This window comes from Eumetopias jubatus, unplaced genomic scaffold (assembly GCF_037043125.1).
Source record: "Eumetopias jubatus isolate StellerSeaLion01/CBP00866 unplaced genomic scaffold, mEumJub1_p1.0 scaffold_1, whole genome shotgun sequence".
Lineage (NCBI taxonomy): Eukaryota > Metazoa > Chordata > Mammalia > Carnivora > Otariidae > Eumetopias > Eumetopias jubatus.
Genome location: NW_028274807.1, coordinates 85,527,286 through 85,807,960, shown reverse-complemented (window position 1 = coordinate 85,807,960; position 280,675 = coordinate 85,527,286). Strand labels below are relative to the sequence as shown.

At 41.0% G+C, this 280,675-nt stretch overlaps 4 protein-coding genes, 1 long non-coding RNA gene, 1 other non-coding gene and 1 pseudogene across 9 annotated transcripts; 4 read left to right on the top strand and 3 right to left on the bottom strand.

Annotated features, from left to right (window-relative positions):
* The first annotated feature begins 71,946 nt into the window (after window positions 1-71,946).
* On the top strand, window positions 71,947-101,711 carry ACTL6A (actin like 6A). Its single transcript, XM_028100831.2, has 14 exons — window positions 71,947-72,089; window positions 81,957-82,033; window positions 82,194-82,368; window positions 85,192-85,292; window positions 86,119-86,216; window positions 91,311-91,405; window positions 91,706-91,812; window positions 91,910-91,999; window positions 93,492-93,553; window positions 93,843-93,957; window positions 94,107-94,187; window positions 97,192-97,287; window positions 99,997-100,083; window positions 101,269-101,711. The coding sequence occupies exons 1-14, from the start codon at window positions 72,065-72,067 to the stop codon at window positions 101,347-101,349; spliced, it is 1,290 nt and encodes a 429-aa protein (XP_027956632.1). The 5' UTR covers window positions 71,947-72,064; the 3' UTR covers window positions 101,350-101,711.
* On the bottom strand, window positions 91,500-132,058 carry MRPL47 (mitochondrial ribosomal protein L47). Of its 2 annotated transcripts, none has more exons than XM_028100833.2 (7): window positions 131,840-132,058; window positions 128,683-128,834; window positions 127,670-127,730; window positions 112,473-112,569; window positions 107,279-107,409; window positions 105,413-105,508; window positions 91,500-91,938 (listed from the first exon to the last, which is right to left on the bottom strand). In XM_028100833.2, exons 1-7 carry the CDS (start codon window positions 132,034-132,036, stop codon window positions 91,881-91,883), a joined length of 792 nt encoding a protein of 263 aa, XP_027956634.2. In that variant the 5' UTR covers window positions 132,037-132,058; the 3' UTR covers window positions 91,500-91,880. The 2 variants fall into 2 exon arrangements, with proteins under 2 accessions (XP_027956634.2, XP_027956633.1); XM_028100832.2 differs by lacking the exon at window positions 91,500-91,938 and adding an exon at window positions 102,193-102,554 and having other exon boundaries at window positions 131,840-131,992.
* On the top strand, window positions 132,034-154,377 carry NDUFB5 (NADH:ubiquinone oxidoreductase subunit B5). 2 transcript variants are annotated; one of them, XM_028100835.2, is made up of 6 exons: window positions 132,034-132,247; window positions 138,826-138,914; window positions 140,277-140,343; window positions 141,853-141,914; window positions 142,918-143,024; window positions 147,267-147,924. In XM_028100835.2, exons 1-6 carry the CDS (start codon window positions 132,124-132,126, stop codon window positions 147,385-147,387), a joined length of 570 nt encoding a protein of 189 aa, XP_027956636.1. In that variant the 5' UTR covers window positions 132,034-132,123; the 3' UTR covers window positions 147,388-147,924. The 2 variants fall into 2 exon arrangements, with proteins under 2 accessions (XP_027956636.1, XP_027956635.1); XM_028100834.2 differs by lacking the exon at window positions 147,267-147,924 and adding an exon at window positions 153,382-154,377 and having other exon boundaries at window positions 132,048-132,247.
* LOC148165029 (uncharacterized) lies at window positions 153,126-156,719 on the bottom strand. The gene is made up of 2 exons (XR_015768734.1): window positions 156,014-156,719; window positions 153,126-153,939 (listed from the first exon to the last, which is right to left on the bottom strand). It is a non-coding gene; the product is annotated as an uncharacterized LOC148165029 (long non-coding RNA).
* Window positions 156,312-156,443, top strand: LOC114207191 (U4 spliceosomal RNA; annotated as a pseudogene).
* A 2,433-nt stretch (window positions 156,720-159,152) lies between the features above and the next one.
* On the top strand, window positions 159,153-268,360 carry USP13 (ubiquitin specific peptidase 13). 2 transcript variants are annotated; one of them, XM_028101149.2, is made up of 21 exons: window positions 159,153-159,352; window positions 184,513-184,638; window positions 191,145-191,205; window positions 199,376-199,497; window positions 204,904-205,046; window positions 206,573-206,757; window positions 213,516-213,610; window positions 214,885-215,072; window positions 219,747-219,818; window positions 220,179-220,272; window positions 229,090-229,215; window positions 230,315-230,468; window positions 232,433-232,607; window positions 239,289-239,377; window positions 241,705-241,827; window positions 243,205-243,231; window positions 246,596-246,739; window positions 250,025-250,191; window positions 251,784-251,937; window positions 266,102-266,186; window positions 267,872-268,360. In XM_028101149.2, the coding sequence occupies exons 1-21, from the start codon at window positions 159,185-159,187 to the stop codon at window positions 267,963-267,965; spliced, it is 2,592 nt and encodes an 863-aa protein (XP_027956950.1). In that variant the 5' UTR covers window positions 159,153-159,184; the 3' UTR covers window positions 267,966-268,360. The 2 variants fall into 2 exon arrangements, with proteins under 2 accessions (XP_027956950.1, XP_087881444.1); XM_088025318.1 differs by lacking the exon at window positions 251,784-251,937 and having other exon boundaries at window positions 267,872-267,958.
* On the bottom strand, window positions 179,260-179,436 carry LOC114207212 (small nucleolar RNA SNORA81). Its single transcript, XR_003608811.1, has one exon. It is a non-coding gene; the product is annotated as a small nucleolar RNA SNORA81 (small nucleolar RNA).
* Window positions 268,361-280,675: the final 12,315 nt, after the last annotated feature.

The following is a 280,675-nucleotide window of genomic DNA, read 5'->3' as shown; positions in this document are numbered from 1 at the left end:
CCAAGTGGTGTGGCCGATTTCCTTCCTGGCACCTCAGAAGCCTCAGTTTGCTCGTGGGCAGGATGGGGGGCTGACGTAGAGGACCCCAAGGTCCCGTTTAGGTTTAACAGTCTGGAATTTTACGCTTAAGAAAGTAAACTGAAGCCCAGAGTCACACTAAATTGCGTTGGAATCCCAGCTCTACCATCGCTGGGTGACCGTGTACGAGACGTCTCAGGGACTCAGCTCGGTCATGGGCAAAATAGGGATGATACCTGCCTCATAAAGGTGCTAAAATATTAAATGAGATACCGTTTGCACAGAGCCTGCCTCTAAATAAATGACCAATCCTTGGAAGTTATTGTTACTGAGGAAACGAGGCCTTTCCGATAACCCTGGCAAGCCGCTCATCACTGCATGAGTTAAACATCATATGCATCTCAACCGACTTTTTTTTTCACATTTCTCCGGGTGTTTTATGTTTAAAATGTCAGAAAATGAATGCAACTACCCAATTTGCTTCCTCTGAAGTCAGTACCGCCCGGGAGCAGTTTTCCTCTCCCCACCCCCATCTTTCTTCTGAGTTAATTCCAGTTTGACAGTCTGTTGCTATAGCATTCCTTCTCTGACGTCAAACAATTTAAAGAAACCGCCCTGGGTAACAAATACTGCCGAGGAGTTCTTTGTGGAGTTTCTGTGCTGGAGAAAGGTTTGAACAATGTGAGAGAACTTTAACACCTCCGCAGCTTTGCATTCCTTCCTCGTCGGCAGCTTCCCACTATCACCTGGAATAAATCTCTTAGTACCTTAAAAGAGATGATGCCATGCGAAGCACAGTCTCGTGGCGACTGTGCAGAAAATGTGGCCGTTTTGTATAAAAGCCAGACCATGACAAAAATGGAAACCGTTGTAGTGCTAGGATGATGAAATTATAGGTGTTTTTCCCCAAATTTTTCATTTTCCCTGATGTGGGGTGCTTTTTCCATGAAGAAGGAAGGAGAAATGTCAAATATTCTACATATCAAAGTGTCGAAAAGTTGATTGAGACTTGAATGGTTTGCATCTGTCACTGTTTTAAAATGATTAAATCCTGAGCTTTAGTACTGTCATTTTTAAAAGGAAGCAAAGGGAAATTATTATTTAGAGAGTTCCTGTTATATACCTGGCTCTCTGCTTTCTTGTACTGTGCTTAGTTCTCATACTGACCTTACAATGTGCTCTTTATCCCCATTTTACAGATAAGAAAGATATTTTCTGTCTTGTTCTTGTGCCCTGGAACTTAATAGATATTATAGGCCTTTGAGAGGTAATCGGGTTAAGTTTATTCACTGAAAAACAAGTTGCTGGTATTTAGGAAAACCTGGTGGAAATTACTGAAATATCTATTCCAGAAAAGAATGGGGGGAATATAAATCAACAGCTCCTTACTACAAAAAATCTGAGAAGATATAACAAGAATCTTACTGACCTTTGTTTGAAGATTTGAGAATAAATTACACAAAATGATGACTTCGACCTTTGTGAAAATCTGGATGGGGACAGAGAAATTACTAGAAGAATAAAATCCAAATACGAAAGCTTAATTGTTATCCAAACTAGCCCACTTCCAAGAATATTGTATTTCTGTTTTGCCACATCTGCTGCATATTTTTCTGAAAAGAACACTTACTTGTTAAAGGACAAGCCTGTATTGCAAATCTGAAAGTGGAACTGATGAAAAGAATTTCATTACCAGGAATAATTTCCTCAGAGCACAGTAATGCATCTAAGTGATCCAGCAATTAGTAATATTGCAAATGATAATGTAATCCATGTCAGAAGAAAACGAGAGAGAGTGAAAGAAAGAAAGAAAGAAAGAAATGAAGAAAGAAAGAAAGAAAGAAAGAGAGAGAGAGAGAAAGGTTTGTGTTAATATTTTTGAAGCCTGCTGATTTTTGTAGACAATTGTAGTGATGTATCCTGCTTCTAATGCTTAAACCCGGTGTTCTTGTGTTTGGGTGCCATTGGCTGATACTCAGATTTCTAACTCATTAGGCTCTTGTTCTCAAATCTTACTCTATTAAAAGAGGAGGATGGGGTCCAGGCTAAAGAATCTTTGAAGATAAAACTCCTGTTTCATCCTTGTGTTCCAAGTAGTGTTTAACAGAAGACCTTGCACATAGTAGATACTCAGTGAACAAATGGATTAATGAAGGAACTTGGCCACTTTGGTTTTCTCAAATAACTTTCATAGCTAACCCTACCCCCATGCCCTACTCAGAATCATAGAAAGGGAGAGAGTGATCATTATTTTTCTGGGAGTTTGCTTGTGGTTGCTTCTGCAGGGTGTTTTGTACTCCTACGATCAAGTTGGGAGAAGCTCTGCTCTTGGTCCTATGTTGAGTGAATCTGAGAATCTGGTTCTCAGGGAGCTACCCTAAAATTCACAGTGCCCTGGCTTTATAACCTCTGCTTTTAAATTATACCCTAGAAATCGTATATTTTTTTCTAAGCCTGCTTTTCTCTCAATGACAAGTGCATTATGAAGAACAGAACCGTCAAAGAATAGAAGACACCATTACTGCTCTGTTGAATGTGTTGTATGCATTCCAATTCTATTGTATTCAGGATGAGGCCAAATTTTATATGTATACAATATACTTTGTAGAACTAAAGTAACAGGTTTTCTTCCAACAACAAAATAAGTTATTTTTAAAAGATTTATTTATTTATTTTAGAGTTGGGGGCAGGGAAGAAGGAAGAGAAAGAATCCCAAGCCGACTCCCTGCTGAGCATGGAGTCCCTCGTGGGGCAGGATCCCACAACCCTGAGATCGTGACCTGAGCAGAAATCAAGAATTGGATGCTCAACTGACTGAGCCACCCAGGCGCCCCACAAAATAAGTTTTAAAATATGAAATAGAAATTGTCTAAGAGCATCTACAACATATTTCCTCAAGGATGTGGAAAGTGATTCCTTAGTCAATTCTGTAAGAAGCTCATGTGTCGTTTCAGACATCCTTGATCCCAAGTGGTTATGTCTAAATACTTTCCTTTTTCTCATGCACGATGCACTTCCATATTAGATCATTTTACAGCTTATGTTTTGAGATTGCCTTTGCTGTATTCTTCTGACACTCCTGATACAAATCAGTTATAGCTCTTGCATTTTTCTACTCAGTTTCTCTAGTGGCAATTTGGGTCTATAATCTCATGCTCATCAGTGACTTTAGGAAAGGCGCTGTACTTAACTAACGATGTCTGTCACAGGCATGAGAGGGGTAAGAAGCACCCGGCATATATTTATTGCCCCAGACCCTGTGGTTCAGGTCTCTGGAATCTGTTACTGGAAATGGACAGGCAGAGTGAAAAGAACACTAAACTGCACGTCAGAAGACTTGATTTGGAGTTTTGGCTCTGGTACAAAATATCTGTGTGATCTTGAGCAGATCACAACTGCACCCTGTCTCTTATTCAAATATAAAATGAGAGTGCTGGATCCGACAGGACAGGCGACTAGCACTGATGCTAGCACTCAGTCCTCTGCCCAGTGTACCACCTCACTGCTCAGTCATGTGTTCTTTTGCCCTAAACTCATCCCATCCCAGGAATGCCAGGAAGGTCTCATCTGTTGGTGCTAAGGAGTTAAAACATTCTATTAGCTACCTATTGCTGTGTAAAAACCCACCCCAAAACTTAGTAGATTAGAACAACAACAATCATTTACCTTGCTCATGAGTAGCCAACTTAGCCAGGACTTGGCTGACACACTCTGCTCTAGGCAGTTCACCTAGTTTGATTTTACTTTCAAGGTGGCTTTTATGTGGTTGGCAAGTTGGTGCTGGCTATTGGTTGGAAGATGAGCCAGGGCTGTGTGGACAAAGACCGTTCCTCTTCACATAAGCCTTTCCATGGGCTACTTGGAAGTCTTCACGATACACTAACTGGGTTCTAAGAGTGAGTGAGGAAGCACATAGCATTTTTATGACAGCCTCAGGAAGCACATACTGCTGCTTTCACCATACTCCCTTGGTGTATGCAATCTCAAATTCAAGTGGTACGGACACAGACCTCTTGATGGAGGAGTAGCAAGATGGGCTGACACATAATGTTGCAGCCATTTTTAGAAATACAGGCTGCCACAAACAAGAGTATTCGCTAACCCTGGGTTAATCTATGAGCCTCACAATCTAAGAATCTGTTTTTCCATTCCTTCCTCCCATTTACCATTGACTTTGCTTATTTATGCTAATGTGCTCTACCCAATAGATATTTCAAACAAGGGAAAATATCTTGCTTTCCTTGTTAATTTGTTTGTTTGGCTTTGCTTTCTTTTTTTAATTTTAATTTTTAAAATTAACATACTGTAAAATTGACCTCTTTCTCTTCGTATATGGTTCTATGATTTTAAACACTAGTACAGATTCATGGAACCACCTCTACAATGAATATACAAAATAGTTTCATCACCCCCAAAGAACTTCCTCATGCTATCCCATTATTGTTGTCGTTGTTGTTACTAGCTCACCTCCCTCCCCTATCTCCCCTAACAATCATTGATCTGTCCTCCATCTCTATAGTTTTGTTTTTTCAAGAATATTATGTAAGTGGAATCATACCATGTGAAAACTTTTGAGACTGACTTCTTTCATTCATCATAATGTCTTGTTCCTTCTTGTTACTGAGCAGTATTCCATGGTATGAAAATTGACGGTTTGTTTATTCATTCACCTACTCAAGGATATTCAGGATGCTTTCCAGTCTGGGGATTCATAATTCATAATTACGAATAGTTTCTATAAACACTCATGTACAGGCTTTTATATTAACATATGTTTTCATTTCTCTAGGGTAGATAACCATGAGTGGGATTGTTGGATTATATGGTAAGTAACCTTATGAGAAATTGCAAAATCATTTTCCCGAATGGATGGTTCATTTTTCATTCTCACCAGCAATGTATGGGAGTTCCAGATGCTCTTGAGTCCTTGCTAGCGCTTGATATTGTCAGTTTTGTATTTTTAAAAATTTTGCCACTCAAATAAGTGTGTAGTGGTATCTCACAACAGTGCTTTCTTTTGGAGTCTTCTTCAGCATTGCATCTGCATGTTATCTCCTGCCTTTTCCTGCCCAGATCCATTCCATGCATTTCTGTCAAGTTAATTTTCCTGAAACAGCACTGATTGGATCCCTTTTTGGCTCAAAGAACGTACAGTGGTTTCCAATTATTTACTGAATTGAATATATCTTCCTTGCCCTGGCATGCAAGGCTTTACTTAATCTGGCTCCAACCTACCTCTCCAGGCCCATCTTTTACTACTTTGCTCTATTTTTCACTCCACTCAGTCCTTTTGCTCTTCAGAGACTGGTTCTTTGCTTTTTTATCTTTCTCAATGCTGTTCCCAAAACTGGCCCTTCCATTCTTCCTTCTGTATCTTTCAAGACCCAAGAATTATAAAGGGACTGTCCTGGCCCTTTTGTGCCTGGAATACCATTATGCAATGCTATGCAATCTCTCTCAGACACTTTCCCAGGCTCTTAGAGGACCCTCCTGGACAGGCGAGCAAATCCAGGACTGAGCAGGTATCCAGCTGGGGAATGGGTCTCCTTTGCTTATAGAGACCAACAACTTTCCAAGCGGTTCTATTAGACACCCCTCCCTTGGAGAGGGGAGAGAAACTGAGACAGGGGGTTAATCTCTCTTCCTGATGCTGCATTCGCCTTAGGACATTTCTTTCCCCAAACTCATCCCCCCTTTAACAGATGTCTGAACACTAGAAGGCAAAAGAGTGAATATATAGTAATGATATTATGTCTGTCTTATTTTTTTTTTAAGATTTTATTTATTTATTTGACAGAGAGAGACAAGGAAACACAAGCAGGGGGAGTGAGAGAGGGAGAAGCAGACTTCCCGCCAAGCAGGGAGCCGGATGCGGGGCTCGATCCCAGGACCCTGGGATCATGACCTGAGCTGAAGGCAGATGCTTAACGACTGAACCACTCAGGTGCCCTGATATTATGTCTTAGAAGTTCTCAGATTTTTGAAACATTTTTGAGATTTGAGTCTAATGATATGGTAATTTTTCAAGTAACTTTCCAGTAAAGCATGAAGAGTTCTGATAGCTGTCAACAATATGTCATTTCCCTTTAGCACTGGAAGCTGAGAGAGAATAATTTAATAACATTAATAATTTTCTGTTGGAAACAGTTGTTTTTGTCTGATACCAAGTCATTTTGTCTGGACTTCAGACTTTGCTTAGGAGGTAAAAAAAAAAAAAAAAGGCTACGTAAATCAATTTCTGTTCTAAACATTTTTATTTGGTGGTAGAAACATCACTAATGACAAACATTAATGAACCTGTTCTTTAGAACAAACCTCTAAGATTAAAGGAATGACTTTGAACTTGCTCTGCTTAAAATGGAGTTATGAGTTCCAACTTCCTTAGCCATCTTCTCTAAGTAGACCAGAATATTCAAATCATGTTTCCACCAGCCCATATAAATTCTAAAGAAATCAAGTGAAATTGTTAATGATAGCAAATTCAGTTCAGGTCAAGTGTATGATGTATTCGAGTTACATTTACATACCTTCCTCCTTGTACAATTATCATGCTTATAATTACAGCATCTAGAGCATAATATATTCTCTTGTATGATCTAGAAGTTTGCAATTGCATGACTATTTTATGCCAAAATCTCATTCCTGGAGGACTCCTATCTTATCACTATATCCATGTTAGCACAGCACCTGCACATAGTGGGGACCCATTAATGTTTGATCAATGAACAAAGGAATGAATGAGAGCTCTAAGACGAAGTCACTGGGAGCATCATTCATTCATTTGTAAGTATTTAATGAGTTCTCAGATGAAAAGCTATCTTCAGCAGGGATGTCCACTATTTCCACTGTTATTCAACATAGTACTAGAAATCCTAGCCTCAGCAATTAGACAACAAAAAGAAATAAAAGGGCACCTGGGTGGCTCAGTTGGTTGGGTAACTGCCTTCAGCTCAGGTCATGATCCCGGGGTCCTGGGATCGAGCCCCGTATCGGACTCCCTGCTTGGCCAGAATCCTGCTTCTCCCTCTCCCACTCCCCCTGCTTGTGTTTCCTCTCTCACTTTCTCTCTCTCTTTCTCTGTCAAATCAATCAATCAATCAATCAATCAATCTTTAAAAAAAAAGAAAAGAAATAAAAGACATCTGAATTGGCGAAAAAGAATTCAAACTCTCATTCTTTGGAGATGACATGATACTCTGTGTGAAAAACCCAAAAGACTCCACCCCAAAATTGCTAGAACTCATATAGGAATTCAGCAAAGTGGAAGGATATAAAATCAATGCACAGAAATCAGTTGCATTTCCAGCAAAGGAAACAATCAACAAAACCAAAAGACAACCAACAGAATGGGAGAAGATATTTGCAAATGACATATCAGATAAAGGGCTAGTATCCAAAATCTATAAAGAACTTCTCAAACTCAACACCCAAAGAACAAATAATCCAATCAAGAAATGGGCAGAAGACATGAATAGACATTTTTCCAAAGAAGACATCCAAATGGCCAACAGACACATGAAAAAGTGCTCAACATTGCTCAGCATCGGGGAAATCCAAATCAAAACCTCAGTGAGATACCACCTCACACCAGTTGGAATGCCTAAAATTAACAAGTCAGGAAACGACAGATGTTGGTGAGGAGATGTTGGTGGAGAAAGGGGAACCTTCCTACACTGTTGGTGGGAATGCAAGCTGGTGCAGCCACTCTGGAAAACAGGATGGAGGTTCCTCAAAAAGTTGAAAATAGAGCTATCCTACGACCCAGCAATTGGACTACTGGGTATTTACCCCAAAGATACAAATGTAGTGATCCGAAGGGGCACATGCACCCCAATGTTTATAGCAGCAATGTCCACAATAGCCAAACTATGGAAAGAGCCCAGATGTCCATCGACAGATAAATGGATAAAGAAGATGTGGTATTTATATCTATAATGGAATACTACTCAGCCCATCAAAAATAATGAAATCTTGGGTGCCTGGGTGGCTCAGTTGGTTCCGCGACTGCCTTAGGCTCAGGTCATGATCCTGGAGTCCCAGGATCGAGTCCCGCATTGGGCTCCCTGCTCAGCTGGGACATTCCTCCCCCTCATGCTCTCTGTCTCTCATTCTCTCTCTCTCAAATAAATAAATAAAATCTTAAAAAACCAAAAAACCAAAAAAAAAACCTCATCACTTCCTAATCATTTAAAAAAAAATAGTGAAATCTTGCCATTTGTAATGATGTGGATGGAACTAGAGGATATTATGCTAAGCAAAATAAGTCAATCAGAGAAAGACAATTATCATATGATCTCACTCATATGTGGAATTTAGGAAACAAAACAGAGGATCATAGGGGAAGGGAGGAAAAATAAAACAAGACGAAATCAGAGAGGGAGACAAACCATAAGAGACTCTTAACCATAGGAAACAAACTGAGGGTTGCTGGAGGGGAGGTGGGTGGGAGGAAGGGGTAATCTGGGGATGGGCATCGAGGAGGGCATGTGATGTAATGAGCCCTGGGTGTTAAATGCAACTGATGAATCACTGACCTCTACCTCTGAAATTAAGAATACCTTATATGTTAATTAATTGAATTTTATTTAAATAAAAATAAATTAAGAAAAAACAAAAGGTATCTTCATAGCTATTTAGGAATGGATAGAATCAGGCTAACCAAATGCTTGATTGGACATGAATCCTTCTAGGAGCTGGAGTCTTCTGACCAGTGAGATGGTCAAGCTGGGGTGGAAGTAAGGCACAAGTTCTAGGGCTTAGAACACTTCTTCCAGTTTTCCTTCACTCTGAGGTCACATATGAGCACTAAGCTACCCTCGCAGCTTACATGTCTCTTTGCTGTCATTTTGGTTCGTCAGGTGACGTGGGGAGGGGCAAGAGGGCTGCTCTAACGCGTTGCCATCCAAATGGCAGCAGATAATAAGGGCTTCTGGAGCAATTCATCCTCCTCAGGGACCAAGCATGGGAGAAAACTACTGGGCAGGAGCCAGCTTCTGTTCTCATAGCCTGTGCTGAGTGCACTAATGGGTGTGATATCATCACCTGTTTTTAAGTGCTCTGTGGGAAAGCCCAGCCCTTTGATTTGAGCCAGAATATTAGCAGGGTATTGATGGTTTAAGTGAAACTGCTTTTCTCCTCTTTAAAGTAACTTTCAGGGGGAAAAAATCAACAACTGGAACAAAGTATTGAAGATAAATCTCAGGGCGCCTGGGTGGCTCAGTCGTTAAGCGTCTGCCTTCGGCTCAGGTCATGATCCCAGGGTCCTGGGATCGAGCCCCACATCGGGCTCCCTGCTCAGCGGGAAGTCTGCTTCTCCCTCTCCCACTCTCCCTGCTTGTGTTCCTTCTCTCACTGTGTCTCTCTCTGTCAAATAAATAAATAAAATCTTAAAAAAAATAAATAAATCTCTAAAATGCTTTAGGAACAAGGCAGGGTAAAGACTTTACCTAATAGAAACAATTGTCTTTGGAACAGATATCATAATACAGTATTTCCCCTTTGATAACTTTTAGGTTTATATACATTTATTGAGTATTCAGGAGCCTGCATTTCACATTATTTACCTCATTGACTATGGACGACTGATTTATGAGGAAGTATTGTTATTCTCATTGTGCAAAGGAGGCTCAGAGAGAGTAGAATCTTGCTGAAGGTCCTGAGAGGTTGGGCACGCTTCTTATCCCTCCTTCAACCCCATCTCCAACAGCCCTAAAAGCTACCCCAGGAACTGTGCAATCTAAAACAAAAGATTTATGCAGATGTTATGCAAATGAAGCTTCTAACCATGCCCCTCCTTCTGCAATATCTTAGCCCCTGAGACCCTCCTATATCCAAACATCCAATAAATGGCGGGGCTGACATATGGAGCCAGAACTTTCTGGCTTAATACTTGGGTATGTTCCTGTCCCTGCTTTTAGGAGCCTACTCTCCAAGCAGTAACACAACTGCTTTCACTTAGGTTTCATTTTGAATATTCTATTTCCTTCTAAATAAATCAGGGCAAAACCTCCTCCTAATGAATGCCTCAGAAGTTTTTCTCTCTCTTCAGTTGTAGCACATAAATAAAAACCTGGCAGGGAGAATTTAACCATTCCACCCTCCATCCAACTTGCCCCAACACTTACCCAAACCCCAGAGACTTCACAAATTCTTTTGATTTGGGAATATCAACTTCTTCGCTACTCCTTTTTGGCCCTCCCTTATCAGGATTAGCTCCTTATTGCTCTTCCTGTTTTGCTTTAACTGAAATAAACTTGAGCTCTTATCCCTTCTGTCAGATAGATTTCCTAGCTTAAAAGCTTTGAATAAGAATGACATTAATCCTACCTTTTCTGCAAAGTGGCATTATTGCTCATTATGGATATTTATACTGCTCCATCTTGCTTTCTGAGAATTTCATGGACTTTCTTGTTGCAAATGAGTACATGTTTTGGAACTTGCATCTTCTCAAGTAACACGATTGATTGCCTCATTTTTTAAATCTCATTTTTTCAAAGAAAATTATAGTCCAACTTACTAATTTTTTTAAAAATCTGACTTCATTACAATCAAACCCAGAATTCAAATAACTAGACTTTACATTATTAGCTTTGCTCAAAGGTAAGTATATTTTTGGTAGAGACTGACTGTGGGGCAGCTGCACATGTCTCTGCAAGAAGGTTCCTCTTCTTTGGTGACAATGAGTCAGATTTGTATTAACTCAGAAATGAATTTAAGGAGAAAAAAAGAACTTTGTCATCTAATGAGTAACTGTTTCATCTTGGTTTAGTTAATAAAGCAGTAGCTCTAAAAATAAAACTTACTGTAGATTTTTTCTTTTATGTTAAAAACCAAACTCTTAACTTTGCCTTTTTGCATACCTAAATAATATATAATTTTTAAAAATGACTTTTTTTTTTAGAGTATCAGTGTTTGGAAGATTGCTTGGTTTGGGGATGGTGTGCTAATTGTTCGGGTCCACATGTGAGCTGAAATATAAATGTCAAGGAAGTTTAAATGCCCCCAGTTGAAATGTTTTCCATGAAATCAGACCTCGTTTTTTGTTGTGTGTTTTTTTAAACCTCATTGACAATGATTGTCAAAAAAAAAATCTATCCTAGACTAACTAAAAATGTAATAGCTTTCCAGATCTTCTTCTTCCTCAACCTACAACTACCATGGCACTTTGTACATTTCAATGACAGTTATTAAATTCTGCCTCTTATTGAAGCTATTTGTGTAATTGTGTAAAAAGTGATTGTGTAAGAAGAGTCTTAAAGATATAAACCAAGTCTGAACCATCTTTGCATCCTTCATGGCACCAAACAGAGCTTTCTGACTCCAATCCATCCCAATATATCCAATTCACCCAATATACTACTAAATTTATTTTCCTAAAGCTCAGCTCTGCTTAAGTAACTTCTTGGATAAGAATCTACAACAATTTCAGGTTGTTTACTGAATTATACTCTTGCCTCACCTGGTATGTGTAACCTTCCATTATCTAGCCCAAACCTGTCCTTTAGAGCTTTATCTCTGTGGTATTTTCCATTGAAACTCTCCTCTTCCCACTTCTGAGAAGAGGTTCTGGGATTTCCCATTTTTCTCGTGCTTTCTCATCAACTGGAGTGCCTCACCTCACACAGAGACCCATCCACAGAGCCCCACTTGATCCTACCAATTGAAAAAAAATCTTTCCTTGTTTCTGATCTTTTCAGCACCTGGTTTACACCACTCTTGTGTACTTACATCACTACTACTCACTTTGGCTTAAATTATAATAATCTGTGAGCTTCCCTTATCTCTCTGATTTGAGAGTAAGCATGGCATGTTTGAAAGAACATGAGCTATGCATGAGGTTAGAAAACTCAAAGTTCGGATAGTGCCTCTCACTTATGAGCTGCGTGACTTTGGACAAGTAACCTATCTTTCTGAGCTTTTTTTTTTTTTTTAATCTATGTAAAAGTAATTGATTCACTTCCCCTCTCTTCTGCATTGAGTTATTGTAAGTAAAAAGAAGATTCTTTTCTTTACTTACAGCCCCACATTGGTCTCCCTGCTCAGTGAGGAGTCAGCTTCTCCCTCTCCCTCTGCTGCATCCCCTGCTTGTGCTCTCTCACTTGCACACTTGCTCTCTCAAATAAATGAAGAAAATCTTAAAAAAAAGGAAAAAAATCCCTATTCTTCTGCTCTTTTCTCAGTCACTTTTAACTCATCATTTTTCTGCAAACTTTAGACTTTTCCATTAACCGACTAAGCCACCCAGGAGACTTTTTTTCCCCAATTTCTTTAAGGAGTTTTATTAGTGGATAGTACATTCACTGTAGTCATTTAAAGCAACAAAGCCCCTGGAAATCAAATAGAAGTCAAACTCACTTCTCTCTCAATCTGTCCATCCTGTACTGTCTTTCAGAAATAAGACATTGAAAAGAAACAGTGTTATCCAGGGGCGCCTGGGTGGCTCAGTCATGAAGCATCTGCCTTCCGCTCAGGTCATGATCCCAGGGTCCTGGGATCGAGCCCCACATCGAGCCCCACATCGGGATCCCCACTCAGCAGGAAGCCTGCTTCTCCCTCTCCCAAGCCCCCCTGCTTGTGTTCCCTCTCTCTGTGTGTCTCTCTCTGTCAAATAAATGAATAAAATATTAAAAATAAATAAATAGAGTGCCTGGGTGGCTCAGTTGGTTAAGTGACTGCCTTCGGCTCAGGTCATGATCCCGGAGTCCTAGGATCGAGTGCCACGATGGGCTCCCTGCTCAGCAGCGAGTCTGCTTTTCCCTCTGACCCTCTCTCCTCTCATGTTTTCACTCTCTCTCTCTCTCAAATAAATTTAAAAAAAAACTTAAATAAATAAATATTTTATTTATTCATTTGTCAGAGAGAGAGCACAAGCAGGGGGAGCAGCAGGCAGAGGGAGAAAAAGCTTCCCCACTGAGCAAGGAGCCCGATGGGGGACTCGATCCCAAAACCCTGGGATCATGACCTGAGCCGAAGGCAGATGCTTAGCTGACTAAGCCACCCAGACATCCCTGTAAAAGACAATTTCCTGAAATAAATTTGCCATTGCTTCTGCAGGAGAGGAAAAGAATTAATGCACACATGAGTAATATCAGTGAAAATAACAACCTTAGCCATTTGTCATGTGTTTATTATAAGCCTAAATAATTGATACCCAAACGTGTTATTTTTCTTTCTTTCTTTTTTTTTAAGACTGTATTTATTTAAGAGAAAGAGAGTGAATGGAGAGGAGTAGCAGTGGGGAAGGAGAGGGAGAGGAAAAGAATCTCAAGCAGACTCTACGCTGAGTGCCAAGCCCAACATGGGGCTCAATCCCAGGACCCTGAGATCATGACCTGAGCTGAAACCAAGAGTCTATCGCTTAACCAACGGAACCACCCAGGTGCCCCAAATCTTTCTTAATAGTCAAATAACTGCTACTCAGCGTGGTCCATGGAGTTTGTTACACATTCAGAATTGTAGTTCTTGCCCCTCAACCTACAAAATAGAATCTGTTTTTAAAACATTCTAAAAAGATACCTAGATGGGGTGCCTGGCTGGCTCAGTCAGAAGAGCATACGACTCTTGATCTCGGGGTTGTGAGTTCAAACCCCACATTGAGTGTAGAGATTACTTAAAAAAATAAAGTCTTAAAAAATAAAAGAAAAGACTGCAAATATAAAAATTTAAGAAAAGTTACGTAGGAAATCATCAACAGAATGAAAAGGCAACTTACTGAATAGTAGAAAATATTTGCAAATTATATATCTGATAAGGGGTTAATATATGAAATCATACAACTCAATAGCAAAAAAACTCCAAACTATCTGATTGGAAAATGAGCAGCAGATCTGAATACACATTTTTCCACAGAAGATGTACAAATGGCCAACAGATATATGAAAATGTGTTCAACATCATTAATCATCAGGGAAATGCAAATCAAAACCACAGTAAGAAATTACCTCACATCTGTTAGAATGACTACTATCAAAAAGACAAGAAATAATAAGTGTTGGCGAGGATGTGGAGAAAAGGAAACACTTGTGTGCTGTCGGTGGGAATGTAAATTGGTACAACCACAATGTAAAACAGTATGGAGGTTCCTCAAAAAATTAAAAATAGAACTATAAGCAATTCTACTTCTGGGTATTTATTGGCAGAAAATAAAAACACTAACTTGAAAAGATATATGCACCTCCATGTTTATTGAAGGATTATTTATAATAACCAAGATATGGAAACAACCTAAGTATCCATCAGTAGATGAATGGATAAAGAAGGTGTGGTATATATACACAAAGGAATATTATTCGGCCATAAAAAAAAGTGTGAGATCTTGCCATTTCTAACAACATGAATGGAACTTGAGGGCCTTATGCTAAGTGAAATAAGTCAGGCAAAGAAAAACAAATACTTTATAATCTCATTCATATGTAGAATCTTTAGAGACAGACAAGCAAACAAACCAAGCTCATAGATAGAGCAAATTGGCAGAGATGGGGGGAGGGAGTTGGCGAAATGGGTGAAAAGATACAAACGTCCAGTTATAAAATAAGTAAATCATGCAGATATAATGTACAGCATGGTAACTATAGTCATAATACTATGTGGCATATTTGAAAGTTGTTAGGAGAGTAGATCTTAAAAGTTCTCATCACAAGAAAAAATTCTCTACCTATGGTGACAGATGATAACAAAACTTACTGTGGTGGTCATTTCACAATATGTACAAATATTGAATCATTATGTTGTACACCAGAAACTAATGTAATGTATATCAACTTCACCTCAGTTAAAAAGAAAGATATTTCATAAGTATATTAAAGTTTGGGAAGCACTGATGAATAAAGTCCTTTCCATGAGGATTCTAAGATGCTTAACATTAGGAAATCATTTTTTCCTCTCTCTTTCCACCTCAGTTTTAGTCATTTGAGATCCAGTAATAATTTGGACTAACATGGGTTTGAAAAATGCAAAAACATACTAATGTAATATGGTTGCAAGAAGGTTCTGTAAGTGATGACATCTTTTCAACTTGCACTGTACAAGGCTGAGGAATGGCAGCCTATAATTAGAAGTTCTTTCCTAGTCACTATAGCTGACCTTTAGGGTGAATTAGTATTAGTCTCATATGAAAAAGCTGTGGGTTGTACAGATAAAATAGACTTTGAGGAAATCAAAGGGAGAGGCCATTGCTAGCAGAATTTCAGCTTCAGGCGGGTATTTGCTAGTACAGCCTTTCTGCAGGAGAATTTGGCAATATGATTGAAAATACTAAAACGCTTTGACCCAATGATACCAATTCTAAGAATTTATGTAAAATACACAAAGATGCACAGGAAGATTGATGAGTGAAAAAATTTATGTGCCATTATTTATATTAGTGAAAAATTAAAAATAACTTAGTCAACATAATAATGAAATGATGATCTAGATTATGATGTAGCCCATAATAGAATAATATGCAGCCAAGAAAATCTTTTTTTTTAAGATTTTATTTATTTATTTGAGAAAGAATGAGACAGAGAGCACAAGAGGGAAGAGGGTCAGAGGGAGAAGCAGACTCCCTGCCGAGCAGGGAGCCCGACATGGGACTGGATCCCTGGACTCCAGGATCATGACCTGAGCCAAAGGCAGTCGCCCAACCGACTGAGCCACCCAGGCGCCCAGCCAAGAAAATCTTAACTTTGATTTGGGAAAATTTCATAATATGCCATATGTAAAGGTAAACTCACCAAATAAAAATGGAGTATGACCCAAATTGTATTCAAAACTATTTACACATAGAAAAAAATGAAAAGACATATACCAAAATATCAATAGCATTGTTCATTTTTAAATTGTGGGACATTTTAATTTATTTATGACTTTCAATCTTTGTCATATTTTTGTAATGAACATGTATTATTTCTTTTTTTAAAAGATTATTTATTTATTTATTTGAAAGAGAGCGAGCACAAGCTGGGAGAGGGGCAGGCAGAGGGAGAGGGAGAAGCAGGTTCCCCGCTGAGCAGGAAGCCCAATGCGGGGCTCCATCCCAGGGTCCCAGGATCATGAGCTGAGCCAATGGCAGACACTTAACTGACTGAGCCACCCAGGAGCCCCTGAATGTGTATTATTTCTATCATTAGGGAAAAAATTTAAATAAAAGCAAAATATATAGTTTGTGCTCCTTGAATACTGCTTCTGATTTCAAGTCTTGAGTTGGAAAAGGAAGGAGTGTATCTTTTTATCAAACATTCTATCAGTTTTTTCTACTTGCTGACTCCAATTTGGAAGAAGGGACCCTCCAGGGACAGACACAAATATACTCATTGAAAATGACAAAGGTCTGACTGCAGACATCCCTTTCTCTATTCTTCTACGAAATTCAAGAATGTAACAGTAATTCTTTCCAAGGTTAAAAGTCCATTTCCCATACTGAAGGAACTTTAAAAAAATTTTTTATTTTGGAATAATTATAGATTTACAGGAAGTTGCAAAGATAATACAAAGAGATCCGTTGTGCCCTTCACCTAATTTCTTCTCAAAGCAACTTTTAAACATGAATTATTTGATGGATTTAATTTCTTTATTCTAACAGTATGAGAATCATGCTGAGCAGCCGTGTTGTAAGTTGTAAAGGCAAATCCAGTCCCTTTGGTTTCTCTATTTTGAAAACAGGGTAATAATTTTTTTCCTAATTACCCATGGTTGACCTTTGAGTCAGATGCTTGAAAAGAAATCTCAGCCTGTTACACCGTATACTTTCTTCTACCCTATGGATTTGTAAATGTAACCACTTAGTTGCAGTTTCAGTTCAAAGAGCGCATTTGTGCTGGGCGTCTGCCTTTGTACAGAATGACCAGGTTCCGCCGCTCCTCTGCTCAGTTTAGCTCATACAAGGGTGAGGAGAGAGAGGGCAGAAAAGAGCCTCTCGACTGACATAAACTTCTCCGTCGTTTTTACTGTGCTGAGGTTTCACCATAAACTTAAAACACTGAGGATTGAAAAAAATAATACTCTTAAATGACATCTGCTTGATTATGAGATTAAAACGAAACAAAAAGACAAAACCTGACTGTTTCTCTTGCCAAATTGCTGATGTTAAAAGCACCACAGGGCGCCTGGGTGGCTCAGTTGGTTAAGCGACTGCCTTCGGCTCAGGTCATGATCCTGGAGTCCCGGGATCGAGTCCCGCATCGGGCTCCCTGCTGAGCAGGGAGTCTGCTTCTCCCTCTGACCCTCCCCCTCTCATGCTCTCTCTATCTCATTCTTTCTCTCAAATAAATAAATAAAATCTTAAAAAAAAAATAAAAGCACCACAGCACAGAGGTGACACTCCGGAGTCACACTGCCCGGATTTAAACTGTGGCTGTATGGTCCTGGGCGATTTTCTCTTCCTCAATTTATCCGCCTGGTCCATAGTGTGCACTCAAGAAGTATTAGCTATTGTTTCTGTTGTAGAAATTATCAACAAGTCACATACTTTGAGATTCCTAACCACCTTACTTACATAATTCAGGAAACTGTTTTTTGTTTGTTTGTTTGTTTTGTTTTGTTTTGTTTTTGAAGAGTTTGAGAAGGACTGTATTGATTCTTTAAATGTTTGGTAAAATTACCAGTGAAGCCACCTGGTCCTGGACTTTTGTTTGTTGGGAGGTTTTGGATTATTGATTCAATCTGCTTACTAGTAATCGATCTGTTCAGAATTTCTATTTCTTCTTGATTCAGTCTTGGTAGTTTGTATGTTTCTAGGAATCAAGAAATCTTTAAAACAATTATAAAGTTGGGGCGCCTGGGTGGCTTAGTCGTTAAGCGTCTGCCTTCGGTTCGGGTCATGATCCCGGGGTACTGGGATCGAGCCCCACATCAGGCTCTCTGCTTGGCGGAAGGCCTGCTTCTCCCTCTCCCTCTGCCCCTGCTTGTGTTCCCTCTCTCACTGTGTCTCTCTCTGTCAAATAAATAAATAAAATCTTTAAAAAAATAAATAAAATAAAATAAAATGATTACAAAGTTGCATATGTACAATGATACTGTCAATTTACAAGATACCAAGATACACTTCAATTTTAGACTCTAGCAAATGATTCTATACAATCTCTGGTGTCCACTTGTTTTTAAATGGTTGGAATTCTCTCAACACACATGTCCAAGTGCCCAGCTGACCCAATTTCCTGTCTAATACTTGTGTTTGTTTCCCATAACTATTCAGGCATCTTAATATTTTCATGTTCACTTCATGTAGATGTTGAAAAGTTATTTGGGAGAAAATTAAATGAGATTATTGACCATAGGGCCACAGCTTTTCAGGTCAAGAGCCCAAGGGGGGGATAATTTGGCTTTAGCTAGTGAATGGAAGGAGTGCCTATGTTGCAAAAAAAAAAAATTCCTGTCCTTTCTGCCAAGCTACTGGTGGAGCGTTTTCCTAATCCATATAAAGGCATCCTGTGGGTTAATTAATTAGCTCAGTTAAAAGTAGAAGAAACAGGGGCGCCTGGGTGGCTCAGTTGGTTGGGCGACTGCTTTCAGCTCAGGTCATGATCCTGGAGTCCCGAGATCGAGTCCTGCATCCAGCTCCCTGCTCGGCGGGGAGCCTGCTTCTCCCTCTGACTCTCCCCCCCTCATGTGTTCTCTCTCTCTCTCGTTCTCTCTCTCAAATAAATAAATAAAATCTTTAAAAAAAATTATGGAAAGGCTCTGATCACCAGATCCAAGAATCTGAAAGAATCTCAAATAGGATACATTAAAAAAGAAATTCACCCTGAGACACATCATAAAATTGCAAAATGGCAAATAAAAAAAAAAAGTAGAGGAAAGAGTTAAGTGCCAAATGTATGAATACATATTAGGGGAAAAAAAACCCTCGGCTATAATGTCTTCTTAAATAGAAAATATCAGGATTATTACAATTTTCAAATATTCTGATGTGTTCCAGCATCCCTTAGAAATATTGCATATTCTCAGGTCATAGAATTACAGAATTTAGAACCATAAGAAATCCTAAGGATCATGCAGCCCAACCCTTCATTTCAGAAAAGAACAGTAACTGTCCCCAGTGGAAATGACTGGCTTAAAGGTATTGAATACATCTGGTAGTTGAACTCAGATATTCTGTTATCCTGTCATAACAGCAACAATGATTTTCAGGTCCATAGCACCTTTTCATATGCTATCTCTCTTTCACTCCCATTTATATTTCCTTCTCTCATTGTAAACCAGTCATTCCCAGGGTCTCTGCTTCCTCTAGGAGGAGCCTGGGAAACAATTTGTCTCCTGCATAACTCTTATCTCATAGCCTGCGCATTCCCACCCACTACTTGATACTGTCATCAACTACAAAAGGGTTTGTTTATTGTCCACACAGATAAGATACTCTGTAAAGAAGCAAAATTTATTATTCCATGAAAATATTCACTAATGAAATGACTGCTCAAACGCCCACATAATTAACACTATGGCCTTTCCTTGCCCATGGCATCTACAACTTGGTCAGTCATCTCTACCTGATTTTTAGATATGGGAACTGTCTGCCAAAATAATGGGAATACAATGCAAACTGAAAACTGAAGCTGTAAGTCCCACTAAAAGATGCCAGAACTCCATGAGGTCTGTTTTTGTAGAACTAGTCCTGAGAAATAAAGATTATTACTTTCCTCCCTCTAAGTTTTCAAAGACAGCTAATGTTATTGATAATGAGGATGCGACAAAGTTTAAGAAGATTAAACTTGTTAAAGAAATGAGATGAAAATCATAACACAATTGGCATTTTTATTTATTTATCTATTTATTTATTTATTTTTAAAGATTTATTTATTTATTTGTCAGAGAGAGCGAGAGCACAAACAAGGGGAACAGCAGGCAGAGGGAGAAGCAGGCTCCCTGCTGATCAGGGAGCCCAACACGGGACTCCATCCCAGGCCCCTGGGATCTTGACCCGAGCTAAAGGCAGACACTTAACGACTGAGCCACCCAGGCGCCCCACAACAGGCATTTTTAAAAGAATGGGATCCTGGGATCGAGCCCCACATCAGTCTCCCTGCTCGGCGGAAATCCTGCTTCTCCCTCTCCCACTCCCCTCTTCTTGTGTTCCCTCTCTCGCTGTGTCTCTCTCTGTCAAATACATAAATAAAATCTTTTAAGGGCGCCTGGGTGGCTCAGTTGGTTAAGCGACTGCCTTCGGCTCAGGTCATGATCCTGGAGTGCCAGGATCTAGTCCCACATCGGGCTCCCTGCTCAGCGGGGAGTCTGCTTCTCCCTCTGACCCTCTTCCCTCTTGTGCTATCTCTCATTCTCTCTCTCTCAAATAAATAAATAAAATCTTTAAAAATAAATAAATAAAATCTTTTTAAAAATTAAAAGAAAAAAGAGTGCTTTAATTAATAAAACAATGAACCATCTTTTTAATCATGCTGCAAGTATTGAGTATATTTTGTTCCATCAATGCTCCAAAACAAAGTCAAGACTCAATTCATTCTTAGACTTCACACATAGTTTCGATCACAACCTAAATTTTGTTCAACATAAGATAAAATGAACTTACTTTCATTAGTTGCCTCTTTAAAAGGTCAAGTTTTGGGATGCCTGGGTGGCTCAGTCGGTTAAGCGGCTGCCTTCGGCTCGGTCATGATCCCAGGGTCCTGGGATGGAGTCCCACATCCGGCTCCTTGCTCAGTGGGGAGCCTGCTTCTCCCTCTGCCTGCCACTCCCCTTGGGCTCTCTCTCTCTCTCTCTTTCTGCCAGTCCCCTTGCTTGTACTCTCTCTCTCTCTTTCTCTCTGACAAATAAATAAAATCTTAAAAAAATAAAATAAAAAAAGAAAGTATAATCTGGGATTTGACTTTTCTGGCCTCAGGGTGTGAAGTTAGTCCTGAGAAATAAGGCATCTTAACTTCCTCGCCCTAAAAAATGGTGAGCCCTTTTGATTTTTATTCTTTATCATGTCAAGTATAAGAAGTTGTTGGTCTGAAGCTCTTTTTCTAGAGATAATCAGCTAGTGAGCCAGTTGCCTATTTTTTAATTTTTTTTTCAGAGAGAGAGAGAGAGAGTGGTTGGCAAGAGGGAGGAGCAGAGGGAGAGGGAGAATTGTAAAAAACATTCCATGCTGAACGTGGAGCCTGATGTGGGGCTGGATCTCACCACCCTGAGATCATGACCTGAGCAGAAATGAAGAGTCGATGCTTCACCAACTGTGCCACCCAGGTGCCCCATTAGCCAGTTATCTTTTAAGGCCACCCCTGGTTTGTGATAATAAAACCATGATGCCCACATACAGAAGAAGCCATAGACGTAGTTCTGCCTGCAGGAAAACAATGGCTCATTCTCTTTGTCTCCAAAAGACAATCTAACATTTTCCTTTATTTATTTCCTTTATTTGCTGTTTTCCTATGTACATTCTGCCTCCTTTCACAAAAAAGAAGAATATGGGCACCTGGGTAGCCCAGTTGGTTAAGCGACTACCTTCGGCTCAGGTCATGATCCCCCTGGGACCGAGTTCCACATCAGGCTCCCTGCTCAGCGGGGAGTCTGCTTCTCCTTCTGCCTGCCACTCCCCCTGCTTGTGTTCTCTCTCTCTCTCTCTCTCTGTGTCAAATAAATAAAATCTTAAAAAAAAGAATATGTTTTCCTTTCTAATTCCAGAATTGTATGGCTGACAACAAAAGACATGTAAAATGAAGAGTAAAATAGAAATAGGAAGTAAAAAGTCAGGACTGAGAAAATTATAAATATATAGTAGTAACTTTGTAATTAATGAGTATAAACTACATTGCAAATAAATTTATTTTAGTCAATTTATAAATAAGTTGTATAAATTATAAATAAGATTAGGAAGAGAAAAAGAATTACAAAGGCACAGGTCTTGAAAAACTATATAGTTGTTATAGTTGAGCTTCAAATTTCATTCTAAGATGCCTGGCAATTAAAACTAAAAGGAAAAGGGCGCCTGGGTGGCTCAGTCATTAAGCATCTGCCTTCAGCTCAGGTCATGATCCCAGGGTCCTGGGATTGAGTCCGATGGGATCAAGCCCCACATCGGGCTCCCTGCTTGGCAGGAAGCCTGCTTCTCCCTCTCCCACTCCCCCTGCTTGTGTTCCCGCTCTCACTGTGTCTCTCTCTGTCAAATAAATAAATAAAATCTTAAAAAAAAAAACCTAAAAGAAAGAAACAATTAGCATAATTTCATTTTCCTTCATTAATTCAGTGGGGGACTATATAGTAGATTTATATGATGAAGTAATTATTAAAATCAGAAATGGCAGAAAATCTATGACAAATAAGCAATTGTTTCTCATGCTACTAAATATAACCTCTATTATTAAGATTGAAAAAGGGTTCCCTTTCACGAGACAATGGTTTAACTTATCTTTTGCTACTCTCTGTAGATTATTTAGATGACTTATTTCCATTTTGACTTTAAGAGTCTGGGTGGCTCAGTTGGTTAAGTGACTGCCTTCAGCTCAGGTCATGATCCTGGGGTTCTGGGATCGAGTCCCACATTGGGCTTCCCTTGCTCTGCGGGGAGCCTGCTTCTCTCTCTGCCTCTGCCTGCCACTCCCCCCTGCTTGTGCTTTCTCTCTCTGTCAAATAAAGAAATAAAATCTTAAAAAAAATCATTTGTCTTTCTACTAGATAAAAAGCCAATCCTCATTATGTGTACATTCCATATCTGCAATTCGCTTGCTCATTAAAATGTATTTGGATTTCCAAAATCAATACTCACCATGCCTTCATGGTCATTGGAGGACGTGCACAGAGCAGCAACAAATTGAGTTGTCTGACATGCACATTCCCAGCTGAGGTCAAGCAAAGTGACACTCTACCTTCTTGTTTCAGCTCTTGCATTGTAAATAAGCGTCCTTTTTGTGTTCTATTTAGTGCTGTGTTTTGTTTTCTTTTTTCAACTTTGTGCTTTTTTGTTCGTGATTTCTCTGTTTAAAATGGCCCTCAGGGACGCATGGGTGGCTCAGTTGGTTAATCGACTGCCTTCAGCTGAGGTCATGATCCTGGAGTCTTGGGATCGAGTCCCACATTGGGCTCCCTGCTCAGCAGGGAGTCTGCTTCTCCCTCTGACCCTCCCCCCTCTCATGCTCTCTCTATCTCATTCTCTCTCTCAAATAAATAAATAAAATCTTAAAAAAAGAATTTTTAAAAATAAATAAAAAATAAAATAAAATGGCCCTCAAGCATAGTGCTGAGGTGCTGTCTAGTGTTCCTAGTGCAAGATGGCTGTGACGTGCCTTATGTGTGTATTAGATAAGTTTCGTTCAGATATGAGTTAGGTGCTGTTGGCCAAGAGTTCAATGTTAATGAATTAAATATATATATTTAACATATATATACATGTGTGTATATATATATATATATATATATAGTTACTCACTCACTCACTCACTCTTAAATCCCTTCCTCTTATCCCGACTCTTTGGAAAACTTAAATTTCAGTTATACAGTTATGATATCATTATTTTACTCCTAACCCCAATATAAACTGGTGATTCAAACTATTATAATCCACTTAGGGGCACCTGGGTGGTTCAGTCGGTTAAGCATCTGCCTTCGGCTCAAGTCATGATCCCGGGGTCCTTGGATCCCAGGAGCCATTGGGCTCCCTGCTCAGCAAGAGCCTGCTTCTTCCTCTACCCCTCCCCGCTGCTCGTGATCTCTCTCTGTCTCTCTCTCTCTAATAAATAAATAAAATCTTTTTAATTTATTATTTTTTTAATGTTTTATTTATTTATTCATGAGAGTCAGAGAGAGAGAGAGAGAGAGGCAGAGGCAGAGGGAGAAGCAGGCTCCCCACCTAGCAGGGAGCCCAATGCGGGACCCGATCCCAGGCATGACCTGAGCCGAAGGCAGACGCTCAACCATCTGAGCCACCCAGGCGCCCTAAAATCTTTTTTTTTTTTTAAGATTTTATTTATTTGACAGAGAGAGACACAGCGAGAGAGGGAACACAAGCAGGGGGAGTGGGAGAGGGAGAAGCAGGCCTCCCGCGGAGCAGGAGCCGGATGCAGGGCTCAATCCCAGGACGCTGGGACCATGACCTGAGCCGAAGGCAGATGCCCAACAACTAAGCCACCCAGGCGCCCCTAAAATCTTTTTTAAAATTCCCTTTAGATTTTTTTCTTTTTAGAAGTCTCAAGGATCTTATTTAGGGGCTCCTGGGTGGCTCAGTTGGTTAAGCGACTGCCTTCGGCTCAGGTCATGGTCCTGGAGTCCTGGGATCGAGTCCCACATCGGGCTCCCTGCTCAGCAGGCAGTCTGCTTCTCCCTCTGACCCTCTTCCCTCTCATGCTCTCTAGCTCTCATTCTCTCTCTCAAATAAATAAATAAAATCTTTTTTTTTTTAAAAAAGGATCTTATTTAGGAAGTACTCTTATGAGAAGAGCCATTTGGCTAATTTCAGACTTGCTGTAATAGGATCAGAAGATGTTTCATCGAGTTCCGTCACTCACTCTAGGAGTTGTGTGATCTCAGGTAAATCATCGAATTGCTCTGGGCCTCAGTGTCCTCCTCTCTCTTGTCTCTAAATGAGGTTAATAACTACCTAGCCTGCTTACCTCTCACTATTGTTTTAGCGTCCAACTAGTAGTGCCTAAAGCGAACAACATCCAACCTAGTCCCAGAGGTCAGGAAGTAAAGTTAAAGCTGAAACTTGAAGAAAATAAGGAGAGAGAAGGAGTAGCTAGTGGGAAGGCTCTTCTGGAAGGCAGTATGTCAGGCCCGGGGAACTGCAAACTCAGCGTGACTGGAAGGCCCACCAGGCTGGTGGTGAGGCTGGTTTGGGGTGTGGGTTCTGTAACCCCCTTCTTTTTTTTTTTTTTAAGATTTTATTTATTTATTTATTTATGAGAGAGAGAGAGAAAGAGAGAGCATGAGCAGGGGAGAGGGGCAGAGGGAGAGGGAGAAGCAGACCCCCCGTGGAGCAGGGAGCCTGATGTGGGATTTGATCCCAGGACCCCAAGATCATGACCTGAGCCCAAGGCAGACGCTTCACTGACTGAGCCACCCAGGTGTCTTCTGTAATCCCCTTCTTTCTACTAACTGTGAATATTTTTAAACCATTCTTCTGTTGAATAATTTAAAATAATCACATGTTCATTTACTTAATAAATCCCCTATTTTGTGAACTTTCCCTGCTTCTTTAAGAGCATTGTTCTCCATCTTAAAATTGTGATATTAATTCAAGGAGCTTTTAATCTAGCTTTTCCAATTCCCAGCTACAGTCATCAATCTTTGCCTAAAGTTGAAGAGTATTTGTATTTTTCAACCAAACAAGAGTAAGAAAATATGAAAAGAAAACAAGTAGATCCCTGACATCTCCTGCAATAAGTCAATAAGCTGTCATAGGATTCTAACTGAATTTCAAGAATTCTTGGTGACATAGGAAAGGTTTTGATCCTATTTTACTTGATGTGGCAAATTACATGCAGATTTTAGTCCAAAAGAGATCTGAGCAGGTTGAAGCTGGCCAACCCATCCATCCATTCGTCTATCCATCCATCCATCCATCCATCCATTCATTTCTTTCTTTCTTTTTTTTAATTAAAGATTTTTATTTATTTATTTAACAGAGAGAGAGAGAGAGCATAAGTAGGCAGAGCGGCAAACAGAGGGAGAGGGAGAAGCAGGCTCTCTGCTGAGCAGGGAGCCCGATGCGGGGCTCGATCCCAGGACCCCGGGATCATGACCTGAGCCGAAGGCAGCTGCTTAACCGACTGAGCCACCCAGGTGCCCCCATTCATTTATTTCTTTTGTACATCTTAACCCCTTGCACCTCTTTCATCCATCCTCCACTTCTCTCCCCTCTCACAACCACCAGTTTGTTCTCTATATTTATGAGTCTATGTTTCTGTTTTGTTTTGTTTGTTTGCTCTGCTTAAATGGCCAATTCATTTTAAAAAGCAAAGTTTTACATGAGATTCACTGAGGTGTGTACATCAGCATACTGCTGCACTGTCATGAACTGAATTACTAGGGAAACTCTAAGCCTACAGAAAGAGCTCTCCAACAGTAATTAAGAAGTTGTGTTGCCTTGTGAAAGGTGAGCTTGAAAATTAAAAACCAAACAAGACTGTTTAAACATCTGACCTCACAACATAATCATACCACTCTTTTAAAAACACATTGGCGGGGCGCCTGGGTGGCTCAGTCGTTAAGCGTCTGCCTTCGGCTCAGGTCATGATCCCAGGGTCCTGTGGTCAAGTCCTACATTAGGCTCCCTGCTCAGCAGGAAGCCTGCTTCTCCCTCTCCCACTCCCCCTGCTTGTGTTCCCTCTCTCGCTGTGTCTCTCTCTTTCAAATAAATAAAATCTTTAAAAAAAAAAAGAAAAATACATTGGCATAAATCAAGCTGGAGACCCTGGGCCTGAAATCAGAAAACACTCTGTTTAAAAATGGCTCTTTCTAAGGAAAATCTGAAAGAAAAAAGAGAAAGCTTTCATTAGAAGCATGAGACACTTCACTGTTTCAAAAATCTAACCAAACCCATTTTAAATAAGAGTCATTTAATGCAACATGTGCTTACTGTGAATGTCTTTAGACGATAAACCAATTCCTACAGTGTTTAACAAAGAAAGGCATACTGTTAACTGTGATGAATATGCTAATAACATTTGAAAGAAGATTATACAACTGCATCTTATCACATCACCATATTTGGTTAGAAAAATATTCTTCACGTGTTATCAGTATCTTATATGAAGTGTTTTAAAAATGGGTCATATATAGGAACAATGCCAGTTTTGCGATTTAAAATGATAGCTCTAATTATAAAATATGAATTTCAGTTATAAGATGTGATTATTCTGTGACGAAGTGTTCATGACTCTAAAATAACTACATTTTAATTCAAAGTGATTTATTTTATAAGGAAACAACTGCAAACTTTTAATTAAGGGATATAAAGCATTCATTTATTTTTATTTTTATTAGATTTCATCTATTAGAGAGAATGAGTGAGAGAGCATTGGCAGGGCAGGAGGAGAGGGAGAGGGAGAAGCAGACTCCCCGCTGAGCAGGGAGCCTGATGCGGGGCTCCATCCCAGGACCCTGGGATGACCTAAGCCAAAAACAGATGCTTAACCGACTAAGCCACCCAAGTGCCCCAGGGATATAAAACATTTAGTAATACCACATAGATTAAAAGGCAAGGAACAGTATACACTAGCTTTTTTATAGCTATGTTTCATTGATATCCAAAAAGCTTAAAATACTTTACCATAAAAATCACATTATACAATTTGGCTATTGCAATAAAAAATGGAAAATAAAATGCCATGTTATTGTACAAAGGCAAATATACTAAACCACAAATGAACATACTGATTGCTTATTACACTTAGCTCTGAGTCTCTTATCAGCCAAAGAATAAAGAAAAATGCAAGTTACATAATTCTTACCATCTGACCAAAATTTCTTCAGGCAATCTTTTCCTGATACTAAATTCTAAAAGGGAGTGGAATTAATGTTTATTTTTTTATTTTGTGTATGCTGGGGAATTTACATATATGGTATGACTTAATCATCTCAGTGAGCATCATATTAATCCATTTTCCATTCTATAAGATGGAGATTTACATCTAGGACTGCTTAATTCCAAGGTTTATGCTTTCTCCACATTTTCCAGCCACTTTGTACAGAGCACTTAACTAATGAATTTAGTATTTATTTATTTATTGCACAGAGCATTTAAAACCCTATAAAGGGTCAGGATACATCTTAAGGACTTTCTGGACACTCAGAACTATTCTCAGAACCATTCTTATGATAACTTCTTCCAGTTAAGCTCTGTAGAAATTGAGGACATGCATTTTTATAAAATGACTTAGTAAGGTTCTGTCCTGGGTGAGATAAACACAATTTGCTTTGTTTCAGCCACTGAATTTAACTATAAAATCTAGATATAACACAACAGCTATTTTAGCACTCTGAAAAAGCAAGTAGTAGAAGATGGATTAGAAAAGAAGTTCAGCATTTGAAGTACCACTGACCCAGCAGCGACTTTCCAATTTTTACCCCCTCAATATTCCCCTGTCTGAACCGAAGATAGCCTCATACCCAGGAATGTGGTCAAAATTTGTAGCCTGAACCCAATCAGGTCAATTACCTGCTAAAACAAAAATAAAAACATCCTCCCTAAGATTTCAATAAGACCCCAGGTCCTATAATATTCAAAATGTCCAGGACACAATCCAAAATTACTCAGCATTGAAAGAATCAGTAAAGTCTCAATTCAGGTGGGAAAAGATGGTCATTAGGGGCCAATACCAAAATGACATATAATTAGAATTTTGTGATAGAGTATTTGAAACAGCTATTATAAAAATGCTCTAAGAAGTAAGGGTAAACACTCTTGAAACAAATAGAAAGATGGAAATTCTCAGCAAAGAAATAGAAAATATAAAGAAGAACCAAATGGAAATTTTACAAAGATGGATAAGAGGTCCCTGTGTTCAAAGTCTATGGAATCTAATTGAAAGGATAAGAAAATTTAAAATTACAATAATACATAAGAGAATAAAGATCCAAATCAACAGACTGAAATCCATTTACAGATTTCAATATACCCAGATCATCAACTAAAACACCTAAATCCTAACAATAACATTATAGGAAGTACTGTGGGTGCCTGGGTGACTCAGTTGGTTAAGCGTCTGCCTTTGGCCCAGGTCATGATCCCAGGGTTCTGGGATCGAGTCTGTGTCAGGCTTCCTGGTTAGCAGGGAGCCTGCTTCTCCCTCTGCCTCTTCCCCTCCCCCCTGCTTGTGGGCTCTCTCTCTCTCTCTCTCTCATGTTCTCTCTTTCAAAGAAATAAATAAAATCTAAAGAAAAAAAGAAAAAAAGTGCTGTGATAGGGGCATGAACAAAGAGCAGCAAGGCCAGAAGGAGGGAGTGGTCAACCTGGTGGGTGAAGGGATAGAGAAGGATTAGGGTAGACCTATTACTTAGGATTATATTAGCCCAACAGTGACACAGACTAAAAAAATAAATAAATAAATCATTATTTTTGCTCTTATACAAGTCTAGATGGAAGCTTTCCAGAGCTGGTGTAGAGGTTCTACTATCATTGGATCCTAGACTGATTGCCACCTTCTGTTCTGCCATTCCTAAGGATGGTCCTTGTTGTCTCTGTTCAGAATGGAGTTGTAGCCATCCCAGACGTCCCTGTTCCAAGCCACAGGAAGGAAGGGACAGGGAAGGGCAAAGATTTTGCCCAGTTGGTTTGTTTTTTGTTTGTTTATTTGTTTGTTTAATAAGGAAGTTTCCCTGAACCAGCCACCTGTCCGTGACATATCATTGCCCAGAACTTAATCACATCATCACAACTAGATTTAAAGGAAATTGCAAAATTTTGTCTTTATTTTGGACAGCCAGGTGCTCATCTGAAAGCTGGGAGTTGTCAAATGGAGAAAGAGCAGATATTGAGGGACGCCCAGAGATCTCTGATACAGTAGACTTCATGGAATAGCCATTTGAACTTTTCTTGGCTTCTAAACCCCCATTTTTCTTGGTTATTTTCCTGCTTCAAAGACCTCTCTTATCTGGTCTCTCTTTGTTTTTCTGTTCTAGGTTTAGTTCTCTAGAAGCAGATGCTGAGTTTAGTGTATAGATGTATCATAAGGATCAAAATCTATGAAAGGAAGGAAGAGAAAGCAGAAATGGGCAGAGAGACTTGAACTTCAATGCAAGCCCAACAAAACTGTGGTCTACCCAGTGGGGTGCCTAGAACAAATATTACTGGTCAGAGTTGTCCTACAAGTGTAGTGGACAAAAATTGTTGCGCTTTCATGGATTTAGGCTGCCTGAGAAAGCATGGGACCTTGGCTGAGGTGGCTCTCTCAGCCAAGGAAGCTCCTGAAGGAGCTAACAGCTGAGGCTTCCTGTTGACTACCGTCCCAACAGTGGGGGTCACAAGTCCTTCATGGAAGGGGAATCTGGGCAATACCTGTCTTTGTCTCCGAAGCTCTTGGGACTCAGACCCCTTCTCTTCTTCCTTGACAGTTACTTTTTAAAAAAAAATATTTTATTTATTTATTTGACAGAGAGAGACACAGCGAGAGAGGGAACACAAGCGGGGGGAGTGGGAGAGGGAGAGGCAGGCTTCTCGCGGAGCAGGGAGCTCGATGCGGGGCTCGATCCCAGGACCCTGGGATCGCTTAACGACTGAGCCACCCAGGCGCCCCCTTCCTTGACAGTTACTCCCTAGGTGATCTTATCTTGTACTTACAACTCTAGCCTGGACATGGACTTCACTCCTCTGAACTCCAGACCCAAATATCCAAATGCCTACTTCATGTTTCCTCTCGGATGTATAATGGGCATCTAAAACTTGGCATCAAAAACTGAAAATCAAACTTCTGATTCCCTCCTTCTCCCTCCTGATATTTACTGAGATGTCTTCCATGTTTCCAAAAGTAACTCAGGTAAAAAAATAGGCATCACCCTTGAATTCCTTCCTTCCTTCCTTCTTTCTATCCTCTTTCCCTTTCTCGCTCTCTCTTTTCTCTCTCTCTTTCTTTATAACTGGAAGTTTCTACCTATTTTTAAAAAAGATTTACTTATTTATTTTAAACTTTTCAGTCATAAATTTCATAATCGTTTTGTTATATTATACAGGGAAATTCCCACTGATACCTCAATTACAATGGTCTAAAGCCTATCAGCTAAGTTGGGGAGAACTGACGTTGTTACAATGTTTAATGTCTCCACTCAGGAATAAGGAAACTTTTTTTTGTATTATTAAAACCCTCTATCTTTCAAGATTTATAGTGTCCTTTATTTATGTCACACATTTCTCTTGTAAACTTATTCTGAGGTACTTTTGCATTTTGGATGCCATTGTGAATAGCATTGGTCTTACTGTGTTTTCTAGTCTGCTATTGGTGGTGTATTTGTCTAATGAATGGAGAGAAATAACTGAATGGGTGGCGGTAGCCTGTAGTTTATCCTTCTGGTGGTCTTTGGAAATTCAAGGTTTTGAAAAAAACCCAGAACTTCAATAATCTTCTGATAATGAAATACGCAGGCCTGAGAGTAAAATACACCATTTTATTTTAATTTTTAAAAAGATTTTATCTATTCATTTGTCAGAGAGAGACAGCACACAAGCAGGGGGAGCTGCAGGCAGAGGGAAAAGCAGGCTCCCCACTGAGCAGGGAGCCTAATGTAGGACTTGACCACAGGACCCTGGGATCATGACCTGAGCCGAAGGCAGACCCTTAACTGACTGAGCCACCAAGGCATCCCAAAATACAGCCATTTTAATTGGAGATTAAAACTCATGTTCCAGGTGTATGCATTTGTTAAAACTTGTTAAATGGTACACTTCAGATTTGCGTATTTTGCCATATATAAATTTTACTGCCCCCCAAAAGACCCCATAAACAAATACTGAACTCTAGTTAATAATAGGCATGCTGAAGTGTTTAGATGTGAAGTGTACTGATGTCTGCAACTTATTTTGAAGTGCATTAAAAAAAAAGATGGACTGGTGAATAGATAGATGAATAGACCAGTAGGTATGCAAATATAACAAAATGTTAATTATAGAATCTAGGTGGTAAATATGTGAGAGGTTACAATTTTATCAACTTTTTGGTATGTTCGAAAATTATTACAATAAAATGTCAGGAAAAAATTGTATTGTCGACTACACAGTTCATTAAAGTATTCTGGGCTTAATAGCTGGTCAATATCTCAGTGGTGGTACCTCCAACAAAGAGAGCCTCTGCCATATGTGGCCTGCCATTTGTTTACTAGTGGTGAAGTAAGAATATCTTTGATTTTCTGTTCTGTGTTTCTATTCTGAGACCCTTATAATTAATACTGTTGGAGGCATAATGTCATAGAACTCAGTGTTATCTAGCACCAGCAAACAGCCCCAGACACAGCCTTCAGCATTCATGGTGGGTTGGCTTATTATCCAAATACAAGGATGCAAACCTACTGTAGTTGCATTCAAAAGATTAAATTAAAGGGCAGTGGCTTTCAATTGTGGAATGAATCACAAGCCAAACGTGTTCAGTCTGTTTTTCATTTGCTAGCAGCCAAGATTTGAAATATTACTTTTGGGTCTCTGCATTGCTTTCTTTTGTTTGTAGGACTAATAACAAAGCTAAGTTGAATTAAACTGGGGAATGGTTCTGAGTTCTGAATTCCCAGATCTTTCTAAGTGTACTTTTTCCCCCCCATTTCATCACTGTTTCCAGGGATGGATGGGACCAGGTAAGCTTTCCTCTGATATTATAATCCCTTTCATTCGTATTAATCATGATTCTGAACTTTCTAGTCTTGCCTGAGGTTTCATAAATCTCTGCTTAAAAAAAAATAAAGGTGAAATTCCTTTATGCAGTTCCCTTAGATATAAAGAGATAAAATTTTATAAAAATAACTAGATATCTTCTTCTCCCATCTCTCACTCAGGCCTGATGCTAACTGGTTTAGGTACAAAGTATGTGACAGGTGGAAAATATATATTCTGAATATATATATAATATCCTTTTGTATTAGTTTTGGCTATTGCCCCAAAGTAGTCAACAAAAGGAGGTGCTGACCTAACGTTTAGGACATGCTAAGAGGTTGTAAAATTCACTTTGTGAATCTAATCCCATTTCCCACCTCCAGCCTATTGATGAGCTGAGGACCACTGGAGGTGAGAATTGCTTTTGGAAACAGTTACTGGAGTGCTGCGCATTGCCGGCTTCCCATCCCCTCCCCACCTTAGCTGAGATAAGGAGCAGTAGGAAAACATCTCAGAGAGCTTGCTGTGGGTCTTCAGATGTTTGGAAGACCCATCAGATGTTTCTTTCTCCCATCCTCATCCCCTTCTCATGATTAAATCCCACTTCCACTTTCTCCCAAAACTCAGCTCAGGCTTCCCCTCCTCTGTGCAGTCCTTTTTAGTTAGAGATTTCTGGACTCCCTTTGCCCTCCCAAACCATCTCCTGCCTGCTTCGATTACAGAACTTCCTACCGTACTGGGATCAGTCAGTCACTCTGTGTCTCCCCACTGCAGTGTAAGCTCCTTGGAATCACCAGTCATGTCTGACTCATCACGTGCTGGGCATCGAGTCAATGCTTAAAACATATGGATATCAAATGTCTTGGTGATTGATAGAATATGATGACTAAACAGAATGGAGACGTCCATGTTAACCAAAGCTTCGATCCTGGGTGGTTCGGAGCTGAGAACAGATACAGGGAAGTGTGGAGGCAGAGCTAGTTTGAGGAGAAGGCTGATGCTTTGGCTTTATACATATTGAATTTTCACTGACAGTATCCTAATGGAAAAGAGAAATACGGGCATTTTCTCTTTTTTCAGGTGTACATCATTGTGATTTGATACTTTTATACATTATAAAAGGATCCCCACGATGAGTCTAGTCACCATCTGTCACCATACAAAGGTATAACAATATTGTTGACTGTGTTCCCGATGCTGTACATTATATCCTCATGACTTATTTATTTAATAACTAGAAGTTTTTACCTATTAATCCCCTTCACCTATTTTGCCCCTCACCCCCATCTTTTCCCTGCTCTGGTAACCAACAATTTCTTTCCTGTATCTATGAGTCTGTTTCTCTTTTGTTTTATTTGTTCATTTGTTTTGTTTTTTAGATTCCAGATAGAAGTGGAATCATATGGTATTTGTCTTTCTCTCTCTGACTTATTTCACTTCACATAATACCCTCTAGGCCCATTCATGTTGTTGCAAATGGCAAAATTTCATTCATTTTAATGGCTGAACAGTATTACACTGTGTATATATACCACATCTTTTTTTTAATCCATTTACCCATCAATGGACACAGGTTGCTTCCATATCTTGGCTATTGTAAATAATGCTGCTATGAACATAAGGGTGCATATATCTCTTCAAATTGGTGTTGTCACTTTCTTCAAATACATACCCAGAAGTGAATTGCTGAATCATATGTTAGCTCTATTTTTAATTTTTTGAGGACCCTCCATACTGTTTTCCATAGTGGCTGCACCAGCTCGCATTCCCATGGATGGTACTCGAGGGTAGCCTTTTCTCCACATCGTCATCAATACTGTTATTTCTTGTCTTTTTGATAATAGCTCGTCTGACTGGTGTGAGGTGATATCTCATTGTGGTTTTGATTTGCATTTCCCTCTTGATAAGTGATATTGAGCATCTTTCGTGTGTCTGTTGGCCATCTGTATGTCTTCTTTGGAAAAAATGTCTATTCAAGTCCTTTGCCCATTTTTTAATCAGATTGTTTAAAGACATTTTCTTTCTTTTTTTTTTTAAGATTTTATTTATTTATTTGACAGAGAGAGACACAGCCAGAGAGGGAACACAAGCAGGGAGAGTGGGAGGGGGAGAAGCAGGCTTCCTGCCGAGCAGGGAGTCCGATGTGGGGCTCGATCCCAGGACCCTGGGATCATGACCTGAGCCGAAGGCAGACACTTAACGACTGAGCCACCGAGGTGCCCCTAAAGACGTTTTCTTATATAACCACAGTGCTCTCACCCATACAGACCCACGTGGGCACCACTGACCCCTCATGGAGTGGCAGCATCTGGAGCAACGTGAGGCTCCTTCCTTCAGTATCATGTAAGGGGATTGGGTTAAAATAGATACCTACCTGCTTATAATTGCAAAAAGAAACACTGCAAAGATATACAGTTTTAGGCTTTGTATCTTGTCACTATCTTACACATCCAAAAGATAACTAAAAAAGCAATCCCTAATAAGTTTTTAAAAATGAAATGAATGTTTCATTATTTTTAGCTGTATATCAAGTTGGTGATAGAACTACACAGAGAAAATAATTACTTCAAGTTATTAACACTGTATTTTTACTACATATGCTCAATGGAATGTATTCTAGGGACAAACGGAGCTACAAAGAAATCATGAACTTCATGCATTGAATAGTTTTATTGTTAACAGTCACATTAGTATTATTTTGAAACTATTTTTTACATTGCAGGATAAAGCAAATGTTAACTATGTTAATGTTGTTAGGAATCAAGATTTCCCACAGTAGTATATATATCTCCCTTGTAATGTTAAATTTGAATTGGAAATATCAGTAGGAGCCTGTGATTTTTTTTAATTTCCAGAAATACGTATTTTATAGCTCTGACCACTGAAAAGGCCTAGATGTAATGACAGCACAGATTGTGGCCTTTAAATACCATTTCCCACTCAAGAAGCCAAGGCTCCTTGCAGAAATGAGTGATTCCAGATCTAGGACCTGAGATACATGTGTGTGTGTGCATGTGTGTGTGTGTATAAAATTCATCATATAGAAATTTAATTATCTAGCATGTCTTAGGTGTAAGGTCTTGCGGGACACACTTGGTTTAACCAAAAGAGGTCAATTTGTAAAATCAGAATGACTATTATTTTAGAAGGTGGAGTAAAACTACCAAATAAACTGGCTATTTATATTTGCATTCTCTGTGGACAGATCTTAGGAGAGCAAATTATAAGCAAAAGTAGCATGGGGAGCAGCAAGCCAGAGTGAACAGACGTAGTTGGGTAATCCCAGTGGCTGATATCACCAAGCCATGATCATCCAAGGCATACATCCCCACACAAGTGACTCGACATGCACCTGCTACTTGAAGAGGATTCTTTTCTCTAACCAGTGTAGGTACTGAGTTTGCAACCATGGTATTAAGGTGCCTCTGTAGGATCACTCACTCTCCTGAGCCACTGTCCTTGTTGGGTAGTTAACTCTCAGAAGGCAGTCTTTCTTTCTAGGATCCGGGTTCAGGGCCAGAGCAGGGTATCTCCTGTGACCTCCTGTCTGCATTTGCACCAGCTATGGATGAGGTAGTTACTGCCATGCAATAGGATGAATTTACTGAAGAGAAGGAAACTGAGGCCCAATCTTCAGGGAAAACACACAATAGAAAAGGGAGAGGAAGAAAAGAAGCCTCTTCAAATGAGGTTCCTATTTGTTCCTTTCTTTTTCATTTTTCTTTTCTTTAACAAAATTTCCCACTTATGGAGTTGAGAATCGGTATGTTTTCTGAAGCAAAGCCTCTGTAAGAATCCTGAAGCCCTGAAGCTAATCTCTAACAGAAGTTTCCTGTCTTGGGCGCCTGAGTGGCTCAGTCGGTTAAGCGTCTGCCTTCCGCTTGGGTCATAATCCCGGAGTCCTGGAATTGAGTCCTGCATTGGGCTCCCAGCTGAACGGGGAGTCTGCTTCTCCCTCTGACCCTCCCCTCTCTCATGCTCTCTCTCTCTCTCTCAAATAAATAAATAAAAATCTTTAAAAAAAAAGAAGTTAAAAAAAAAAAGAAGTTTCCCGTCTTGATACACTAGCTGAGTTTCTGAGTACATTTGCACACTCTGACATTACTGACATAGGCATGAACCCGACTATCCCTGTGTGTGAGCTGTGCATAGGCTGAAACCCGAATTATTTTTGGTCCCCATTACAGATGTTAGCCTGTGTTCCATTTTTAACTCTGACGTAGGCACATGCACTGGTTGCCCAGGAGACACGAATCTGGGCAAACCAGGAAGAAAAGTGCCCTGAGGGAGGGCAAATTTTGTTTCTCCGTGGTCCTGCTCACCCACAGCCTCCAGCCTCACCCTCTCACTCCCATCCCCCAACCACAGAGGCCCAGGTAAGCACACCGCCCTGGGGGAACGGTGGGCACAGCTGATCCTCACTGGGTGGCAGCAGCTAGGACAGTGGAGACTCCCTGGTTTCCCCTTCTGTGCGTGTGGGCTGCCGTGCTCACGTTCCACCTGCTCAAAAGAGCCAGATCTGGCCTCTCTGACTGGGTCAAGTCTCATTAAACGCTCTCAGCACCCAAAGCCAATCCTTTGTCACACTGCTCCCCATTGCCATTGTCCATGTAATGACGTGTTTGATTCACGTGTGCTTCTCTCACTCTGAGGGCAGGGACCATGCGTACTTTGCTTGCTGATGTATATCCAGCGTCTAATATACTCCCCACCCAGAGGAAGCACTCAACAACTGCGTGAATGAATCCTAGACCCCTTGGCAGTGGGAAGAACCTTAGAAGGTATCTGCTCTCCTTCCCTTATTTGATGAGGGAGGTGAAGCAATTTCTCCAAATCACATGGATGTTCAGAAAGGCATTAAGAAGGGGTTAAGACCTCCGACTCTGAAGGCAGAATGCCTGGGTTCATATCCAGGCTCTACCACTTACTGGCTCAGTAATGTCTCCATTAACTTAATGTCTCTGTGCCTCAGTCTCCTTCTCTGGAAAATGGGGATCATTGTACCAGCAAACAGAGTTATTATAGGGATTAAATAATATTTATAAAGTGCTTCAAATATTTGGTACATAGTAAGCATTATATAGCTGTTCTTTAGAAGCTGGAATAGGACCAAATTCCGGGTCTCTTGACTCCCTATCTAGTGCTTTTCACAAAACTGATTAATGTTATTTTGTCATTGGGCCAGTGCTGTCCAATAGAATTTTCTGTCATGATGGAAAGGCTCCACACTGTCCAGTAGGATAGCCCACTGGCCATATGGGGCTACGGTGCACTTGAAATGTGGCTAGTGTCACAAAGGAAATTAATTTTTAATTTAGCTTAATTTTAATTAATTACGATTTGAACTTGGACTACTCTGATGGATAGTCAGGAGCAGGAATTCTTTCAGCAGCCAAGTCATCATGGCTGAGACTCTGGCCCAGGGACATCCTTTTGAGCGTGAGCAGCACAGTCTCCTGGAAGCCAGTACACTCCCCCACATCTTTATTTTGGTCAGGCCTCCCAGGCCAGGCACCTGGCATCAAGGCCGTGTTGCTATTCTACCAGGTAGCTGGGCAGGTGGGCACCCTCCCCCCTCCTCGCCGCGAACTGTGGTTGAATAAACCAATTAAGGGCCTTTTTCTTTTTTTTTTCTAAGGCCATAACCATGAATTTAAAAACAACAACAGTGTACAGATAAACAAAAACTTTCAAAGATCTGATGTGAACATTTTTTAAACCAGCTTCAGAATACATATTCTTCAAGAAAACATTTAAAATGCTACTTTTAGAGAACTCCTTTTCCATATGTACAGATATCTCCTGCCATTAAAAAAAAAAATCCATCCAAGGAAAAGGCAAGACCTCAACTGGTTGGATTCCAAATTAAGCTACAGCTTGAGCTAAAAATAGCTTGCCAGTGTTGAGGATCTGTCCTCTGAATTTAAATGGCTTGCTTCTCTCCCAGAGGACAACATTCACTGTGTCTGATGGCAGACTTGGACTCTGGGAAAGCACACTTTATGTTTTCTCTGGACTCATTTCTGTGTTGTGTTCAAAGCAGAGTAAAAGTAACTAACCATCGTTTTAGGTTCTACACATATGTGTTGTTAAGTATAATGAGCATAAGTATCTGGGGATTTTCTAGTAGGAGTGGTGTGTGTGTGAGTGTGTGAGTGTAATTCAGCTTTGTGTAGGTAATCCTAAAAGTATGCATAAGAGCCTGAAGGTATGTTCTGAAATAGATTTTACTTTCTTTTTTTTCAAACATATTATTATTTACTCTACTAAAAAGTATCTTCCCGGGGCGCCTGGGTGGCTCAGTCGTTAACATCTGCCTTCTGCTCAGGTCATGACCTGGGATCGAGCCCCACATCGGGCTCCCTGCTCGGCGGGAAGCCTGCTTCTCCCTCTCCCACTCCCCCTGCTTGTGTTCCCTCTCTCGCTGTGTCTCTCTGTCAAATAAATAAATAAAATCTTTAAAAAAAAATGTATCTTCCCCAGTTATCACTGAAAGACTTTATTCTTTTTAATTTCAAAAACAATCTCTGTTTTTGGGGTGCCTCAGTGGCTTAGTTGGTTAAGCGTCTGCCTTCGGCTCAGGTCACGATCCCAGGGTCCTGGGATGGAGCCCCATGTTGGGCTCCCTGCTCAGCGGGGAGTCTGCTTCTCCCTCTTCCATCTGCCCCCCGCCCCTGCACACACGCGCACACACACACACACACGCATACACACACACACACACACTCCCTCTCTCAAATAAATAAATAAAATCTTTGAAAAAAAAAATCTCTGTTTTTTTCTCTGGAACTCTGGGATAGCTTTCCAGTGGTAGGGAAGACCAGAAGACAAAAATAAGAAATGATAAGTTGCAGGCTCAATTTGTGGTGAAAATTATATTTCAGAATGGATTGCATTACACATACTTAAGATTTTTTAATACCACAGAAAGTAAGTATAAAGCATTTGTCATCAGCTATACATGCGATATTTTAAGTAATCAAATCCTTCTGCAAACCTTGTGAATTATTTTTTAGGATCACACTCCTGCAAATGTCCATACCTCTGTCAGGCACCGCCAAAGCCCTCTTTCTTCACTACTTTGGCCACACAGACAATGCATTTAATAGCCATGCTTCCTGACATCAATCTTTTCTTTCCCACATACCTCTTTTAAAAAATGTTTGAAGACATCCGAAATTTTACTCCTTTATGAATAACCACAGCTCAAGTTTGGTGTTTATTCTTCCTGATCCTTCATGCTCTGTCTACCCCTACCTGGTTGTCATTGGCATGCAACCAACACTTAATTCAACACATTTTTTTTTGGTAGCATCCATGTAGAATAAGACTCTGTACTGGGAAAGGATGAATCAGATGGCAGATGAATCAGAACTACCTGGCCTCCAAGGAACTCATAGAGGAGCATGGACAGATAGAAAATAGAGAATATGTAAAGTTATGAAAGAGAGACCCCATGCTTTTCGAGCTCAGCCGAGAAAAGAGGATTTCCCTCAGAGAGGACTGGGACAGGCTTCCTGGCAGAAGCTGCATCTAGGCTGGATTCTGAGATGTAGGTACAGACAAGGGATGGAGAAGGGCATTCTAGAAGCAGGGAGCTACAGGAGTAGACAGAAAGGAATATACCTCAAGCAAAACAATGTATGATGCATTTTTCTTAAGACATTGAGGGAGCTCATGGGGAAGCATGGTGGGAAGGAATCCTCGGGCATCACGATTTAGGTTGGATCACCTCTGAAGACAGTGAGACCTTAAAAGTTTCAAAGCAAGGGACTGAGGCAGAGTGTTGTGGAGTGAATTGTGACACCCCTTTCCTCCCATTCATATGCTGAAGCACTAAACCTCCCTGAGACAATGTTTGGAGACAGGACCTTTAAGGAAGTGAGTAAGGCTAACTGAGGTCATGAGGGTGGGGTCCTATCCAATAGGACTCCAATAGGAGTCCTTGTAAGAAGGTAAAGAGACAACAGGAGTGTGTGTGCACAAGGAGAAGGTTAGGTGAGGAAACAGCAAAGGGTGGCCATCTATAAGCCAACAAGTGGTCTCACCAGAAACCAGAGCCACCAGCTCCTTGATCTTGGACTTCTACGCTTCAGGACTGTGGGGAAAAAAATAAAATTTCTGTTGTTTAAGCTCCCCAGTCTATGGTATTCTGTTGAGGCAGGCCTAGCAGACCAATACATAGAGTTTAGCATTTGGTTTAGAACATTTCTTGGTTCTTTTTGTTCGTTTGTTTTTAAGATTTTATTTATTTATTTGAGAGAGAGAGAGCATGAGCAGGGCAAGGGGCAGAGGGAAAGAGAGACGCAGACTCCCTGTTGAGCAGGGACCCCCTATGTGGGCAGGGAGCTCCATGCGGGGCTCCATGTGATGCAGGGCTCCATGCGATGCGGAGCTCCATGCGATGCGGGGCTCCATGCAATGCGGGGCTCGATCCCAGGACCCTGGGATCATGACTCAAGCCAAAGGCAGACGTTTAAGGGACCGAGCCATCCAGGCTCCCGAAACATTTCTTGGTTCTTACTAAAGAATAGACTTTAGAATAGTCATACCTTAAAATAATGGAATTGTTCTTACCCCTTCAAGCTTTGCTTCTCCATTTAAACATGTGAGACTGACTCCATTGCTGTTACTCAGTATGCCAGTCTGATATTGCATACCCCATTCATATTTACAATATGCTAACTTCTATATAAATACTTAAAAGTCACAATCTTAGCACACTGAGTGATTCCAGGTAAAATGACTTAATAATAAAAATAATAACAAAATTAATACAGCTGTTTACACTGAGTACTTACAATGTAGCAGACACTACTCTAAGTGCTCCTCATGTCCTCCTTCATTTAACCCTCACAACAATCACATCAGGTAGTTACTATTATTATGCCCATTTCACAGATGAGGAAACCAAGCACAGGAAGACTAAGTAACTCGCCTGGGTTTTATGGCTAGGAAATGCAGAACTAAGGTTGATACAACTGGAATTGATGTAATACCTAGATATTGGTCCATATTATTAACATTCTAATAAGAAGTATTGCCATTTGACAATGTGTTGAGGACAATTTGTTTATTTTTAGATGCAACTCAAAATGTAAGTAGAATATAAGTTCTGTGATGAAACGAAGTGGTAACGCGAGATGCTCTGAGTCAAAGGCAGGATGTAAGAATTCAAACTGAATTCAAGCTTTCCTTACTTCTCTCCACCCTAGTATCCCTGAAGAGAAAACATATTACACTCCAATTGGCAGATATCTGAGCAAACTTTCTCATAAGATTCTAATGTCTGAACCAGAAACAGTTTCTTGCCCCCAAAAAGCTGAGAGCTACCCTTTGGACCCTGGAGGGCCACTCTATTAAGCTCTGTTTGAGCTGTCTGCTGATCTCTCCCGGACGTCTCTATTTTATTCTCTCTCAAACTCAACACTCTCTTTATTATCTTTATTGCAAATCTGAACTGCGCGCTTCTGTGCCAAGACCCTGTCAAGTTATACTCTAGATTGAGTTTTCTTAATCTGCTTGTATAAACTTTGAAAAATAGAAAACAAAAATCGTCTTCTCTCTTTTCCTTGTTGCGTAGTTCCTTACATGATAGATAAATTACAGTGTTACACACATTGAAGATCCTCAATAAACTGAGCTACAGGAAAATTATCTTTGGCATCATTCCCAGAACTAACAACAAAATTTACTTTTATATACGACTGGTAGAATGCACAAGGAGGCTTAAGGGAAAGGGGAGAGACAATTCTGCCATGAACAGTTCCCGAACCTAGAGGGTAAGACGGTTGTGTGTGCATTGCTCTGGAGACAGGGTCGTTAGCAATTAAATAGTTAAACCTTGAGTGAATGCCGGTAGCAGCTGGAAGACGTGTTTATAGTGCGAGGCAGGAAGCGGGGAGTCAGTGACTTCTACTGGCAGGAAGGAGTGGAAAAGGCGGAGGGAGAACGGAGCAGGGCACCGGATTTTTCGTTGTTCTCAGCCTGGAAGACTTTCGCAATTTGGAACCAGATATGCGCCAGAAAACTTCTCCCGTGGCTGCACAAAGGATGAAAAGGTGTTGAGTGCACGTGGAGTGAAGCCAAAGTCGGGAGATACAGGCATTGTGACCAGAATACATTTGGAACTTCCAGCATCTGAATGGAACTACATGAAAGTAGGAATTGAGATGCGTAAACCTCTAGAAATACTGTTGAGAACGCCTTTCTAAATAAGAACCATACATAATACCTAGCATTTATTTAGCCATTTTTACATGCCAAGAACTATATTGTCTCATAGTTGTTATCCCATTTAAGTCTCAAGAACCCAATGAGGAAAGTCCCTGTTTTTGGTAGGTTAAATTATTTGCCCGAAGTATAAATTTAAAGTTTGACCCTGTCAAAGTACAAATTTTTAAGTTAGAAACATGATCTCTATACAAACACATAAGGAGGAAGATTTACTTACCTCATTTATGAGGGAACCAGCTGGTTCAAAGGAGAGGATACAAGACTGTGCGTGTGTGTGCGTGCGTGTGTGTGTGTGTGTGCGCGCGTGTGCATGTGTGTGTGCGTGTGTGCGTGTGTGTGTGTTTCTCACCAGTGGGAGAAAAGCATGCTGGACAGGACTGCAAAGATACAGAATGGAAAACTAACTAAAAACCAGACATTTAGGGTTATTTTCTATTGGACATAAATAATTTTTATCTCTATGGGACAAAAATAACTTGCAATGTAACAATCTTCTAGACATTACCTACTTTCTTGAGGCTTTTTTTTTTGAAGCATAGTTGATACACAATGTTACATTAATTTCAAGTGTACAGCATAGTGGTTTGACAAGTCTGTGTGTTATGCTGTGCTCACAAGTGTGGCTCCCATCTGTCACCATACAACACTCTTTCAATACGTTCACTATATTCCCGAGGCTGTACCTTTTATCACTGGGATTTATTCATTCCATAACTGGAAGCCTGTACCCCCACACCCCTTCACCCATTTTGCTCACACCCCACCCCCCTCCCCTCTGGCAACCATCAGTTTGTTCTCCATTAACAGCTACTTTTAAAGACTTGGAATCCTAATTAATAAAACATAACAGATCACACAAAATTACATCCCAGAGATAATTGGATGATCGCAGGTGGACTTCTCAGACAATGCTGTCTATATAGCACCATCTAGTAGAACTTTCCATGGTGATGAAAATGCTCTATAGTTGCACTATCCAGTCAAGTGGCCACAAGCCACATATAGCTATGAAGCACTTGAAATGTGACTAGTGTGACTGAGGAACTAAATTTTAATTAATTTAAATTTAGAGTCACACATGATTAGTGACTACTGTATTGGATTGTGCTAGATGACACAGCTCTAAGACGAAAGAGCACAGTCTACAGAATCCCTGGGTGACTCATGTGCAGGTAAATTTTTAGAAGCCCTGTTATTGGTGATACTGACAAACAGTGTTTGTTGCCCACATTTTGAAAAATGCTGCTCAAATCCATGCTCTTCTAGAATCCACTTTCTGTAAGAGGAAAAGGTGGTGGTATGGATCCCATTTTAAGAGACAAGTAGGGTGCCTGGGTGGCTCAGTTGGTTAAGCGACTGCCTTCGGCTCAGGTCATGATCCTGGAGTCCTGGGATCGAGTCCCACATCGGGCTCCCTGCTCAGCAGGGAGTCTGCTTCTCCCTCTGACCCTCTTCCCTCTTGTGCTATCTTTCATTCTCTCTCTCTCGAATAAATAAATAAAATCTTTAAAAAAAAAGAGAGACAGGTAATGGAGAGTCAACCAATGAAGGCAATACTATTAGTTAGGGGTAAAGTGGGATTTGGGGCCAAGTATGCCTGGTTGAAACATTGAAATCTCAAATGCCTATGGAGGCTGAGTAGGTCAAACAGATGGGTCAAGTGGTTTGGTTATAAAACAAACTGAAAGCAGCTAGTCTAGATCCAGTTGATTTGTGTCCAGAATTTCCAAATCTTGTAATTTTTCAGAAAATCCATAATTCTGGACTTTCATGTGAGATAATCTTGATTTTTAAAAGCCTGTATGGACCAGGGTGCCTGGGTGGCTCAGTTGGCTAAGCATCCAGCTTTTGATTTTGGCTCAGGCCACGATCTCAGGGTCTTGAGAGTGGCCCTGCACTGGGCTCTGTGCTCAGTGGAGAGTCTGCTCAGGATCCTCTCTCTCCCTCTCTTCCCCACTGTGGGCACACACACACACACACACACTCTCTCTCTAAAAATAAATAAGTAAATCTTAAAAAAAAAAATCTGTATGGACCAAAACAAAAGCAAGGTTGTGGTCCTAATATGGCCCAAAAGCCACCAGTTTTCAACCCTGGCTAGATCGACAGTGTAAAAGCTTTCCTCATTACTTCACTGCTTCTACAGGGAACTGAAAACAGGGATTTGGTCTTTCCAGACCTTTCTAGGCAGAGTCAAGGGCTTCTCACAGCAATACGACCCTTTCAGTATTTGTTGCATATCGCTAAATGGTTATTCACATGTTTCTCTTTTTGGCTAGATTGCATGTCCCTGGAGGAGAGGGACATCTACTTAAGCTATATATTGCCAGCACAATGCCTGGCAAATAGAAAGCATTTCATACATGTTGCTGAGTGAGTATGCATAAAAATGAGAAGCTTAGATAAATAGAGTGGCTATGGGCCATTTCTTCATTTTTGCTTTAAACTTCTGTGGGCCAAACAGATTTATTTCCTTGTTGCTGTTCTGTTGTTGTTGTTGTTGTTGTTGTTGTTGTTGTTGTTTTAAACCTAGGCTCAGGCTTCCAGACAAATATTACACACAGTAATTCAGAAGTAATCTCAAAATAATAATGGCTACCATCTTGGGACGCCTGGGTGGCTCAGTCGTTAAGTGTCTGCCTTGGGCTCAGGTCATGATCCCGGGGTCTTGGGATCCAGCCCCGCAGCCAGCTCCCTGCTCAGCGGGAAGCCTGCTTCTTCCTCTGCCTGCCGCTCCCCCCGCTTGCGCTCTTTCTTTCTGTATATGATCTTATTTAATCCCTCCAATAATCCAAGAAAGTGAGCACTATCACCTCTATTTTACTGAAGAGAACACAGATTCAGAATTGTTAAGTAACTTGCTCAAGTTCACACGGCTCTCAACTCCACTGCTTCCAGTATTAATGCTCAGAGTTCTGCTCAGTAACTCCCCCTCTACTTTTTTTAAAGAAAGATTTTATTTATTTATTTATTTGAGAGAGAGAGAGAGAGAGAGAGAGAGAGAGAGAGTGACAGAGAGCACGAGCAAGGTAAGGGGCAGAGGGAGAAGCAGGAGTCTGGGGCAAGGGGGGAGAGGCTCTTTTAGTGGGAAAGCTTGCCAGAATGAAGCACACCAGGCAAGTGGGCTGTGGAGGTACAGAGCTCGTGCCCCAGAAGCAAGACAGGAGGTCTGAGCAGGTCACTGCAAGAAGAGCTACAAAAGGGGTGCCTGGGTGGCTCGGTGATAAAGCGTCTGCCTTTGGCTCAGGTCATGATCCCAGGGTCCTGGGATCGAGCCCCGCATCACATCGAGCCCGGCATCGCATTGAGCCCCGCATCGCATTGAGCCCCGCATCAGGCTCCCTGCTTGGTGGGAAGCCTGCTTCTCTTTCTCCCTCCTTCACTACCCCTGCTTGTGTTCCTGCTTTCACTGTCTCTCTCTCTGTCAAATAAAGAAAGAAAATCTTAAAAAAAAAAACAAACCGAAGAGCTAGAAAAGAGAACCCAAAGCCAGAAAGAATCTGTGAGGGATAGGAACTTAGGGAGGGGCAGATTGTGCCTGCATCAGAAAGTCATCCTGGTTTTCTTTACGTGGGCTCTGAAGCTTGATACTTGGGGAAATCCCAGGAAGGCACAAATAATGTAATATTCTACTGCGGTGCCAGGCACCAAGACAGGGGCTCCATCGATAGTCATTGACTGATTAACTGTCATAGAATTGCCCATGAGGGATTCACTTATGGATGTTTCTTACCCTTTAAAATTCAAGCAAAACAGGGTGCCTGGGTGGCTCAGTCGGTTAAGCGTCGGCCTTTGGCTCAGGTCATGATCCCAGGGTCCTGGGATTGAGTCCCTCATCGGGATCCCTGGGGAGTCTGACTCTCCCTCTCCCTGTGTCCCTCCCCACTGCTCGTGCGCGCGTGTTCTCTCTCTCTCTCAAATAAATAAATAAATAAAATCTTTTTAAAAAAATTCATGTAAAACAAAGGTTCAGAAAATTTGAGAATGCTAACACAACCCAGTGGGTATTTCAAATTGTACTTTTCCCCTCTCCTCCCCATTTCCCACACCAGGAGTCTCCACCCCATGAAGACATTACCATTCAACATTTATTAATCCACTCATTTGTCTTAAGAGTCAAACTGAAATCCATTTGCACACTCCATGAAATGGTGTTTACTCGCAAGGAGGATGTAAGGGAGCTGAGGAAGCTCCAAAGCAGGAATTCCAAAATTACCAAAGGCGAGAGAATGACCTCCAGGGGTTTGGACTCTGAGTTGTGGGCCTGTGGTGGAGACTCAGGAAAGCAGTATGACTCAGCCCCATGAAGTGAGGAAAGGAGTGGACTGTGTGAATGGAGACAGAATTTTCCATCAAACTCCATACCAAAAGGGCACATGATTTGAAGCTTGAAAAGAGGTATGCTACAATCTGACACACTTGGTACAAATTTATGGAATCTTCTGCCCAAGCAGTAGTTCAAGCTGAAAATAGAAATTATCCCCAAAAAAGGTAAATATATTTGATCATCAAATTCACAATGGGCTATTAAGAGAATCAGGGTGTTTGAGGACAAGATATATTTCTGATCCTCTATGGTTGGCATCCTCGAGGCAAGCGTGCTCAAGAACAAAAAGTCTCTGTATCTCATATAAACATTTTTTAAATGTTTGTTCAGACATAAAATGACATCTGCATTTTGCAGAGGATTTCTTTAGAAAACAGCTTTTGCTCACTGTTTTTAATTTCATCTGAAATGTAAATAAACAAATTTCAATGACACCAAAACATACATACGTAAGAGTATACAATAGTAAGAACTTATTTTGAAATGAAAGAGCCACCAACAGAAAGAGAATATCGAAGCCCAGGAGAGAGCTTGATTTTCTAATATTAGATTGAGTGCATTTCAAAACAGAATGAAATTCACTTCAACTGTGATGGGGTTTCTCCTCAATCCAGAATGGTTTACTTACTGCCACAAAATGAAGACATATTTGTTAATGTGTAAGTTGTAAAACTTACACTTGTATTGATAGAATTAGTGTAATGTAACACGTCTATCCCATTAGAAACATATTAATTAACCATATTGATTGATAACCCCCAGTATTATTTCTTAAGACATTTTTAAAAATCAACTACTTTACAAGGAACATGAAATATTCCTTTTTTGAACAGATCCCAATTTTTCCCATGCCTGCCTTTGAGGCAAACTAGATCTTTCTACTGACTTTACCAAGATGATTTTATGAAATACAACCGCACCTCACGTTTTTTTCCCCAGAAAAAAAGCAAACAAACTGTGGCATATATAAACGTCTATGGGGAGTTTTTGAACAGATCCAGTCTTTTAAGGCAGAGCTGCAAGGACAAGGGAGGGGGGAGTTCTTTTCTGTACTGTGAAGTTTGATTCTCTGTGAAGTAGAATTTCATCAAACTGAATGTGTTATGAATTTTAAATATATTTGATGCTAAAAGGGAAAAAAATAAGTATGCTGTCCTTTCTTGTAGGCTTGTCTTTAGATGTGTCTGGTCATTACCTTGGCAACCCTTACAAATGGCAACTGACGTCAAGAAAAGAGGAAAAACACTGCTGAGAGCGTACACTCCATGCATTAGAGATCATTCTGAGGACTTCGGGTTCTTAGGCTCATACAGGCGCTAAAGGGCTTTAAGAGGAACACAAGCAATCTCCCATTTACAAACATTCTTCATAAACTTATAAAGATTGTGAGATCTGAAAAGAGCATCTTTGAGTTTTTGATTTAAGCAAAATACAATTTAGCTCCTCGCTTAGGTGCTCTGTCTCACAATAACTGTCAAGTCCATAAAAATGTGGGGCCCTAGCAAATCTCAAAAACAAGTGGAAGCTGCCTGTTTCTTCTGAAGGTATTTTTCCTCAGCATTTTAATATGAAAAAGTTCAGACATAGGAAGTTGAAAGAATTTTACAGTGGAAACCTATATATTCATCACCCAGAGTCATTACCATTCTACTCTACTGGCCTTATAACATACGTTTTCATTTACCGTCTATCCATCCATTCATCCATCCATCCTTTCATATATCTGTCCTCTTGTCTTACCTTTTTTTTTTTAAGATTTTATTTATTTATTTGAGAGAGAGAGAATGAGAGACAGAGAGCACGAGAGGGAAGAGGGTCAGAGGGAGAAGCAGACTCCCCGCGGAGCAGGGAGCCCGATGCGGGACTCGATCCCGGGACTCCAGGATCATGACCTCAGCCGAAGGCAGTCGCTTAACCAACTGAGCCACCCAGGCGCCCCTCTTGTCTTACCTTAAGCCATCTAATTTATTTAAAGATTTTATTTATTTTTCAACAGAGAGAGAGGAACACAAGCAGGCGGAGTGGGAGAGGGAGAAGCAGGCTTCCCGCTGAGCAGGGAGCCGGATGCGGGGCTTGATCCCAGGACCCTGGGATCATGACCTGAGCCGAAGGCAGACGCTTAACGACTGAGCCACCCAGGCGCCCAAGCCATCTAATTTTTGATGCATTCAAACATAAAAATTGCAAGCATGAGTATACTTCCTAAATATTTCATCATGCATATCATTAACTATAGTTCAACATTTCTTTTGATGTAATATTTACAAATAAAATGCACAAATCTTAAATGTCCATTTGCTGAGTTTTGAAAAATGCATATAAATTTCTATCAAGATATAAAACACCACAATCAACCTATTCAGTTCCCGTATGCCTCTTCCCATTCAATCCCACTCCAACCATCCTCCCAATTTCTGAAAGTATTTTTTAGAGCTTTGTATTAGGGCTTATTACTTCTTCTTCTTCTTCTTCTTCTTCTTCTTCTTCTTCTTCTTCTTCTTCTTCTTCTTCTTCTTCTTCTTCTTCTTCTTCTTCTTCTTCTTCTCCTTCTTCTTCTTCTTCTTCTCCTCCTTCTTCTTTTTAAAGATTTTATTTATTTATTCATGATAGACAGAGAGAGAGAGAGAGAGAGGCAGAGGGAGAAGCAGGCTCCCAAGGAGCCGGGAGCCCGATGTGGGACTCGATCCCAGGACCCTGGGATCATGACCTGAGCCGAAGGCAGACGCTTAACCATCTGAGCCACCCAGGCGCCCCTTCTTCTTTTTTAAAAGATTTATTTATTTCCTTATTTTAGAGAGAGAGCAAGCGAAGAGAGGAGGAACAGAGGGAGAGGAAGAGGGAGTCCCAAGCGGACTCTGCGCTGAGCCTGACATGGGGCTTGATCTTATGCCCTTGAGATCAGGACCTGAGCCAAGCCTAAGAGTCGGTTGCTTAACTGACCCAGGTGCCCTAAGAGCTTATTACTTCTAAGAGCCTCCTCCCTTGAACTGTCCCTAGGACTTCATTTATCCCTCAAATTGCAAGTGTACCTGTTCAGGGACATTTAATATTAGTGTGTCCAGCATTTACTTCTGCTCTGTTCTAGCTTTCCCCTTACTTCAACCATGTAATCCTAATACCCCATTTCCAGGGAGGAAAGGCAAAATCAAAACAGGCTGCATAATTTTTGAGACCCAGTGAAAATGAAAATGCAAGGCCCTTGTTCAAAATTTATTAAGAATTTCAAGATGGGGGGCACCTGGGTGGCTCAGTTGGTTAAGCAACTGCTTTCGGCTCGGGTCATGATCCTGGAGTCCCGGGATCAAGTCCCACGTCAGGCTCCCTGCTCAGCGGGGGGTCTGCTTCTCCCTCTGACTCTCTTCCCTCTCGTGCTCTCTCTCTCTCATTCTCTCTCTCTCAAATAAATAAATAAAATCTTTTAATAAAAAAAAATTTCAAGATGGTGGGGAGCCTGTGGTGCAGTCGGTTGACCATCCGACTCTTGGTTTCGTCTCACACCGTGATCTCAAGGTTGTGTGATCTAACCCTGTGTCCGGTTCTTTCTGCACAGTCTGCTTAAAACTCTCTCTCCCTCTCCCTTTCATTTTCTCTTTTTATTTTCTCAAATAAATAAATCTTTAAAAAAATTTCAAGATGGTGACAATCAAGCATTAAACTAAGTGTAGGGCCTTTTTGGTTGCACTCTCATGAAGCTGACCTTGGTCAAAATATTTAACAATTGTGAAGGGGTAGCCCAACGTACATTTTGGATAATAGAGTTTTTTTTTTTTTAATCAAATTTGTCTTTTGCAAACATTTTCTCCTAGTCTGCAGTATGTCTTCTCATTCTCTTCACAGCATCTTCCACAGAAGCATTATCTATTTTTTCATTCAAGAAATGGCCTATTTGGGGCACCTGGGTGGCTCAGTCAGTTAAGTGTCTGCCTTCAGCTCAGGTCATGATCCCAGGGTCCTGGGATCGAGTCCTGTGTCGGGCTCCCTGCTCAGCAGGGAGCCTGCTTCTCCCTCTCTCTCTGCTGCTCCCCCTGTTTGTGCTCTCTCTCTCCCCACCCCCAACAAATAAATAAATAAAATCTTTAGAAAAAAACAAACAAACAAGAAATAGCCTATTCAGCTGAGGGGACGACTCAGTAGACAAGAAGATCCCTGCCTTCATGAAGCCTACACTTTAACAGAGAAAATGAGAAAGAGATAAAGGAATAAACATATAACAGGCATTTAGGTGGAGATAGCTGCTGGGAAGAAAATGTAAACAGGGTACCGAGTTAGACACTGACTGTAGGGACCTTGTGGGGCCAAAAGTCAAAGAGACCCTGGTGGAAGTAAGGGGAGGGGTGGGGAATCCAGTTAGTAGTCTCTGGAGTCATACAAACAAGAGATGCTGTGGGCACGAACTGGGATGGAAGCCGTGGAGGTGATGAGAAGCGTCCAGATTTTGGACACTTGTTCAGAGTGGAGCTGACAGAACTCGCTCAGGGATTGGGTGTAAGAGAAATAAACGATGCAGGGATGAAAGCTAGGTTGGGGCCGAAGCAACCAAGTGAATGGTGGTAAGGTTGGAGGAGAGTGGGAAAGGAATGGGTTAGGCGGGGACCAGGCTGTGGCAGGGGAAAATCCAGTGAAAATTCAGGTGGAGATGTCCAAGTAGGCCATCATGACTCAACTCGAAAGGTTAGGGTTGGAGCTTACAAACTTGGGGGTCTTCACCGTAGAATAGTGTCCTGGATATCTTTGTAGGCCTTCCAAATTCTCTCTCCTCGCCTCTCCACACTTCTGTCTGCCTCCGTAGCGACTCACCAGTATGGATTAAGGGGATGGTCTCCAACCTTCTGGTTTCTGGCTGGATTCAGACCAGAAGGGAGGAGAGTAAGACGGGTTACTTTATTCCCCCCAGCTCCCTCCTTACACTGCCCCCTTAGTTGCCTGAGTCCCTCCATGAAAATTCATGGCCCCTGTCAGGCAGGTCTGCACACAGCTGTCTCCCTCCAGATGCAATAACTGCTTCCCCCCTTCACTCCTGCAGGACCATGGTTGGGGACGGCTCCTCCCCTCACCGGCTTCAGAGTACTGATATCCTTACACTTTTATAAACAGTCCTTTATTGGACCCTGATTGAATTACCTTAGTTTGAGTGCCATCTGTTTCCTGTTGGTGCCTTGACTTACTTTAAAACCAGAGATTGGATGAGATCACTTAGGGAGTAAGAAGAGATAGAAAAGAGACTTGAGGACTGACTCTTACATAGAGTCTGGAAAGAGGTGAGTTCCACAAGGGGCAGGTCAGTGACACGGTAAGAAAATCAGGAACATGTGGTGGCTCAGTGAAGACGGATTTGAGAAAGAGTCCTTCCAAAGTGGCCCGGGCCACCATTTCCCTGGGACTCCCAGAATCTCTTATTGCCCTCACTTATCATTCCTGACTCCTTTTTGTCTCTTGGGTGTCTTGAAATTGCTTTGTAATTTGACTTCTGACATTCCCAGATCAACCCATTTGTTGCATGTATCTCAGGCCTAAGGGAGATGGTTTGAGTTCTCTTGGGAGGCTCTCAGCTGCGCAAATCTACAGATGCATTAGTTTTGAAGGGTGAGGGAAATGGAGAGGAACTGCCAAGGAGTTCCCACACAAGGGCGCACACAATTATTCTATACACATCTCAGATACTATGCTGTGAATATGGCCAAGGCAGAAGTGATTTCATATTGACCACTGATGTTGAATACCTAACCTAACATTTAATACATGGTGGAAGCTCGACAGATTTTTTTTAGATGAATAAATGCTTTTTAAAAATGGCTTACTGTGATATAGTAAGTTTTTGGTGCATGAAACCTCCTTTATAGACTTGACAACAAATTCCTTGATTTGCTCTATTATAATATGGCTCCGATTATGCTTTTGTATATCCCATAATGCCTGGGTGTGAACGTTCTTTTATTTTTTTAAGCAGAATTGTATTGAGAAGATGACAACATAAACTCTGCAGAAATGAAGGCTGTAGATTTTGGTCAATTGGGCTCTAGGGCCATCAGATAAATATATTAGTACTGTACTTCTAACAACCATCCTCTTTGATTAAAGTGTGAAACTGCTCATCACTAATATCTTTTGCCATTCCCAGAAAGCACACTTCCTGTAATTGGCAAGTTTCTGTAAAGACTGTTTGCTATTTGCAGCCTCTGTGTTAATGTGCTTGACTGATTTCTTCAACTCTCTTTATCCTATCCTGACTCAGGATAGGTGAAAAACATCTCCCTCTTCTACAAAATGGAGTTTGAATCCTGGCTGTGCCAATTTCACAAACTGTAACATTGTGTAAGATTTTAACCGTTTTGAGTCTTAGTTTCTTTATCTATAAAATGAAATTAATAGCACAGTTGATCCTCATTATTTATAGATCCCATATTTGCGAATTCATCTACTTGCTAGAATTTGTTTGTAATTCCCGAATGAATACTCACAGCACTTTCCCAGTCAGTCGTGAACCTGTGCGTTGCAATGAACAATTTGAGTCACCTGACGGGCATTTTCCCAGCTGAGTTTAAACATGGTGATACTTTGCCTTCTCGCTTCAGCCCATGCTGTAAACAAGTAATCTTTAGGTCTATTTTGGGCCACGGTTTTGCATTTTTGTGATTTTTCTTGGTGATTTTGCCATTTAAGATGGCCCCCAAGCATAGTGGTGAAGTGCTGCCTAGTGTTCCCAAGCACGAGAAGGCTACAATGTGCCCTACAGAAACAGACCCATGCATTGCCTGAGCTGTGTTCAGGCATGTGTTATAGTGCTGTTGGCTGTGAGTTTGATGTTAATGAATCAACAGTATATATTAAATAAAACACCTTTAAACAGAAACACACATAAAAAGATTATATATTAATTGGTTGACAAAGATGTTGTGACCAGAGGCTCGTGGGAACGTAACCCTGTATTTTCTTTAGTAGCAATGGTTCAGTATTAACTAATTCAGTGTTTGCAAAGACTTCATGAAAGATAGCTAGCATTAAGATGGGGGCCCACCTTAGAGACCTCACTTTAACTTAAGTACCTCTTTATTTAGTTAGTTATTTTTTAAGGGGATAGGAGTTTATGGAATATACCACAAGGGAGGGGTAGGTAGGATAGCAGAGGAGGGGCTGTCCGCTAATTACCTCTTTATAGAACTTATCCCCAGGGGCGCCTGGGTGGCTCAGTCGCTAAGCGTCTGCCTTCGGCTCAAGTCATGATCCCAGGGTCCTGGGATCGAGCTCCGCGTCGGGCTCCCTGCTCAGTGGGAAGCCTGCTTCTCCCTCTCCCTCGGCCCCTCTCCCCTGTGCATGCTCTGTCTCTGTCTCTCTCTAATAAATAAATAAATAAATAAGCACTTATCTCCAAATAGAGTTACATTCTGAGGTACCAGGGATTAGGACTTCAACATATAAATTTGAGGGGAACCCAATTCAACCCATAACACAGCCTATCCATCCATCACTTGGTTCTCTGGCCAGCCAAACTGGCCACACAGCATTCCCTGAAGTTTCCTTGCCCCTGGGCTTCGCTCACAAGATGACATCCTTACAGCATCCCTTGTCTCTGCCTAGTAAAGTGAAATCTATCTTTTAAAAACCAGCATATTGGTGAGTACTCATCAAAGAGGTAATTAAGTGAAAATGAGGTCTTTATGGTGGGCCCTAATCCAATATGATTAACGTCCTTACAAGAAGAGGAAGTTTGGACACAGACACATATACACACAGAGTAGAAGATGGCCATCTACAAACCAAGGGGAGAGGCCTCAGAAGAAACTGACCCTGTTGAATCCTTGATCTTAAACTTCCCAGCCTCCAGAACTATGAGAAATAAATCTCTGTTGTTTATAAGCTACCCAGTTTATGGTATTTTTGTTTTAGCAGCCCAAATGGTCTAAGACACCAGGCCAGTGAGTTTGGATTGGATCCTGTAGTTAGTGTGAGCAACTAAACTTTTTAAAGAGGGGTAATGTGATCCTTGCTGTCCTTCAGGAAAGGAACTAGAAGCATCTTTTGAAGAGAATGAGCTAAAAGGAAGACAGGTGGGAAGCTGGGAAGATTATTGCTGCTGTGGCTGATTCTTCCAGGTTTGTGTATTTGTATTTGAGGCTTATATCATGTTGCATATTTTTAGGCTGTGATACAAAAGGATAGTAGTGGAACAAGAAGATAAAAGAGTCTGGGACAAGGCTGGGGGAACGCTCTAAGAAAACAGTGATGTTGCATGAGTTCTGGAAACCTTTCACAATAGCATGTTCAACATTTGCAGTGGAGCCATGAGGACTACAAAAGAACTTTGCAGCAATGTTCACTGAGCATAAGATGTACGGTTTCCAAGTGTGCCAAGGATGTCATCAGGGATAGGAAATACTAAGACCCAACTCGTGACTGACAGATCTCTAGCAGGCATTCAGCTGAGAGACCTGAACTGATATATGCACCTGGACAAGAAGTAGCAACCTAAAACTTACTTTAATGTGTATTTTTCTACATCATTTTGTTTCTGGCCTTCTGGAGTCTGATCACATAAGGGAAACTGAGGCAATGATTGCATGAGTCTAAAAACCAGGTAATAAAAGTCAGAACTAGTCACTGTGTTTGTAGTAAGGAGGGTATAATTTGGAGAGGCACTGTAAGGTGATACGGACAGGACAGAGCAACTAACTGGAACTGAGGGTACCAAGCAAAGTCCCTGGGATGGCCTGGAATAACTCAGAGCTTGAATTTTGGAAAAGCAGAATAATTTCACTTTTGGACATGTCAAGTTTGAAGAACATTCCCACCTGGGACATGTGAATGCAAACATCTAGCAGGCCAATATGTATCTACGGAATACATAGATTTGAGAGCTATTTGGCAGATACAGCCAAAGATATCAGGGATCTGTACTGCACGAAAAGAAAGGTAGAGGCTATGAATAGCTGTTCCCAGGCTGCAGTACAAGGAAGAGGAGGCCTGGGAGCGGTCAAAGGTATCAGAGGAAAGCCACGACACAAAAGCCACCGGCGGAGGAATGAGTGATGTGGTTATCTTGGAAAGAGATGGATAGATGAAAATACAGAGGAATGCGGTTAAAGTGGAGGAAGCTCAAGACAGATGAATTTAATTTCAGAGGAGTGAAAGGCCAGCTCATCTTGGAGAGTGAGAAAGGAATTAAGGAGAATAGAAAGTGTTTGCTAAGCACCATGAGGAATGTAATAGGGAGTAAATAAAGCTGAACAAAAGACTGCTGAGCCCAGTGAGAATTCAGTAGATATTCTATAGCATAAAAGTGGAAGGAAAAATTCTACAGTTTCCTGATGTTTCCATTAATGCTTCAAGCTATTTCAGTCAGCACTTTTTCAGTTGCAATTGATGGAAATCCCAACTCAAACTAGAGTAGAGTCTAAAGGTAATCGATTGGCTTAAATAACAGGAAAGTCCAAAGAAACTCTAAAGATTCTTAAGACATAGCTAAATCCAGGGCCTCAAACAATTGTCATTAAAAGTATGTTTCTCTCCATTGTTTGGCTCTGCTTTCCTAGATAGCCACTGACAGCGCCAAAGAACATAGTCTACCTGCTTTAGTAAGCCCACACAAAAAGAGCCCTTCTTTCCCAATTTTTCCAGCCAAATTCTGGTATAGACTATAATTGGCCCAGTTTGGGTAAGGTGCCCCACGTTGGACTAATCACTGGGGCCAAGGGGCTGGGACAGTTTGATTGCCTGAATCTTGATCATAAACTCACCCCTAAAGTCATGAATCACATGGTCCCAAAGTGGGTAAGAGGTGGGTTTTCAGAGGAATGCCAGTCAGGCAAAACAACCAGGTGCATCACAGACTGAGAACAGCACTAGAGAAAATAGATGGTAGGGCTGGTTTCTTTCAGGATAGGTTAGGTTATGCTATAATAACAAACAAGCCTGTAATCTCAAAGGCTTAAAACAACAGGGATTTATTTCTCCTGTTGCTACATCCACTGTAGGTCAGTTTGGGGCCACTTTCCCCACTTTAGAGAGTGTTGCTTGTCATATAGGCAAAAAGAAAGAAACATGACAAAGGGAGCATTATCTCTTAAAGTTTCTACCTGGATATATGACTCCTCAAAATTATTCACATTTCACTGGCCAAAGTAGAGGAATGGAGAAGTAAGATCCTACCAGGTAGCTGGAGGGAAGAGAACTGAAAGTTTTATAAATGGTCTTAATGATTACCCCAGGGACTAAGTAAGTTTGGAATACTGGCGGAGAGAATATGGCAGAGAAACCAAGACACGAGAGAATCTAAAATGGTTGGAATGTTCTGGAGCAGTGAGGGAGTGATGCAAGGAAGAAGTGGAGCATCTGTGCAGCACGGTAGATATTTTTTTTTTAGACTAAATCTTTTTTTTTAAAGATTTATTTATTTATTCATGAGAGACAGAGAGAGAGAGAAGCAGGCTCCCAAGGAGCAGGGAACCCCATGTGGGACTCGATCCCAGGACCCTGGGATCATGACCCGAGCCGAAGGCAGACGCTCAACCATCTGAGCCACCCAGGCGCCCGCAGCACGGTAGATATTAATGGACTGGAGAACAAAGGGAGATGGAAGATCTAGTTTGAAAGGGGTGAGAGAGTGGTAGAAAGCTAGGGGGGTGGGATATTACTGTATCTCATTTCATAGCTGGTCACAGAGAAGTTCACCGCAGCTTGGTGAGCTAGACTGAACTGAAGCTGGACCAGTCTACTTTGTTGGACAGGTGCCAGGGATAAAGATCCAGCTGTTGGTACTGGGAAGAATGTTCAGTCGAGCAGGCAGAACACAGTAGTCAGGCAATATGTGAACCTATACAATTCAGGGTCCCAATAAATTGTCAGCCTCAGGGTGAATGTGACTGCTGGAATCTAGACAGAGGTAACATTCAGAGAGTTGAGACAATACAAAAGAGGTTTTCAGTACCAGGAAAGCTGGTCACAGATAAAGCCCCAGCCTTGGATTGCAGTTTTAAAGGAGAGAGGTCAATTACTAAAAAAAATTAATAAACTTTTAAAAAGGGTGGGGGGAGCACCTGGCTGGCTCGGTTAGAAGAGCATACAACTCTTGATCTTGGAGTTGTGAGTTCAAGTCCCACATTGGGTGTAGAGTTTACTAAAAAAAATAAACGAAGGAGAGAGGTCAGGACCCATGGAGGTCTACAGGGACAGAACATTGTCATAGGCATTAACACAGAGGGGAACAGATGAAAAACATTTTTATTTCTTGGTAAATTTTTTTAAAAGATTTATTTATTTATTTTAGAGAGAAAGAGTGTGTGTGTTTCCGGGGGGAGGGCGAGGGAGAGGGAGAGAGAATCTTGAGCAGGCTCCACGCCCAGTGCACAGCCCAGAGCCCGAGGGAGGCTTGATCTCACAACCCTGAGATCAAGACCTGAGATGAAATCAAGAGTCAGATGCTTGACCGACTGCGCCACCAGGTGCCCAGGAAAACCAATGTTTAATCATAGTGAAACATGAACTGTATCTTGAGAAACTGTGTTCAAGGATGTAGGGGACTTTGTTGACCCTAGAACAGGGAGTTCCTACTGCCCAAAAGGAGATCCTAGTTAAAGGCCAGGCATGGGAGATATGAGAATGGACAGAGCCAAGGAATGAAAGCGGGGGACTAGCAGAGAGGATATGTGGTTATATAATTATGGAAATAGATCATTACGCAAGTATGTTTGCCCTAATCTCTGCTTTTCTCTCTTTTCATGGGCATAGCTATTGTCTTTAAACTTTAGTTTTATTTTATTTTTTTTAAAGATTTTTTTATTTTAGAGAGAGAGAGTGGGGGGAGGGGCAGAGGGAGAGAATCTCAGACTCCCTGCTGAGCTCAGAGCCCAGCGCAGGGCTCAGTCCCACGACCCATGAGATCCTGACCTGAGCTGAAATTATAGCAGGACAGTTAAACAACTGAGCCCCCAGGCACCCCTATACTTTAGTTTTAAAGGCAGAGAATATTAATGATATTTTTTTAGTGTGTTAATCTAAACAAAATTATAAAGCAGATCAAGTGGATGACTAGATTAGAACTCCATCTTTAGCAGACAGAATAATGGTCCCCCTAAAGTTGTCCATAGCCTAATCCCTGAAGTCTGTGAATGTATTGCCTTCCATGGCAACATGGACTTTGCAGATGTGATTAAGGTTAAGATTGGAACATTATCCTGGTTTACCTGGGTGAGCACAAGAATCCATATAAGACAAGCAGGAGGGTCAGAGTTAGAAAAGGAGATATGTTGACAGAAACAGAACACAGTGATGTGAGACCATGAACCAAGGGATGCAGGCAGCCTCTAGACGCTGGAAAGGACAAGGAATGGATTCTGTCCTTGAGCCTCCAGAACAAACACAGTCCTACAAGCCCCTTGATCTGCCATCCCTAAGACCTGATTTTGGGCTCTGACCTTCAGAAATGTAAGAGAAAAAAATTGTGCTGTTCTAAGCTATTAAGTTTTTGATACTCTGTTATAGCAGCAATAAAAAAATTAATACAACATCTAAGGAGATGATCGAGGACAATCCAGGCTTTGACTTCACAATGTTAGGAAAAGGCAAGAAAAAGAGGGCTGGAGTTAAGTGGGAAAATAATAAGGAATTGTCAGTTGCTATTCCTCATCTTTAAAATTCAATAGAAGTAGGGGTGCCCGGGTGGCTTATTCGGTTGAGCGTCTGACTCTTGGTTTTGGCTCAGGTCATGATCTCAGGGTTGTGAGATTGCGCCCCAGGTGAGGCTCTGTGCTCATCAGGGAGTCTGCTTGAAATTCTCTCCCTCTCTCCCTCTGCCCCTCCTCCCACTCGTGCTCTCTCTCAAGTAAGGAAATACATCTTAAAAAAAAAATCCAATAGAAGTAACAGAAATAATGGCTAACTTCTCTCAGGAAAAAAATGCAATGGCTCTATGCTTCTACAGGGTATTCTGAAGTTACGTTCGTTAGTTTGCAAAGAGAACTGGAAATTCCTCCTGGAAAGGTTCTACAGAATTCTATGTAGAACATAGTTGTCTATGGACAACTTTAGGGGGACCATTATTCTGTCTACTAAAGATGGAGTTCTAATCTAGTCATCCACTTGATCTGCTTTATAATTTTGTTTAGATTAACACACTAAAATAGATCTGGAACGTAGAATTCTACAGAATTCCAGGGTATTCTGAAGTTACGTTCGTTAGTTTGCAAAGAGAACTGGAAATTCCTCCTGGTAAGTTTCAATGAAAGAGAGTTGTAAATGATGAAAGAGAAGTTAAAAGAAAGTAAATACTGCATTTTAGAAATAGCTATTCCAAAAACAACAACAACAAAACCAAAAAAAAAGTTATTCCATGCATTTTTGTTTTGTAAGGTAATTCTGTACAGTTTATGAGGAAATGGATTCTTAGCACCAATAAAACTTGTGACAGTAAATTCTCATAAACTTCATGAAGGAATATTTTTTAAAAATTTAAGGAAAATCTCACTTTGTCCTATAAATTATTATACTGTAGTGTCAACCTCTAGGTCTTCCGAATCATTAAAAAATAGCTAATTGTAGGGGTGCCTGGCTAGTTCAGTCAGTAAAGCATGTGGCTCTGGGTGTTGGGATCATGAGTTTGAGCCCCATGTTGGGTGTAGAGATTACTTAAAGAAAAAAACAGCTAACTGTAAGAGTTAATTTTATTAATATAGATGCATCCTTCTCACCTCTCTTTCTGGTGCTCCCAGATCTTTTCTTGGATGGTATTTGAGGCTTGCTGTGATTTAATTCAGGCATTTGAAAGTACGTGCAAGGCATTACTCCAGAGGGCTAATTGGATTTTTCTTACATAATGTATTTTTTTTTTCCTGAGTAAAAAATACATGTGTACACAAACTCCATACACTGAGAACTATTTGAAGAGGAATTTGATTGGGCAATGATTCTTTTCACCTTTCCAAGCTGGTGACCACACAACAAACAAAGCAAGCCAAGAGTTAAAAAGTTGTAGGTAAGGGTATGAGAGAAGTTGGAAGGCATGAGCAAGTATGGAGTCCTAGAGGTTAGCACTCTGAGAGTGCAGCTGTATTTGGCTAGCCGGGAGGCACAGGCAGAGTCCCGGGGAGGCCGAGGGGAAGAGCCAGGCCAGGTAGGCCCCAAGTCAGGTGCTTCAGTCAGAATTCGGAGTTAGCAGGGAGATAAAGGAATTCAGCCAGAGCCTGGAAAGATCCACTCAGTCGCCCGCCCCTGGAACACAATCAGGACAGGGCAGCTGAGCTTTGGGCAGCAGCTATCCCCTGCCTGCTTTGGTTTTGAGTGGTTTTGCTGATGTAAATGGAAAGAGGATAAACAGACCCATCCAAGTATTGAAGAATACAGCTGAGGTTTAGATATTCTGAAACAAACAAACAAACAAACAAACAAACAAACAAAAAACCCAACAAAACCCTCCAGCCCCTAGTAGCTCTGGGTTGGATATTTTAACAAAAGTGAACTACACACGTTTCTGTGCAAGATACTAAAGGCAAAAATCATAAAGGAAAAGATTGATGTATTCATATCAATGTCAAAATAAAAAATTTTAAACTTTTTTTTTAAAGATTTTATTTATTTGTTTGACAGAGAGAGATAGCTAGAGAGGGAACACAAGCAGGGGGAAGTGGGAGAGGGAGAAGCAGCCTCCCCGCTGAGCAGGGAGCCTGATCCGGGGCTCTATCCCAGGAACCTGGGATCATGACCTGAGCTGAAGGCAGACGCTTAAGGACTGAGCCACCCAGGCACCCCAAAACTTTTAAACTTCTATATGTCAATAAATATTCACAAAGATGCAAAGACATAAACATCCAAGGTATTTATAACTCAAGATAAAACTATTGTTTATATGAATACTTATAACTGCAGAAAATTAGACATGATTGAAATGTCAATCAAAAGATAATTGCTGAAATTATGAACTATCCTGACGTTGAAATTTGAAGGCTTTCTTTTTCATAAAATGCCGGATAATAAATATTTTAGGCTCGTGGGTCATGAAGTCCCTTTTGCAACTACTCAATTCTGCAGTTGTAGCACAAAAACCACCATAGACAATCAGGAAACAAAAAAGCATAGGCTGTTCCAATAAAACTTCATTTACAAAAATATGTGGCCAACCCATGGGTTATAGTTTGCCAATACCTGTTCTAAACAATAATTTTTGTAAAAATTAGGTAAATCTATATATAATACTATGGGAACTTGTTTAAATTACATTAAGCAAAAAAATGCATATTTCAGAACAGAATGTGTACTTATATAGTATGTTATTTTATTAAATATTTTATCATCAAATTTATATAAATAAAATTATGTGTGACTGTATATGATTATATATTAAGGTATTGTAGTTACATATAAAATTATATCTATATCCTCATGTATATAAAGAGTTCAAGCAAAGGAAAAAAGGCTAAAATAATATGTACCAAAATGTTAACCTGGAGATCGATATCCCAATTTAGGATTGTAAAATTATTTTCCTAGTGTAAAATCTTAAATGAGTTTTTAAAAATAATAATCATTAAAACAAATTTATGGCACAAAATGAAATATTAAAAAAATGTACACATGACTCTACTAGTTATGTACAACCGTTTTCCTTTCTCTGTTCTCTTTCAATCCTTATCTGCATCATATATTTGTCAAAGTGTGTATTTTTTTCTGATTTTCTTTGCCTTATTCTTATTGTAACCTCAGAGTCAGCAGTTTTACACAACCACAGTTCAATAAATGTTAGTTAACAGCTGTGATTATGATCATAGTGATAATGATGTGAAGTACAGCAATTTTAGGTAAAGTTTTCTAACAAGGCTTTTTGGGAAAAACTAGCAATTGCATTCACAAAGGTTACTGTCAAATGTTACTCAGGAACCTTTCAGAAGGGATAAAATCCTTTATAATCTCTTTGTTCAGATGTTCCAGGGGATAGACACCAAAAAGTTTCCCAGAGCATTGCTATCTCCTTGTTTCTTACTATAGCCCCGTTGGCACAGTGGGAATGACTTCGATGTTTCTAACAGCTGACAGAACGATACGAAATGATCAAAGGTTTAGCTTGTGAATTATTCTGCTTGCTTTTGTCATCCAGAGTCTAGAGCCCTGAAAACTCTATATTCCCGGATTTGGTGCACCACTGATGGTACAAGGAGTAAAATCAGAGGCTTTTCAATCCCTGGGTGAATTTATCAAAGTCTGACAGTTGATAAAGTGAGTAATCTTAAGAGTGGCATAATGTGATTCCATACAAGCTATATGAGGTAAAGGGAGGGTGGGAAAGGAGGCTGGACTCCAGAATCATACCTCATTGTACTGATTATGTACAATAGGCTAATTATGACCCAGTTGAACCCTCAAATTCTTCAATGTTTGGGTTTTTCCATCTGGATATGGGCACTTTTGACATTTTTATCAAAGTCAACAAACATAACGGTGATTTTAAATGCAGATTTTTCTTATAGTCTATTTAGGTAACGCTGGAAGATGGCAGTTATTTGAATTATCTGCAAAGACCGATGGTTTTGTAATTAACAATTGCTCTGTTTCTGATATATTTTTTTCTAAAAAACTTGGATCTCCCCCTACCCACCAAAGAACCAGAACAAAAGAAACACCTTCTCACACCTACCAACAAAACAAACCCTGGAAGCTGTTCCCTGGCTGGAGCCAGAGTGCATACTGCAATTAAAATGGGAGTACCACCTATTGGGTGTGCCAAATGCTTTCTCTTTTCTTTGTGACTGTCTTATTCATATGCCAGAGTGGAGATAAAAGACTTTAAATGAAAGGATTGCACAACCACCACCCACATCTTTGCAAGCTTTGGTGGAAGCCAAACGTAAGTGAACATTTGGGATCTATTCTCCAAGTAGCAACTAGAATGTGTTAGCAGCCATTTTCATAGAATGTGGGACCTGTTAGAGGCCTTGAGTGGAACCACAGCTCATTTCTCCTTGTATTCTCAGTGCCTGGCCTAGAGTGGGTGCTCAATAAGTTAGGTGATCAAAGATTCAGCCTGCTTTTGTCATCCAGAGTCTAGAGCCTCTAAAATGTACTCCTGGATCTGGTATGCCATTAATGGCAGTTAGTATAATCAGGGGCTCTGCCTAAACAGCTAATGAATGAATGAAACATATAAAAACTTCATCTTGACAGAAGTTTGATAAAGTTCTATGCTGGTGAGGTTTGGAGGAAAAAGTATACTCCCAAACATGTTAATGGGTGAACGTAGATTGTACAACCTCTGAGTAATTTGACAATGACCGTCGAAAGAAATGCATGTACCCTGTGACCCAGCAAGTCCACTTCTGGGAGTTCATCCTGCATAAAAACTCTCACATATGCATACAGGAAAGAATAGTCATTGCAACATTCTTTATACCAGCAGAAGACTAAAAACAATGTCTGTGTACAGAGAATCAGTAAAATAAATTATGGTATATACATATAATAGAATTCTGTCTGATGTTAAAATGAATAAGATAGGATTACACATACCGGCATGGAATGATTGCCAAGATACCATGGCTGAGTGAAAAAAGTCAGGTGCAAAACCGCGTGTTCAGTATGTTACTGTGTGTGTAAATAAACAAAGAACAAAAAAGGTAGGGGAAGGGGTACACATACATGCTTTTACTTGAGAAAACTACCTCTGGAAGGTTAGAAAAGAAACTGGTAAGAGTGGGTCAATCCGGGTGGAGAAACCAAGGAATTTCAAGGATTAGAGGGAGGGAGACTTGCTTTTTTCACTCTTTTTTAAAGATTTTCTTTATTTGTTTGAGAGCGAGCGAGCATGGGAGGGGGCAGAGGCAGAGGGAGAAGCAGACTCCCTGCTGAGCAGGGAGCTCAACCAGGGCTCAAACCCAAGACCCTGAGATCATGACCTGAGCTGAAGGCAGACTCTGACTGACTGGAGCCATCCAGGCGCCCTGCTTTTTTCACCCCTTTGTATTGTTTCGGTTTCTAGTGGTGTGTATAAACTAGCTACTAAGATATTTTAAATAAAAATGCTCAAAAGTAAACATCTTAAAATTAGTTTCCAAAGAGAATGCTTTTTAAAACTCACTTACCATAGTGTGAGTTACCATTTATATCAGGAAAGTTGCAAGGGGGGGGGAGTGGTATATCTACGTAATTACCCGTAGAAGCATAGAACATCTCTGAAGAGGAGAACGGGGCAGCTGAGGACACAGGTAGAGGAGAGTCTATGTCTTTTGTACCTTTTGATTAAAAAAAAATGTGTATGTATCTATATATATATATAATAAAAATTAAAATTGGGGCGCCTGGGTGGCTCAGTCGTTAAGCGTCTGCCTTCAGCTCAGGTCATGATCCCAGGGTCCTGGGATGGAGCCCCCGCATCGGGCTCCCTGCTCGGCGGGAAGCCTGCTTCTCCCTCTCCCACTCCCCCTGCTTGTGTTCCCTCTCTCGCTGTCTCTCTCTGTCAAATAAGTAAATAAATAAAATCTTTAAAAAAAATTAAAATTGCTTTGGTTTTTAAAGTTTACAAGAAGTGGGACACCTGGGTGGCTCTGTCGGTTAAGTGTCAGACTCTTGGTTTCGGCTCAGGTCATGATCTCATGGGTCATGACATCAAGCGTCAGGCTCCCCACTCAGTGCAAAGTCTACTTGAGAGTCTCTCTCCCTCTCCCTTCTTCTCCCTCTGCCCCTCCCCCTGTGCACTCTCTCTCTCAAATAAATAAATAAATAAATCTTAAAAAGAAGGTAAAGTTGACGAGAAGTGTAGAGGAAGTAGAGAGGAAAAGGTCTTAGAAGTAGGAACAGCATGTTTGGTACGGTCAGAAAGCACTAGTTTCAAATCCTGGCTCTTTCAATAGCTGTGTGATATTGGGCAACTTGCTGAAATCTCTGGGCTTCTTGTGAAAAAACCCTCACGGGAAATGTTGGGTAGATTACCTAGAAAATACTACATATAAAGTGCATTTGTAGTTATTATTATCATATGGCAGGTGAGCTTCTTCATATTCCAAAAACAGTTTCAAGGGTTCTAAAGAAGCAATACAGAACAAGAACCTTGGACTTGGCTCAGTGCTGCTACATGGGGTGTGTAACAGTCCTATAACGTGGCACTGGCACTGACCTAGATCAGCAGGAAGCCCAGGATTGGCCTGGCAGTGACCCCAGGGGGCATGGTGCCACTTCATAGCACCAGTTAATTAAATGTTGACAGTGTTTGCTTGTGCTGTGATTTCTGAAAAGAGTTATCTCAACTAAGCAAAGAGATTTTTAGAGTGATTATGAAAAAAAGCAACAAAGACTTATAAAATCCACAGAACATCTAGCACTTCATCTTCCTTTCTTTCCTTATTTGTCTTTTCAGGATCACATTGTTATTACTACGACAAATCTATTGGCATGTTATAAAGGTACCAGCTAGAACCACATATTTTTCATTTGCTTCTTTGTCTAGCTAGGTCATATTATTTGGAATGGTTAGCAGAGCTCTTACTACTCTAATGGCAAGCAGGCATATAAATCTTATCGATCATATTTCTATTGGTGAAAAACTCTAGACTGCAGGTATTTATCCTTTATCCCAGTAGTGCTTATATTTTTGGAATTTCACTAGATGGAGTTGTACTTACAATGACTCCTTATACACAGACATATCGCCACAAAACTGTTTACACTGAAATTAGTTTTTGGTAATTGCTAATGTCACATATTATGCATGAAACAAAGTAATTCTAAATGTATACGAATTGTTGTGTCATTCTTTTTAACAAATTATAATCTCCTGAGTGTGTTTCCTAACTTACATTAGTAAGTTGCAATTTCTTTTCAACTCTGAGACTGATAAAGGCTGAGACAAGAGAAGATGGATAATATTTTGTAACAACTGCTGTGATTCCATCATCTGAAATCTGACAGCGTTAGTGAAAAAGGAGTGCATCATGCGCGCGCCAGTGCAGCATTACGAGAATGGAAGACCAGCGACCCAGTGAGGATAAACCAAGTATTGCACCGGGTACACAGAGGAAATTCTTGCCGCTGGAAAACTACAAAGGATTTCTGAAAGGACACTAATTTTTATTGATCTGGATTCAGAGGCAACCACTGAGCATCTACTAAGGGCTCAATAAGTTTACATATATGTTACTTCAATATCTTTTTATTTTTAGGTTGATAGAAGGAGAATGCTGGCTCAAGCGGGAAAATTGCAAGCATTGATTGCTTGGGTATGTTATGCCCTTGAGAACTGGCATACAGACAATAACCTTGAATTGCTGTTGTTTTTGTTGTTTTTTTAAACCCGACTAGCTATCAGTAATGTTAATGTAGGCTGAGCAAAGACTTTAGGGAAAACATGTTAGGCTACAGAGGAGAAATATTAATGCCAAAAAACCCCCACCAAAACCCCAAAAAACCCTCACGTATTTTATATTTTACAAAGTAGACTCTGCTGGGTCAGTATTTTTCTTTTAATGTATTTTCTACCAATTTTCCTAATGATGAAGAATGGGAAACAACAAGCTGCCACAGTATAAGTCTTGCCACAAAGGAAACAATGTCATTACGGAGGATGCACAGTTCCCTGACATTGTTCTCTTGGGATACAGAATAGTTTTCCTTTTTTGGTAGTCCTTTCCTCCGGCAATTCAATACATTAAGGCCAACAATCTTAGTGCCCTGTAACAATTTTGCTGATTAAAATTTATGAAAGACTTAAGTGCGCACTTTTATCTGCATTAACATGTCATTAGTCAAGACATATCAAATGACTCTGAAGTTCAGTTCGTTTGAAGTTCATTACGATGGTTTATTATCATATAAAGTGACATGTCCAGTGATACATCAAGAGAATAAGCTGACCTGAAATTATGGATGATCTGTTTTCTAATATCTTTTCAAATTATCAAATAAAGCAAAGCCCTTATTTTAAACAAAAACAGCTAAGAATGACTTCCCAGTATTTTCTCAAGCTGTCTTCTTTATGTTGTCATACTGAAGATTCCCCTGCACTCCACTGTGTTCTTTATGGGTGGAGACATTCACAGCATCCCAGGCCCCTGAAGGCTAGCAGTGTGGTCCTCATTAACCTTACTGAACTGTTTTGTTTTCTGGCGAACTCTAAACTAGAGGACAAATATATTACTTTTTCAACCCAACTCTACATGTATGGGAGAGGTTGGAGATAGATAGTATTGGTGAGAAATATCAATACATATAACCTACTTAAGTTGGTATATATGAATTCCTATGCATTTATTTATTTATTTATTTTCCTAGGCAAAGAACTTTATTAACCTTGTTTCAAACTTTATTCCCAGGCTTCTTCAGCTTAATTAGCTGCAAAGAATGAATTGTGTATAAGCAAAAACTGAACAGAGCTGCAGTGTCCAAGGGGATTGGGCTTAAAAATATTAGAGATCTAGATTTTATCAGATCCATGAACAAAATTTTAAAAAGCAGTCATAATATAAAATAGCAGCTCCCAGTAACTTCTTCAAGTTTTATGTTCTTCAGAAGTTGACTCAATTCAGTTTGCTTCATTCTTGGAAGCTTCATCAAAATTCTCCACAAGATCTGGAACTTCATCATCATCATCCTCTCCGGTAGCAAGTGGTGCTTTTCCATCCACAGATTGTTTGGGCAGAGCTTCAGCCAGTCTTCTTAAACTAGTCAGACTGTCTGCACCAAGTTGGTTTAAGATACTGGGTAGCATTTCTGTCAGCTGCTTTGTCTCAGCATGGCCTGTAATGGTGAAAGTGTTCGCTGCCAGTGATGCCTGAACTTTGGGGTTGTTAAAATGGATCACTGTTCCTTGGTTTGTGAACATATTCACTTCTTCAATACCAGAGATATTGTTTACCCCTAACTTCTTTTTTTTTTTTAAGATTTTATTTATTTATTTGAGAGAGAAAGAATGAGAGATAGCACAAGAGGGAAGAGGGTCAGAGAGAGAAGCAGACTCCCCACTGAGCAGGGAGCCCGATGTGGGACTCGATCCCGGGACTCCAGGATCATGACCTGAGCCGAAGGCAGTCGCTGAACCAACTGAGCCACCCAGGCGCCCTACCCCTAACTTCTTTAAGGAGAACTGAAGTTTTTTATCATCTGCTGTAGCCGTTCTATGAACCACCTTCTTCTTTCGGCGAGCAGTTCCTTTCCCACCAATGCGCACTTGTGCTTGCAGTTTGGCGAGTTTCTCCTGGTTCACGATAGTGTCTTTCATCTTGTTGGAGTGGAAATGGGACGGCGCGGGGGGAATAGGGTTGGCGCTCAGGGGGTCTCGGGCGGACCAGCTGAGATTAGGTGCACACACGCGGGGACGCAAGATGGCAGCTAAAGCAATTCCTATGCATTTAAATTGTGAACAGATTTAAATGAATTACTGTGTTTTATGAACACAAATAGTATTGCTTCAATGTTTAATTATTACCAAAGTATCACATATTTTATAGCTCATCAGCTTTATTAGTCAAACACAGCATAAAACCACAGAGTGGAGATGGAAATGTTTTTTGGGATTTGATATGTATCCATATAGTGAGAGCTATAATCATGGGACAACAGTTAACATAGAGTACTTAGTGCACTGTGCTAGATGTGTTAAATGCAGTATCTTAGGGGTTGGTAAACTCTTTCTACAAGGGGTCTGATAGTAAACATGCTCTCCCCCTTAGTGTCATAGTCTCTGTCATAACTACTCAATTGGCTTTACAGAGCAAAAACAGCCATAAATGAATAAGCAATAAGCCTCGCTATGTTCTAGTGAAGCTCCGTTTACGGTCATTGAAATGCAAATTTCATATAATTTTCACATGTCACAAAATATTACTCTTAAAAATATTTTTATAAACCATTTAAAAATGGGGGCGCCTGGGTTGCTCAGTCAGTTGAGGGTCAGACTCTTGATTTCAGCTCAGGTCATGATCTCGGGGTCCTGGAATCGGCCCCACAGTGCACTATGTGCTAAGTGGGGAGTCTGCTTGAGATTCTCTCTCTCCCTCACCCTCTCCCTCTGCCCTTCCCACCGCTTGCACTCTCTCTCTAAAATGAATAAATAAATCTTAAAAAAAATGGGGGCGCCTGGGTGGCTTAGTCAGCTGAGGGACTGACTCTTGGTTTCAGCCCAGGTCCTGATCTCAGGGTCCTCATAGGGAGCCTGCTTGGGGCTCCCCCACTCAGCTGGGAGTCTGCTTAAAATTCTTCTCCCTCTACCCCTCCCCCCACCCCAATCCCACTTGTGCATGCCCACACTCTCTCTCTCTCTCTAAAATAAATAAATCTTAGGGACGCTTATTTGGCTCAGTCGGTTAAGCCTCTGCCTTCAGCTCAGGTCATGATCCCAGGGTTCTGGGATTGAGTCCCGCATTGGGCTCCCTGCTCAGCAAGGGGTCAGCTGCTCTCTCTGCCTGCCGCTCCCCCTGCTTGTGCTCACTCTTTCTCTGACAAATAAATAAAATCCTAAAAAAATTATTTATTTTATAAAGATTTATTTATTTATTTTAGAGAGAGAGAGCATAAGCAGAAGGGGCAGAGGGAGAGGGAGAGAGAAACTCAAGTGGACTCGGCACTCAGAGCAGAGCCCCAGGCAGGGCTTCATCTCATGACCCTGAGATCAGGACCTGAGCCGAAACCAAGAGTGGGTCACTTAACTGACTGTGCCACCCAAGTGCCCTTCCAAAAAACCATTTAAAAGTGGAATAACCTTTCTTAGCTCACAGGCCACACAAAAATAGAAATACCTTGGATGTGGCCATGGGGCTATGGTTTGCTGACCTCTGCATTATCTCATTGGGTTAATGGGGGTTTCCTAAATGATCAGATATATTGAGATTGTACTGTTAAGTGAATGGGAAAGTTTTCTCACTAGCCTTGTTCCTCACCCTACTATAACCTTCTGCCACGCTGCTGGCACTAAGACTTATGGGGCTTTATTCCATTGTTCCTAAGGTTAAGAGCGGCCTCTATGTCTAGACTCTAGACAAATCAACTAAAGAACTCCTTTCAACTATACGAGTATACAATCCAGGGGCGCCTGGGTGGCTCAGTTGGTTAAGCCACTGCCTTCGGCTCAGGTCATGATCCTGGAGCCCCGGGATCGAGCCCCGGGATCGAGTCCCACATCGGGCTTACTGCTCAGCAGGGAGTCTGCTTCTCCCTCTGACCCTCTTCCCTCTCGTGCTTTCTATCTCTCATTCTCTCTCTCTCTCAAATAAATAAATAAAATCTTAAAAAAAAAAGAGTATACAATCCATCTTAAGGATTTGAGCTGGAGTAACATGACCAGATTTGGGAGTTTTTATAGGTCGAGCTGCTTGCAATGTGGCCAAGAGGCAAGGCAATTAAGTTATTGCAGTAATTCAGGGAGAAAGACAATGGTGACGCGGACTGGGCTGGTAAAAATAGGAGACTAAGAACAGTAGACAGACTGGATATGTATTTAGCATTAGGTACTCGCTTGGATGAGGATTGTTTTACACTTGTCTCACAGGATAAAAGAAACTGATAATACTTCTAAAAATAATTTTTAAAGTGTTACCTAAATTTAGTTAGGAAAGTATATAGTATATCATCTCTTTCTTCTTTTAATTATTAATAACCATTTCAAAAATTGCAGGATCCTATCGGTTTGTCTGATTTACTGTTTCCCTACCCCAAAGTTGAGCATAACATTTTAATTTTTTTTAACATAAAAGTTAGCTGAAAGTACATTTTCTGGGAAAAAAAAATTCTGCATTCTCCACAGTCCAAAACTAGGAATCGCTGCGTGGGGACACTTTATATTTCTGGACTGTTTTCCAGAGGTTTACTTTGGGCTCCCGGATTCCCACCGCTCCTCAGCGCCCAGACACACCCCTGGACCCACCCCGCCACTTCCCTCCAGTCTCTCTCCTACCTCTCCTGCTCCCCCCGGCTTAGTCTCCCGCCCACTCGGGAAGCTCCGCCCCAATCTCACCCCTCACACCCCCCCCTCCCGCCTGCGGCCGGTTCCGCAACCCAACTCCTTCCCTCCTTCCGTCGCTTTCCCCTTTCCCCGCCTCCATGGCTGCCTTCGATTGGCTAAACTGGCTGTGCCGCGGCAGGGATGCAGCACAGCCTCGTCCTGATTGGCTAAAGGGTATCCGGGCCTCTCATGATTGGCTGATAAGAGCAGACAGCAAGTGTGACTGAGCGCCGGGGTGTGTGGACGCCGCTTTGTTGCCTGAGGGGGGTGGCGGTGGAAGTTAAGGGGGTGGGGGGCTAGTGCTTCTCGGGACCCGCATTCGCGGCCGTCGCAATCACTTCGCCCGGTAGCCTTTAGCGTAGGAGTCGCGCGGAGAGCAGCCATGAGCGGCGGGGTGTACGGGGGAGGTGAGTAAATGCGGCCGGACGAGAGAGCGCGCCTTTTTAGCGTGTGAGGTTTGTAACTGCCGCCCCCAGCCCTCCCCTCCCAGGCGGCCCCTTCCGGTCTCCCCTGCTCTGGACCCCAGCCTCCCCGCCCCATCCCCGCCCCGTGCTCTGCCCGCCCCCGGAGCCCACCCGGCTCGGCGAGAGCCTCGGGCGCCCGGAGTCGCCGCCTCCTGCGGCGGCCCCCGGAGGAGCAGGGTTTTGGGGGTGCGTGCCGGCCTCCGCCCGGGCGGGCACTCCATCCTGGGGGGTCGGCCCGCAGAGCCCCGGCTTGAGTGGCTGGCCGCAGGGTCGCATCTTCCCGGGTGTCTCCATAACTCGGCTACATTGGGGCGCGCGCGCGTGTTTAAACTTGGGAGGTCCCAGCAGTTTGCAAGCATGGACCGAGGGTTTCCACAACGACCCGTGGACCGTAAAGCGAGCCGCGAAGAGGTACCACTGATTGGAGGAGTGGCGGCCACTGAGGACGCAGCCGCCTCTTGTTGGGTGCTCTGTTGCCTCACACCTTTCATTAACTTCTGCCTGTTTGCTGACTGTGGGTTGTCCAGAGTTACTCGTGGGAACACCTGTAACTTAAAGATGTTGTTCTTGGGTCGGCTGCGGTGTGGTGGAAAGATAAGCACCGGCCTGGCAGTTAGAGAGACCTGGCTTGTACTTTCAGTCTCACCATTTATGGAGCGATTTGGCCTTGGGCAAGTTACTTAACTTTTCCCAACTTTAGGCTCCTCGTTTTGGGAATGATAATTCCTACCCAGTGGGGTGGTTGTGAAGGTTCAGTGAGATAATGATCCACTCGCTACACCAAGTTTAGTCCATGGGTCGGCAGTGTCAGCATCACCTGCAAGGTTTTTAGAAATGCAGTATCTCAAGCTCCGCCTGAAGTACACTGAATCAGAGCTTTCATTCTTGCTAGATAGGTAGGAAGCACTGATGTATGATTCTGGTTTTTGCTGTGTTTGATGAGTTTAGAGAACAAGGAGACAAATCTGAAGTGTTGCTTTTGTCAGTGTGTCTAGTAAGGTTATTGTTTCTGAAGAGGATGGCATTTTACAGGTAAGGGATAAAAATGAGGTTTTCAGAGTTCTTTTTTTTAAGATTTTCATTTATTTATTGAGAGAGAGAATGGTAGAGAGAGAGCAGGAGAGGGAAGAGGGTCAGAGGGAGAAGCAGACTCCCCGCTGAGCAGGGAGCCCGATGCGGGACTCGATCCTGGAACTCCAGGATCATGACCTGAGCTGAAGGCGGTGGCTCAACCGACTGAGCCACCCAGGCGCCCGAAGTTTTCAGCGTTCTTCGTTTTTGGAATGTAGCTTGAGTTTCTTTGTGGTAATATGCTGATCCTCATCCTCCTCTTCCCCGTTTATGTTCTTGCTTTTGATTTCCCAAATGTGAGAGTCAGTAGTTCCCCATTTTTACTCAAAGCCTAGTGGATCTTCATGATTTACCTCTTTCCCATCTGAAGATGCCATCCTGACCAAAAAACTGGGTCTTTGTGCCTTTGCTCACGGAGGCTGTTGACTCTCTTTTGACCTTTAGGTTCACTGATCCAGGGACCTAGAAGCTGTTCATGAGTTTTTCCTTAGAAAGCATTGTTTAATTTGACTGAGGTAGAAATGGATACTAATAATGCCAGCAGCAAACATATAGAGACTTTTCACGTGTTGCGTTTAATATGTGCATTAACTCAATCTGCAACAGCCATAGGAGATGATACTGCTATCCCCATATAATGGAATAAGAAAATAAGGTATGGGAAAGATTAAGTAACTGGCCCAGAGTTCCTAACAAGTGGTGAACAAGAATCTCTGGGATGAAGAAAAAGGCATTTCAATAAAACCCTTTCCCATTTTAAAAATAGATTTTTGGTTGTTTCTCCGTAAGTCATTTTTCAGTTATATAGCCACAGCATATTCGTATATGGTTTAGGTATTCAGAATAAACGTCCTGTGTCTCATTTGCTTATGGAGAGGAATATGTCTTAAAGCCTGTTTCATATATAAAATATTTAAAACTCACAAAAATAAGTGTATGGTTTTGTGTTTGAGTTACCCCTGTATGACTAGTATATGTAGTAGGTCATATTTTCCAAAGGGTGTACTGTGAAAAGAAACCAAACCTCCTACCTAGGTTTTGTGTAATTAACTTAGTAAGCTGTATTTTTAAGTTGCTTGCTTAATTTAAAAGATCTTTGCAGTTTAAATTTTAAAATTTATAGCTATCTTATTCTAATAATGATTTCTGATTAGATCTGACACTGATCTTTAGCTTTGGGTACAATGCATAATTCATCTGGATTTCCATACTTTCTGATTTCTGGGCCTACTCATTGCTCCTGTGACCCATCTTTCATGGTTCTCCTTTACTTCAAACTCGCATTATAAAAATAAACAGTCCAACTTTGATAAATTGTGTTTCATCATTCCTGCACCCCTCACCCCCAAATCTCTAACCTTAAAATTTTCTCAAAACCTTCATCTCCATGAGTTGGGGTATCCTTGTCCAAACAAAAAAAGAAAACCACCTTCCTGCTTTCTCCCAAAGTCATTTGCCTTCTTCAGTATCATATTGGAATGTTCTAAGACCAGGTTAGAAAATTGCCACCATTGCTTTATGTTTTCCCAGAAAAATCACCACACCTCTAAACTTGGAAGCCATTTACTCTGTGGAAAAACATCAGCATCCTCAGAAAAGTGAAAACAGTGTTTTTAGTAGCAAAGAGATCTAAGTTTTTTTTTTTTTTAAAGATTTTATTTATTAATTTATGAGAGAGAGAGAGAGAGAGGCAGAGGGAGAAGCAGGCTCCCAAGGAGCAGGGAGCCCGATGTGGGACCCAATCCCAGGACTCCAGGATCATGACCTGAGCCGAAGGCAGACGCTTAACCATCTGAGCCACCCAGGTGCCCCAAGAGATCCAAGTCTTGAGGATTTTTATCCATTAGAAATTGTATCCTGGTTTTTAAATACCCAGACCTGGGACACCTGAGTGGCTCAGTTGGTTAAGCAGCTGCCTCCGGCTCAGGTCATGATCCCAGGGTCCTGGGATCGAGCCCCCTGTCAGGCTCCCTGCTCAGCGAGAGCCTGCTTCTCCCTGTCCCTCTGCCTGCCACTCTGCCTGCTTGTGCTCTCTCTCTGTCTCTCTGTCAAATAAATAAATAAAATCTTAAAAAAATAAAAATAAAAAATAAATACCCAGACCTCCATGGCTATGGTTTAAGCCTCCTATTTCCCTTTGCCATTCTCCTATTTTGGGTTCATTAGTACTTTGTTTTTAACAAAACAAGGTACGGGAAATAGACCTATTTCCCATCCTTTGAAAAAGGAAAATAATCAGATGCAGAATTCCAAGAATCAAGAGTCTCACTCATTAAAATTCTATGTCTAGTTTGCCAAAAAATTAAAAAAAATTAAAAAAATAGTTTGCCATCTAATTAGGACAGGAGCATAATTGATTTGTTAGATTTTTTCATTTCATTTAAAAAAAAAAGTTTTTGAGTGCTCATTATGTGCCAGGCAGGTATAGGTATAGCCTCTGCCTCCAAGAAGCTTAGTCTTTTTTTTTTCTTTAAAGATTTTATTTATTTATTTGACACAGAGAGAGACAGTGAGAGAGGGAACACAAGCAGGGGGAGTGGGAAAGGCAGAAGCAGGCTTCCCGCCGAGCAGGGAGCCCGAGATCATGACCTGAGCCGAAGGCAGTCACTCAACCAACTGAGCCACCCAGGCGCCCCAAGAAGCTTAGTCTTAATAGGTGAGTCAGTCAAATAAATAGACACCATATTTTATCTATTTTTAGTTGTACACCCCCCCCATATTTAAGGAGCTGAAGTTGGCCTATTTCTCTTTTTTTGTGGAGGTTTTTCTGTTTTACATATTTAAAATTAAAAAAAAATTAATTCCAGTCTAATTAACATGGAATATTTCTTGATGATTTGGCAGAGTTTTATTGGTGTGGCAGTTTAATTGGCAGCATGCTTTTTTTTCTTACTGATGCACGAAGTAATGGTGTGTCTTATCATTTATATCCTATGATGAGAATTGGGTGACTTGATGAGAAAGGGTAACTAATTCAACACAGTGTGTTTCAGTAATGACAATATATAGAAGTTACAAAGATAGAGCAGAAAAGAAAGTTACTAACTCAGTGTGGGGGAGTCAGAGGACTTCACAAGAGAGGTTATGCGGATGATGGAAGAAGAGTAAAGAAGGACAGCATATGCAAAGGTTAGCTTAGTAAGAGCACATGGTGTGTTTAGGAGACAACATTATCCAGTAATGCTAGAATGTGAGGTGGGATATGAGACTACTGTCAGATTTTGCTAAGCCTTGAGTATCAACTGGGTGAAATGATTTGAATTTCATTTTGTAGATGATGGGAAACCACTGAAGGTTGCTCTCTTTTCATTGAAGGATATATGTACCCTTATGTTCAGAGTTACAATTTTGAAAGATAACAGTGCAGCAGTTTAAAAGGGGTTGGAGAAGGTGAAGAGATGGGAAGCATAATACTTATGGGGAATTGTAATAATTCCCTCTTGAGATAAAAGCTTGATTCAAGGGGCCCCAGGGTGGCTTAGTTGGTTGAGCATCCGACTCTTCATTTCTGCTCAGGTCATATCTCAGGGTCATTGTATCAAGCCCCCCTTGGGCTCTGCCCTTTCAGGGAGTCTGCTTGAGATTCTCTCTCTCCCTCTGCCCCTCCCCCCGTGTGTGTGTGTGTCCGCGCACTTGTACTCTCAAATCTCTTAAAAGAAGAGCTTGACTCAAGACGGTGGCAATGGCAGTAAAGAGGAAAGTAACTGAGAAATATTTGGCAAAACTTGATGAGGGGTATGAAAATCTGAAGACATTCACATTTCTCAGTGTTTTGCCTCTGCTGACTAGGCCACTAATTGTGATAGCACTGCTGAGATTAGGTTAGGTGGGATGGGGAAAAGACAGTGCTTCAGATACATTGAATTTGAGGTACCAGTGGGACATCGGGAGGAATTGATGTTGTACACCAAGAAGTTTGAGATACGACCTTTTGGCTCTCTGAGTAGCACCATGGTGGTTGCTAAGAACAAGTGCCTTATGGAAGGTGGCAGAAAAGGAGCCAAGAAGAAAGCAGTTGACCTATTTTCTAAGAAAAATTGGTCTGATGTGAAAGCACCACCTATGTTCAGTGTAAGAAATACTGGAAAAACACTAGTCAAGAGAACTCAGTGGAACCAAAATCTCATCTGAAGGCCTAAGGATCATGTTTTTGAAGTGAGCCTTGCTAATCTGCAGAATGATGAAGTTGCATTTATTTTTACTTTTTATTTTTTAAAGATAATTATTTGAGAGAGAGTGTGTGTACATTCATGGAGGAGGGTGGTATAGGGTGGGGCAGAGAGAGTCTTAAGCAGACTTTGCACCCAGCACAGAGCAGGGGTGGGGGGGCTCCATCACAACCTGAGCGGAAACTGAATCCGATACTTAACCATCTGCGCCAGCCATGTGCCCCTGATGAAATTGGATATGATGGATATGAGCCACCAGTCCAAGAATCTGTTTAAAATTTAGACATTTAATGGTAACAAATAAAAAATCTTGTTTGTGATGTTTAAAAAAAAAGTTTGAGATATGGATCTAGATGGTGAGGGCTTGAGAGAGAGATTTGAGATTGAAATTATTAATATTTTGGTAGAAGTTGAGGCTGTAGGGGTGGAGCAGATTACCTATGAAAGGATGAGTTAAAGAAGGAGTTTCTGGCCTCCCTAAGTAGTCCACAGGTAGAACTATATTTTATTATAATTGGTTTCTTTTATAATCTATTTTAAAACCTTTTTTTTTTAAGATTTTATTTATTTATTTGATAGAGAGAGAATAAGAGAGCACGGGAGGGAAGATGGTCAGAGGGAGAAGCAGACTCCCTGCTGAGCAGGGAGCCCGATGCAGGACTCGATCCTGGGACTCCAGGATCATGACCTGAGCCGAAGGCAGTCGCCTAACCAACTGAGCCACCCAGGCGCCCTATTTTAAAACATTCTAAGAAGGGAGTCATAAGTTTCCTAATGTGTCTGTATTTGTTTGCTAGGGCTGCCGTAACAAAATACCACAGACTGTGTGGCTTAAATAACAAATTAATTTTCTCTCTATTCTGGAAGCAAGAAATTTGATATTAAACTGTTGGCAGGGCTGTTTTTTTTTTTTTGGAGGTCTTTCTCCTTGGCTTATATAAGCTGTCTTCTCCCTGTGTCTTCACATGGTCTTTCCTCTACGTATCTGTGTCTAAATGTTCTCTTCATGCAAGGACACCAGTCATAGTGGGTTAGGACCCGTTCTAATGATCGCATTTTAATTTAATTGCCTCTTTTTTTTTTAATTGCCTCTTTAAATTAAGACCTTATCTCTAAATACAGTCGGGTTTTAAGGTACTAGGAGTTAAGACTTCAACATATGAATTTTAGGGGGAAACAGTTCAGCCCAGAGCTTTGTGAAAGACGTCCATGATACAGAAAAGGTTAAGATCCCTGGCGTAGGACAAAAGATTGATCCTTGAGAACAGTAACTGAAAATTTTGGTTAACCAGGCAAGGCAATTCATTTATTTAGTTAGGATATTTCTTTAGCCAGTATTCTGGTTAGTCAGTGTTAATGTTTATTAATTCATATTCATTGGTAACTTTACTATTTGTACTTGAGTGTACATGCTATGGTGACAACAAATGCTTTTATTTTTTTTATTTATTTTTTTTAAAGATTATTTGAGAGAGAGAATGAGAGAGAGAGAGAGCATGAGAGGGGGTAGGGTCAGAGGGAGAAGCAGACTCCCCGCCGAGCAGGGAGCCCGGTGCAGGGAGCCTGATGCGGGACTCGATCCCGGGACTCCAGGATCATGACCTGAGCCGAAGGCAGTCGCTCAACCGACTGAGCCACCCAGGCGCCCCAACAAATGCTTTTAAGGACCCCTATGTTCAGACAGAATAATTTGGATCAGAGAATTGTATAGAGAATAGATAATTACTTTGGGAAATGTAATAAATGCAGAAACTTCCTTTCAAATTAGAAATAAAAATAGGTGGCTCTTCATTTTATTTGACTAAAAATGAGATCATTATTCTGTAAGGACACCATCTCTTGACTACGAATATCTGTATAATCACTGATTTTTCTTTATTTTAAAACTTAATTTTTAGTACTTTCAACATACTAAAAGTATGTGTTAAATTTATATGTGATAAATAGATGTAATATTTTACTGTATTTGCCTGAGATATTTTAAGAAGTAGCATGTTATTGATATAGAGTCCCCTTCTCTCCCTCCTTAGAGGTAGCCACAGAACTGAAGTTGTAGGCTACATTCCCAGACCCTATGCAGATTTTATACTTTTACTCAGTGTGTGTGTCCATAATGAATTGAACAGTATCATAATGTCTGTGTGTGTGTGTGTGTGTGTGTGTGTATAGTAACTAGGTTTTCAAACTAGTCATTTTTTGGAGATTTATCCATATTAATACATATAGATCTAGACCATTTTAACTGCTGTATAGTATCTCATGGTGTGAATAAATTATAGTTTATTTATTTCCCTACTGGGAGACCATTAGATTATTTCTCTTTTTTCCTGTGATGAGCAGTGTGGTGATAATAATGGTAATAGCGGCTCCCACTTACTGTGATTTTTTTTTTTAAAGATTTTATTTATTTATTTGAGAGAGAGAGAGAATGAGAGAGAGAAAGCACGAGAGGGAAGAGGGTCAGAGGGAGAAGCAGACTCCCTGCCAAGCAGGGAGCCCGATGCGGGACTCGATCCTGGGACTCCAGGATCATGACCTGAGCCGAAGGCAGTCGCTTAACCAACTGAGCCACCCAGGCGCCCCCCACTTACTGTGATTATTATGTGCAGGTACTGTTCTAGGTGCTTACATGCATTACAGCATTTAACACATTTAATTATTAGAGCATCCTATGAGATAGGAACTGTTATGCATATTTACATATGAGGAAACTGAGGCAGAAAGGTTAGAAATCACCCAAGGTCACATAGCTAGTAAACATTCTAAAACATGTCTCCTTGTGATATGTGTGAGAGAGTTTCTCTAGAGAAGATAAAAGTGTAATTTCTCTGCATGCACATATTCAACTTTAGAGCATGTGACTGAATTGTGCATTGTGGTTGTATCAGTTTACAGTGTTCATAAACAAATGTGTAGGCGCTCTTCTTTCCCTACATCTTTGACAACACTTGGTCTTATCAGATGGATTTTGCCAATTTAATGGAGGTAAATAATAGTTCTTTCTTCTTTTTTTTTTTTTAAAGATTTTATTTATTATTTGACAGAGAGACGCGAGAGAGGGAACACAAGCAGAGGGCGTGGGAGAGGGAGAAGCAGGCTTCCCGCGGAGCAGGGAGCCCGACGTGGGGTTCCATCCCAGGACCCTGGGATCATGACCTGAGCGGAAGGCAGACGCTTAACGACTGAGCCACCCACGCGCCCCAGTTCTTTATTCTTTTTAATGATTGAAAAAAATTCTTCTTTGAAAAATTAGTGCCTGGAAAACCCAAGTGTTTTGTTTTTGGAGGCATTCTGTTTTGGGTGAAATATTTTTAAAGAATAATTAGAGGCTTTTCTCTGAATATGAATGTAAAAAAATTACCAGCTTTCTTCCTCAGCATTAAACTTTACTAAAAATCTTTGAAATGTGCGAACTTTGATAACTTCATTTTAATGATTTTCCTTGGTCTGTATAATTATATCTTAAACTCTTATTCTTCAGAGTCCCTCTTTTTCTTGGAGTTTTGCTAAGTTTCTTCTCTAAATGCATAGGATATGATTTCCCTTAACATATGAAAAAATGGTAGCTAAGTATACTGCATATCTTCCCTTTGCCCCTCCAGATCTACTTTCCACCCATTTCCGCCCTCTTTGTGCTCTTGAAGGCTGATCCTTATAGACTGCCTCAGTGGGTCTCTTAACCTCTGGTTTGGCCAGTGGTAGGGTAACCATATTTCATGCTTTATGCCTCTTGTCCTGGTATAACTATTAATAAGGAACCCTTTTTGCATTCAGAAGTGTTCTGGGTGACAAATTGTGAGATCACCCGAGCCAGTGGAGAGGGGGAACAGAGAGGTTGGCAGATTTATTAGTCTGATTTCTTCCCCTCAGGGTTAGCCATGGCTCACTGCATCCCTTAACTGAAGTCACAGCTGTCAGGTAGCCCTCCAAACACAACTCTCTCTGGGGTCTGGTAACAGTTCTTTCTCCGTGTTTCTTCAGTTTTTTTTTTTTTTTAAGATTTGATTTATTTATTTGACAGAGACACAGCGAGAGCAGGAACACAAGCAGGGGGAGTAGGAGAGGGAGAAGCAGGCTTCCCGCTGAGCAGGGAGCCTGATGCGGGGCTCGATCCCAGGACCCTGGGATCATGACCTGAGCCAAAGGCAGACGCTTAACGACTGAGCCACCCAGGCGCCCCTGTTTCTTCAGTTCTAAGGGTGGTAACAGATCTGTATTATTAGTGTTAGGGTATCATACTATCCCTTTTGGTTTTCCTGTATTGTGCCTATATCTTTGTAAATAGTCCCTTTAATAAGTAAACTCTTACAAATTACCCAGTTTTAGTGTACCATCTCATTCCTGATTGAACCTATACTGATACACAGTTATGACTTGTTATAGCCAAATGAATCTTTATTTTAAGGTGTATTCAAAACTAGGTTCAAGCTAGTAATAATGTGAATGTAATACCTGTTTTAATTTGTAATAGAGGTTTTACATACTTTCTCATTTTAAGCACATTAAGTACTCTTAATTTTCATATGATACCTGCAGGTTGTTAATGTTAATTATCCTTTCATCTTTTCAGATGAAGTTGGAGCTCTTGTTTTTGATATTGGATCCTATACTGTGAGAGCTGGTTATGCTGGTGAAGACTGTCCCAAGGTAAGTGTAGTGTTAGTTAATTGGATATGAAAGGGTCATTTATGTAGAATTAAATTCATGCAGAAATTCTGACTCAATTATAGTAAGACTTTAGTTAGAAAAAAATGACTACTTGGTGAAAGCAGGTAAAACTTGTATATCATTTTCTTGACTCTTCCAGGTGGATTTCCCCACAGCTATTGGTATGGTGGTAGAAAGAGATGATGGAAGCACACTGATGGAGATAGACGGCGATAAAGGCAAACAAGGCGGCCCCACCTATTACATAGATACTAATGCCCTGCGCGTTCCCAGGGAGAACACAGAGGCCATTTCACCACTAAAAAATGGGATGGGTACGGTGTTTGCTTCTGTGGATTTGATTTATAGAGTGTACATGCTATGTTTTAGACATAAAACTTGTAGGTCGAATACCGGGTATTTTGTTGTTTTTATTCCACAAGCTGATGTTCCAGGCACTGAGAATACAAAGATGCATTAAACACGTTCCTCTTCCTTAAGAGACTCACAGGGGAGATGGATACAAATATACAAATATGTAGGATAAGTGTTACAGCTATGTTTGATAAGCAGTGGGATTAGAGAGGAGAGGTATTTAACTCTGTCATTGGGGGTCAGTGATGGTTTTCATAAAGGAGGTAACTTTTTTACTGGATCTTGATCAATAAATAAGTGTTAGCCTGACTGGAAGGCTGGGTAAAGGAGAGCAACCAGCATATGTAAAGAGGTGGAGCTGCGTAAGAAGCGCACATGTTTAGAAAGATCATCAATTAAGTATGGCTGTAACAGTGGATGCATTAGGACCAGTTGCAGGAAAGATGGACAGAGAGCAGTCATAATAGGGCTTGTAAACCATGCAAAGGGTGTATTAAGCTGGCAACTCTGAAAGGTAACCCCAGAGGAATTTAAACAGAGGTATGAAATGTTCATATTTGCCAGCTGGAGAGATGATTCTAAAAGCAATATGTAGGCTAGATTGGAAGGAGTTAATAGAGACAGGAGGATCAGTTAGGGAGGTGAGAATTCAGATGAGAAGTGAAGAGCGTTGAAATTTTATCATTGATGGTGGAGATTCTGAGGTGGCTTTGAGAGATATCAAAAGAGGTGAAAAGAGAAGAGTTGAAAAAGTTTCTTCGATTTTTAATTGGGGTGATTGGGTACCATGCATTGAAGTAGGATAGAATGGAAGGAGCAAGTTTTATGGTCTTAAAAGGCAAGTGTAATACTTGAGATCACTCTTAGGTTCAGTTATTCACGAGAAGGACTCATAGGACTCAGCCTGCAGTTGTACTCATGGCTGAGATTTATTACACTGAAAGGATACAAAGCAAAATAGGAAAAGGCATGGAGTGAAGTTCAGAGGAAACCAATGCAAACTTCTCAGAGTCTTCTCACAGTGGAGTCAGGAAGGATGTACTTAATTCCTCCAGTGACGAGATGTAACAACGTGTATGTCTACCACAGGAGCTCATTAGAGACGATTTTTACTGGGGTGGTCACGTAGGGACCCTTTGCCTCGCATGTACTAAAAATCCAAGGCTCCCAGAGGGAAAGAAGGTATTCAGCATAAACCACATTGTACAAACAGTTTAGGCTCAGTGAGCTAGTCTTACCATTTAGGGGAAGTTTTATATCAGTGTAGGGAACTGGTTATCAGTCCAGTGATAACCTTTGGATGCCAGCCAAAGGTTTTTTCTGTACAGCATGCTTTTTTCTTGCAAGCAGGCTTTTTTCTGTACAGCATGTAAATGAGTTTGTTATTGCGTTCAAAGTATTTGAATATAGGTGCTGTTGTAGTAAGCAGGTGAGAAAAATTTTAAGACACGGAGTTGCATTTTATTAGCCAGAAAGAGTGTGAAATATGAGGGCGCCTGGGTGGCTCAGATGGTTAAGCGTCTGCCTTTGGCTCAGGTCATGATCCCAGGGTCCTGGGATCGAGTGCCACATCGGGCTCCCTGCTCCTTGGGAGCCTGCTTCTCCCTCTGCTTCTCTCTCTCTCTCTCCCTCTGTCTCTCATGAATAAATAAATAAAATCTTTAAAAAAAAAAAAGAGTGTGAAATATGAGACACGGGTTGAGGATGGGGTTCCTTGTCAGAGCTTGTTCTGTATTTAACCAAAGAGAAGAATGGGTGCCCATGAAAGAGAATGAGAAGGAATAGTTAGGGATGTAGGAGAATAAATATTCAGCAGAAAGCCAAGGGAAGAACAAGTTCTGGGAGCATAGAAATGATTCATTCTCATTGTTCTCAGCTGTGACATTGAGATTTACACTAAGAAGGGAAAAGTTAGAGTGACTGACAAAGTTTATTGACCAAAACAAACAAAATCCTCATATGCCTGTGGGAGTATGTTGTACAAGTCATGACATTCTTCTTTGGACTGTGGCAGAGCAAGTTTGTAAATTCTTGAGTAGTCAGTAGTGTCATAATGTTAAAGAGGTCAAGGGGCGCCTGGGTGGCTCAGTTGTTACGCATCTGCCTTCGGCTCAGGTCATGATCCCAGGGTCCTGGGATCGGGCCCCACGTGGAGCTCCCTGCTCGGCGGGAAGCCTGCTTCTCCCTGTCCCACTCCCCCTGCTTGTGTTCCCTCTCTCGCTATCAAATAAAAATCTTTAAAATAAAAAAGGTCAAGCAATATTACAAATGTGAAGTTTCTGCTGGATTTGTCTGTTAGAAGGTCGTTAGTGACTTATGCAAGCATTTTTGATGGAATGTTTAGGTGGAAGCCAAATTGAAGGCATATTATATTCCCTGAGGGTTCTTTCTTTAATCTTTTAATCTTTTTTCAAGTAGATTATAAGCTTTTTGGGAATATCAGATCTAGATCATACCATTCTTTTGTATTTTCTCTTACCATTTAAATTGCATACTGTCTCTAGTAAGTACTTACTGAATAATTATTTGGTATCACTAATTACATTTGGGACAGGTCTAAGAGTTGTGATACTGTGGGGGCTGGAGCAACCAAAAAGAATTTCCATATTTATAGAAAACAAAGATGATGTCTATATAAAGTACTATATTATGAAGTAAATCTATGAAATAAGTAGGTTTTGTATGTTAAGTGTTAATGCTAAACTGTAGAAACAGTCTCTTAAAAGATTCTGTATTCATCTTCAACTAAGCATTGTTTTCAAGGTGTTAATCTTATATTATAGTTGAAGACTGGGATAGTTTCCAGGCTATTTTGGATCATACCTACAAAATGCATGTCAAATCAGAAGCCAGCCTGCATCCTGTTCTCATGTCAGAAGCACCGGTAAGACAAACTTTCTTTTCTGAGTTTCTGTAGTTGCTGTTTTTTAAACTAATTCGAAGAATGTTTTATTTTTCTTTAAAGAGGCATAGAAGTTCATATTTTGAATTTTGAAAATTCGGGAAAGGGGGATTAATTTTTATATACTATTATAATTTTTATTATTTCAGTAGTTAAAATATTCAAAGAACAATAACAAAGCACCCTAAATGGGGTTTGATTATTATTTTTTTCCCAGGGATTTATTTAACATTTGATTTCCTTGGGCTGCTTCCCATTTGGATTTATGAATTGTCCCTATGCCCCAGGGGCAGGGCGTATCTGCTTTTATACTCTGCTCTCCAGGAGAGAAGGCAAATGTGGAACTTACTAGACTGAAGTCTCTTGTGACATAAATTTGGTAGAGTCCAAAGAGCCCAGCAGGCTAGCATACGATCATAAATTATCAGTATTTTGTTTCCTAGTTTCCTTTAGGAGTACCAACTCTAAGTAGGAAAATTTGGTGGTTTAAAATTACTAGATTCACTCTTAAGATTTAATATACTTTATAAGAATCGTGATTTTGTTGTACTTTGAAAAGTCAGTAGTAACTTGTAGAATTCATGGCAACAGATAATTTTACTTTTTATTAAATGATAAATTTTAATTTATATTTACTAAATTTATTTACAGATAAATAGAAATATACATATATATGAAGATTATTTTCTGTGGTACTCTATTTTTAATGTTTACATCTTTGTTAATATAGTGCTATATTGAATCTTGAAATCAACATTTTAGTTTTTAAACAGTAAATAACTTGCATTTCTTTTTCCCTCTTCTCAAGTGGAATACTAGAGCAAAGAGAGAGAAACTGACAGAGTTAATGTTTGAACACTACAACATCCCTGCATTCTTCCTTTGCAAAACTGCAGTTTTGACAGCGTATCCTTGAAAGAGTAATACTCAGCTTTTCTTTCAAAGTAAATGTGGTGCTGCCGTTAAAGAGAATGCCCCCAGCAGGAAGACATGAGCCAGTTCTTTGGCTTTTTCTCTCTGCCTTTGTGGCTATCTGTCTTTCAGTATTTTTTATTGGAATAGATATACCAGAAGTTATTAGAGGGAAATAAAGAAATGCTCACATCCTGCTTGTTGACAAGGTTTTAAAAAATTTTGTTTTTAGAAGGGGAGTGTGAATAGAAGGTAATGTTTAAGCCAGTTGGATTAAATAAGTTCAGAGATTGTCATTTCCCTTCTCTCTCATTACCATAGAAAAGTGGAAATTACCTATAAATTCACTTAAGATTTAATCACCAATATTTAGAAAATCACATATTTATTGTAGACTTGTTAGGGGACAGATAAGGAAATACTATGTCCTTATCTCAAAGAATTTGTAATGTGATATTCTTCTTAAGAGGTAAATAATTGATTTAAATAGTACCTTAAGGGCTGCCTGGGTGACCCAGTCAGTTAAGTGTCTGCCTTTGGCTCAGGTCATGATCCCAGGGTCCTGGGATCGAGTCCCATGTCGGGACTCAGCAGGGAGCCTGCTTCTCCCTCTGCCTGCTGCTTCCCCTGCTCGTGCTTGCTCTCTCTCTGTCAAATAAATAAATAAAAATATTAAAAAAAAATCTTTATGAAGAGAACAGAATTTATTTGTATGATGGGGAGAAGGAGCCCTGTATTTAGAGTTTAAGTTGAAATGCTTACAAACTGTGTGATTTTTGAATTAAGTGCTTAAAACCTAGCTTTACTTTTTACTCACTTATGCTGTATACCTCCCTGGATTGCTGTAATATTCAAGTAAATTTTACATATATATGAGAATCACTGTGGTAGCTGTAATCTAACATTGTCTGTAGAGTTGTGTTTTGCTTTTTTTTTTTTTAAGATTTTATTTATTTGACAAGGAGAGAGAGAGAGAGGGAGAGAGCAAGCACAAGCAAGGGAACAGCAGGCAGGGGTGAAGTGGGCTCCCTGCTCAGCGGGACTCGGTCCCAGGACCCTGTGATCATGAACTGAGCCAAAAGCAGATGCTTAACTGACTGAGCCACCCAGGTGTCCCTAGTGTTGTGTTTTGGAGATGATTTTAGTGAAAGTGTGGAGGTAGAAAGTGTAAGTGTTCTTTCCAGTGACTTAGTTTATAGTTGAAGATTTCTATTAGACTTCAGAAGGAGTTGTGGAAATAGGTTTGGGTCAAACTGTAGAGACCTTGCATGTTAGATTTTTAAAATTTGAACTTTAGACTCTAGTATAGCATTGCAGGTTTTTGAGTAGAGGCTGGAGAATGCTAGCTAGCACTGTGTGTGTTATCTCATTTAATACCCCTAATAACCCTCTCAGGAACGTGGTCAAAGTAAGCAAACTAGTTCAAGTCCACAATTTAAAAGTGGCTTTACTGATCTTGAACATAGGTCTGTTTGGCTACTTCCTTATAAGGAGTGTGTAAACAGAATGGGGCATGGTTCTGTTTTTTTAACCTTTTATTATGGAAAATTTCTAACACAAAAGAAGATAGAATGTTATATTGAACCTCCATGTGCCTGTCACACAGTTCAATTTTCAACACATAGCTAACTTGTAGTAGTTAAAACCCAACCCACTCCTCCTCCCACTATGATTTTGAAGTAAATCCCAGACATGGTATAATTTTATCCATAGAAACTTTAGCATGTATCTCTAAAAGATTTTACCATGTGTCTAAAGACAAAAAAAAAAGTAATCACAACTTTTTTTTTAAAACAGTGTAGTATATTTGAGTCAGGACCTGAACAAGGGTCATACATCGTATTTGTTCAGTATGTCTCTTAGGTCTCTTTTAATCTATAGATTCTACTCCCCCTGATCCTTTTTTTCTCTTGTAATTTGTCTGTTAAGGAAGTAGATTGTCCTGTAGAATTTCCTACATTTCTGGATTTAGCTGACTGGTGTCCTTTTATTATGTTCTTCTAGCCCAGTGGATCTCAAACCTTGTACATCCAGAGCTTTTATTTATGTGAATTATAGCTGGCAGTGTTTACCATATTGGAAATTAAAATAGAAACCAAAAAAATTAGATTTCTTAGTTTAAGTAAATTCATCATTGTATGTTAATGTAAAATATTTTAATGAAAATCAGTTGATTTCTGAAACCCCCCAAATTACGAGAAGAGTGGAATTATTTTACATATTTTCAGATCTCTTTAATGTCAGGCTTAATAGCAGATGTTGGATTCTCATATCTGTCTTTTGAGTTCAGTCTGTTCTGTATCACATGTGACATGGTCTCTGGAAAAGTCGCATATACGCTCATGAAAGGGTGAGCTTGAAAAAGGCAAATAACATCTTAGTAGTATTCTAAAAATTGTTTTGACCTCTCAAACATTATGTATGGCTTCAGGACTCCTTCAAACTTTAAAGAATTACTGAGGACTGCCAAGATTTTGTTTGTGTGGATTATATGTCAGGATTACTGTGAGAAATTAAAACTAAGAATTTTTTTTTTTTTTTAAAGATTTATTTATTTATGAGAGTGAGCAGGTGTGTGAGGTGGGGGAAGGGCAGAGAGATGGGGAGAGAAGTAGATCCCCAGCTGAGCTCGGAGCCTGATGCATGCGGGGGCCTGATGTATGCATGGCTCAATGTTGGGCTTTATCTTATGACCCCCAGATCATGACCTGAGCAAGAACCAAGAGTCAGGTGCTCTGCTGACTGAGCCACCCAGGTGCCCTAACTGAGAATTGTTTTGGCATTTATGTATTCACTTAAATATGACCAAAAAGACCCATTAAGGTTAACATAACATTTTTATGAAAAAGATATATTTTCCAAAACAAAAATATTAGAAGGATAGCATTGTTTTATTTGACTTAATTGATAGCTGGGTTCTCATATCTGCCAACCTCAGGCCCTGTCCTCTTGACACCTCAGGCTAGTAAAGAGGGCCTTCTGCTGTCCAAGCTGCATACTGTTGGAGAATGCAGTTAGCTGCTGTGATTTTGCAGAGTGGATTACTGTTTTCTCTGTTTTTGTTGGGCACCCTTGAAGTCCTGCCCCTGAAGCGTTTAGCAGTCAGTCAGAGATAAGGGTATATTTTATACTCTGGTTTTGGTTTGGGTTTGACCCCTTCTGTAGTTCTCTGGCTTCCAGGGTTTCTACCTTACCTGTCCAGCTTTTCTTCCAGCGCTGAACTCCTTTCTCTGTTCACTGAAGGTGGTAAAGTTGTAATTTTCCACCACTGCTTTCCCAACTGTGGCCATGGAGGTGGGGAGCACTTTCAGGCAAGGAAGCTACAACTTGAACTTCTTACCCCTTCCAGTTGCTGTTTTATGAGAGTAAATTTTGGCTGAATTTTGACTGCTTTTGAATACTTCCTAATATCTTAAGATGGTCATTTAAGATAATTTGTCCAGATTTTGTTATTTATAGGAAGGTCCATATACCTTTATGCCACTTTTTAGTCTGGTATTACTGCATCTGTCACTTTGTATTAATAGAGCATCAAATTAATGTTTATGTATATAGTTGACCAGAGGTCAGTAGGGTACCAGTACTAGCAAAGATAAATCACCAACCTGTCTTTCTAGCCATTGATTCTCATTGATTCTGATCATTCTTACGCATTGCTTGGTTTTCTGCCCTTAGCCCTTCATCTCTCTTGACATGCTCTTTCTGGTTTAAATTATCCATTTCCTTGGCTTCAGATACCAGTTCTACACTAACAGATTCCAAATCCGTATCTGTTTTGTATCCCAGATCTTTCTTGTGAGCTTCAGGCCCACATCCAGCTGTCCTACTAGAACTTTTTGTATTAATTATCTGTTGAAGCACTTTAAACTCATTATATCCAAAACTGAATTAATCTTCTCTCCCCTCAAATTTATTCCTCCTCCTTTATATCTTCTTACTCGCAGTTGCGCAGACTAGAAATCTTTCTCTTTACCCCTTCTAGTCGGTCATCAAGACCTTTTTTTTTTTTTCTCCCCACTACCTCCCAAATCCATTGATTTCTCTCTTTCCACTGCCACTGCTTTCGGTGCAAGCTATTTCTGGGATTACTGCAACCCTTCCTCTTACCTTGCCCATTCTTTTTACTCCCCTCTAATAATCATCTTTAATTGCCAGGCTGCTTTAAGCCAGAATCATCTTCAACATTCTTGCAGGCTCTGCTGAACTACTTTGCACTTCCCTGGCCTCACTGTATCCTCTTGCCACCTGCCCTTTCCACATGTTCCTCTCTCTTCCCTGTGTTTTCCTCCCTAGCTTACATTTGGATTTCCCCAGGGTTGGTTAGGTGGGCTCTCCATTATACCCCCGGGGCACCCTGAGTTGTTCTTTTCACAGGTTACTGGTCTCTACTAAACAGGATATCCTTCAGGGTGGAGTCCGTTTGGGAGCACCTTTTTGTGCCTTCTGTGCTTGGGAATGTCAGGGCCAGACTGAATACCTTCCATTATTCAGTACCAGACTTAACACTAGGCACCTAATAGATGCTCAGTAAATACTTGATGACCAAGTGAATGGCCCTCCTCCTACGTACTGGTTTATGAGGTTCATGTGACACATGCCTTCTGCAGCACAGAGCTGTGGAATGTGGGGTCTGCCAATATTTGTTGGCTGTTGAATCCACCTGGAATAGCTTTCCCATTGAGTTGTGGGAACTGCCACACTGCTGAAATGGTTGTTCTTTAACCTATGTGGAGAATGATTTTAGTTCCTAGCTCAAATGCCACAGCCTCCCACCGTTTTACTGAGTTTCTATAGATTTTGTTAAATAGAAGTCCTTTCATTTGGCTCCAGAGACTTTGAATGATTGTGCTAATTTTGACCAGTTTAATAGATGTCTCTGGGATAAAGGTTTCCCTGACTCCCTTTCACCATCATTTTGGAAGTGCTGCTTGTTGTCATTTGTCTTTAAGCCAGTTATTTGACACCAGTTTTCATCCCTGGATTAACTTTAACACCTTTTAAGCCATAATACACATGTTTAAGAATGCCTTAATAAAACCTTCCCTTTACAAGCCTTGATACTTTCTTTTCCTTAATGCTTTAAACTAGATTTGCTAATGGTCGTTCTACTGGGCTTATTTTGGACAGTGGAGCCACTCATACCACTGCAATTCCAGTTCACGATGGCTATGTCCTTCAGCAAGGTAAATGGATTTAATGAGGGTACGCTGAGATGATGTTAGCTGCTATGAAGACGTAGATAACAGAGCAGTGAAGTGGACTATCAAGTCATACCAGTTTCCAAATAATGTCTCTTTATTAAGAGTTTTTAAAAAATCTTTATAATGTGTATTTAAAACTGATGCATGGCTTCATTCATGCTTAGAGGGATAGTTCAGTTAATTCTACTTGAAAAAGTTATTCATATATAAATACACAGAAGAATTTGTCCCAAGGAGCTTGGATTTAATGCTGTCTTAGCCTTGTTTAATCTGTTTTCATAGGCATTGTGAAATCCCCTCTTGCTGGAGACTTCATTACTATGCAATGCAGAGAACTCTTCCAAGAAATGAATATAGAACTGATTCCTCCATATATGATTGCATCGAAAGTAAGTGATGCTTGAATTTTCTCTTTGGGATTTATCTCCAACTCCCCACCCCCATGTTGTGAACTCTGTTAACCTAGCACATGCTCTTGGTACTCAGGAAGCTGTTCGTGAAGGATCTCCAGCGAACTGGAAAAGAAAAGAGAAATTGCCACAGGTTACAAGATCTTGGCACAATTACATGTGTAATGTAAGTACCCTTATTCTCTTTATAAAACCATTATAGGCTGTAGGTTTTTGAATAGAATGTGAGCAGTTTGTATTTTTTTTTCAAGATTTTATTTGAGAGACAGCACAAGTGGGGGGAGGGGCAGAGGGAGAGGGAGAAGCAGGCTCCCCACTGAGTGCAGGGCCTAATGCGGGGCTCACTCCCAGGACCCAGAGATCATGACCTAAGCCGAAGTTGGATGCTTAACCAACTGAGCCACCCAGGCACCCTGAGCACTTTATAGTTTTAATGGTATTTTACAAACAAAAATAATAGCTTATTTTGAGAGGGAAAGGTGCTTTTCATATTTGTCAAACAAATTATCTCAACAAACTATTATATTCATTTGGATTACAATAAGACCTGGAAGGAACTTTGGTTTTAGAATAAAAACAAACATGCTATTTTGTACATTTTTTTGTCTAAGATAGTGAATGGTTCTAGTATGTAGAGACCTGCTAGTATGGCTCAGTTATGTTCTCTTTTTTAACATCAGTCAGCCATATTAAAAATGTCATTATTCATAGTAAGGAGCCAGTAAGATTCTCTTTACTAAAGATCCATCTCTGAACATACAACTTAAAGGAAGAGGAGTTAGTAAAACCTCTCACACCACAGATGTATATGCATTTCTAACAGTAAAAGGATATGAAAGCCATAATTTACTGTCAGAGATGTATCCTCTCTGATACTGTTTTGCACCTAAAGATAAAGATTTTTTGTGGGTGTTCAGTAGAAGGGGAAATTGTGAAGATGATTAACAATTTTGCCTAGATATTAGATTTTTCTTTAGCAGCCTAGAGGTTGTATGTATTCCGTAGTAAAATTTTTCATTGTTTTTACACTATGTGCAGTCATTAAAAATTACATAAGATGCCATGTATGTGCACATGTACACATATTCAGATAATGAAATCTTGCTTCTAAGTTTAGGCTTATTTTTAAGGAAAAAACCGTGTTCTCAAACCAGTTTTGTTATGCAGGACAGGTACAGGGGTTCCTGATTTTTTTTTTTTATTTCTTCATTGTTCCATAATTATTGTTAACTTAAATGTGGTATAATATAGTTTTTTTTTTTTAAAGATTTATTTATTTATTTGAGAGAGCGAGAGAGAGTACATGAGAGGGGGGAGGGTTAGAGGGAGAAGCAGAATCCCCGCTGGGCAGGGAGCCCGATGTAGGACTCGATCCTGGGACTCCAGGATCATGACCTGAGCCGAAGGCAGTCGCTTAACCAACTGAGCCACCCAGGCGCCCGTGGTTTAATATAGTTTCTAATGCAAATGTTTAGAATTCGGTTTCTTGATACTCTGAGTCCTTGCTGGATAGACTTATACCCTTGAAATGACTTTGCCATCCAGAAACATGGTCTGGTTTCATTAAGGTATTTTAGATATAATACTACAAAAGTATAGATTGCAAAGACAAATCTCCATAACCTTGTTTCTTAAAAACTTTTTTTTTTAATTCATAGTGTGTTATCCAGGACTTTCAAGCTTCGGTACTTCAAGTATCAGATTCAACTTATGATGAACAGTATGTTTTCTTATCTACAAGATTTATAATAGCTCATTAAAACTTCATACTAAACTTCTAAACACTGAATACTTCATAAATGAGGAGAGAAATCGATTTGTTTAGTTAAAGAATTGCAGAATATGCTTAACTGGTCTAAAGGTAAAAAGTTATGGTAAGAAACACTGACTAACATAAAAGAAAGATATTCTCACTCTGCTTTCTTACAAGTTGATAATTTCTTAGTTTATATTTTGAGCAGGATTTTTTTTTTTTGTCTTTTGTTTAATGTTGTTTAATATGTTTTCAGAGTAGCTGCACAGATGCCAACTGTTCATTATGAATTCCCCAATGGGTACAACTGTGACTTTGGAGCAGAACGGTTAAAGATTCCTGAAGGATTATTTGACCCTTCCAATGTAAAGGTATAAAAGCTTGTTTCATAATTAGCTTGACTTGTCCCATATATGTGAAGATCTTGTGTAATTATAAAACCTAAATAAGACTGACTAGATATTTTTGCGTGTGTTGTTTGAAGTTCTTCTGTTGACTACTAATTTTTATTTTGTTGTAGGGATTATCGGGAAATACAATGCTGGGAGTCAGTCACGTTGTCACTACAAGTGTTGGAATGTGCGATATTGATATCAGACCCGTAAGTGTCAGCCTTCTGCTTACAGTATAAAGGTATTTTTTTAGGGTAAGGAAGTACCCCCAGATCACTGTTTAAGTTGTCAATTTTGGCCATTGACTTTGAAGTCCATTTTAGAATGTGTAAAATCATGAAGTACTAGAAAAGGAAAAATGCAAAACTCTAGAACTGTGGTGTCCGTGGAAGCTACCGGCCACATGTGACAATTTAAATTAAATTAAAATAAGTAAAAATTTGGGCACCTGGGTGGCTCAGTTGGTTAAGCGACTGCCTTCGGCTCGGGTCATGGTCCTGGAGTCCCGGGATCGAGTCCCGCATCGGGCTCCCTGCTCAGCGGGGGGTCTGCTTCTCCCTCTGGCCCTCTTCCCTCTCGTGCTCTCTATCTCTCATTCTCTCTCTCTCAAATAAATAAATAAAAAAAAAATCTTAAAAAATAAGTAAAAATTTAAAATTCCATTTTTCAGTTGCACTAGCCACATTGTAAATGTAGCTAATGGCTACTGTTTGACAGTGCAGATAGTGAACATTTCTGTCATCACTGAAAGTTCTTTTGGACAGTGCTCTTCTAGAGATGTCCTAAAACATGACAAACCAAAATATATATTATTGGTGATTTTTCTTGTATAATTTTGCTACTTTTATTGTTTAGGAAGGTATGGGTTTAAATTATGTAACTTTTACATGGAGTATAGTTTAGAGTGCTTCTAAACTATTTTTTCATATTTTTCGTATTTTTTGTGCTTTGCCAAGTTTTATGTACTAACTCCATATTATATATATACTAATTATTAGATTGATTATATCTTATTTAAACTCTAGATTCAGGGGCACCTGGGTGGCTCAGTCAGTTATGTGTCTGCCTTCAGCTCAGTTCACGATCCCAGGGTCCTGGGATCAAGGCCTGCGTCAGGCTCTCTGCTCAGCGGGGAGTCTGGCCTCTCCCTCTGCCCCTCCCCCTGCTTGTGCTCTCTCTCTCTCAAATAAATAAATAAAACCTTAAAAAATCTTTTTTTTTTTTTTTTAAAGATTTATTTATTTGAGAGAGAGAGAATGAGAGATAGCATGAGAGGGAAGAGGGTCAGAGGGAGAAGCAGACTCCCCGCCGAGCAGGGAGCCCGATGTGGGACTCGATCCCGGGACTCCAGGATCATGACCTGAGCCAAAGGCAGTCGCTTAACCGACTGAGCCACCCAGGCGCCCAAAACCTTAAAAAATCTTAAAAAAAATTAAAACCCTAGATTCAGTTTGTAGCCAACATATTGCCTTAAAAAATTGTTTGAGTTAATTCATTTGCTTAGAGCATAGTGCTGATAGCTAGAGATGTATAAAAAACGTTCAAAAAAGAGTTTTGAGTGGCTATGAAAATATTCTTTATTTCAACTAGCCACCTGGCAGGCATGTGCTGCTTCAAGGACAATAGGGATGTAAGTATGGAATTTTTTTAGCACAAATTCAAGGCCACTTTAGGGGAAGGCAATTTAATTGAATTATACTTACTATAAGAGTGTGATAACTTCTTGATTTTAGTGAGATTTCTCCCTTAGTTAACTAATGTTGATTGCAGAGGACATGCTTCTATATTCCATTTTCTCTTTTAAAAGTTAGATGATTTAGACATTTGGAATAAATTTTTAAAATATGAACTTAACCACTAAAAAGCATACAGGCTGATACGTATGTATACTAATGGAATTCAAATAAAAACTTAAAAAAAAAAGGTAGGCTGACATTTAGCTTTCTGATACATACATGCAAATTAGAGGTAAATATACTTGTAAGTAGGGACTTATTTTTATTTGGGGGAGGAATCAGCATGTCGATTTTGAAAAAGTTCCCCATGTCGTTCTGATGCATAACCCTGCAAGAGAAAGGTAGCAGTCATTTTGGCCAGGGATATTATGATTATGCATTGTCTATCATAATCATTAAATAATCTTCATTGTCTAATTTTAAATACTGTAACTTCTAGATGAGCATTCCAAGATGAAGGTATAAAATAAACCTCTAACTAAATATTGGCAGCTCTCTGCCAAAAAACTGTGTTTGGGTTTTTGTTTTAGAATAATTGCTTTAAGTTAGTGGTTCTTAAACTTTAAATGCACATTAAATTATCTGGAAGGTTGTTTTTTTTTTTTTTTTGAGAGAGTGGGAGCACGTGAGTGGGGGCAGGGGCAGAGGGAGAGAATCTTCAAGCAGACTCCCCACTGAGTGCAGAGCCCCTGATGCAGGGCTTGATCCCATGAGCCATGAGGTCATGATGGGAACCAATACCAAGAGTTGGATGCTCAATCGACTGAGACACCCAGGCGTCCCAGAATCTCTTGAGTTTTATTTTTTTTTTAATTTTTAATTTTTTTTTTTAAGATTTTATTTATTTGACAGAGACACAGCGAGAGAGGGAACACCACAAGCAGGGGGAGTGGGAGAGGGAGAAGCAGGCTTCCTGCGGAGTGGGGAACCCGATGCGGGGCTCGATCCCAGGACCCTGGGATCATGACCTGAGCCGAAGGCATACGCTTAATGACTGAGCCACCCAGGCGCCCCCCCATCTGGAATTTTAAACAAACAAACAAAACCTTTGCCTGGGCCCCATCCCCAGATTTTTATTTAATTGCCCCCGGCATTGATGTTTTATAAATTCCCTAAATGAATTGAATGTGCAGCAAGGATTGAGAACCACTGGATTAAGGTACTAGGTCTATATAGAAATAAAAATATTAAAAAAGAAAGGGAAAATTGTAGAGGACGACACAGTTTTAGTTGTAGTTGTATTTAGAACTGTTGGAAACAGGTACATGGGTGGCTCAGTCAGTTAAGCGGCTGCCTTTGGCTCAGGTCATGATCCCAGGGTCCTATGATTGAGCCCCGCATCAGGCTCCCTATTCAGCAGGGGTCTGCTTCTCCCTCTCCCTCTGTGTTCTCTCTCTCAAGTAAATAAATAAAATCTTAAAAAAAAAAAAAAACTGTTGGAAACATTTGGAACTAATTTTTTTTTTTTTAATCCTAGGGTCTCTATGGAAGTGTTATAGTGGCAGGAGGAAACACGCTAATACAGAGCTTTACTGACAGATTGAATAGAGAGCTCTCTCAGAAAACTCCCCCAGTAAGTTTTATTTGTTCTTTGGTAGTAGTCTTCAGTCTTGTGTCCTCATCGCTGGTGTAATCTTATAGATGAGGTTGGTATTTTGTGTGTGCCTAATACAGTATTACCTAAAAAAAGGTTAATAGCCCTTGTTACTTGAATTTTCAGATGACATCTTTTCATAAATGACTGTTGTACTTGAATCTTTTATTCATTGATTCCATATTTAAGTACCTATAGTCTGCTAGGCACTAGGGGATATAAACTATAATCCCTGCCCACTAAGGGCTCAGTCTGCTAGGAGGAATAGACTTGCATAAAGACTGTAACGTGCTAAGTGGTTTTAGTAGGTCATGAACCAGGCACTCTAGGGAACACTGTAGAGCGAGCACTTAACTCCCTCATGAAGAAACTGAATGAATAGGAGTGCAACTGGTTGGTAATTTATGAAAGGACATCTAGGTGGAGGGAATGCCATGTGCAAACTATGACGGGAAGATGGCATATTCTAATATTTCAACGTAGTTGGCTTAGTCTGTGCAGAAGTGGGAAGAGTGATATGGCTGGGAAGATGGATGGTGTATTAATTTCCTAGGGCTGCCATAACAGAGTACCACAGACTAAACTGGGTGGCTTAACACAACAGGAATTTATTCTGTTCTGGAAGCTAGAAGTCTGAAATCAACATGTCAGCAGGCTCTCCTCTCTCCTTTCTACCCCCAAAACATAGAGATAGAATTCTTTTTTCCCCTCTTAGCATTGGATGGTTTGCGAGGAATCCTTTGGTGATTACTGGTTGCCGTTCCAAGACTTCAGTCTGTCTCCGTTGTCATAGGGCAGTCCTCTCTTGTGGGTCTATTCTCTTCATTATAAAAACTCCTGTCCTATTGGATTAAGGGCCCATTCTGCTCCAATATGTCCTTAATTTGTATCCTAATTAAACTTGCAAAGAACCTATTTCTAAATTAGGTAACATTCACAGGTACCAGGGATTAGAACTTCAACATATCTCTTTGGGGGACACAATTCCACCCACACAGATAGGTACCAGGTCACGTTGCTTATTAATAGTGAACTTCTGGGATAAAATTTGGCAGAGGACTGCAGAACGCCTATGTTTGTTTTAAAAAGATCACTGGGTGGATTGCGACAACTTTAAAAAGGATTTTAAAAGGATTAGAAGAACGTGGTTTGGGGAGAAGATCTGGTACACATTGATAACAGAGTAGTAGTCATAATCTTTAGATTTTAAAACTTCTTATCAAGTAGTTTTTTGTATGTTACTCTGTACTAGTTATTACATTAAAAGAAACTTATTAAGGGTTACATGGGCCCTAATTGTATCTACAGAATTTCTATTTTTGGGAGTCTTTTTTGTTTCTCATAAAGGAACATTTTATATATGGCGCATTTTTAGAATTCTTATTTAAGTTGTTATATTGTTATTTAAATATTGATAATAGGCACAGGATTGACCCCTGACTTGTTTTTTTTTTTTATTTTTTTATTGTTATGTTAATCACCATATATTACATAATTTGTTTTGGTGTAGTGTTCCATGATTCATTGTTTGTTCATAACACCCAGTGCTCCATGCAGAATGTGCCCTCTCTAATACCCATCACCAGGCTAACCCATCCCCCTCCCCTCCTCCCCTCTAGAAACCTCAGTTTGTTTTTCAGAGTCCATCATCTCTCCTGGTTCGTCTCCCCCTCTGATTTGACCCCTGACTTGTATTTACTACATTCTTGGAGATAGAGTCTGACCTGGAAAAGACCTTAATTGGATTTGATAGGAAGTCCCAGAATAATGAATATATATAGACCTGGGCTGTCCAAGGTCTGGTTAAGAGCAGTTAGGTATTATCCTTGTCATTTAGGAGGCAATTAAAAATCAATGCAATAACAGGGAAAAAAAATTTCCTTGTGATCGATATCAACCGGTTCCTCACCTACAAAAACCCATGTTCATCCCTCCTGCTCCCAGCACTCCTTCCCTCCTGTAGCACATGTTCTACCCCCAAAACATACACATTTATTCACTGTGAAAAAGACTCAAACTATGTGTTCATATAGAATAATAGGGAAGTACCAACAAGTTGAGAACGTTCCCCAGAAACAAAGTCCGGGTAGGGGAAAGATCTCCCGATATAGGGAGACAGGGACAGTCCTGAGCCATAAACTGTTTATCAAGAGAGTTCAAAATACAAACACTAATTTGGGAGGAAATCAGTACGAATAAAAAGCTTAACCTGAAATCTGATGTCTGCATTTTGATTTGGAAGTGGAGGGGGGTGGAGTGACCTTAGAATGGGAAGGATTAGGACAGTGTGAAGGCCAAAAAAAGTAGGAGCTAGCAGGTTGGGATGATAGATTGGGTTTTGGAAGAAATGAAATAATGTATGAAGCAGTTAGCATAGTATCTGATTTATAAGTATTCAGTATGTGTTTGCCATTCTAGGATATAAACTGTGAGTGCCATACTTTTTAGTATGCAGTTCCTAAGGTTTATATAATTTGTTATTAAATATTATACATTAAAAGCCACAAAGTAGTTTAGTCAAAATACTTTATACAGTAATTCAACCCGTGCCTACTATTGGCCTAGCTGTTGCAACATAACCACATATAATTGGTGTCTGAAAGTCATTAGGCAGTCATCAAAACTGAATTTTCTGAATTGAGTCATGTTTTGATTGTACTAATACTTATTTTTCCCTCTCTATTTTAGAGTATGCGGTTGAAATTGATTGCAAATAATACAACAGTTGAACGGAGGTTTAGTTCATGGATTGGAGGCTCGATTCTAGCATCTTTGGTTAGTAAACTGAAAAATAGTCTTATTGAATGATATAACTTAAGTGTACCAGTGAATATAGTAAAAAGATAAAATAATTCCAGTGCATCATTTCTCTCTGTATTTTGTAACTATCAGATGAGTAGAGGACCTAATAATACCACTTTCACATGTTCTAATTTAACAAAATGCTTTAGTCCCTTATCAGTGGCTATTTGTCAGCCGATTTTCAATTTCCCTTCTCAAAGGTGGGAATTTACTAACTTACTCACGCCTCTTCTCATACTCCCATTGGCACTGGTCAGGACTTCTCTGTAGCACACTTAAAATTAAATCATTCCTTCTCAGGTCCTGGTTGTTGCTCCCTGGCCTCTTGGGGAGGTGGAGGAAATCAGGAGTTGGCTCTTGGGGCAAATGGTGAAGTCATGGTGCTGGGTTTTGCATGTTGCTTTGACAGGTGCTTGCTTTGAATCAGGAGAAAAAATCCTTGTACTTACCTGCAACCCTAGACTGGGGAGAATTTCCCCTTCACCTCAGAGCAGCCAAAGTAAATGTCATGAAGTACTTATACTAAACATTTTTAAGCTAGTAAATGTCTTATGTATTTGTTCTATTTGCAGTCTTTTACTAGATCTTAGATCAAAATGGAATACCATGCACGAATCCACTTGAATAGAGTCAATCTTAGGGAATGAATTTGTCCTTATATGTTTTATTACTAACGTAGCCTAGGCTCCTTCCTCCTTGGGTCATTTTCCTCCTTTCCACCGTCTATAGTGCCTGTGTACTATCAAGTGTGTACTTGCAAAACTTTATCCTAGTCCTGATAGATGAGCACTTTTGAGATCTAAGTGCTGCCGTTAGTCAAGTGCTAGGGTATAGCTCTTCAATTCTGTACTAGGATCAAGCCTTCCAACGACAGTTTCTATTGTTGTTCTAAGTTGGCAGCAAGCCATCGTAGCTAAACCTCCCATCTTCCTGTCACAGCCATTTTCGAAAGCCTCAGTTGTGAACAGGTAGACTTAATATTCTTTCCAAATAGTGTCTTTGGGTGTTCTGGAGGAGGGGCTGAAATAGGGGAGTGATGGAGGACTATTTGGGGGAGGGGCTTAAGGGTTCTTTAAAGATTGGGAGTTGTGAAAAGATACTTAAAAAGTATTTTCTAATAAAAAGGCACAATATATAACTTTTCTTTCCATTTTATAGGGTACCTTTCAACAGATGTGGATTTCCAAACAAGAATATGAAGAAGGAGGGAAACAGTGTGTAGAAAGGAAATGCCCTTGAAAAGAGTTCCCAAAGCTCTACCTTCCTGTGTCACCTTAAGTTTCATAGCTTTAGTATACTCAGGAAAAGAATGACCATCTTTTGTAGAATGTTTATACATTTTTGCATATTTCAATTTCCACTTAAATTTTTTAAGGCTTTAACTGGCTCTATAAATTAAGATAAGTTTGTGCTTTCCTTGAAATGCACTTATTCTTATTACAAGCATTTTATAATTTTGTATAAATGTCTATTTTCTCTAAATATTTTGCTTTCAGTAAAATGCTTTCCAACTCTGTTTAGTATGTCAGTTACCAGTGACTAGTAGAATTGGTTTTTATTGACTAGTAAAACTTATTGCCTATGCTTTTTACCTTAGGCTTGCAAAATTAAATAAAAATTATTAGCCATTCCAGAAATACTTTTTTGGATTATTGTTGTGTTATGACTTAACTACTTTAAGGACTAAATGTATTTTATGATTTTGAGTGAAAGTACTCACTGTTTATTAACAGTAATATCCACACCCCCTTCATATGCTATTAACATAATAGTAAAAATGTTACCTGGGTCCAAGACGACCTTACTGCCTTTGCTATAGCAGTTGACATTACTTTCCCACCCCAGGGTACAGGTGATGTTAATTAAAGTCTGTTTAGATGTCAGAATTTATAAAGTGGGTGTCTGAACTTTATACCTGATTTTTAAAAAATTTTGGTAGAAGCAGGACCACTTCCAGAGTTAGCATGCATATTAATCCTTAAAAGAGTTGTCATTTGACTAAAAACACAATTTCTTTATAAAATTACTTAATACACATTTACTTTTGTATATAGACTTATCAAAGGAAAACAAAATGGCAACTTAAGAATTCAGACATTTTATTTTATTTTTTTTTAAAGATTTTATTTATTTATTTGAGAGAGAGAATGAGAGAGAGAGAGAGAGCATGAGAGTGGGGAGGGTCAGAGGGAGAAGCAGACTCCCTGCTGAGCAGGGAGCCCGATGCGGGACTCGATCCCGGGACTCCAGGATCATGACCTGAGCCGAAGGCAGTCGCTTAACCAACTGAGCCACCCAGGTGCCCAAGAATTCAGACATTTTAGATAAGACTTGACTTCTGGGCTTCAGAAAGATGTGGAAACTTTTTCTGAAGAAATTTTTCTTTCTTTTTCTCTAAACTTTTCTTTCTTGCTTCAGTGCGGGCTCGTTTCTCAAGTCTCAATCTAGAATAATAAAAGCATAACAGCAATTTATACAAAACTATTCCCCTGTTATTCAGTACTATCAAAGTATGTCCAAATCAATTACCTAAAAGCCTCAATCATGCCAGCCTCCATCTTAGGTGTGTCATGTAGACTATTAAACTTGAATAATCACTGTAAACCTACACAAGTCAGAGATGAACTTGAAATCAAAACCCTCTGTAACCCTACACCAATTCTATTTCCTACCTGAAAAGAATGAACAGATCATGTGAGCCTGTAAAAGACTGGGCTACCTTTCTATACTTTATTTTAAAAGCACTAGTTTTATTGAATACAACAGATTTTTCTGTACCCTGAGATATATCCTGAGACTTTTAGGAATTCCCTAATTCCAAATAGCACTCAGTCTACCATATCATCTTCCCTACAACAGAGAGAATAAAACTATACTAAGAGATGATGCTTACGTGCTAGACTCACCACTCTATAAGTTTGCTTCTATCCACTAGCATCCTGGAGCATGAAGCGTTTGTGCCTCAGCTAAAATTACTTTGACCTCTAAGGTCAATTACAAATCAAAATTGCAAATGATAAATTCATCATGGAGGCCAACCCTCTACTGTACTTAAGATGATATTTTCCAGGATATTTTATTGATCACTAGGCGTAAGTTTATATAAAATATAACAAGAATTAAGAGGTAGTGAATAACTTAACAGGCCAGTGCTGTGGGAGAGGTCATAGAAATTTGAGATAAGAATTCTATCTGGGTGAGGGGCGCCTGGGTGGCTCAGTTGGTTAAGCGACTGCCTTCGGCTCAGGTCATGATCCTGGAGTCCCGGGATCGAGTCCCACATCGGGCTCCCTGCTCAGCGGGGAGTCTGCTTCTCCCTCTGACCCTCTTCCCTCTCATGCTCTGTATCTCTCATTCTCTCTCTCTCAAATAAATAAAAAATCTTTAAAAAAAAAAAAGAATTCTATCTGGGTGAAAACCAAAATAGGCGTAGATGTTTAAAAATATGATATAAGGTATTTTGTAAATTAAATATAAAGACTAAGCAAAGCTGAAATCAGATTACCCATTCTATTCATCAATCTTTGCTCCAACTAAATTTTGGCCATTAAAAAAATCAGTGAACCCATATGAAAGAATAAAGGTTATTCTTAAGAACAGTCAGAAGATTATGCTTCATGCTCTGAAGGTAAGGCTAAGAAAGGTAGTTTCAAAAATAGAATAATTAGAACATGTATAAGGCCTGTAAGAGTGACACTGGATTCATAAATTCTCATACGTTATTTTAAAAGTCAATTATAGCTTCACCTTGTATGACTAAGGGACAAAAGAACCAAATGGCACATTAGGCTTAGAGAAACTGGAGGAAAAAAACAACAGTGCAGTTGAATTTCTTAATTGCTTAGCATCTGAACTGGGCCTTAAAATGTGAATGGTGGAGAGATTTCAGACCTGTAGATAAAGGAGCAACAAAAGGAAAATGAGCAAGACTATTCAGGAAATAGGAAAGGTTATGACTTTTATGAAGGATACGCAGCTAACACTGAGTTGTGGAATGGGTGATTAGGAGTTGGGATTTGTTCTGTAGACAAGAAGCTACTGTAGATTTTTGAACAACACTGACGTGATAAAAAGGTTTGAGGAAACTGAGCCAGGAAGCAATATGTGAATGGACTGGAGTGAGGAAGATGTTCAATAATTCATTTTGATGAAGAGGGAATGCACTAGGGCAGAGATGGAGTACAAAGGACAGACCCTGGAGACCTTCTGCAAGAAGAATTAAATCAAGGATTGACCGCATCTAGAGCACTGATGATGAAAAAGATGAGTGCTACTTAATGCCCATGTAGAATGGATGTACTATATAAAAGGGTTCGGGACCTATTTCCACGGGTGGTGCCCCCCCCCCCCCCAGAGCAATCCGCAGACACCAGCAGGATGTCTGAGACTTCAACTTAATTCTGACACTATCTACATGGAAACTGCATCAGAGGTCGTCACCTGTGCTCAACAACCCGCTACAGGCTGGAAGTTCCCACAACTTCCTCCTTGACCTTCAAATGCCAGTTCCAAGTCCAGGTTGTTATCTGTACTTCTGACAGGCTGGCTGTAAATCAGAGGTTCCAAAGACCCCTTCTTAGGTTCGATTAATTTGCTGGAGTCGCTCACAGAATTCAGGAAACCCCTTTACTCACTAGATTACTGATTTATTATAAAAGGATATAAACTCAGGAGCAACCAGATAGAAGAGGTGCACAGGGCAGAGTGGGGCATCCCACTCTCCAATTTCCAGGTGCTGTTCACCAAAAGTGAAGCTCCCTGAACCCTGTCCTCTTGGGTTTTTATGGAGGATTCATTACATAGGCATGGCTGATTAAATCACTGGCCACTGGCAACTGATTCCCCTCCAGCCCCTTTCCCCTCTCCAGAAATCAGGGAGTGGGACTGAAAGTTTCAACCACCTATTCAAAGTTGGTTCCTCTAGCAACTAGTCCCCATCATTAGGTGCTCTCCAAAAGTTACATCATTAACGTAACAAAAGATGCACTCCCCTTACCCTAGCACCCTTTCATGCAATAACATGAGCTATGTTATGCAACTGAAGTATCTGGACCTTCCTTTTCACATTAGAGGGATTTAATCATGTACTTACATACAGATTGATGAATAATAGAAGGGCAATACAAATTTTTGAAAGGATATACACTAGAATGTTAACAGAAGCTATTTCTGGATGGTGAGATTATGGAAGACTTTCATCTTTTCTACCTGATTCTTCTATTTTTTCCCACAATGTACATGTATTACTTATGTAAAAGCTTAACTTGTGTTAAGTTTCATTATTAAGGGTATTTGTGCTCACCTGACAAAACGTTCCACGTAGGGCATTGCAAAGAATCGTTTCCTATTGTATCTTTTATTTAGGTACCAAGGTATAGGCCACTGCTTGAATTTGTGCCTGCCAAGAAAACAAAAAGGTACTGCCTTAATAGAAAATATTTAATACATTTTTCACTTTTTTACAAAGTTTTAACCATCTTTGAGCTAAATATGTTTTCAATAAAATGAGATGTAACTGGCTTTCTTTTTTAAACTGGCTTTTAAAAGATTTTACAGGGGCACCTGGGTGGCTCAGTTGGTTAAACGTCTGACTCTTTATTTCACCTTAGGTCATGATCTGAGGGTCATGAGATCAAGCCCCATATTGGGCTCCATGCTGAGCATGGAGCCTGCTTAGGATTCTCTTTCCCTCTGCCCCTCCCCCTGCAATAATATTAATATAACATAATATGCCACATGTTCTTGTTGACAGAAAAAACCCCTTAGATGAAGTGTTTTTTAAGAAGGAGCTCTGCATTTAATAGGCTATCTTAAATATTTTAACATGCAATAGAAAATTAGGAAAAGGCACTGGAATTATGTCTGAGTTAATAAGCTACATTGGAAAGATGACATCATTGCTTTGTTTACTACTTTGTTTAGCTCTGGAAAGTTAAAAAGCAAAATTTTAAAAAATCTGGAAGAGAATAGCACTCATCCAGATTCTAATACTGACACAAATTCTCTCCTTTATCCTCACCCTTTCCTAACTGACCTCAACTGGATTAATCCAAATAAAAATTAGTAAAAAATAAAGTTTCTAGTTAGATGTTTTGGTAATTTCTCTTTCCTGTATTGGATTCCATTACGGACATACAGCTACTCCCCTACATTTGGCTCCAAGCAGCCCCATTACTGCAAACTCCATTAAAAGATCCTATGGTTTACTTTCAGGAGTGCACGGAAAGTCTCCAACCACCCACAATGCCTTCTTCATTTTGCTGACTGATGTTTAAAATTCTACCAAGTATGCTTCCTTTTAGAAGCTCAATCCAAATGTCAATACAACCTTCTCAATTATTTATACCTCAGTTTGAATGTTTATTATCAGATCCTTTCCCAAGGTCTGAGAGAACTTTGGGAACTAGAGAGACAAAAGGTGGAAAGTTGTAATGAAAATAAACTGTTTCATAATTTGGACTAGGGCTTATCCCGATGGCAATGGGAGCAAACATTGAAATGGGTTCATATGGCCTTATTCCTTGAGAACTTCCTTTTTTTTTTGAGAATTTTTTAAAATCTCAGTTTTTTTTTTTTTTTTTTTTAAGATTTCTTTCTTTCTTTGACAGAGAAACACAGTGAGAGACGGAACACAAGCAGGGGGCGTGGGAGAGGGAGAAGCAGGCTTCCCACGGAGCAGGGAGCCCGATGTGGGGCTCGATCCCAGAACCCTGGGATCATGACCTGAACCGAAGGCAGACGCTTAACGACTGAACCACCCAGGTGCTGCATAAGTCTCAGGTTCTTAATGGGCAGGTATGTGTCCTAAAATTAGCTTCATGGTATTTATAACTCTTTGAAATTACATGTGCACATGTACATTTTTCTAGGGAAAGGATCTATAACTTTAATCAAATTCTCAAAAAGTCATATGACTAACATAAGTTAGGAACTACTGTTATAAAGAACCTACAAGTAACTGAATCATGAGAATGGGGTGCCTGGCCTACCAGATAATGTTACCTTCATTCATATCCTGGGGCCCCAGTGGGGTCTGGGGACCTCTGTTTACATTAGATACATCTATAATATATTTCATATGGTGAGAGTTTTTGTAAAAGATAGACAAGAGAATAAGGCATGAGACTGCCACTCTCATCTTAGAAAAACCACAGTGGAAACTATGTACCAGATGATTCTTCCAAAGATGTCTCTTCTCCAAGCACCAGGTCTAGCTTTTTCTTGACCAGTCTGAAGAAGTCTTAGGGCATCTTCTCTTTCCTGGACAACCTTATCTAATGCATCCATGGAATCTATTACCTGGTAAGAGAATAAGAAGATGTAATTTCAACAATCACCTACAACAAATACCAAAAAAAGAGAGAGAGAGAGAACACATAAAGACAATGCTACAGAAAACCTTAATGAATATTTCTGTCAAAGAACCATTCTGGGGGCGCCTGGGTGGCTCAGTCGGTTAAGCATCTCCCTTCAGCTCGGGTCATGATCCCAGGGTCCTGGGATGGAGCCCCCACATTGGGCTCCTTGCTCACTGGGAAGCCTGCTTCTCCCTCTCCCTCTGCTGCTACCCCTGCTTGTGCTGTCTCTCTCTGTCAAATAAAAGATGAAATCTTTAAAAAACAAAAAAACATTCTGCCAAATATTACCTAAAAATCTTTTTGGCACAGGTATATATACATGGGTGTTTAGAGTATCACTTTTTGTAATTTTTTAAAAGTTTAGTTTCATTTATTTTTTAAAAGATTTATTTATTTGAGAGAGAGAGAAAGAGAGAACCTTCGTGTGCACGCAAGTTGGAGGAGGGGCAGAGGGAGAGAATCTTCAAGCAGACTCCCGCTGAGTGTGAGCTTGACTCAGGGCTTGATCTCATAACCCATGAGATCATGACCTGAGCTGAAACCAAGAGCCAGATGCTCAAACAACTAAGCCACCCAGGTGCCCCAAAAGTTTAGTTTCATTTAAATGAAGTTCTACTTAGCTGAGATTTCCATATATATGTATTAGTTTTGCTTGGAGTGGGATACATTTGCAGAGATTCCTTATGGAGACCCCATTTGACTCCTGTTATTTCAAAACTCAATGAATTATTAAATGATAAGAGTTTGCTAAAACCCATGTTTTGGCCTCAACTAATCAGTGTGCCCTACACACAGACACTGATATTTTGACCTAATTGGCAGCCGCTACTATTACAGAGAATGGAGTATCAGTCTACCCCGACCCTAATCTCTATAGATCCATCAAGATGGAAGAAGATCCTTTAGGACCTCTATTCTTATCTCTTTCTTTTAACATTTTTATTGAGTTTTATAATGCATATAATAATATACTGGTAAGGCAATATAGATATTTTTATAAATAAATATTCATATTTGGGGACTATAATGACCGATGAGCTAAATTTTTTCATGGCTCTAAATACTGAGAGGCATTTTTAGCTGGTTGTATGTTTTATCTGTGAGCATCGTAACAAATAGAAATACTGCACATACATATTTGTTTCTTAAAAGAGCTCTCAAAAATGGGGGGGGAGAGGAGGGATGACAGATTAGATTATAATCTTCCAGGGGCACATGAGTGGCTCAGTCAGTTAAGCGTCTGACTCTTGATTTCAGCTCAGGTCATGATCTCAGGGTCATGAGATCAAACCCCATATTGGGCTCCATGCTGGGTGTAGAGCCTACTTAAGATTCTCTCTCCCTCTCCCTCTGTCCACCACCCCCACACGCACAGGAGTGCACACTCTTAAAAAAAAAAAAAAAAAGATAGTCTTCTAGTTGGCTGCGAGACCCAAAAGAGATATGAAAGTCACAAATTTAGATAGACTACCTCATAACCTGTACACTCAGCTCACACTCAGTGCTTCTATTCTCCCTTCTTCAAAGCCACATTGAGCAGCTGAATCCACATGCACTTCCTCTTAACTATATGAATTTCTACAAAATCTCTGAGATATAAAAGATGGGTGAGAATAGTGAATCCTATTTTGAAGACAGACAAACTCAGAACAGTGAAGAAACCAGGCTGGTCAGGGCCTAATACGAAGCTGTGTAGCTCTTAGGAACTTAGTAAGCCTGGCTGTGAACCCACTACATTAGAGTTCTCCCATGCAAGGTTACTTCTGGGGCTCCTAACTGAAATCTAATGTTAGCGCACAAAGAAAGTAAATGGCTACCCAGTCCACAGAGTTAACATCCGATTACTCATGTTCATGCCACCAGATAAGAAGGAAAATCAGAAGTATCAATTAGATACACCTTATTCAAAACAAGCCAACCTCAAAGAGCTTTCTTTCCTTTCTAGTTTAACTATTCCAGAGCTTAGAGTGTCCTTACACACTTCCAAATCTTCAGGTTTTATCTTAAATTGAGAATAATTCTTTTTAAGTATTTTTCTTGATAAATTTTCCTTAGTAGTATGTCACAAAACATGGAGAAGACTCCATACATTCGAGGCTTAAAAAAAAATTATTGCTTTCAGTTTATCTGGAGAAAATGTTATTTTTGGATTCCACTTATTCAGAAAATGCAATACATTAATAGGACCTATGGGGATGAAGTTCACTTCTGAAATATATTTTTTTAAAACAGGGATAGGGGATAGTCTACCTCTGAAGTTTAAAAATCTTAAAACAAGCAAAAGCTTCTTCACCAAATAAACAATGTGCTATTTATAAATAGCCAATGCACTTTTATTAAGAATCTCTTGGCTCAGTCGTCTTGGTTAAGCATCTGCCTTTGGCTCAGGTCATGATCCCAGGGTCCTGGGATTGAGTCCCACGTTGGGCTCCCTGCTCAGCGGGGAGTCTGCTTCTCCCTCTGCCTACTCCCCACCCCTGGCTCATGCTTTCTCTCTCTGACAAATAAATAAATAAAATCTTAAAAAAAAAAATCCCTAAAACATAACTTTCCTTAATAGCAGAATTAGCAAATATACCTGAAAATAAAATCTCAATTCTTTACAAATGTTGTGTAGCAATGAGGACACCTACCACTCAGATCTTAGTTTCTAAAAAATCACTCTCCACTAAAAGGAATCAGGGTATTCCTCTGTAAAATGGCTGATTCCAGGGCTGGGGCAGGAAAAGTACAAAATGAATCCAGAACAACTTGCTGTGCCTTATGAAAGAATGATGAGAACACAGAGGCCAGTGTGAAGGAACCCACACTGGCCATTTAGGTTGGGATGATGGTATTAAAGAATTATAACTCACTGAATAAAACTGGAATCCAGGAGTCCATAGTGATAGGAAAGAAGGAAGAAACAGAAGGGAAAACCATTCCTTTAGAAAAAAGCTAACCAATGAACATAGAATGAACTGTGGGATGAGAAAATCATCACTTAGCAAACATCATAGTAATAACTGATCAACAGATGCTAAAACTTGTGAATACAAGTTTGAGGAATTACAGGATATTTACATGATCTCAATACAAAGAAAAATGAGTAACTATATATACAGTGGAGAAACCTGGCAGATACCACACTAACAAAATCATTAATGTCAACACCAGTAACAGAAAAAAACCCCATCCTGTGACTAATATTATGCACTGTGAAGAACACAGTATCACCCCCATGATATTTCTGCCAATCATCATGATTATAAGGAGAAACATTATACAAATCCAAATTGGCCTATGCTCTTCAAAAATGTCAATGTCCTGACACACACAGAGTATCCAGATCAAAGGAGACTAAAGAGAACAACTGAAAACAAATGATCCAGGGTTTTTTTTTGCTATAAAGGATGTTGTTAGGATAACTAATGAAAGAGACCTCCAGATCAGGTAACAGTACTGTATCAGTGTTAATTTCCTGATTTTGGAAATTGTACAACAGTTATATAAGGAAATATCCTTGTTATTTTGGGCAACATATACTTAATTATTTATGGATAAAGGGACAGCATGTATATAACTTACTGTTAAACTTCTGAAGAAAAAAATGTGTTATTTAGAGAAGAAGGCAGAGAAGGATAAAGCAAATGTGATAAAATATTCACTTGGGGAAACTGGGTGAAAAGTACCTCTGTACCATTCTCTTCTCTGTCAGTCTCATGTCAAAAAATAAAGTTTAAAAAAACAAGTATGCTATGGAATTCTAGTTAGGGTAAATAACTGAGATGTTACTCTCTACCTTCTTGGACTCTCTGCAGGAATATTAGGTCCTCCCCTCTTAGAGGGAGAGACGGCCGCGAGTAGTGTGGGGAAAGGAAAGCAAAACACAGCTGAGGCCAGGCAAACAGCTGAGCTCTGTTCTCACTGACTACTTACTCTGGCACAGACACATCAACAAAGAGCTCACTCGCAAGCAATCCAGGCAAAAAACCCTGAGAAATCTAACTAAATAAACCAAAACACTTCGACATGGAAGAACTAGCTTACACGTGTACAGCCACGAAAAAGAAAAGGCAGATCTACATATACTGATAGGGAAAGATATCCAGGTATACCAGGTAAGTGCAAGACGCCAGTGTCAGAGGAGTTTATACAGTATAACCAAATCAGAGGAATTATTTATTGTAAATAAAAATAATTAGGCATACTTCTACCTGCAGGGAAAAATTCTGATGGATAAATAGGAAATACGTATGACTGATTACCTCTAGGAGTGAAAATAATGAACCCAGGGCATTTTTTTTTTTAAGTAGGCTCCATGCCCAGCAGGAAGCCCAATGTGGGGCTTGAACTCATAACCTGAGATCAAGACCTGAGCTGAGATCAAGAGTTGGTTGCTCAACTGACTAAACCAGCCAGGTGCCCTGGGATTTTTTTTTTAATGATGAAGAAAACCTAATTTGAATAATAGTTGACCTTTTCACAACAATGTGAATATTCTTTTTTTTTTTTTTACAATGTGAATATTCTTAATACTACTGGACTATACATTTAGAAATGACTAAAAAGGTAAGTTTTATGGTATCTGTTTTTTACCACAATAAAAAAAAAGTATTAAAAACTTTGACCTGGTTCATAAGGAAGTAGTTAAACTGGAACTAGAAATGTAAAATGGTGCAGCTACTTTAGGAGAACAGTTGGGCTGTTTCCTAAAACATTAAACATAGATTTACCATACGACCCAGCAATTCCACTCCTAGGTATCTACCCAAGAGAAATAAAAACACGTCCACATATCTACTGAGGTTTGCAGGTGGGAATGGGGAGTGACTACAGATGGGCATGACACTTCATTTTGGGGTGATGGAGATGTTCTAAAATAGTGAAGGTTGTACAACTCTGTACATTTACCAAAAATCCAACTTATTAAAAAAAGAAATCTACTTGCCAAGAAAATAGGAACCATACACTTATATCTTTCGGCTTTTATCCCAACAGTCTCCAGCCTCCCATAAATGTTACCTTTTCTAACCGCTCCGGACTTGGCATTGGCAAACTCTGCCGCTTGGCCTCCTGCTCTAGAGTTAGGAGCATGTTTCTTTCTTTCAGTAGGACATACCTATAGCAAAGAACACAAAGCTTGTAATGCTATCCTATGGTTACATTAAGGTTGTAAATTTTTTAAAAGATTTATTTTAGAGAGACAGAGCGAGAGAGAGCAAGTAGGGGGAGGGGCAGAGGGAGAGAATCTCAAGCAGACTCCGGGCTGTGTGCAAAGTCCCTCTTGGGGCTTGATCCCAGGAGCCATGAGATCATGACCTGATGCGAAACCAAGAGTTGGACACTTAACTAACTGAGCCACCTGGGTGACCCTGAGGTTGTAATTTTTGACATAAAAACTAATGATCTGTACTCAAAAGTCCTTTAGAATATCATTACAGAGAATTATCCTTTAAACAAAGCTGTATTGATTCTTACTCGTTTAATAAATTTTCCATTTACCACATACTGTATTGTCAAGAGAGTGTATAAAAAAGCATAAATAAAATGTCCCTACATTCCAAGTAGAGAGAGAAGATGGAAGATAATATGTATTTGGTGCCTATTATATGCCAGGCAACATGCTAAGCATTTTATATATATTACCTCATTTAATTCTCACAACAATCCTTTGAGGTTGGTACTATTTCCACTTTCTAAAAGAAAAAAGTAAGGCTGACAGAAGTAAGCTATTCTGGGGCACATAGCTAATTCAAGATTCAAATTCTGGACTCCTTGCGTGCATAATTCTTTTTATTTTTCCTCTACTATGCTGCCTCAGAAATTGTAATGTGATGTGGTGTATTAAGTGGCACAGACAAGTACCAGAAGAATTAAGTGGGAGGGAGGGGACACATCTCTAGCTAGGATGATCAAGAAAAGCTTGAGAGATGGGATTTGTTAGACTGGAAAGGAAACCAAAGCAAACATAACCAAATTTACTGAAGCGGCAGAGCTGAAGTGGGGTAGGTTTTGTGAATAAATCTGTTTGAGATTTAGAGCTGGAACAAAGGAAAGAAAATAAATGTGGAGGGCACTGAAAATGACACAAAGGCATTGGGGTATCTTAAGCTATGCAAGATGATTTTGGGGAAGGAACTGGCAGAAGATAAACTGGTTTTAGCCAAGATGAATACTGAACAGCCCTGACTAGCCCTTTACCAATAACTTACAATAACAATGCTTTTATACAACTAATTTTTCTAAAATGAATCTGTGCTGTTCTACATATAACACTTCTGATACCAAATGAAAAGTTTTTTCCATCCTGATGCCAAATACGTGTGGACTTTTCCAACACCACTTCTCCAACACTCTGACACTCCCTGTAGAGCCAGATTCCACAGATTTAAGGCTTCAGTCCCCTAAGACTGTCCCCCACTTTACATGCCAATAGCAAGTTCCAGCCCCCCCAGACACGTGACTGACAGCTATAAACTGGGCTTCAGTGGCCATTTGGGAGATCTTTCAATCTTCCCAAACTTACTTTTTTCAAAACTGAACTGGACAGCCATGGCTCTAAAATTGCCAAGACAGAATGGGATTGATTGGTATTTTCAAACTTCCAAATATTATTAGGAATCTAAAATTGCCTCTCTGCCAAATACAATTTCTAGACTAACAGGCAAACAATTAAAAAGACAGAAAGGTTTCCAAGGTCTTTCCCCTCCTATCGTCTTTGTCTCAGGATGTGCAGCAGCCACTGTGTTTACGCCCCACATCCAGGGCTGTCCTCCTTCCCTTCTGCACTGCCTCCCCCTCCGCACCCGCCGTGTTTCCCCATGCCAGTTCTCTCACCAAACTTCCCTTTTCCTCTAAACCTTTCCTCCTCTCTCCTTTCCTTTCCTGAACCCAAATTTGAAGTTAAGTCTTCTGAGGATCTAAATAAACCCCACATATCTATGTTCACTGAACTAAGGCTGAATTGCAAGCCATAGTTAAGAATTCTCTAAAGTGACTGAGGACACCCAGAGGTTTGCTGAAGAATTTAGCATTGTCATTCAAACTCACCAACCCGGTCTCTCAGATTGATAATTAGTCCATATCCTTGTTGGTGAGGGCTAGGCCAAACACTAGATGAAACTAGCTCAATGGAAACATCGTAAAAGGATTTTGAGAAACAGATCCCTAACTTTTGGCAAGATGCTAGGACACTCACTGGAAATCTCCACCAAGCAATTACAGTACTTTTTCCTAAGCCTGCTGACTAGAATGAAATGCAGGCTTATACACAAAAGTCTGGTGAATCTGTCATTACTATTATAATCGACTCCAAATTGTTTTTTAAAAAAATTTTTATTGTTATGTTAATCACCATACATTACATCATTAGTTTTTGATGTAGTGTTCCATGATTCATTGTTTGTGCAAAACACCCAGTGCTCCACGCAGAACGTGCCCTCTTTAATACCCATCACCAGGCTAACCCATCCCCCCACCCCCTCCCCTCTAGAACCCTCAGTTTGTTTTTCAGAGTCCATCGTCTCTCATGGTTCGTCTCCCCCTCCGATTTACTCCCCTTCATTCTTCCCCTCCTGCTTCTTTTTTTTTTTCTTAACATATATTGCATTATTTGTTTCAGAGGTGCAGATCTGTGATTCAACAGTCTTGCACAATTCACAGCACTCACCATAGCACATACCCTCCCCAATGTCTATCACCCAGCCACCCCATCCCTCCCCCAAATTGTCTTTAAAGAAAACTGAAAGACAATTTGGTCTTCTTTTTATATGTTGAATCCACTTGGGTAACATTTAACCGTGTTTATTAATGGACTGAACCAAGACACTTCTATTTTAGTTACAAGGACCAGGATGGAAAGGGAAACTATGTTCACTGCAGATTTAGTTAATTTGGCAAATGAGCTTACTTGCATCCTTGGAGGAGTCACCTAGAATTCTTAGTTTTCAAGTCTTGCAAATAAGGGCCCTAACCAAAACAAAAACCCTCCTACTTTCTATTATTGCAAAGAGCCAGGACATTTAAAAAAAAAAAAAAAAAAAAAAAAAGATTGTTACCAACTGAAATGCTCCAGGAGCCTTCAGCCCCCTAGCCAGCCTTTCCAATGTCTTCCTAATTCCCAATGACAGGGCTCTGAGGAACAACAGGAGCTCTTCCCAATCTTTGCTCTTAATCAGCTCAGAGAAACCACTCTCCAGATTGGGAATGAATCTGTCTCTACTGATGTGAGAGCTACACTCTTGGTGCCCAACCCCACTGCAGCCTCTGCCTCAGAGTACTAAAACAGTTCACATAGTAGGGATCTCTAATAAACAGCAACAGGTTCCTGTCCCTGAACCTATTCTCATTTGTCTAGGCACTTTGAGAGACACAACTTTCTCCTTACTTCTTCTTCTTCTGTCCCATTGGGCCAAGATCTCTCACAAAAATACCATACCAGAATTCCTTTCTTCCTAAACAGGGAAATAATTCTGGAATTTGAAGGTAGTAATCAAAATAGCCAATTAGGTAAATTAAATGGCCCTCTGACCTCTATTATTTGCTCCATCTCTGGCAGCGCTATAGCTGAGTTTGGGGACACTGATCATTTGTTCCTATTGGATCAGTTACCATCCTCTTGATGAGCAAGATCTTCAACTGATGTTGGCAGAACCCAGAGTGCATCTCCCATCAAGATTCAAACAGATCCCTCAAAACCCGTCCCCAGAATTAATGAACAGCCTATAAATAAATAAGCCTTGCAAGGCATCAAGCCCATAATAAAAGATTACAAGGCTCTGGGCTGCATTAATCCCTACACTACTCCCTGTAAAACCCTTATTTTACCTGTAAGAAAACCAGACAGCCAAGGATGGAGGTTAGCCCAAGCAATAAATAACATTGTTATCCCTTGGCACCTTGTTCCTAACGGCTCCCCAACCCCCATATGCTACTGACATCCATTCCACTGAAAGCAGATTTTTCATTGTAACTGACCTCTGCAGCACGTATTTTAGTATGCCAGCTGATAAGGATAGCTAATCTTTTTGCTTTCACTTGGGCAGAATGGGAAATACACCCGGCCAGTAATGCCTCAGGCCTAAAGAGAGTCCTTCTTACGACCACAAACCTCAAAAACTGATTTAGATGATATAGTTTTCTGTAGGCTCTACTTTGTTATACTATGTAGATGATTTGCTTCTCTACTCCCTTTCTCAAAACTGTCATAGGAAGACAGCATCTAACTGTTGCAACTTTTGGCCTCAAAGGGACATAAACTCTCCAAAGATAAACTGCAGTTTGCTCTAACTTAGGTTTGATACTCAGGGCACCTGATCTTGGAACAAGGACATCTGGATCCAGGTAGACTTCAAGATATCCTGAACTTCCCAAAACCTAAAACTAAGCACCAATTATGAGGTTTTCTGGGACTTGCTGGCTACTGTTGGAAATGGGATCCCAAAATTCTCTCCTATGACTTAAACTCTACATGCTTTACTAAAAAATGACAAACTTGACCTTATTATTTGGAAAGGTCAGGAAGAAGTAAACTTTGGAAGTTTAAAAAAAGCCTAGTAATGTCCCCTGCCCTTGGATGTCCTAATCATCAACTTTACTTTTACCTCTTTGTAAGAGAGAAGAGAATGCCCTTGGGAGTACTCACCCCAAAACATGGGGACCATCATCAACCCATAGGGTATTACAGCTAATAACCAGACCCTGTGGCATGAGACCCCCTTGTCTCAGAGCCATTTCTGCCACCACCACTTTAATTAAGGCCACTGAAGAAATAATAATGGAGGGGCGCCTGGGTGGCTCAGTGGGTTAAGTGTCTGCCTTTGGCTCAGGTCATGACCCCAGGGTCCTGGGACTGAGCCCATGTTGGGCTCCCTGCTCTGTGGGAAGCCTGCTTCTCCCTCTCCCACTCCCCCTGCTTGTGTTCCCTCTCTGTCTATCAAATAAATAAAATCTTAAAAAAAAAAATAACCATGCTTTGGTAGAGCGATCTTTTCACAGTGCACTCCCTAGAGATGGCAACCTTAAGCATCACACTTTGCAACCTGAAGATTTCATCTAGTGAAAAAGACACCTCCAGAAAGACTCTCTTCAACCTTGTGCCACCAAACTCCCAACAGAATCCTGGATTCACATGACATATCTAGAGAAAGCACTAAACCCTAACCAGACCTGCACACCTCTAGTGACCTGAAAGTAAAGTTTCCTAGAATTGAAGCAGACATGTAACGAGACAGCTTTCTCAACATGCCCAGACCAGGCCTGCATGTCTTCTCCTGTTTGCTTCTACCATCTCTTTCTTGGAAGGAAAATATCCTTGTGTGCATTTCCCAAATGCCTGCGAGAGGGGGGGGAACCTCTTTTTTTTTTTCATTATGGCCTTTCAGAAATAGCCTCATTATGACCTTGTGATGAACAACTTTTTTGCGGGCTTCTCCTGAAGGGTTAGAAGGTTCAGAATTCAAAACAGTCTTTCATCTGAACTATTATCTGATTCTGGGTACTTATCCAAAGTCATGGTCTCTGAATATGCAACCTTACTGGTTGTATCATTGAATAATGTCTGTTTTCAAACAGTTTTTGAGATAATACTGTTTTAATAAATTTTTGAAGTTTTGCTATTTTTTGCAGAAGTTTATTAACTATCGATTCATGTTTACACCTGCACTGTATCTTCCAAAATGCACTTGACTGATTCTTCCAGTGTGTTCTCGCAGTATCCATTTTGCTCTCATGGCCACTTTAAGTGGGGACTTGTAGGAGGCACACAGGACTCTGCGTTTGCCTCTGTAGGGAGAACTTTTCTCCTTTTTTTTTTTTTTTAAACGATTTTATTTATTTATTTGCCAGAGAGAGAGGGAGAGCAAGAGAGAGCACAAGCCGGGGAGTGGCAGGCAGAGGAAGAAGCAGACTTGCTGTTGAGCAGAGAGCCCGATGTGGGACTCGATCCCAGGACCCTGGGATCATGACCTGAGCCACAGGCACCCTGAACTTTTCTCCTCTTAAGTTGAAGTAAGTGCCAATAAATATTTTCGGTTCACTACTTTCAGATCTAGGGTCCTAGTTAAGAATCATGAAACAATTTTGAATTGTTACTTCTTGTATTTTGTATAGTTATTTAAAATTTTTGTACTTTGTTGTCTGTTAAACTTTTGTAAAAAATGTACCCAGACATGTGGAAGATGGCACAGTAGGAGGATCCCCGTCTCACCTCCTCCCATGGATACACCTAGATAACACCCCCATCAGTGTAAATAACAAAAAACGACCCGAAGATTAGCAGAACAGACTTTCCACAGCTAAACGTGGAGAGGAGGCCACCTTGAAGAGGGTAGAAAGGGTGGAGACATAGTGGGGAGACAAACAAACCAATGGGACTGTCCGTAAGAGGAACAGCATGGATGCAGAGAGGAGCAGATCCTGTGCCAGGCACTTGAGACACGGAGGACCTGCACTGGGAAGATGAATCCCTGTAACATTTGCCTTTGAAAAGCAGAGGGGCTTAATTTCTCTAATCCTTACAATCACTGGGGTTTAATACTCTCAACCCTATTTTTTTATTTTTTAAAGAATTTATTTATTTGACAGAGAGGGTGAGAGAAGGAACACAAGCGGGGGGAGTGGGAGAGGGAGAGGCAGGATTCCCGCTGAGCGGGAGCCCAATGCGGGGCTCGATCCAGGGACTCCAGGAGCAGGTCGCTTAACCAACTGAGCCACCCAGGCGCCCTACAGGAGAGAGATTTGTTTGTTAATCTCGGGACCTATGCTGGAGGGGCAAGGATCTTTGGGAGATTTCTCTAAGAACAAAGGAATTTGTAGGTGCCATTTCCCTTCCCTAGATACATGGATACCTATGGGAACCAGTGTGGTGCAAACACTCTCCACCTTGCTTGTGTGCCTGGCCCCCATCCACTTCTGCAGATCTACCCCCTCCAACCTGGCCACCTCCCACAGCACACCAACACAAACTCTACTAACACTGTGCACCTGCCCTTGTGTTCTTCTGTGGACATGCTCCCTCCAACTCTCTCTCAGTAGGAGTCCATCCAAAATGGCACCACAAGCCTGGCAGTGTGCAAGCAGCCCTGACAGGGGTCAATACCACTCCAAATTGACTCCTATCTTGGGGAGAGAGGAAGATAACCGCATACACTGGTTCCACTGTGGTCCCAGCAGTGGATTGGGAGCAGACATCTGCAGACCTTGCCCAACAATGAAGACTTCTTAGGGGACAAGACAGGGAGAACACCCTGCAGTTCGGTGTAACTGCAGCCCTGGCAAATACCTGATCTCACCCAACTCAAGCCAAGGTGGTCCCAGACTGGCACACTAACAAGACAGGGACCAAACCCTGCCAACAACACACAAAGCAAATCATTGTAGATGACTAGACTGACAATCCAAACACACCTCAGACACAAGAGTAGGGTGCATGCAACACACATAGGAGATACCCCTAAAGTGCCAGGTTCTAGTGAACAGGGGATACTGTACTGCAGGGCATACAGGACCTCTTCTTCATAAGGCCACTACTTTCACGAGCAAGAGACATAGCTAACTTTGCCAACACACTGAAACAGATGCAGAGAGTTAGACAAAAATGAGGAGACTGAGGAATATGTCTGAAATGAAAGAAAAGGACAAAATCACAGGAAGAGACCTAAATGAAACAGAGGTAAGTAATTTTCCTGATAGAGAATTTAAAGTAATGGTCATAAAGATACTCACTGGACTTGAGAAAAGAGTGGAGGACCTCAGTGACACCCTCAACAGACAGAAAGTATAAAAAAGAACCAATCAGAGATGAACAACTCAATACCTGAAATTAAAGATACACTAGAGAGAATAAATAGCAGACTATAGGAAACAAAAACAGATCAGTAATCTGGAGGACAGAATAATGAAAAGCAATCATGCTGAATGTGAGAGGGGAAAAAAAAATGACAATAGACTTAGGGAACTCAGCAACATTATCAAGCATAATAACATTCGTATTATAGGGACCCCAGAAGGGGAAGAGAGAAAAGGGGGCAGAAAATTTATTGAAGAAATAATAGCTGAAAACTTCCTGAACATGGGAAAGGAAACAGAAATTCAGATCCAGGAGGCACAGAGAGTCCCCAACAAAATCAACCTAGGGAGGTCCACACCAAGACACATAAGTAATTAAAATGGCAAAAAGTAGTGACCTAGAGAGAATTTTAAAAGCAGCAAAAGAAACAGTTACATACAAGGGAAACTCCACAAAGCTATCAGCTGATTTCAAAGAAAATTTGCACGCCAGAGAGAGTGGCATGATATATTTTAAGTGCTGAAAGAAAAAAACCTGCAACCAACAATATTCTATCATCCAGCAAAGTTATCATTCAGAATAAAAGCAGAGATAAAGAGTTTCCCAGATAAAAGTTAAAGGAATGAATTCATCACTAAAACAGCCTTATAAGAAATGTTAAAGGGGATTCTTTGGGTGGAAAGACCATAAGCAGGAAAAAGGAAAGTAGGAAGCCCAAAAGCAGTAAAATTAAGTATATCTACAAAAATCAGTCAAGGAATTCACAAAATAGAAGGATGTGAAGTATGACACTACATACATAAAACATGAGGAACAGAGTAAAAATTTGGTGCTTTTAGGATGGGTTCCAAACTTAAGTTACCATCAACCTAACATAGATTGCTATATGCACAAGATGTTATACATAAACCTAAAAGTAATCACAAATCAAAAACCAGTAATATATAAAAAGTAACAAGAAAGGAATCCAAATATATCCCTAAAGATAGGCAGCAAACTGTAAGAGAGCAAAAGAAAGGAACAGAGGACAAAAGCAATCATAAAACAGTAATAAAATGGCCAGCTATCAATAACTACTTCGAATGTAAACAGACTAAACGCTCCAACCAAAAAACAAAGGGTGATGGAATGGATAAAAAAGCAAGACCATCTATATGCTGCCTACACAAGACGCATTTCAGACCTAAAGGCACATGCAGATTGAAAAGTGGAGGGATGGAAAAGCATTTATGCAAATGGAAGCAAAAGGAAAACGGGCAGCAATACTTATATTGGACAAAACAGACTTTCAAACATTAAGACTGTAACAAGAGACAAGGAAGGACACTATATAATCACAAAGGGAACATCCAAAAAGAAGACATAACAATTGTATATTTTTATGCACCCAACATGGGACCACCTAAACACATAAAACAGCTAATAACGTAAAGGAAATAACTGATAGTAATACAATAGCAGAGGACTTTAATATCCCACTTACATCAATGGAGAGATCACCTAAACAGAAATCAACAAGGAAAGAGTGGCTTTGAATGACACATTGGACCAAATGGATCTAACAGATATATTCAGAATATTCCATCCTAAAACAGTAGAATACACATTCTTTTTCAAGTGCACATGAAACATTCTCCAGAGCAGATCACACATTAGGCCACAAAATAAGTCTTAACAAATTTTAAAAAATCGAAGTCATACTATGCATCTTTTCTGACCACAAATGCTATGAAACCAGAAGTCAACTACAAGAAAAATCTGGAAAAAACACAAATACATGGAGGTTAAAATAACATGCTACTAAAAAATGAATAGGTGAACCAAGAAATCAAAGCGGAAATAAAAAAAATACATGAAGACAAATGAAAATGAAAACAGCAGGTCCAAAATCTTTGGGATGCAGCAAAAGCAGTTCAAGAGGGAAATTTACAGCAATATAGGCCCATATCAAGAAGCAAGAAAAATCTCAAACAACCTAACCTTACACCTAAAGGAGTTAGAAAACAAGCAACAAACAAAACCCAAAACCAGCAGGAGGAAGGAAATAATAAAGATTAGAGCAGAGATAAATGAAATAGAAACTAAAACAATAGGGCAGATCAATGAAACCAGAAGCTGATTCTTTGAAAAGATCAACAAAATAAACTTTAGCCAGACTCATAAAAAAAAAGACAGAACCCAACCAAAATCATAAATGAAACACCTGATGACAAAGAAATACCAAGTACTGTAAGAGAATATTATGGAAAATTATATATCAACAAATTGGACAACCTACAATAGCTAAGTTCCTAAAAACATATAACCTCCCAAAACAGAATCCGGAAGAAATACAAAATTTGAACAGACCGATTGCCAGCAATGAAATTGAAGCAGTAATCAAAAATTTCCAACAAACAGAAGTCCAGAACCAGATAGTGTCACAGGGGAATTCTAACTTTTATTTTTTTAAAGATTTACTTATTTGCAAGAGAGAGAGAGAGAGACACCACACACACACACACACACACACACACACACACACACACACACACACGTGGGAGGCACGCAGGTGGGAGGAGCAGAGGGAGAGAGAATTTCAAGTAGACTCCCCACTAAGTGAGGAGCCGACATTGGGTCTGATCTCACAACCCTGAGATCATGACCTCAGCATCAAGAGTCAGATGCTTAACTGACTGGGCCACCCAGATGCCCTAGGAATTCTACCTTTTAAAGAAGAGTTAATACTCAATTCTTCTCAAACTACTCCAAACAATAGAAGAGGAAGGAAAGCTTCCAAATTCATTCTATGATGCCAGCATTACCCTCAGAGCAAAACCAGATAAAGACTACAAAAAAAGAGAACTCCAGACCAGTATCTCTGATGAATATAGATGCAAAAATCCTCAATGAAATATTAGCAAAAAGAATCCAACAATACATCATAATTCACCATAATCAAGTGGGATTTATTCCTAGGATGAGAGGGTGGCTCAATATTCACAAATCAACATGATATATCACATCAACAAAAGAAAAGATAAAAACCATATGATCATTTCCATAGCTCCAGAAAAATCATTTGACAAAATACAACATCTATTCATGAAAAAAACCCTCAACAAAGTAGATTTAGAGGGAATATACCTCAAGATAATAAAGGCCATCTATGAAAAATCCAGAGCAAACATCATACTCAATGGGTGAAAACTGAGAGCTTTTCCCCTAAGGTCAGGAACAAGACAAGGTGTCCATTCTCACCACTTTTATTCAACACAGTATGGGAAGTCCTAGCCATAGCAGACAACAAAAAGAAATAAAAGGCATCCAAACTGGTAAGGAAGAAATAAAACTTTCACTATTTGCAGATGACATACTATATGTAGAAAACCCTAAAGACTCTACCAAAACACTACTAGGATAAATGAATTCAGTAAGGTCACAGGATACAAAATCAATCTACAGAAATGCTGCATTTCTATATGCTAAAAATGAAGCAGGAGAAAAAGAAATTAAGAAAACAATCCCATTTACAACTGCACCAAAAATAAGGCACTTAGGAATAAACTTTCACCCAGGAAGTGAAAGATCTGTACTCTGAAAACTGTAAAACACTGATGAAAGAAATTGAAGACAACACATACAAAAAGATATTCCATGCTCATGGATTAGGATAACAATCATTATTCAAATGCCCATACTACCCAAAGCAATCTATAGATTTAATGCAATCCCTATCAAAATACCAATAGCATTGTTCACAGAACTGGAAATAAGCAATCCTAAAATTTGCATGGAACACCCAAAGCAATCTTGAAAAAGAACAAAACCAGAGGTATCACAATTCCAGATTTCAACTTATACTACAAAGCTGTAGTAATCAAAAGAGTATGGTGCTGGCACAAAAATAGGCACCTAGATCAATGGAACAGAATAGAGAGCTCAAAACTAAACTCACAAAGGGCACGGGGAGGCTCAGGCAGGCCCGCGACTCTGGGTTCGGCGTAGGCCCTGATCTCAGGGTCCTGCTCTGTGCTCAGTGGGAAGTCTGCTTGAGATTCTTTCTCCTGTCCTCTCCCTCCCACTCCGCTCCTCCCTGCCTCACGCACACGCTCTCTCTTGCAAACAAATATAAAAAACCTTAAAAAAAATCCACAATCATGTGGTCAATCTTCAACAAAGGAGGCAAGATTATGCAATGGGAAAAAGAAAGTCTCTTCAGCAAATGGTATTGGGAAAACTAGACAGCCACATGCAAAAGAATAAAATTGGACCACTTTCTCACACCATACACAAAAATAAACCCGAAGTAGATTAAAGACCTAAATGTGAGACCTGAAACCATAAAAATCCTAGAAGACAGCGCACAGGCAGTAATTTCTCTGATACCAGCCACTGCAACATTTTTCTAGATAGGTCTCCTAAGACAAGAGAAACAAAAGCAAAAATAAACTATCGGGGGTGCCTGGGTGGCTCAGTCAGTTAAACATCTGACTCCTGATCTTGGCTTGGGTCTTGATCTCAGGGTCGTGAGTAGAAGCCCCATGTTGGGCTCCACACTGGGTATGGTCTACTTTTTAAAAAATAAATTAAAAAAATAAAGTATTGGGATAATTCAAATACAAAGCTTCTGCACAGCAAAGATATTTGCAAATGACATATCCAATAAAGCATTAGTATCTAAAATACATAAAGAATTTATAGAACTCAACACCAAAAAACCCACAAATAACCAAATTAAAAAATGGACAGAAGACATGAACAAACATTTCCCCAAAGAACACACACAGGTGGCCAACAGACACATGAAAAGATGCTCAACATCACTCATCATCAGGGAAATGCAAATCAAAACCACAATGAGATATCATTTCATACATGTCAGAATGGCTAAAATAAAAACCACAATAAATAAATATTGACAAGGATATGGAGAAAAAGGAACTCTTGTGTACTGCTGGTGGGAAGGCAATCTGGTGCAGCCACTGTGGAAAACAGCATGGAGGTTCCTCAAAAAGTTAAAAATAGAATGACCATATGATCCAGTAACTTCACTACTGGGTATTTACCTGAAGAATACTAAAACAAATTCAAAAAGATATATGCATCCATATGTTTATTGCAGCATTATTTACAACAGGCAAAGTATGGAAGCAACCCAAGTATCCATCAATAAATGAATAAAGAAAATGTGGTATATATGTACAATAGAATATTACTCAGCCATAAGAAAAATGAAGTCTTGCCATTTGCAACAAGGATGGATCTAGAGGATATAATGCTAAATGTGAAATAAGTCCGAGAAAGACAAATACCATATGATTTCACTCATATGTGGAATTTAAGAAACAAAACAAAGTAAAAGAGACACAAAAAACAGTCTTAACTCTAGAGAACAAACTGGTGGTTACCAGAAGGGAGGTGGGGGTAGTGAAACAGGTGAAGGAGATTAAGAGTACACTTAGGGTGATGAGCACTAAGTACAGAATTGTTCAATCACTATACTGTACACCTGAAATTAATATAACACTGTTAATTATACTGAAATTAAAAAAAAAATGATGCACCCAATAAGGAGATGATCTCCAACAGGTGGGCCTTGAGAAGATGTAATAAACTTTAGATGGGAATTGCCAGAGAATTCTCCCTCTTAACCTTGTTACACAAATGTGGCCTTCCGAGGTTCCCAACTGTTAGGCACTTTCCCTCCAAGGTAGGACATGACAACCAGGAAAGGTCCTTCCTGGCACTGAAGGACAATTCCACTAAATATAGAAAAACTGAGACTTGATTAGCACTGCCTTCAAGGAAAGATCATGATCAAAAGAGGGAAATGTGAGAATTAATAAAAGGAAAACCTAACTAAAGTGGACTGGAGATGATGGAAGGGGATACTGGAAGGGGGAGCCATACCACTCCATGTCAAGTATAGGAAAAAATGTCAATTACAGATCACTAACAGAAGAATCCTCAACAGAAAAGAATCAATTACAGGCTCCAACAGGGAAAGACATACATTGCCATCTCCTACAAGAAATTACTTCTGCAGCTCAGCCAGTGAGAAACCATCATCACCCTGAACTCTTGCTTTTCTCCAATGGACTTTCATTCAAAACAACCCCGCTCAACTTTCTCCTCCTTCTCCATAAAATAGTATTCCTTTGTTCGACTTGTCTATGGTTTTGCCATAGCTTGCTTGTCCTCAACTTCAATTCTGTTATTCCTGAATAAACCCATTTTTGCTGGTAAAATAAACTGTTTTATTTTTAAGGTTAATAGCAAAATGGGTGAGGAGGGTGAAAAAGTACAAATTTCCAGTTATAAGATGAGTAAGTCATGAGGATGTAATGTACAGCATGGTGATTATAGTTGATAATACTGTACTTCATATTTGGAAATAGCTAGGAAAGCAGATCTTGGAAGTTCTCATCACAGGGAAAAAAAATTTTTTTTTTCTTTTTTAAAGATTTTATTTATTTATTTGACAGAGAGCGAGAGAGAGACAGCGAGAGAGGGAACACAAGCGGGGGGGGGGGTCAGAGGGAGGGGGAGGGTCAGAGGGAGAAGCAGGCTTCCCGCCGAGCAGGGAGCCCCATGCAGGGCTCGATCCCAGGACCCTGAGATCATGACCTGAGCTGAAGGCAGTTGCTTAACCAACTGAGCCACCCAGGCGCCCCTGGGAAAAAAAATTTTCTAACTATGTACAGTGACATATTTGAACTGGACTTATTAAGGTGATCATTTTACAATGCATAGAAATATCAAATCACTATGTTGTACCCCTGAAACTAACATAATGTTATGTCAATTACTCCTCAATGAAAATAAATACAAATAAGTAAATAAATAAATAAGTAATCCATTAAAATGCAACCCTGTCTTAAATTCTCTCAACCCTCTCTAATTCATCAGGAAAATCTGCCAGAAATAGCTAGCTAAATGCACTCTCCAACATACTTCCTCAGAGTAAATAAGCTAAAGATTACAGACCATGCATAAGGTAATAAAAAGGAGGAAGGCCTAAATATAACAAACACTTCCCATTTCATTAGTTTACTAAAATTGTTAGTATAGATGCTAGTATGACTAGTAGCAGTAACAGTAAAATTTCTAAATCCCCAAATACTTGAGAACACTAATTTGTCTTAATGTAATTTAACCTGTCATATTTATAAAATCTATAATGATTTTGTGTATCATCCATAGTATTATAAGACAAAACATGTTACTCAATTTCTTACATCAAATAGATATGTTTATACCTCATTGTTATACTTTAACTGCTTCAAACACCTACACATATATATTTCCTAAGATTTTATTTTTAAGTACTCTCTATATCCAACGTGAGGCTTGAATTTACAACCCCAAGATCAAGAGTCACATGCTCTACTGACTGAGCCAGTCCAGCATCCCTCAAACACCTACATATTAATGTACTCAGTATACTTACCAAAGTTTATGTAAATCTTCATTACTTTTATTCCTTAATTGCTGACAGGTCCACGAAGCTCCTATTAAAATTATGAAATCCACAACATGAAATAATATGCTAGCCATGTGCCCTGTGGCAAATTACTTAACTTCTCTAAACCTATTTGCTTATCTATAAAATAGTTTTATATTATAACATGTAATTAGTATTAAATTGGCATTAAATTAGGTAACATGAAAATATTAGTAATGTGACTGGCAATAGCATTCAAAAATGTTGTATTAATACAGAATGTATTTCCAAAAATTTTTTTTTTTTTTTAAAGATTTATTTATTTGAGAGAGTGAGAATGAGAGAGAGAGAGTACATGAGAGGGGGGAGGGTGACAGGGAGAAGCAGGCTCCCCGCCGAGCGGGGAGCCCGATGCGGGACTCGATCCCGGGACTCCGGGATCATGACCTGAGACGAAGGCAGTCGCTTAACCAACTGAGCCACCCAGGCGCCCTGTATTTCCAAAATTTAATGCCAAAATACTTTATATCATAAATTTTCAATTATCTCTAAAAAATGAAATCGAAAACCTTAAACCTCACTTCAATTAACAATCTTTTCTTTTTTAAGCATTTTATTTATTTGTTTAGAGAGAGAGCACGAGTGTGCACGCAAGTGTGAGGACAGGCAGAGGTAGAGAGAATCTCAAGCCACTCCAGGTTGAGCAGCACGGAGCCTGGACACAGGGCTCAATCTCTCGGCCCTGAGATCATGACCTGACCCAAAATTGGGAGTTGGATGCTCAACCAACTGAGCCACCCAGGTGCCCCTCAGTTAATAAATTCAACCTACTCCTCTTCTAAACCTTTTGCCAACCTGCCAATTAACAATTAACTCTATTTATATTATCCTTTTAATTTTCTTTGACATCCCCAAAGGAAATCAAAACGAAACACCTAAATGATTTCCAAGGTGCATAAGTAATCCCAAAATGATAGAGGGTTCAATATATTTAATATTGACCAACCCAAATATCTTACCAGATTTCACTTTTTCTTCCCCCCAATTCTTTGGGTCATCAAAAAATTCTTCCAGTCCTTTTGTTGACAATGTGGTATGAAGTAATCTACACTGGTGAAAAGATGTGACATTTGGTATGTTCTTAGGCAAAAGGCTAAGAGAAAACCTGCAACTGAACATATATAAACAAGTGATTAAAGTTTTACAACATTTGGATTTCATAAGCAATAATCGGAATCATTTCCTCATCTACAATGTCAAAAAAAATTACTCAGCGTTTCTGCACAAGAAAGAAACATAAAATGCTTTAGAAATTATTTTTAATATTGCATTATAGATGTTGCTACCCTTTAATTTCAGAGGTTAATATAGTCACATGATTTTGGAGGTAATATATTGATATATTTTTATTTTTTACTTTTTAAGTACGCTCCAACATGGGGCTTAACTCACAACCCCAAGGTCAAGAATCCCATGCTCTAAAAGACTGAGCCAGCCAACCACCCCACTGATATAATTATATTTCAAAGTAACATTTTTAGGTCTTTCATACACTGCTAGTGGTTCTATGAGCAGATAAAAACATTCTGAAGCTTAATTTTGCAAACATGTATCACAAGCCTTCATGCTTCCCCCTTCAACCCAATAATTCCTCATCTAGAAATTTCAACTAAAAATATTATAGATGGAAATTGATAAGTAAAAATGTCTATTAAAGCATTATATGTGATATCCAAAAGTTGATTAATAATGTAAATATGCAACCAGGAAATGGTTAAAAACATCTTTGTGCATTTTTTAAAAAGATTTTATTTGAGAGAGAGCATAAGAGAGAGCATGCGCACGTGCATATGCACTCGCGCAGGGGGAGGGGCAGAGGGAGAGGGAGAATCTCAAGGCGACTCCATAGTGAGTGTGAACCCTGGGTGGGGAGGGGCAGCTCAATCCCACAACCCTAAGATCATGACCTGAGCAGCAATCAAGAGTTGGACACTCAATAGACTGAGCCACCAGGCACCCCAATTACTGTGCATTTGTATGATAATTTCCCCAATTATGCACTTGTATGATAATTTGTATGATAAAAAGAGAGAGGGAGAGCACAATCAAGGGGAACGGCCAGAAGAGGGAGAAGCAGGCTCCCTGCTGAGCAAGGAGCCGGACATGGGACCCGATCCCAGGACCCTGAAATTATGACCTGAGCCGAAGGCAGACACTTAACAGACTGAGCCATCCAGGCGTCCCTAAAAATGTTTTTAAAGAATATTTAATAACCTGGTGAAATCATTGAAAACATAATAGCAAAGTACATCACAAGTGTTGTATTCCTACCTAAAAAATTTAACCTGAATCTAACCACAAGGATGCAATCAAGACAAATCCAAATGGAGGGATAATCTAAAAAGGCTGATTTTATAAAAAATGTTCTGGATTAAAGATAATGAAGGAGACATAACTAATGCAACGAAGGATCATTGACTGGACCCTGGATAAAAAATTATGAAAGAAAAAAGAAATTAGCAAGATAATTGAGGGCATTTGAATTTGGACTGGATGCTAGATAAAAGAACAGAAATTGTAGAATGTTGATGTGACATTCTCCAGCATGATCATTGTAGTACTGTAGTTAAGACAGTGTTCTTGTTCTTAGGTGATATATGCTGAAGTGTCATGATGTTTACAATTCTGACATGCCTCAATTAGCTTAGAAAAAAAATATAAAGGCATGGATATAAAGAGATATAGAAAATGTGACAAGGGGCACCTGGGTGGTGCAGTTGGTTAAGCCGCTGCCTTTGGTTCAGGTCATAGTTCTGGGGTCCTGGGATCGAGCCCTGCATCAGGATCCCGCTTGGTGGGAAGCCTGCTTCTCCCTCTCCCACTACCCCTGCTTGTGTTCCCTCTCTCGCTGTGTCTCTCTGTCAAACAAATAAATAAAATCTTAAAAAAAAAAGAAAATGTGACAAAATTGCTAAGAAGTGCTTAATAAAGATGAAGAGTATATGGTTATTCTTTGTATTGCTCTTACAATTTTTCTGTTGGTTTGAAATTTTTAAAAATAAAAAGTTGGGAAACAAGGATAAAGCACAAAACTGCATATATGTAAATATGATTCTGGCTTTATTTCAAAATTACATGTATGTGTATATATGCAAAGTTAAAGAGTGGAAGGAGATCTTTATGTATCAGTGGCAAAAATTATAGTCTATTATTACTTTTTTCAAAACACTTTGCCTTATTTTCCAAAATGTCTGCAAATGAACAGATATTCATTTAGTAATAAAAATCTAAAATTTACTTTGAAGAAAAAAGGATGAGGAAAAGACGATTGATCTAATTTGTAACCTTTATCAAGTTACAACCTTTGAGCCTCTACAAAAGGAAAAAAATATTCTTATCTCTAAGGTAAGTGTAAGTTATAATACTGTAGCACATAACAGATGCTCAACAATTGTCTGTGCTGGATTCAAGGGCGCATACATTACTTCCTTTCAAGCCGGGCGATGGGCTCCATCGCCAGAGGAGTGTGGAGCCTACTTAAAAATATATACATATATATAATAATTAAAAAAAATCCGACATACCCAAGTATGTATAAAATTCAACTCAATACACACAAAAGCCAGGATAAGTGAGGAAACCATACGCCATAAACTCTAGTTGGTCCGTCCAGAAAACAAACTGTTTTTCCAGAAATAATGAACACCAATATATAGGTCGTTCCTTTCTCACACCTGCAGGGCTACTTTCCGTTCATTTGACTACTTTTCATTTATCCACTGAACATTACCAAACAATCTCTGTGATAGATTCTGGAAGTACAAAGGCCCCTTCTTTTTTATCCATCCAAACCTGACTCCGTTCCATAACCAAAAACTCTTCAGTGCAACTCACCCAGCCAAATAGGATGCTTCTGTTATCTCTAGGCTTAATTCAACAAATACTGGATATGCACAGACCCCCTGGACTGCCTGGTCCACAGGAGGAGACAACAAAACGTTTGAGGAAAGAACGGAAATGTCGGAGATGAGCGACTTTTCTAAGGTCATTCCCTCCTCACCCAAGTGCGTTCGGTCTCAGCCATCCGCACGGCCTCTCAGCTGTTTTCAGCATCTCGGCAGCCAAACAAGATCTAAAGTCGGAGAGGAGAACAAACCTACTCCTCACATCACTTACCCTGTGCTAGCTAGGGCCTTAGGATTTAAAAGCGACCTGGAAACCTTGAGGCCGATTAAGACTTTTCTGCAAAGAACGCCGAAACCGGCCGCAGCCATATTTCCACAGAAGTAAGCACAACGCTGGTTTCCTCCAATAACGTCACTTCCGCCGACCGGATGGAGAAAACAGAAGTAGGCTTTGCCCTCACTCAACATGGCCACTTTCCGCCTTCGCCCTGGTTCGTAAATTGGCTCTTTCGGCTCCCGTTACTCGCCCCAGTTTTTCAATTGCCCTTAGTAGCTATGGCGGCCATGAGTTTATTGCAGCGGGCTTCGGTCACTGCAGTGGCCGCTCTCTCCGGCCACCGGCTTGGTACTCGGCTTGGATTCGGGGGCTTCCTCACCCGTGGCTTTCCGAAGACTGTCGGTGGGTGCTAGATTTGGGAGAAAGCGCGCTCAGGGGATGTGGGGTGAGAGATGGAGAACTCTTCCCGGGTGACCTTGGTGAGATCTGGGAGAAATTGCGGGCCTGCGGTTTGAGAGGAGAGACGGAGCGTGGTCTTTGTGAGGAGACATGGGTTTTCCTGAAGGAATCAGATCGTTCGCTTTTAAATTGTTAATTAGCATTTGTGAACACTTTGCCTCTCAGCCATTCCAGTTGGTGTGAGTTTGCGGATGAAGTTGAGGTTAAAAAGGCATGGAGCTGAGACCTGTGTTTCTCAGGCACCAGATTCTTTGTACGTTCCCCCGCACTAGGTGCTAGTCCCACAATATTGGAAGTCATGTTGTCCAGGAGCCCACCGATGCTAAGTAATACGTAGGCAGGTGGAGAGGCTCAGGGCTAACTCATTAAGTAGGTACAGTGCCTACACGGTACTTTTAGGGTCCATGAAAATGTTTTAATTTAAATTTATTTTAAATCCAGAAGAAAAAAAACACAAACCCTGCGTTTTTAGGGTTAATGTTAATGATATGTGGTAATGAATCCAGCCTGGATTGTATTCGTTTTATATCAACGCAGTCATAAAATAATAATTTTAATATCTTCTCAGGGAGGAAGGGGCCCATGAAGGAAAAGTCGCTAGGTAAAGGAAAGTCATGGAAAGGCTAGTTGGAGCTTCTTGGAGACTGTGTATTGACTTGTAGGAGGATGAATAATGGTAATAGCAAAGCCTCAGATGCCTTGTATTCAATCTAATTCTTTCAAAGACTGCAAAGTAAGTACAATGTTAGTATCCCCATTTTACTAATGAAGGAACTGTGACAGTTATGACAAAAATCATGCAGTACTGCATCAAATTTAATAATAACAGTAGCTAACATTTATTGAACACCTATGTGCCGTGTACCATCCTAAGATTTTAAAGGTATTAATTCATTTAATGCTCTTGGTAAAAAATATACTATGAGCTATCTGCCCTATGCAATAGAAGCAGGTAGAGAGGAAGTGAAGCCAAAAAGTTCTCCACCCTCAAAATACCTTTCTCTGTTTACTCCTTTATTCTTCTTCCAATTTAATTTGAGTTATGTCACTTCACATGATGAGGCATTATACAGAGACTTGTTTCAAAAATGTTGGAAAGAACTAGTGGTATTCAACAAATTTCCAGCAGGAATTTGAACCTGTTAAAAAACTACATGTGCAAACATTCTTTGATAAATTCTGTTTGTAAGCCATTTTTGATTACAAATATCCTCTTCAAATATTTGCTGGGGATAGTATTTAATCATGCTTTGCTGGAGATAAACTAAACTAAGGTAAAATCTCACTCCCAGATCCTCTTTATACATTATTCCCCATTCTTGGAGTTCTGGAAGGATGTATACAGATAATCTACACCCTTTCCACTGGGAGCAGGAAAGGATCTAATAGCTACACTAGAGTTACTGTGTTTCAGCCTTATACCTGCTTTCAAAGGTATTTTGCAGGTGGTCTCATCTATCACAGTTGAATGAAAGGTTTTAATCTGCTGTATTATTGCTTATGTCTGCCCCTATGAGACTCAGCAGTGTAGAGAACCTTGCCTTGTTTTGTTTTCCCTGGAGCTAGACTGCCTACTTTCAAATCCTGGCTCCAGAGTTTAGTAGCTGTGTGACATTGGGTCATCATATCTTGGAAGCTAAGCGGAAGGCAATTACTTGGAACCTACGTGTCTTCATCTTTTAAAAAAGAGGATGTTTATTACAAGTATGTTTATAAATTCTGTTAACAGAGAAAATAAATCTAATCTCTTTCCTACTGACAAGAATTTATAACCCTGAAATATGTTTCTGCATAAATTTGCATTTTTCTAGAATGTCATTTTGAAAGGTACTTATATCTTAACATAAGAACTGCTTTAAAAAAAAAGAGGAGGATAATTTTAACCTACCTCATAAGGGCGTTGTGAAGAGTGAGTGGGAAAATCTACAGCACCTGGATTTAGAAGCATTAGCCTTCTACAGAGCCTTGTGGCCACCCCTGTCTTAAACATTTGGTACTGTCACGTTATCTTCATTCACTGTCATTGAAAACCTTTCTCAGGAAGTAAGCACATACAAGTATTCTATTTACATTATTTATTGTCTTATATCAAAGGATTCCAGGAATGAACTTAAGTTCTTCCCTCAGCTGCAGGAGCTTTAACTTGAAGACTGATGTGTGCATATTATGGTTTAAAAAAACTGAGAAGTTGGGGCGCCTGGGTGGCTCAGTTAGTTAAGCGACTGCCTTCGGCTCAGGTCATGATCCTGGAGTCCTGGGATCGAGTCCCGCATCCCCCCTGCTCAGCGGGGAGTCTGCTTCTCCCTCTGACCCTCCTCCCTCTCTTGCTCTCTATCTCTCAAATAAATAAATAAAATCTTTAAAAAAAAATAAAAATAAAAAAATAAAAAAACTGAGAAGAGTATTTAAATGATTATATAAACAAAGCAGTATGGAGTTAATTCAGACATAGAAGGTGGGACATTTTAACTAGATTCTGGATAGTTTTGACAGGTGCAATTGGCAGAAAAATAGAGGATGTATTTTTTGATGTATGTGAATATGGGGCGCTTGCGATAGGTAGGTGTTGAGCGAGAAGGCTTAAGAAGGGGAAGTTGGGATTAAATTGGGGGAGTGGAGGGACTGATTACAAAACCAAAGTTATCTTAACTCTTGTAGGCTGCAGAGAGTGAATGTTTTAGCTGAGAGCAACATCAGTAGTGTTTTGGGAAGATGCTTCTAAATATTGGTTGGCTTCTGAGGAGGTCTTGATTACTTAAGCCAGTGAGTGAGGTGAAGAGGGCATGGAAAGAAATACAAAGTTTGAATCGTAGAATCAAGAGGCCTTGTCAGCTGGTGAGCAAGGGGTAGGTGCAAGGAAGATGAGTGTGATTTTTACCCTGGGTAATTGAGTTGGTGGAGTCATTAACTGGGAGTAGTCTGAGAATGAGAGAAAGAAAGTGGCTGATTTTCGATTGTTGTAATGAAGACACAAAATCTACATTATCTTATTTGATCCTCACAAATATCACAGTTATCAAAAACAGCTTTCCTGAGGTTATTTGCATTTAAAAAAATTGGTTTTTGAGACTTGAGTTTCATATAGCTAAATGAATACCTAGTTGAGGAAGTCCAGGTTTTAGAGAATGGTAGAAGATGCGTATTTTGGTGGAAGGAGAATCTGAGTTCCAGAAATCCTGGCAGTCACCTGGTTGTAAGCAGTGTTCACCCTAATATTTTTAGATTGTAAGCAGATGGCCTTACTACATCAACAACAAATCATGAAGGCTCAGAATATTTGAAAAGAGTTTAGTGCTATGAAGTACACTTTAGAACAGCTAATAGTAATAATAGTTATTTACCACATTTAATGACACGAGTAATTGTTGTTTAACAGTAAGGTAATTATATGTAAAGAAAGCAAGCAGTTCGCTTTCCTAACTGCATTAATGTTAACTAGAATGCAGCCAGACCAAGTATTCTTCTATAGTTTTTTGTTTGTTACATTTTCCATATCTATTAATAGTGTTATTCATAATCAGTTGTCCCCAAAACCATGCAGAGCATAATCCATCTCGCTCTCTCTGTGGGGTATGTGTGTTTGTGTGTGTGTGTCTTTCTGTCTGCCTGCCTGCCTGTCTGCCGGATTGAAAAGGAAAATTGGGAGTACGCTGTTTCTTCTGAGTAGATTTACTTTCAGAAGGCGAGGAAGGATCCTGACTAACATTTAATTTACTTAAGAAATGTAAATTCAACAATATTTATGGAGCACCTACCATGTGGCAGACACTGAAGGGTACTGGAGATACAGTGCTGAATAATACAGTCCTTGACCTGATGGACTTTAACAAAGTAATCAGGCTTAAAAAAAAAAAATCAGGCTTAGTGTGTATTGTTCTAAAGGAACTAACCGAATGATGTTAAGGAGGATAAGTGGGAGGCCAGCTTTCGATAGGCAGAGAAGACCTTTTCGAGGAGGTTACATTTGATCTTGGCCCTGAAGGATGAGGTGTGGAGGTGACTATTCAAAAAGCCTGGGGAAAAGCTTTTGGGCAAAGAGGAAAGTAAGTGCAAAAACATGAAGCCTGGAACGAGTTCTTGGAGTTGGAAGGGAATCATTGAGACTGATAAGGTCCAATGGTATGCCCTTTTTTTCTAAGACAGGCCATAAGTTCAGATTCTTTGAGGAAAAGGACCTTAGAAATCCTCTAGGCCAACCCCCAGAGTATCCTTGTTACATCCCATTGTTGATACTTGCATAACTCCATAAAGGGGAACTGGAGATGCAATCCAATTTTATTTTGAACCAGTAAAATTGTTAGAAACTTCTTCCTTGTATTAAGCTGAAAATTACTCTTTCTTGATCCTGGTTCTTCCTTTCAGGTCAATACAGAATAGTGTAAGCCCTTTGTCATGTGATAGCCCTTCAGCTATTTAAAGGCACTTACTGGTTTCTACCCAGACTTCTTTTTTGTAGGCCAATCGGTTTCAGTTCTTTAAGGCTCACTGTATCAGTTTCCAGGTTGTTTGCCATCCTGGTTGCTTAAATTGGGGTGTGCTCCAGATTGTTTTCTCTAAAATAGTGTACTCTGGGATGGACACACTTCTGCAGGTGTGGTTAGGAGATGGGGGTGGGTGCTCCTGTTTTGACCCTATGCTTCTAGTACATAATATTAGGATTGAACTGTCTTTGGCCTTCTTAGTAACCACATCACACCAATGACTCTTCTTAAATCTGTGAGCAACTTTTGGGGAATGCAGTCAGGACTTTCCACTTACTATATTTAATCCTTTTAGAATCAGCCTTTTGTAAATGTGTATGAAGACTTTTGGGATCCCACTTCATCCTCAGTGTAGTAACCACTCTTGTAGTAGTAGCTTTGTGTCATCAGGCATATTTTCACCTCATCCAGGCCATGTATAGAAGTCTTGACCTCTCAGGGCTATGGAGAGAGCCTTTTGGCAGGTTATTGAATTAAGTAACCAGCACCTTTTGGATGTAATCAATCAATCAATTACCCATTACAAATTCACCTAACTTGCTGTTTCTCTCAGCTTATAATGCACCTTCTTTATACTCCCCCACCCTCACCATCCTGTGTAAATAGGAACTTCTGGGCCTGTTTTTTTGCTGACATTGCATCCTGTTTCTTCTCTTTGTTGTCCTTATAGATGTCTAACTATGTTTGTTGCTCCCAGCGGAATCTATATCTGTTTTAGACTGTAGGCCTAGCACAGGACCTGCACGTAGTAGGCACTTAGATATTTATTGAATTAATGAGTGGTTTATACTGTTATCCAGCCCTTTTTTCCCCACCTAGTCCACAAAGAATTCCATTGTATCTTTCAAATTATTTTCTGAAGTACATAATTACTTTGTCACATTCTCTTGTTATTGTAGAAGCCTTAATGGTATGAATTGTACCCAGTGAATTCATGCCAGCTTCTAATTCTCTTATGAATTAACCTAAATTCATCGCAAGCTGCTGGAGGTGATACCAAAATTAAGAATGCAGTTCCTGCCTTCAAGACATTTATATTCCAGTGGGAGCAGTGCAAGCAAGTATGAATATCACTAGAATATACAGCAGTTCAAAGGTAGGAGAGATCTCATATGCTTGGGAAGAGGGTTAGTTCCTTGGAGGATAAAATGCCATCTGGGCCTAAAGAAGAGATTTCAGGAGAGGGGAGGGCATTCCAGACATTTAAGCTTGAACAAAGGATACAAATCTTTATGACCGCTATCATGACTGAAATTCCTTTAATGGCAATTAGTTTTTTATCCCACAGTGATTCTCATGTGAATTTCCTTGAATACAGTTACACACAACAGAAGCAGTAACTTCAGTTTCCCAGTAACAGTGAGATCCTTTCCTGCTTCCAGCAGAAAGGGCTTACAGTGTTTGCAATGGTCCTTCCAGACATCCAAGAAAGGGAAATCGTGTAGAAATAAGATCAGGAGTGAAATTTTGCCTCAGTTTATCTCCAGTGAGAGTTGATTACATACCATCTGAGGGAGAATTTGAAGAGGACGATATTCACAATCAGAAATGGCTTACAGAGTGATTTTATCGAGATTGAGTGTTTACTTTCGAACAAGTTCAAATTCCTGCTGGAGATATGTTGAATAAATGTTTTTCCATCTATTTTGCTGTGAGCCCCTAATGTATATTGCCTCATCATATGAAATGACACAATTTAAATTAAGTTTCTTTATTTAATAGCTTTAGCAAATATTTATTGTAGAGGTAAACAAAGTAGCCCACCAAGAGTATTTGACCTCCCTGCCTGCTATGGAAACAAATTCAAACAATTATTTAGATATTTCTTTAACGTTGAATAAAAATAGAACTATAGTTTACAACAGTATACCAGTCTCTGTTTAAAGATATCTGCTCTGCCTTTAGTAGTCAAATACGTATTTTTATCTTAATTCATATTAAAAATTTATGCATGTACATTTTCTTATAACCTGATTTGATCTCAGAATATAACAGTATACCTTGAGCCTTGCATATAACAGGGTAATTTAATATTTCCAGCTCCTGTGCGACACAGTGGAGACCATGGGAAGAGACTGTTTATCATCAAACCATCTGGATTCTATGACAGGCGTTTTTTGAGTTTATTGGTGAGTTAAAAAACTTTTCTGAACTAAACTCTTTACATACAAATAGGAATGTGGGTTTTTTTTTTTTTTGTCTAGAGAACATCTTTCATTTTATGAAAGATGTTATTTTGTAAATTCATATTTATTTTCTCAATAGATATTGAGATTTTGTAGTAATGTCTGATTTATTCCTGAATTTCTTTTTAAATTAGTGAACCTTTACTTCATAAAAAGGATTCATTGTATTGGAGGTAAAATTTGAGCCATTCCCTTATTTTTAAGATTGTGGGGTTTTGAAATATAATCTGTGTTCCCTGCATACACACACACACCAAAATCTATAAATTATAGAACTTTGAAAATGGATTTGTTTGGGGATAGTTATCTGTATTACTAAAATATTCTTTTTTTTTTTTTTTTTTTGAGTAAAAAGATACAAGTTTATTAAGTGAAGATACAGAAAAGGCTCTCAAGAATGAGAGGGGTCCCGACAGGGTTGCCCTAAAATATTCTTTAAATTACCAAGGAACTCACTGGAAGACTTCTTTAAATAAGTAACTCCATTATTTTGGGTTATAATTTTTTATTTCTGTATTGTTCAGGAACATTGATTTCAGAGGATCAAGTGAGCTACTGGCTGTATATTTGTATTTCAAGGCTCTGTAATGGAAAAGTAGAGGCTTGGAAGATGGAAGATTGTGTGGATTCTCTGCCACTGTTCCTACAGCTGTGACCATTTCAGCAATGGCTGCCCTCTAGACCTTTTGCTTGCCCTTTGTGCTTAATATCCCTCCTCTTGGTTGAGCTCCCACTTTTCTTGTTATGACCAACTCAAACTCTACAGTGGTTGAAATCACTCAAATGTTTTTAACATTTTTATCTTAATACAAAAACTTTTCAACTTTTATTTCATTGTGTTAACCAAAAAATGAAAAATCACTTAAATAGATATTGTATTATACTTGTACAATTAATCCTTACTTTTTTCTTTCATTTTTGGTACCAAATATAGGCATCTGTAAAAGAGTAAAAGAAAACCTCAGAAATAATTTGGTATCACATCTTCAATTTGGCAAGTTTATTTTACAGGCAATGTAAAGAAATAAAAAATTGTAGACAGTTTGAGAGTGGGGAAAGAGTTAAGAAATGGTTATTTGAAAACTTTTTTTTTTAAAGATTTTATTTATTTATTTGACAGAGACACAGCAAGAGAGGGAACATAAGCAGAGGGAGTGGGAGAGGGAGAAGCAGGCTTCCTGCAGATCAGGGAGCCCGATGTGGGGCTCCATCCTAGGACCCTGGGACTATGACCCGAACTGCAGGCAGATGCTTAACAACTGAGCCACCCAGGCACCCCTGAAAACTATTTTTTAATCTCAACAGAAATTCTACATTTTGTTGACTGGGATTCCAGTAGCAACTGGCATAACTCTGGTGAATATATTCATTGGTAAGTACCTCTCCGACTAAAACCTATGTACATTAATAACAAAGAAATTATGGATGTTATAAAGAAAAGTTATTTGTTTTTTAATCCTTTTTTTTTTTTAAAGATTTTATTTATTTATTTGACAGAGAGAGAGAGCACAAACAGGGGAAACGGCAGACAGAAGGAGAAGGAGAAGCAGGCTCCCTGCTGAGCAGAGAGCTCAATGCGGGACTTGATCCCAGGATCCTGGGATCATAACCTGAGCTGAAGGCACATGCTTCACTGACTGAGCCACACAGGCTCCCCAAGAAAAGTTATTTAAATAATAAACATAGGCATTTTATTAAACATAGGGATTTTATTTTACAGTAACCAAATCTCAATCTGCAATAGTATACAATGTTTTTTTTTAAACATTTTTTTTTTGCTCCAACAGCCTTTAAGGTCATCAACTCTGTAGAGGCCACAAAAGGCTTCAGAAAGCTTTTCCAAACCAGCTTTGACAAACCAGAATAAGGAAAATAGAAATAGAAGTGGAAGAGAGGCTGAGGGATGGAAGAATTTTTTTTTTTATCCATCTTGGAACACATAAAATTATAATCTAAAAAAGAATGAAATTTGTGAAAGACAGCTAATATTAGATTTTCATGGGAAATTCTGCCCAAAGTACTTCTAACATCTTGAATCCTAAAATGTTTTGTCTAGTAGTGATAGGGAAAACCAGAAGGAATAATGTGTCTTTTATTATATTTTGTTATACTATATAAAAACAAAGTTTGAAACTCTAATATAATGCCTATAGGCAATGCCTTACACATTGAAGACATCTAAAAAATATCTAATGAATGAAATGATTTTCAACCACATTAAAGTAATTAAAATACAGTCGATCTTTGAATAATGTCAGTGTGTCAACCCCCTGCTCAGTCAAAAATCACATATAATTTTTGACTCCCCCCAAAACTTTACTAATAGCCTATTGTTGACTAGAAGCCTTATCAATAACTAACACATACTTTGACTGTTTTTTGTATTATATACTGTATTCTTATATAATAAGTAAGCTAGAGGGGCTCTGGGTGGCTCAGTCGGTTAAGTGTCCAACTCTTGGTTTAGGCTCAGGCCATGATTTTGTGGTTGTAGGATCCAGCCCCGCATCAAGCTTGGCCACTCCCCAGCGGGGAGTCTGCTTCTCTCCTTCTTCCTCTTCCTCTGCCCCTCCCCACCTGCGCACATGCTCTCTCTCAAATAAATAAAATTAAATGAAAAAGTAAGCTAGAGAAAAAATGTTAAGAAAATCTTAAGGAAGAGAAAATACATTTACAGTACTGTACTGTAAAAAACCCATGTGTAAGTAGACCCAGGCCATTCAAACCCATGTTGTTCAAGGGTCAGCTGTGTTTGAATCTCATTGGTACAAACAAAAGTTCCTTTAAAACCACAAGAAGTTGGTTTCTTACTTAAATGGGGAAGAATTAATATTATAAACTCTTGATACTAAAATTGGACATCACTATTTTCTCTTACTAGGTGAAGCTGAGTTAGCAGAGATTCCAGAAGGCTACATCCCAGAACACTGGGAATATTTCAAGGTGGGTATGCGTCATTGAAAGTTACTTTCTGTTAGGTGTCTTGTCAGTGCACTGATTAATGTCTTTATTTAGCAATTATGCTATTGTTTTATATTCAGTTTTTGATATCAAGTAGATGGCATGTTTTGTGCTCACTCTTTACAAGCAACTTCTTTTGGTAATTTTCTGCATTTTATTACTTTGATCGTTACGGTTTTTTAAAGTATGACTCTAGTGTGTTCTTATCCTAGCAGAGTAACAGTCAGAATTTATCCTAAGTTCAGTGCCTGAGGAAGGATGTTACCCATGCTAATGCTAGCTGCTCTTTTTTGAGCACCGACTGTGTAGCAGGCACTGTGGTAGTATTTTGCAAATATTCTCCAATTCCGTGTGAAATGTGCTATTATTATTCCCAATTCAGAGATGAAGAGACAGGCTTAAAAGAGGGTAAGTGACCTGTCCAAGAATTAGGGTCAGTATTGGAACCTAGGTAGGCTTGGCCCGACAGCCTGTACTGTTAGTCATTTTACTACACTGTCACTGCTACTAAAACCTAAAGTTAAATCTGTTACTTGCCTTTACAAGTGTTGTGGTGAGATGGCCTTGATTAGAGTGAATACTATCATGTTTTATTATCTGAATGAACTGTATTTCAGAAAAGAAATGTATCATTATCATACATTAAGGCAGGTCGTAGTTTCTCTGTGCTGAGAGAAGGAGCTTCAGTTTTTGATCACCAAACCCTGGGTTTGGCTCCTAAATCTGCCACTCAAAGTACTCAGTGTAGTATAATGGCGAAGAGCACAGGTTTTGGAGTCAGACAGACCTCGTTTGAGTCCAGCTGCTGACACTTAGTGCAATTTGCCCATCTATAAAATGGGGACAAAAATAGTATCCACCTAATGGATTAAAATTAGTAGTTGGCATTGAAGTATTATTAGTTTACCTGAGATGGCCATTTTAAAGAATAGGAAACTGGAAGAGCAAAGTACTGTTCAGAAAATAAACAGATTTTCTCTTGTAGCATCCTATATCAAGATGGATTGCCCGAACTTTCTTGGATAGCCCTGAAAAGAATTATGAAAAAACAATGGCTATCCTTCAGATTGAAGCTGAAAAGGCTGATTTACGGTAATAAATAAATAAAGTGGGAAGGGGGGGCAAGGAAGAAAATCCTTTCTTACTATTGTAAGCCATGAAAAAAAAATTTAATAAACTATATCAGCACTACAGAATGCTCCATGTAAAAGGGTAAAGATAGGGAATAGCTTGTTTAGAGTGGAGTTTATAAGTTGGAGACTGAGAGACTACTAGTTGATAATATCTGTCAGAATAAGAGGAATTCTTTTTAAAATATCCCACTCTTGAGTGCAAGGCAGCCCTCCCCTCCCTCTGCTCCTATTCCCAATTTCCTTTCCTCTTCTGCCTAGTCTCATCCTTATAGGTGACTACTACTTAGTTCTTTTTTTTTTCTGTTCATAAAAAAAATTATGCATTAAAAATATATTAACACTAATACTTACCCTTTACATCGATGTGGAAGGAACTGGAGGGTATTATGCTGAGCGACATAAGTCAATCAGAGAAAGACAGTTATCACACGGTTTCACTCCTATGTGAAATATAAGTAACAGTGAAGAGGACCATAAGGGAAGGGAGGGAAAACTGAATGCGAAGTCATCAGAGAGGGAGAAAAACCATGAGAGACACTTAACGGTAGGATTGCTGGAGGGGAGGTGGGTGGGAGGATGGAGTAATTGGGTGATGGGCGTTAAGGAGGGCACGTGATGCGATGAGCACTGGGTGTTATACACAACTGATGAATTATTGAACACTACATCTGAAAGTAATGATGTAGGCTATATATATCTGCGACTATATATATATATATATATATATATGTTGGCTAATTGAATTTAAATAAAAATATAAATAAAAATATATTAATACAAATAGAATCCTCTTATAAGTACTGTTTTGCACCCTGTCTTCATTTCACTTAAATATATCTTGGTGATCTTTCTATAATAGTATATACCCCATTTGTTTTAATGGCTGCATCATATATTTCACTGGTCCCATGTTGTTGGTACTTAGGGTTTTTTTTTTTTAAACAATCCCATGTTGTTAGTACTTAGGTTCTTTCCAAGTTTTTTGATAATATACATAGTGCTATGGTGAATATCCTCATATATAGATTTCTGCGTATTTAGTGTATCTGAAATATAAATTCCTAGCTGTGGCACTGATAAACCAAATGTTTTATGTTTTAAATTTTAGACAGATGTTGCCAAACTCTTTTCCAAAAAGTTGTACCAGTTGTTTTTTCTGCCACTAATACATGATAATTTCTGTTTTCCATGCCTTTCCCTGTAAATGGAATTTATCAAACCTAAACATTTTGCTGATAAGATAGTTGGAAAATGTTATTATTTTAATTTTGTTTTTTTTTTTGGTAAGGTTGAGTATTTTTTCATGTATCTGTTGGTTGTTTGTATTTGTTGTCCTGTAAATTGCCCATTTTTCTACTAATTTATACATTTAATTAAAATACCTCTTTTGGGTTTTGGTGCAATTATGTTTTCCCAACTTGTCATTTGTCTTTTGATAGTGTAGAATTTTTTTGCAACTAAAGTGTTTTTATGTTTCAGATAACAAAAGTATAGTAGTAGCTAATATGTTTCTGAACGCTTACTATGTATTAGTGTTTTAATTACTTTATATATATTTACTCATTTGATTATTGTCAGGTTTGTCAGTCTTCTTTAGCTTTTGGGATTTTGTGTCATGCATAGGTCTCTGATAGTGATTAAATAAGCAAATATATAAGTCCAAATTATTTTAAATGTTCAGTCATGTTTCCTTTTGCTACTTTTAAATGTGATCCTGTCTGAGATTTATCTTAGTGTTTGTAGTGAGGTTTACATACAGTCACATGTACCCATTAAGTTTGATAGGTTTTTGACAAAGGTAAATAGCTGTGTAACGACCACAGTCAAGATCATTTCCAGCACCTACTGAGCCTCTTTGTGGTTCTTTCCAGTCATTCCCCATCCCTTCCTCCTGGCCCCAGTCCACCATTGATCTGCTTTCTGTTTATTCTCTTTTAAACTTTGTAGTTTATAAAAATTGTTATGATATTAAAAAATATTTAAATGATTAAAGGAACGTATGATGGGCCTGTTTCCTAGATTTGAAATTATACACGTATATAGTTACCATATGGAATTGTTGTTAAGTATTTAAAAGCGTGGAACAGCAATATGGCTCATACTTCGTAACATTGGTCTTTTTTGACTTCACACATATACCTTTGAGTTCCAAAAGACAGAGCCCAGAATTCCTTAGACATGTAGAGATTTTAAACAATTTCCAAGCAAAACAAAGTAAAAACAAAAACAAAACCCTGGCTTCTACCCCCAAAGAAACGATGCCATTGTGAGGATGGAATGAGAGTACCTACATTTTTTAAAAAGTATATTTAGGTATTTGGAAAACTGAAGCATAAAAGAAAGATACAAAATAGAAAGGGGCTATCTTCCATAATGGTCTCTCCTTAGAGATGACTATTTATTACGGCCCTCCAGACTTTTTAATACTCTCTGCATGTGTACTCATACATAGTCGCAGATGATTACTTTCTATTTTTTAATGAAATGGGAAGATGCTACACATATTCATGTTATACCTTGCCTTTTTAATTTAACCATATGTGTATCATCTGTATTTACTATATACAGATTTTTCTCATTCTTTTTAACAGATGCCTAGTAGTCTCTTATAAGGGTGAAACATAATTTATTTAACCAGTCCTTTTGATGAATATTTTAATATTTGCATTTTGGATAATTACATTCTAAAGAGTAGAAAAGAAAAAGGATAATATGAAGATATATAATCCTGAAAAAAAAAAAGGAAAGAATAGACTCTCTTAGATACACAATCACAAAGGTTTGTAGTTTCTCATAGACAGGGGATAGGGTTAGTGAGCTGGTTAAGGTTAATAAAGTGAATTATTTAACTATGATAAGTTTCCAGTCATATGAGAAATTTAATATGTAGTCTATAAGAATGGAAAGAAAAAGTTTGATGGAGAAAAGACTATCTCATTTTTTATTTCAAGTTTTTATCTAAATTCTAGTTAGTTAATATATAGTGTAATACTGGTTTCATGAGTAGAATTTAGTGATTCATCGCTTTACATGTAACACCTAGTGCTCAACACAAGTGCCCTCCTTAATACCCGGCACCCATTTAGCCCGTCCCCCGCCCACCTCCCCTCCTGCAATGCTCAGTTTGTTCTCTATTGTTAAGAGTCTCTTATGGTTTGCTTTGGAGAGGGACTGTTTCAGGAATATGTGGTCTCAAGAGGTTTTCTAAAAGGCCAGAAGACAGGAACTGCATTACCATCATTCATGTGAAAGTGATCTGTCCAGATAAAGAGCAGGGACAAGAGGAGAGAACAGATTATCAATTCAAGTGGTGTTTTGGTGATTAAAAACAGGATTTGTTGGCTAACCACCTAGCAAAATAATGAAAGTCAAAAATAAGTCCCAAATTTTGCTTATAGGTGCATATCAGATATATGCATACACATCGATCTATGGAGGTACATTAATACTTTACATAAAATGCTTTATTTATTTTTAAGATTTTTGTTTATATATTTGACAGAGAGAGAGCACAAGTAGGGGGAGCAGCAGAGGAAGAGGGAGAAGCAGGCTTCCCAATGAGCAGGGAGCCTGATGTGGGGCTTGATCCCAGGATCCTCAGATCATGACCTGAGCTGAAGGCAGATGCTTAAAGACTGAGCCACCCAGGCGCCCCACATAAAATACTTTATTTATTTTTTTATTATAATTTTGAATTACTTTTTAAAAAACCATGCATAGTAATTTGCAGAAAATTAAAATGTAATGTATAATTTCCCCACTCCGATTCCAACCTCACCAAGCAAAGTTCCTCCCCCTAAGCTCCAGTCCAGAAACAGAGCCGTCCCGCGGGTGCAAGGAGTCAGGCGCGCCCCGCAGCCGTGGTCTCAACGGTAAACCGTGTACCTGGTTTTACCTCAGCTATCCCCAGGGTTTGGCCAGGGTATGTGTGTCTCTCACAGGGGCTAGGGACCCGATTCCAGATCCTGCCGTCAGGAGGCATGGAGGGAGACCGTCGAGGACACAATCCCGAGTCCCACAGACGCGGAGGGGGACTCCATAGGTTCCAAAGCCAGGTGACCGAGGTCCCACATAAAATACTTTAGATAATACTTTACACAAAAGCAAAAGACTCTCTGGTGGTTATTCTTTATGGAGATAATCCATTAACTTTGCAATTGGAAATGCTGGACCCACAATACTGCTATCCTGTTTGTTATAGGTTACAGGAGCTGGAAGTGCGAAGGTTAATGCGTGCGAGAGGTGATGGTCCCTGGTATCAGTATCCAACTGTTGATAAGGCGCTGATTGATTATTCTCCAAAAGCAACTCCTGACAATTAATCTTTTATTTCTCTAAATACAAAGTATATTCTCTTTAGGGGAAAATTAATCAATAAATATATTCTGTATTTTTGCTCACACGATGAATAAAAGATCTTCCATTGTACTATTTCTCAACACTGGTTTAGATTAAGACTTTCGTGTGGGATTTCATTTTTTTTTCAGCTTTATTGAGGCATAATTGACAAAATGTAAGATATTTAAAGTGTACATTGTGATGATTTGATATACATTGTGAAAGGCAGAATAAGACTTTTGATTTGTGGATTTTGGCTTCCTCCTTTAAGAAGGTTTATCATATATTTAAAAAAAATTGGGCAAATAGGAATTTATGAACTCCTGAGGGTGTGTCTTTGAAAGTTTGATGTTTCATTTGTCTGATAATTGGAAGTTAGAGAAGTCTAATTATATTAAATATCAGGAAATATAGTAGTTTACATACATGTCTAAATTATTCAGAGGTGATTCAGAATTTTAAATTACATAATTACTAAACTAAGCATTAACATCTTAATAAACAATTTTTCAGTGAACAAATCTCAGTTGAATATTTTCATGCTTTCTGCCTTAAAACTTTTTTGTTACTAAAGTGATTTTTATTGAACTATAGTAGACACACAATGTTACATTGGTTTCAGATGTGGTATAGTATATTATGCTTTTTAAATGCATACACACTTGGGCGCCTGGGTGGCTCAGTTGGTTAAGCGACTGCCTTCGGCTGAGGTCATGATCCTGGAGTCCCGGGATCGAGTCCCGCATCGGGCTCCCTGCTCGGCAGGGAGTCTGCTTCTCCCTCTGACCCTCTTTCCTCTCGTGCTATCTCTCATTCTCCCTCTCAAATAAATAAATAAAATCTTTAAAAAAAAATGCATACACACTTGCACCCCTTTTCTTAGATGCAATCTCTTAAGATTCCTAGAGTCCTTTTTTTTTTGTAAACACTGGAAAAGTTGCACAATGTAAAATGATTGCTGCAAAGATTATAAAATGTGAGTAACAGCTGAAATAATGGCTATCATTTATTAAGCATTTACTGTCTGGGGAACACTGTGCTAAATGATTGTATTTTTTTTAATGTTTTATTTATTTATTCATGAGAGTCAGAGAGAGAGAGAGGCAGAGGCAGAGGGAGAAGCAGGCTCCCCGCCTAGCAGGGAGCCCGATTCAGGACTTGATCCCAGGACCCTGCGATCATGACCTGAGCCGAAGGCAGACGCTTAACCATCTGAGCCACCTAGGCGCCCTAAATGATTGTATTTTTTCACATTAATTTCAAAATCACTGTATGAGGTACTATTACTATGTTTTACAGATAAGAAATTGAGGCTCAGAGATTTTAAACACATACTCAATACTTACAGAAATAAATATTTACACTTCAACTTCCAGAATGACCTTTAGCTTCAAAAATCCATTGTTTTCAGGAAATACCTTTCAGTATCCTTGTGCCCCAGAGAGGCACTTAGTGCCCTTTACAATCCAGCCAAGATCCTTTGGAGTAGTTGCATTTTCTTATTTCCCCAGAAGAGGGCTGCCTCACCCAACTACTTCCAGATTTCATCCTGAAGATTCCCTAATGCAGTCTAATTACCACCTCATAATTCTAACAAAGGATTTGAGGGAAGGGCAAGCAGTCCCTAAGCCTCTGTTTACAAGAATCATTCAGTTTTACTGTAAGAGAATGGAGGCAGATAGGTCTTGAGAATGGTAATTGTAAATTATGCTACATCTATGTACATTTATGTTAACATTTTTAAGAATTTATAGGTTACTTTCTGGCATTATTAGATTTTCCTTTATTGTCTCCTTTCTGCTAATATAGATGTAAGAAAACACGACATAGAAATACCGAAAGTATAAGAAATACTATTAATGCCACCAACCATAAAGAAATTTGAGAAATTTCCTTCAGTCTTCCTTTTTTTTTTTTTTTTTTTTTAGATTTATTTATTCATTTGACAGAGAGAGACACAGCGAGAGAGGGAACACAAGCAAGGGGGAGTGGGAGAGGGAGACGCAGGGCTTCCCACCGAGCAGGGAGCTCATTGCGGGGCTCGATCCCAGGACGCTGGGATCATGACCTGAGCCGAAGGCAGACGCTTAACGACTGAGCCACCCAGGCGCCCCAGTCTTCCTTCTTTTAACATAGCTGGGATCGTATGAATTTTTTTTTAAGGTTTGAAAGTGTTTCTTGAAGGGAAATTTTAATAAAGCTAGTATATATATGTTTATATTGATTTTTATGTAATTTTTTTCTAATTCAAATATTTAAGCTTATTATATGTTAGTCACACAGTAGACATATTTCCTCCCAAGAGTTTACTCTTTAGTATAAATGGTAGATGTTAAAGTAGAAGTTATATGCACTGGGTTTGACAGGAAGAATGGCATTGTAGCAACCTGTGGGATCCCAAGCTAGCCTAAGGCAACATGGAATGTTTATAAGCTCAATTCATTGCATCTGGAACATAGTAGACATTGAGTAAAGATCTTTTGAGTGGATGATACATGGATTTAATATTGTTTTGGGTTATCTTTATTTTTTTTTTTTCTTCTGCAATTCTACAGAGCCCAGCATGGTGGGCTTGTTGGAATTGAGCAGACCTCAGACTAAATCCTGAGCTTGCTAATTACCAGGACAGTAATGGTGACTATCATCTACTTGGTATCTGCTGCATGTGTCAGACACTGTACTAGGAACTTTGTATTTAATCTTCCATTTTATCTTATATTTGGAAATTTTCATCACTGCTTTGAGCCCTATCTCTAAAAGAAATGATAATCTTCGTCCCCTGGAAATGTTGTAAAAATTACTGGGACAATGTAAAGTGCCTACTACACTAGTAAATAATAGGTGATGAAGACTTCTCTCTGCAAGATTGAAATGGTCCACTCCTTTTTCAAGAAAATTACTAAATATCCCATACTGTCTCTGCTTCAAGCCTATTGACTTTAAAGAGTAATGGAGTTTCAGGTAGACTAGAGCCAATGGGCAATGTTTTTGACACTACTTCCAAACCATGGAAGAAGTCCAAATTCTGGGCGCCTGGGTGGCTCAGTTGGTTGAGCGACTGCCTTCGGCTCAGGTCATGATCCTGGAGTCCCAGGATCGAGTCCCACATCGGGCTTCCTGCTCGGCAGGGAGTCTGCTTCTCCCTCTGACCCTCTTCCCTCTTGTGCTTTCTATCTCTCGTTCTGTCTCTCAAATAAATAAATAAAATCTTTAAAAAAAAAAAGTCCAAATTCTACAATGTAAATTAAGCATACTATTCTCATTAGAAAAAAATACACTGCTGGAGATCAAAAAAGAGTTTGCAGTAATTCCTGGGCTCAATCTCTTATGTCACTATTTCTCAAATTTCAGTCCTTGATTTTAACTGTTTCTATTTTGCCTCCACGTATGATATATACTTAATATTCTCTTTAAATTGACCTTTTTAAACTTTAAGTTTGAAAAAAGAAATGTTATATGATGACTATGAATAGAAAATCAGGCCCTTGTCATAATTAAAAAGTTTTTTAATATAACTATTATATTCCACCTAGATTCTGTTGCCCACCCAAAGCTCTGAGCCTAAGGCCTGGCTCTCCTTTTGTTGAAAATGGAGAATTTTAAAAGGAAATTAGTGGTGTTAAAACATACCAGTACCAAATGGAGGCTTTTCTTGATGTAATTAAATGGAGAATTGAAAAAGCAGTAACTTAGTCATGATGTGATGAATTATATTCTCCAGGTACATGCCCACATCTTTTTTTAAAATATATTTTCTTATTTTTATTGAAGAATAATTGACATGCAATATTGTAGTAGTTTCAGGTGTATAGCACAGTAGTTCAGTATTTATATACATTAGGAAATGGTCACTGTAATAAGTCTAGTTATCTGTCACCATTTAAAGCAGTTACAATATTATTGACTATATTCCCTATGCTGTACATTATAACCCCGTGTCTTATTACAACTGTTAGTACTTTTTAATCCCCTTCACCTATTTCGTCCATTTCCCCCCCAGCAACACCCTTTTCTTGCAACCATCAGTTTGTTCTCTATATCTGTGAGTTGGTTTCTGTTTTGTTTTGTTTTTTAGAATTTACATATAAGCAAAGTCATGCTATTTCTCTTTTTCTGTCTGACTTACTTCATTTAGCATAATACCCTCTAGGTCTGTCCATGTTGTCACAAATGGCAAGAATTCATTCTTTTTTTTATGGCTGAGTAATATTTCATTATATATAAATGTCACATCTGCTTTATCCATTCATCCGTGGATGGACATTCAGGTTGCTTCCATATCTTGGCTATTGGAAATGATGCTGTGATGAACATAGTAATGCATATATCTTTTCAAATTAGTGTTTTCATTTTCTTTGGGTAAATACCTAGAAGCAGAATTGCTGGATTGTATGGTAGTTCTACATATGCCCACTTTGCAAATTTTTATATATTTCATTAGTATGGCAGTACTATTGACATTGGGAAATATGTAAATAAATATCCTCTAACATATCAATTAAAATTAATCTTAATTCACATTTTGATTTGTTTTAAGTTATATATATTAATTGCTAAAGCATATCACTTAGCATCACATTTAGTTAATTATCCAAAAGCATAAGTTGTTCAGCACTGCACATCAGAATCCAACCACAGAGTTGGTTTTTGGAAAACATTTGAACAGAACCTACCTAGAGCTACGATCTCTTTTCTATTTTTAGCCTAATCACATATCTAGGAATTTATCTTAAGGAAGTAATCCACAAAAATGAAAAAGTTACATACACTAAACTCCTAATTATATATATATATAATGTTATATATATAGCATTATATTGTATATAATGTATATTGTATATAATGCTATATATTATATACGATATAATGTTATATATATATGTATAATATAGTGGAATATAGTTATATATATGTAATAGTGGGAAAACATAATACGTACTTAATAGGAGAATGGTTGTTAATTTACTAACATCACTTGATGGAATATAATGTAGCAATTAACGATTATAAAAACCGTGGCAATGAGGGGAAACACCTATGTTAGTTAAAATACAGGTACCAAAGCTATTATAAAACCAAAAATATATCACAAGTGCGATGGAAGTTTACTTATCTTTGTAGAGTGTCAGCTGGTATGGTGGCTCTCCTCCATGAAATTCCCAGGATGTTAGGCTCCTTCTGTCTTGTTGCTCTGCCATTCTACACATGCAGCTTCCACTGCGTGGTTCAAGATGACTAATCTAGCCTCAGCTGTCATCATTAAATCGTAGCCAATGGGAAGAGGGAACTAGAAAAGGGAAATAGAAATGCTCTTTCTCTCTAAAACATATGCCTGGAAATCACATGTCACTTCTGTTCCCACATCACTGGACAGGACTTAGTCACATGATTATAACCAGCTAAAAATTTTGGAGAATGGATGTTGAAGGGAAACTAGAGTCTCTGCCAATCTTCTATAATGTTTTTTTTTTCTTTTCAATCTTCTATAATGTTAAGTGAAAATAGGATGGAAAAGTAACCGCATGCTAAACAGTAATTAATGCAGTGGAGAAGTCAGGCAACAATTTGACCTGATGAGCAAAATTAACATCATACACGCAAAAGTTAACCTCAGATATGAGGGACATAGGGATGTACCCTGAGAAGAACATGACCCAGGCAGTATGCCAACCACGAATATATAACCTCAGTGTAATTCAATCAAATTACAAGGAAAGATAAGCCAAACAAAAATGGTAAGTGTATTTATTAAAAATATGAATGTCATAAAAGACAAGGAGGGTGCCTGGGTGGCTCAGTTGTTAAGCGTTTGCCTTCGGCTCAGGTCATGATCCCAGGGTCCTGGGATCGGGCCCCACGTGGAGCTCCCTGCTCTGCGGGAGTCCTGCTTCTCCCTCTCCTACTCCCCCTGCTTGTGTTCCTGCTCTCGCAGGATGTACATTCTTTCCCCCATCATTTCCCATTATTTTTCCCATTAGAATGGAGAATGACGGTGAACTGTGGTAAAGTTAACGAGGTGGTGATTTCAACTTGGCTGATATTCCAGAGATGATCTCCTTACTGAAGCAAATTAATACATCTCCTGGCATTCGGTTTGCAGCTACTGATCTGGTGAAAGTATTTGCTCCGTTCAGATAAACAGGTTTGCCATCACCTGGAGGATAAGTAGCACAAGTCTAAGGTCACGCCAATTCTCCGATTCTGGATCATAACATAAAACCTGTAGGGGTCTTGACCAGGGGTTGGCAAACTTTTCCTGTAGAGGGTCAGATATGAATACCCTGGGTCCGTATGGTTTCTGTTGCACTTTGCTGTTGTAGCACAAAAGCAGTCATAGACAATATGTGAATGGATGAATGTGGTTGGGTTCCAACAGAACTTTATTTACAAAAGCAAACTGCAGGCTGGATTTGGTCCATGGGCTGCAGTGCGCTGACTCCTCATCTTGGCCATCAACATCTATAGGACATCATGTTAATCCCTATAGTGATGACAATGTGCAGACAGGACCCGGAGAGCAGGAAGAGGCAGATGTCCTGTGACAGAGGATAGAAGATATATTCTGAGAAATATAGGGGGTTGCTGTCCCAGTGAAACTCCAGAGAGGAATTTAATAATATAGAAGAATGAAGGTCAAGTTCTTCATCTTGAGCTCTCTAACTCTAAGAATGAGGCATGGGGCGCCTGGGTGGCTCAGTTGGTTAAGCGTCTGCCTTCGGCTCAGGTCACGATCCCAGGGTCTTGGGACGGAGTCCTGCTCAGCAGGGAATCTGCTTCTCCCTCTCCCTCTGTGCCTCCCCCGCCTTGTGCTCTCTCTCTCTCAAATAAATAAATAATTAAAAAAAAAAAAGAATGAGGCACAATGTTTGATGAGTTTCTTTGGATTTTGGAGCCAATATGTATCATATTTAGGTAACCTGCTTTACTAGGAAACCTGAAAAGCGGCCTGTGGCCCCATGGTGTGCAAGTGTGTGTCTCTGTGTGTGTGTGTGTGTGTATATATATATATATATATATATATATATATATATATATATAGTGTGTATATATATAATTTTTTAACCATATTTACAACAGGCTTTTCTACACCTGAATGGAGGACATGTCTTCTTGTGTGCACATGGAAATGGCAAGTGGGCATGAGTAGGGATTGTGTCAGTTTGGCCTGAAAGGCAGTATGCCTACCTATTTCTATGAGTAACTTATGAGTCAGGCTTCTGGAAGAACTGTGGTGAGTATTACACATCAGAGAACTCAAAAGGTGAACAGGGATCTCAGATTTCCTCTCAAACTGAGTAAGAGCTTACCTCCTCATCTTGATGCTGAGAGTTTTTCAAGGAGTTTGCTCATTCCAGTGTGACCCTACCTTCTAGTTATGCAGACTGCCTATAAACCTAACAGCAGAAACTTGCTTAGTTTTATATGGGTGGTGAAGGGGACAAACAAGTTAGAAAGAGGGCAGGTGGAAAAGAAATTGACATAATCAGTGTTAGTGTAAAAAGTTAACATCTCCCCTTACTAAGAAAAATAAATGGATAGTTAATGTAAAACATCGAAATAACAGAGAAAAGCACAAAATTTTTTTTCACTTAGAGATAACCACCATTAACATACGGCCTATTCCAGTCGAATCTCTTTTCTCTGCTATGACTACGTATATATGTGTGTACGTATTTAAACAGAAGGATAGTGTATGTGCTCCTTTATAACCTGTCGTTGAAGTCTGCATTAGAGTGAACATTTTTCCATGTCAATGAATATTCCTGTATCGCATGAGTTTTGATGGTTATATAGAATTTTCTCAAATGGAAAACATATTCCATTTCTTAAGCAGTGACCTATTGTTTTACACTTAATAACCAGGGCTTCCTGCAGAGACTATCTGCCAGGATAGAACATTTTATGGATATGCCTCCACGACAAGCTATCACCATATATGGCTTTGCTAGATAGATCACTGCACACTCCCGGAGGGCATCTGAGGTCAAGAGCTATTCCATTAATTGAAATAATTAAGATATCTTTCTTCTTTGTAGATTTCCCCAATTCCCCTTTTTGGCATTAGTCACAGTAACATTCATGTCATGTTTTTAATGTAACCTATGTTGGTTCTGGGAACAACATTTGTGAAACAAATGTGTAATTTGTTGTGAATTTGTGAATTTGTAAATTTGTGAAACAGTGTATTTTATCTAAAAGACACAAAGCTGACTGCAAAACATAACTATTACAATGTCACAGATGTGAGTCATTCACTTGGTAGGTACTTACTGAGTGCCTAAAATAAACAGCGGTACCTTTCTGGGTGGGCAATATTCCACAATGTGCAAGGATAGTAAGAGAAATAACTTCTTTCAGAGTGTGTTATCTGTATAAAGGGAAAATATATGGAACCCTGACTAATTAAATAATGTACAAAAGATGTCATATGGCAGAATGCAGTGATGGGTACAGGCAACAGGGGCTGTCTGTATTTAAGATCGGTCCCCGAGGGTTGGAGCGCTCAGAAAAGGCTTGAAAGGACTGAGAAGATTGAAAGGAGCGGAGAGCTTTCAACCAATTCTAGGAGACAAGTACGTTTATTCTCGGGGACAATATAATTGTGCTTACCAGAAGTAGGTGTGGGACTGAAGTCTGAAAGAGTGCCAAAGGGCGAGGTCCTCAAATGCTGGGCCATCGGAGGCAGACTCACTCCGACATCCAAGGAGGCTTTGGAATAGTAGAGTGATGTGGTGGCCTGAATACTTGATGTGGAAAAAGTTCTTAATCTTAAGTCCTCTGAAATCTCTTCAGCAAGGCTGGATTTATGTTGGAAGTGAGAATTGTTTACCCATCTTCACTTTATTCCTGGCTCTTTGATCAAGATCTATACAAAGAAACCAGGTCCGTTAGTAAGATAGTCTGGTTGAACTTTGCCCAGTGGCAGTGTTGGAGCCAATGAGATTTTTATCTGAGGCGCCATTATTGCTAATTGGAAACTTTTCCCAGCAAAGTAGTCTGGTTATAAATTCATATGTAGAATTTGCAAAATTAAAATGTTCCAGTAACTGAACCAGGTTTTTTTTCCCTGAAATGGCATGATTAAGACATTGTCTTAATTCATTGACATTTCTCTTACTTTTTGTCTCAATAAATTTTTATATTATAGGGGTGCCTGGGTAGCTCAGATGGTTAAGTGAGTCTGCCTTTGGTTCAGGTCATAATGTCTGGGTCCTGGGATTGAGTCCCACATGGAGCCCCGCATCTGCTCCTGGCTCAGTGGGAAGTCCGCTTCTGTCTCTCCCTCTGCCTCTCTCCCCAGCTTATGCTCTCTTACTCTCTCAAATGAATAAATTAAAAAAAATCTTAAAAAAATAAATGTTTATGTTATAAAACAAATGTAATGTCTTTGAAAACATTTTGAAAATAGAAACAAAACCTTATAACCAAATTCTAAACATAACTATTTAAATTTTATGTCTTTCCAGTCTTGTCAAAATGTGTGTTGATTTTTACCCAGTTGCAATAATATTGTATAAGCATTGTAAGTATGTGAGGTTAATATACTACGAAAATGTTAACTGGTTATTGAACTTAAGAGTGTTTGTATAATTGAGTTTTAATTATTTTTTAAAGCAATACTTGCACATAATAAAAATGTAAATAGTACAGAAAGGTAAAGACTGGCAGTAGGTTCCTCTCTACTCTCAGGCTTTGTGTTCCTCCCCACAGAGCCCGACTGTCCTTACCTTCTTATGTAGTCTTCTAGAGATAATCTTAAGGCCAAATACACACACACACAGTATATATAGAATGTAGCCTCTGTGTGTGTGTATATATATACACATATATATATAAAATATTTGCCATAGGTACAACCAACTAGATGGAAGGCCGGTGGCGTTCTGGGTGTACCAGAATGCCTTGCATGCATTTCTTGCTTTTGCACACTGATTTGCACTTTGCTTTTTTCATCTAGTAATATGACTTGGAAATTGCTCCACATCAGCACACACGGAGCGCTTCATTCTTCTCAACAGTTCTATATTTTAACCACTTCCTACACAGGCATCTTTAGGCTGTTCCCAGTTTTTTGTTACTATAAACAATGCTCTAACAAGTATCCTTACACAGTGTGAAGTTACCTGTAGCATAAATGTCTAGATGAAGAATTGCTGGGGAAACAGCGTATGCATATAAGATTAAGGTCGATATTGTTATTGTTTACTGTTTTTATTCCCACCAACAATGTATAGGAGGGCCTATTTCCCCCACATAGGCCAACTCAACATATCTTAATCAGTCTGAAGGGTAAAAAAACGGTGTCTCAATTTAAATTGCATTTAATCTAGAAGTATTTTAAACTGTAGGTTTTGAATGACTTTGAATAAAGGTTCTCTCTGTAATTGGACAAGCAAGCATCATCCATGAACCTGAATGTGAGGTGTGCTTGACCCTTGCTTGAAGGTATGAAAATTAAGGAGAGCAAGGCAGGAGAGGGGCTCATCTGCTACTTCACATCAAATTCCAGGTACCCTTGCCATCTCCTAGCGGAAACCAGCACATCTGCAGAATCAGGCAGAATAGCAGAAATAATGGGGGGGGGGAGATTTTAAAGACAGTTTGATTTGTTTGGGAGAGGCTTACAGAAACCAACATTTTTATTCACTATTTTTTGCTATTATTGTGTTCTATTAATTGGCAGGAATCCCTGGGTACCCTGCCCTTTATGTTTGGGTGTAGTTAGGGAACCTCAGCGGAATGGAACCTGTGTTTTAAGAATTTTTTGGAGAAAATGAGAGTATGCTGTGAGGCAAGCTCTGTTCACAAATTATTCAACTCCCCCCTTCCCCATTCATTGTTTATTTTGAAGAACTGGACCTGCAAGACAGGAATACGTGCGTTTGAATAAGATGCTCAAATCAGGCTCTTCAACGTTCGACGCGGAGACCTCGAACAAATCAAGCAAAATACGTTCCAAAGAGAAAAATATAAAGCTCTCCGCCCCGAAAAAATCTTGATCCTGCTCACCATACGTAAGAAAGAAATCTGTATTATTGCAAAAATCTATGTCCATCCTTACTGGATCCTATTCTATTCTCTTTTAGTAAGCTTTGGATGTTGAAAAAGTGGGGAACAAGGTTTAGTGAGGTTAACCGCTAAGTGCACAGCACAAATTCAGATTTGGGCCCGACGCTGTGCAATCCAGATTTGCACATCGAGTCCCACCCCTACCCAGGCAGGGGAAGTCCCCGCTTTTATCTTCAGTTGTTTTAAAAGCAAGAGGTTTTTAAACCCCCAAATCCTGCTCTTTGTGTTCGCCTCGGAGTTGCCCCTTCGCAACCTATCGATCTAGGGTAGAAAACACCGTGGGGATACCGCACGGCAGCCCGCCGGCGGGGGCGAGCGGAGCACCCCGCCCGCTCCCGGCTCCCGCGCCCGCGCCGGGGGGGCTCGTCCCCCGCCCGCCGCCCAGCCGGATCCCGGCACAGGGCCCCTCTCCAGCGCCCCCTCCCCGGCGCGCTGCGGCTGGCGCTCCCCAGCGCCCCGCCTGACGCTGCAGCTGGGCCGGCGATTCGCCATTGGATTAAAAATAGCAGCGTCCCCCACACCCCCGCCCGCCCGCCCGCCCGCCCCAGGCCCCCGGTGCCCGTTCCCGCCCCGCGGCCCTCTCTGCCCGCCAGCCCCGGCTCGGCTCCGGTCCCCCGCGCAGCCCGCCGCCGCCGCCGCCGCCGCCGCCGCCGGCAGACCCAGCGCTCCGGCCCGACCCGGCTCGGCTCCGCTCGGGTGCCCTCCGCGACCATGCAGCGCCGGGGCGCCCTGTTCGGCATGCCGGGCGGCAGCGGCAGCAGGAAGATGGCTGCAGGAGACATTGGCGAGCTGCTGGTGCCTCACATGCCCACGATCCGCGTGCCCAGGTCGGGGGACAGGGTGTACAAGAACGAGTGCGCCTTCTCGTACGACTCCCCCGTAAGTGAGGCTCGGCGGCGTACGCGGCGCCCCGGGGGAGGGTCGCGGTGCCAGCGGCCTGTGGCGGCCGCGAGCCGCGGAATTGGGCGGCACGTGAAGCTGGGGGAGAAGATGCGCAGTAGCAGCCGGGGACCTCCTCCCGCGGCGGCGGAGTGCGCTCAGGGGCATTGCAGTTCGGCAGACACCGAGTGAGCGCCTACTGCGTGCGGGGCGCTGCTGGCCCCGAGGCTGCTGCAGCTGAAGACGGGGTCGCCGCGGGGTTTGCTCCGCCAGCCTTCCTAGGCTGACAGGGCCCCAGTTCCCAGCTGCCTGGCCCCAGCCCCGCCACCGTTTGAAAGATAGATCCAATCGAAGAGTTCCCTGATCTTAACTGCACGTTGCGGATGGTTTGCGTCCTCTCTGGGGGCGAGAACGGAGGGCGGCTGGGTGGACCGCATCGCCCCCCCCCGCCCCCCCCCGCCCCCCCCGGACTCACACAACCCTTCTCTTTCTGGGACCGTTTGCTTTGCCTAGGGAGTCCCACTCCCGGACGATTCGGATTTCCGCGCCGAGCTTTTCTTCCTCCACTTTCTATTGCTCCCCGCACTTTTTCTTCCCGTTAGAATGTCAGAAGAAACCTTCGGGTCCCTCCAGTTGGGCAGCAGAAATAGAGGGTCTACTGGATTTTATGGTTTCTTTCAGTCATTCCCCTTACTCCTCTACGTGAATCGCCTGGGCTGAAATGCGTTAGTATAAATTATTAAAAGTTTAGCCGCGGGTCGTGACCTGAGACTGGAGCGGGGGGGGGGGGGGGGAATTACGACAGATCACCGCCTTCCACCCGGGGAGGTTGGTGGTGTTTTTCACCAGGTGGCATGTATATGTGCAACAAGGAAAAGGAGGGTGAATGTCCCTTTCCAGAGTCAGATGGGCTTCAAAGTGACTCAGCTGTCTGGCGTTTATCATGTCTTTTTGAGGACCAGGTTATTTTTATCCACCCACTTTAGATCTCATGTGTCACCCGGCAGATCTCAATGCAACCGGGAGGTGCATGGATTAGAGGGACTGAGGCAGGTTTCAAACAATAGTCTTAACAGATTTTACTCACATTCTGTAGAGTATTGTTGGAGGGAAAAAAAAAAAAACAACAACCCCAAATGAGAGGCAAATTTTCCAAAGTATCCTTTATTATCTGTTGGATTGATATTGGCTGATATCAAAGCATTTTTTGTTTGTTACACATTGGAGTCCCAGAAATTTGTATCCTCTCTACGATATTCAGTTTTTCTTTTATGTTAATTCTGGATCATTTGGGGGATAAAAATTTCACTTTTTTGATTACTTATTTTCTTTCAAAAAGGTCTAAGTGGAATGAGATGGTTGTATTTAGATACTTAGCATATTGTGATCACACTACTTAAAGTGACTGTCAGTAGAGTCATTAAATCGTATTCTCCACAAAGTATTTGAAAATGCCATTTTCAGATTTTGTGTCCAGTGATGGGCAGGTTCCCACTAGGAGCTCCTAAGGGTGAAGAGGGATGATGGTCTTAACTAACTAAAGCAATTGACAGATTGTGAAGTCCAGGAAAAAGAAAGTGGCCTAGTCTTTTAGGATGGTACAGTGTGTAGAGTGGGTAAAACTACTTTTTCTATGTTTGATCGGGGTTGCTCTTCAAATTCATCTTACAAACTTTGTTATTGCAAATCTTTACCACATTATATAGTATGTGGCAGGTGTGAAATAAAGTTGATTATTTTAATTCACTTCCACAAATAGTTATTGGGAGTTAATGGTGTGCCAAACACTCTTCTAGAAGCATCATGTCCAGTGTAAAATGATGATTCCATTCATATCACAGTAGTTCCTTGGGGAGATTGGGCTTATTTACAAGGCTGATGAATCAGTATATTTCATTATCTATGAGGAGGAAGAGAAAGAGGTTTTATAACAAGTTATATTAAAGCACAGTGTAAGATCATGGGCGATATTTCCCTATGGTACTTACTTAACACTTCATCATGAATCAGATAAGGGTTCTTGAGCACCTACTATGTGCCAACTCATACATGCATGGCTGTAAGAACCATAGAGAGTAAAATCCACTGGTGCCAAACACCCCAGAGACTTAAATCTACAAGTGCCATGGGACTGTGGTAGAGGAAAGACCAAAGCCATGTGAGTGGAAAAAAAATCATCGGATACTTTTGAAAATGGCCATGGATAAATAGAGATAGAAATAAAGAAGACCAATATCCAGCAAAGTAAATCACATGGGCAAACACATAAAGTATGACTATTTTCTTCTTATTTGCTTGTAATGTACTGGGAAGAAAAAGATTGATTTAACGAGTAGTGAGGTCTGAACCAAGTGGAGAGTAGAAGATGATGGCCTTGGATACCTACGATAGAAACTTGATTTAATATGGTCAGTTATGGAAAACTACTATAAGTTATGTGACTTAAAGTGGTGTTAGAAGGAGACTGAAATGATCATTTCTTATTACAGATCTACCATATCTAAGGTCTGGTGTGAACAGCTTTGCTGTGCCTTACCTGTGTGGGTATGAGGATTGAGTGGGACTGTGTGGTAAACTCATTTCAGTGTCCCTCTCCTTCTTCCTACCTTCTAGGGCTTAGCACAGGGCAGATGCTCAGTGATACTGCTTCTGAGATGAGTGAGAATTTGTGCTTTTCACCTACCAATTCATCCCAATTTCAGCCAAGGCTCAACTTCTCACCTTGACCTGCAGGTTCAGCTCTCCATGACATGGCTCATCTTGCAAGGTGGGTAAAGGGACCTTCCTGGAGAGTGAGGCCTTTGCATCTTTATCCCCCGCAGCTGGCCCAGCATCTGATAGATATATATACACACACACACCAGGAACCCAACCAAAACCTAGGAAATGTATGAGTTACCTGCGGTTACAGGTTCTGAAAATGCTAAGGATTCAACATATGGGAAACACTGTGAAAGGAATCATGTGGGATTATCACGTGGGATATGGTGACTTCATTGACTGTGGGGGACAAAGTGTGAGAGAGAGCCAGACTGGCAGGGTTTAACCCCAGCTCTGTCTCCCAGCTGTGTAACTTCTCTGTGTTCCAGGTTCTCCCATCTGTAAAATGGGGGCAATAATAGAACTTACCTCATGGGGTTGTTTTGTTGATTAAATAAATTAATGTGTAAAGTATGCCCGGACAATTCATAATCACTCTGGGAAGAAAAGAAAGAGATAAAGACAGTCAGGCATGGGGTTGTAAGCCCAAGTGTTTGATTGTCCGGGATTATGTAGAAAGTTTGGTGTGGTTAAGTGGAGACAGCGGTCCACACTTTTTCTCACAAGCCTTCATGGACCACCGTGTAAAATCTACTCATCCCCTAGGTTGCCGAACCCCTCGTTCATCTGAATGTACTCTGTCCTGCTTCCCCTCACCTTCTAGGCTGCCAACTTTGGGGAGATCAGTCTCTGGGTCTCCAGTGGCTAAGACTCATTTCCTTTTCCAGAACCACCCTCCTGTCTTGATCATCTTCTGCTTGAGACTTCATCATTTCCTCTGAAAACCCACATTAGAGTCTATGTCATATAACACAGCAATTAGTTGTAGTGTCTCTTCCATAGCTGGCCATCATTTCATTCTCTTTTCACTTAACTGGTTGTTTTAAAACATCTGCTAGATGTGAAGCCTTCTACCAAGCTTTAGGATCGGGGAGGAGCTGGGCCACTCTCGTGTTAACTATGCCCCTTCCCCACCTGGCTGGAGGTGGAGAGCTTATCTTATGCCTTATCTTAGCTGGGGTCAGCTGAAGGACTGAGACAAGGGCTTAGCACGGGCAGTTTATTTTGGAAAGGTATCCCAGGGAACGTAAGAGGAAGAACATCCAAGGGAATACTGACAAAGGGGAGGAAGGAAAGCCAATCCAAGAGTGAGTTACTGAGCTGGCTGCCATGATGGATCACTGGTGCTCAGTCCGGCCAGGGACCCCTGGGGAACTGTTGAATGTGCCTCAGTATCCTCCACCTGGGACATGGAGAGGGGAGTATTTATCCACTGGCTCCCGTGGTCTGCTGGTCAGGGGTGCTCCAGGGATGAAACGCCCTCACTCTTCCAGGTTTGTATTTGTGCCGGAGGGGCTTCCTGAGAAGCTTTCCCGAGACCAGCAGCTGCTGAGGAGAGAGATCCCAGTGCAGTGAGGCGTGGACGTCTGGCCACACTTGCTATGACAAGCAGCTGCACACACTGAAAAGGTGGCCCGAGAGGATGTGACACCAGCATAAGCAGTGCCTCACACCTCTCCTTCCCTTCCAGCATCAGCGTGATTTTGTAAAAAGGAGCTTGTTTCCCATTCTCTGAAGCTCTGAGATCCCTTAGTGACGTTGAGATGTCATGGTTGGTTCTCCACATTCCTCTGTAAAACTCTGGGGAGCTGGGGCCTCATGGTGCTGTCTGGTTTGCATAGCCACTGGGAAAGGCTTTGAGATCATTTACTTGTAGGAACAGCTCGTGTTAGGGGCTCACTACTGTAGTGGTGTGCATGCTCCCTTCCAGGCAGTGAGACTTCCATCCTGGTACTTACTTGTAGGGGAAAGATAATTTGGGGATCTATGTGGAGAAATCTTCCTCCTAAGGGATCAACAATTTAAGATAGTAAAACATTTCTTATTTCTTTTCCCTCTGAAGATATAAACTTTAACTCATTCTAATTAGTTTCACATATTAAAAGTTCCTTTCCAAAAGCGACTAACTAAAATGTTGTGTTATAGCAATGATTCTCAAGATTTTTGGCCCTATATACTCTTAAATATTTTCGAGCATGCCAGTGGGCTTTCGTGTGGTTTCTGTCTATTGATATTTACCCCGTTAGAAATTAAGACCGAGAAAAAGTTGAAACAATTTCCATTCTGTTAGTTGTTGGAATGATGGTGTCATCAGATGTCATGCAGACTCTTAAAAATGCCTCTGTACGCTCAGGAGAGAACAGGAGTGGCAAAGGCAGATAAGTTCATGTTATGAAAATAGTTTTGACCTCGCAGATCCCTCGAAGGGCCTTGGGGGCATGACAGGGTTTCCAGGTCGGACTTTGAAAACCAGAGTTCCAGAGTTCTATGTGTAGGCACAACCGGTTACTGCAGTCATACATCCCACCTGCACTGTGGCTTTTACGGGTTCACATTTTCACATTTGTGGTTGTTAATCTTAGCTCAACTACAGATGTCCTATGTCTCCTGTACATTCTTTTTGAAGCAAATTAAAGTTTAGAGAATTTGGGACCTTTTGAAAAAAACTGCAGCAACTTGGCTGGGAATCGTTGGCCTTTTTTGGAGGTGAGAATTCCTTATTCTGTTGATTGTGAGCTTCACTGGAGGGTGATCTGGTTGGGCTGTTTCTTTGAAACCTTAAATTTTAGCATCCTGATTTTTTTCCTTTAGCCACTGGTTAGGAGACCTTTGTCATCTTCTGCCTGGAAGGTGAAGTTCTATCTGCCAGTACCAGGGAGCGGGGAACTGAGTGGGAGGGGAGGACGAGGGTGGTCTCGGCATCTGGATATTGGATATGGCCGGATATGGTCTCCTGTTCTCAACCCTATCCCTGTTTTGTTAAGCGGTCTCCCACGTTGTAGGGGCTGGGAACCTGGACACTACCATTGCCAGAATCTTTTGACAGGAAGATTTTTTTTTTTTAAAGATTTTATTTATTTATTTGAGAGAGAGAGAATGAGAGAGCGGGCGCATGAGAGGGGGAGGGTCAAAGGGAGAAGCAGACTCCCTGCTGAGCAGGGAGCTCCATGCGGGACTCGATCCTAGGACTCCTGGATCATGACCTGAGCCAAAGGCAGTCACTTAACCAACTGAGCCACCCAGGCACCCTTTTTTTTCCTTTTAAAATTTTATTTATTTATTTGAGAGAAGAGAGAGAAAGAGCACGAGTGGGGGGAGGAGCAGAGGGAAAGGGAGAAGCAGACTCCCTGCTGAGTAGGGCTGATGCGGGCTCGATCCCAGGACCCTGAGATCATGACCTGAGCCCAAGGCAGACGTTTAACCGACTGAGCCACCCAGATGCCCCTAGACAGGAGGGTTCTGATTTTGATTCTGCCAGTGAGAGTTTCAGAAGGAGAAGCTACATTGTTACTGTAGCAACAGCCATGCCAGGTGTGGGATTTTCCTGTCCGCTTCAGAGTATCCTTCTGGGACTCCAGGCCACCTCAGCCTATGGGGGAGCTGGGATCATCTATGCAATTTCTCGCGATGCTTGTGCATCTGGATTTCCTGAACATGAGTGGTGGTTTCTCTGACCTTGGCTCTCACAGCTCTAACCATGATTATGTACCCTCTAATTCCCTGTATTAAATTCCTTCCTGCCTGAAATACCTAGAATAGTTGGTATTTTTGGTCCACATCCAGACTTATACACATACATTACACACATACCTCTAAGTCTCCGTGTATTCCTAACGGAACTCCTGTTCTTAACTGAGCTCCTTGTCCCACAGACCCGAGTCCTGTGTTTTTACCTGCTCTAGAGAATAAACCTCCAGTGGTTTGCCCATGTGGGAGGGCCCACTGCGCCTGGAGGAGGGATTTGGGGCTCTGATTGCTACCTAGACGGATTTTCAAACCTTCCTTCTTAAGTGTTAATTCTCTTTTCACTCCCCTGTGCTGTTCTTCCTTCAGCCCTTGTTCCACCTCAGCTTTCAGAGTTCCTGGAGCTACTAGTTCTGGAGTCTCTTGGAAATTCTGGGGTGGACATCAGATTGGATCTTGGTTTTCTCTGCCGCAGGCCTAGCTAGGAATCCTCTTTTTCGGCTTCTCTTAGTCTTGTACTGCTTTTCCATCTGTAGTCCGGTTTCCAGATTTTGTTGCTGCGGGTGATGTTCCTTAAAGACACGATGTCTTTACCGTTCTTTTCTTTGGGTTTCAGGAAGGAGTGAAATTGACGTATATGTGTAATCTGCCCCACATACACTAGAATCCCGCTTTTCCAAACGAATAATCAAGAAGGCACTTCCTGTCTCTTTTTGGCTGCCCTTAATTATCTTTCAAGCTGTATCATTTTTAGAGTCTGGGAATGTAAGAGACAATGCTGATCCTGTCAGGGAGCTGCTTGGGAAAGTTTGTGTCCTCAGTTGTGTGGAGCCTGGGCATCTGTGCAGCTCTGAATTCTGTTTTCACTCCCCTGCGTTGTTCTTCCTGTGGACTGCAGTGCAGTTAAGGGTGCTGCCCTTCATTTGGGGCCACAGGCTGAGAGATGTACAGTATTATCAACTCTGCCTCCCTCTCTCTCCCTTGCTTTAAAAAAAATTGTATAAGGGGCGCCTGGGTGGCTCAGTTGTTAAGTGTCTGCCTTCCACTCAGGTCATGATCCCAGAATCCTGGGATCGAGCCCCGCAGGGAGCTCCCCGCTCGGCGGGAAGCCTGCTTCTCCCTCTCCCACTCCCCCTGCTTGTGTTCCCTCTCTCGCTGTGTATCTCTCTGTCAAATAAATAAATAAAATCTTAAAAAAAATTGTATAAAATGCACATAACATAAATTTCACCATCTTAACGGTGTTTAAGCGTACTGTTTGGTGGCATTAAAGGACATTCACGTTGTTCCATGACCATCACCACCATGCCTCTCTGTAGCTCTTCATCTTGCAAAACTGAAACTGTGCCTTTTAACGAGTAACTCCCCAGCCCACCAGCCTCCCAGCTTCTGGCAACCACCATTTTATTTTCTGTCTCTATGAATTTGCTCTAGGTACCACCTTATGGAAGCGAGACCATACAGTAGTTACCCTTTTGTGACGAGCTTATTCCACTTACCATGTTTGCATGGTTTGTCTGTGTTGTAACGTGTGTCAGAATTTCCTTCCCTTTTAAAGCTGAGTAACATTACATTGTATGTGCAGACCACATCTCGTTTATCCAGTCGTCTGCTGGTGGACACTTGGCTTGCCTCCATTTTTGCCTATTGTGAATAAGGCTGCTGTGGGCATGCGTGTATCTCCCTCTTTTATTTTATTTTATTTTTTAAAAGATTTTATTTATTTATTTGATAGAGAGTGAGAGTACAAGCAGAGGGAGAGGGAGAAGCAGGCTCCCCACGGAGCAGGGAGCCCGATGAGGGCTCGATCCCAGGACCCTGGAATTATGACCTGAGCCAAAGGCAGACACTTCACCGACTGAGCCAGCCAGGTGCCCCATCTTTTTATTTTTATTTTTTTTTTTGTCAAATGATCCTTTATTGAAATATTTTCCTTTGTAGTTAACTAGCTGGGCATTCCATGGCACCACTGTTGATGTCATCTGTGATGTCATGATGGTGGTGGCCATCAACATGGCAGCCCACAACTGGGCAGTCCCCATGATCTCTTTAATGGTTCCAGAGAGTTCTCTGGCTAAAGATTGGTGCCGCATCTGTTGGCCAATATTGACAATCTCATCAAAAGTGATACTTCCACTGTGCTCAATGTTTTTCTGCTTCTTGCTGTCTCTTGGTGGTTCCTTGAGGGCTTTGATAATCAGGGCAGAGGTAAAAGGTACCCTTTCAATCTGGGCCTGTCTGTTCTGAATGGTCAGTTTCACTGTAATCTTTAGACCCTTCCAATCACTGGTCACCTTGGCAATGTCATCAACCAAACTTTTTTGGAGACAGGCCCAGCAGGCTGATCTTTGGCGCCAGGGCAGACAGACGTGGCTCTGACTTCACCACTGGTGCACCTCAGGTACATGACTTTGTTCTCGTTGGGGTTGAACTTAGATGGCATGGTGGAGGCAGCTGGTGTCGGATGAGTCCGGATTCCCGACCACTGACGAGAGTTGCACCTTCGCCTCCTACGAGGCGAAAGCCAAAAGTTCTCCCTCTCTTTTTTATTACATCCCACTAGAGACCAGGTTCCGGGGTAGCCTCCTCTCTCCTTATCCACAGCCCAGGCTCAAGTTCTCATCATCTCTTGCCTGGACTGTTGCATAAGAATTTTCTTAACTGACCGTCTTGCCTTCCTTCCAGTCTGTCACACTGCACCCTCAGTTTTTCTAAAACATGGGTCTTATCATGTCATTTCGCTGCCTAGATATTTTCAAAGCACCATTCAGGCTTTCCTAACATAGCACCTCAAATCAGTTTACCAAGTTGATCCAACTTTCCTTGCCAGTGTTGTCACTTAACACCTAACCTCTACTTACATTCCTTTAGGCCCAAGGGACTTTGTGTTCTTCACATGCTCCATGCCTTCAGCTCTCCATGCATTGGTGCATGCTCTTCCCTTGGCCTGGAATGCCTTCTCCCGACCCCTCACCCCCCAAGGAAAGCCCTACTGATCCTTAAAAACCAGCTCAGAGGTTCTCTGTAAAGCCCTCACCACTCCCTTGTCCCCAAGCTGAGTTAGACACTTACTTTCCTTTGCTCACAAAGCACTTTGTACATCTCTGTCATGGTTGGGATACTGATTGTTGAGGACGTGGAACACTTGGGGTCTTGTGCACCTGTGCTGGTGAGGCTGCATCTTTTCTGTTTTTCTATCTTTTTTTTTTTTTTTTTTAAGTAGGCCCCATGCCCAGCATGGAACCCAACAGGGTGCTTGAACTCACTGTGAGATCGAGACCTGAGCTGATATCAAGAGTTGGAAATTTAAGCAACTGAACCACCCAGGCGCCCCTGTTTTTTCTCATGAACATGTATTTTGGAATAAAAAATGTTATTAAAAGTAACCAATACCATATTTTTATTTTGTCATATTATAATCTAAAAAGTCATAAACTTGACCCTTGACGAACTAGGGAGAGGTGTCTTGGGTCCTTCGTAGGTGTTTTGTGTGTTGTGATTCTGGGTGCCAGAGGGATCTTGGTGGACGTGATCACACAGAGTGCTCCTCGGGGAGATGACAAGAGGGCTGGTCTCTGTGGAGGTAGCTCGGGCCTCTGGGCTGCCGCTCATGTTCAGTATTATGGGCAGTCAGCCCAGGACTCCTCTTGTCCCCAAGCACAGGGAAGATGGGAACAAGAGCACCTATTTTTAGGTCTGGAACAGCAGGTCAATGCAATAATGACAAGAATTTAATGAATCTGAATACGCCTCCAGACTAGAGATGGTGCTTGAGGTGTACAGCAATATGTGTGCTTCCTGTGAGGAAATTAAAAATAAAACAATTTGTTTTGTGTTAATTAGCAAGTATTCATACTTACTTAGAGCCTACTATATACCCAGCACTTCCCTGGGAGGGTCTGAGTATTTAGGAGGGAAACAGAGGACCACAGTAAAGAAGAGTATGACACAGATGTTTCTAGCATAATATGGAGTATGAGCACCAATTTTGAGTGTCTACTAGGAGTCAAACACGGTGCTTGGTACTTTTATATACATTATCTCATTTAATCACAATAGTAATTGGCTCATAAGTGATAATTACTATTGTTGCCATGTTTCACAGAAGAGGAAACTGAGTCAGAGAGGTTACGTAGCTTGCTCAGGGACTTGTTCAAAGACTGGTGCGTGACACAGTTGGGACTTGAGCCCTGACGTGTCATGACCTTAGACCCTGAAGCACTTATAGAGTATTAAGTTTTAAACAGTGTGGCACTTACCATGTACGAATGGAGATTTCAGATGCAGGAATAATCAATACAATCTAGAAAAGTTACTGGTCTGGATACCGGGATGGGATCTGAAAAGTGGCATTTTGGGGGAGGAAGGGACAGAGGCATGGAGGTGGCACCAAGCTTGGGATGTATGTGAGGAAGAGAGGATTACTCGGGCAACTGAAAAGCAGGGCTGAATCCTCTGCGGGTTATAAAGGTTGGCCTTGGTAAGGTCGACCGATGGGCTGGCCAGTCAGGAGCCAGGGAATAGCACGAGGACAGTGGTTACTTGCTGTGGCTGTCCTGGAAGCCGAAGGAGGACTAAGGTTGGGAGGTGGGGAGAACCGGAATAGGAATCGGGGTAGTAGTAATATTGGGGGGGTGATGCTTTCATGAGGGTGATGACAGTGGGGAGAGAGATGGCGGAGTGATGGGACTAAACTCAGTAGACATTTTGATGAAAGGTACAGCGCAACTTAGTGACTTAGAATATGCTGCAGATGAAGGAGTGGGAGGAGCTAAAGGTGACTTCAGGGTTTGTAGTGGGGCAGATGGAGTGTATCAAGGGCATAAATGGGGGTGAGTCGGTCAAATCAGGTGGGTGGGTGCTGCGTGGGGAAACTCAGACAGGAGTCTGGGGCAGTATTTCCTCCAGGAATTAGAAATTTGAACAGATAATCCTGTTGCACAAGTAGTTACAGAGGGAATACATGCAGACTTGACTGTTGTATGCAATAAAATCACTCTAGAGTAAATCTGCCCCATATTGACTACGTGGGCGATTGGCCCAGAGCCTGACGGCTCTTGTAAGTTGCAGTTATGAAAACTTTTCTCCTGATGCAACCAAGTGTCGCTTTCTTGGCCCTGGTTAATTCTTTGGGTGTTGCTCAAAGTGGTGACCTGGATACAGATGTCTCTGTCCCCAGCAGTTCTTAGAAATAGGCTTCGTGGTCTGTTAGTGGGATCAGTGGATTGACTGGCCAGGAGGAGAGAGGAATGGGCAGGGGACAAGGGTGAAAGTAATTCACATATTGTATCCTTTAGGCACAGCTGCTGATTTGCTCCTTTGGACGTGTGCCTTTGAGCATGTTTGGCCATTGAGTCTCAAGCCTGAAGCTTTGGACGGAGCCCCAGCCGATATGCACTGTTTCTCTAGGCCTGCACCAGCAGAGCAGGACCACCGACAGATCCAGCCCACTGGCTGGACATCGGTTGATGAGGGTGGGTGGGCTGTGGGGGCCCGGTGGTCTGGAGCCCAGCACCTTGGGCCTTGTCACTGTCCTGTCGGGGAGCTGTCAGCCTGGGGCAGCCACCTCCCAGGGACTCCGGCTGTCCTTTGGAGTCTGGGAAGTGGAGCTGCTGCATCCTGCTGGAGCCTCTCTCCTCCCCTTCAGGAAAGCCTGGAAGAGCACCTGGCACAAATGTGGGGTGCTCTCCTTTGTGGGGTGCTCTCCTTTGCCTGCCCCGTCTCCTTTCCTGGAATGAAATGGCCTTGGTAAAAAGGAAGAAACTGCTCTTTTCCCCAAGCCTCCATGACGCGTGTGCTTGCCCACAGCCGCCCACCTGGCTCCTGCCACCAAAACAACGTCTGCTTCTCAGTTGCCCCAGGCAGCATGTGGAGGGCCAGACTGGCCTGGGTCCTAGCCCCTCCCCCCACCCCATTACTACTTAGTAGCAGTAAGACTTCAGCAGGTGTCTTAATTTCACTGAATTTCTCTGAGCCTTGGCTTTCCCCCCTGTAGTACCTACCTGGAAGGGTTGTTATAATCATGCCTTCCCATTAAACCTACTTAATGCTAGCTATCTCTTCAGTGGGATTTAGTTGAGGGGGGGGATCCTTCTGAGAAGAATGTGTAATGAGATTTATAGTATCTTGGGGTTGCCAAGGAGAGACAGCCTGTACTTGGCAATTCTGCGTGAGGCTCTGCCCTTCAGCAAAAGCCTTGGGCAGGAGTGTTTGCTGGCCTCCTTGGAGGGGAACTCTGTTCAGGGCTATTATTCATACTCAAATCCAGCTCGTAGTGATGGGCTTTTATGGGTTAGCCTGGAAACCTAATCCTCATGTTTAATATAGTTTGTCAGGGGAAATGCACCCTGAAGAAACCATCTCTTTTTAAAAATGAGAAGAAATGACTATAAAACGTTTTTACCTTTGATAGGTGGTTTCACATTTTCTCTTTTTATATGTAAGCTGGGAACTGCTTACATGGATTGTAGCTTCAGTTTAGCCCTGCCGAAGGTGCTCACCTCAGTGTCCTCACTCTGACAAGTTTTATTTTGCTTATTTGTCCTGTGAACCTTGTAGTAGCTGTTCCTCATGCCTTGCCAAAACCCTTCCCCAGCTGTTTGGGTGACAGCATCCTCATTGCTCCAAATACCCAGAGCAAGGATGTGGTTTTATCCTTAGGAAAAAAGTTCCTAAATGTTGGATCGGTGGAACAGTAAATATACAGTGTGTTAAAACGTAGCAGTTTGGAGTCTGCCTTTAGCTGTCTGGGTTGGCTGTGCGGCTCTAAGGCATATGTGGGAGCCCTCTGCAGAGGGGAGAATGGCAAAGTTGGAGCAAATGGGAAGAATCATTACTGCATCAACATTTGTATTTTTTCTTTTCTTTTTTTTAAATATTGTATTTATTTATTTGAGAGAGAGAATGAGATAGAGAGAGCATGAGAGGGGGGAGGGTCAGAGGGAGAAGCAGACTTCTTGCTCAGCAGGGAGCCCGATGCGGGACTCGATCCCCGGACTCCAGGATCATGACCCGAGCCGAAGGCAGTCGCTTGACCAACTGAGCCACCCAGGCACCCCATTTGTATTTTTTCTTAACACTTCATGGCCACAAGCAAGATTTATTGATGTCCCGCAGAGAGGCCTACACTCTCCTGGGATTATATGCATTTGGTTTTTTCTACTTAGTTTATATGGATAATTTTATTTCAGTGGATTTGCTTTTGGAAGCAAGGTTTTTGGATTTTGCAAATATTGTGTTCTGGAAGTTTTGTTCTACTGGCAAGCTGTTTGAGTGTTTCCTTGCTGTTCAGCCTGTTTTTTGATAGTGCTTTTTCCTCATCATATTTCCCCTTTCTGTGGATTGCATGCTTGCTGCCCTTGATCTGGAACTTTGTTTTACTTTCTTATTGCCCATTGGCTTCCCGTCTGCCTGTATTTAATTTTTGCATTTAAAAGCTCTTGTCCAGAGGCGCCTGGGTGGCTCAGTCGTTAAGTGTCTGCCTTCAGCTCAGGTCATGATCCCAGGGTTCTGGGATCGAGCTCTGCATCGGGCTCCCTGCTCGGCGGGAAGCCTGCTTCTCCCTCTCCCACTCCCCCTGCTTGTGTTCCCTCTCTCGCTGTGTCTCTCTCTGTCAAATAAATAAAATCTTTAAAAAAAGCCAAACAAACTATTGTCTGTTTGTTTGCCTCTAGAAGCCAGAATGTCCTGGGGATCTGTGCTCTGGTCATTGGAATGTTTATAGGTACCACTCAGATGTGGAAGTACCTGAGAGGCAGAATTAATAGGCAGGTGATGAAAGCAAGGGTTCAACAGAGAGAGGTGGGTAGTCTTATGAGTCTAATGAGTTAAAACAGGAGCTGTCGTTGTGTCTGCCCTTTTCCACACACCCCTCTCTCATCCATCTTTTTGCTCAGGGACTCTTTCTTAAAATTATAACCTGCGCCTGCCAAAGTTTCCCCGTCCCTGCTGTGAGTCCCCTTCCCTGACTTCCTGCCACCTCCCCCAGGCTAAGCCACCATCTTGACTTGTTTAGACAAGGGCTGTCTAAAAGAACTTTCTGTGGTGATGGAATTGTTCTGCATCTCCAGTATGGTAACCCATAGCCACACGTGGCTCTTGAGCACTTGCCACGTGGCCATTGTGTTTGAGAAACTGAACTTCTAATTTAACTAATTTAAATTAATTTAGAGCTAAATATTTCCATGTGGCCAGTGGTGGTGTGGTTCTAGACTGCGTAATAGCTTTGTGACCTTATATTCTCTTGGCTCCCACCCAGTAGCCAGAGTGATCTTGCAGTAGGATGTAAATGTCATCAGAGCACCAACTGGGCTTGTCTTTCCCTCTGCTGAATCAACTCCTCCTGCCCCACACCGCACCAACTTCTCTAATCCCCAGAGGAGACATCACTGCCTCATTCTCCTTCACAGCTTTTCCCCACTCCACACAGACGATCTCTGAATCCCCTTCTATGAACACGGATGGCATCTACCTGGGCTGGGGTACAGTGACCTGGCTTTGTTTCACTTCTCTCTTGTCACCACATTCTCATCCTTCTCCCTGAGATTACACTCTTCATCCCCTCTTTTACTTGTGTGTTCCCAAATCTCCTAAGCCACACATTTTGAGATAATCTTAGTTATTTCAGATAATCTTAATTACTGGGAGTAGCAAGAATATACAGCCCCTTAGAGCTATGAAGTTGGTTGTGAAAGCCTAAGGAAAGCTTGGGTTAAGAAAAGGGAACACTTGAACAACTGCTCGTTCTATTACGTATACATATAATTAGTTCTAAACACATTTGGTTGTTTCTACTATTAAAAAATGAATCAATTTTCCTGAAGAAAAATTAGAAAATGTGAAAGACAACAAAGAAAACCTTCCCATGTGAGTTCTGCGTGCAGAGATGATGTCCCACCACAGCGTGCAGGGCCAGCACGTGTGTATATTGTAACGCTGTAAGCACTGTTTGGTTTCCTGCTCTTTTCACTCAAAAATACTGTGCAGAGCTTTAACTTTCAGTAAATATGCATTACAAATAAATTTTAAATGGCTGAAAGGTGTTACAATTCGTGGATGTATAAATTACTAAAGAAATCTGTTCTTGGGCATTCAGGTGATTTCCTTTCACTGTTACAAGTAGCTAATTCAGTCCATTTCTTTTTCTTTCCTTTTTTTTTTTTTAAATCAGTGTTCTAGAAAATACTGTTTTCTTGTCCTTTTCATCTCCCTTTTGCATGAGTGTGTGAGTCACATCCTTCCTGGGTGTTAGTATGGAATTTGTCCTGGACGGGGATTTGTTGTGACACCATCTACCTACATCATGTTTCTCTTTGCGGCAATGGCTGCTTGTTTTCCACACTGGTCTGTGGTTATAAAAACAAGCGTTACGCAGTGACTCTGTTTCCTGAGTGCGCTGCTCACACAGGCTCGCTCTCCCTTCCTGTCTTCCAGCGGAGGCCGGTCTCCAAGAACACACCATCGTAAACAAAGTTCTCTGAACACCTACTGATTGACAATGTGGTGTATTTTTATTTAAAATGACTGTTCACTTGCTATTCTGAAAACATGTAACCTTGACCTTTATATTCGCCTTGGTTTTAATATTCTTTTAAAAGGCAGCTTTGTAAAGAAAGGTGACTTTGTCCTTGATGTTACTTCTGAATAGTATGTAGGATAATACAGTATAAAGTAATAAATGAACGAATGTTTGTATATCATGTTTATATTGAAATGCTTTGAAGGGTGGGTTTAAGCAATGCATGGGCTTCTAATGTTGCTCCTCTCTCGTGGTTTGATTGTGGCGTGGGAGAAATTGTGGTAGGGGATCATTATAGAGCTTTAGAGAAGCCCTGAATAACATTTCTTGACTTCCTTGTGATTTCAGGTTTCCAAATCAAGTCTTGGATGTTGGTCAAGTTTCTGTTTAGCGCATCATGAAAATGATCATTAGAATGTTATTTAGCTGAGAGCATGCATGCAGAGAAGTGCACACTGGCTGTTCTGGTCTGGGTGGCCTCTGGAGGTAGGAGCCAGATCGGGTCTAAGGTGGGATGGGGTGTGGACATGGCAGCCACTGTCCTGAAGAACCAGTGAGGCTGGCTTGGTCACAGAAAGGAGGGGAGCTGGGGTAACGGGGTTCAAGTGTTCAAGCTGCTGAGAGCCTGGTTTTAGCTGAATAAACCTGAAAAACTAGTGTTCCTGCAGATGTCTAGGGCTGTTTTTCTGCGCCTGGCCACCAGCTTTCTTTTGATGATCCTCATTGTTTAGTTCTGTCAAAGACTTGAAATGGAGCCTGTGCTCTGAAGTGTCTTAAATACAGATCAGAAGGGTGCTGAGGATCAGTTCCAGAGAGAGACTAAACTCTGGGACTGGATGACAAATAACTACACAAACTTTGCCACTCACTCCATAACTGTTTCTTCAGTTCTGCTCTGTACCAGGTACTGTTGTTGGAATTTAGTAATGAACATGATGTGATTTCTCTGCCCTCAAGGAGCGAATGTGTGATTCAGGATCTGAACATGGTGGCCTCAAATGAAGGAAGCCTGGGTTTCTCACAGCCACAGATTTCAATGAATGAGATGCTAACAGTCACGAAATACAAGTGGATTTGGGGTTACGGACCAGCCGCACAGGCTGATGAGCCGGGAGATATGGGAATCGGTTATGGGCACAGGATGGTTGGTGGGCAAGTGGACAGGCGTGGGATCTAGGGAGCTCGTACAGTCATGGAGGTATTAGTGTATGTAGCTGGTTTTGGTGTGGGCTGCTCTGAAGGTCTGGGGCCTGACCCGACATCTCTGAGGGTCCTTGAAGTGATGCTTTCTTGACCATGAGGCACTCTTAGAACTGTAGTGTCCTGGGCAGTTCTAAGACTGGGGTGTGGATATGGCAGCTGGTAGCTCGAGGCCAGTGCTACTCAAGTGTGGTCAGCTGACTGGTTCCAAGAGATAAGCACAAACACTGAGAGTAAGCATTTAGAAATTTCTATAGCAACTTGACATCCAAGTGTGTGAGCAGTGGATTAGTTTGTTTGAACAGCGTATAGACCCATTTGGGTTTTGTGGGACTTACACGTGGGAGTAAGTTCACATCTGGCTGGAGCCGGGACTAGTCACATGCAGTGGGGTCACATGTCTTTCCTTAATGAACAGAAACAAAACGAAACACAACACCAAACAATCTGGTCTTTCGTGATAGTACTTTGACAAACACTTCTTTGGACCCAGCACAAAGGTAATGGGAGGTAAGGCTGTGAGCCCCAAGGTGAAGAACTTAAATATAAAACCACTGATGACATTCCAGCTTCATTTCAGATCTTTGTCAATGAACAGACTTCCCTTCCTCTCTTCTTTTTCCTCCTTGTCATTGGCATGTGTTTTTTCGTGAACATTATTTTTCTGTGCATACTGTATACAATTCTATACTATGTCCTATATACATGACATACAATTTGCAATATTTACTCAGCCATCAAAAAGAATGAAATCTTGCCATTTGCAATGACGTGGGTGGAAGTAGAGGGTATTATGCTAAGTGAAATAAGTCAATCAGAGATAGACGATTATCATATGATCTCACTCATATGTGGAATTTAAGAAACAAACCAGAGGATTATAGGGAAAGAGAGGAAAAAAATATAACAAGATGAAATCAGAGAGGGAGACAAACCATAAGAGACTCTTAACCATAGGAAACAAACTGAGGGTTGCTGGAGGGCAGGTGGGTTTGGGGGGAGGGGTAACTGGGGGATGGACATCAAGGAGGGCATGTCATGTAATGAGCACTGGACGAATCACTAAATTCTATCCCTGAAACTAATACTACACGATATGTGAACTAACTTGAATTAAAAAAAATCTTGAAAAAAGAAAAAAAGGAAAAATAACATTGTAATATTTTGTTGTGTTTATATGCCACAAGGTCTTAGCTCCTCTGTTTGGGAGCTTTTTTCCCTATTATAAATAGTGCATCTGTGAATATTTTTGTGCAAATTAGGGTTTTTTTCCCCTTTTTCTTTTGGGTTCCTGCAGTCTGTACCCAAAGGAGAAATACTGTGTCAAAGGGTCATAGTTGTATTGATCTCTAGAAAGATAGAACCGATTTATATTGTGAGAGTACATATACAGGTTTTCTCTTTGGCTTCAGGCTTTGTAATTTTAATACTTTTTGCTAGTTTAGTAGGCATATACTTGCCTTGAGATTGTTTTAATGTGCTTATTACTTCAGGAGGTAGTGAGAATGTGATGATTTGACTTTAATATTTTCTCACAATTAAAACTAAACGATCTTAAAAGAAAAACTTACCAAGTTGAAACTGAATGCTGACATCTTGTAATTTTATCAATTTTTACATAATTTGGATATAAACTTTTCTTCATTGTACTTTACATCTTTCCTCATTCTGTTGTGATTGGTTTTCTATTTGTTTCATTTTTTTTTGTAGTGTAAAACTTTTTCATTAGTGTTTACATTTTTATACTCAACTACACCATCTCTCTATCCTATATTTTCTTGGCCAGAAATTATTTTCCCCTTAATAAGTGGGATAAATATGCTCTTCTGCTCTATTCTGGTTTTTTAAATGCTTATCTCTTGGAGCTCTCTGGACCTTATTCCATGTTTGGTATAAAATGTAGATCAAGGTTAATTTTATTGTATACTGTTGTCTAACTGTCCCATTAACTTTTTTTTCTTTTTAAAAGATTTTTATTTATTTATCTGACGAAGAGAGAGAGAGAGAGAACACAAGTGGGGGGAGTGGCAGGGAGAGGGAGAGGGAGAAGCAGGCTCCCCTCAGAGTAGGGGGAGCCCGATGTGGGACTCGATCCCAGGATCCCGGGATCATGACCTGACCTGAGCCGAAGGCAGTCGCTTAACCAACTAAGCCACCAGGCGCCCTGTCCCAATAACCTTTATCAGTGATTTCCCCCCATTTTTGTGTTTCTTGTGTTTTGACATATATTAAGCAGTTACCGTAGAATGAATATATTTTTGGAATCCTCATGCATGCTAAAATTTATTTTAAAAATCACTGCAATATATCTGAATTTCATTTATAACCTGTTTTAATTTAATAAAGCACTCTACCGGGGCGCCTGGGTGGCTCAGTTGTTAAGCGTTCTGCCTTTGCCTCAGGTCATGATCCCAGGGTCCTGGGATCGAGCCCCACATGGGGCTCCCTGCTCGGTGGGGAGCCTGCTTCTCCCTCTCCCACTCCCCCTGCTTGTGTTCCCTCTTCCTCTGTGTCTCTCTCTGTCAAATAAATAAATAAAATCTTAAAAAAAAAAATAAAGCACTCTACCCATCATCACTTGAGAAAAGCATTATTTTGTATTCTGCCCTCTTATTCTTCAAGTTGTATTTCACTGTCACTTGGTAGTTTTCTAATCTGCATGATTTCGTTCTTTAAACATTTTTTATTTTTTTAGAGAGGGAGAGAGAAAGTGAAGTGAGGGTGGGGGAGGGGCAGAGGGAGAAGGAGAGAGAGAGCATCTCAAGCCAGACTTCAAACTGAGCTCAGAGCTTGACGTGGGGGCTCGATCTCACAACCCTGAGATCATGACCCGAGCTGAATCAAGGGTTGGACGCTCAACCAGCTGAGCCACCCAGGTGCCCCCTATTTTTATTTTTCTCTAAAGACGTAGTGCATCACACCTTAAGACAAAGAACACTGGACATTGAGAGACTCATCCCAGTCTTTACACTCTGGGGCAGTTCCTTTTCCTCTTGAATGTACTTTGCCTAGCATCATTACAAAACCCAAGATGTGATCTTAGTTTCTGCAATTTTAGCACAGTGCTTATGCAAAAGAAGGTCCTGCCCGATTTCGAGGCTGCACTTTTGGCCACAGGAAGACAACTGCTTTACGGTATTTTCCAGGGCAGTAATCTTAGTGGGGGTGCGGCTGGTTAATGAGAGCATGAGGTTGAGGGTTGGAAAACTTAAGAGTCAGCTCAGCTCTGACCCCAGGCTATCAACCAAAGGAATTGGGAGAGAGAGACTTGTCAGCATAGGCTTATCATTAGTGAAAGAAGGTCTTCAGAGCACATGTCATAGAGTACTGCCTTTGAACGTGAAAAGAGTCTTACAGGATCAACACGTAGACATTAATACGGCAAGAGGGAAGAAAGCATGGATCATTAGACTGAAGTGTTTGTTCTATATGGGGTAGCTTTTAAAGGGATTTGGATTTCAGTGTGTCCTGAAGTTTTAGTACCGGTGGCAAGTCCTGTGGGCAGCACCCCCATCTCAGAGCTGCTGGTGGAGGGGTACACAGGGTTTCAGAGGCCAGCCATGTGTGGGGTGGACGAGACCTGAGGATGTCTGTCATAGAATCTTCCCTATGTGGGGCCATTTGCCTCTGAATGCTAAAGCATTTTCCTCCCTGATTATGGACTTTGTGACAATATCAGGTGACCCCAGGAATTGACAATGAATGTTTGGGGTATATTAAATTTTTTTGTCTTTTTTTTTTTAAAGATTTTATTTATTTATAAAAAAAATATTTATTTATTTATTTATTTATGTCTCTCCATGAGAGACAGAGGGAGAGAGAGAGAGAAGCAGAGGGAGAAGCAGGCTCCCAAGGAGCAGGGAGCCTGATGCGGGACTCGATCCCAGGGCCCTGGGATCATGACCTTCAGCTGAAGGCAGACGCTTAACCATCTGAGCCACCCAGGAGGCCGGGGTATATTAAATTTTTAATCAAATTCCCTAATAAGTCAAAAACTCTTGGCAATGAAATTAGCAAAGACTTTATGACTATTTTAGAGATTACTTTGTAAACTCTTGCATTATATAGCTATTCTGTGTTTTTCTCCAGAAAAATGCTGTACTTGAACATGTTTCTTCTTCCACTTGCTAATTTCTTGGTTCTCCCACTGGTTGGTTAATATGTTTTTCTAATAGATTAGTATTTGTTGCCCCCAGTCAGTATGGATGTCAGACTCATTGTTTTCTTCCTTCTGCTTATTTCCCCCAATTATAAAATAATTGAGATAATAGGAGATATACGTGGCACACGGAACTGTAGCTTATAATAAATAATTGCTATTGTTTATGTAATGCTTTACAGCATGAAATGTATCTCACCCCCTTTGAACTTTTTTTTTTTTTTTTTAAAGACACATCTATTCAGCATCATGATCAGACTATTACATTCAGCAATCAACAGCATGGATGCAAAAAAAAAAAAATATATATATATATACACATTAAAACCCTTTGTTGGAATGCTTTACACTTTCCATAGAACAGAAACTAAAATAACCTGTTATACAATTAGTCACAAATACAGTCCTCGAGTTTTTTGCCCATACACATGAGTATTGTCTAAAACATGTCTTTGTAGCAGCTAGGCCCTGCCACCACTGTGCTTGGCTGAGTTCACAAATGTGTTGTAACCTGTGGCTTCCCTGTCCCTCCTCTGGCTCTCCTCTCCTGCTAAGCTTTGTTTCCTGGCAGTAATTAAAACCTCCTGTCGCTGCCGTAGCTACTGCTGCTGCTGGAACCACTGTAGCCACCTTGGTTTCGTGGTTTGGCAAAGTATTGGCCTCCACCACCATAGGGGCCAGAGCTCTGCCTCCAAAATTTCCTCCTTTCATGGGTCCAAAATTTGAGGATTGATTATTGTAATTGCCAAAATTTTTATAGCTTCCGCCACCTCCAGAGCTGCTTCCATCATGACCAAGTCCGTCATAGCCATCCCCACGGCCACCGTATCCACCACCACCTCGACTGCCACCAAAGCCACCTCGACCACTGAGGTTCCCTCCACGACCAAAGTTGTCGTTCCCACCAAAACCACCTCCACGACCACCACCAAAGTTTCCAGAACCACTTCGACCTCTTTGGCTGGATGAAGCACTAGCCATCTCTTGCTTAGAAAGGGCTTTCCTTACTTCACAGCTGTGGCCATTCACAGTATGGTATTTTTGAATGACCATCTTGTCTACAGAGTCATGGTCATCAAATGTTACGAAAGCAAAACCTCTCTTTTTGCCACTGCCTCGGTCAGTCATGATCTCAATCACTTCCATTTTCCCATACTGTTCAAAATAATCTTAGATGATGTTCTTCAGTGTCTTCTTTAATGCCACCAATAAAAATATTTTTCACAGTTAAGTGGGCACCAGGTCTTTGAGAATCTTCTCTTGAGACAGCCCTCTTTGGTTCCACAACTCTTCCATCCACCTTGTGTGGCCTTGCGTTCATGGCTGCATCCACCTCCTCCACAGTGGCATACGTGACAAACCCAAAGCCTCTGGAGCGCTTGGTGTTTGGATGTCTCAGTACCACACAGTCCGTAAGCGTTCCCGTTGCTCAAAATGGCTCCTCAGACTCTCATCGGTTGTTTCAAAGTTCAAACCTCCGATGAAGAGCTTCCGCAGCAGTTCAGGCTCTTTGGGAGACTCTGACTTACACATGACGGCGGTGGGAGGGGAGACTTTAACGATGCATCCACGTGCAGAAAAGCTCACCCCATTTGAACTTAACGAAACCCTGTGAGGTGGGAATTCTTGCTGGCCATGCTTATGAAGGAAAATACTGAAGCCTAGAGACTGAATGACAACCTTTAGGCCACAGAGCTAATTAGTGGCAGTTCAGGACCCTGGTTGCAAATCTCATTTTCACTGGTATATCTTCTGGTTTGAATTCTTTTTGATTGAATTACATTTTATTGGAAGAGAATGGAAATGTTATGTTTTAAAATCACAATATGTGGTGCTCAATTTAATGGGCCTAATGAATAACTCACCATTATAATGATGCAAGTTTTCTAAGGGTTATGACTATGCAAAAACCATGTCTATTTAAAACTTCTGAAAGGATTTAATCTGTTGATCAAGTGAATATAATATGTTGCCTTTAGTTGAAAAACTTTTCTAGTTTTATTGAAATGATCTCATTCAAAGAGAGAAAGTTATCCAGAGGCACAAACTAAATAACTCTGTTTTCTGAATGCTATTTTATACTCAAATTTTAAAAAATTTCATTTGCAAGATGTTTGTTGCCAGAGTATAAAATTGAAATTGATTTTTGCCTATAAACCTGTATTCCATGACCTTGCTAAATTCATTTATTAGTTTTACTAGTTAGTAGTTTGTAGATTTTTAAGGATTTTCCATATAGACTATAATGTTATCAGCAAATCGAGACCATTTTACTTCTTTATTTGTGATCTTTCTTTTTTTTAAAGATTTTATTTATTTATTTGACAGAGAGAGACAGCGAGAGAGGGAACACAAGCAGGGGGAGTGGGAGAGGGAGAAGCAGGCTTCCTGCAGAGCAGGGAGCCTGAAGCAGGGCTTGATCCCAGGACCCTGGGATCATGACCTGAGCCAAAGGCAGACGCTTAGACTGAGCCACCCAGGCGCCCCTGTGATCTTTATGCCTTTTTCCTTTTCTTGCCTTATGCAATATATTTGCTGCAATAATAGACACATATCTGAACTAATGCTGCCATAATATCCTCATTGTGATAAGACTCATTTATGTCTGGGTTATAAACCAAAGATACAGTGTTAGAGAATTTTATTAGAAATTAAAAATATATACAATCTTGAGTTATTGGAACTTAAAAATTATTTTTCATGTATTTGTAGTGAACATCAGTGCCTGTTTTGTTGTTGAATTTGTGCTCTACTAAAATGTAAGGAATTTTGATAGGCGCTTGTTGGCAATTCTGATAGATTTTTTTTTAAAAATTATTTTTGAAAATTATTTGGTGAGGTGAGACTGACAAAGCTTAATAAAAATCCACTTTCGAAATTGAGGAAAGGATGCTAATTTTATTTATTTATTTATTTATTTATTTATTTATTTATTTATTTAAGGGGGATAGGAGGAGGGACAGAGGTGGAGAATCTCAAGTCGACTCTGAGCTGAGCTGGAGTCCAGTGTGGGGCTCGATCTCACGACCCAGAGATTATGACCTGAGTTGAAACCAAGAGTCAGACACTCAACCGATTGAGCCACCCAGGTGCCCCAAGGATGGCTAATTTTATAGGCAAATTGAGAGAAAGAGGAGAGATGAAATTGGGATAGAAACTCAAGCATCGAAAATGTGAACAATATCCTTGACTGTTCATTGTGCCAGTATGTCAGTAATTAAATAATATTTGAAATGTGGCATAGAAAGAGAAATAGCTTTAGCTTAACTGACACTTTCAAGTCGTGTGAACTTGGACAAGTGACTTATCTTTAGTTCTTTTTTTAAACTGTAAAATGGAAATAATAATAAGCAGCTTGTGGTATTGTCAGGACTAGAAATAGTATATGAGAAGCACCTGGCACATATCAGGCATGCAAAAATAAGTAGTTAGGATTATGATAGGACTCCATCCTCTATTATTTACTCATTAAGTTATTATTGATTTATTAAACTGTCCTATTTTATTAATGGGTACCATCACATATCTTGTGTCACCGAAGGAAGGGACGAATATCTTTGAATCGAAGAACCCCGTCCTGCTAAAAGGGTATAGAACTTTCTGTTCTGGAGACTTGCATTCATCAGTGAAGAAGAGTGATTGATAAACCATTGCAGTGGTGGGAGTTGGATCACTGGCCAAACTTCTTCTTTCCCTTATTGTCCTTTACCCCAGTTTGAAGAGTCAGACAAGCAGGTGGATTTCCCAGGGCCTCTGAGGCTCTTGCGACTGGGAGATTGTGGGCAGCTCTCCGGGAGCACCTGGAAGCCGGGGTTGGGGTGGCAGCTGCTGCTGTGCTTGGCTGTGGAGTCCCAGAGGGTCATCGCAGGGGACTACGATGACCAGGTGGCCTTTTGCTGGGCCTTGTCTTCCTAGTTCGCCCTCCTTCCCTTCCCCTTTTTTGTATCTAAATGACTTGGCGAGGTTTGCTTGGCTAATTTTGTCATCTCTTTCTCCTAGAATTCTGAAGGTGGACTCTATGTATGCATGAATACATTTTTGGCCTTTGGAAGGGAACATGTTGAAAGACATTTTCGAAAAACTGGACAGAGTGTATACATGCACCTGAAAAGACACGTGCGAGAGGTGAGACACACGCTGGGAGAAATGGCCTTGGGATCTTTCCCGTAATGTTGTTGTGCTGTGCGTTATCACACAGCACAGAGGGTTTCTTCTGCCCACGTGACTTCTGATGCCCTTTGATGATGGGAAACAGAAACATGACTGTTGGCAGAGATTCATAGATTTCCCCAAACCCTACCTTACCCAGTTTAATTTTTCTCTTCCTCTGAATTTCTCATTAGTGTTAACAAGACATGAGTTGATTGAAGGAAAAAAAATTAAGTCAAAAATACAGACAAGTACACAAAATAATGTCAGAAATCCCCAAATCAGAAATAAAAAAATATTTGGATGTTTTTGCTTCAGACTTTTTTTTTTTTTTTTGAGCAAGAGAAAGAGCTTTCCTGAAAGCTCAAGTCTTGTTTCCCTCCCCAGTAGTAACCATGGCTGCAATTTTGTTCTCATTCCTATGTGTGTCATTATATTTCATTTATGTACGGATAGTCATGAACAATATGTAGAAGGACTTTATGGGTTTTTAAGATGTAGATAAATACTATCATACTGTTACCTATAATTCTGTGTAGGGCTTACCCTTTTCACATCCTTGAAATCTGTTCGTGTTGCAATGCATCTGAATATACTTAATTCATTTTATGATTTCTTATTCCCTCTTAAAAGTACCTTGTCATTTATTATCCTGCTGTCCTACGGATGAACATTTAGATTGTTCCCATTTTTTTTTCTTTTTTGTTTCTACAAATGAGGCAACCATTAAATATCTGCAAGTGGTAATGTTGGTGTGTGGGTGTGCTTATTTTCATTTTGGTGAGGTATTGCCAAATCCTTCCCCAGTGTGGTTGCACCGATTTATACTCCTATCTGCACTGATTATCAATTCCTGTTTTCCCACACCTTCACCTACACTGGGTCAGACTTTTGATTTTTGCCAATCTAATGGTTGCAAAGTGGCATCTAAATGATTGGCATTTCCTTCTGTGAGGGTTGGACATCTTTATATATGTCTGTCGGCCATCCTGGTTTTCTCTTCTCTGGTTTTCCTTTTTTCTTATGGTATGTGGCTTGACTTTTTGCTTCATTTATGAATTATTCTGTATAGAAGTTTTGAATTCGATGTGAGATTTATTAAACTTGTTTCTTATGAATTGTGCCTTTTGTATCTTATCTAAGAAATTGTTTCCCAACTCAGGGTTATAATCATATTTCTTTTAATACTTTTGTTTTTGAAGTGCATGTGTGTTTGCATGAGCATATGTGTGACATTTTTGGACTTTAATCGGTCTATAGTTTATTGTTGTATTTGTGTGAAGTATGGGAATCTGTTTTTTATTTTTCTCACTGGTAACCAGTTGTCCTGCTCTTACTAGAGTGGTGCAGTCTTTTTCAATGATTTATAGTACCATCTTTTTTTTTATATATATATTTTAACTGGCCATTTGTACCTGGGGCTATTTTGGGGCTCTTGGTTCTTTTCTGTTGATCTTATTTTTCTGTCTCTGCATTGTTGCAGCAAGCCTTGATATCTGGTAGTGCAAGCACTTTTTCCGGAACTTCCCTGGGTTTAGACATTTATTTTTCTATGTAGATTTTAGAATCAGTTCGTCTAGTTTAAAAAATCCTGTTGAGATTTTGAGCACAATCACGGTGAATTTAGAGATTAATCTGTAATCCACAGCATCGGGTAAACTCCATGAGGGCAAGGATTTTTGTCTGTTCAGTTCTGTGTCTTCAGCACTTAACAGTCCCAGCACATAGTAGGTGCTTCATAAATATTTATTGAATGAGTATTCAAAATGACATACCTCTCTGTTTATTCAGTTCTCTTTTGTCTCCTTCAATACTATTTTGTAATTTTCAATAAAAGAGCTTGTATTTTGTGAGATTTTTTTTAGGTACTCTGTAATTTTTGTAACTGTTGTTACTGCTAATTTTTACTTCATGTATTTTAATTGGTTATTGATGATATTTGGGGATGTTATAATATTCAAATATTGACTTTTATACTTAACAATACTCTTCAGCTTTCACTTCAGTCCTAATAGTTTGTAGACTGTGTTGGAACTTCTAAAGAGTCGATGCTGATTTCAAGTTCATGTGATCGTTCACCTTAGCCTACCTAATATGTTTTCTGTTTAAGTTCCAGACACAGGAGAGATCCCCAAATTGGACAGTGGGCAGAGTAGGAGGAAGAGGAGGAAGAAAGGCCAGGAGGTCAGATAAGCCATCAACTCAATGATTAGCTTTAAAATAATCTAATATTCACCTGATAGTACATGATTTACATTCACTGCTCTTGTCATGTGGGACCTAGCAATTCTTATGAGGTATGCTTTGTCCCGGACATATGTCTTAATATAAAATGATGAAGTTTTAGGAAACCGGGGGTGGGGGTGTGGGGGGGAAATGAAACCTAGGCCCTGAGGCTTGAGATAACTTGCTCCAAAGCTTGTGGTAGAATTGCAGAATGCTGGCAGTCTTGTGCAGTTAGCTCTGCCTCTTAACTTTTCAGTTAAATATTTCACTCTCTGACCACAACCCTCTCTCAGTTTAGCTCTCATTTATTCTGATTTCACTCTGTTGTTTTCCCTCCTTGCAGTTTGCAGGCCCGTGACTTGTCCAGGTGGCCACTTCCCCTGTTTGTTGAGACGGCTTCTCAGCGCTTAAAATGTTCTCTTACCACCAGTGCCCTCAAGGGGCTCTTATGCCCTTGTCTTGCCTCCTTAACTGTCCCCAGAGCTCTGGTTAGTCATGCCGTGAGTGTCATCCCGGCTTCCAGGTACACACTGTGAGCAATCCTGCACCACCATGGTCTGGGGCCCTGTCAGACTCCTGGCCTCCCCCGTCTGCTGGCCCCACTCACTGCCCAGCAAACCTGGCCTGCAGCTTCGCCCCCTCCAGACTCTGGGTGCTGTCCTCAGGGCGCTACCAGGGAGGCCTCCCTCATCCTCTTCAGAAAATGATTTGACTTGTACTTCTCTGAGAACAGGGACCCTGGACAGGAACTTCCTGAGCTGCTTGCCTTGGGTTCCCACAACCCAGCGGAAAGCTATGTTCTCTGTCCTCACAGCTCTGTTTCCTCCTCGGAAACTTGCTTCTTCCTTAACTCCCTTTTCTTCAACATCTTGCTCTTCTGGCTTTTTCCTTCCATCTTAAAAAAGAACACATCACAAAACTGTCCCTGTAATTTGTGTCCTCCTTTGGCCAACCCATCCCTCAAGTAAAGTGTCTTTAAAAGCTTTCCTGTTCTCATCACCTCTAGTATCCCTCGCTGGAAGTTCAGGATTGCCGTTGGGTCGATCTTCCTGCTAATCCACTAAAACTGCCAGGGCTGTGGTGACTGCTGCGTTGTCTTGTTGGTGGATATGTTTCAGCCCTGATTTTGCTTGTCTTTTTGAGTATTTGAACTTGCTTCCCTCTTGGAACTGCTCCTCTCCTGCTTTCGTTGGCACCATTCTTTCCTGGCTTCCTCCTGTTTTTTAGGCTGCCTTTTCTGACTTTGTCTCACTAGCATCTCTTCATTCATTTATTCCTTATATCCACACTTCCTAGGTTGCCTTTTGACCATCTTTCTCTGAAAGCTACTCTTCCTTATCAGTGTTGTCCATTTCCTTGTTTAACCACTGTCTCTGAACTGATGACTTCCTAATCAGTGTCTCTTCAGAGCCAAAGATCTGACCATCTGACTCTGATGTGACTTTTCCTACTTGAACACCTCATAGGTACTTCAAGCTCAGTGTGCCCAGACTCAGTGAATAATCCTCTTTCTCAGAGTTGTCCTTCATCTTGAATTCTAGAGACCTAGAAGTCTTTTGGATTCTTCTTTCATTCCATTGCTGGTTGGTGACCCACGTCTGGTTACCTGCACCTCCCAAATGGCTCTGAAGTCCGTCCTGTCCTCTCCATAGTAATCCTTCCTTCAAACTTGCCTCCTTGAATCCCACCCAGTGTGCGTGCTGCACCCAGAGTGATCTTTTCAAATGCATGTATCTGTGCATCTGTGGGACTCTGAAGCTTAAATCTCTGGTATCTCCCTTTGTTGCGGGTTGAAGTCCCAATTTTTTTTTTTTTTTTTTTTTTTTTTTGCATGTGATTGCAAGGCCTTCTGTAATCTGGCCCCTTCTAGCCTTTCTGACTCTACTTTTACTCCACCAACTTTGTGCTTTAGATATATCAAACCACTTCTTCCTGAAATACACTATGATTTCATACCTTTGTACATGCTGTTTGTCTTTCTCTCTGGGATGCCTCATTCCTCTCATACTTGTATTCCCTATGGTCAGCATATCCATCTCTCTATCCATCATCTGTCTCTCCATCCATCATCCATCCATCCATCCATCCATCCATTTATCTACTCCTTCCTTCCTTCTTTCCTTCCTTCCTTCCTTCCTTCCTTCCTTCCTTCCTTCATCCATTAATCATCCATCCATTCATCCATCATCCATCCATTCATACATTCATCCATCATCCATCCATTCATCATCCATCGATCCATCCATCTGTCCATCCATTCATCTGTTCATCATCCATCTGTCCATCCATCATCCATCCATCCATTGAACAAATCTTTGCTGAGCAGTTGCTAAATGCCAGACCTGCTGCTCTTCTTACCTGCCCACAGTCTCCACCTCCAGAACTGTCATTTCCGTCTTATGATCCTACCTTTTTCACATATCTCTTAATACTCACCAGAATCTATTGTGCTCTTTGTTTGCATATATCCTCCCCTACTTTGCTGGTGGGCCGCTCAAGGGATGGACCACGTCTTCATTTACTTTGCAGCCTCAGTGCCATCACAGAGGCTGACCCATGGGCACAGTCATGTTTGCTGACCAAGGAGTTCCCGTTTCTCAAACCCTGTTGATTTCTAGCGGAGACTGAGGCAGACACAGAGGCGATGGTCTTTGGAAGGAAAACCTAGTGGGTTTTTTTGTTTTTGTTTTTCCTGAAGGGAAGCGAATCTACTCCAAGTCTAAGGTGTGAATGGCAGAATCAGGGAGAGCCTCGTATTCTAACAGGTCTTCATGCAGCCCCTCTCCTTCTCTCTCCCTCCACCATCCTGCAGGAATGGAGGAGACAGTGAGTTTGGAGCAATTAAAAGCATGCCATAAACTTCGGTAGAGAGATTTCAGGTGACCTCCAGGACTGCTAAATGTGCCTTTGGTACAGGTTTTATTTCATCCCTTTTTTGAGACAGGCATGTGGTGGGAAGAGGAACAGCGGCTCGGAGACCTTGGAGGAGAGGGATTCCAAGAGAGGGGACAAGAATTTGGCATGAGTATTTGGAGAGACAAGTTTTGAGCTAAAGTGTTCAGTCATTTTCACATGCTTAAGATGTAAACTATAAACTAATAGTAGAAGCTGTAAAAACTTAATGTGAGAATCACAAAGATGAGTCAGCCTTCAATGCCAAATAATAAAGTGTGGCAAAGGAGACTTAAGACTGATAAGGGAACAAACTAAAGCAGCAGCAAGCCCTCAATGCTGCCACAACACGTGGCCACTTGGGAAGATGCTGGGCTTTGACCCTTATGCCATGGTGTGCTGGAGATGTGCTCTTTTCTAATCACTGAGAGGACAAATGGTGTAGAAATACGATTTGGGCCATTTGAAACAAAAAAAATTTTTTTTAATTTTATTTATTTGAGAGAGAGAGCGAGCACAAGCAGGGGGAGCAGCAGAGGGAGAGGGAGAAGCAGACCCCGCTGAGCAGGGAGCCTGATGCGGGGCTCCATCCCAGGACCCTGAGATCATGACCTGAGCTGAAGGCAGATGCTTAACTGACTGAGCCACCCGGGTGCCCGAAACAAAAATTTTTATAATCCTATTTGAGGGTAAAATTTTTGTGTGTCGGAAGGGTAACAAATGATTTCTTTAGCTTAACCACCTGATGGGCATTTATTTCATTGCTGCCACAGACTTCTACCAGAGGTAGAAAATCCACGAAGCTTCAGATGGCAACTAGCCATTAGTTGGTGCTCCAGAAATGTTCAGGGAGGTTAGACTGAGATTTAATATGACCAGAATATCAGTGACTGCTTATCAGTATTTATTTGCTCTTTCAACAGTGATTGTTGTGCACGCCCAGGACCAAGCACAGGGACCCAGTGGGTAGCAGGGGGATAAGGGAGTACGAGCCTTCTCTACAGGAGTCACCATCATCTCTCCAGAGTAGTTCCAGCATTGGGCATGGACTCCAGCCTCTTGGGAGTATGTGCCGATTCGAAGTTGAAATGTCTAGTTCACCTTGATCCCTGGTTCCTTTCCCTTTCCAGAAGTGCTGTCTTGATAACTTGGTGAAAATAATCAGGTAGAACAATAGCGTTGCCCTTCACCTACCTCCATTGACCTGGTCAAGTTCTGGTTTATCCTGGAATCTCTAGTCCAGGTTGAGAATTTCATCTTGACCTTTTGTAAAATCCGAGAACCTGTGAGATGTATTCTCCCCGCTCTTTCCCCATTGTCTAGTCTATAGGCTGCATTTTAACCATCTCTTGTTTTCTTTTCAGAAGATAAGAGGGGCATCTGGTGGAGCTTTACCAAAACGGAGGAATTCCAAGATTTTTTTAGGTAATGTAAATAGTCATCAATAGCGTGCCCAGATTTTCTGTGTGTGTGTATGTGCACGTGCTTATTTGATTTGGAATAATAGGTTATTTATTGCTTTACAATTTAATGATAAGAGGAACTCATTTAACTTGCGATGATCTGCCTCTGCTTTGTGTTTACCTAGTGGCGAAGGATGCTTCTAGCACTCTTCGAGTTGGGTTTAGTGTTCTGAAGCAGTTATACTTACAGTGACTAGAGAGTAATTAAGATCCTGCTTCTGCTCTCCTATTTCACTGCCTTGAAAGTAGAGACGTTATTTCTTTTTTTAATATTAGCCCAGCTGCAGACTTTATTCAGATTTCATCATTTTTTCCCACTAATGTCCTTTTTTTTTTTTTTAGGATCCCATGTTGTATTTAGTGGTCATGTTTTTTTTAATCCTCTCTAATCTTTGATAGTTCTTAAGTATTTTTTTTTTTTTTGTCTTTAATAATCATTACACTTTTCAAGAGTACTGGCTAGTTATTCTGTAGAATGTTCCTCAGTTCGGGTTCGTCTGGTGTTTCCTCCAAAATCTGAGGGTAATGCATTTTTGGCAAGAACACTACAGAGGCGATGTGCCCTTCTCAGTGCATGATATTGGGGGGCATGTGATACTGAGATGTCTTCATATTGGTGCTGTAACCTTGATCCCTTGTTGAGGTGGTGTTGGCTGGGTTTCTCCACTGTGAAGATACAGTGTAATTAATGAATACTTTGGGAGTAATACTTTGAGACTATGCTAATATCTTGTTTCTCCTCAAAGCTTTGCACACTAATTGTATCATCTGCCTGTGGATCTTGCCTGCAGCAGTGATTACTGTGGTGTGTGCCTAGCAGTGATTTTCTTCTCCCTCATTCAGAAAAGCCAAATGAGTACCAGTTTCTGTATCATGTCATCATGCTCATTTTTCATATTAAACTTCTGAAATGCTTTTGCCAGGAGAAGAAGGGACTTGATAATTTTTGACCAAGCAAGTTTCTATCCCTAAATGCCTAGGATTATGGTTTGAAAGAAACTTCAAAATCATTTGCATGTTATGATTTCATTTTGGTAAAAAAAAAAAAAACTGTACACATGTGTATGTGTGTGTGTATGTGTGTACATGTATGTATGTGTGTGTATACATGTGTGGGTATGTACACACATGTATACATGTATAACTGAGAGTCCAGAAGAGTCTGGCAAAATATATTCCAGATTGTTAATATTGTAGCTCTTTCCTAGTGGTGGGATTGAGGTGATTTTTATTTTCTTCTTTTTGCTTGTCTGGTTTAAATTTTTTCTATAACAAACATGTGTCACTGTTGTTATGAAAAGACACATTAATTACTTGAAAAGTAAAGCCATTGGAAACAGTCATGGAGCTGAGTGTCCTTCCTGCTTTGAGTCTCCATTATTGAGTCTCCATTATTCTACACTGGACTTGTGCTTGTTGTTTTCTGTCCTGGTTTTCAGTCATGGTTTTCTTTATGAGGCTTATCTACAGTTGGTTTTTCCACCCCGGCCAATCTTTCCCACCTCTCTGTGGTCTTTGAACCACAACCCAAATCAACCAACCAAACCCAAACCAGCTCAAAATGGGCCTCAAAGCTGAAATGATTGGGTGCAATCTGATGCTTTGGTTATTAGCCTTGGGCTCCCTTCTATGAATAGAGATGATGTGACTTCTGAATTAAATGGCATCAACATGGCATTTTCAAAGGTGGAAATAATTAAACATTTTGAATTACTGGTGTTATTTTTCCTTTGGCTGAATGGAGAAGTCAGCTGGCCTCCTGTCCTTTAACCTTTCTGTCTTGCACTTAAAGACCTTGCAGTTTGATTTCTCTAGTGACCACTTTGGTGGTAGAGGATATAGTAAAGTAACTATTTTAAGAATTAATCCAAAAGTAAGCACTGAGGTTTTGTGCTTCACACTGTGTGGACCTCTTCCATTGCTTCTTGGGAATGCTAACCTACTGTTCTATTTCCGCCGTCTATTTCTACAGGCTACCGTCTGTGTTCACTCAACATTCCGTATCTTAGAAAACCACAGAACATACTTAAAAGTCACAGTCCAGCAAATATATTCTGTTTGGACTCTGCCAGTTTTTAAAAAAAAATTAAATGTAAACACCATTTGTACTTTGGGGCTTGCCTCAGGTCCTGTTTCTCTCTATTGTTTGTTACCCATATACATCACACATTGATGTTGGCTGCTTCATCCCAGTGAGAATTTGGTTTTGCAAGCCCAGATTTACAGTTCCCTCGATATGATGCTTCATGTCCCCTAGGAGCAGTCACTTTTCTCTTATTACATTGATCACAGCTGTTTTCAAGCTGATGTGGCCTGTACATTCAAGTGAAGGATGATATTAGGCTTAGATCTGGCTTATTTTCTGGCAACAGAAAACTTAAAATATTGGTGACTTTAAATAAGGTGGATGTTTATTTCTCTCTCATGTAGAGGATATCAGGAAGCAGCAAGTCCAGGCTGTTGTGATGGCCTCATGTTCATCAGGATCTAGACTCTTCCCCTATCTCTGCTTCACCCTCCATCCTGCCCTGTGATTCTAACTTCATGGTCACTACATGGTCCAAAATGGCTTCTGGAACTCCCACCCTTACGTCGCCATCCCGGAAAAGAGCAAAGAAGAAGGGGGGAAGGACAAAAAAAATATCTAGTCTCCCTGTGGAGTCATCAGCTTCCTTTTGTCAGTCTTCTCACAGATCCCTAAGCAACACTTCACTTTACACCTCTCTGGTCAGGACTTGGTCACGTGGTCATACCTTGTGCTGTACAGGAGACTGGAAAGTACATTAAGTTTATTAACTGGCTTCATTGAGTAAAGTCTGTTTGAGGAAGAAGGGGAGAGTGGCTACTGGGAGGCAGCTTGTAGCTTCCCTAAAAGGGATGTTGGGGTTGTCTCTTCTTGGAGAGGAAGAGAACACAGAGCTCTCTTGCAGCCTCTTTGTTTCTTTGACTAGAAAGCATTTTTCTCATTGCTATTAAAATGTCATCACAATGCCCATCTTCCCCTCACAAAATAGATGTAGCTGATTAATGCTTTCTCTTGGATAGAAGCTGCTTTTTCCCCAGTCACTTCATGACTTCGTGACCAATTCCTTTTTCACTGGCTCAACAGTGAACATTGAACCCACTGAATCATTCAGTTATGACCTTCAATATTGATTCTATAAGGGAAACTGAGCTGGTGCTGAATGGCCTATCCAAGTCTCTGGAGCACCATCTTGCCCCTCAACATTCAAGTCATTCTTCCCGATTACCTTGATGTTCATTCAGGTGAAGTCACAGTTAAGGACTCTTCACTCAGCTCTAGCTCTTGCTGGTGTGTGTGTGTGTGTGTGTGTGTGTGTGTGTGTGTGTGTGTGACAATTATTTATTTTTGAATTACTTAATTTTATACTTTTTATACTTAGGATTTAAAAAACATTTTTAGAACAATGTTTTTTGGACAAAGCTTAAAATTGAAAAGTTATAAAGGGCTCTATAATGAAAAGTAAGTCTTTCTTGCTTCTCTGCCTCCTAGCTTACTTGGTTGCTCTCCCCAGAGACAAATAGTATTTTCTATTTACACATTCTTACGTATCTTGTATATTCTTCCAGCAATAGTATAATATATACCATGCTTTTAGACTTTTTTCCTCTAGGCAGTTGGGGACCATTAACACTTAGTTTCCAAACTGTGCTCTGAGGCACCCAAGGGTGCTACGGTGAACTCACAGGTGCACCACAGGTTATTTTAACGTTTCAGGGGAACAGCAGTGATGCTTGAACATTGCATGAACTATTAGCATGGTGTAGTTTTACTATTGGAGAATCCTAAATTCCTTTCAGTGACTTCGCCTCTTTGTGGAGCTGGTTTTTTGGTGGTTTCTATGGTAAAAAGGCAAGTACCATGTGAGATTGTGAGTTTTTGGACTCAGCTAATACAAAACTTACTGTTTTATGAGATGGAAGGAGAGAAGGGGATGGATATTGGGGAGTCCAGGATCTTCAAAGAAATACCCCAGGACTCATGATGTGGTTCCGGCCTAATCTTACATATTTTTTACAGTCAAGCTACAAATGTGTATAGATGTGTAAATAAGTGCTAAGGCATTTAGTGCAGATCTTTGGTATGTCATTAAAACAGTGTTAAATATTTACATTTTTATTGGCTTCCCCACCTTCCCACCAACTTTCAGAAATAGGAGTAAAGGAGTCAAGTTCTTTTGTGTCTGAAGTCTGGGACATCGAAGAACCACCACTAAAACTCAGAGAGCTTAAATTTCCACTTTTTTGGTTTTAGCCTTAGCATTCATACTTGATGAGAAATGGGTTGAAAACAGAGCATTTGTGGAAAGTTCTAGGAATGGGCCTGTTCAGGAAACTCAGCTGTATCTATAAGGGCCAGAACGTTCTAGTGAACTTCATTTTGCCCCTTCCTTCTGAGGTAGGTCCCAGACCAGGGTCTGTGTTCAAGGAGGTTTCCCCCGTACCTTCCTGTGAGGGTAAATGGTCAGATTTCACAGCACTAGATCAGCCAGACTTCTCACCTTGAGCACACAGATTAGTCAATCTGGTCAGGCCAGGGAGAACTCTGAGCGGGGTGTCCGAGTCCTGGTTTGATTTAAAGGTCTTTTCATCCGTGGTGCTGCTTCTCAACCGAGGCAAGTTGCTTCTCAGAAATGGCTGTGGTCCCAGCCACTTCTCCCAGGGATCTGAGAGAGATCATTGAAGTTGAATTGGGAAGAGATATTAACAATTTTTTTTTTTAATTTAGAAAAAGTGTCCATTCAGGTATCGCAAGTTAATAGCCATAGTGGAAAGTAGCTGCTGGGAGAGGTTGGGGGTCCTAGTCTTACTGGTACCTAGGGTATAATTTCTCCGTAGGTTCCTCAACTAGATATTTTTGGGGTGGTAAGACTCTAATTGGGGAAATTTAGAACTTACAGATTTATACTTGGGATTGTGGGGTCATAGATATTGAGGAGAAATCTTAGATCTGTCCCTTAAAACCAGAGTGTAATTTGCTTCTGTGACTTTTCCTTAATTTGGATAAAGCTGTTTGGGAAGGATCACGGTCCCCTTCTATCCCATTGAATTAAAAATAAAAATAAAAGCAACTATAGATGGAGTATAAAGAAGCCCAACAAAGTTCTTGCTTTTTTGCACAACAGCAGTTGTGCTTATTTTTATAAGTTTTTTTTAAAGATTTTATTTATTTATTCATGAGAGACAGAGAGAGAGAGAGAGAGAGAGAGAGAGAGAGAGAGGCAGAGGGAGAAGCAGGCTCTCAAGGAGCAGGGAGCCTGATGCGGGACCCGATCCCAGGACCCTGGGATCATGACCTGAGCTGAATGCAGACGCTTAACCATCTGAGCCACCCAGGCACCCAGTTGTGCTTATTTTTAAACACATACCCATTACCAATTAAAAAACCCCCAAACCCACAACCACCCTTCTGAGACTCCTGCTTTGCTGTTGTCCTTAGCATGTTGGGGTTTTTAAGTTCCTGAAGTCTCCTTTCATTGACACTTCATGCGTGAGTGGTGTGTGCTGGGTACTGTGCAGGGGCTGGGCATATGCCAGGTGAACAAGACCCGTTTCCTGCGCTGACAGTTTACAGTCTAGAAGCCTTTGAAGTTCGTATGTTCTCCATTCCAAGATCACATAGGAGGATCCCTGGGACGAGCCAAAGGGAGCGGAGGGCACTTTTGATTATGTCGGTTGTCAGGAGCGTAGGGAAGGGGGTGATGGTGATGATGGTGGCCGCTCTCTATGGAGCCCCTAACACCTGCCGGATCCTCTACCAGATGCCTCAAAACCTTATCTTGTCTAATCCTCGCAGCAATCTTATGGGGGCAGATATTATTCATAGTGTGCTCCAGAGGAAAATAAACTTGGAAAGACCTTGCCCAGGGTTACATAGTTAGTAAATGACAGAGCGGGATTCTTTTTGGATGTAGTTTATCATTGTGTCTGGCCAGGTAAGACTTGACTTAGTGTTAAGTGAGTGTGTTTTCTGTGGACAAGAGAAGCTTAGATAATATGTAATATGAGCCGAATCTGTACACAAAAACAAAAGAGTTGTACTTCCGTTCCTTAAACTTGTTATAAAAGATGTAATAAAGATTTAAGAATAGAAAAATGCTCACACACTCACTGTTTTCATTTGTTCAGATTTCCTTCTATTTCTCGTCTATGAACATAACTTTTACAAAGTTGTCTTTACAGTGAAGATGAGTTTTGTATTTTTAACATTGACATAGCATAAATATTTCCATGTTTCTACATAGTCTAAATAAGTATCATTTAAATAATATTCTACTGGGTTGAACACCATTCTCATTGAACATTTAGGTTCTAATTTTTAAAATTATAGAAATTGGGGCATTCAAATACCATGGGAGACGATGGACTCTGAAAAACAAACTGAGGGTTCTGGAGGGGAGGAGGTGGGGGATGGGTTAGCCTGGTGATGGGTATTAAAGAGGGCACGTTCTGCGTGGAGCACTGGTGTTATGCACAAACAATGAATCATGGAACACTACATCAAAAACTAATGATGTAATGTATGGTGATTAACATAACAATAAAAAACAAAAAAGATTACCTGCAAAAAAAATAAATAAATAAAATAAAATGTCGATGCAGTAAAAAAAATTTTTTTATAACATATAGAATGTCTTTATTTGAACCATTTCCTTTAAGTAAATGCCTTTTGTTACTTTTTAAAAAAAATTGAAGATCTAATTGCTTTTATTACATGATTCATGAATTGGGCAGCATCCCATCTAGCAAGTAACACTTTTAACGACTTCTTAAACTCTTAGAATCATCTTTAACATTGCCTTTTGTCAAACTGACCTATTATGGCTATCTAATAATGTTGGCTATTTCTTTATTTTGGCATTTCTGATTCTTATTATTTGGAATCTTTTATTAAATTGTTGAGACCGTGTTTTCCCTGTATCTCATTTTCCACTTAAAACTGCCTCCTTTTGAGAATTCAGGAGCAGAACTGTACACAAAAAGATTCTAGGTTTTTGGTTGGAGGCAAACAACAAGGTAATAACAGAACCTAGATCCTTTGGTTCTCAGGTGGTTGCTTCGTCTAGGAAAATAACTTTTTTCTGTCTACAGACCTGTGTTTGTGTACCTGTTTATGTGTGATGTGAGTGGAATATGGCTCAATAGCTCCTTATCACCATAGTTCCAAACATCTAAATATACAAACCTGATCTGGGATGCTGGCATCCATGTGAATGTAAGGCTGAAATGTCCATGTAAATATTGTGACAAGACATTTTCTTGAGCCTTCACTTAACCTTCACCAGAGATTAGCCAAGCAAACAGGTGATGACTTGATACATAGCAGGCTAGGGTAGCTCAGTTTTCTTACTGAAAATTCTGCACAGCCTGAGGACAACAGGACTACTTATATTATGGGGTTTTCCCCTCTGGTTTACGATACAGTATCTTAATAACTCCTAGAGGGAGATGGGGAGAGAGAGACAGAGACAGAGAGAGGGAGATTGAGATTTTGTTTTTAAATAATAGCTATCACTTATTGACTACCTGTTATGTGCCAGGTCTCTTGTCCACAATTTCTTATTTATTCCTCGGATAAGCTTTGTGAGGTAAGAGATATTATCTCCATTCTACAAATGGGGAAACTAAGGATTAGAGACTTTGTGACTTGCTCAAAGTTACATTAAATTTTGGAGCTGGAATTGAACCTTGGTTTATGTATGCTGAAACCTTGTACTTTCTTCCATATTACAGTGTTGTGAAAAACATTCCAGTCCATTCTTATGCAGTCAGGAGCCAGGTACCCAACAGATCAGAATGAACCATTTACTCCTTTAAAAGTCTTTACAAATTGACTATCGGCACATGTGTCTATTTTAATTGTAAAGCTGTGTGACTGGTCTCAGTCTTTATACATCTGTCACTTATTAATAAGTATTCATAACTTAGGACAGATGGTAGGCCTTTTACTCCTGGTTTGGGGCAGCTGGATGGTCGTCAGAGGAGGGAATCGTAAATATCATGCTCTTGGTTTGTCATTCCTGTGGATCTCTGGCTCTTGCAGTGAGTTCTGCCTTGGTGTAAAATGTTCTCTCTTCACTTCTTGTTCTTTGTTTTTGTTTTTTCCTCAGATCTAGATACTGATGACGATTTAAATAGCGACGATTATGAATATGAAGACGAAGCCAAACTTGTTATATTCCCAGACCACTATGAAATAGCACTACCAAATATTGAGGAGTTACCAGCCCTGGTCAGTGAGTGTGCACGGCTGCTAGCTAGATGCGCGTGACTCTGTGTCAGGTGTGTGTGCGTGTGTGGTGTGTGTGCACTCGGGGGGTGGGGAAGGCGGGTTGAATGAGAGAAGAGGAGAAGAACGAGCATGAACATGAGCATATTGCTTCTTCTCTGTGAAAGGGCCTTGCAGGGTGAGGTTTTGGTAGAGTTCGGCCAGATACCCTCTCCTGCGTGTTATTTTCCATTGCTGTGTGGGCCTCTAAGTATATAAACATTGGGCTGGTCTCTCCCCTGTGGCCTGGCCTCCCCCACTTCCCCATGGTGGGCTGCCCTCTCCCCCGCGGTGGGCTGGCCTCCCCTCGGTGGGCTGGCTTCTTGCCCCTTGTAACTCACAGTCTGTTGCTTAGATTTTCACACTGTGCCCCTGAGATGTACAGGGGCTGTTGGAGAGGGGTGTCTTCTGATCAGAGGAATGGCTATATTTTTATCTCTTGTGCATATTAGCCTTCCACGTGAGATTTTGTTTGGGAAAAATAAGGATTTCTCTGCCGAAGCAACAGCAACACGATTATAAAAATAACCAAACGTTTACAAATCACAGATCTGCAGGAGCTCCGTGGTAACGTGAGACTCCTTGAAAGTTTTGTTCCTCATGAAGAATAAAACTACTTTCTAGGTTTTAGCGTTTAGATTTAGTGGTGAATTTTTTTTCTCTTCCCTCCCCTTGATTTTCGTGGAGCAACATTCACCTTCCTGAATGACATGGAGCTGGGTGGCAAGGGAGGTGAGGAAGCCACGTTCTGTTGTACTTTGATCTCATAAGGAGGCGCGGAGCTCCTGTCAGGACCCAGGGATTGTTCCTGTTCTTTCCTCCTGTCCTGTATTGTCTCCCCCACCCCATCCTTCTCTCCTTTCTTTTTGTCTTTCCCACTCTGTGCGCACCCTGACTTCTCAGAGCCTGGCCCCCGGGAGCAGGAGGGTCAGGGTCCACGGAGTTTAGACATGCTAGCTCTCTTCCCTCCCCGCACTCCCCCAGAACAAGAGCCAGGTGTTTAGGTCCGGGAATCCTCAGGACATTGTGTGACTTTGTATCTACGGCCACCTGCTCACTTGCTTCTGCCAGGAGGGGGGGCGTGTTTGTGCTTGGGGTTCCCATGTCATTAGAGACCAGGTTTCTACCATTCAACCTCTTTTGCCCCTGACCTACTTTCTACCTAAATATAAGACCATAGAAATGAAAATGTGTATTTAGCTACTGTAGCTCTTTCCTCTAATTATTATACGTGACATATCCTTTTTTAGTGCTAAGTGCACAGTGTTTAGCAGTGCATAGAGAATTAAATTACCTCTCCTTTCTCCAGTTCCCTGTGTTGACTCATGTGGCCGTTACCAAGGATAAAATGTATGAGTGGGCAAAATGGTCTTACCTCGTCCCATTACCTGAAATTATATACTAAAGCTTGTATCTCCATGATACTGAGAGTTCTTGCTCCCTGCCCTTATTTAATATAACTCTTACGTCTGCTGTCAGAAAAGAAATAAAGAAGCGCGTTGTGAATAAATGTCACGAGAAATGGTTTTTCTCTCACTCACTTATGAAAGAGAAGCCTTTATGTGAAAAAGTTGATGGAGCCTTTAAGTGTTTTTTAATTATTCCTATATTCAGAATATAATTCAAAGTGTGAATACTTTTATTTAAATAAAAGTGAAGAGTCATAGAAATCTGAGTCCCTCAATATATGTTATAATTTTTAATACGGTCTTTTAGCATCAAGAAATACGTAAAAATTTTCTAAAAAAGGGGGCACCTGGGTGGCTCAGATGGTTGAGCATCTGCCTTCGGCTCAGGTCATGATCCCAGGGTCCTGGGATGGAGTCCTGCATCGGGCTCCCTGCTCGGTGGGGAGCCTGCTTCCCTCTCTGCCTCTGCCTCTCTCTCTCTGCCTCTGCCTCTCTCTTTGTCTCTTTAACTCTCATGAATAAATGAATAAAACATTTAAAAAATTTTCTAAAAAAGGAGAGGGAGAATTATTTGAAAGTTGGGGTGGAGAAATTGAAGGAAAAGCCTGGGTTTATCTGATGGTAACCGATAGGATTTATTTATATATCAGGTGCTAGTTCCTATCTTTTCATGCTTCTGCTACATTTTTTGGTGTTTGATATTCTTGTTTTAAGCTTTGAAAGATTTTATTTATTTACTTATTTATTTATTTGAGAGAGAGTGAGTGAGCAAGTGTGTGTGTGTGTGTGTGTGTGAGAGAGCGAGCGAGATAGAGACTGAGCAGGGGGAGAGGGAGAAGCAGACTCTCCACTGAGCAGGGAGCGCGACCTGGGGCTTGATCCCAGGACCCTGGGATTATGACCTGAGCCGAAGGCAGACTCTTTAAGCTTTTAAATAACAAAAATTATTGAGCTGGAAATCACCCAACCAGATGACTCTTCCTTCATCTTTTGAGCTTCTCAGCTCAGAAAAAAATTCTGTTTCTGATAAGAACTCTGTGGATTCTACCAGAAAGTTAAACCACCTCTCAGTGATGTGGAGTTTGAAGAGACATAGCATTTGGAGCTCAGTAGGGATCTTATAGCCTGAAATCCAATGCCTCATTTTAGACATCAGGAACTCAAGCAATGATGTGCTTGTAAATATTTAGCAACCAGCTCCCTGGGGGAAAGGCCTGCTTTGTAGTGTTTGATGATTTCCGTGGTGTAAATATTCCCACCGTGGCTGATTTCAGACTAACAGGATGTCTCGAAAGCAGTGTTGAAAAGAGAGTCTACAGAGTGTAGGCATGCCATTTTATAGAATTCCCGCCAGTCACATAATGTAAATATAAATAACCTCAAGAGCACACAGAAACTCGTAAGATATAGTAGAACAGGAAGTGAAGAATTTTGAGTGTTTGTTACTTTTTAAAAATGTATTTTACTTGATTGTAAGTTTTTATAATTTAATTTTCAATAATGGCTGTGTTTAACAACCATCTTGCAGAATTTCTTAAAATTTAACAATCAATTCTGTGAGCCAGTTTGAGTCAGTTCCAGAACACTACTGAATTTGAAGCCTATGAGGCCTGGGATGGAGCCAGGACTAGTACCAAGTTTTTTTTTTTTTTTGTCTTCACTCTAGACAACAAATCCAGGGAAAGACAATTCATGGCATAATTATAGGATAATAGATCCTGATCTTCAGCTATGATCCATATGAAGGCCTGCTAAGTGATTTCAGATGATACCCTGAAAACACTAGATCAGTGTTTCGTAGTGGCCCAGAAATTTGAGGAAATTTTGTTGAGTGTCACCAAGAAGTATATGCAAAGAACAGAGAGAATATTGTATTTACATCTTGATCAACATTATTGTGCACTGTGGAGAAGATTCAGAGGAGGACAGGGAAGGGACTGAGATAGTCACTGAAGCAACCAGGAGATTGTCATAACAGACCAGACGGAAAAGCTTGGGATGTGTAGCCTGAGTGCTAACGCAGCCCAAACCCGGAGGATCAGGAGGGGGTTTGTGGTGACCTCAACCCTGTTTTCTAGGGGTACTTCTGGAAGGAAGTGGGAGATTAACTTTGATAATTGAAAGGAAAGGCTAATTGTCTAAAAGTGCTTGTGGTGAGAGATGAGTGGGACTATCTCTTTTAAAAGGTTTAAATATATTTATGGATGCCTGGCATGTCATGGCGTATAAGCTTTCTGAGGGCAGAGATCTCTTCCTTATTCCTGACCGTGCCTTGCTTAGTGCCATCCATCGGTAGTGCCTTGGAGACTTTTAAGCTGCAGCGGGAGAGGATATGATATTCCCAGCAGACCAGTCTGGCTACTGTACAGAGGAGGGGGCAGGCGTGGGAGAAAGGAACCTGCAAGGAGGCTGCTGTGTGGCCATCTGGGTGAGCTGTGTTAGTGGCTGGGACCAAGACAAGAGTGACTGAAGGTGAGAAGAGGAAGGTTCCAAACAGATTCTGGACGTAGCAGTGAGAGGAATTGCTCATGGGCTCGGTGGGCAAGGGACGGCAGCTGAGGGAGCTTCCTTCATGGTCTCTTAATGAGTTCTAGGGCTACCCAGGGGAAAACACTCTGCGTGAAGTTCAGCTAATTGTGCAGGATGTTAGTGATGTAGAATACAAACCTTGGTTTAAAAACTTTTTTAAACCATCCAGTGGCTTTTGTTGTATTCGGAGTTGGGCATCCATTGCCGCCATCTCCTTGTGGAATATTCTCATCACCCCTTCACCTGTCATCCCTTTCAGCCTCTGGCAATCACTCCTCTACTTTCCGTCTCGATGGATTTGCCTATTCTGGACATTTCATATAAATGGAATCGTACATTATACATAGTTCTTTGTGGCTGGCCCTTTTTACTTAGCATGTATTTATTTTCAAGGTTCATTCATGTTGTGGTATGTATCAGGACTTCATTCCTTTTTATTGCTGAATAACATTTCATTGTGTGGACATAAGACATTTTATTTATCCATTTGTCATTAATGGGCATTGGGGTTGTTTCTGCTTTTTGGCTATTCTAAATAATGCTTCTGTGAACATCTGCATGTAAGTTTTTGCACGGGCACATATTTTCATTTTTCTTGGATATATACCTAGGAGTCGAATTGCTAGGTTATATATACGGTAACTCAGTTTAACCATTTGTGGAACTGCCAAACTGTTTGCCAAAGTGGCTGCCCCATCTTACACTCCCACCAGAATATGTTTTTAAAGACAGCTAGAAATAGTTGTTATAGCATTAAGCAAATAGCAAATGTGGTGATATGCATATGTGCCGGATTAATTGGGTTTAGGAGAAAGCAGAGAATTTGCACCCTCTTCCCCTGTGGTCAGCTGGTGCCAAGCTGGACATCACAGATTTGCTCATGATGTTGACTGACCTGGCACAGAGATACCTGGGCATGTCCCTGTCCAGGGTCACATTTGCACCAGATTAAGAAATGGAGCCATGCTGCTTGCATTCCATTCAAATGCCCTTGACCACATGGCATTGTGTGATGAGTTGAGGATATTGGATATCTGGGTGTATATTTGTTAGGAGGAAAACATACCACTTGGGTAAATCCTAGGCATTCCTGTAGCTAATTTCACTCTTGTAAATCGTTCACCTAATACCTTTAGTCTGCTAGCTAAGAAATTGTTAAATCTGACTCCTCTGCTTGGGTTTACAGACTGGATTGGGTTCCTTGCTATCTTGTATCATTGTAAATGCTGCACACTCTAGGTTAGGGACAAACCCTAGCTAGATTCATGGAGAAAGTGCTGGAATCAGCTAACTAGGATCTTGCTCTTATGGTCACTGCTGTCTAAATTTTCTTGGATCAGGCTGTATTTATTAATGAACTTTTAAACTTGTTTTCTAGAAGTTGCTATTCTCTCAAACTGTTTTTACTATGACATCTGGGTTTGTCTTACAGGTAACAATTGCTTGTGATGCAGTTCTCAGCTCAAAATCTCCATATAGAAAGCAGGACCCAGACACATGGGAAAATGAATTGCCAGTATCCAAATATGCCAATAACCTTACCCAGTTGGACAATGGAGTCAGGATTCCTCCAAGGTGAGTGTCAAATAGCGAAATGGAACTTTACCCCTTAAAACTGGCTAAAGGAATATTTACATTTCTACCCCTTCTCTGAATTGGCAGTTATATATATTTTTACCAGATGCCTCTGATTAAAACTAAGCTCAAAAGCTCTTTCTAAAAGTATCTGCACCTTTGTAGAGGCTGAGCACGGCCAGCCCATATCCTTGAGCTCATCCCCACCCCTTTGGCTTTCAGTGGCAAGCACCCACAGTTCTTTGCTTGAGGGCTTTCTCTGCCTGCTGAGGCCAGGCAGGCCTGTGCATGGGACAGTGAGAAATGCCATGGAGTTAATGCTTCCTCCTGTCCTGGAACAGCCCTCAACCAGTGACTCTGGTGTGGGTGGATAAATACCCTGGACCCTGACCCCTCGAGGGGAGGTCCCCAACTGGACTGAGCCCCAGTTGCCCATGGTGGTTGGTCATCTGCTTGTTGACGTACCTGGACTGACTTCCTGCCCTTTCCAGTCTTCCTTCCCTCCAGTGCTTCCTGGGATCACCTCCTAAACAAGCCATTTACATTCAAACCTTAGTTTCAGAGTTTGCTTCTAGGGGAACCCAACTTTTACCAGTCTTTGGTTGTCACCTTTGTGGCTGGAATGTTCTTTGGGCTACATTAGCATCTCCTATTAGGTCTGTTGTGTGGACAGAGGCAGGTGCTCTAGTCTTATTGAACCTGCCTGTGCTGCCTTCCCATTCTGTGTGGTCATAGGGGAAGGCAGGCTACTTCTGGGCCTCAGTGTCTCCCTTTGATAATGGGGTTGGGGATATTGATTCTGAAGGGTGTTGAATAGAATTAGATGATCAAACTTCCATAGGGTACTTGGCATGTACCTGACATTTAACCTTCAGTGAAATTGACATTCTTTATACTTCATTCAGATCTGCTGCATAGTAGGATTTTGTTTAAACAGGTTTTACTAGGTGTGGTTAATGCTTTAGAACTTCACATGTTTACGCACATGGGATCCTTCATGTTTTAGACTTATTTGAGCTCCACTGTCCCTCATGTAGGAATTTGAAGGAAATGACCTCCCCTCCTGACCTCAGGTTCTGTGTTTTTCTAAGATTATTTATTTGCCAATTTTTTAAAAGATTATTTATTTGAGAGAGAGTGAGAGTGAGAGAGAGGCAGAGGGAGAAGCAGACTCCCCGTGGAGCAGGGAGCCCGATGCGGGGCTCGATCCCAGGACCCTGAGATCACGACCTGAGCCGAAGGCAGACGCCTAACCGACTGAGCCACCCAGGCATCCCACTGTGTCCGTTTTCTAAAGTAAAAGAGCCCTGGCGGAGGCAGGCAGGGTACTGATTGGTCCTGCTGCTCTGGGAGGGGCGACATTAACATTCTGAAGGGAGAAGAGGGGGAAGGAAGCACCGGTTTCCTTTGTTTCACTCACCATTTCCTGTGACCCCCAGCTTGAGACAGTCTGTCTTCTTGGATGCTAATTTTCTAGCTATGCTTCGTGTTCCAGTGATAGTAACTGCTCTCCACCGACTTTTCAGTGGTTGGAAGTGTGCCAGGTGTGACCTGCGGGAGAACCTCTGGTTGAATCTGACCGATGGCTCCGTGCTGTGTGGGAAGTGGTTCTTCGACAGCTCTGGAGGCAACGGCCACGCGCTGGAGCATTACAGAGACATGGGCTACCCTCTAGCCGTGAAACTGGGAACCATCTCTCCTGACGGGGCAGGTGAGTGTGCCCTCACTGACTTTCAGAACTTGCAGTGGCTCCTCTTAGTTGAACCGGTGCCTTCATTCCTAGGTTGGAAGGTGTAGGCTCTGGACACAGCTCAGGTTTGAATCCTGATTCTGCCTCTTACTGGCAAGTCTTCAAATCCTTCTCAGCTTCAGGTTCCTCATCTTAAGGATGATCGTGGTAGCTCTCTCATAGATCTGTTAATGTGTCTAAAGCATTTAGCCCAGTGCACACAGTAAAGGCCTTAATAAAAGTTAGTTGCTACTATTACCTGTTATTACCGTCTTTCTGTATATCTCTTGGCTAAGAGGACAGAAGGGTAGGAACCAGGACTTGTGAAGTGAACAGGGATAAATAAGTCCACCATTAGAACTGTAGAGGGAAGCCCTAGAATTCATTATGGGGGTGAGCATCATTTTAGAAACTAGTGGAAACATTAAGGGAAGGGATTTTAAAGGATGTTGTGTGTCAGAGTCCCTGACAGCAGCCGGCAGCAAAGGATTAGACTTGGTTCCTACTTGTATTGTCACCTTCAGAATTGGTTCTCTTTCTTTATGTTCTCACACTGTATGCTCTCAAATGTTAGTTTTTGGCCACGTTTGTACAGTTCATTCCATCTACCATTTTGTGATGGAAAAGGGAAATAATATCAGGATCAATAACAAAGAACTTAAATGCTGAGCAAGGGCCATAAAAATCCATCATCTAAGCATCATTGAAAACATTTACTCAGTAAGGATAGATCTGGACCAAGACCTAGGTCAGTCTTCTTCATCTTTCCAAGTTTTGGTCTTTATTTCTTCTTTATTTTAAGGTCAGATGATTTTTTAGGAGAAATACAAAGACATTTGTCTTATCTTCTGTTCTCTTTGAGGACTGAATTCGCCTGCTTCAGAGTTAATTGGCTAGGATGTTTTCTCCATAGCACACTTCTTGTCTACCATGTCTTTTCCATCAAACTGGTTTTGTTTTTCATTTGTTTTAGAATTGAGGGCTGACAGTTTGGTCATGTAAAGATTCTTTTGATTCACATTTTGGATAATCTTCGTGCTTCCAAAGTTAGTGGACTGATTTTTAACTCATTAGAGAGAAGTAGCTGCAAAAGTCCCATATCCTGGTGCCAGACATTCCCCCCAAGTGGATAAACCTCTACACAAGCCAGGGTGAATCCTACAAATTCCAGAATCTGAAGAGGAAATTAGGGACATGCAGTTGGATTGAGGGTTACAGCAAGTTGCTTACAGGTCTTCGCTATGTTGAATGACTGCTGTACAAGGCAACCATCATAAGGCTACAGAGGGAAGGGTTTGTAATATAGGAGGTCTAGTGGGTAAAATTGTAAGGGGAGGGAGAATCATTTGAATGTGTCTCCTTTTTTTTTTTTTTAAGATTTATTCATTTAGAGACAGTGTGCATGCAAGTGTGAACGTGTGGATCGGGGGGTGGGTTGCAGGCAGAGGGAGAAGGAGAGAGAATCCCAAGCAGACTCCGTGCTGAGTATGGAGCCTGGCACAGGGCTTGATCCCACTACCCTGAGATCACAACCTGAGCAGAAACCAAGAGTCAGATGCCTAACTGACTGTGCTATCCAGGCGCTCTGAATGTGCCTCCTTTCTATGTTGTTTTTTGTAGTGCTTTGATAAGACCAGTTATTAGAAGTCCAGTTCCCAGAACAACCTAAGACTACAATTGTTTGTATACGTGGCTTTGTTCTAAAATTTCAGTTGTTTGAAGGCAGAGCTATGTCTTACTCATCTTTGGGTTCCTCTTACACGTGGTAGGTGCAAATACTTTTCTTAAATAAACCGACTGGTATGTATTTAAATAATTAGATTCTATTTAAATGTATGCTAATAATAAAGGCAAGGGTTAATTCTGTTCTCTACATGTCTTTAATTTTCCAGAAGCCTTTTTTCTAGCATGAAACTTATTTTCAAACTATGATTTAGACTTTTTTCTTCTTTTCATCTAAAATTTTTTTCCTTTCAACTTGAGGAAGGAACATTTTATATTTGCCCCTTGATTATACAAGGAGCAGATATTCAGTGTAACATATTTAGAAAACAGAAAGATTTAGAGAAGTAAATAAAAATCACTAGTAATATCATTTGACAAATCACTTCTAACAATTTGGTTATCTCCTTTCAGTTTTGTTTTCTGTTTTAAGGTCCTGATCAGTTCTTACACAAGCCCCCCAGACTGCCCCGTTCTACATTTTTACGAAAAAGGATTCACACCGTATGAAGTTCTATTCCTTGTTTTCTTCTGTTTAACATTAAATAAATATATATATTTATATATATATGGGTGTATATACATATGTGTATATATATGTATATTCCGTGTCATTAAATACTCTTCAGTATCCCACAATAGTTCCATAAATCATTTCACTATACCCCTGTTAGTTGTTATAATTTTTTTGCTATTCTGATGAGCATCCTTGTATATATGGAAATCTTTGGATGTTTGTCTAATGATATATTTAGGACAAATTCTTATGAACAAAGGGTTGAACCTTTCACATTTTCAGTTGCCGAATTTCTCTTTTAAACAGTTACAGTAACTCACATTCCCATTAGCAGTGTATGAGAGTACCCCTTTCAGCAAATCTTTAACAACTTTGGATATTCGCCGTTTTTAAAAACCTTTGCTCATCTGGTATCTTGTTTTCATTTGCTTTACTAGGGAGGCTGAATATTTTTCATAGTATTTTTTGGCCATTTGTAATTCTATTTGTGAATTTCTTAGGTTGATTTTCTAGTAGGCATATGTGTAGGTGTTCCTTATTGGTTTAAAAAAAACTCTTCAGGGCGCCTGGGTGGCTCAGTTGGTTAAGCGACTGCCTTTGGCTCAGGTCATGATCCTGGAGTCCCGGGATTGAGTCCTGCCTCGGGCTCCCTGCTTGGCAGGGAGTCTGCTTCTCCCTCTGACCCTCCCCCTTCTCATGTGCTGTCTCTCAAATAAATAAATAAAATCTTAAAAAAAAAATAAAAAAATAAAAAAAACTTCAGCTGCTAAGAATATTAATTCATTATCTGCCATATTTAAGTGTTTTTTTGTTTTGTTTTGTTTTGTTTGTTTGTAGAGGAGGGAGAACTTCTCCTTATATAATTTAGATATTTGAATAAATATTCCTGTTTCTATCATAGAAGGCATAAAACAAACAGCAATGTAGATCCTATAGCCCATGATGAGAGTTCTTGAATTCATTCACCTGAGATAATGTTCACTTTTTGAAGAAAGATCAGGATTTGATTTCTGCTTGTCTTGTGCAGAGTTGGTTTTAACACAAATGATTATTTTCAGTCTAATTCTTATATTAGTTTATGGGATGCCTCAGTTTTACATTAGTTTCTTTTAAGTCTGTTTAATAGATTGCTAGCTGTAACTCGTTTATTTTAAAGACAAATAAGTTAATGTAAACATGCCTAAAGTTTCCCTTAATGTCTGATGATGAGCCTTGTGGACATTGAGGCCTGGGAGCGCAGGGTGCCCTCTGTCTAGGGGCGGGTAGCCACCTCCTGGTGAAGGTAACACTGCCAACGGTCCCATTTCCATATTTGCTAGGCTCACTGAGGCTAATTCAACTAGCAAGAGAGAAAGTGTTTATTTTTTAGTTTATGGTGAGAACCACAACTGCCTGTAAGTGGGATGTTTATGTTGGCTTGACCAGTACATTCCTTTCCTGTGGGGAGCTGACTTATATTTAGAGTATTGCTTAGTGAACATGGAATCCAAGCAGGTTGTGGACTCAACTATTTTATGGTAATGTGATCTGGTCATCCCGGTTTCCTTCTCCCCAATAAGGATATACCTGTTCGGTGAGAAACTCCTACTTACCTTGAGGTCGCAACTTAGAATCAGTTCTTCCAAGAAGCCTGGACCGCCTAGGCGAGGCCATTGTGGTGGCATGGGTAATGGCCCCATATCAAATTCCATTCTGGGTCTCCATGAGTACAGCGACAAACAAACCCAGAAACAAATCACCATACAAACAAACACATAAAAAGAGCTTTCCTTTGTGGGAGGAGACATTGATTTGGGAAAGCAAGGATGAGGTTCTGGGTGGGAAGGGAGTGAGGAGGGACAGAGACAGGAGAGGGTGTTTCGTTCTTCTATCATGAAACTAGGTTACCCAAAAGAAGCCTCGGTGCCTTGGTGGTTGCAGGAGAAGTTTCTGGAGATGCCCACAGCAGCTGTGAAATCGCCTGCCCCCACTGGACCCTGCACCAGCTCAGTAACATCTTAGGGTGCTCTTTCCTGAGTCCACTTCACATTTTTTTTCTATGACTACGTGTCATTTATAAATTCTTCATGCTTGCCAAATTCTAGGATCACAGTTCATTTTTAGATTTCTTGTATGTTACTCACTCAACTGTTTTTGTCATTGGAGTGAAAAAAATAACTGTCGTGTCTCACCAAATCATGTCACATCTTCGGAGCAGTTAATGACTGGAGGGAGGAAACATTAATTTCTCAATATAGCATGAGCCTAACAAATTAAAAATTATAGAGTGCTGTGTGATTTTCATTTATTTCAAAATCCTAGGCCAATGCCAACTGCTCAGCTCTGGCAACTTTGTTATTTTCTAATAAAGCTCAAGTCATTAGAGGCTTAGAGTCCTAAGTCTTCAAAACTATCTCACTAGTTAATAATAACCAAAGTTAAAGTGCCTAGGGAATGTCATTTTCACCCTCAGCCAGTATTTGAATGGTATTTTTCTTGTCATTTGCCATAGACTAAAAAATATTACTTATGTGTTTGTTTCAAGTTATTAAAGATTTTTGTTGGTGTTTTTAGCACTTAAACTTTTGGGGAAGTTTTTCTTGATTGGGCTGGGGATTTTGTCTTGTGTTTTTGCTTTTGAGAGCACTGAATTATTCTAAAGAAAGAATATAAATGAAGGCTGCCTATCTACAAGTTAAAATGGGCCCCTAGAGGAAGAGGGATAGGAGAGAAAGCTATACAACATCTACTCTATTAATAATGGAAAGACTGACTTCCTTTGGTGGCAGTGAGTCTCCACATATCTGGGTTTGGGTCAGAAGATCACCATAGTGTGTGTGTGTGTGTGTGTGTGTGTGTGTGTGTATTTTTTTCCTTCCGGTGATGTTCCAAAGAAGAGGAAAATCCTTGGACAATCTCTTTTACTGTCCTAAAGAATGCTACCCTTTTTATTCTTTTTAAAAATTTACTTATTTTATTTTATTTTTAAAAAATTTTTTAAAAGATTTTATTTATTTAGTTGGGAGAGAGAGAGTGAGAGAGAGAGAGCAGGAGCAGGGGGAGGGGCAGAGGGAGAGCGAGAAGCAGACTCCCCGCCCAGCAGGGAGCCCGATGCGGGGCTCAGTCCCAGGACCCTGAGATCATGACTTGAGCCAAAGGCAGAGGCTTAACTGATTGAGCCACTCTGGCGCCCTTATTTACTTATTTTAGAGAGAGAGACAGAGGACATGATTGGAAGGGCAGAGGAAGAGAGAATCTCAAGCAGACTCCACACCCAGCATGGGGCCCAACGTGGGGCCCAACCCCACCACCCAAGATCATGACCTGAGCCAAAACCAAGAGGAGGACGCTCAACTGACTGAGCCACCCATGAACCCCTACTATCTTGATATCTATTTTCCTTGTAATAGATTTTGTTTTTCCAATTTAAGAGTGAAGAAATTGTGGTTTTTGACTCTCCCTTCCTGTTCAGGGCCTAGGATGGTGCTTCACTAAGTCTCTGAGTCTCCTGAGAGATCTAAAGAGATAGTGCGGTGTAGAGGAAAAAGGACTGGGTGAGAGGTCAGGATACGTGGGTTCTGGGCTACCTGTGGGGTTTGAGGCAAATGATTTAACCTCATGAGCCTCTTTTCCTCATCTGCAAAATGGGCCTGAAGGTATCTGTCCCCTCTCCCACACTGCACTGCTGTGTGAGGACACACAAGGCAGTGGTTTCGATAGCTTTTTGGCGGATTTGCCAAGAAGGCCAAGATACCGATCTCGCAGGCCCTGGGAGCAGTGGGCTGGGCCTGGGGGTGGCTAGAGCCTCCTGAGTCACCTGGCTGGGCCATGAGCATCCTCATTTGCTGTGAGTGCTACGGGGTGCACTGCACATTCTTCACTAAGTCCCTCACCAGCTCAGTGGGGTGTGGACACTAATGTTGGAAAGAAGGGATGCAGGGCCAGGTCGGAGGTGGACGCTGGTGAGCTGGTAGGTCTGAGACTCTAGAGGATTCTACAGCAGAAGTTAGTTTTGTCTTGGACCTAACACCTTCCTCCAGCCATTCAGCTGCTCTCGAGGGCCCGTGTGTCCGCTCTGTTCCCTCATAGGTTCCCCTGCCGCGGCAGGTGTTGCCACTCTGTCCTCCCTCACCCTTCCCTCCTCCTGCACGGTTGTTATGCCAGTGCAGTTTTGGTTAGAAAATCAGTTGTTAGGCATTTACACTCATCTAATTTCAACTATTTTAACTTTTAGACACTGCTTTTTAAATTTTTTTTTTGTCTCAGAAAACCTTTTTAAAAATTAACCTTCTGAAATGTCAAAAATTGATATATGGGTATAATTACAAAATAGACCTATTAATTATGTTTGTTGTTGATCATCTGTCTTTTCTCCAGTTGAGTGTAACTCACAGGAGGTTGCTATTGGCTTTATTCACCATGTATCCCAAGCCTGGTGCATAGTGGGAGCTCAATAGATATATGTTGAATATTGAATGACTTGATTAAAGATCTCATTCCTTGTTTTCTCTTCACCCTGTAGATGTTTATTCTTTTCAAGAAGAGGAACCTGTTTTGGATCCTCATTTGGCCAAGCACTTAGCGCATTTTGGAATTGATATGCTTCATATGCATGGGGTAAGAAGGTCCACTTTGTCTGTATTCCTTCCCTGCGGAGAGGGAACCCTTTGGTTTCTTTAATATGTAATTGCTGTAACAGGAATTTTACTTTTATAGGTTTTAGGTTTTAATGTTTGCATTTACTCCTTGAATTTAATTAATTAACATTTTCTTTTGGTTACCAGCTTACATTTTTTTTAAGATTTTATTTATTTATTCATGACAGACAGAGAGAGAGAGAGAGAGAGAGAGAGAGAGAGAGAAGCAGAGGGAGAAGCAGGCTCCCAAGGAGCAGGGAGCCCAATGCGGGACTCGATCCCAGGACCCTGGGATCATGACCTGAGCCGAAGGCAGACGCTTAACCATCTGAGCCACCCAGGCGCCCACATTTTTTTTTTTAATGTTATAATAAAAATGGCACCTCGTCAAGTACCATTTGTTTTAGTTGGAGTTTACTCGTAAAATTTCTGTCTCCTTTGATGGAGAGTTGCATGAATCACTCCTTGTTCACTGAAGCGAGAAAGTACGGGAAGATAACCTTTAAAATTATCTGTGACCGACATCACTTTAATTAATTTCAGGAAGGGAAGCAGAGCTCAGGGGTGGAAAGAATAAGCCAACATATTGTTGTTGATGGGAAAAGCTTTGCTTCATTTAATATTGTGTTTTCAAGCTGATATCATGACTATGTAACGTCTGTGCCTGTGAGGAGCTGCTTCAGTGTGTGCGCTCCGCTCCACACTCCACACTCCCTCCCAGCCTGTCTCCCTCTCCTCGGGCTCTCCTCCTCTCCATCTCCTTGTCCTCACTCATGTCACCCTTCAAGGCACTTCCAAGGCCCATGATTTTCCTTCACTTTCCTCTCCAGTGGCCTTGCCTTTCTGTTTGCTGGGTTGCACTGGAAAATACAGTTTTTACTGTATTTTGCAATAATTACTCTACTAACTTCTCTCTTTCCGTTCCTATTTGTCTTTCTTCCTCCTATCTCCTTTCCCCTTGGTTTCTCTCTTTCATATTTAAGTCTTTTAAGTGTGTATATTTACTGTGGAAAGACATACATAACATAAAATTTACCATTTTACTATTTTTAAGTGTGCAGTTCTGTGGCATTAAATATATTGACATTTTTGTGCAGCATCGCCACGTCAGTCCCTTTAATTAGGTGATTTTTCTGCTTATCTTGGGGAACAAAGGGGCAGAAACATTCATTGCTGTTAGAAATAATTCTTGGGACATGGGCTTTGGGTGATAATTACAACTAAAGTTGGTTTCCTTCAATGACTTTGCCCCAGACAGAGAATGGGCTTCGGGACAATGACATCAAGCCGCGGGTCAGTGAGTGGGAAGTGATCCAGGAGACGGGGACGAAGCTGAAGCCCATGTATGGCCCCGGGTACACGGGTCTCAAGAATCTGGGTAACAGCTGCTACCTGAGTTCCGTCATGCAGGCCATCTTCAGCATCCCAGAGTTCCAGAGAGCGTAAGTGTCCCCCCGCAGAGCTGGGCGCACAGCGTTGCCCTTTGTCCGCCCCCGGATGTGCAGGGGAAGCTCGTCTTCATCACCTGCAGGACATGCCACCGCATCCGTGTGGTGTGACTTCTTGCACTGAAGCTGGGTGAGAACACTTGTCAAGTGTTATGGGAATCAGGTGAGATCAGGAGAGCTTTGTAACTGAGAAACTTACCGGGGCTTGTCGTATTAATAATGGCTTCCGTTTTTAGACCTTCAATCCCCCTCTATGCCAAGAAAATATTAATCATCCATCTTCACAGCACGCCTGACACATTCCTTCTATAGATATGCTAGGAGAGATTCAGTGATTGGTTTGGTCAGTGTTGCCCTCCTGGTGAGTGGAGTTTCTTAGAGGATTTAAGCTTTGCGTTATTCACAACTCAAAATGTGGTTCGCGGACTGGTGCTGGTCCTTGGACTGCTGGGTATGGATGTGTGATAACTATGGAAACGGAGAGGGAGCATGTGGAAATTTTTGTAGCAAGTCGACATTGTCATGCTTTATAAGTGGCATTTCATTTTTCGAATTACTTTTATTATATATCTTAAAGGAGACATCTGTATGAGTTGAAATAAACAGAAAAGCTGGCCCTTCGCCACAGATAATCGGGAGGCACTGATGGAGGATGTTTCCTAAGTGTGTGTGTACGAGGCTGCCTCCTTCCTCCCACACGGAGGGCAGAGCGGCTATGTCTTGTGGCCCTTCTCTTCTCTGGGCTGGGCTGCGCGGGGCTGCTGCACAGACCGGGACCGAGGCTGGTGCACTCGTGGGCAGCCACTGCCTGAAGTTCAGAAAATTATCTCTAGTGTATTCCAGAGCGGGTTGGTTTCCACCATGGTTCAAGTTTGGAAGAGGACACACACTGACCCACCGATGGAGGGGCAGACAGCCTGCTGGGAATAGCCCAGGGCAATGTTTTAGCCCTGTGGAGTTGAAATGCTAATGGCTTTCATGGTAGCTAATCAAAAGTATATCAGACACCCTCTTCTTTTCTCTCTTGGTATTTGAAGACTTACTTTTCTTGCTGTTTTCTGGCTTTGGAAATTTATGGCCAGTTTGCGTGTCTAGTTTTCATTTTCTCATCCAGCCAATGAAGAGTGGGTTCTGCTCTGCTCAGCAGGGTGCTGGGTGGGGAGGGGGTTCAGTGGTGAACAAAAGGACGTGGTGCCTGGCTCCACTTGGGGGAACAGACGGTGAACAAATGATCATAAGAACAACTGCATGGTTATAAACATGGTAAGTTCCGTGAAGGAAAAGGGGAAGAGATGGTCAGGGAGGGTCTCTTTGGAGAGAGGGCACACAAAGGGACACACACCTTGACTGATACGCGGGAAAACTGGGGATAGAGGGTTTTGGACAGAGAAAGAGCAAGTTTGAAGCTCTGAGATGGGAGCACTTTTTCAAAGGTATGCCTCACACATCATATTTTTTTTTTTAAAGATTTTATTTATTTGGGAGGGGAGGGAACACAAGCGGGGGGAGCAGCAGAGGGAGAGGGAGAAGCAGACTCCCCAGGAACAGGGAGCCCGACGTGGGGCTCGATCCCAGGACCCTGGGCTCATGACCTGAGCCGAAGGCAGACGTTTAACCGACTGAGCCACTTAGATGCCCGACGCCTGACACACTGTATTATTTTTATAAATTTTTGCCCATGTCTCATACTTGTATTCTTATTTGATTGGGGAACAGTGTAACTTCATCTTACGTTTCTCATGGTCCTTGATTTAAATAAAAAATATATTGAAGGAAAGGCCTTGCGGTAGATGTTGTGTAATTATTATTTCTTTTAAACTAGAATGGAGGGAACTTGTGTTCTTTGGTTACAAAACCCAACAACTGTTTCGGTGCCTTACAGCCTATAGGTTTTGAAAATGCTCTCTATCCTCCAAAGTTTGATGAACAGTCATATTTCTGAATTTTTTTCTCTAGTGAAAAAAGGTACCTCACGTCTGTGTTTTGGATTTAAGATTCACATATCTCCCTTCAGTGTTGTTTCAAGAGTCTCAGAATTGTATATTACTGAATATTTAATATTCTATTTTCTAAACATTTACTGTGTATATTAGAACATGAGCAACCTACTCATAATACTTGTCCTCAGTCTGTTCATTCTTTTACCAAACATCACTTGATTGACATACTTGCTCTTCAAACTCCTTTCTCCCCATCAGGACTAACTCTCAGTGGAGTTGGGTCCAGGAGCAGTGTCTCCATTTTATAAGTAGAAAGAGTGACTCATGGAGAGATTAAATGGCTTACGCACAACCAGAGTGTAATTCGGAAATGTCAGCCTGACTCTGTGATACCCTGCCTGCCACTAGAACCCGGTTTACATTTCAGAATAATTCTGATGCTGATCAAATCGAAATAAATGGCGTATAAATTGATTGAGAGCTAAGATGGATTGTCAGATAGCAAAACTACTTTTTTGAGAACCACTAGACTGCAAACTGAAGTCACGATACATATTTTAAAAAGTATCTAGCATTACTTCTGTGTTTTAATTCAACTTTGTTGTAATGAAGAATAGTCCTTGTCATTTAGAAAAGTAATAGAAATTACTAGCAAAATGGACTTTTCTGACATCAAAGATTTACCGCCTTTAATTTTTCATTTTTCTCCACCAATCTTGCCTGAAAGCATAAGCCTCACTAATGCTTATCTTCCCAGTGAGGTTTTCTTATCTGGTCAGCTTTTGAAATACGATAAAGACTGGCTTGTAAGAGATCTAATGAGTTCATCATGTTGTATATTAACAATTCCTCTGTGCAGTCTCTGGCTGTGGATAGTTTGGTTACAAAGTTTGGTTGATCTCTTATTTGGTCCACTGAAAATTTCTAGATGACATATCCAAAAGCCATTTGAAAGGGCCTGTCCCAGAGAAGTGGGCTCTGTTAATTTTGACAAAAGTACATAATCTGGGGTACAAATTCTGAGTTTGTAGATAGCAGGTGCCTGCAAGTGTCCGGTAGTAGAGGTGATTGCTAACTACTAGTGTGTCGTGGTTCTCTGCTAGGGCTTTGTCGCAGTAATGCCTTTTCTGTTGGTTTATAGGTAGTCAGTTATGGAAGTTGGTTATATGATTACATTATATGAATGTATTCATTCAACAGATGTTTTTTTAGTGCCTTTTACACGTCAGATGCTATTCTAGTGCTGGAAATGCAGTAATTTAGAAAATGTATCTGCCTTCATGGAGATTATACTCCAGTATATAATCTCTAGAGAGAGAATCAACAAGGAGATAAATTATAAAATTGCAAATACTGATGCATGCCAAGAAGAAAGTCAACCAGGATCAGGTGATGGGGAATTAGGAGAGGTGGGGAGGTGCTTTTTAAACAGATCTGAGATGGAGCAAAGGTCTGTGAAGAGAACATTCCGGGAAAGAGATAGCAGATGGCATGACCTTGAAGCAGGTGTGAGCTTGGCATGTCCTGGCAAAGAAGGACACGTGGCTGGGGTGCTGTGGACTAGGGAGAGGGATGGGAATGAGGTCAGAGAAATGGGCAGAGCAGGGTGCATGAAGTGCCGGGGAAAGGGATCTGCTTCTGGATTCTTCTCTCTAGAGCTTTCACGCTCAGAGAGTCAAAGCCTGAAGACGGAAAGATGAACAGCACAAAGCAGAGGGTATGAAATAGGAAATGAACTTACGAAGTGAAAGGAATGATTGTACATTGAGGTTAGAGATGGGTGGTGGAAGTTGGCACTGCTCTGTCAAGGTAAACTGGTCAGAAGGAGGGGCTGGGGCCTGCTCAAGGGAGCACGGACAGGGCAGAGTGGTTCAGAGCAGGGGTTTGGAGCCAGGCTGCCTGGTTGCACTCTGGGCTTCATCACTCCTTCCTTGGGTAACTTTGGAAGCATGCTGATTTCTCATCTCTCCAATGGGTAACCATAACCATCCCTTCCTCATATGGTTGTAATGAAGACCCAACCAGATTATACAGAGAGCCCTCAAGAAGTGGTAGTCGTCACTGCTATTATCATCAGTATTCATTTTGATATGATTGGCATAATTCCTAGTCTTACCATTCATTTTATTTTTATTTTTATTTTTTATTTGATGGGGAGAGAGGGAGTGAACACAAGCAGGGGGAGTCGCAGGCAGAGGGAGAGGGAGAAGCAGGCTCCCTGCTGGGCAGAGAGCCCATTGTGGGGCTCGATCCCAGGACCCTGGGATCGTGCCCTGAACTGAAGGCAAATGCTTAACCAACTGAGTCACCCAGGGGCCCCTTACCATTCATTTTTGAGATGGTAATTGAGATGGCATAAACTGGTGGTTCTTGATTCTGGCTACATGTTATAATCACTTGGGGGACCTTGAAAAGATTGCAGATCCCAGGCCTCAGTCTCAGGCAATGACATCAGAACATCTGGGGGTAGCTTTGGCTTTGGTGTTTTTCAGAGAAACTCTATAAGTGATTCTAACCTGCACCCAGGGTGGAGACCCACTGATAGAAGCACAAACATTTTAGGGAGGCCCATGAATATGGCTGCAGAGGTAGGGTCTCAGGAAAAGTTTTCTTTAGGTGGATGATTTAACTTTGATAGAAAGGCAAGAAGGTCTTCGCTAGGATGGCAGCTTTCTTTGTTTCTGTTCTTCCAGTCCCTATGTTTTGACTCTCCCTTCTCATTTTCTAGGTATGTAGGGAATCTCCCAAGAATATTTGACTACTCTCCTTTAGATCCAACACAGGACTTCAACACACAGATGTAAGTGCTGATTGAAAAGTATCCAAAAGTTTTTTAGAAAAGTATCCAGTAAGTGTTCATAATGGTTATTGCTGGGTTGCAGAATTAAAAGCAATTATCTCTTTCTTAAAATTTTCTGTATTAAAAGTGTTCTAAAATGAGCACATGTTACTTTTGTTAAGAAGAAAGATATTAATAGTTATTTATAAAGTACTGAGGATGGTCTGAAATGGCATCAGTTATCAAGAAAAATCAAATAAATAAGTTATTTTTGAGTAATCAAGATAAAATGTTCCACCTGAAAGCATTCGTAGGTAATGTTAATGTCTCTATGGGGAAAAAACAATGACCTTTTTGTTTTTCTTTCTCCCTCCTGTCCAGGACTAAGTTAGGACATGGCCTTCTCTCGGGCCAGTATTCAAAACCTCCAGTGAAATCTGAACTCATTGAACAGGTGATGAAGGAGGAACACAAGGTATGTGTCCCAGTATTTGCCATGTTGATAGGTAGGTAGGAGGATCTTTAGCAGCTACAATGTGGATTTCCTATGATTTGGCACATGGTAGCTCTAAATTTATCGAGCTGTCAGAATAGCTATTTCATTTTGGAGTCTAGGGTGTCTGTGTGCTCTTAAAAATTGTGCTAAGTAATAGCTAGGGTTGGTGTTTCTAGTGACAGTTGCTTTATGGATTATATGTGAGTGTCATCATTAATGGTTTTCAGAACAATATTCTTCATAAAATAGAGCTGAGATGGAAAGAATAAGCCTTACACAAATATAAACATTTTCTCCTTGGTAACATAATCTTGGCCCTTATAATATCTTTCTTCTCCTAAGTCTCAACTTTGTTTGCTAGGATTTTTCAAGAAGCTGGTTGTTAAAAAACAACATACACATTCCTATTCTACCCTCTTCTCCACCCCATTCCAACCTCCAGAGCTGAGGATTCTGAGTTTCTGGAGAGGTCTGGGCAATCCTCATTTTTGGTAAGCTGCTAGAGGGTTTGTCAAAACACTCAGGTATGAGAAACTCAGTTGGCCATTCAGTCACTGTTTACTGATAGAATAACTGAAAGATGCACTCCATATCCTGATAGCCAGACTTGCATTTCCATGTGCCTGCAGAGTGGGCTACTGACCCCTCCCTGGGTGGCTCTGTTGCACAACTCCAGAGGGCACTGCTCACAACCTGGTCTTTTTTGAGTGGTGCCCTTGAAATTCTGCAGTGCCCAGCTTACACAGCTGCATTTGGCAGCCTGGCTCGTAATGTTGCCTATGGCCTGAATGGAGTGCGTGCCCCTTTCCCCCACCACCTGCTCTGACCACAGAGTGCTCTGACTTGACTTAGTGGACAGAGCTCAAGTGTTGGCCTCTGTGCTCCCACCTCAAGTCAGCCATCCTTAACTAGATCGACAGCAGGAATGGAAAGTGAGTAAACTCTTGTTCATAATGAAGCCAGCTAGTTGGGGAAATGAAGCAACTGAGAGAAGGGAGAGTATGAAGGGAGCATTTAGAGGTGGTGTTTGGAGGTGAGGAGTAGGAAGGGGCTGAAGAGGGTAGAGAGGGAAGTAGACACTCCAAATGGCCAGGCTGGGAGATCAGAGTGGTGTGGGGGCCGGAAGATGCATTGCCATCCAGCGTGGCAAGGTACCGAGTTCCTTATCCATCCAAGACTGGAAGGCCCTCATCTGGGACGCAGTTGAAGGGATGGTTTGGGTGTGGGTGGGGTATGGGGGCATCCAGGCTTCTTCTACCTCTGAGCTCCTGTGAAGCTTTGAAGAGGTGTTGGTGAAAACAGCTTGGACCAGCATTTTCTTTTCATCACATTTAGCTTGGGTTTTTATCCATGCTATGCCACTTCTTAGGCCACTTTTGGGTCAGAGCCCACCTTCCTTGGTGGAGGAGAAGGAGACTGGATTGGGTCTCAGGGACTCTGGGATTCCCTTCCAGTCTCTGTAAGGAGCTGTGAGACTGTGGGCAAGTCACGTAAACTTCCAATCCCAGCAGTCAAATGGCAGAATTTGTCCAGGTAGTGGTTGTGAATGTTGCAAGTGTGAAGGTTCTCTCTCCCATGTAAATAAAATCTGGGTATATTACGTGCCTGTGGTTGTGTTTTTGGAATCTCCTCATTTGAGAAAATATGGAATGAAAAGTCATCAATTTTGGTGATGTTTGTCAGTAAAGTTTGGTTTTGTTAATATTAAAATGTCCTTTTACATTAGAATAAAAATAGTTCTTTTTTTTAAGATTTTATTTACTTATTTGACAGAGTGAGAGTGAGTATGAGCGGGGGAGGGGGCAGGCAGAGGGAGAAGCCAACTCCCCGCTGAGCAGGGGCCCGACGTGGGGCTCGATCCCAGGACCCTGGGATCACAACCTGAGCCGAAGGCAGCCTCCCAACCAACTGAGCCACCCAGGTGCCCCAAAAATCATTCTTATATGAACAAGGCACATTATTTATTCATTCTATGAACAATGACTACTTGGGGCCCTTGCCCCCTCCTCACCATTGGGCTTAGTGACTATTGTGCAGTAGCTTTGTGATCTCTAGGGGCCTGAAGCCTACATGTGGAAACTCTTGCTTTGTGTGGCCCAACATGGGTAATCTGGCAGCATTTGGTCCATATTTGGCCTGTTAGGTGTGTTTTGCTTGGCCCATACATAAATATCTAAATTTCCAGCCTCTCTCTCCCTCTTTTTTTTTCTTAGAGAGAGAGTGAGTGCAGGTCGGGGGAGAGGGACAGGGGGAGAGGGAGAGAGAGAATCTTAAGCAGGTTCCATGCCCAGCATGGAGCCCGATGCGGCGCTCGATCTCATGGCCCTGAGATCATGACCTGAGCCGAAACCAAGAGTTGGATGCTTAACTGACTGAGCTGACAAGGCACCCCAGAACTTCCAGGTTCTCTTAAACAGTCAGACCCTGTGGCAGTTCCAGGCCCATGATAGCAGATGGCTGGAGCTGAGTAGCGGCCCTCCCTTCAAATAGGACACACAGTCCCCGGCTGGCTCCAGTCCCTTTGTGATTCATGACTTGGCAGGTACGCTATTGTATTTGGGTGTGTGACCTTTGATTTAGATGATCTGTAAAATCCTTTCCTGCTCTCTGATGCCATGATCTAGTGGTCTTTGAGAAAGAATCCTGAATGTGACCAGTAGTACGGGTGTGCATCTTGGGAGTGGTGGGGAAGACCTTTCTAGGTGGGTGGGGTATGAGTGAGTCTTTGGCTCAGGCATCAATAGGGTCCCTTTAACGTTCAAAATGAGCTTGAAATGACCATATGATTTTCTTTGTGGCTCTGGAGGAGTCAGTTTTAATCTGTTACGTGAACAGACAAGTAATTCATAGTAAAATCTCCATTCCCCTTGACAGTGGAGGGAATTACTTTCTGAGGCGTCAGGATTTTCACTGGCAATTGGTTTCAGAGAAATCAATTTGTGAGACTCTTTCTTCTCTCAGGGGTCAGGAGCCCTTTGGTCAGGTGGCCTTGTCCTGGGCCTGTGGCATTTGTGATTGGTAATGTGCCCGAAATGCTCTAAGAGAAGAAAGAAGGTGTGCTAAACCAGAGAAGGGGATGGATCACAAGAGGAATGTGCGGTGGAAGGGAGAGAGAGCAAGAGAGAAGAGTCAGAGCCATGTGGTGGGAGTGCCTTTTTTTGGGCCCCCACCAGCAGCGGTACTAATAACTAAGATTGCTTATGAAAGGCCAGGTTCTTTCTGTATGCTCACTAATGCACAAAAAACCTTGCCTGAAGTTCCACAGCCAGCGAGTGGCAGGGCTGGGATTCACACCAGGCAGGCTGGCCCCTGAGTCTGCTTTTGACCTCTACACGATCCTGCTTCCCTGATAGTTGTCCCAGCATTTCCTTCAGATGTCCAGTGCCTCAGAGTGTGGATGGTGCAGGCAGATGACAAAAGAGGGTCCTTAAAGTTTGCACAATTACCAGGTGGCCCCGGCAACTTATTTCCCAATGCCTCTGTCTTGCATTTCTAGGCTATATGCTTCCCGGTGTTAAACTGGTCTTCCACAGACCAAGGTGAAATCTTGTTTTTATATATGCATGCTTAATGCACATTTTCATCTGTAAAAAGATTTGTGGTATTTGTTTTGGGCACTGCCGTTTCTACATAAATGTGTTGAATTGATTTTTAAAATTAAACTGCATCTGCAGTAGATAAAACCTCTCACTATAAAGGGGCACTTTTCTTTCTTCAAAAAATATATTCCTGTCTTATGCAATCTGAGACCACGCTTTCACACTTTTTAATGCCGAATACTCTGTAATTTATTTCTCCTTCCAAAGATAACATGTTTGAAACAATTCTATATTTCAAACAAACTGTATTTCTTAAGTGATAATTCATTTGATTTCCCCACTAAAAAATCCTTGACGCATAATTGCTGGTCTCAGTTTTTGATCAACATGAGATAACCAGTGTTCGACTTTGAGGTGATGTAATTTTACCCCCAAACATGAGAACTTTATTTTCACTAATCTCCATTTTCCTAGGTGCGGCAAATGTAACATTTCTAACTCACTTTTTGAAATAAGAAAAATAACTTGGGGAATGCACTCTGTTCCTTTAGCTTTGGAGATTTGGGGTTTGGATCTAGTTAGGAACTGGGTTAGATCCAAGGTTTATGGTTTAAGGTTAAACGTTGAAATGAACAGATGCCACACATCTGTGTATTAGGGGCAGGCTGGGATGCGTCTACCTTTCTTTTTATTCCTGGAGTTTTACAATGTAAATATCTGTGCAGGTATTGCTCTTTAATGTGATACAAAGCCCCACTTTTGCTGTGTGTGTATTAATTAAAGCGTTAGGCTCAGAGGAATGTGAGCGAGGAGTGTCTGGCCACCTTCTTAGTGCAGAGTTAAACAGAAAGTCCTTGTAAGCATTTGGGAAAGATTCTGAACACCGTAGCCCTCTTGCTAATTTTAGCTGATCTGTTTTGCAATCGCTGATGGAGAAAGTAAGTACAGTATCCTATAAATATGACAGGTTCCTTAGGTGGTTGCTATTTTGGAGACGCCAGGGGCTCCCTCCTAATAAAGGTAGTTGTCGGGACTAGCCATGGTTTCAGGTATAGAGGGGTCGGCTCATGGGTGAGAGTGTGTGCTTCCTGAAGGCAGGTCTGACTCTTTCTTGGTCCAGTCTGGTCACTCCCTCTCCTCGTGTGTGACGACGGACCCATAGGGGACTTTGGGATGATATCACTGGCGCATTGCCAACTAGGAAACACGGTTTCTTTGACTAAGTTCTTTGGTTCTTATTTTGACTTTTGGTTTAAGTATTCACTGCCTTATTCAGAGCCCGGTCATTAATTTTTTTTTTTTTTCCATTTGCAAATACGCGTACAAGTAGCTTTGTGTAGCTTCAGCAATTGCCGTTCTGCGGGTTTGGTTTCAGTAATGCCCCCTAGGCTCAACTTTTCCTTTCCCTTCTCTTCCTCTGTCCTCCCCTTCCTGTCCCTCCACTTCCTTGCAGTGTGTTAACACAAAATCTAAGCATCTTCCTTGTCACCTGTAAATGTTAGCACACATTTGTGACTAGAATACCTTTTTTTCCCCCACATAAAAATCATGTTAAAAGTTGTTTCAAGTGTTAGAAGCACACCAACAAAATCAATAACCATTCCTCAGCATCGTCCAATGCCCAGTCCATGTCCAGATTTCCCCCTGCGGTGTCAAAGATGACTTTTATAAGTCCCCCTGCTTTTCTTTCTGCGAGCTATTGATTTGTGGAAGGAGCTGGATCATTTGCCCCAGGATTGTTTGGAAGATTTTTGCCTTGTTCAGCTTGTGTTTCTGATAAGCTGGAAGCTAGATCTGGAAGACTTTTCTACTATACCAGATACGAAGGGAACATACTATTAGTTGAGTATGGGAATTAGGGGGACTTCCTCTGCAATCAGGTAGAATAGGCGTGGGACATGGGTGCAGGCCGCCAGCCCAGCTGATGATCAAGGCATTAACTGTGGAGTAGTCTAGTTTGAACTAAACAGCTCGAATCCAGCTGTGAAGTTCAGGAGCTGGTCTGCAGTGTGACGTGGGGAGGGAGAGAGCATCTCTCTGGTTAGGAAGCCTTTTCAAATAACTTCCCAATGATTAGCAGTTCTCAAGCTATAGCTTGGCAGAAGATTGAACGAAGGATTAAGGAAGGTCAGTTGAGAGAAAACAAGGAAATGAAATGGGTAGAGAAAGAAAAGAGGTGTGGCTAGCGAAGGAGCCTGGGCACAGTCCAGGTTCGGGGCTGAGGTTCTGGGGATTTCACCACAGTCCCTGTTGAGACTCCTTCCAGTTACACGACCACATGGTGGCAAAAATCAGCAGCTGACTTTTCTGAATTTCCTGACTTGTTAAACTTCCCAAGGCAGCTGCTTTGATGGGGACTGGCAGCCACATCAAGCTGAAGCCCGGCTTGCAGGAAGAAATGTCATCAGCAGCAGGGAACGAGTGTGTGCTTATGTGAAGGCCTACAGAGAGAGGCACAAGGTGAAAAGATGGATTCCACGCGGTGCCCCTGCACTGCCAAGGGTGGAGGAATAGTTGCTGGACTGACCGTAATGTTGGCTCCAGAGGCACGTGGGTTTGAAGAGAGCTTACTCAGAGTCCAAGACATACTGTCTCCCTTTCTCAGCAACTGGTGAGGGGGACTCAGGGCCATCAGAGATGAGAACTAGTGTGTGAAAGCGGTATTAAGACATGGGATAAAAAGAGAGAGACAGACAGATAGACACGCAGAGACAGACAGCGAGACGGAGGGACAGCAAGGGACTGACTTTTGTAGCTGTGTGATGCTGGGCCAGCTACTTAACGCTGCTTTGCCTCAGTTTCCTCACCTGTCAAGTGGTGACAATCATCATCATCAATCATTATCATCAGATTAAGTGAGTTAAGCAAGATACATGTATTACAAGATACTCAGAACTGTGCCTGGCACCTAGTAAGTATTCACCCAAGTTCCTAGAATAATGTCTGACATGGATGAATAAATGTTAGCCATTATGCAAAGGCATTATTTTTGCATGCTTGTGTTGGCTGATGCAATGCAGATAGGCATCAGCAGTGTGAGTGAAGAGAGTTAGAGTTGTTACATCGTTTTCGGGAGGTGTATATACAGGTAAAATTAATTATCAGGTATATAGTGGTCTTTACCTAGCATTGGAAGCACATCTGAAGACAGGTGTGTGTGCAAGCTGGGCCACTTATGTATAGTTTCCACGTCCTCGGATGCCCCCATGCTGCCGCTTTGGGGCGTTGTCCTCTAAGAGCTCTGGACACTGTTCCAGGTCCTGGGCAGCGTCCCCCAGCATTTGCCATAGATACATGTGTTGTCTCTCATTTCCCCATGGTCTCTCAGCTCTCCAAGGGCAGAATCCCCAGTGGTCTGCGTGAAGTAGGTGGTTAGTAAATACTGGATGACAAAGTCAGCAAGACGGGACAATTCACCCGAGTTTTATTAGAAACATTGCTTGGAACATACGTGCTGGGGAGCTGCAGGGAGGTGCATAACGGAGTTTTCCCATCCCCTGTTGCATTTGACTGTGTAATTGTGCACACCTCCCATGGTCTCTGGACCCTAGCTATAAAATGAGGATAGCGGCAGTACCTTCTCTGCAGGGTTATTGTTGAGTATGAAATGAAGTGACAGGTAACACTGTTATTAGATGCGTGAACTGGGAGGGGACTCAGGAATCAGCTTTATCATGAGCCCATTTCTGTCCTCAGTGGCGATATGGACTCATCCCACTCTGCTTCTTCAGAGCATTGCAGACAGATTGCTTAGATTTCCAGTGAGTTCCTGGAGATTACCAGCATTAAAAAAGTCCAGTTCACATCAAAGGCAGCTTAAAGCTTCTCTCCCCTACCAAGCTTGGGGGTCTTGGAAACCAGCGGTGCGCAAGGGTTAGCATCAGCGTCCTCTGGCCCCACCAGAGTCAAGCAAGGACCACCAGATGGAGACATTAGACAAGAGGCAGAGCCTTTCGCTGGGCTAGGGCGTTTGGCTCCCTCTTGGCTGCCATGGCTAGCTTTTTGTAGGGGCACATTAGTGGCTCTTTAGAGATGTCCCTCCTCCCTGCTTGTCCCCTTAGGGACCTCCCTGGACCTCTCCCTGATGCTCTGTCCAGCTGACCTCTGTAGCCCCCACCTCGGCTCCTGCCTCAAGTCTCCTCCGCCAGCCAACCTTCCATCGTCTTATGCAGTGCCCTTTCTGAAGGAGCCTGACAACCTTCTGAGCTATCCTTCTGGTCCTCGGGGAAGTTCGTATATCCTTGTCCTCCAGAGTTGTCCCTGCCACCTGCTCTTCCCGCTCTGTCATCCTGGCATCTGCTGCCACCCTCCTCCAGCATCTCCAGGCGAGGGGCAAGCTCCTGGGAACAACCGTGCTCTGATCCAGAGACAGCCCAGGGCAGACGCGTGAGCCTGAGCACCTCTGCAGTGGTTACCGGGGTTGTGTGGTTTCATTTCCTGTTCTTGCAAGGACAGCAAAGGGACTGTTGCAGTCAAGTGAGCCAAATGAATTTTTTGGTTTCCCAGTGCATATAAAAGCGATGTTTATGTGATACTGTGGTCTATTAAGTGTGCAATAGCAATGTACATACCTTAATTAAAAACACCTTATTGCCGAAAAAGGCTGACCATCATCTGAGCTTTCAGTGAGTTGTCATTACTGACCACAGATCACCCTAACAAATACAATAATAATGAAGAAGTTCGAAATATTTTGAGAATGACCAAAATTTGACAAACAGACACAAAATGAGCAAATGATATTGGAAAAATGGCACCGGTAGACTTGCTTGATGCAGGGGTGCCACAAACCTTCAATTTGTAAAAAAATACCATATGGCCAAATCACAATAAAGCAAAGCACAATCAAACGAGGTATGTCTGCATCCGGGTCTCTACTAGGGCTTCTCTCCTGCTCTCTCAGGGGGAAGGAAGGGAGGTGTGGAGAGCGCTCCTCTCCGTTAACTTCCTTCCGAGGACCCACTCATGCCGCCTCTCTAGCCTGCTCTGAAGTGGGCTCTCACAGCAAGCCTTGTGAAGAGGGACCTCATAATGCCTTTTCTTAGAAAGTGGGGCTGTTTATCATGTCTTGTTAGTGTGATGCCCGCTCCACAGGAAACATCCAGTGAATGCTGGCTCTTCTCATTGTTTAGCTTCTGTGGGCTTCAGTGGGCTCATCTGAAAATTGGGGCTTATGGTAAATCCCTACTCTGCTGGCTGCTTAGTGCCATGAATGTGTAGGAAAGTGTGGTTCATTTGTTTTATTTTTATATTTCAGCCTCAACAGAATGGGATCTCTCCACGCATGTTTAAGGCCTTTGTAAGCAAGAGCCACCCAGAATTCTCCTCTAATAGACAGCAGGATGCCCAGGAGTTTTTCTTGCACCTGGTGAATCTAGTAGAGGTGAGTGAGTCAGTCTTTGGAAATGCTCAAAAGGTGGTAAGAAGGGTGCGCAGTGCCTGGGGACGGTCCCCTCTGGCTGGGCCGGGATGCCCACCCCCAGCCCCTTTCCTGAATCTGTCACTGTCCCAGCTGGTGCTGCATTGGCATGAGGCTTTCTCTGCTCAGCCCGTGTGGCATGATCGCTGCTCATGCTCTGTTTTCTAGCACTTCTGGATCTCCCCGTTCTCCTTTTAATTTGTAATTAAAGGAATGTTTGTCCGTTATTTCAGTCAAAGTTCTTTTTGATCTCTGTGACAAAGCTCCTTAAGAGTCCAGTGTGGTATTTGGTGTCCTTGTGCCACCACTCAGAGATGGTCACACTTTGCTCCCAGCAGAGTCTAATCACATTCCGTGCTGTGGTTCTTAAAAGCTCCCGAGAATTCGTGATTAAAGGCTTTCTTCTCCCTCTTAAAAAACAACTTCTTTTTTTCTGATTACAAAAATGTTCTCTGTGGAAGATATAAAAAGGCACAAAGGAGAAAATCAAAATAGCCAGTGGTAACAGCCCCTACAAATAAGCAGTGCTACCATTTCGGTGTCTGACCCACCAGACACTTTCCTGGTGCATTTATTAATTCTCTCCATGCTGTTTTATAAGCATTGCTTTCCACTTAACGTGTTGTGAACATTTTGCCACATCATTACATATTTGAACGTAGCGTGATTTCTTTTTTGTGTAGAATTTACACCAATGCATTTCCATGACCCCATCATATGTGCCTTGATTTTTGCAGGGCAGTCCTTTACTCTCCCCCCTTCTCTTTAGTCTGGCTCCCTCATCCCCTTTCTTCTGATTCCTGCTGGGTCAGTTCCTCTTTCATAACTGTTAGTGGCTGCATGATGTTCATTCACATGATGAACTGTAGTTTATTTAACCAGTCCCCCGTTTTTGGATATACGCCTGCGTTTTTTTAAAGTACTCTGGTGAACTGTCATGCCCAGAGAGAATGCTTTTTAGTGCCAGATCCTTACACCAGATTTATATATTCTCTTTTGTGCCAATTTTTATTCACGGCTTAATATTCATACGTTTACTAACCTGATCTAATCTAACCTTCAGAGGAACCGCATTGGCTCAGAAAACCCAAGTGATGTTTTTCGGTTTTTGGTGGAAGAACGTATTCAGTGCTGTCAGACGCGCAAAGTCCGCTACACGGAGAGGGTGGATTACCTGATGCAGTTACCTGTGGCCATGGAGGCAGCAACCAACAAGGGTAATGGTCCCAAAGTGGGAACTTGGCTATGTTCTTCCTCATACGTGCAAACAAACCCTCGAATCAGAGATAATACGGTTTAGTCACTGCTGAGTCGCGTCAGGAGGAGACCCAGTCCAGATGGTGTCTGGTTCGCATGTCTCTTTCCCTCTTTTCCCCAGTCCCCATGTGCCTTTCTTGTGAGAAGAGTCCGATGCATCACGGGTTTTTGTTTGAGGGATTATGGGTAGAACCTATTTTAGTGCCTATAAATTTGACCAATTGGTTGGCTTGAAGTCAGCTTATTTTGGGGGAACATTATTTGTAATTATAGATGTAGAAAATTCTTTAACATTAGCACTCATGAGTTGTGCCATAAATTCTGGGGGAAATGATCAGCATTTTTTGGGGTGAGACGTTCTAGCAGCAATCTCTTGAAATAATCTGACTTTGGCATCTGAGTATTGAAGACGCCCCCTGTGGGAGATGCAGCAGGGAAGGGCTCTTGTAGGAGCGAGGCCCATTAGAAGGGTCTTTGGACTTTAGAAGCAGGAAGGAGGTGGAGGAACTGCTGGGGTCTCAGGGGAAGGTTCCTTCAGTCAGTCTGTGTGGTTCTTCCCAGGCAGAATAGATGAATGGTATTTCTTAGAAATAACATTTAGAAGCAGAAAAAGGCAAAATGTCTGCTATATTGCTTATGTCCTGTGAACTGGTCATTTGCGTAAATGTCAGTAACTCACTGGGTGGCCTTTTTCCCTCTTTTTTGGGGGGGGTCAGTTTGTTGTGCTAATTGAAAAGCGATGATTATGATGATTTTAAGATGAAACGATTTCCATTTTCTATAAGCTTGTGCAGCTTTTGGCCAGTTTCTAAATTCTTACCTATTGTATAAAGTAGAAATGAGGATAGGGGTCTGTGGTTTGTTTCCTTTTTAGAATTAGGCTTAATTGTTTTCTCTTGCCAGCCTCGGAGATGTTCCACTCAGTTCTGTGATCCTCTCTAACTCACTGTTTATAATTTATGAGTGGTAACTATTCTTTTACAGAAAGATTTATAATTTAGTCCCTGGAAATTGATTGCTGGGACACCTAATACTGGCATCCTAGATATAGGTACATCATAAACTGATTGTGGACTGGACACTGAATTTTAAACCCATATTCAGATGTGCTTAAGAAAACACATAGGTGCATAAGGGTGCCTAAAAACTGATAAATCAGGAGTGATTTTTTTTTTTTTTGTAAACAAAAGGAATTCTCAGACCTCATCAAAACTATGTAAAATTTTGACTTATAGGCAGTTTCCAAGAGCAGATCTGCTGACTCCTGGGAAGTTGGTGGTGTGCTGTCTTCTTTTTCCCTTGGTATTGAATCGTTTGAGCAGGAATCGTGTAGAAAGCCTTCCAGGTTGGCAGCTCTGCTGTCTGACCTTGTACGTAACCTCAACCTGAAGTTGTCTGGGCAGTGTTGGTTAGAATCATGGGCTGAGTGCTGTGGAGGACTGCAGTCCCTATAGTCCATCTCGCTCCTTGATCTGCACCCTCCATGACCTCTAATCAGAATGGAGAGATGACTCTTGGCTCTCCTTCAGTGTGAAATTCTGTGTGTGTGAAGACTTCGTGATTGGAAGGTGGCATTTGGGTAATCCCAGCCTTGACTCTGGACAAATGGAAGACCAGGTTCCCGCATCACTTCCAGCACATGTGAGGTCAGGACCTCCGATCTGGGCTGGAGTTTACAGATCCCTCCTGTCAGTCTCAAAGGCAAACAGGCAAAAAAATATGAATGGCTCATTCAGCCTGTCGGTGCCACCCTAAAGTCAGCTCGAGAACAGCCTTTCAGTAGGCTTTTCTGGATCCGTGAAGGGCAACAAGTAAGCAATCCTGCCCTGGCTCAGACACCTTCAAGAAGATTGGCCCAAGGGGATGTTTTCCGCTTCAAGAAGATGGAGTGAGTACAAACTCATTTGTCTGCTCTTTTACTCAGATGAACTGATTGCCTATGAGTTAACGAGGAGGGAGGCAGAAGCAAACAGAAGACCCCTTCCCGAGTTGGTTCGCGCCAAGATACCATTTAGTGCCTGCCTTCAGGCTTTTTCTGAACCGGAAAATGTAGATGATTTCTGGAGCAGCGCCCTACAAGCAAAGTCTGCGGGTGTGAAGTAAGTGCACATGTGTGTGCGCTTGTGTGTTTGTGCTTATGTGGTGGTAGTGGGGTGAGGAGGGGTCCCTGAGGGGTGTGGACTGGGTAGGGGAGAGGTGGTGGGGTGTTGTACGAGTCTGTGCACGCTTGTTCATGTGTAGTGAGATGGGGTTATGAATCGTGCAACCCTAATGGTCATAGAGCTCACTTGTGTGAGGCCTGTCCAAGAAACTAGGCTTATAATTTGTGTTGTGTGTTAGGGAGGGAATGTCTTCTCTTTTCTTTTTTTTAAAGGAAGGTTGTGGTTTATCCTTTATTAGGAATTTTTTTTTTGCTGAGAACCCCCAAAGCCCCCACCCCCACCACCACATGGCAGGAATGATATTAAGAGATTACAGAAATACTTATGACAGTCTTCAATATTTAAGCTCCACTATGATAGATTTTAATTCCATAATGAAAGATTTGGCTTAGCATGTGGTGACCAGGGCTCTCAGGGCATCTCGAAGTGGACATAGTGGACATTGTTCAGATGAGCTGTTCAGGACTAGAATATGCTTTGTTTCCACATTGTGCACCTCATTGTCAGGTACATAAAACATTTTTTCTCCACTTTATTAATTGATTTTATACAGTCAAGTCCTTGCCAATGCACAGCATACAATTGGAAAAAGAGTATTCATAGAGGCATAAAATGAAGGGAGGTCTGAAAGTTTGGCTCTGGGAATTTTACTCCTTTTAGGTATTCTTTGGCCGCCTGTCCTCCTAGCCAAAGTTGAGCTCTAGTTCATGCAAAGAGGTGTGAAAGCTGAAGAGCTACTGCTAGATGTTTTTTATCACCTCAAGTAGCAATCTGACTTAAATCACTTATTCCCTGCAATAGACATCACTCAAGATTCCCCTTTGTTTCAGGTGATTGATTTCATATGTTAAAAATGGGAAAACACAAAGAATTTATTTCAGAAGTTTAAAAAAGGCTGTATTTTCTTAAAATAATTTTTAAAAATGTTGTTCATATCCAAATGAGATTATTAATAGTCCATTCAGTTATCAGTTATCCATTGTGGAGTAAGTTTTCATCCTCGGATTGCTCAGTTATGGGATCTGTGTGCGTGCGTGTGTGTGTGTGTGTGTGTGTGTGTGTGTGTCTATGTGTGTGTGTGTCCTTGCGGAGAAGCGTTGGTGAGTTGGCGTGTTCAATGTGTGAGATTCACTTCACTGCAACCTGGAGCCATCATTGGGCAGTTAGACATCTACACACTATCTTAGCAGTAAACTCAATTTCTTTCATTATTTTCCCCCCAGCTTTATTGAGATATCATCGACAATACTGAGATATTGACATATATTGATACATACTGAGATAAAATAATATTGTGTAAGTTTAAGGTATAAATATGATTTTTTTTTTTTACTTTATTGACAATAGGTGGAAGGTTTCTCAAACATGGATCCTTTTTTCTTTGTGCTTTAATTCTGATTCTGTGTGGGACATAGAAGTGATCAGGGGACTTGGCCAACTAGAAAGTCCCCAGCATCAGGTGTAAGCTGCAGCGTTCTTCATTTCCCTGTCAGCTTAGCCACCCTTTTCTGCTCTTCAGAAAAGTAGCCTTGTGTCTTAGAAATGTAAGGTCTGACATACTCTCTGGGCCTGCAGGAAGGAGCCTTCTCATCACTTGGAAGAGGCCCATCATTAAAATGCAGTTGGGAGGCATTAGCTTTCTAGAGACAGAGGCTCTCACCCCAGGGCAAGTGGTCAGGAGATCTGGATTCATCTCCTGTGTCCACTTCGCAGCTTATGTTCTAGGGCAAAGTCACCACCCAATGTCCTTCTTCCATCTGTAATGGAGGAATGATGCTTGCTTACCTGGTTTTCTCCTCAAATGCTACGAAAGCACTTTAGGTAGTGCTAATGTAACTGTCTAGGGGAGGGGTTTCTGCTTTCTCTAATCCTTAACAGTATATATTTAATGTATTTTCCTTTTCCTCTGTCTTTTATATGTATACATGCTCTCATGGGTTTTATGTATATGAAAAAAATTAATACTGGATATATCCAGTTGTTAATAATTGAAAACCGGTCTTTGTGGAGAAGGAGAAAACATGTTCTAGGTTAATAAAGCAACTACATTTTTTGTCCATTTATCATTCCATATCATGTGTTAAGCACTTACTGTCAATTATCATTTAATCCTCTTGGTATTACTATGGGGTAGGTGCTATTCTCCCCATTTTATGGATGAAGAAATAAAAAGAGAAGCCAGTAAGTGGCCAGTGGCCAGTAAGTGGCAGGCCTGGAGTTCATTCAGATTGATTGAGTTCCAAGTTTAAACTTTTTTTTAAAAAGATTTTATTTATTTATTTGATAGAGAGAGAAACAGCGAGAGAGGGAACACAAGCAGGGGGAGTGGGAGAGGGAGAAGCAGGCTTCCCGCTGAGCAGGGAGCCCAATGCGGGGCTCGATTCCAGGACCCCGGGATCATGACCTGAGCCGAAGGCAGACGCTTAACGACCGAGCCACCCAGGTGCCCCTCAAGTTTAAACTCTTAATCCCTCTGCTATATAGTACCCCATATTCCTGATCATGCTTGCTTATATCATGTTCTTGTAATCCTTATGTAGCCTTGCATGGTCCTTATTAGGTCTTATCATGTTTCAAATATTAGTTTTGAGGAAACCAGATCAGTGGATTCCTAAAAGATTTTTTTTCTTTTTCTTATTTCTAACAATATAGACATGATCTCCTTACTATATTAGTTTGGGACCTTGAATTTTTCTTGTGTTAGACCCTGAGCCTGAAAGGCCAGGAAGAGGCAAAAGATGTTCTTTTTGTAAATCTTTGGTTGGTATGGACCAGACATAAAGTCTCTTGCCTTAAATAGTCCTGAACGGACAGTTTCTGGGAAGAATATTAGTGTTTGGAAATTTCATTCATTAGCAAGTATTATTGCTCGCCTGGAATATTCTGGACAATGAGCTGAACAAGACCTAGTTCCTGCCATCAAGCAGCTCATGGGTTAAGGGTCAATAGGGAGAGATTTTGTCTTGACTTTTATCATTTATGAAGAGGGGAGCACAGTGTGGGGTTCCAGAGCACAAGCTTTAGGTGGGTGAATCCCCAGTGTAGAACTTACTGGTACCTGACCTTGGCCAAGTGACCCTAAGCCGCTGTTTCCTTATCTGTAAGCCTTGATGATAATAGTACTTTCTTCATAGGGTTGGGGGTGAAGAGTAAGGAGAGATAAACTCTGCAAAGTGCTTTGTATACTGCCTTGTGCAGAATAAGTGTATGCCGTAATTGTTAGAACCATTGTTTCTATCTTTCCTTTCTTTTTTTTTGGCCTTGGGTTATACAGTTTGACTGTGGTTGATTAATTATCATATTTTCAACATATTTAATGGAAAGGATAGAACTGTATTTTTTTTAGTTGCCAGGGTTTCAAAACAATAGACAATCTTAATTTCACAGAGAAGGACAGCTTATATTTTTTTTCTTATTAAGGCTTTTGTAGTGTTCTTGCCTCAGTTGTAATTAGTGAACAATTGACATGATAATGATAATAGGTTGTCAATAGACACAATAGTGTTGTCAGGCACTATTCTAAGCACTTTGTGTCCTGACTCATTTAGTTCCCATAGCAGTTTTTGGAGGTAAATTTGCTGTGTGTCTACCTAGATCTTTTTGAATGATTTACATTCTGTTGGTCTTTATTAAATACATATTTTTTCAAGAAAAATTTTAATTTCCAGGAATGAATTTTAGGAATAAAACAGTAAGCGGTGCATCATTTCCAACTTTGCTGGATTTCAGTAACAGACTTAATGCAAATTATTAATTTTGACATTATTTTGAGCAACTATATATTGAGCAGTTACCACCTGTGTGATTCAGTTTGAGGCCCTGTAGAGGCTACAGAATGAATAAGAAATGAATAAAGCACATTTATCCAACAGGGCAAATATAAATGTGGGTGTCATCTAACCTGATTTCTGGTATTCTCAGGTTGGCAGTTACCCACAACAAAAGGGTGTGTTAAATTATGCACCTCTCCCCCACCCAACCCCTCCTCCAGTTCCCTGCTCTGCCCCTTGCCCTGTGGTATCACCAACTGATTTACTCACCCAGCTACTGACCACAGAGCAACTGCAAGAGTCTTGGGGCTTCTGAACCACATTTTGGAGATCATTGATTTACTGATGACTTTTGGCTGATCTCGCTGTTACATATTTTCTAGCTTTTAAGTTGATGTGATAAGAGGAAGAGATCATTCAGAAAGGTAACATTTTTACATTAGTTGAAAATACTAGATGGAGTTTGTTGGGTTTTGGTGAAATTAGGACTTGGCTCTATTTAAGTAAGAATGATGTTTATTGCTGCTTCTCAGAAGGTAGGAAAACCTAATTAGAGATAATACAATAATTTCTGAGGAATGAACCAGGATAGTAATAGATAAGTTCCTTAGGATGGTTAAGCTCCTTTTTTTGAAAGAACTCCCTTAAATTATTACCTATACCCTTCTACTGTCCTTGTGAGGGAGAATTTGAGATCCAGAGAGGTTAAGTGACTTGCCTGGGGCAAAAAACAGGTCAGCGACAGTCCATGTCAGTGTCCAACACCTGGTGGATTCTAGCTCTTTTATGACAAAATAATCATGCTAATTCCCTAGTTATAATATATATATTCTAGTGTGCCAAGTGGTTTCACATCATTTCATGAACATTGCATAGCCCTGGCAGGTAGATATTTATTAATAAATCTATTTTGTAGATGTGTAAGTGGAGCCTCAGGGAGGGTCAGTGATTTGTTCACATTTGGAGTGAATTATGTAGCATATCTTAGACCCAAATCCACATCTTTTGACCCTTTTTTTGGATAGTACTCTGTCCCTGTACTGTGGTTTCTCTTCTACACAAGGGGGCAGCAATGCACTTGTAGTTGCTTTCTGAATTCTGGGCAGATGCATTCCAAGTAGAAGGCAATGACTTAGAGTTCGTGGGGAAGGTGTTCTAGATTCTTGTATTTTAAAAGATACATATAGTATTTGCCTACAGCTTATTTTCTTTTTTACATATACTTACTCTATCCACATTGACACTGACATAGAAATGGTTGTTATAAACAACATGATACATGTAGAGGGAATGAGCTGGAACCAGGGCATGAATTTGGTGTACTGGGTGAATAGTCTGCATAAAATTGTCAAACGAAAGTCCAGGCAATTCTTGAAAGTTTGAAGGAAAACTCGAGATATTGACCATATGTGTTAATTTAAAAATTTAAGGTTCAGATTTAGATATTTTATTTTTATTTTTTTAAGATTTTATTTATTTATTTGACAGAGAGAGACACAGCAAGAGAGGGAACACAAGCAGGGGGAGTGGGAGAGGGAGAAGCAGGCTTCCCGCAGAGCAGGGAGCACGATAAGGGGCTCGATCCCAGGACCCCCGAATCATGACCTGAGCCGAAGGCAGACGCTCAACGACTGAGCCACACAGTCACCCCTAGATTTAGATATTTTAGATACTTAACTAAAATATCTAAATCTGAACCTTAAATTTTTAAATATATATGTATATGTATGTGTATATATATCTACACACATATACATACATACCCCTTTAGGATCCATGGGTTTTAGATACAATAATATTTTAATGAGGCTTTGGCATTTCTTTTTTTTTTTTTAAAGATTTTTATTTATTTATTCATGAGAGACAGAGAGAGAGAGAGAAGCAGAGGGAGAAGCAGGCTCCCAAAGGAGCAGGAAGCCCAATGTGGGACTCGATCCCAGGACCCTGGGATCATGACCTGAGCCGAAGGCTCTGGAAGGCCTGAGCCACCCAGGCACCCGAGGTTTTGGCATTTCTAATAGTCAACCTCAACAAAGTTCCAGTGAACCCTCTTCATGTCAACTTTGTGCTGTAAGATAGTGATTCTCTGTGGGAGGGGAGGTTGGGGTATGTCAGGATCGCTTGGGGAGCTTTTCAAACCACACATATAAATGCAGAGCATACACATGCCTGCACACTCCTGCAGATGTAATGTGTATGTACACACACACACAATTGACCCTTGAACAACACAGGTTTGAACTGTGTGAGTCCAGTGGGCTTTTTATAGTACAATGCTATATTTTCTCTAGCTTATTTTATTGTAAGAATACAGTATATAATACACATAACATAAAAATGTGTGTTAATTCACTCTTTATATTATTGGTAAGGCTTCTGGTCAGCAGTAGACTATCAGTAGTTAAGTTCTTGGGGAGTCAAAAGTTACATGTGGATTTTTGACTGCATGGCAGGGACAGCACCCCTAACCTCCGCATTGTTCAAGGGTCCACTCTACTAAATTCTAGCAAGGATTTTAGAAAAAAACAAATGTCTATGGTTGAAGAATACTTTTCAGAAATACAAAGTGCCACAGCAAATAAAAGTGTAATTTTGCAACATGCTCCAGATCCTTCTCAAGGGACACCATTGTCCTCCAGTAAACACTTCGTCCTTGTGAAAAGGCCAGGACGAGTGACTGGGAGCAGGTGCATGTGTGTCAGCCTGTGTGTGTTTGTGTGTCCCTCCTCTTCAGTGCAGTTGCTGGAACTGCGAGGTATGCCTTGGACAACGCTTGTGATGCTTCATGAACTGTATTCACGATTCTTATTGCCTTGTTTCATTGATCTAATCCCCTTGTGTTTCCCAGAACATCTCGCTTTGCCTCATTCCCTGAATACTTGGTAGTGCAGATAAAGAAGTTCACTTTTGGTCTTGACTGGGTTCCCAAAAAATTTGGTAGGTATCTTTTGCATGCTTTCGCTTAACACATCAAATTAGCCATTGGAACAGAATGGCGTGTGAAGGGGCCCGTGTGGTTGGCTGTCAGAAATCGTTCCATTTCATTCTTTTTCCATCATCCCCACCTTTCTCTTTTGAGTCAAGAGTATATGATATGCACTGACAATGAAAATCACCCCATGTTACCCACCCCTCTAATAATGCGTGCTGGAATGACTGGACTCTAAGAGTGAAAATGGGATCCCCATGTTATCAAATCAACAATGCTTTCCAAACTTTAACATGCATACAGATTACCTGGGATCTTGGCAGAATGCAGGTGCTAATTCAGCAGGTCTGGCGGCGGGGAGGGCTGGGATTCTTTATTTCCCACAAGCTCCCCGATGATACTGATGCTGCTCGTCCAAAGCCCGCACTTGGAGTTGCAGGTGATTGAAGATACATGCTCCCCTTATTAGCTCTCCTTGGCCTCCGAAGCAGGCAGGTGTGGCTAATATCATATCATGCAAATTTTATTAATAATAAAATGAGTATAGTCAGTTGCTTTAAATCGTCAAAAAAGAGATTTGACTTGGGTTTCATTGGGCTATTTTCCTGCTAATTTTCAAGGCCCTCAACCATTGTTAGAGATTAGAGTTTTCCAGGCAGTGTTTAAGAACCTTTTCTCCATCATCAGGATCCAACGTCAAGGTGTTACTAGGCTGTCCTCCGTGCCATGGAAGGACACATTTCTCAAGCAAGTACCTCAGACTGTGTGCCAGGCTTTTAAAGGTTTTATGTTTCTGAGCACTTAAAAAACAACCCAGGCCTTACACTGGTTAATTAAGCACTCACTGGCTCATCTGGAGAGGTCAGGTAAAAAGAATGTAAAATCGGCTGGTTTCCCTGGGAACCTCCAGCACTCAGTTGACACGGCACTTGTTTGCCATGTGACAGGATGGAGGGCTGTGACTGATTCTGCGGCAGATCTTCGATTTTCCTGGTGGAATGATTTTGTGGGCAGGATGCTCATCACTCAGCCTTTTCTCTGTGGACCTGAGAAGTACCTGAGAGAGAAAACTGCTTTTTTTCTAAAGGCTTTCACCTGCTTTGGAAACAGCGTTCTTATTTTTCTCTGTCCTTGGAATTTCCGTAAAGGATAAAAAATTCAGATCAAATTTCATAGACTTGCTGAATTTAAAGGAGCCTCAAAGCTCACTTTAATGAACGTGAATTTCTCTGTGGAGAACAGTTGTATTGATTTTGTGGGTCAGACAGTATGTTTGTTTTTGCTGTCCCCTGAGATTGAAAATAATTTTTTTAACTAAGCTTTTTCTTTGGGTTGTTGTTTTAAAATATGATTTGTGTACCTGGCATCATAACTGGTTTTGGGGATAGTATTTTCAAGTTCTGTTTGCTAGCCCGGGAGACCTATCCCACACCAACATTTGGACCCATTTCTCATTATTATCATATCTGAATATAACACTAAATCTCAACAGCCTCTTAGACCGATAAATTTTGTATTTGATTAAGTCAGCACAATAACAACTGACCTGAGAAGTTAAAAAAAATTTCCTAAGACTAATACACTTGAGAATGAATTTATTTCTTTAAAACTTCATTCTTTATTACCTCGGTGAGAATGATCACAGTGCCCATCATGATCTGAGAAAAGGCATAATCTAGGGCCTGCAAATTCAACTGCCTCATATGGACAGGGGGATAATATAAATGACAGGAGTACATTGGATATAAGAAATGTGTAGCCCACCTATCTTGGTCTTTCTTGGATATTTCCACTTTGGATAAAGACGTGGCTTAGAAAAACATTTTTTTACCATAAGAATCAGAATCGCAATATGATGCTCAGGGTCATGGGGGCAGTTGGGAGCAGTGGGGTCTGTGCCCTATACTGTCTAGAGTGGAAGCTGAAGATCAGCCCCAGGGCAGTTGTTACCATATGAGAATATTTGTTTTTCAAAATAAGCTGGAAATACAGGTTTTTAAATGAAATCTTCCGATTTAAAAATTGGAATTTGTTGCCAACATTTTAAAAACATCAGACATTCTGTTTGCTACGGTTGGTCTTTGGGCTCTCAGGTTGCAACCTCTCTCTTACCTCTGGCTTGTTCAGTGTGAAATGCTCTGTACTTTCCCCCTGCTTCTCCATTAAATCTAGCTAGTCTCAGTGAGTCTACTGGTCCAGGGATCTACTCCAGGGGACTGAAAGCATCGCTCAGTTCTGCCTAGACACATGCACATAAGAGTTAGAGGTGCTGGTTTTAGGGGGCGATTGTGGGTTTTTGGAGAGTCTGGTGAATGTAATCTCTCTCACTTTGTAGATGTTTCTATTGATATGCCAGACCTACTTGATATCAACCATCTCCGAGCCAGGGGGTTACAGCCAGGAGAGGAGGAGCTTCCGGACATCAGCCCCCCTATAGTCATTCCTGATGACTCAAAAGGTACCACCGTCTGCCAGGAGGATGTTCTCTTACCCCTCTCCCCACCCCACCCCCAAAGGAAGAGTCTCTTCTCTTCCACCAGTCTGTCGTCCCTTGGCCATCTTCCTGTGTTGTAACCCACTGTAGACGCACAATAGTGAGGCCTGGCCACAACTGTAAACTTAAGGTAGACATGGGAAGAAGCACAGACCTGTCATGAGTAGTTGAAACGGACCTGCAGAAATCACTGGCGATAGGGGGCAGCAAATCTCCAAAAAAGTTTTTAGGTTAGGTTGCATCTGGCTTCCCCTCCCTCCCTTCCTCTCCCTTCCTGCAAATAAATGGGCCTGTAGGGAAGAGAAGGAGTGTGTTTTCAGTAGGCTCTCAATCTTGAGGAGCTGTGTCATCTTGGGAGTGCCTCTGGACAAGCCAAAGGGGAAATTCAATAGTGTGTGTTAGTTTTAAAAATCTTGACCACATTTCACCTCCCCAGCTTTGTCACTGCTTCATAGCAAGGGTGTAGTTTGCCCTGTGAAGGCTTAATTTTTGTTCAGAATACTTAACTTTTTAAGGGAATAGGACATGCAGAAAATAATTGTTTCACTTTTGTGGATCCAAGGACAGTGTCAAAAAATCTCGGTTTCATTTTTAGCTCAGTTACTGATGCAATCATTTCACTCTGGTTTCATTTGCTCACCTGTTTACTTACTGTTCACCTTTTTAATCAGTTAATTAGGTCAGTTAATAGTGATACAGCACACTGGGCTGGGCCTCTCTTCCAAAGGTTTCTCATCAGTTGAGCATTGAATATTATTGGTGACCATGTTCAGGTGCAAAAGAAGGGTAAGGTGAATCCAGGAGGATTCAAGATAGGCACCTGTGTTCCATTATTCTCGGACGTTAAGTCAGATGTTAAATTGTAGAGTATGGAGAGTAGAGAAGGGACCTGTATGTGGGACACTCTGGGTTATGTGGTACGAGGGGTCCATTAAAGGGGCCAGAGAGCAGAGATCAGTAGGAGCATCGAAGGAGTACAGGATGGTTTATTAGCACTGCTCCTGCTTTCTCTGATGTTCTTAACAGAACCCTTGGTTTGTAATTATACAAAGTCCTTAGAAATACAGGGAAATAAATTATTTAGTTCGTTAAGTTGATAAGCAGAGCATCATGTTTTATCTGGTTGAAATCCCTGAGACCTGTTTATTTTCACTCCCTACTGTAATGATTTCCTGTTGTACAGGCTGGGTGGTGTGTGTGGTGGGGTTGCTGAGGGGTTGACAACAGTGTGGGATCCCTAGGGGTGAGGGATTAGGGATTGTCCTGCATGGACTCTTTTTCTTTCTCTAAAACTCTTTGCCATGCTTTGGTCTCATTCTCTGCCTCTCCGTTAATTTCCAGATCGCCTGATGAACCAACTCATAGACCGTATGTATCTTTCGAAATTTTTCTCAGTGTCCTGCAATTGTCATTGGTCTGACGTTTATCTGTGGGAATTCAATAAAGGGGCATTGTTCTCTACATGTGTATGTGTAGCTCTACATGTGCGGCTTTTTCTGGGTGGGAGTGATTCTTTGTCTGCAAGCTGAGTTAGCAGCAAATGTAAACCAGTGACATGATGATTAAGCGGTTCTGTGGCTCAGGAGAGTGATCATCAGCATGAAAGCCAACAAGCCCCAGACTGGAAACTTGGCCCTGCCGTTTATGACTGCAAGCTAGAAAAATTTACTTAACTTCTCTGAGCCTTAGTCTCCGCATGTGTGAAGGTGGGCTCATGATGCCATTTCTTCCCACTCTGGCCATGAGTAGGGCTTTTTATGCAGTGATGGAACAGTGGCCAGGCCTTTTTTCCATTCCTGCTGCTGGACATGTAGTGATGGCTCATGACTGACAGGACATGGTAGCATTGATTAATACTCTCAAGGTTGGTAGTGTCATTGGATTGTATGTTAATTTTATAGACTTTTAGTTCCTTAATCCTGTAGGAGTTGATACTCTTGGTTTTCTGAAAAGAACACAATAAACTATTTATGGTGAGTATTTACGTATTAATTAGGAGGAAGGGGGAGTGTTTAACACTAAATATTCTGAATCTTTTTGTCTACAAAGCCCTTCCAGAGACAAACTATTGTTAATTTAGAAGTTCATGTGTTGGGTATTAAAGAGGGCACGTATTGAATAGAGCACTGGGTGTCATACGCAAACAATGAATCATGGAACACTACATCAAAAACTAAAGATATAATGTGTGGTGATTAACATAACATAATAAAAAAATAAAAAAAAGAAGTTCATGTGTTTTACATTGCAAATGATTGATCATGTGGCTTAGACCTCCACATTTCCTTTCCTTGGTCGATTATGATTTGTTCATTGTTAGAAGCTGTTAGGGTCAGCGAGGGTCTTGGGAAAATCATTGCCTCTGTGAATAATCTAATTATAATAATAACGGTGGTTGTTAATACTTTGGAATCGTTACCATGAGTCATACTGCGTTTATTATTTCATAAATTCTTTCAATAGTATATAACTTTACTGTTCATATAAAATCCAGATTATCATTTGAGTATCACAGTAAGAAGGGCAGGGCAAGTAACCTTTTACAGAGTATAAAACTGAGACTCAGGAAACTTCAGAGACCCAAGAGCTGGGACCAGAACCTGGGATGGGAGTCAAGTGTGCTTTTAACGCCGCTTGACCTTTTCTGGAATGTGAGAGGTTTGCTTGCTGCTCCTGATTCTGCAGAGAGCTGGCCTGCAAATTGCTGTGGGGGAGGTGATGGGTGGTTAGCACTGACTGTGCTAGAGGAGTCTGTCTCTGACCAGGAGCACTCAGCTGGTTTCCAGGGTTCATGGTTTGGCCATTGATTTCCTCCCAGATCTAAGCCTGCTGTCTTATCAGCAACTACCTGTACTCAACAGGAGAAAATAGAATTATCTGGGATTGTTTAACATTTGCATCCTACCTTTCTCAGATTTTTAAAGGACAACTTTAATTATTTTCTTATTATGAGAGTAAAAAGATACTTACAAACCATGGGTTAGCAGTAAGAGTCATTTATGGTTTCATCACTCATCTATAACCATTGTTAACACTTGGCCTATATCTTTCCACTGGCCTTTGCCTGTGTCTGGCTCACTTTATTTTTCACAAAAATGGAATTATATGTTTTCAATCTAATATGTTATTAGAGACACACATAACCATTTATTGAGCTGCACTTCCTAAATTGCATTGTAGGGAACATGAGAGTCTTACAAGATGTTGAAAGGTGTTCTGTAGAAAGAGTTTCCTAGCTTCCTAAACTGTAGGAGTCTTTATGACAGGATTTTTGAGTCTTCACTATGCTAATGCACATTGTGAATTTCTAAGGGGAGAATAGAGAATGTGGATTTTAAAGCTTCTTTGGCCATGGAAACCCCTTGTTTTGTGGTTCAATAATGATATTTCTCTTAGAACATCAGGCTATCATAGAACACAACTTGGGAATCACTGCTGTCCTAAATCATTGCTTTCTTAAAATTTGGTCTTGAAAGGATGTTGTCTGTATCTTCCTTGTAAGAGAGAAGTCTGTGGAACACATTTTCTTTTTCTTTTTAGAAAGGGGGAGAGTGCTGGCTGGGGGTGGGGGGGGTTGGTGAGAGGAGGGGCAGAGGGAGAGGGAGAGAGAGAATCTTAAGCAGGCTCCATGCCCAGCGTGGAGCCCGAGGCGGGGCTTGATCTCACTACCCTGAGATCATGACCTGAGCTGAAATCAAGAGTCAGACGCTTAACTGACTAAGCCACCCAGGCGCCCTGGTAAACACATTTTCAATGTAGTTTTTATAGAACAGATATCTCTAATTCTCAGTTCTATTGCTACTATTCAGTTCTACTAATTGCCGTCTTTGGCAGAATTTTCAGTACATACAAGCACACATATGTATATACACGTACAAATGTGTATACACAAAACATAACAGGTGTATGTATATATACACACATATACATGTGTATTATAAAACATGTATATGTGTATGTACACACGTACATGTATATACACACATGCCTGTATGTTTTTATGTATATTTTGTACATTATGTATACATACATACATGTGCTTATATGCATCCACATATACATACACATACACACAGACACATACGCATACATTTCCACCAATATCTACATATCATTATGAAAAGAAAAGAAAACAAAACAAAACCCTCTATGTCTAGGCCCACATTAGGTTTATAAAGTTCTCTCTTTTAATATCTTAAATGTATACCATTACAGAACATATTCTGTCCTTCTGTACTTAACATTTGGGTTCTCCATTTCCCAGAGCTGATTACTTCCTTTGCTAATATACCTAAAGGCCTGGCATAACTTCCTGCGAGATTTAAGGAATAGGCTTTGGGCTTGTGGATAATGCTTTTCTCTTCAGATTTCAGTGATAGGAGAGGCCGCTGTAGGAGAGGTCTTGAGAAGGATCTGAGAGGCTGAAATGGTTCTGGGAATACACTCAATCTCCCCATATGAAATTAAGGAATTGTTTTTCAGTGCTTGGATTGTCCAGGTAATTACCATGGTTCCAATTTAGGTCAAAGATATTTAAGCTCAAATAGCTTAATATTTGGATGACTTCAAACAAAACAAAGTTAAACCACCATTTATACACCCCCCAAAAATAGCACTTTCTTTGGATAGCATGTGGCTAGTGGATGAGGAGAAGCTAGGATGAGGAGAAAGAGAGTTTACGTTTTAAGAGAGTTCGTGTTTTTACACCAGAGTATTCTGTTGTGCTCCGTAGCCTCAGACATTGATGAGTCATCAGTGATGCAGCTGGCTGAGATGGGTTTCCCTCTAGAAGCATGTCGGAAGGCTGTATACTTTACTGGAAATATGGGAGCTGAAGTGGCCTTCAACTGGATCATTGTTCACATGGAAGAGCCAGGTGAGTGGTCGGAAGAGGGGATAGCTTTGGAGTCTGATGCGATCCTCAGTGATGCTAAGCCTTGGTCCTTCAATGTCCTCTGAATGGGTCCCAGAAAATGACATTTAACTCATAATTTAGCTTCTTAGCTTGCTTTTTTCTGCCCCTCATAATTTACGCTTTCAGCTTACTTTTTCTCTGCTGCAATGGGGGAGGGGCACTTTGCTTGTGGCACAAAGTCACAATGTTCATCTTTACTCTTTTTTTTTTAATAATAGCTTTCTTGAGATATAATTCACCCTTTTAAAGTATATAATTTAGTGGCACAAAGACCACTGGAAAGATGTGAGATATACAGGCACATGTCAGAGATGTTGCTAGCTCAGTCCCAGACGACCGCAGTAGAGTGAGTATCACGATAAAGTGAGTCCAATGAATGTTTTGGTTTCCAGTGCATAGAAAAGTGATGTTTACACCATACTGTAGTCTATTAAGTGTACAATAGCATTGTGTCTAAAAATGTACATACCTTAATTGAAAAATACTTTGTTTTTGCGGCATCAATTGACTCTTCCTTTCACAAATGGTTGCTCTATAGCATGCGATGTTATTTGATGGAATTTCTCTCACAGTAGAACTTCTTTGAAAATTGGAGTCAATCTCCTCAAACCCTGCTGCTGTTTTATCAATTAAGTTTATGCCATATTTTAGGTCTTTTGTTGTCATTTCAACAATCTTCATAGCATCTTCACCAAGAGTAGATTCTATTTCAAGAAACCACTTCCTTTGCTTAACCATAAGAAGCAACTGTTCATCTGTTAAAATTTTATCAGGAGATTGCAGCAACTCAGTCCTTCCTTCAGGCTCCACTTCTAATTCTAGTTCTCTTGCTATTTCCACCACATCTGCATTGACTTTCTCCGCTGAAGTCTTGAACCCCTCTAAGTCACCCATGAAGGGTGGAATCTTCTTCCAAACTGCTGTTAATGTTGATATTTTGAGCTCTTTCCTATGCATCACAAAATGTTCTTAATGGCATCTAGAATGGCAAATTCTTTCCAGAAGGCTTTCAGTTTACTCTGCCAGATCCATCAGAGGAATCTGTGGCAGCTACAGCCTTACAAAATGTATTTCTTAAATAGTAAGACTTGACAGTTGAGATCATTCCTTGATCCATGGGCTGCAGAATGGATGTTGTGGTAGCAGTCATGAAAGCAACATCAATCTCACTGTTCATCTGCATCAGAAATCTTGGGTCACCAGGTGCATTGTCAGTGAGCAGTCATATTTTGAAAGGAATTTTTTTTCTAACCAGTAGGTCTCAATAGTAGCTTAAAATATTCGATAAACTGTGTTATAAACAGATGTGCTGTCATCCAGGCTTTGTTGTTCCATTTCTAGAGCAGAGACAGAGTGGATTTAGCATAATTCTTAAGGGCCCAAGGATTTTTGGAATGGCCACTGAACACTGGCTTCAACTTAAAGTCACCAGCTGCACTGTCCCCCTAACAATAGAGTCCGACTGTCCTTTTATGCTTTGAAACTAGGCATTGACTTCTCCTCTCTAGCTTTGAAAGCCCTAGATGGCATCTTCTTCCAATAGAAGGCTACTTTGTCTGCATTGAAAATCTGTTGTTTGGTGTAGCCAGTGTCTTTATTTACCTTAGCTAGGTCTTCTGGGTAACTTGCTGCTTCACCTTGTACATTTATGTTATGGAGACAGCTTCTTTCCTTCAACCTTGTGAGCCTTCCCAGCCTTTGTAGATTGAAGAGAGGGAGGGCTTTGCTCTAGACTAGATTTTGGTTTCAAGGAAATGTTGTGGCTGGTTTGATCTTCTGTCTAAACCACTAAAACTTTCTCCATATCAGCAATGAAGCTGCTGTGCTTTCTTATCATTGGTGTGTTCACTGGAGGAGCACTTTTAATTTCCTTTAAGAATTTTTCCTTTGCCTTTACAGTTTGGCTGTTTGGCGTAAGTGGTCTAGCTTTTTTTGGCTTTTCTCAGTTTTCAGTATGCCCTCCTCTCTAAGATTAATCATTTTAGCATTTGAGTTAAAGTGAGAGGTGTGTGACTCTTCCTTTTGCTTGAACATTCAGAGGCCATTGTATGGTTATTAATTGGCCTAATTTCAATATTGTGTCTCAGGGAATAGGGAAGCCCAAGAAGAGGGAGACAGGGAAATGGCTGGTCAGTGGAGTAGTCAGATGACACACAACATGTGGATTAAGTTTGTTGTCTTATATGGGTGTAGTTTGTGGTGCCCCCAAACAATTACCGTAGTAACATCAAAGATCACAGATCACATAATATACTAATAATGAAAAAGTTTGAAATACTGTGAGAATTACCACAACGTGACACAGAGTCATGCAGTTAGCAAAAGTTGTTGGAAAAATGGCACCAATAGGCTTGCTTGACAAAGAGTGGCTACTAGCCTTCTCTTTGTAAAAAGTGCATTATCTGCAAAGTGCAATCACTTTTTTACATTCTGCCACAATGTGTAAGGGTTCCAGTTTCTCCACATCCTCACCAACCTTTGTTGTTATTGTTTTTATTATAGCCATTCCAGTGGATGGGAAAGTGGTAGCTCATGGTGGTTTTCATTTGCATTTCCCTGACGACTAATGATGTGTAGAGCATCTTTCCCTGTGCTTGCGGGTAATTTATGTCTCTTTGGAGAAATGTCTGTTCAAATCTGTTGCCCGTTTTTAAGGAAGTTATTTGTCTTTTTATTGTTGAGTGTTTTCATATTCTGAATATAAGCACCTTACCAGATACATAATGTGCAAGTTATGTTCTCTCATTCTGTGAGTGTTTTCACTTTCTTGATGGCATTTTTTGAAGCACAAAAGCTTTTAATTTTGATGAAGTTGAGTTTATCTGTTTTTCTTTTGTCACTTGTGCTGTTGGTGTCATATCTGAGAAACATTGCCTAACCCAAGGTCTCTCGCATTGAGGTCAGGGAGCCGTTTTGAGTTAATTTTTGAATATGGCCTGAGGTGGGCGTCCAGCTTCATTCTCTTGCATGTGGACTTGTACTTCTTCCAGCACCATCTGTTGAGAAGACTGCCCCGACCCCATTGGAATGGCCTCGGTACCCTTGTCAAAACTCAGTTGACCATAAATCTGTGGGTTTGTTTTTGGACTCTGAATTCCATTCAGTTGATCTATAGGTTTATCCTTATGTCAGTACCAACTGCCTTCATTATTATAACTTTTTAGGTGTTTTTCCTTTTAACTCCATGGTGTTGTTTATTTCAAGACTAAAAAAAGTAAAAGGTCTGAGTGTGATTCTCTTCCCCAGATTTTGCGGAACCACTGACCATGCCTGGTTATGGAGGAGCAGCTTCTGCTGGAGCCTCTGTTTTTGGTGCTACTGGACTGGATAACCAACCTCCGGAGGAAATTGTAGCTATCATTACCTCCATGGGATTCCATCGAAATCAGGCTGTTCAGGCGCTACGAGCCACGGTGAGCACGTGAGACTGTGTGTGAGAATACCCTCCTCTTCCTGGAGTCGGTGTGTATTTCTTTCAGTAGCAGTGGAGATTTTCCAGTGTCCTTTGATCATTTTGAATCATGTCTGTCTCACTCTGTACCCCACCATGGCCCACAGAGATTTATTTGCATATATTCTATGTACAGCTAAAATAAATGATTGGGGGAAATTATACAGTTTAAGAATGGGGAGTAAAAAAAAAAAAACCTAGAGAGATAATTCAGCTGGGGCAAGATGAAAGAAACCGAAAGACCAAAACCAAAAGAAACTCCCTATCATCTGAGTGTTTATTATTAGCAGGGCTCCACGATTTGACTTGGAGCTTCCTTGTGGCCTTGGAGTGGAGAGGGATGCATGAGACTCCATGTTCAATAAAGCAGTTCTTTAGGACAAATTTTGCTTTTATGATACCAAGACCTTGGAGAAATGTCTCTCAGAAGTCCTCATAGAGAAGACTGAACAGCTCTGGGAATTCTCCACTTTTGTGGCGGTGGAGGGAGAAGATTCTTCTGGTATTCATGTACTTCCTGATGTTATTAGGAGAGAAGGGACCGTGAAACTAGAGGGTAGATAGAAATCTTCCTCTTTCAGTGCAGATGTTTGTTTAATATTGAAGGGAAGTTCTTGTTTTGTTTTTTTTTAAACCCATCCTTTCTTGCCACACCGTATGTGTTTTTGAGTGGATGTCTGCTACTAATTCCTGCTTACCTAATGTCCTTAGGATGTCCTTACTAATTCCTGACCCGTTGCCTGTGAGGGTCCATTGTTGAGGGCATAGCAGCTCTCAGCTGACTCTGGGAGTATGGCTGGAACAATCCGTTTCCCTTTAATGTGCTTGAACTATCTCAGGCAGACTTAGTTTCATTCAGGGTACTTGCTTTGCCCCACTTATTTTTCTTGACTGACTTTTCATTGGCGATTCTGATGATGTCTAAGCAAATTTTTTAACCTGCCTGTGATATCACAGAGGAAGATGGCAATGTTTTTAGTCAATTGGTTTGAACTGCAGAGTTAAGTTTAAAACAATGTACCTAACTAACCAGTACTGCCATCATCAATCAAGGCATTAACCTTGTCTCTACTGCAATTCAAGAATTCTGCTAATGTTTAGGGAGAGGACGCATTAACACGGCTCTCACGTTGGACCCCCTGTCCGGTATAGTTCTCTGCAGAAAACACAGGTGATAGGGAATGTAGCATGTGCAGTTAGTATGACCGAGAAAGGGCTGTATTAAACAAATGGCAGACTCTTTGGTGTTCCGTACCCCATCATTAGCAACAGCCTGCAGAAATGCTGAGCTCAGACGGATACGGACTTTGGAACGTTGGTCTGCTGCTCAGAACTGTTTTCTAGTGAATCCAATTACAGCCCTCAGTTGGGAGACTCGGAGAATGCCTGCTGAATGTGCATTTCATATGCAGGGTCAGAGCTTTGCACTCAGAGGCACTTAGGACTAATGAATTCAGGCCGCCTGTCTTATCAGCTTAACACTCTGGTTCAAGTGGTCAGGATTTAATGAGACCCTGGGACTGCATACATTGTAAAAATGTTTTATTTTATTAGAATAATAACCTGGAAAGAGCACTGGATTGGATCTTTAGTCACCCTGAGTTTGAGGAGGACAGTGACTTTGTGATCGAGATGGAGAATAATGCCAATGCCAACATTATTTCTGAGGCGAAGCCTGAAGGACCTAGAGTCAAGGATGGATCTGGAAGTAAGTTCTTGCCTTAGGGATTGTCTGAGCAGTTGTGACCATACATTCGGCCCATGCCCTTCCCTCCCACCACTCATCTTAAAACCTTTGCCATCATCCAATAGTTAGCACAGATCCCACCTTCTTGTAAATGGTGCATTTTGCCACTTTGCATGGCCATGGTGATCTGAAGAAGTCTGGGACAAACTCAGAGTCGTGTTGCCTAGAAGTGTGTGTGTGCTTACTTCTAGTCCTGCTGTCACTTTGCCATTCCTTTGAGATACTTTTTTTTTCATGGACCATAGAAGTTTTTGTCCAAAAGAGAACATTTACTTTCATGGTAGTATTTTTTTTTTTTTTGAACGGCTGAAAAACAGCCTTATATCCTTGACCCTGTCATTGACCATACCAGCTGCTGATAATTTTCTGAAGGGCCAATCAAGATGGCAGGAAGAGGTGCCAACAGCCAGTCATCTACCTTTTTTTTTTAAGTTTTTTTTTTTTTTTAGTAATCTCTACACCCAATGTGGGGCTTGAACTCACAACCCCAAGATCAAGAGTTGCATAGCTCTCTACGTTTTATCAGCAAACACATATGTGTCACTGTGCACCAGGCACTGGCTCTAAGAACTTTGCATATGAACTCTCATTTATAGTCTTTAACACGTCTCTTGTCCATGTGAGAAAACAGAGGCACAGGAAGATTAGGTACCTTGCCCAAGGTCACACAGCTCATACAAGTTGGAGCCAAAATTCAAATCCAGAATCCCATGTTCTTCCCCATTGTGATGCCCTGCTTCTTGGGCTGTCACTGCCTCCGGAAAGTGTTTCGGCTTGTTAGCCTGGTATTTGTCACCTCCTCCAGGCAGATGCCAATGTGCCTTGTCTTTCAGTGTTATTTCTTCTGGCCCTCCCCAACCCAGCTCAGACACCTGGGACCATAGCCACACCAACAGCCCCGTCGGGGCACTAACCCCCTTCTTCCTGCTTCTAGGCCTGTGCTCAGGTTAATCCTTGATTGTGAAATGCCCTTTCTCTCTCATCACTGCACACTAAAATCCTTACCATTATTCACAACTTGGCCACAGATTCCATTCCACAGATTGCTCTCCCAGAGCCTTCAGAACGAGTGCTTCCGTATCTCATGCTAGTGATAATTATACCAACATTAACAATATTTCCATTTGTGCCACATTTAATCCTCACAATAATCCTATGAGGTGTAGATATCATTATTATCTCCATTTTATAGGTGAAGAGACTGAGGTAGATGAGAAGGTTAGGTTTGTTAAGGTTACATAGCTAGCTAGTGATGGGTAGAATCAGAATTCCAACCTAGGTAGTCTGCCTCCAGAGCTTGTGCCTGAAGCCCCTAAGATGTAGTGTTTATTCTTCTGTTATTAGAAGTATCAAATTCAGGGGTGTCTGGGTGGCTCAGGTGGTTAAGCGTCCAACTCAGGTCATGATCTCAGGGTCATGAGATCAAGACCTGTGTTGAGCTCCCACTCAGCAGGGAGTCTGCCTGAGATTTGCTCTCTCCCTCTGCCCCTTCCCTGCTCGTGCTCTTTCTCTCTCAAATAAATAAATCTTAAAAAAAAGAAGTATCCAATTCATCTTGCAATAAAGTTATTTATTTGTTTATTTTTAAAAGATTTTATTTATTTATTTGACAGAGAGAGACAGCGAGAGAGGGAACACAAGCACAGGGAGAGGGAAGAGGGAGAAGCAGGCTTCCTGCCGAGCAGGGAGCCCGATGCGGGACTCGATCCCAGGATCCTGGGATCATGACCTGAGCTGAAGGCAGAAGCTTAATGACTGAGCCACCCAGGCTCCCCGCAATAAAATTATGTAAATATTTGTGTTTCCTATTTGGGAACTTGCGAAGGGCAGATACTATTTTACTTTTATAAGGCTCATGATGTCTAACACATAGAAAGTACCAAGTAAAAAATAACTGGATTTAATTAAATTTACATTTGCAGGGGTGCCTGGGTGGCTCAGTTGGTTGGGCATCTGACTCTTGATTTCAGCTCAGGTCATGATCTGAGGGTCAGGAGATCAAGCCCCATGTCAGGCTCTGTGCTGGGCATGGACCCTGCTTGAGATTCTCTCTTTCTCCCTCTACCCCTCCCCCTTGTGCTCTCTCAAAAAAAAAAATTTTTTTTTTTACATTAGCAGCATTTGTTCCAGTAATCATATAGCTGTAGTTCTCATTAATAGTCTACTCATTATCAGTCTTACCAGATCTAAAATATATGTATTGATCTACCTCTAGAGACAGAGGGTGGGAGGGAAACTTTCTTCTTTTATATAAAACAGGAATTTCTTCACTGAAACTATCATAATCCTGACTGGGTAAAAAAAAGATGAGATATAGTTCTCCCAGCTCCCATATTCATCTAAATGGTCTTGTATTACTTTTTGGAAATCAGTGACTTGCCTAAAATATTAAAAGCTGTAATGGATGTTATTGAATAATTTATCAGCAGGATTTATTATGTGTTACATGTCTCGGTTCACTGCTTCCTTGATTTTCTGTAATGGACTTTTCTTTGGGGATGGGAAGTCCTCCTCACAGAAGGAATAAACCACACGATGGGGCCATTGTAAAGCTGCCAAGATCTATGGTTGTAGAAAGAGGGTGAGTCTGATCATTAGGTTTTCCTGTTTTCTGAGGGAGCTTGGAGGGACCAGCCACTCTCTTGAAGATGGTCATTAATGATATGGAGTAGCCACATCATCCCCTTGGGCTTACTGAACTCAGAGTGATCTTCTGGTACTCCTGGCCCTGCTGGTTTTTGAGTTGCATCCTTGAATGGGATGTCACGATGATGCTTTCAAGCACCCTTTAATTTAAAGGCACTACAGGCCAAACTCGGTGGTCTCACTCTTCACTGCCTCCACATTTAGGGTGAGGGTGGAGAAAGAGACAGAGATGTGCTGTGAGACATCAAGTATAGGATATACTGAAGCTAAGAGCAGTGGTAGGTGAAAATTTTAATTATCAAAAACCAAAGAGCATAACCCACCCTAACTCACCAAATGCATTTTGTATCTGATTTTTAAGAGGCATGGATGTTTTTAAACATCCAGCATTAATACCTCAAAAATAGAAGGAAGGAATTCCTTCCTTTCCAGCACTGTGCCTTGTCCACCAGAGGTGATCAGAAAATGAATGATTGAATGAAGAATGGATGAAGATCAGGAGGTAGTGGTCACAGGGATAGTTTTGTGCTGATTCCACGAAGTGCCAGATGGAGGAATTGGGAGTGCACTATTTTGCATTACATTGCGTAAGTCACAGGAAAGGAAAAAGGTGATTTCTTGTACTTTGCTGCATTAGCACCTGAACTCATATGTCAGTCACTTCTTTTTTTTTTGAATTAACATTTATATTATTTTTCTTATAATTAAAAGGGTATTTAATAATTGTAGTAACTTGAGAAAATGCAGATATATGAGAAGAAGAAAATAAAAATTACTTCCAAGTAATTCCCAGTCATAGCCACTGTTAATGTCTTGTGTATATTCTTTAAGCCTTTCTATGCAAATATAAAATGAATATAAATATGAATATTTATAAAAATATTCTATTCTTTTAAGATTTTATTTATTTATTTTAGAGAGAGAGAGAGAGCACAAGCAGAAAGGGTAGAGGGAGAGGGAGAAAGAATCTCAAGCAGACTCCATACTGAGCAAGGAGCTGGAGGCCGGGCTTGATCTCATGACCCTGAGATCACGACCTGAGCCAAAACCAAGAGTTGGCCACTTAACCGACTGAGCCACCCAGACGCCCCTATACGTGCTATTTTATAAATGCTATTTTATAACCTACTTCCCCCTAACTGTGGATATACATATTTGTATGTCTAGATCACTGAATGTATATTAATAATATCCCATTGTACAGCGGTACCATAATTTATATACCTGATTTTAGGCCAACTAATTTTTTTTAAATAAAGGACGATTACAGAAAGTTTCAGATAATGGGGCTATTTTTACATTCAGAAGATGACAGCAATTATTATTATTATTATTATTTTAAAAGATTTTATTTATTTGAGAGAGAGGAGAGAGAGCACAAGCAGGGGGAGGGGCAGATGGAGAGGGAGAGGGAGAAGCAGACTCCCCACCGAGCAGGGAGCCTGATGCGGGGCTCCATCCCAGGACCCTGGGATCATGACCTGAGCCGAAGGCAGATGCTTAACCGACTGAGCCACCCAGATGTCCAATAGCAATTATTTTTAAATAATAAATTTCTTAAAGGATGAATTCTGTTGACAGAAGTACAACAAATGCCTCCTTTATCCTTATCCAGGTAGTAAACATTTGTTCATCATTTAAGTTTCTCTTTTTTGTCCTCTTTCCCTTTTTCTCTATTAAAAATGACACCATATGAACATTCTTGGGCCCTCATTTGATTCCTTCCTTAGCATAAATTTCTAGAGGTGAAGTCTCTGAGTCAAAATTGCCTATTTTTTAAAACTTTTATTTTATTATGTTATGTTAATCACTATACATTACATCATTAGTTTTTGATGTAGTGTTCCATGATTCATTGTTTGTGCATAACACCCAGGGCTCCATGCAGAACGTGCCCTCTTTAATACCCATCACCAGGCTAACCCATCCCCCACCCCCTCCCCTCTAGAACCCTCAGTTTGTTTCTCAGAGTCCATTGTCTCTCATGGTTCGTCTCCCCCTCCGATTTCCCCCCACTTCATTTTTCCCTTCCTACTATCTTCTTTTTTTTTTCAAAATTTTCTATTTTTGAGGTATTAATGTGTATTATTACATCCCCCCCACCGAAAGGCAGCTTTGGTGGCTCTCCTGCTCTCCCAGCCCTCCACCAGTGTGGTCAGGCTGAGTACTCTCCTTATTTTTCATATATTTATTGGCTGGTTGTTTTTCTTCTTGTGTTAGTCACTTCCTCATTTTGTTTGGTCCATTTTCCCATTTTTATTGAGGTTTCCATCTGTTTTTTATTGATTTGTATAAGAGTTTCATATATTGCATATGAGCTTGGGAATACCTGGTAGGTCTACAATATTGAGTTTTTCTGGCCAGAAACATGCTATCCATTTTTTTAAATTCATCTCTCCCTTCTCCTGTGCCTCCAAAGCTGTATAGTTTTCTTCATAAACTTCCTGTGTATTTCTGGTTTAGTTTCTTCTCAGATTTACATTTTCTGTGTTACTTATGAATAAAAATTTTTCCCATTATATTTTCTAAATTGTTACTGCTGAATTTTGGAAAGTTCCTGATCTTGGAATTGGCCGTTCTGTAGGGATTTGAGTAGAATTACATTAAATTCATAGGTTTGCTCCCAGGAGATATGTATTCTGTGTAGCTAGGTTGTTTATATTCCCAAAACATTGCTTTTGACCTCATTTTTGGGTTGGTGAGTTGATGGAGACATTTGACTTGGGGGTATGAAGACAATTTAACAGTTCAGGTAATTGTTTTTTAGGAGCAAAATGGAGAGCCAAAACAGACACAGTCAAACCAAGTAAAACCAGCAACCTCAGTTTTCAGGTTTCTGCTGTAAGGGGCGGGGCAGGGTGGGAGAGCCGAGCCACACTTAGCCAAGCAAAAAGGGAAGTATAGTATCACAAGAGCTGGACAGCCCTGGAGAGACCTGACTTGAGGCATGCTCTTGATTCTGGGACTGAAACCCTTTTATCTGGTTGCTCCCCTTGGTTGTACCTCCTCTGGGTTGGTGGGAGTCTCTGATAGGCTCTCCCTAATGGCCACAAGGTGGCTGCCAGTGCCTCCTACAATGTATCTCTCCAGGTTAAAATCCAGCCGAGTATTGTCCTGGAGTTCTTAGCCAAGGTCCTGGCAATCGGAGACTCGGGCTGCTCAGCCCTCCGCCAGTCACTGGCCCTACTCACGGAGCCCGAGGGTGGAGACATCTTCCTTCTTGGCTTGTAAGCCAAGAAAGGAAGCGTGGTCCCTTCAGACACTTGTTCAAATGTAGTCCTGGATCAGGAGAATCAGCATCCCCTGTGAACAGCATCACCAGTGAACTGGTTAGAAATGCAAATTGTTGGGCCTCACTCTAGGCCTTTGGCGGTGGGCCCAGTGATCTGAAGGTCAGCAGGCCCTCCAGGTGGTTCTGATTCAGTGTAAATGTGAGAACCACCGCCCTAAAAGCCAGATGAGGTTACTGTTGCCTTAAGAAGGAGGACAGTGAGCTGCTTAGACATCACTATACCATGTTAATGCTGAAAATAATGAAAGGTAGGAGTTTGAATTGGAAAAAATGTGACTCAATAAGGACAGGGATTAAAGAAGCACTTGTATCAAATTCTTCCTTTAGGGAATATGTTAACTAAAAATCACTCGTGCATTTTTTTGAATGAGGAAATAATGTCATTGCACGAAACTCTCTTATTTTAATGTTGTCTAGTTTGCTCAGAAGAACTAGTGCTAATTACCCTGGGTCAGATAGTGGCCGTCCTTCATTGAACGCCTGCTAGGCACTAGGCTCTTCCGAGACAACTTTCCTTCACTCCTGCGGTGAGGTGTTCACATGAAGAAATGGGGACCCAACACGTTAGGGGCCTGGGTGGTGGAAGAACCAGCTGGGAATTCAGGTCTGTGTGATTTTGAAGCCTGTGCATTTCCTCCTTCATCTTATCCCAGATCTTCTAAATCAGAAGGGAGGCGGGACTCTATTTTTCAGAAGGCTCTCTTTATTATCATGTTCTGTACATTTTGGGGCTATCACCTGACTTTCTGTTGAGTTTTTAAAAATTGTAAAAAGTGGAAAATCAGGTCTTCAGTTTGACCTATCAGGGCTTCTGCCATTCGCAAAATTATTTGTTTCTATGTTGCACTTAATGAGCATTTAATTTTCCTTCCTCCCTCCCTCCCTCCCTTCCTTCCTTCCTTCCTTCCTTCCTTCCTTCCTTCTTTCTTTCTTTTTAAGAACTCACTGGTTGCCAATGTAATTAAGATGTGATTAGGCTGCGATTACTCAAAATCTGCTCTGGCTTCTTCAGCCGCATCACTGTAATGGTTCCTACAGCTTCTAGGGCAGCTAAGATTTTCCAGCGAGGAGAACAGGGAGACATTTCGTTTACATAACGGCTGGGCTCCCTGAGGAATGCAGCCGGAATAGGAATAGGATCTGCAGAGCAGCAGGGTGTAGCCCCACGGGAGCTAAACACCAGTGGTTTGCTTGAAAGCAACATGCTTAATGCGGCTGGGCTCCAGTGCTTAGCCCACTTCCGCATCTGTTTGTAATTTCTGTGGGCTTTTTGTTTTTTTCAATGGCTTTATTGGAAGTGAAGAGGAAGCCACTCTGAAATAAACTAATTTATACTAAGTATGAATGACTGAGAACTATGAAGCTTGGAAGGAATTGTTTGATATTTGGAGTTTTAGGCAGTATAATAAAAAGTCAAGGGGCTTTGGCAATTTTGAGCTGTGTGGGGTTGGGGAGGCAATTTGTCAATCCTTAAAGATTCTGTCCTTGTTCAGCTGCCTTAAGCTGTTACTGATTTTCCCAAATGCTCCTTTTGCTCTTTTATGGGATTCTGAAGTTTTCTAAAAGCTCCAAATCCAAATCCATCCAGTTCTCTCCCCCTACCTCTCACTGGTCTTTTCTCAGAGCAGGGACGAAGGAAACCAAACTGTTCTGGGTAGAGATTGTTTGCAGATTTAAGGTGTTTGTGAGTTAAATGTTAGTAAATGGGGAATGATAATTTCCCTCTGTTGTACAGAGGGAGCTAGAGGTGCGTAATGGAACAAATTATTGAAGTTAGGAAGATTCACTTGGAAAACTCAGTTTGGGTTTCTCACCAGAAGCTGTGGAGCCCCTGGGGTCTTGGTGGTCATTTCAAGGAGTGTTTTGGTGTTTGTGTATTCTGTGCACTTTTTGCAGGCTGACTAAATAATGTGTTGCACCTTTACAAGATACTACTGCTTTTCAAATGTATATAGATGCTATAGGGTTTATAAAATACAAATTAATTGAACTGCATTCCTGAATCTAGAGCTGCTTTAGGCCATTATGTGTTGTTGTTGAACTCCAATTTTCAAAAAGGTAAAATCATGATTCTCAGGTACATCTAAACTGAGCACAAATCACAGATTTTCTTTGACTCGTTAATTAATGAGGGAACCACCTAGTTGTTATTACGGGTTCAAAGCATCTGAGAAGCTAGGATAATATAAAATTAGTGTCTCCGGATCACAAATCCTTGAGGTTATATATTCTACTGGACAGAAATTTTTTCTGTCTTTACTAAACAAGAATCTACAAGTTAATGAGTAACTTGACTAAGTCTGGAACCTTTAATCAATAGTAAGCAGTGAGGGCGCCTGGGTGGCTCAGTCGCTTAAGTGTCTGCCTTTGGCTCAGGTCATGATCCCAGGGTCCTGGGATCGAGACCCACATCGGGCTCCCTGCTCAGCTGGGAGTTTGCTTCTCCCTCTCCCACTTCCCCGGCTCCTGCTCATTGTCTCTCTCTTGCAAAAATAAATAAAATCTTTAAAAAAAAAATAGTAAGCAGTGAGATGAATTTTCATCCCTCTAGACCAGGGGCCAGCATACCTTTCCTCTAAAGGGCCAGATCGTAAATGTTTCAGGTTTTGTGGGCCATAGTCATGTCATCTCATATTTTTGTCCCTCTCCTCCTCCCCTTTCCCCTGGGTGGTACAAAAGTAGGCTATGGGCTGGATTTGGCTTATGAGTCATTGCAGTATGCCAACCCCTACCCTGATAGTCCTCGGGTGGCCGTTCCTGCATAGGACATGAAAGGACAGGCTGCCTGCTTCTTCTGTTTTCCAAGGGTCACATTCGTTTTCTGACAGTGCTTTCTCAAAGAGTAAAATCAGAGCACAATTGCTGTTTTGTTGGGTAGGGGTAGTGGTGGTAAAATTTTGATATGAAAAAATTCTGCATGTTAGAAAGGTTGGAACCATTTTCCTACACTCATAAAAGGACAGGTTTACTTGGAAGAGGGAATGAGGGGCAAAGGTGCTAGTTTTAGACCCTGTTTAATTCTGGCTTTCTAGAGGGACATGGTGGTTGTCCAGCTTTTTGACATACTTTAAAAGTTTCTCTGTTGCAGGTCAGCATTTTAAAAATGATTTGGGGGGGCACCTGGGGGGTGCAGTTGGTGAAGTGTTGGACTCTTGGTTTCAGCCCAGGTGATGATCTTGGGGTCATGCAATCTTGCCCAGTTCGGGCTCCTGTCTGCCTGAGAGTTTCTCTCTGTCTCCTCTGCCCTGTGCTCACACACTTTTTCTCTCAAAATAAATAAATAAATAAAATCTTTTAAAAAAATGATTTGCCTTGCCTCCAACTGCCTTTTCTATCTATGTGAAGAGGGGTCTGCACATCTTTTGGGAGTGTGTACGCTGATGCTGTTTTTTTAGAAGGGGGCCTCTGGGAACTTGGAGAAGAATCGGCAGTAGCTTCCCTGTTGGGTTTATTCACCTTCACTTTCCCTTTGGAAGCAAATATTAATTGAGATTTCTTACCTGCTGAGTTTTTGCAAATGTGTTGAGAGAGCTCTCTTTTGCAAATGTGTTGAGAGAGCTCTCTTTTGCTGTTGGTTCCAGCAGGAGATCTTGAATAATGCATAGGGTGGTTGCTTGTATTGATAAACATGGTTAATTTTAATTATAGGACTAAGATTTATGCTAATCTTTTCCTTTCTTTAATTCATTTTTATGATTCTGAGTATATATTGAATGCCCTGGGGGACTTAATGACATGTTTGGGCATATGGAATGCATGGATCTGTCCCTTTCTCTGTCTACTTGTTTTGTGTTGTATCTAAGCCATTTCATTGTATGACCTGGGCTTAACGTGGGCAATGCTCATTGAAGAGTCTGTTCAGTTATTTAAGTCATTGTTTTGGGGAACAGTTTCATGGTGGGGGGAAGCCTTGGTTGGGGTCCTTTCTTTATTTTATGAAAACTCTAAGAGAGCAGCTTCATTTCGGGAGACGAATACTGTATCTCAAGCTGAAGAATTGGGCTGTGATACAGAATGATTCCAAAAGAGTTTTAAAAACCAACCAGGGTCAAGAAACATGAAAAGTTCTCTGCCCACACTGTCCCTCATTTACAGGTTCTTAGTATTGGAGGACAACAGGGAGGGCACACAAGCATAGGGCTCCTGGGTCACTATTTAAGACAATAAGTGCCAGGCAAAATGATTGTCATTCACAGTTGTTTTTGCCTGGTTTCTGATTTTAAACTTGGGTTTGTTTATTTGTTTGTCATCAATTGATATGACAGCAACAAAAACTTAATGATGGGACAAACAATCCCCTCTGAGTCATTTCTTTTTTAATAATTACTTTACTAACTTATAATCCAATTTATACTTTGGTAGGTGGTTTATAAAATGTATACAATGCAAGATGATATAAGAACAAGTGAAGAAATGGAGTGAACAGAGTTATTCTCTAATTCACACATTTATTTATATATTCAACAAATACTTATGAAATGCCTACTGCATGCTAAGCCACCATTCTCTGTGCCAGGAATATTTCAGTAAACATAACAGACCAACTTCCTGTCCTTATGGAGCTATATTCTAGCCAGAGATAAAAGGGGATAGACAATAAATAAATACACAAGTAAGTATGGACATGGCAGGAGTTACTTCATGTTACCTGGACAATAATAAAGCAAGGTTGGGCAGGGAGGTTAGGGGTGAAGGTTGGGGTGGAAGGGAGAGTTGCTCTTTTATAAGGTGGTGCAGGAAGTCCTCTCTGAGGTGATACTTCATTCACGACCTCAATGAAGTGAGGGGTAAGTCTTGTGACATCTGAAAGAAGAATTTCAAAGAGGGAACAATGAGTGTAGAGGTTTGAAGGCCAGAGCATGCTGGGTGTGTCTGAAGAGCAGCGGGGAGGCAGGAGTAGTGGGGGTGGAGTGAGGGAGAAAGTGGGAGTAGCTGGGGTAGAGTGAGGGAGAGAGGGGGAGTAGCTGGGGTGGAGTGAGGGAGAGAGAGGGAGTAGCTGGGGTAGAGCGAAGGGGAGAGGGGGAGTAGCTGGGGTAGAGTGAGGGGAAGAAGGAGAGTAGCTGGGGTGGAGTGAGGGGGAGAGGGGGAGTAGCTGGGGTAGAGTGAGGGAGAGGCAGGGAGTAGCTGGGGTGGAGTGAAGGGGAGAGGGGGAGTAGTTGGAGTGGAGTGAGGCAGAAAGTGGGAGTAGCTGGGGAGGAGTGAGGGGGGAGGGGGAGGGTAACTGGGGTGGAGTGAGGGGGAAAGTGGGAGTAGCTGGGGTAGAGTGAGGGAGAGGCAGGGAGTAGCTGGGGTGGAGTGAAGGGGAGAGGGGGAGTAGCTGGGGTAGAGTGAGGGAGAGGCAGGGAGTAGCTGGGGTGGAGTGAAGGGGAGAGGGGGAGTAACTGGAGTGGAGTGAGGGGGAGAGGGGGAGTAGCTGGGGTAGAGTGAGGGAGAGGCAGGGAGTAGCTGGGGTGGAGTGAAGGGGAGAGGGGGAGTAACTGGAGTGGAGTGAAGGGGAGAGGGGGAGTAACTGGGGTGGAGTGAAGGGGAGAGGGGAAGTAACTGGAGTGGAGTGAGGGGGAGAGGGGGAGTAGCTGGGGTAGAGTGAGGGAGAGGCAGGGAGTAGCTGGGGTGGAGTGAAGGGGAGAGTGGGAGTAGCTGGGGTGGAGTGAGGGGGAGAGGGGGAGTAGCTGGGGTGGAGTGAAGGGGAGTAGCTGGGGTGAAATGAGGGGGGATGTGGGAGGAGGTGGTTTCCATAGACCATTGTGAGAGGAAGAATTTACTCTGAGATACAGCATGCCACCGGGAGGGTTTTGAACACTAATAACCACAATTTGACTTCCATTTAAAGACCACTGTGATAGCCATACTGAGAATAGTCAGTAGAAGGGAAGGAAGGAAGCAGGAAGCCCAGATAGGGGGCTGTTGTAAAAATTCAGACAATTGATGATGGTAACTAGGATCAGACATTACTAGTGGAGGTGGCAAGAAGGGGTTGGATTCTGGATATAGTTTGAAGGAAACGTTGACAGGATTTGCTGATGGATTGGATGTGTGTAAAGAGCATGAGAAAACCTGAAACTGATGTAACATTGTGTGTCAACTATACTCAAAAAAGTTTACCAGGAAGAAAAAAATAAAAGATGTGTATGAGAGAGAAGCCAAGATTTTGTCCTGAATGGAAGAATGGAATCACCATTAACTGAGATAGATAAGGCCGGGGAGAGAATGCCCAACAAACTGGAAATGAAAGGGAACTTCCTCAACTTGATGAAGAGCATGTGGAATGGTAAAAGACTGAATGCTTATCCCCAAAGATCAGGAACAAGACAGGGATGTCCACTCTTGCCATTTCTCTTTCTTTTTCTCTTCCTTCCTTCCTTCCTTTTCTTCTTCTTCTTCTTCTTCTTCTTCTTCTTCTTCTTCTTCTTCTTCTTCTTCTTCTTCTTCTTCTTCTTTTTTTTTTTGAGAGAGAGGGGGGCAAGGGGCAGAGGGAGAGGGAGAGAGAGAATCTCACGGAGACTCCCTGCTGAGCGTGGAGCCTGACGGGCTCTATCACATGACCCTGAGATCATGACCTGAGCTGAGATCAAGAGTCAAATGCTTAACTGAGCCACCCAGGCGCCCCCACTCTTGCCATTTCTATTTAGCATTGTAACAGGACATTCTAGCCAAGGCAATTAGGCAATTGCCTAATTGCAACTGATCTTTGGGGATAAGCATTCAGTCTTTTAAGAAAATGAAATAAAAGGCATCCAGGTTAGCAAAGAAGAGGTATAACTTAACTCTTTTTGCAGATGATACAATTTTGTATATAGAAAATCCTAAGGAATCTACTAGAAACTATTAGAACTAATAAATGAGTTTAGCAAGATTGTAAGAAACAAGATCAATATACAAAATTCAGTTGTATTTCTGTGCATTAGCAATGAACATTCAGGAAATTAAGAAAATAATTCAATTTAACGCCATGAAACTAGATGAGATCACCTGCAGAGAGAGAAAAAGTCAGGATGGAGAAGAGAAAGGTCTGCGGTCTGAGCTCCAGGTCACCAGTGTTTAAAGGTCAGGGAGATGAGGAGGAGCCAATGAGGCAGCTAGACAACCAAGAGACGGTTGTGTGCTCAGGGCAAATATTTGAGGAAGGGGGAGGTGATCAGCAGTGTGTGATGTGGTGAAGGGGGAGTCCGGTGGGGACTCGCAGCTGAGTAAATGGATGAGCCTGGGTGAACAGCAAGAGAGAGAAGGAATGAGAGTGGGAGGGTTGAGGGAAAGGGTCTGTCCAGAAACAATACTTTGGAAAATGGAGTGAAAATAGAGCATGGGAAAAATGAATATGCAAGCCCATGTTTTTCCTTGTTAGATTCCACAGACATATTATTATGAAAGTTTGTAAGCCCTTGCTCAATTTCTATACCTGTCTCGTCATAGCCTGTAACAGTTTGCCGAGTGGATTGGTACCCACTCTGTGGGTCCCTGGAATCCACTCTGTGTTGTGTAGGTCTAGCCCGGGCCAGGCGAGCATGAGCTGAAATTCATTCGGAATGGGTATGTACAGAATACTCTGCTAGATGGTTTATTCTTCTTAGAGAATAAACATTGGTCTTGTACTCGAAGGCTATATATTTCCTTGTTCAGAAAGAATGAAGTCTGAATTTTGGTCCCATATAGTTTATGGTGAGCAAGTCAGAAACCACAAGAAGCCTATTCGGAAGCATTATCCATTTCTATAAATGACTGCTGTCTTCCTCATAATCCTGACATTTGTATGGTATTTTAGTCTGAATTGCTCATTTAAGCTTTATACAACCTTGTGAAGTGGGTGGATTTTTCATCTCTGTGAAGAAATGGGCTCAGAGAGAGGAAACAGCTCCTCCATCCTCATGCTGCTTGAAAGTGATAGAGCCAGGACTGCCCCTTTAGACCCCTTGCCACCAGACTCGACTGTGGGGTTTTTAGTCCCCTTCCAGATAGGAATTAAATGTCAGCTGTACTTGGATAGTTTACGTCCTGCATTATTATGACTTTGCAGGTTGAAGTGGGTGGGTGTGTGGGGGGCTGTGTTCTCAGCATAGCAAGGTAAATAGACTTTGTCTTTCAATGTAAACAGTTTCTGGGTTGCACCATTGTTGCCTTTAAATTCTGATCAGAAGTGCTGTTGGTTTCTAGAAATGCTGCCTCCTAACAGAGTTGTTTCCTCTTTCATAGTGTATGAATTATTTGCGTTCATCAGTCACATGGGAACATCTACAATGAGTGGCCATTATGTTTGCCACATTAAAAAGGAAGGAAGGTGAGTCTTTTTTAGAAGATCAATGATGTTTATGTTTTATTGAGCACCTACTGTGTGCCAGGCTCTCCGGTAGGTGTTGCACATATTACCCCATTTGGTTCTCACGATGGTTTTGTAGGAATATACTCTCAAAGCCATTTTACACATCAAGACCCTGAGGCTCAGAGAAGCCGAGTAGCGGGAACTTAGCCCGGAAGTAGTCGTGTCAGAGCTGGTATTCAAAGCCACTCTCAACCATTGTACCCAGGTGACTTCCCAAAATAGAGATGCATCCTGCAGTAGAAGGTGTGTATGTTTGGGACCTCCATAGGGTTGCCGGTTTTAGCCCACAAAACGGGAAAACCAGGTGCCCTATTAAATTTGAATTTCAGGTAAACAATGAATAACTTTTTAGTATAAACATATCTTAAATATTACATGCAATGTATTTATACTCAAAATTATTTCTCCCTTTCCTGATATATAAATTTGACTGGGTATCCCGTGTTTTATCTGGCTTCCTTAAACATTCACTGTTTTGCCCTATTGTGGCCTTGCAGTAGGTTTCTTGGCTTCGTAAGTAGAATCGCTATGTGTGTGGTGAGCTGGGAGTGAGACACTGATGGGATGTAAGGCTGCTGCTCTCTTCAGGACCTTCTCCTTGGGCTGGATCCCTGCAGAGCCCCCTGGTTTCTCTTCTGTGAGCTCCCTTCCCTGAGCAACCTGAGGCTCAGCCTCCTACTTGAGGCCGTGCTCAGCCCCGTGGATGCTGGAGAAACCTAGAACCTTGCCCTGTGCTGGTGGGATGTGGACCTCTCACACCATGCCACACACTGTGGGAGACACCAGTTCCCACCAGGGACTTGGTTGTGCTCCCTTTTGGTGTGTCTTTTAGTGTTGTCTTCTGAACTTGATTAATGTAATAGTTGAACATAGGCGCTTGATTGATAGGAAATTCTTTTTATTATCAAGCATGATGCTCTTTTCAAAATACGTTCCTTAAGAAAAGTAGCTTAATTATAATTCAAAAAGCAATAAAATTTATGGTAAGGAATTTGTAAAATGCAGAAACATAACAAAGAATATGTCATTTGGAAGCCAAAGATAATCATTGTTTATGTTTCAACACATTTCTCTTTTATTATTTGCACTGGGAGACGATATGCCTGTATACATGTACATGCTACATATAAATGTACGTATGCCTTTACAACTTTTCTAAAAGCTTAAAGTATGCACACAGCACATACAATTTTTTAACCCTTTTCCCACATCATACTGTATTGTGACTATTTTCTCACTTTACCAAATATTCTTTGATGACATTTTAACAGTTGTGTGATCGTTCACTTGCATGGCTCTTTACTTCTTATTTTGACCTAGTTTTATACCTCAGGCTGAAATAAACACTGTCGTACATGATTCTTTGACTTAATTTCTGAGGCCATCTGTGGGCTTCTACAAAAGGGGTTTTGAGACCAAAGGGTTTAAAATGTTTGGTGACTCCTTTCGTAACTACCTTTTGATTGAGCTCAAGAATAAAAAAACTGTTGCGATTTCCCACTAGCACTCTCTCTTTTTATACAGCCGGCTTGAGTTTGGTTATCTTAAAACATCTTGATGAAGTATGGTACAGGAACTTGTTTTCTGCCAAGCTTCCTGGGACTGACTGAAATCCATCGAGTTCTTCTGTCTTTTGTTTTCAGGTGGGTGATCTACAATGACCACAGAGTGTGTGCCTCAGAAAGGCCCCCCAAGGACCTGGGCTACATGTACTTTTACCACAGGGTGCCACGCTGAGCCTCAGACACGCCAGTCGGCGAGAGGAAGCCACACGCCTTTTTAATTTGCCAAAAAAAAAAAAAAAAAAAAGCAGAAGTTGGGACAGCCAGACATGAAGGAATACATGGGGTATTTATAGTTTATTTAAAGAACATCATTTGACGCCTTCTGAAATAGAACTGGGAAGAAATTTCTATTAGTGATGATACACTACTGTAGATAGTTTTTCTTTTTATAAATGTTCAAGGAGAAGATGATATAAAAAAAAGTATTTATATTGCTGATGGGGGATCTGCCACTGTCACACCAAAAAATGGGAATGTGCCACCAGCCCTCTATTATGTTTTGGTATGGTGTGGCCTCACCCCTTCCCCCCAATAAATGAAAAGCCTGTTTTTGTTTCATATCGAAAATCAGTAATGGGATGGGCTTTATTTGTGACACAATTTTTTCATTACATACAATTTCTGACCTAGCCATGTATAGAAGATTAGAGCATCTGCAATGAAAGGTATTTTTAATTTAATCGTATCGAAATTCATGATGTGATTGTGTGAATGCGTGAGGGTGAGACTGTTATCGTCAACCAGGAAATCTGTGCCGGGCTGGTTTTTAAAGGTTAAAGCAGTTGGTATTAAGCATAGCTGGGAAAAGCGAGTAACTATTTTAAAGAAACTATAACTCAGGAACAGTTTTAAAAATTGGCTCCCCACTTAGATTTTCAGGCATAAAAAGGGCTGAGTTGTCCCTTTAAGTGCTGTCAAGAATTCACTGGGGTTTGGGACATTTGGTGGAATAAAGCTGATGCCCACGGCAGCACAATATTGTTCTTTGCCAAAGGTAGATGAATTCTGTTTCTCAGCAGCCCTTCCCACTAAGGCATAGCATGTATTTTTAGTTAAAATAGCTAATCTTACCATAACACGTAACAACTCATTGGAATCACACAAAGTGCCCCAAATTTGTCTGTAATTTTCTTGTCCCCACGCTCTTTGCCTGCCTCTGTTTCTACATTTTCCTGGGGCTAGAGTCTCCTCTCTGCCCTCTCTTGGCTAGTCACCTCCTGACTTCCCTTCGCTGCTTATTTGCTGCGACTGGCAGTGTGATCTCGGGCACCTTAAGGGCCTCAGGTGCAAAGTAACTTTTTATGACCTTATGAAAGACCATCATTTCCATTTTGGTATCTCAGTATTTTTGTTGCAACCTAGGATTAGATCAGAGTTTCAGATGTGATGAAAAAGTGCCACGAGCCTAGTTTATCGTCTTCCTGCAGCTATGTACCGAATTCCAAGGTCTCTGGAGTTTCTATTTCAGATTGTCCAGTCAAATGAAGAAGGATCTATTGCAATCTGCTTACCAGGCATTTGATTGGTAGAAAAGATCTTTCTAGAAACTGTAGGAAAATTAAGTAGAACTAGCTGGGTAAAATGCCACATGGACGGTGGATTATGACATGGTGAGTTGTGAAGAGTCAGGATTCCGGTTATGATCAGGGCTCCTCTCCTGGGAGTTCAGCTCCACCGTGTGTGTGAGGGACGCCATGCCCCAGGCCCAGAGCCCGGAGACTTGGGTGCTGCCCCTAGCTGGGCAAGTCCCTCATCCTCCCTGTGCCTCACTTTCCTTATCTGCACAATGACACCTGCTCTCTCTTGCCAACTGTGCTTTGAGGATATGGTGAGATTTGATACAATGACTCGTGAAAGAGTATCAGGTGGGGTGCCACGTGGGTCCTAGGAAAGTATGTTCCCTCCTTCTCTCGTCTGATGCTTTCTTCAATTTGGGAACAAATGCAGTTGGCATAAGGAGGGAGCTCACGATGCAGTAATTCTGTCTCTGCTCGGTTGTACCCACCGGTGTCCTCTTTTAATGTTGATTCACATATCCTAAAGCAGCTCCACTCTGTCACATGAGTCTCGGACTCCTGTAGAAATCTCCACGCTAAGCAGCCTTACAAAATCCAGTCTCCTGAGGGCTAAGTGTCATGGAATAATGACGCCAAACACACATCAAAAATGACTTCTTTTCAACGCTATTACAAAGCGAAGGCCTTCTTCGGGGGTGGGGGGGTGGATATTGGGGATTTGAAGTGAAATGTGGACAAAGATAGCATGTGTATTTTGAACAAAATAAAAATTTTGTAATAAAACTTTGCAAAATGGTGTAAAATCAGTATGAGAGTAGGCTATACATTATTTAATTTTGTTAAGTAGAAAAATAAACTTAGCCCTTCCGATGCCTAATATATTGTAAGAAAGTATACTGTGGCTGCCTTTTTTTCCTGCCTCACAAAACAAAGGGCTATTTCTACAAGGCAAAGTTTTGTATATGTGTTATTCTTTATTTCAGATTGAGAGTTGGGGAAAAACTGGAGCAAATAATGGGTTTCTTTCTTGCTTAAAAGTGTATTTATATGTATACCTTAATATATACAAGGCAGGTTTCCCTGGAATAAAAGTCTGGAACATACTGCTTCATTTTACACACATATGTTGACGAGATTACTTGTGACTGAAAACTGGAATAATGTGTGGATTTTGTCAACTGATTATCAGCCTGTGAGGAGTCCTCTGTGTGAGGTGTGGTGGTATAATTGTGAAATTCTCACTGTGTGTGGGTGTACATGGGAAAGAGTGCATTTTTTTCCTGTAAATATCTTTTGATACCCATTTGTGTAAAATCCCAATGAATGTGTCTTTGGAAAATGTATCAAAGTTTTTATTTTGTCAGTTGATCTAAGTGCCCATATAACTAATCAGAAATCCTGTTTGGTTCAGATTGGGATTTTTTTTTTTTTTTTTAAGGGAAAAAAGCATGCCGAAAGGACTATCGGAAGAATCATGTTTTAATGCCACTTTACATCCACATTGCTTCATGTTTTGAATTGACCGGGCTGTTTTCTTTCAACTATAAGAGAATGTGCCTGCCCTTGTTCCGCGCTCACTTTGGGCTATGGGAAGCCTATCACAGGTCGCTTGAGCCTGTGACCCCTTTATCCCCACGACCTGAACTGGCCGGAGCCTCATTTGCACTGGGTTTGGGGTCCGACTTCACCCCAGTGCCCCGGGCCCCTTTACCTCTCTGGGCCTTTTTCTTTACAATTAGTGCGTTAGGCTGGATAAGCTCAGAGTCCCTTCCTGCCCTAACATTCGATTCTATTTTTATTTTCCTGTGGTTACCACTGGGCCAGACATGTAGGGTATGAGGGATCCCAGGGAGATTAGTTGTAATGTGTTGGTTTGTTGCAGTTCATGCACCCCAGCTTATAAGCTGCATCATTTTTTAAAAGTGTCCCCACCTCAACCTCTCTGGGCACATTCGTGGGTAATTATATTACTTTCTCCCCATTCTTGAAACTCTTCATTTCTCAGTCCATGAGATACCTTGTTTCCATCCCCTTCAGAAGTGAGAAATCTATGTAAAACACCTCCCGCGATGAACAACCTCAGACCCACTTTCAGCTAAATCTGTAACATTTATAGGATATTTTCTTACTCTCATTCAGTTATTGCTAGGATCCCCAAATGAGTGCGGAGAAAGTTATCTATCATAGAAAGGATGTCTTTTCCTCTTGTAGGCGTCACTGTTGCTAAATCCCATCATCTAGGTAGCCTTGGGGAGGTGGCAGGTGACGAGCAGGACGAGGGAATGGGATCAGATGAAATGTGGTTCCACCCTTTACCGAGGTCAGAAATCCTAGGTTACAGAGTAAGATTCTGTATGTACTCTTAATCTGGCATATAAGATCACCTACCCAGTGTCGTGAAGATTCCCTACTCTGTAAATCGTCTTGAAAGAGTGTTTTTAAAAAAAATTCTTTGGTTTGTGCTATTTAGTGCAGTTGTCAGTAGCCACGGGTTGCTCATGACCTCTTGAAATTGGGCTTGTCCAAATCGAGATTGTGCTGGTCATGTAAAATACACACCAGATTTTGAAGGCTTGGTACCCAAAAAAGGGAATGTGAAATACTTCATCCATATTTTATATTGATTAATGCTGAAATGATAATATTTCAGTTAAATAAGGCATTATCAGAATTTCACTTATTCCTTTTTAATATGGTTACCCGAAAATGTAACCCACGTGGCTTGCCTTGCTGTATTGGACAGCGCTGCTCTAGACACTAGATGGCGTGGGGTAGGCAGTGAGGTGGCACGTGTGGAAGGTCCTTCTCCCAAGCATCCAGATACACAGAAGCAGCACACATATTTTCGCTGGAGTCGGGAGCACTGTGAGGCACAGAATGCCTCCCAGAAGACAGAAGATTTTTCTGTGTAAAACCAATATGTATAAGACTCCAATTAAAAAACAAAAGCAAACGAGCCCCAAAACCCTGTCCCTTCAGCTTTGCTTAGAAACTGCTAACGTTGCACTTATTTTTCCGGCATCTTCCATGTGCCGAGGTTGCTGGCAACATGCAGGTGCTGGGCATATTTGCTTCACTTTAGGCAACATTCTCCTGTGGTCTCCCCTCCCCAGGCATTGTTTGGTCTGTTCTGAGCCGGGTGTGTGGACATACGGTATAGATCTTGCTGCTCCTATCAGCCTTGGCAGAGGCTGAGCCTTGTCGCCTGCGCCCACCTGCCCGGCAGGTTTTGATGTTGGCTCCTGAAAGAGTTTGTATTTATTTTATTTTGCACTAGTCATAGTTGTTGTTAAAATATCTCAACTGTTTTGGGAGAGCATTGCCTGTGATGGAAAGAGAGATGGATGATGTATTGCTTCAGTTGTTTTAAAATTAAAAGCTATTCTCACAATCTGAGGTCCCTTTACGGCTCTTTTTTCTTTTGCAAGATGCCAAGTAAATGGATTCTGTCCTTTGCAGGTTCTCATCCATCAGTGGAACAGGTAACTTGAGATAGCGACTAATTTTATTTTGTTTTTAGGGTTTCTTTGTGTGGGCACCAGGGCCGGCTCATTCCCATCGGTAGTGGAATGTCAGCAGTGGTGCAAGACATTACTTCTGTGGGGGACGGAGGGACTGCGGCAGGGAGGAGTCTGATGTCTTTCAGACTTTCTCTCCTGGATGTCAAGTCGAACATTGGAGTCGATTGGGACCCTTCTGTGGTGCCGTGACTCTCAGTTTGCTGATAGCTTCCCTAACGCAGGTGCAAGAACACTCAATGCTGGTTGCACCAAGGGATTTCAGCATTTCTGTGGCACCGTGTTTGTAGGGTGTATGAGTTTCCTATTGCTGCTGTAACAAATGACCATAAACTTAGTGGCTCAAAAGAGCACATTTATTAGGTGAGAAGTCTGAAAATGGGTCTTACAGAGTTAAAACCTTGGTGTTGGCAAGGAAGCTCCATGTGAGAATCCATTCCTTGCCTTTTCCAGTTTCTGGGGCTATTCTCATTCTTTGGCTTGTGGTCTCCGAACAACATGGGCATTACTTAGTGTCTGCTTCCACTGTCCTAGGCCTCTGACTGGCTCTCCTGCTCCCTCTTATAAGGATCCTTTTGATTACATTGGTCCCACCCAGGTAGTCCAGAATAATCTTCCCATTTCAGGATCCTTAAATTAATCACATCTGCAATGTTCTCTTTTGCCACGTAAGGTTACATAGTCATAGGTTTTGGGGATTAGGGTGTGGACATCCTGGAGGAGGCATTATTTTGCCCACCATATAGGGTATGCTTCTTACTACTTAAAACATGTCCATTCAATACTTAAAATTTTTTAAAGAATCAACCTATATATTTTTAAAAATCCAAGTGAAATGACCAGCAGCAGCATTGTGCCATAATGTTTTGGTGAGAAGAGAAGGAAATGACGGGGATGGGGGATTTCCTGTGACTCAAGAATTAGAAAGTTTTTAGGATGATGTTTGCGAGTCAGCTGCTGCTCACATTCCCTGGCTATGCCCCATTGTGCCTAGCGGAAGTGTTTACCAGTGTGTGTATGCACTGTTTGAACCTAAGGTCCTGCTTCTCTAATGTGGTCAGTGACAAACCATTTGTAGTGGGGAAATTTAATAGGAAACAGTGAGTTATTCTCATCCTCACGCAACCAAGTATTTAAAAATTTACTAGGAAAAGTCTTTCGGTGAGGTAGGGGGTAGAGTGATAAAATGGCAAGAGTGGAGGCATAGAGACTTGCCTTCAGATCCTGTTTCAAGCCCAGACTAGCTATGTGACTTTGTTAAGCACTTAATGTCCTGAAACACAGTCTTGGCATCTGTGCAGTGGGCATGATAAAACATGAGAGGAGTTATGTAAAACATCTAACAGTCTGGTGGCACAGGATATTTTTACTGTGCTAGTTTACATCACTATTTTAACCCCATAGCACTTTGACCCTATGGAGGTTTTGACCCTTTGTTTCAGTCCAGAAAAAAAATTTTTTTAAAGAATCAGAATTATACCAACATCGATGACTTTTTTTTCCAAAGCATTTTTCTAGAGATAATTTCATTAAGCCAATTTATTTTGTTAATCTATATAGCATGGCTCATCATTCAGTAAATACTAAACATCTATGTGCTGGGCATTGTTTTTCTTAGAATGTATCAGTAAACAAAGTAGACATGACTCTTTGCCCTTGTGGAGTTTATTGTCTAGCAGGGAAAGCCAGACACTAAACAAGAAATAAGTAGCTTATATAATATGTTAAAAGGTATTATGTGCTATGGAAAAAAGAAGCAGCAGAAGGGGGGTGGGAGGTGCAGACTGTGGTACTAAATAGGGTACTCTTTGAAGGCATCATTTGGAGGTGAGATTTGAACCAAGACTTGAAGGAGGTGGAGGAGTCCTCTAAATGGATATTTGGGGGAAAGATATGCTTGGCATAGGGACTCACTGGAGCAGAGAATCCAGGGTGGGGGAGCATATCCATTATGTCAGAGAAGCAGTGAGGGGACCAGTGTGGTTTGAAAGAAGGGAATGAGGGGCAGAGTAGTGAGAAAGGAGTTTGGAGAGAGGCCAGATTGCCTGAGCCAGGAGGCTATTGGAAGGACTTGAATCTCGAGTCCCCTCAGAAGTCTGGGGTCTTGAGCACAGCAATGATCTGATCTGACCAAAGTTCCAGGAAGATGGTTTTTGTCTAGATTAGATGATAGGATGGCAAGGATAAAAGTAGGGGCTACTGTGGTAAGCAAGGTTGGATAGGATGATGGCTCACATGGATGGGGTAGTAGCAGCGGAGATAGCAAGGAGGGTCAGATTCTGGATACAGGTGAAAGTAAAGCCAGTAGGATTTCCTGATGGGCAGGATGTGGCATGTGAGGGCGTGAGAATAGCAAAGCAAGACCTCAAAGTTTTTGCTCTGAGCAACTGAAGAATGTAGTTGCAATCAACAAAGATAAGGAAGGTGATGGGAAAAGATGATCACAAGTCCAGTTGGGGACGTGTGGAGTTTAAAATGCCTATTAGACCTCCATGGTTGATGTTGAGTGGGAAGCTGGATATACAACTCTGGATTTTGAGAGGGAAGTCTGGACTGAAGGTATAAAATTGGGAGTTGTTAGTAGCTAGATGGCATTTAAAACCAGGGACTGGGTCTAAGCGCCAATGGAGAGAGACAAGAAATAGAATTGGTCCAGGGATTGAGTCTCTCAATATAAGAAGTCGAGGAGAAGATGAACCAGCAAAGGAGACTGAGAGGAGTGAACACCAAGGTGGGCAAAAACCAAGAGAACAGTGCCTGGAAGTGGAAGCCAAGTGAAGAAAGTGTCTTAAAGAGGCAAAATTTATCAACTGTCCAGTAACTGTGATAGGTTAAGTCAGATGAGTTGACCGCAAGATTGGTCAACTTGGAGGCCATGGGTGATCTCCATGGGGACAGTTTGGGAGGACAGGAATTGCAGAAGATGATTGCCAACAACTCTCTGGGGAATTTTGCTACCAAGAGAAGCAAAGAAGTGCTGTGGGTGGGATCAAGAAAGGGTTTTGTTTTTAAATATGAGAAATAACATGGTCAAATAGGAGGCGCGAGACTAAGGATGTAGGATGGAAAGGTAAGAATCGCTGTCTGTTTGTTCTTGAGCAGGAAGAGGTGATGGATTCTGGTGCCCAGTGGGAGCTGACTTTAGGCAGGGGCTGGGGAGCCTGTCTGGGGATGGAGGAAGGCAGAGACAGGAGCCCAGCTGTGGCTGTGAGCAGATAGAGTGCTGAGAGTCTGAGGGTTCTGTCCTACCTGCTTTAATTTGCTCAGGGAAGTAAGAAGTGAGATCTTCAGCTTGGAGGGATCATGCGTGGGGGAGATGGGAGGTTGGAGGAGAGAGGAGAACGTGTGAAATAGTGATCTAGTTGAACTCTCTCTAGGCTTTTACATTTTCCTTTCTATTTTAATGAAATTAGTTTAATTGGGATCAGTTCTGTAAATTTTATGAGAAAGTCTTGAGTCATCAGCTTTTGGTCCTCATCAGATTTTCCCTATTATAACTTTTGCTATTGCAGATTCCCTTTTGCAGCCATGTTTCCACCAGGTCCCCCTTTACCAGGTCAAATTTTGCAAACTTAAATTTTGTTGAGATTTTCTTCTTTTGTCATTTTTTAAAATCAATTTAGCAAATATTACTATGAGCACTCTTAGCCATCGTCTTTGGTATTTTCTCTTAAGCCTACTTTTTCCCGGGCTAGTATTTGTAGTTTTTTAGTAGTAGATGTGATCTTTAGTCAGTTTTTAGTCTGTAAGACATTGATTGTCTTCACCTGGCACAGTTTTTGCTGTTATGTTCATCATTTGCTGTCATATTAATTATGGACCAGATACATTATTGGTAGGGGAAAAGCAGAGGACCTGAGTGTGCCTTGGGGTTAAAATGGCATAGTAGAAACAATGGCCTAGGGATCTGCCACACGGTAGGTTTCAGTAAATGTTAGCTTCCTTTCTTTTTCCCTCTCAAGGAACTTGGGCTGAAAGGCTGTACTGCCTGGTCTCCGCCCTTCGAAGCCCAAGCAGAGGGCCTGCTGAGGATCAAATGGTTTAGTTTATCATAGAGCAAAACACTAAAATTAACCGTCAGTTCCCAAAGTGCTGATTCATTAAGATGATTACTGGGCAGCATTATTTATTATGAGGTACAAGTAAGGAAAAAAATGCACAAGTCCTTGGGAGCCCTAAAGTAGTGGACAGGTAAGTCATTACTGGAAGGAGCCTTATAAAGAAATGTAAAGAACACTTCAAACTTCAGGCTGCTTTTATGTATACACGTAGAGTTAAGCAGCTGTTTGAGGAAATTAATATGATTCTCATTTAAAAAGGGGTAAGATACGGAAAAAAGGTTTGAGTTATGCAAGGGGTAGGGAGAGGAGACACAATTCACCACTGGGTAGAGTAACAGTGAAGTGGGAAGGAAAGATGTACAGCTTGATTTTTAGAGAGGAGAAAATGAACTTCCACCAAAGTTCAGGGCTGACTTCCACCAAGAGGGGGCAGTGAAGAGGGAGAAGGGGATGCTCGGTCTCCCTGTGTAGCTCTCCACCCAAGCCTGTTCCCTGTATCATCAGTCCCACCACTCAAAGCCTTCGTTAGTAAACATTTTGGAAACAGAAACTTCTGTCTTAATGGCATCCCTCCTCTGCTTGGGGGCAAATCTACACTTTATGTGCTCTGGGAAGGCCACTGACAATCTCCTGCTTTGCCAGGGCATCTCTTTAAAGTCTCCCCAGCTCACAGGCCCTGCCACCCTGGACTCCTTTCTCCTTGAACACACACCAAGCTCCTTCCTGCCTTGGCGTCTTGTGCTAGCTATTGGCTCTGCCAAGAACGCTTGTTCCTAACTCCACTTGGTTGGTTTCTTGCTCAAAGCTCAGCCCAAATGTCACCTAGGACAAAACTTTCCTGACCATCTATAGATAAAGGAGCCACCAGTCTCTCTCATAAAACCTTATTTGCCTTGTTCTTCTAGCACTTTTTGGCACATGACATTCTTATTTGTTAAAGTATTTGTTGATCGCTCACAGAAATCTAAGCTTTCAAGGGCAAGTCTGATTTGATTTACTTACCACTGACCTGCATCAGAACAGTACCTGTACATAGTAGAATCTCAAATATTTATTGACTGATGAAAAAAAAAAAAAGAAAACAAAAAAAAACCCAGACCCTAAAACTGAAATATATTTTAATACTTTTATTCTAAAAAAAAAATCACAAAATCCAATTTCAGATTAAATAATATTTTACTCTTAAAAATTAACAAAGGAAGATTTTAAAGTTTGGTTTTATATCTAAAAATGCATTCTTAATTTCCAGATAACTCATGCAAAATCATATGTGGTGATATTCAATAAAATACCTTTTTTTTTTAACCAGTAGTACAAATTGGATTATATTTGATTTGAAGCAGTTCTGATTCCCAAATCCCATTTCAAAAGATTTCTCAAAAGACCTTGAAGCCACGGACAAAGTTTATTTGAAAACATAGTTTAAAATTGCACAAATATAAATACAGTTTAGTAATGTGAAAAAGGGAAGGCATGCTTCCAATAATAGTACAAAAATACTACCTTAATCTTGGTACTTTGCAAATTATAAGCCAAAGGAGTAAGTTAAACACATCAATATGATAAGAGGTTGTTTTTATGGTAGTAGTTTTATTTCAAAGAGCAATGCAGGGAAATACTAAGATGAAGCCTTAATATCCAACAGAGTTGTGCTATGATACGTAATATTTCACTAAATACACAGATACATTATCATGTAGTATGCCCGTAACTTTTACAACCCCACCCCATCGCCATTAATTTAGTATAGGTCACTTAATTTGGGTTGGTTTTAATTTAAAAACTCAATGTAAACATTTAAAGTTAAATTTTGTGTTTGTTGTCTATTTCAGCCTAAAAATGAATCCCAAGATTTTAAACATTATTGAGCATAAAGAAGCGTCACAGAAGAATTTGTCTCAATATCTTTAGGTTAGACTAGATATGCAATATTCATAGATATACAAAATATATAGAAACGTCTTTTCTAAATAGTTAATAAATGCTTGTTATAGTTTGTAAAAATTTTATTAATCAGGTTTTTTTTTTTTCCAACCAATGTAAACAAACCTGGGCAATGAAAGTTGAAGAGGGTTTGAGTGAGGTGATATGGGGGAAATTGAAAGGACATCAGTAAAAATTTAGGTTTGCTTTTTTTCCTTTAGCTACTGGCAACATAGTCAATCATGAACATTTCTCACATTGCACAATTCTTTTATGGTATCTAGGCAAATTTTTTATATCTCTCAGTGAAAATGTCAAACTACCTAGTTGAGTGTGTATGTATATCTCTTGCCGTTTTATTATTTTTCTGGTCATACCATTTCCCCTCTCCAAGAAATTTGAAGAAAAAAAAAGACACACATTTTATTGTTGAGCAATGAACGGCCTGCTGTTCCTTTTTTCATCTTAATATTGTTTTGAGTGCAGGTTTCTGAAAGTGTCCCAATGAGTCTGGCTGGATTTTGTTACCACACTCCGCTCATTGCAAGTTGGTTTTCTCTGGTAGAGCAGGTCCTGAGAAAACAGTTCTGGGATCGGGGCACTTGTCTCCAGAGTGCATTATTTTGGGATTTCTGCAGAGGTTGCTGGTAGTGGAAACCTTATTCAAGGCTGTTTTACCACATGAGAGTTTGTTAAACCTCACACTTTAATTTTCTGGGCTTTTTCCTCTTAATTTTTTAATGCCTCCTCACAAGAGTCTTTGCTGCATGTTTGAGGATTTCTGTCTTTGAGCTTATAGGTCTGTGTTTGGGAGTATATGGGATGGTGACAAAGCTGTTACTAACAGAAGACCCCCCCAACTTTGTCTTACTGAGTTTTGCTCCCACCATTTCTGGTCTTCTTGCCCATATTTTTTTCATAAAGCAAGGGTTACTGAAAAAAGCAGTGAGAGGACTTCCAAGGTGGTTCTGAGTGACCATGAAATCACCTCATCATCCCTGAATTTCAGTGTTTTTAGACATAGCTCACTGATATCATACAAATAGGGCCATGTTGAGGACAATGGTGTGACACCCCACACACTCACTACGTAACATTTGTGGAAATTAAGTCCCCATGTCCACTTTGACTTATGAATGGTTTTCATGTGCCTGACATGACCCCAACCTCCCCACCTTTTTTAGAATGTCAGTATTTCTAACTTATTCCTGAACTTTAGAAAATATTTGAAATGCACTATTCAGAATTTAGAACCCAAAACTGAATGGAGGCAATCAATACAATTTTGTTTAGTAGCATTCAGACACAAGGACTTTGTTGGAGTTTTGGATCTGTTGTACCTCAACTGTTTTTTTAAAACTCGTTTAGATGTCTAAGTACCTGGATTTCTCAGTAGGTTCATTTGGCACTGGCTGCAACACTGCATACGCCAGACGTGTGAATATCTGTAAAGTTCAGTGTGATAGCATTCAAACAATCTCGAGGATAAGATATTAAAAGCAAATAGTATGACTTTAACACAAAGTTCATGAAAATGCTTCCTTGTTCAGAAGCAAGGAAAAGTAAGCTAACCTATGAGACTTAATCATGCACTGGGTAAATTTACATTCAGTAAAGTTTATCTTGCATGCTTTGGTTAATATTTGAATAGGCAGATTTGCAAGTACTAATGCATGCGTATTTTGCACCTGAGGTTATATGTTTTATTTTTTAAAAATTGCCTTTTTACAAACCTTATGCCAGAGTTCATCTATGAACACTCTTTAAAAAAATATATATATCTACTTCTTAGTTCAAAACAATTTAATTTCAACCAGTTCTATAAACACTGAGATGACAGGGAAACTGTGCAATAAAACCCGG

Coding starts and splice junctions, on each gene's coding strand:
- ACTL6A (XM_028100831.2), top strand. CDS start 72,065: ATGAGCGGCGGGGTGTACGGGGGAG. Junction 93,958..94,106: donor TTGACCCTTCCAATGTAAAG/GTATAAAAGCTT, acceptor ATTTTGTTGTAG/GGATTATCGGGAAATACAAT. Junction 94,188..97,191: donor GCGATATTGATATCAGACCC/GTAAGTGTCAGC, acceptor TTTTAATCCTAG/GGTCTCTATGGAAGTGTTAT.
- USP13 (XM_028101149.2), top strand. CDS start 159,185: ATGCAGCGCCGGGGCGCCCTGTTCGGCATGCCGGGCGGCAGCGGCAGC. Junction 213,611..214,884: donor ATATGCTTCATATGCATGGG/GTAAGAAGGTCC, acceptor ACTTTGCCCCAG/ACAGAGAATGGGCTTCGGGA. Junction 229,216..230,314: donor ACCTGGTGAATCTAGTAGAG/GTGAGTGAGTCA, acceptor TCTAACCTTCAG/AGGAACCGCATTGGCTCAGA.
- MRPL47 (XM_028100833.2), bottom strand. CDS start 132,036: ATGTTGAGTGAGGGCAAAGCCTACTTCTGTTTTCTCCATCCGGTCGGC. Junction 127,731..128,682: donor GGAAGAAAAAGTGAAATCTG/GTAAGATATTTG, acceptor TAATTTTAATAG/GAGCTTCGTGGACCTGTCAG. Junction 107,410..112,472: donor GTCCGGAGCGGTTAGAAAAG/GTAACATTTATG, acceptor TTCTCTTACCAG/GTAATAGATTCCATGGATGC.
- NDUFB5 (XM_028100835.2), top strand. CDS start 132,124: ATGGCGGCCATGAGTTTATTGCAGCGGGCTTCGGTCACTGCAGTGGCC. Junction 132,248..138,825: donor TGGCTTTCCGAAGACTGTCG/GTGGGTGCTAGA, acceptor TAATATTTCCAG/CTCCTGTGCGACACAGTGGA. Junction 143,025..147,266: donor GCTGAAAAGGCTGATTTACG/GTAATAAATAAA, acceptor TGTTTGTTATAG/GTTACAGGAGCTGGAAGTGC.